The sequence below is a fragment of the Lepisma saccharinum genome, chromosome 17, assembly GCF_977018435.1.
Source record: "Lepisma saccharinum chromosome 17, izLepSacc3.1, whole genome shotgun sequence".
In the NCBI taxonomy this organism is placed as follows: Eukaryota; Metazoa; Arthropoda; class Insecta; order Zygentoma; family Lepismatidae; genus Lepisma; species Lepisma saccharinum.
Window position 1 is genome coordinate 30,932,752 of NC_139245.1, and position 288,358 is coordinate 31,221,109.

Sequence of the window (288,358 nt, forward strand, 5' to 3'; positions counted from 1 at the left end):
CACACAACATAAACATGACTAAATTTCGCCTCCAACTTTTAAAACTTTTTCTTGAACGAGATGTGTAAAAGTTAATAACAAGCTATAAGAACTATGCATTACAGTACAACAACAATAATAACAGTACTAATAATATTGGAACAAAACTGGTTTATTTTTGTTAGTTCATAAGTTATTTTATAATCGTAATGATAAGGATAATGATAATAATCATTATTGTTATTATTTATACTATTCAAGTTTTATCGATTTTTGTGGCGCGCTCATGCCTAATCATCAATCAATCTCATTATTGTGATAAGCCAAAACTCGCCGAAAAGCGACGTAAAATAAGAAATACCACCCATCTAGTTTTCTGTACTCTTGGTCAATTTATTTAGATGCTATGGTCTTCCACAAAAAAGCTCGTGTGATCGCAGCCTTATATTCCTGAAGTCTACGCTATGTAGTTTGCAATAGCGATAGGTTATGGTTTTGCGCCACGCCTTCATGAACTTTATTGTTCGGGAGACGCCAGCGAAAGAATGCACAGGAACAAAGAGCTCTTGAAGAAGCTAAGGAGTGGCCAATGAGGAAGCAGTGAATCATCCCAGGATTGTAATTACTAAACAACAGCTGACGTTTTCGTTCCCATCTTGATGGCACGTATTGCAAGTACGTGGGTGTTACCTCGACTTTTATTTACGACTTACAGTCTGCTTGCTTTCCCTCCTATCGCACTGTTAGCAAAGCGGCGTCTGCCTCTCCTCTCATTTCACGATAGCGACGTTGCCACGATTAGTAGCAGCGGTGAAACTTAGCATTGGCCGACTTTTTGGAGCAGAGCGCAACGGACGCGATGTTGTGCGAGGTTAGAAACGCTTCCAACCTCAGCAGTAAAACCGGACGGTTTTTTTTTCCAATGTTGCCATCCGAAACAAAAGCTTTGTTTGTTGAAGTTTGTTGCCAGTCCTCTTTATCATCAGATAGGCTGATCGGAATCGGACTCCATCTCTGTTTTATTGTATTGATGGGTACTAAACAGGGCGTATACATATAGCTATGTGCGTGTGACATTCGTTCAACATTCCTGCACCAACCTGCATGGGCATAGGCGATTTCTCACTCATTTATACAAGTCCTGTAATCGTTGCGATGAACCCAAGTTTTAACCAGTTTTAAGAACCGGAAAAAACCGTTAAATGTGATGTGGATGATCTTATTTCAATGACCACTTACATATACTACTAAACGAGCCATGCGTCTCCTTGGCATTCTGTATAGGTTCCCTGAAATCCAAAACCAATCAGCCATTAGCATATTTTTCAAATCCTTTATCTCTCCCATTCTTGAATACTGCTCTCCCATATTGACTATGGCTTCTAAAACTAATCTTTCCAGGCTTGATTCTGTCCTCAGCTTTTTCCTCGCCATTGCTCGCCATAGAATACCTTCTCTCAGACACCTCCATAAAATAGATATTATGTCTATTTTGAACATCCAGTCACCACATTCTCGCCACGAACTAGCAGACATGAAATTTTTGCATAAAATCATTAATGGCAAAATTAAAACCGAATTCCTCGTCAACCAATTTAATCTACGAGTACCCGCACGGCCAACCCGCAACTTAAAGCTCTTTCACATTCCCGCTACAAGGCTCTCTCTCCTACAGCGGTCTCTTTACTATAGGCTCCCCCACTTATATAATAACCTGCCTGTAAATGTTGATATTTTCTTGTCAGAACACAGTTGCCGACAATCACTAAGAATGTACATGTAACATTTTTTTGTCTGCCATCTTGTATTGTCTTGTTTTGTTGTTATTTTTTTTTTCTTGTTGCTGCAGTTTCAGTATAAAATGGTCTTTCAGTACCGTATCTGAAACTTTAATTAAATAAAAATATAAAATAAATAATACGTGAAAATTCTGAGGACCGCACAAAACGTCATATCTAGTACGGGCAAATTATTATAATTGTTGATCATCAATGGCAACGTTAATTAGTGAAAAAGACATTAAAAAGTGGTTCAAGAAAACCGACGCTGTCAGTTGTTGTGGATGCATTGCGGTATCTTACTATTCAAGGGTTTGCTTTCGAGATGATGATGAGTCTGAGGCAAGCCTTAACGGAGGAAATTTCTTGGAACTCTTGAAGTTAATTTCAAAATACGACGATATTATTCGGAAATGTATTCAACTTGGACCTTAAAATGCAAATTATACTCACAATTGGATTCAAAACAAATTAATCTGCGTAATGTTCACACTTATTCTCAGCAAAATAAGCTAGGAAGTGCAGACGAAAGTATTCGCATGAAAGAAGACATTGCGTGGAAGGAACGGGTGTAAGTTGTCCGATATTTATTTCGCGTGCAGGTAAAAAGAACGCTTTTTAGGATTCACCTCTCTACAATCATTTAATGCAGGTTTCAAAAAACTTCTTTCCCAAAAATCTATAGATGCCTGTGATTGTGTAACACAAACATGCGATGTTCTTGAATTTTGAGATAACTATACCCTTTGCAAATTTTTAATCCACTGATATAATGGCCTGAAAGCTGAAATGCAGATTTTGCCCAAAACTCTTCAGCGTTACGAAGATGAAACAAAAGTAGTACATTCAATGGTTTAATCCCAGAATCTTTTCGTGTTTGAAACTTTGAAAAGCCTTTTCCCTCGAAATACAACTTTATTCTGTAGATAAGCATTCTGTATTGATATTTGCGAAGAAGAAGAAAAAAAAATCATTTTTGGAACGCAGGATTAAACAAAGAAAGATGTGTAATAAGTTGACATCAGACGATGTGATTATTTCAACCCGCGTTTGCTTTTAAACTCTTAAAGACAACGTTACCCTGGTGATCTGCTCTTATACGTATGTTCACAACTCAAGTTTGTAACTTATCAATAACACAACATCTCACGCAACATGTGGTCACGCATGTGACCAGAACAGGAAAACGAGCTCAATGCTCTCGGCAAAAGAGATCGAGGGGGGGGGGGTGGGGAGTGTGTGCGATTGCGTAAAGTAGTGCTGTAGGCATGGAGGATGAATTGACACGTCCGACAATGATAGGAAGACCAGAAGAAAGCCTGGAAGGGTGAAGGGAAGGTAATCTTATGTAATCCCCAAACAAAGTGACATTATTAATAAAAGGCGATCGTTAATGTTACAAATATTACGAGTTGAATTGTTTGAATTTTTCTTTCAAGTTCACTTTATGGACAGATAGGCTAATTGGGACTAGTCATACAGTTCAAAGTATGATCCGAACCACTGTGTAATATGCCTTCACGGGACCCCTTGATTACAAGGCGATGCTCTCGCACTATTTGAAACTTGCATAGTTCATTTCAAATTATAATAATAATAATAATAATCCGTCGCGCAACAGCCCATGAAGGGCCTATAGGCGTACCTACCGACTGCCGGTCTCCCTCCCACGCTTTCCTTTCGTCACCTCTAAGCGTCATTTCAAATCAGAGAGAGAAAAAATAAGGAATTTATTTTTGTAGTCGATAACAAAACTACAATTCAGTTAATTACCATTCCAACAGAGTAAAAAATACATTAAATGGAACATTTGAACGTAAAATGCAAGAAACAGGCCAGAGTTTAATGTTTTCATATTCTACAACTTAATCAAATGTTTCCGCAATTTTTCGAAATTGCAAAACAGATATTTTTATTTTGAGGCTACTCAACGCAACGCATACATTTTGTAACAATAATGTTTTACTTCATTTTCAAAGATTCTCCTTGAACAAATATGAGTAACAGTTATTTAAAATAGAACAACTATGATATGCATTTCATAGAACCTCGAAATGGGGGAAACACGCCCCCAGTTAAGAAAATTATCATCACCCCCCCCCCCGATAAAAAAGTAAAGTGCTCCCCTGTGCTTTGCACCACGCCATGAAGGGTATGTGTGGAGCTAGGGTCCTACACTTCCTTGATCATCCACGACCGAAACTGGGGATGATGTGATCAGCACCACGCCCCTGGCCGCCTTTACCTCCCAGTTTCCTCAAGGGACCCACTTTATACGATGGTGGGTGGACGCCGGAGCCGCTTGAACAGATGGAAAAAAATCCTGGTTCTCCCCCGTCGGGGATCGAACCCGGGTGTCTTACATGGTAGTGAGACGCCATAAAGACTTAATTTTTTGATGAAGGAATACCTCTACGCGGCAGTACGATCCCCCTTTTTCTGTAATTTCTCTGTATTCGCATTGGGACAATCAAAAAAATCCATGTCCGAACATGGATTCGAACCAGGGACCCCTGGCATTGCAGTGCGCTGTGCTAACCACTCCGCCACGAAGTCAACAGACAACTGAGCTACCGTGGTTCGTTCAACACCCCCCCCTCCTGCTAGGACAAGTTGTAGAAGCATCCCCTACTTGCATCATTGTCTACATGTTCATCCACACAAGTATAAGCATCCATCATCAAACTCGACCAATCATCCCAAGCTAGAAATTTCCACTTCGGGAGCTGTTTCAAAAGAAAAACAGTCGAGTACAAGCCTCTCCTCAAGGATATAATAATATTTATTATTATTATTATTATTATTAATAATAACATTATGACAATAAAGTCCCGCATAGTGGCCGTGCGGTCTAAGATGCAAGCTTTGGTCTCCGGGTACAGGTCCGAATCTCGGGGAAGCGTAACAACTTTTTCTGAGATTTCGGCCTGTGTAAGGGACCGTTGGCCACCCGCCATCATGAGGAAATTAGGGAGCAACGAATGAGTGTAACCCAGTCAATAGAAAACCTTAAAACAACGACTGAGGGTTCGTCGTGCTGACTACACGTCACCCCGTAACTGGTTGGATGATGGCCGGCAGTCGGTACACATGCTGTTACGGCACGGGTTATTATTATTATTATTATGACCATAAAAATAATAGTCCACAGAGCCCATCTCCTATAAAAATTTCTGGTTCATGTTTTACTGCTACGATCCTTGTTATAATTCGGAGCGAAAAGTAGATGGATTCGATTTTCAATCAAGGACTATACACCTGTTAATCAAACATTCCAATGTCAACTCTCCATTCACTCTGGGACGAAAAACAATGGAATATGACCTTCCTCAAGATGTTTCTCTTTGTACTAAAAAAATTCAAGGACAAACACGTTCCGTTACATTCTGCTAGCGGCTGATGGAGCGAAGCTAAAGGAACAAGAGGCCACAAGATGCGAATCTGCGAAGAAGGTTTACCAACACTCCCGATTGGCCAGGAGTTTCCCGGAATAGCATACCTCCTCCCGATTCTTCGAAAGCCACTTAGGGAACTCCAAGATAATGAGCAATTTAATCTTTCACGATTTAAAATGATATTGAAAAATATGAAGTTACTTACAGAATTTCGGTTTTCGTGAAACTTTCTTATATTGAATTATTAATTGGGTTTAATTTACTTCCTTTTCTGTCACTTTTGGCTAATCGCGAAGATGAGGATGAGTGATGATATGACGAAATTGATGAAGGAACAATCACAAAGAACACCCACGCCCATGCAGGCCGGGATTAGAACACAGGGTCCCTTGCGCCGTAGCACAGTACTAACCATACTTTTACGAGAGGCGATCAGGTTGCTCCGACCCTAACATAGAAGGAATTACGTTATGATTGATTTTTTTAATTTGTCATTATTTAATGATCCTTTATATGCTTTCATTCTCAATTGCAAGTCTGAGTAATGTACAGTTTTCATTTTACAGGGGTTTAACTGATTCAAATTCAAATTCAAATTCAAAATTTTCTTTATTAAAGGGCGAGGTTCAGCTTGTGGCTGTTCTCCCACCTAACCCCGTTTGACATTTACCTAGTGTACATAAACAAAATCATAAAAAAGAGAAGAAAATACAATAAAAAATGGTTACAAGGAAAGAACAAAGATGAGATTTAAAAAAAAAAATCAAGACAACACGTAAAAAAGAAAGAGAGAAAAAAAACACATTCACGCACACACACACACACACATTAAAACACACATACTAAACATTTCTGAGCAGGACATTCACGCACGGATGTTGAGATTGATGTACATGATTATGGTAGTTTTGTGAGATACGATAGAACAACGCATACGTAAATATTACAATATAGTTGTAGATTTGTCAAGCATTGGATTGGATTGGCGAGGCTCGTATGTAATCTAAACTGTATTGTGTAGTGTTACTCGTGGGAGCTTGAACAGAGATATTGTTCATCTAACAGAAAATTCTTTAGGTTATTCTTAAATTTGTTAGGACTGGGGAGGGAGGTAATGGAGGGCGGAAGTTCATTCCATGTTTTTGCCGCTGAAAATGTAAAAGACGATTTGAAAATTTCCAGTGAGTGTTTGAAGAGTTCAAGTTTCGCTGTTCCTCTTGTTTTGTAGTTGTGTATTTCCCTTCTGGTTTTTAGTTTCTCGAATAAATTTTCGGGAATTTTTTTATGCAAAAGATTTTGTATAAAGCAACAGAAATGAAGTCTGCGACGTCTGTTCATGTTTAGCATTTTGTTCTCGTTCAGGGTTGGAAGAATATGATCGAATTTTTTAATGCTATATACGAAGCGTAAACACGAATTTTGAACTTTTTGAATTTTGACCTTATTTCGAACAGACAAGTTTGCACCGTATACTATATCACAGTAGTCTAGAAGAGGGAGAATCAGTGTTTGCACAAGTTTCATTTTAGTATTTGTATTTAAGTATTCATTAAATTTATAGAGGGATCTTAATGCTGCGTAGGCTTTCTTAGTTTGCTCTTGAACGTGAAGGTCCCAGTTCAAGTGTTCGTCTAACATAACTCCTAAATTCTTTATACTTTTTGAAGTTGTGTCAATGTGCCAGAATGGAGAAAACTGAGGTGAGAGCGGTGATCAAATCTTTTGTGAAGAAGAAGTGGACGGTATCCAAAATTCATGAGAACTTGGTGGATACACTAGGGGACACTTCTCCTTTATACAGTATGGTGAAGAGATGGTGTCGTGAGTTTAATTGTGGGAGAGAGTCGTGTGAGGATGAACATGCAGGTGGAGCACCAAAAACTGTCATGACGACCGAAAACATTAACAAAGTCCACGATATCGTGCTGAAGGATCGTCTAGTCACTATCCGTCATGTTGCCGAGATGTGTGGCCTGTCATATGGCACTGTGCAAAACGTAATTACCCAGGAATTGCAAATGAAAAAAAAATGCTGCAAGATGGGTCCCTCGAAACCTCACCCCAGATCAGAAGCGCACCCGAGTGCACATCGGTCAAGAACTTCTTGACAAGTCTCGTGCTGATATAGACGATTTCCTTGCCCGATTTGTAACTATCGATGAAGCATGGGAACATCACTTCGACCCAGGAACAAAATCAAAAATCATGGAGTGGAAACACCCACATTCTCCACCAACGAAGAAGTTCAAGATGCAAACGTCAGCCAAGATGGTGATGGCCTCAATTTTCTGGGACTGCAAGGGTGTCCTTCTTGTGGACTATCTGCAAAGAGGCCAAACCATCACTGGCACATACTACAGTGACCTAATCAAGAAATTACATGATTCCATCAAGAAAAAGAGGCGTGGGATGTTGACCCGTGGTGTGCTCCTTCACCAGGACAATGCACCTGTCCACACCTCACGCTATCGCAGATGCATCGTACGAATTCCTGCCCCACCCACCCTATTCCCCTGATTTGGCCTCCAGTGATTTCCATTTGTTCAAACATTTGAAGAATGACATTCGTGGGTAACAATTTTCTGATGATTCTGAGGTGATAAGGGCTGTGGACTCATGCTCGGAGGACCAGTCGGAAGATTTTTTTTTGCAAGGTATCCAGGAGTTGGAGCACCGATGGGAGAAGTGCATTAGAGTTGCAGGGGAGTATGTTAAAAAATAAAATAAAATTGAAACCCTATTGCCTCTCTTTCTATGTTAGGGTCAGAGCAACCTGATCACCCCTTATAATGTTATCTGGTTATCAAAATTTTGCGATCAAACAACTTAATTATGAAAATGTGATTATTTTACCTCTGACTTACAACTTAATTTCGCAAAATTTGTTGGATTTTCGAAGTTAGCGGGTTCGGGTTCCGGCCTGCTGTTCGTCACTTCATCAATTCATTTATAACAACTAATCCTCATCTTCACGATTAACCAAAAGTGGCAGAAATGCAACGTAAAATAGCAAAAATACAAATACGCAAAATTTGTTTCGTGTTCTCATGATGCTACAGAAGCTGGAGTAGCATTTATGTTATTTCACGTTATTAAAAAATGTGCCACTCTGAAAATAGTTGAAAGTTTAAGACCGTCATTTTCCTTGGCCATTATATTAATGCATAAATAGCCATTAGGCCTACAAGTTAAACTAATGATTTGGCTTTTAAAAACATACTATTGATACACAGAGTTGAAATCTATAATCATTAGCTTTATGCGTGCGATAAAATATTCAAATGTAAATAAAAAACGGTTGCGTCCCGTCCTTGTAGCTATATTTTAATACTAGACATCCTGCACTCTCCAAGTTTTCGTGTAGATTCATTCTAACACTGAAGATGATATTCCGAATTTGTGTCCCAGCCATGTTTTCTACCGCTTTCTTATGTACTTGTAACCAACCGTCTACCATTCCAACATTTCTAATATATTGTATTTTCTATTCGTGATTATATACGGGTTCAACGAGTCAACTGAAAATCGTCAAAAATATAATTCATTCCTTGATGTCTGTTTTGGTTCTATCGAATGTGACATAACTCTTGCAAAGAAGGATTAATACGGAAATAAATCACTTCCAGAAATTGAACTTCAGAATAGTACGAAATTTAGAACAAACCCCTCATCCTTTATATCCTTGAAGATAATACAAGCTTATTATTTCATTTATACCATCCTTTTATGTGAGTTACTATAAATAAGCCATGAATTGTTTATGAAGTCTTTTAAGTGTCAGTGTAGCTATTGCTCACTATTTATTTTCATTAGTCCAGAGGACCAGTGAAGTATAAGCATTTTCATTCTCTGTAAGAAATACACGATTCTGAAAATAATTTTTGATTCTATATTTAAAATGTATAGCTTTATGTCGTGTAAGGGGAGGCCTTTTGTGACAACACACAAAAGTCAATGTAGTACAAACCGGTCACACCGAACCCACAGCCAATCTTTTGAGGGCCTGTGTAATATCCATTTGTAAGCTAACTGTTCCTTTACAGCCTAGTTTTTAGTAGACCTATAGTATAGGTATGAACAGTGGCGGCGATTTGGAGGCCGAGGGGTGGCAGTTGCCTCCCCCCACTTTTCTCCCCGCACTCTGCTAAACCTTATCTAAAAAAAGAAATATACTGTTTTTGCCTCCCCCCCCCAGTTTTGGCACCTTGTCCCCCCGGTTTTGGAACCCAATCGCCGCCACTGGGTATGCAAATTTTAGTCCTCAAAAAAGGGTTAATTTGTGGGTTCATAAGAGGGTTTATTTATGACCTGTCCATGCATACAGTTATTGATAAGGAGTTTGTGTCCGTATATACAGACGGGAGCAAATAGTGATGAGTCACCTGGCATTTTAATTTCAATCATATTTCCTAGCTTTGCATGTCCAATGTTAGGAGAAATAGGCTACATAATCTAGAATTCTACTGCAGCATTTTTTTATTTAGTACTGACGTACATTTTGACAGCATTGAAATAATTGCGAACATACTGATATCTTAAAATATTTGTTTTAAAAACATGTGCAGTAGAATTCTAGAATTATGCTCAGGGAGGGTAATCGGGTCGAACGTAGGTCGCGCTCAGAATTTGTTAATTAAAAGAAGATCTCATTAAACAGAGGGTATCGGGGGGCAGTTGAAAAACAAGGTAGCTATGATCGTTTATTTCTATATTATAGTCGGTACCTTCATGACTGTATCCAACAACATGAAAGAGCCTCAAAGCCAAAATCAGGAACTGCCTCATAGCAGAAGCCATTGTAATGGTTTGGCAACGCTGCAAACATTAAAAGCAGACGCCATTCTTCACCAAGCTGTAAACTTTGGGGCAGGACCAGGTCGTTGGCACGAAAACCATAGGCTAAATCACGCTTCTCATACCACCACCACCACTCACCCCTGGGATCCTGCTCTCCCACCCTTTTCTCTATCGCCAGACAGATGGTCGAGCGATTTTGAGGAGGCGGAGCTTAGGGCCGTTCCTGGAATATTTTGTCTCAAGTCTTTCGGGGAGGTGAGGAGGGGTGTTTGTGATTTAGTGAGGTTGTTCTACGAGTTACGCCTTGTGTTCCATGCCACGAAGGGAATACTTTCTTATATTCAAAACAGCTATTGCAAACGTATTGTTAGAATAAGCAAAGTTTATTGTCTCCCCTTTACACTTTTATGACGATTCAGGCATGTGGCCCCTGAAAAACTACCAAATGTGTAGTGTTGCCCACGAGACGAGACTTTGGCCTGTCTCGTCTCGTGGAAATGCTGTGAAATGCTGTCTCGTCTCGAAAATATTCGTTTGTCTCGGGACACATGATCAATCTCGTCTCGTCTCGAATTTTTAAAAGCCTGTCCCGTCTCGTCCCGTGGGCAACACTACAAATGTGACTCCTGGCATTATTGATCAAAGAAGCCGGGAGACGTGAGAAAGTTATTGTTGAAAGGTCGGTCAGAAAGTAAATGTTAAAATGTTCCTGATTTGCAATGATTATTTATGCACAAATTTCTGGCCCAAAATTTCATAAAAATCCATTATTTATTATTATTATTATTTTAAGTCGCGTAGTATTTTTAAGTTATACAGTATAAAATCCTGGCATTTATCAAATCATTACCGTCTTTAGGCAATGAAAATGCAAAATAATGCTGAAGCAAAAGAACACAATATATTTCTTGAGGTTAAATTACATCTCAACATAGAGTTCTGCAATTGATGGTGTTAAAAAAAATAAAATAAATAATGTAACAAAATATACAACAATATACAATTTGTTCAATATCTTTAAGAACCCTTTGCATCCACTGAACGTTTTCAATGGCTATTTCATCGTCTAACTTTACACTAGTGGGTTCTTGAAATATTTCCAGGTGGGGGGAGTCAGTCAGTGATGTTTTTGTTAGGCCCCTAGGGCTATCAATCCCAAAACTGTACGAATTTAAGAACAAAATGACCAATATATAAACGCACCCCGTTCGTTATATACGGTTAATATATTTTTATTTTTAGATCCTTCAATTTTTTTAAAACACGTTTAACTAAAATGCAGCTCGCATTGAAAAGCACCCAACCTTCAAACTTATTTAAGAAATATGGAGATATTTTTCAAATTCTGCTCAGTTAATGAGAGATTTAATTTTTTTATAAATGGAGTGCAGAAAATAAAATAAACCCATCACATTTATTTTACAATTTCAAGGATTTTCGATCCTGAAAGAGGATAAGGTATAAAGTTCGAAAGAATGAAGATGGGCTAAAATGAACTAGAAATGATTACTTATAAAGGATTACTATATGGTGCTTTTTCCTAATAGCTATGTATAGTTCGAAATGCTAGCTAATAAAATTGACACATTTTCAGTTAAAAAATGGTGGTTTCTTAAAAATGCATTCTTTAGTACGAAATTCCTACGCATAATCAATAACACCACTACATAGGTGAATCAAAGAGGGATGTGTGCGGGCAGAAATTTTAATAAACAACAAAACGTTCGGGATACAAAATGTTCGCCATTTTCCTACAAAGTCGAGACATTTTCTGGACAAGAAATGCTGAAGATTTTCCAAAACTGAAAATGTCGAATTTTACACACCATTTCTCCCAGGTTGTTTTCGCAAGTTTGGAATGAAAACTACCCTTTCCAAGAAAGTTTCATCATAGTGCAGAAACATGAAAATTAAGCACTCGAAAATTTTCGGCCGTTTGGGATTCCGAAGATCGGGATCAGTACAGGACCCCTCCCCGCCCATCCACATAAACATTTCGGAATCCAGCAGATTTCAAGTTTCAAATAAACTTACTTCTCCGAGAATGTTTGGCCAATGTTTTCTAAACATATTCTCCGCTTTTTCTGTTTCTTCAACAGAAAGACGAATTTTCTTGTAGTGCAAATTAAGTGTTTCTGAAAATGTATAGAACATTTACAATTTCTTCCCCAAATTCTCTAAAAGAAACACGGAAAAAAGCTAAGCATTTGGATATTGAAGACCTTTTTTTTATTTTTATAGTGCAGTGAAGTGGCTATTGATGCTGCAGCATTAGGCCCATTCCTGAAATAGGCCCAGATGAAAAACGACGAGATTTTTCCGAGAGCTGAACAGTTTTATTTTGCTATATTAACCTGAAAATAAATCTTAGAATGAAATTTGGAGCCCCAATTTTGGACACCTAGACACAGCGTTACTTATTATACAGTTACTATTATTCTTTGCGCTGTGACGTAACTATAACGTCGTTGTGTTTATTGTTTACCGAAGATTTTAAGTTAATGCTATCAATTTTACGTTTTAAAGAGTGTACTTAGTAGCAGCATCAGGCCCAATTTCATCTTAATCCGGCGCGGCCCTAGTAAGCTCATAGAGGTTAATCATTACAGAGTTCTTGAAACGATGTGGACTGGAGCATGAATTATTCTCAACAACATATTGCGACGGTAATTTCGTGTTTTCAAAGATACATGTATATTCCTATGTAACGCACCAATATTTATTTTTTGCGATCATGTATATTTGGGGGCTGCAGCCCACCCAGGTTCTTGTCCCGAACCAAAATCTGAACCTAAAACGCAATTTTTTTTTATCAGAACTCCACCATTTACTTGACTCGTTCTTTCGAACAATGAAACCAAGCAGAAAAGGAAGTGGGCGATTTTTACGGCCTTACTGCTTCCTTTCTTCCTTCTTATCTACTTGTTTCATGGGCAAGTTGCATGTCTTTGTGACCTCAGCTTTCAGCGTTCAGGTAGAGGGTTGTGGTTAAAAAGGCGAGTATTCCAAACATTAAATGCGCTTCGTTTGTTATCCCCCTTGAACAACGAACTCCTGTCTCTTCTACTGATCCGTGATAATTTTAAGAACAGTACAGACACTGAAACCAACCTACAAATGCCATACACATCAGCTACGTATACAACATTTTCAAACCATAAGCTTTCTTAAATTTGTGACCTCCAATTCCTATGGCGCAGACGAGTTATGATCCTTTCTCTCTTGCCGCAACTGCAGTTAGTCGTACAATTTTATTATACGTTCAATCTCCTTGTATGATAATGCACATCATAAGATTTACTTGGAGCAATTTTACAATACCGGATAATTCCCCGATTTCGTTCATATTTCGCACTCAATAATTTAGGGCTCCTAATCAAATTTCGAAAATAAAAAGGGGGGTCCGTGATCTCAACCGACAATGCACGATTGCTCATTATTTACCTGTTTCCAATACTTAAAAAACGAAATATACATTCCTGATATTACTACGACCCCAAATTTTAACTATGTTTGCCTAACCTAACCTTACCGTGAATGGTTTGTGGGGCACCGTAAAAAAAATGTGACCGCCAAATATTAACTGCAGATTCGTGATTAGGAGCCCTAAATTGTTGAGTATGCGAAATATAAACTAAATCGGTGAATTGTAAAATCTTATACCGATTACTTCAAGTATAGATTTCAGCCATTTTTTCCTGACATTTGAACCTGGAGCGTAGTTCCTAATCATGTGCAGTACAGTCATTCCTTTATGTCAACAAGTTAGATTGCGTAGTTAATATATATAATTAGAGTACGGATTTTGCATATTTTATTCCGGTCCTCTAATTAATATGCAACCGGGTTCTAAAGTTGTTTCAGAGCATTCCGAACCGAAGTAGGGGGTTTTAAAGTGCATATTTAAGGTGTTCGTGCATATTTACTGCGTAAACGCATATTACGTGAAAAAATCATTAAATTGATAGTTTTTTTAATATATTTGTTTTCTTGGTTAATGTTTCGTCTGTGGAATGTGTCGGAGAGTAAAATTTTCAAGCACAGGTGTACGAAAACCTCTGTTTATGCGTTGCATGTGCAAAGCCAATTGGCTTTGTAAATGCACACTTTGCATCCCTCCCTTCGATTGTGACGCAACTGGAGACAGAATGAATGTCTTTGTGTTCTGCTCTCACCCTTTGGGAAAATGTCAAGAAAGAAATTGTATCCGTTCTAACATCAGTGGGGAGAATTATTGCAGAAAAGGCAGATAAAGTGACTTCCAAGAACCCAGGTTTCAATTTTTTGTGAAAAGTGAAAGCTGTGCTACAAGGTGAATCAACAGAACTATTACAAGATCTCACGCCAGAGAACATAGCTGCATTGAAATATTGTCCAGTGACAAGTTGTAGTGTGGAGCGCACTTTTTCTTCATACAAGGATATACTAACTGACAAACGGAAAAAAAATCACTCTAATCAATTTAGAGAGGTATGTTGTAGTGCACTGCAATGTAGATAAATTCAAAACTACTTAACGATTTTCGTTATATTGTGTTTAACAACTGGAAATAGTAAATTCAATTTAATGCAAGATTTTGTAACCTTACTTGACATGGAAGCTGTTGTTACTTCGTCTTTACCTTCAATGGTCACTATGTGTGTGTGTAATACTTTAAAAAATAAATGTATTTCGAGGATTTTTTTTTGTGCCTATATCTTCCTTTAGTGCATAATTTGCATATTTGAGTGCATAGATGCATGCATAGTTTCCAATTTTTTAGTGCATATTGACCCGCACTTTATAATAATACATACCTGTGACGTGATAACACTCCTATAACTTGATTCTCTGAATATGGACTGTCGTACTGTAATTTACACTAATCAATAACTTATCAATACATTTTATGAATCCTTTATCGAACTTTTCTGTAGTTTCCTATTCATCAGTATTTTCGCCTGATTTCACGTATTAAGGTTTAGTCACAGATTGCGGAAGTATGCTCATTGGTTGTCAGTACAATGTTACTCAGTGCCACTTACGTCATAATGTTTTTGACGGGAGTGCTGTAAGAAATAATTTGGTTCACCACCTATTTCTTAATATTTTTCTTTCTAGTTTTCGTACTTAGTGAATAGTGACTGACAGACCGTAAATTACACACAACGTCTGAAGAGGTTGCAATTTGGAAAATGCAACTTTTGTTTTTTGTCTGTTCCACTTTATATAGAAATCCGCTAGTGGCGCTAGTGTACTGAGCTATTCGTTGGTATGCAAAGATGTTTTCATTGCTGCGCCTGACACTTTTTTTCACATTAAAAAATGTAGTAGGTCTACAGTTGCAGATAAAAGAGTAAATCATATTTTGAACAGATGAGTCTTTTATAAAATTTTCACGGTTGGCTCTATAGTTATGCTATTGACGTGAATTGTAAATTTACGAGCAGACATATCAGAGGGGGTGGGGGGAAAGGGGTGGATGTCCGAAGGAAAAATTATAAATAACTTATTCTAGCGCCATTATAGCAAGTACGGATAGTGATATGAGTGAAATGTTTCCACGATGGTATTTATAGAGGGAATGAGGGGACAATTCCCGGGATTAGCACATTTTCAGGCCTTAGATACTCTAGACAAAATTACCTGTGAAGAAGTCACTGAACCTCCCCCTGAAAATTTTTCATAGAAAATAATTATACATGATCCACTCTTCATTTTGGATACACATATATAGTGGCGGCGATTACGGAGGGCGTGGGGGCACTTGCCCCCCACTTTTTGCCACTTTTGCCCCTGCATAATAATGGCCTCTTAATGCTAAGCCTTGTCTACCAAGAGAAAGCAAACTGTCTTTGTCCCCCAGTTTTGGCACATTTAACAGAGCTATTACTACATTTACAGTGGGATCCATGAGTATTACCATGCAAATTGTCCACCACCATGTTCATGCACTTTATTTGACCCAATAAGAGCTTCAAGAATTAAAAGAAAACTCAAAACAAGCTGTTGGCAACTTCTGCACCAGTGTACATCAAAATCCATCGCTTAAAAACACACAGGATCTAAGAGAAAAATTATTGAAAATAAGTCCTAGGCAATTTGTATGGTAATACTCATGGATCGCACTGTACTAAAGAGCAGCACTGATTTCTTGTATAACATACAAGTTTGGCTTTCTCTTTCATAAAATTACCTACTTTGATTTGAACCTGATAGCTGTCAACCACTCCCTCACCCTCAGCATCACTTTGGATCAGAACCCATGCAGTGCTGGAGGTGGAAAATATTAGCTGGGGGATGTTGGGTCGGTCCTTGAGGTTAGCTGGGGGATTCTCCTATGATTTAATGTGGTGGCAATGAGACAACCGGGGAGATACCATTCTCATTCATTTTGAGCACTGAACTCATGGTAAAATGTCTGTTTTCTTGACATTGGAAATAAAGAACATTCTTGAAACAACAGTCCTTTGCAGTTTGAGGGACAATTGCAAGTGTTTTTCTTTCCATGGTTAGCACTACTTTGATTTCAAGTAGCTCCAAATTGTCCTCACAATACTGCACCAAAATTTGAATATCCTACTAATGATCAATCAAGTGAACTTTCAGACCAAAGCGACAAGCAACATGTCACTTGGAAGGGAAACCTCAGTAATCAATGCATAACAAGTTGCACGTGTTACATAGAGCGAGAAGTTTTGTCAGTAGTGTGCATCTTGCCGTCTCAGTCTGTTGCTTGTGTGGTAAATGCTTACTTATAAGACTGAAGAGGTCTGTACCACTTCTCTCTTTGGTGTGAACCCCAGCTGTCAAGTGTTTGTTCAGTCTGAAATCTCCCTAATCATTTGACTTCACAGGAGACCCTGAAGATGATTCACATCCACTTCTTAACTCAGTAGTTATGAATGCACAAAGAGTAGTTAAGAACCCTATCATTTAAACATTTTCATCATTAAAATACCCAGGTTGATATTTAAGGAGTTGATGAGGTGGGAAACCATTTCAGTTGGAATGTGTATATGTCCTTTGGGCATATTATAGGCCTACATACTATCCATGTGCTTTACACAAGAAGTTAAGATACTAGAATCGCCCCTTCCTCCCACTGGAAATTTTCGAATACCATACCCGATACATAGTCCTCCTCCGTGGCCGTGCGGTCTAAGGTGCTGTTTTGCTTTGGGCACTGACTGCGGGACGGCATGAGTTTGAGTCCACTTGAGTTCAGTCTCTGGGTTTTCGGCCTGTATATAGGACCGGTGGCAACCCACCATCATGAGGAAATTGGGGAGCTATGAGTGAGTAGTGTAACCTGTCACAGATATATCATACAATGGCTGGGGGTTCGACGTGCTGACCCCAAGTAGCCCCATTATTGATTGAAGATGTCCACACCTCTAGGTAGGATCGTGGGATGGAGACTGGCAGTCGGGAGATAGGCCAAGGTCTTTCGATGGCTGTCCCACCATGGATTATGTTATACCAGATACATGAGAGGAATATCACCACAGAGTTCGAAGTCAAAATGAACATTTTCTTAACTGGATAACATGCGCATGTTCCCCCCACTTCAAGCACTGACTATTATTGAAAATAGAACAAGTTGAAAGGAACATATGAAATTGTACAGGCAAGAAAATTCAAATTCAAATTGTTGCACAAAATATTTGTTCATCGCATGTATGAAGATTATTATTTTACTGTAATGCACACAAATGTAACTACAAAGGTAACTTATCTGTGACTGCGTTACAAGTAACTCATTACTACCAAATACTATCATAAACCACAATTTTTAATTCGATGAAAATTTATGCTTACATGACAATCTTAACATACACCCCACAGAATTCTAGAGTTGTGCCATGTTTTCTTCAGGCATGGGACCCACCTTTCTTGCAATGATCCACTGTTGCCATGTTTGCCTACGAAGGAACCTGAAATCAAACAATTGATTAGGCCTACCGCTGCCCATGGGAGTTGCCAGAAATTTTCCTAGGTGGGTCGAATCGAAGATGTCAAGGACACCCCCTACCCTCAAAAATATTGTGATACAGACCAGTGGCATATGCAGAAATTTGTCAAGGAGGGGTTCATTTTTTAAAATTATTGCATTATCGGTATTTTGCAGCAAACGCAGTAGTATAAGAAGCTTCGAAACGTGTGAAAGTACAAATTATCAGAGTTTCAGTGTTTCAAATTATGAAAGTCTCGTACCAAATTCGATATCTCAAGACCATTTTTAAACAATGACGCAAAATGAGGTGAAATAAAGTGCTTAGTTTATAAATTGGAAAAAGTAGATGGAAATTTCCAGGGGGCTTGACCCCCCTGCTGATGCCCATGCCGCTGCCCGCTTGTTTGTGTAAAAAGCGGCCACCATCATATCCCTCCTCCCTCAAGAGGTCAGCAGGGAAACAGGATTTTGTCAACATAACTGTTCTGTGCTGTGAATGGGCACCAGTAGTTATCTTAACTAAGGTGTAATACTGCTACTGAAATTCTGAACCAGTCAATGGGCTTATATGGCAATCCATTTTCAATAATAGGCAAATAGGTAAGCCATTGTAGTGGTTCTTTTCTTTCCTAATTGTCGAGCAACAATGTGTTGAAACTGTTACCATGAAAACTTTCCTGCTTTTGCCTTTAATACACAGGTTTCCATAACTGTGCAAAATGCATGGAGGTTTTGCACACTTGCCACATTCTGAATAGAGGGAAAACGAAAGTACTTTGCACGTGCTTGTAACGTTCACGGTGCAAACTAGCATGAAGCCGGAAACACCTAAAGTGGACTCAGATCCACCTGTGATTTGCCGAACAGGCTGTGGTTTCTACGGAAGACGTGACATGGATGGATTGTGCTCAGTCTGTTACAAAGCAACTGTTAAAGCAGAGAGAGGAGACAAGACCAGAACTCAAAATGGCAGCAATCAAACAGAAACACCACCAGTTGAAAACAAAAAAGAAGAGCGAACTGCCGAAACATCTTCGCCTAACCTAGATCCGCCCACAGATACAGAAAATCACGACAGACCAGTACCTACATCCGAAGTCCTTAATGATGCAAAACCATCAACAGAAGGTGAGACATCGGAATCAGAGAAGACCGAGTCTGTTCCCGAGGAGAAGAAAAAGAGGAAAAGAAACTGTTGTGGTGTCTGCCAAAAAAACCTAGGTCTGACAGGCATTGAATGCCGTTGTGGAGGAATATACTGTGGGCTTCATCGGTACAGTGACACACATGAGTGCACTTTTGACTACAGAGCTATGGGAGCAGAAGAAATTCAGCGAAATAATCCTGCTGTCAAACCAAGTAAAATACGAAAGATCTGAAATTTTTCATAAACTATGTTGTGAAATTGTTTAGCAAGTTTTGAAATTTTAGGCAAACTGTATATTTTTAACAATTCAGTTATGTTGAAAGGAAATTCTAACTCTGCCACAAAATTTGATTAAAAGTAGTCTTCTCATATCAAGCACCAATAAATATATTTACCTTCCTTTTCTGCTTCAAAAGTGTGTATTAAATTTTAACTTAATTTGATTTCTTAAACCAGTTTCTTGGACAAGTTCCCAGCGAAGTAGCCAATTTTGTGTTATTGCAATAGAAGATAATATTACAGACTTGGACTGTTAGACAGGGTTAGATCTTAAATACCCTGTTCATGTTCATAGTTTAGGAAGAACATAATGCAAGTTACACCCTAGTTTTCCAGTAATTGCACTGGATATGCATAATTGAAATTATATCAGCACTTGTAATGGAAATATATTACTTTCATTGTGCTACAATGCTAAATTAAAAAGTGGCCAATTTATTCACCAGAAAAAACATTTTCGTACAACTCGGGAATGGTGGTGCTCCTTTTTTCAGAAACACTAACATTATGGTTGACAATGACATGAATATACACAACTGTGTGTGTTCGAATTGTAGCACATATGCATATGGTCTAGTTGAAATTTCTCATTGCACAATAAAGTAATACATTACTTGGTAATGTGGTCATTTTGCAATCAAAAGGTTCTGGGTTTGCTACGGTAACAGTAGTATAAGCCGGAGACACATTAAACTCCTTTGTTTTGAAATAAAAATCATTGCTACTTACCTCATATGCATAGCGGAAGATTTTTCAAGCTGGATATCACTTTTTTTTCCATGAAAAAAGCGTTATTTTTAACATTATAATCATTTATTGGTCGTTGCTAATTCGGCGAGCAAATTTTGACTCACGTTGTCTATCGTCAGCTGATGTGCAGTGTTTCAAAACTTATGAACCGATTAATGCCGCACAAACTATTCACAAAAGGTTTTTAAGCGAAAATTGAGGCTAGACTCTACTTTACGTCCTTATCTGCATGGTGATTGCTTCTTTGCGTTCGCGGCGCGCGATCGTGGTGCGGCACCTGGGATCTCTTCGGGTAAGTACCTTTTTCTTTTTACACTTTCTGTTCACGATAGCCCCACTATCCATTCACGGGGTCGAGGTATGCCTACGAGGTTAGGTCGGGCCTGTTAGGTTAGGTTCCATTAGCACTCATTTCACCCCTAAATATGTGCTTCATCATCTAAAAAATTCCTCAGTACGTTCAATTGCGCATATCCGGACAACATCGGTTTTTCTCGATTTACTCCTTCAGGAAATATTTGCTCGCTTTGGGATTTACGTTGTTGAATTCCTTATAAAATAAGCTTTCCAACGATATATGACACGTATTCCTTAGGAAAAGGACGTAAACTAGAGTCTTACCTTACATTGGAAAAAAAAAAAAACGCTCACACATCATCTTGTCAAACTTCCGCGTGGTTGCTACACTGTGAGGGGGTTACATAACCGAACGCACGGAACATTTGATTCACGTAGTCGACGGTAATGGCGGCATGAGCTATCGTACAACGGAGATGCATGATTGACGAAAAATACCTTATTTACAGGCAAAATACGTTGCACGATTCTAAAAAAACAATTTCCCCAGCTTCAGAAAGTCCTCAAGAACGCAATTCCGTAAGTACTTTCTCGTCTTTCCTCCTGTAAATTTTAAGAAATCCGTCTCCGGCTTATACTACTGTTACCGAAATTTCTTATTGCACAATAAAGTAATGCATTACTTGGTAATGTGGTTATTTTGCGATCAAAAGGTTCTGGGTTTGCTACCCCGTGGAGGCATAAGTGGTTCGGATCTCACTTTAAATTGCAAGTCCTTTGCCAATCAGCATACATGTGCATAAAAATGGAAGAAACTCAAAGTGCTGAACATATTATTTTCATAAAGTACCTACTTTCATTCAGTACCTTTCCCATTCATGTTCTGTTGAATTTTGGGGAGGACAATGATAATCACATTTTCAGAACACAGGCACGGTTGGCCCTATAGCACACAGGATCAGTGAACCTCCAGTAATATACGGCATTTACCTCGAGAATGGACAATAAACATGTCCTTACCATTTGACAATTTTTCGCTAAAATTTCTACACAAGTCATGTATTTGTGTCCGTAACACGGCAAATTATTTTGCTGAGAAAGAGAAACCGTGAGTCTGTCGCCCTCGTGCAGAGCCTCAGCTGAACCCCCACAGGAGAGCTCCTGCCATAGTGAAGGTTCGGGCAGCAGGCAGAAGCTCGGGGTAACTATATGGGCAAAATACATGGAAGAGGATTCTGAAGAACACTGATCTCCAACCAACGGTCATGCGCAGTGCGTGCTCTCTCAGAAGCCGGAGCAGAAGCCAGAAGGCACCATCCTCACTGCGAGTGAGACCCACCTGGTCCCTTCCAGTGTTGCCTTGTGAGGTTCAAGTTTGAAGCGCATTCGTTACATATTCAATCTTCTCTGTTGAATAATTTTTATGCCGAACTTCTTGGCATAAATGCAAAATTGTGGCAGAAAAAAATGAAAGCTGGAATTAGACACAATGCATTAAAATAAAAGAAATACATTACTAAAATAACTCGTGCATGCATTCAGACTTTTTCCTTAAAGATGGAAACACTTCGGATATGTGAAAGTAAAAGAATGGCACGATCTTAGACAAGAAAGGAAGTTGTGACAAACCCTGTCGTAAGTTTTCGAATTGCTTGGATTGTTGTTGCAAAGTATTGATGCTCCGAAGGATGGATTATGTTACGTCATTTGATGCAGTGTAGGTGTTGCTGTCTGCACAGGTAAGAAATGGCCGCTAAAATGCATACAATTAACGGAAACAAACTTTCTCGTATGTTGAAAGAAAATTAACCGAATTTCTAGGTTAACTGAATCGCTAAAAGAAACCCTTACTCGTGCACGAGGCAATTTATCGTATGGACAAGAGTGAGTCAGTGAAAAATATTTCCATTGAATTGAAGCTTTTTGTTTATGCCTACACTCTGACATACATATGTACTGTATATCAAAATACTGTATGTAATAAAATGTACGTACTGTATATAAAAAAACCCTTTATTCCAGTTTAACCGAATTTTCGTTCACCTGAAGCACCATTGGTCCCATCAAATTCGGTTAAACGGTACTGTAGTGTAATTTCATTTCAGTCTCAGTAATTTATGATAATTATTACAAAGGCGTTGCAGGGACTGAATGAGTGTTTTTTGAGAGAACAACACTATTACAGGGAAAAATTTGACCAGTCTGTCCCCCTGAAAAAAAAAAAATGATCTTGCTTCCCATCCCTGGACAAATCCTGGGGACGTCCATGATTTTCTATTAAAACCCGAAATTTCTTTCATAGAGGCACAATTTATTGTACTTAGTTTTAGCCCTAAATTTATTCGCAAACCTCTACTATGAAAAAACTACGTACCAATCTTTTAAGCCCCCTCCCAATTCCTTTGTTTTGAGAAGAAAGTCTATTTGTGGAAACTGAATGTGTGTCATATGACTTCGGTGAACAAGCCGCGCCTGGCAGAACATGAAACAAAAGGATGCAAATGTCTGGAAATTTTTCTATTGCAAGGTAAAAGAAATTTTTTATTTCTCACAAGAGAGTAATGCAGGATGGCCACAAGAAATACTGACAAAGAATACCTGAATAAATGTTGTTCATTAGTAATACCAATGTTATACAATAATAAAAAAGCTGAACAATAAAACAAACTGCCTGTAGAATAACATAACACAAGAAAACAAGTGAGATAAGATATATGAATTTCACAATTGTAAGATTCTTTCCACAAAATACAGGGTGTCCGAATTGAAATGCTCTAATTTCAAATACTTATATTAAACATAATATACAGGCAGAACAGTGTGGTAGGTGGTATATGGTAGCTTAGCTGTGGAAATTTTAAATAGGTAATAAATAGTAAGGATTCAATTATTTTGTATCGTTCCAGAGGGTGAAAAGTGAAAATGACAACCAATGCTGAAAAAGCGCAAACTGTGTGGTGGTACGCAGAATTGGGATCCATTATTGCAGTTCAACGACAGTTTCGTGCAGAGTATCACAGAGACCCTCCCGATGCCAAGAGAATCAAGGCTTGGAAAGCAGCATTTCTAGAGACAGGATCTGTTGCTAAGAGGCATGGTGCGTGGTCGATCACGAACATCCGAGGAAAAAGTTCAGCGCATTGTAGATGCATTTGCATGAAGTCCCCAGAAATCCATTCGTACGGCATCACGTGAGATTGCTCTCCCAAATTTTGTGTACGAACGGATTTCTTGCAATAATGGATCCCAATTCTGCATACCACCACATAGTTTGCACTCTTAAAGCATTGGTTGTCATTTTCACTTTCCACCTCCTGGAACGATACAAAATAAACGAATCCTAACTGTTGATTACCTATTTAAAATTTACACAGCTAAGCTACCATATACCACCTACCACAATGTTCTTGCCTGTAAATTATGTTTAATATAAGTATTTGAAATTAGGGCGTTTCAATTCGGACACCCGGTGTATTAGAAGCTGGCCTCCTTGACGGAGTGGTTAGCACAGTGTGCTACAATGCTAGTGGTGCTACTTCGAATCTTGGCCTGGCCATGGATGTTATGTTTGTGTCCCTTCATCAATGTCATCATATCATCACCCATCTTGTGATGAGGCAGAAATACGAAGTAAAATAAAACAAATCAATGATATGTTAGATCTCACATTGAGAACTTTAGACAATTTTTTAGTTTTCTTCTATTCAGAGTCCATACAAGGGAGAAAAAATGTACACAATATATAAAAATCTTCAAAAACTGTATTAGAAAAGAATATTTATTTACATAGCTACGATGACTACACCACTTACACTCTATGAATCACAAAGGAACTTCCTATTTAGTTAACCTCCTCAAAAGTGATTGTAGGTGCTTCGAAGGGGTGCACACTTTCATCATAAATGTCATCATCCAATGGATCCTTCATATCTTCAGGATAGAAGGTAGGAAAAAATGGAGGATTCTCAAATTTCCTGTTTTAAAAAATAAGGTGTCATTATTAGAAATGAAAAACATAAGAATATGAATGTTACTTAAAAAAATAAAAATAATAATAATAAAAAAAAAACCTGTGGCAAATATGAGCTTATTCAATATCATTGTCAATATTTGTAATCTCTTCTACTCATTGTATTGTCTTCTTTTCTGTCTGTCCAAAGTAAAAGTAGTACTTAAGTGCTGTGTCTCAGGAAATGCAAATCTAACAGCTTGTGCCATTACATTTATTACAAAAAAATTATTTATCTTAGGTCATAACAATATGTATTGGTTTAATCATCTGATGATGACTGCAAGTTACAGTTGCAATATTGTGTTAGAAGCAATGGTGATGCGAGTCAGAAATATTAATAAAACACAGTAAAATGTTCACATCTATATACACTGTATTGATTTTTGTTGTAATTGCATTATTGAAAAAAAGTGAAAATACAAAGGAATATGGTCTTTACTAATTGTGTATATACTAAATAATTTCACTTAATATGCACATTTTATTATTACTGGAAGTCTCAGAGTGAAAATACTAAATATTATTTAATTTTATAAGTTGAACTTCTCAATTGTAATGATATATATCTGGATTTCCAACTGTTCAGATAATTATGATCTAACAACTATAAAAAAATTCCAATACCTTATGCAAATTTGACCATTCCTACTTCCCACCTTTAACATCATGTTTGTTTTTTACATTCATGTTTATTTTGAAAGATAAGTTGAAATCCACACTGAAAGGTCACACTGGTTTCAGGTGATGGACTAGACTGAAGAAAATATGCCAAATTGCACGTGAAAAAAGGTTTTCTACATGACACGTAAAAAACGTATAAAACGTAAAGAACCAGAATCAAACATAAAAAAAATAAAGAAAACATGTTTTTTGCGATGGTTGTACAATTATGTATGGCAGTTGAAGTGGCCAAAAAAAAAGGCTTTAACCCATTACTGCCCACTGTCGACATTTGTCGACATAAAATTGAATAATTTAGTATAATTTTTTTTTCATGGGTTTTGTGATATTTGTTTACAACGATAACTTTCGTGGATGAGTTGGCAACTACTTCAGCGACTGCAGCAGAGTGACCTTCAGTTTCCCTCCACAGAGCTTGGGGAGTCATTGTTGTTCACACGTGTTTGCATCGTGCGCTATGGCTGCTAGCAATAGGTATGTTTTTTCGTATTATACTAAATCTTAATTAGGTTATTTTTATGTGTGCATAAATAGCACATGTTGGTTACATTTACGCTATGTTCACTTTCGTTGAATGGTTTTTATCATCTTCTACGTACGTCGTTATAATTTAGTGTCGACATTTGTCGACAGTGAGCACGGACGGGTCCACTGTTTTCATCACCGGCCCTGTTACGATATCAGTTGTATAATTTTTCCAGGTTGACTGTAGAGCAGATCGCTTGTATATTAGAAGAGACAGACGACCTCTTAGATGCAATTGTATACACCGAGCCTCCTGAGAATGTTCTTCTAAGCGATGGTGATAGTGATGAAGATGAACCCGTTGGAGATATGAACAAACTTTCTGGTAATCAACTTCGGACAGGTGCAGTGCTGGTTTGCTCCAAAATCACCGATAAGGGAATAGTGCATTTGAGACAGGGTGAACCAGATGATGATGCGTGCGATAATGTTGAAGCTGTTTCAGTGTCCGATGTGCCTCAGTTTGATTTTGGAAGTCCTCCGCAGAAGCGACCAAAATCTGAAGCGTCAACAAGCAAAGACCCCGGTAGTTGTGTTCAAATCGAGAGTAAACAAATCAAGACTGGAGTAAAAGTTATACCTTCACATCAGAGTATAAAGTCTCAAGTTCGTAAGTGGGAAAAGAGTGACATCGGAGACAAACCTTCGATCGAGTTCACACTTTCTTCAAAATGATTTCACACCGGTACAATTGTTCGAAATGTTTTTGGACGATGAAGTTATTGAATTTATAGTTCAATCCACAATTGAGTATGCTGTACAGAAGGGAAAACCTGCATTTACGTTGTGCAAGGATGAACTCAAACTTTTCTTTGCAATATTATTTCTTTCTGGATACAATGTAATGGCTAGAACCAGAATGTATTGGGAATTATCTGAAGATGTACATCACGCAGGTGTTTTGAAAGCAATGTCAAGGAATAGGTTTGAAGAAATACTGCGATACATACATTTTTGTGACAATTCAAAACTAGACGCTGTTGATCGTTTTGGGAAGATAAGGCCAGTTTGGTCTATGATAAATGAGCGTTGGCTTCAATTTTATCCAGGTGATACATATCTCTCAATTGACGAGTCAATGGTGCCATATTATGGGAGCCATGGCGCCAAACAGCACATCCACGGGAAACCCATTCGCTTTGGTTTCAAAGTATGGGCATTGTCGACGCGTCTTGGATATCTTATTCAAGGAGAGCCGTATCAAGGTGCTGCGACGGGAAATACAATACCAGAATTGGGAGTAGGTGGCTCCGTAGTCATGGATTTGATATCCGAACTTTCGTCTCGTTCACGGCTCTCTTTGTTTTTTGACAACTATTTTACTTCCATTCGTCTGCTGGAACATTTACAAGCAAACGGTCACGATGGAACTGGTACGGTTCGCCCAAATCGTGTAGAAAATGCTGCACTTCCGGATGTTAGTTCGTGCAGGAAACAAGAGCGGGGAAGTTACCATCAACTAACAGACAAAAGTACTGGCATTACTCTTGTACGCTACCATGATAACAACATCGTTACAGTAGCAACAACTGTCGCGGGTGTGTCATCTCTGGGACATGCAAGGCGATGGAGCAATGCGGACAAAAAATACATTTCAGTTCCTTAACCTTCGTGTGTTGCTCTATACAATACTTACATGGGTGGTGTTGACCGCATGGACCAAAACATTGCATGCTACAGGATTAGTATCGGGAACAAGAAGTGGTATTGGCCAATGATAAGTTATCTGCTTAACGTTTCCATGAACAACGCATGGCAACTTTACCGCCTGACTGCTAAAGGAAAAGAAGATGGGCTTGATCTGCTCTCATTTACGAGGTACGTAGTACGGAATTATATGCAGTCGTACGTGAAAAACCGTCCACTAGCAGGAAGGCCAAGCGTTAAAGTCTCATCCAGAGTATTGCCTGAAGTGCGATTTGATGGCACATCACATCATTTGGAAACTGTTTCCAAGCAAGTACGTTGTGGACATTGTGGAAAGGCTACAAGGAAGAAATGTAAGAAGTGCAATGCCGGATGCCATATACAGTGTTCAGAGGCATTACACACACAGAAATAGATCAGCAACACTTACACAAAGTCGCATTGTTTTCTATTTCCAAAATTTAATTATGTTTTTATTTAGTTAGATTCGAAAGTGGCAACTCAATTCAGAAATAATTGATAGAATTTTATTATGTACCGCTGCAAATGTAAAAATATGAATGAGCATTGTAATTTCTTGTAAATATGTTCATGTATCAATATAATCTGAATGTCAAACAATAAAAATATAAAATATGTGGAATTTCGTTGTAATAACTGCCCATATATTTAGTAAAATAATCATGTTTATTAAGGTTTTGTTATTCAGTATTGATGGTGCCATCCGTGCTCACTGTCGACATTTGTCGACATGCTAAAACTAAAAGACTATTGGTCGAAAAAAATAAAAATCATTATTTTGGCATTATTTTAGACAAACTACAAAAGGGTTTCAAAGGATACAAGAAATTTCGAAAAATAAATAATTTGGGCAGTAATGGGTTAAGAAACTTTTCTTCCAAATTTTTGTGCTCTATGTTGGAATTTTACAAACTGACATATTCACATTCACATCATAATTAGCCTATGCAAGTGTACAAAATGTTAAAAGGAATTTGAAGCTGTTACTAAAACTTTAAAATCCAATCAAAAAAAATTATCGTTAATTGTTGTTATAAATACAAGTACTAGTGCAAGTCTAGGTTTCTCAATTTTTAAAAAAAGAACAGTTTTATTTCTCTGTTAGTGACGGTGAGGCTGGAAGGAAAATAACGATTCTGTGCTGAAATACATAAGAAAATTAAAGTTTAAAATGTATTACAGTAGTTTTTATATTACTCTTTAAAACTCCAAGCCAAAAACTAAAGACAAAACATAGTTCATAATGACCATGGCAACAGGGCTTATAAGATATATAGATACAGGTCAGTCAGTATCCTGTGAAATTATCAGTGATAGGTCTAAATATTAAATAACATAAGAAATCAAGTTAAAGAGATTAAAAAATAACAATAAACATTCGAACAACGAGAAAGGTAATTAACAACAATAAGGGGAAAGGACATGTGAAGAGTAAATTACCTTGTCAAACCAGCACAGAACACATGCACCATCCGACAGTTCAAGGGTGTAGAAAAAGTCTAGAGGTTCATTATAGGAATACTGGAGATTAGTATGAAGAGAAAAGGCAGCATGCAATGTTAATCGGACATTATTGATTGTCTAGTGCTTTTAGCTATACAGTAAAACCTCGTTAATCCAGACTAGGAGGAGATAAGTTCAGCGGTTTAACAAAAGTCCGGATAAACTGAAATAACCTAAAAGAACAGTAGAAAGTCCATTAAAACTCCGTTTATAGCAACAAAACACGTTTATTGTGGTGTATTTAAAGGGCGTAGGCCTAAATACACTATACAGTACAGTAAAATGTAAAGCAATACAACAATGCAGTGCTTCTAGCCTCATTTAAAACCTTGCATTCTGATTTTTTTTTACCTTTTCCCTATCTGGATTAAGCGAAATCCGGCTTAACGAGGTTTTACTGTACTTATTCTAACACTGTTTCAAGAGGTCTGTTGTAGGTTCAATCACCAAATCAACACGAGCAAAAACAAATTTGTTCACCTGAAGAAAAGAGAATAGGTGCTCTCTCAAAATGTAGTATTAGAATAAGTATAGATAAAAGCACTAGACCCGGGATTCCCAACTTTACATTTGCGGCACCCTTGGGAATGAGATTATAAACTTCAGGCACCTTGTGTTAATTTTCTCTTTTTTAAAATTAATCTAAAACCTTTAGGTACCCGATCGTCTCGATTGAGATGCTCTTAGGTAAACCTCGGGTGCTCGATCGAGATGCTTTTTCAAGGTCGTAGTTTTTATATTATAACTTCGCTATTTTTGACTAGAATTCAGATTTCCTTTTTTCATATTGTTGTTAACACATGTATTTAACAGAAATGATTGTTGCACGTTTTTGTTTTTTTTCCCCATGAAACTGCCGGGAAAAAGGAGGACTTCTTTTTTGCGTCTTTTTTCAAGGGAAAAATTTTGCCGACAAAGGAAGGTAGGCAGGCCGGCTTTGTTGTTCTAAAGCAATGCGTTTCCCTCACCCCTGGAAACTGCATTCGAAGGAAGTTTGTTTATCGGTACCCGAGGTCAAAAGGAATATTTGCCGTCCTTTTTTTCAGTGGGGCGGGGGAAACCCCATTTTTTAAAAAAATACGATTTTTGGGGGATTCCCCCCTCCCCCTTCATATATATGCCAAATGACTTACTTGACTTAATTCCTTCCGTTCCTATTGGAACATAGGGCATCCACGAAGTGTCTCCATCTCATTCTGTTGCATGCGATCTTCTTCATTTCTTTCCAACTTTTCCCCTGTTGTTTTCCTTCTTCTTCAACAGTACGTCTCCATGAGCTTTTGGGTCTTCCCCTTTTTCTAGCACCTTGAGGGTTCCAGTAAAGTGCTTGCTTTTCAATTGTGTTGTCTGCTTTCCTTAGTGTGTGTCCTATCCAGTTCCATTTTCTTCTTTTAATTTGGTTTTTAATCTGGTCTTCTGATGCTCGTATCCAAAGTTCTTAATTTGTGATTACTTCTGGCCAATGTACATTTAATATTCTCCTGAGACATCTGTTAATGAAAACTTGTAATCTATTTGTGATTTCAGTCGTGACTTTCCAGGATTCTGCTCCATACAGCAATACTGATTTAACATTGCTTCTAAAAATCTTTAACTTTGTTTCTGTAGTTATAATCCTACTTTTCCATATTGGGTAGAGTTGTACAAATGCCCCATTTGCTTTCTTGATGCGTTGTTTTACATCATGTTCTGCTCCTCCATTTGTGCGCAACTACACTTCCTAAGTAGGTAAAATTGTCTACATCTTCTAATATTTCATTTTCTAATTGAATATAATCTTGAATTCTTGCATTTATTCGCATTGTTTTAGTCTTTGATTTATTTAATAATGTCAGTCCGAATTTTTTAGCTTCTACAACCAGATCTTCCAATTTAGTTTTTGCATCTCTATAAGATTCTGACAACACACACACATCATCGGCAAAATCTAAATCTTCTAATCTATCCATAAGGCCCCATTGCATTCCTCTTCTTTTTCCCTTTACGGTTTCCCTCATTACTGTATCTATTACGAGAAGAAAAATAAGAGGCGACAGAATACATCCCTGCCTCACTCCAGATTCTGTTTCAAAGGGTTCTGTAACATCTCCTTCATGAATAACTTGACTCTTGTATTGTCGATATGACTCCTGAATTATCCTTATTATCTTAAGTGGTATTCCAAACTTCTGTAATATTTGCCACATTTTTTCCCTTGTTATAGAATCAAAGGCTTTCTCAAAATCTACAAAGATGGTATACAATCTAGTATTACATTCTATGCATTGCTCAATGATAATCCTTAATGTACAGATTTGATCTGTGCAGGATCTACTAGAACGAAATCCTGCTTGCTCTCTCCTAATCTTGGCTTCTACTTTATCTTGAATGCGATTTAATATAACCCTAGTTAGTATTTTACTTTACTTTACCGATAAAAGCGTGATTCCTCTCCAGTTATTACAATTTGTCATATCGCCTTTTTTTGGAATTTTTATTATAAGACCCCTTTTCCAATCTTCTGGCATTTTCTCTTTTTCCCAAACTGACGCGAACACTTCATATAATATTTCTGCCATCAAGTTCACATTTACCTTCAAAATCTCTGGTGGAATTTGGTCTATTCCAGCTGCTTTCCCATTCTTTTGTTGCTTAAGTGCTAGTTTGATTTCCTGAATTGAAGGAGGAAGGTCTGAAATTCTCATCTCTGTACGCTCTTCATTTTCTTCAGTTTCTTCAGCCTCACTCTCTATTTCTCTCGTTCTGTCATTTTCGCTGATGTTCCTATTTAATACCTCTTCAAAGTGTTCTTTCCATCTCTTCATTTGTTCTTGTTTATCCATTAACAGCCTGCCATTCTTATCCTTGACTGGTATATTTTTCTTAAATTGTCGCTTTGATAGTAGGCGTGTTGTTTGATAAAGTTGTTTTAAATCACCCTTACTTGCTGCTTCCTCTGCTACTCTTGCTTGCTGTTCTATCCAATTGCGTTTATCATTTCGAGCACTCTTCTTCACTTTTCTATCAAGATCTTTATATTGTCTTTGTAGCGAACTCTTTTGGGTTCTTGTTTTTGCAGTGTTTAATTCTGCCTTCTTCATTTTTCTAGCTTTAATTTTATCCCATGTGTTCGTTGACATCCAGTCATTCTGATTACTTTCCCTATATCCTAAAATGTTTTCACTTATTTCTATCAAATTTGTCTTGGTCTTCTTCCACTTTCTCTCTATTGTATCCTCTTCTCTTTCTTCTATATCTTCATCTTGCTCCATTTGTAAACCTTCAAACCTGTTCCTAAGTTCCAATACAAATCTATTTCTTGTATCTTTATCATTTAACTTTTTCAAATCAAATTTCTTTCCCATTTTTGAAAACTTTTTACATGCTGCCATTATACGAAGTTTAAAGACTGCAATTACCAAGTGGTGATCACTACCAATATCGGCTCCTCTTTTATTTCTTACATCTAGAAGGGATCTTCTCCATTTACGGGTAATGCAAACATGGTCAATTTTGATTTTCTGTCACATGATCAGGTGATAATCATGTCACTTTATGGATATCTTAGTGGGGAAAAACAGTTCCACCTATGATCAGGTCATTTTCTGCACAAAGATCAACAAATAACTGGCCATTTTCATTCATTTCCCCCAGTCCATGTCTACCCATAATATGCTCTATTCCTTCATTATCTGATCCAATTTTTGCATTTATATCTCCCATCAAGATGCATATGTCTTTCTTATTATGTACTAGTACTTGGTGCAATTTTGAATAAAATTCCATTTTTTCTGTTATGTCTGAAACTTCTGTTGGGGCATAGCATTGTACTATTTTAGTTTAAGAGAGAGTGATAGACTTCAGCAAGCAGTAGCCCAAATGCAGGCCTACAGGTTGGACATATTGGGGATCAGTGAGACAAGATGGAAAGGATTTGGAGAGATGAGAACTAAAGATGGATTTACATTCCTATATTCAGGAAGAGAAGAGGAGGAACAACATCGGGATGGTGTAGGTATTCTCTTGAGTAAGATAGCAAAGAAAAGTTTATTGGAATGGAACCCTGTTTCTGAAAGAATTATAACTGCGAAGTTCAAAGCAAAGGTGAGAAACATTAAAATAGTACAATATGCCGAATGTTCATAAATTTTATATCTTCTGAATCTGTGATTCATTCCGCGTACAACGGTATATCATTCATCTCTCTAGGGGCAATTAGCCTCTGAGCTACAGTCATTCCAAGGTAACGCTGCATTTTGAGGCTTGAAACAGTGGCGTGTTGACCATTCCTTTTAGGGGTAGGTACAACTTGCGTTACATTGGTCATACGATAATAATGCAAATATTTTTGTGTTCCTTACATGTCAGTAATAATTTCCTTGTGCATGTTGACACTGTCATGTACTTTTTTCTTGGGGGGAGGGAGGGAAATCCCCATTTTTTCCAGAAATTTTGGAATTTTGGGGTTTTCCCCCTCCCCTGCCACATATACGCCAAATTTGCACAAATTTTATATAGTCTGAATCTCTGGTTCATTCCGCCTACAACGGTATACCATTCATCTCTCTAGGGCAATTAGCCTCTGAGCTACAGTCATTTTAAGGTAACACTGCATTTTGAAGCTTGAATCAGTGGCGTGCGGACCATTCGTTTTGGAGGTACAACTCGCGTTACATTGGTCATACGATAATAATGCAAATATTTTTGTGTTCCTTACATGCCAGCGATAATTACCATGTGCATGTCGACACTGTCATGTACTTTTTTGGGGGGAGGAGGGGAAATCCCCATTTTTCCCCGAAATTTTGGAATTTTGGGGGTTCTCCCCTCCCCCACCTGCCAATATACGCCGAATTTGCATAAATTTTATAGTCTGAATCTCCGGTTCATTCCACGTACAACGGTATATCATTCATCTCTCTAGGGCAATTAGCCTCCGATCTACACTCATTTAATTGAAACTCTGCATTTTGCTCAAAATCGGCTTGGGCAGCAAGGGGGTTACCTGTGAAAATGGCCTTGGGCTCCTAAAGGTTAATGGAAGTGGAATATATTATCATGAGAATTTAATTTAATTGTCAAATAAATACCTACTCCAGTACTAATGATATTCATTTATTGGAAGAAAATATAAGGAACAAAACCTATAATAAAACATGAGACTTGAGACTGATGCTTACAGAACAAATGTTTCATATCAGGAACTATGTAAGAGTAACTAATTTGTACTAAGGAATGAGTGCATCGATCAGTGTTACCATCTGTTGGACATGAGAGTAATTAATTCGATTTAATATATTTTGCCTATCACTAAAATATCTCATGGTACCCCAGTTGGGAATCACTGCACTAGACAATGGGTAATGTCCAATTAACATTGCACACTAATGTGGAACTACTGTCACTAACATTGAGAGAATTACAATGCTGAATAGATAGTAAATATTGCCAAAAAAATGTTATGTGAAAATTTAGATTTATTTATGGTTAGGCAATGTATAACTTTATGTTATATGGATGATCACAAGAAAAGGTTCTGCGTGGTCTTACCTTAATCATTTAAAACGAGTTTCATAAATAAATGTATTCAGAAAATAACAAGTTTGGAAAATAAAGATGTTTTAATGTAAAGCACATTGGTTCTTTTTTACCTTCACAGAAACAGGCCAGATTTTGACCACCTTGGGTGTGACAAATGATCTAGGCAAACTAAAAAAATTCTTCACAAAAACAAACCAAAGCCCCATGATGCATATTCACCTCTCCCATCCAACAACATTAAAAACAAAAAAAGCATCAACTCACCTCTGAGGAAGGAAGGTGTCATACACATAACAGAACTGATTTGTTGGTCCAGGAACTGCATGTCCTAGTACATACAGTACATTGTACTTGGTGTTTATTCTCATAATCTGCAAGTGAGAAAAACATTATACATGCTGCTGAATGCAGAGGCAGAATAATATATGTTTGCAATTAGATATAGCTCTGCTTTCTGATTTCATAACAATTATCAACAAGTCGCAGTCAATTAAAACATAATTGTAGTTAGAGTAGTTTCATGTCTTCAGTAAAGAACTGGTGTGCCAGTAGTTGAATTATAAATAGCTTTCCCAACCTTTGAAATTAAGTTTAATGCTGTAAAATCCTAGATGAATAAGAAAATAGGAATGATAGAGTAAAAACTTTCATTGGGTGGCTTTCTCCTCCCATCCAGAATTATAACACTGGTTATACATAAGATCGCCTTACTGAAAGAAACAATAATAATAATAATAAAAGGCCCATAAATGTCAGCAAGCAGCTGCAAGATATTGAATGACTGTACTCACTATATATGACACGATAAACAGGACATACTTTCTTCATAAGTGCGCAACATTCAAAAACTTGTCATTACATAAATGCAATGGACATGAAAAAATATATATCCTAGGAACTTTAGCCTGTATCTATTAAGACTTCTTTTGGAATATATTCCATTTTTTGAACACGCACCGTGATATTACAAAAACTGAGAAATTACATCTGTATAGAATTCTTTCTAGGGTGTTCAAATGATCCTTCATGTAGTTTACTTTCAATGATGTCTATTGGGGCTCTGTTGACAAGTTGAGTACATTTGAGGCCTGTAGCCAGCTCCCCCCCCCCCCCCGAAGCACTGTGTCAGCCCCCTTGACATTAGGTAAAACAAATTTGTATAAATTTGTTTGTAGTGATAAGTGAAAATGTAGTCAGCTTATATTATTTTGCTCACAACTTGAAGGATAAATTCACAGAACATGAACAGCATCTATTACATTCATTCATCTCGTTTATGATTTGATTTGCTTTATTTTACTTCGCTTTTTGTGCCACTTTTGGCTAATTTGCGAAGATGGGAATGAGGGATGATATGATGAAATTGTTGAATGAGGGATGATTTGATGAAATTGTTGAATGGACACTCAGAAACATCCATGCCCAGGCCACGATTCGAACCCAGGACCCCTAGCATTGTAGCATGATGTGCTAACCACTCCGCCACAGGGGCTGGCTCATCTCATTTATGAGTCGAAGTCTTAGTATTTAGAAGATTCTCTAGAGTTTAGAAAGTTCCTTCACAAGGGAGCTTCTTTATCTGTACTTTCGCTGCCCCTGTTGCCGCCTCCTGTTTAGACAGAAATCTGTGACTTTGACGTTATGATTCACATTCCTTCCACACCAGCGTCAGAATTCAATAGCTCTCAAGTTTTCGGAACAAAGGGAAGTTTCACTAAGTAATGAAGACCAGTTTTGGCATGTACTTACTTTGTTCTCAAGCTTTCACCACATCATGGGGCTTCCTCAGGAGACAGGACAAGTATATATTCCTTTTCCCGAATGTCTGGAGTAAGAGGAGAACACGGACGTGACCTGAGCGCATGTTGCGGGTGTGTGCCTCGTCCAATGAACGTGCAGGGGGGGAGGGGGTCATGTGGGAGGGGGCTACTCGAATGGCCATTCGCTGTCGAGTAGTTCTGTAAAACATGACTGCTCGCAAGCCTACTAGTCTGGCCCCGCCCACAAGCTTTCTCCTCTGCACGTTGCTACTCCAGACATTCCGGAAAAGGAATACAGTAGTAAAGATTTAGGACATGGGAAGGTAAGTTAAAGGTTAAATAGATAAAAAGACTATAAAAGGTAAAGTTGGAGCCAGCCAGAGTTGGAGTGGAAGGAGTGACAGGGCACTGCTTTGTCCTTTACCTTTTATCGTCTTCTTATCATTTTAACCTGTTTTAGTCTTTAACTTACTTTCCCATGTCCTAAATCTTTACTATACTTCCCCTATCTTCTGAGGAAGCCACATGATGTGGTGAAAACTTGAGAACAAAGTAAGTACATGCCAAAACTGGCCTTTATTACTTAGAGAAATGATGGCATGTGGTGAGGGAAGTTTCTTGCTTCGGCCAGCGGTAAATTTGTACAGTAGACACTATGATTGATTATTATCAGGGACGGCACTACGGGGGGTTATCTAGCAGAAATACTGCTGCCTTGAAATTAAGGGGTCCCAGGTTCGATCACCGGTGGAGGCACATATCATTAAGTGGCTCGGATTCCACTATAAGCTGTAGGTCTCGTCCCAATTAGCTTCTGTGTATATAATGGATCTTAATACAAATCCAATCAAGTAAATATTTTTGCATACGGTCCAAAAATCAGCACGGTTGGGCAAATTTCATTCTTCGCAGGCCTAGGCCTACATGCTAATCAATTATTATTTGTGATGTTAGAAAATAATTTCTGCAGTACCGTCAAAGTGGCCAAATTTGATTCCGTGCAGAAGAATCAATCTTTGAAGCACATCTTATAAAACTATTGATCCAATTCTGATCAATATTCAGAGCTGAAATAAAATTATAATCTTCAGCAGTCACTTCTCTAACCAAAATGCCCAGTGCAAGAGTTGCAACTACATATATTCATTGATTTTATGTCAATATATTTGTCTCGTACTGGAGGTGGATTTGTAATGAAAATATTTTTGTTCCTTGAGAGTGGCACGTCCTAAGTGGACGATATTTCTCACATCCCCCCAATTTTTAGCCCTAAGTTCTGGTTTCCAGTCATTGAACAAGAAAAGTAAGATATTTCATCATGGAAGAGAAAATGGTATCATTCAGTTTTTATTCAAGGGTGTTTTCACTTATTTGATGCCTACTTTATTAAGTAAGTGCCACTTTTCTGAAGCATGAAAAGCTACAATCTTTATACGCTCCCTACTGTTGTGATTTGGACAGTTTACAGTCACGGCACACTATGAGGCAGAATGGAAGTCAAAATAAAGACCTTCAGCAGCTGCTTGCAATGATTGAAACATTCAAAATTTCCTTTTACGAACTTTATAAGCTTTGTGTTATTGAAATGTTCATATCCCCATCAACGGTTGCTTGCGACAAACCTTCAAAATCTAATTGGTGACGAGAGGTTGAGTGCTGTGTCTGTTCTGTCCTTTGAAGAGCTTGCAAAATCTTTGGATTTAAAAAAGGTTGTGGCTGCTCATAAAAACAGATGTGTCTTACCGTAGTTTCTTGCTGTGACTCATGTTCTCATTTTAGCAACAAGTTAGTCACACTGTTTACATAGAAATAGTGTTACGTGTAGTATTTATATGAATATCCAGCGAGCTAATAATGTAATGAGAGTAGTTTTTATGGTGTATTTTGTACTCTTCACATGAACAGTAAGACTCTGATATTATTCCACTCAATAATGGCTTAGGAAAAGGAACAATATAATTATTGCATTTTATTTGACACAAAAGATTCGTGCCTAAAAGTACTTTTGTATATGATGGAACAAAATGCAACATCTCATTGAATTATCTTGAGTTCTGATTGTAAAATATGCAAGCGGTAAAATTATAGCCTAAAAGTATGAAGTAAGTACATTTTAGTCTGTATTAGTTAGCCCCCGAGAATTTGACTCCGAAATCTGTAGCCCACCCACTTATTTCACTGTGGATATTGTGCATTATTCTTGTAAGATATAAATATCAATCATCAAAAGAGATGATGTCACTAGCAGTCAATTAACACTTCAAGAGATGTTTTAGAAGATATAGAAAAACTAGTATTTGTATGATATTTCTAAATGTTATATTAACTTAATGACTCCCTCCCCCCTCCCCCCACACATAATTTACCTTCATTTAATACTATTTAACTTTTGAAAAATGGACTTGGTTTACAAAGCATTCCTGATAATCTGAGAGTCCCCCCATGGAGTTAAATTCTAGCTAGGTACATTGTCATGGCCATGAAGTTTCATTTTTTGTTGTTAAGAAATAAAATTATTTTCCAGCTTTGTCAAATATAAATTTTCTACAGGCCTAGTGTAAAAATTTCAAACACTTGCTAAAATGCTCTTGCCAATAGCAGCAAGATCCACAAGACAGGACAGACATGAACAGCACATCTTTTATTTTTATTTTGATAATTCTCCAACATCCAGAGTAGGTGGGGCAAAGGTTTCAATCCGGTGTGGCAAGCCTTTGGTTTCAATCACAGCTGGGTCTGATGAAACGTAATAACATTTGTACACATAATCCAAATCTTCAATACGTGAATATAACAAAAATAATATTAGGTGGTCCAAAATTTTTTGGACTCACTACCATCTGGTCAAAAAGTGATCTTGGGGCTAAATTATCCACAATTGCCCTCAAAGTATTCCCTTTCCACACATACAAAACAGTCCCAGCAATTCTGTCATTTTTAAAAAGCATCCTGGAAGTTAAGTTTTGTGAGGTGCCACATTCAGGATTAGATCGAAACGATGGCCTTTTAACATAATCTTCAGTTGTGGTAACAGAAAAAAGTCACAGAGGGTCAAGTTAAGCAAGAAGGGTGGGTGAGGGATGACAGTCATTATTATTAATATTGGTCACAAAGTACCTGGGGAAAAAGAAAGTGAGAGATGAAAAAGTCAGTTTTTTCATCACCAAAGTTTTGGTCAATGTCTTCACACAACCACCACAATATGGCACAGTAGTAGGCAGAATTGACTGTTTACCCTTCTGGGATGAATTCTTTGTGAACAATCCTTTTGATGCCACAGATGATCTCGAGTTTGCTCTTCACCTGTGTTGCTCTTACAGGTCTTGGTGAGTTTTGACTTTTCCGCTGGGAGGATTGTTGCTCAGGGTCGTAACCATAAACGAGGTCTCATCACCTTGGACAACAAGGTTGCATCATCAGAAGGAAACCTGACAAGTTTCTGCTTCTGATCAGCTGTAACAATCTTTGTAACTGACACAACGCATGCCCAATTGAGCAGTCAGAACCATTGGCCACTTGCCACCTCATCAGCACGGTGATGAATAGTTCAATGTAGATCCTCACAAATGAGCAGTTGAAATTTAGTAATACCAGGTGTGCCGGTTAATAATTCTTAATTGATCTGAAAGAAAACAAGTGGTATGTGCCATTGCTAGCTATACATTGTGTCCATCTGTCCGTCAAATTGTGGATGCCCTTCCAGAAAAATCGTTCACATTTTGAGGTGATCCAGTCAGCAAGCCATTGTTCGACATCTTCGTTTTGTTTGGTTTGAGTTGTTGTTTTAAGTCCACACTATGCACAGTAAGGCTAATCGGGACTGGACCTACAGTTTAAAGTGGGATCCGAACCACTTGTGCCTCCACCGGGTATCAAACCCGGGCCCCCTTGATTACAACCCATGGCTTTTTGCATTTTGGATTCTCGAAGTAGATCCATTTTTCGTCCCCGTCACTATCCGATGCAAGAAAGACTTTCTTTCATGCCGAGAAAGCAACACTTGCTTTCACCGTTTTTCGCTTTTCCATTTGTCTGTCGTTCAGATGATGTGGGACCAATTTTCCTGCCTTCTGGATCTTTCCCATGGCATGAAGACAATCAGATATGGTTTGGCGACCAACATTCTTTGCCAGTTGTTGTTGCGTTTGCGTATTGTCTTCGTCCAACAGTGCTTGCAATTCGGTGTCTTGGAATTTTTTCGGCTGGCCCGGCCAATCTTTGTCTTTCAAGTCGAAATCACCACTTTTGAATCGTCGAAACCAATGCACACATGTATCTTGCATTAGGACATTGTCACCGTACTTTTCCACAAGGATATGATGGCTTTCACTCGAGTTTTTCTTTTAATTGAACAAGAAAAGCAGGACGTGCCGCAAATGCTCCTTATTTGGTTTGAAGGTCAACATGTTTCGCACATAAACCCAATATCACGATCACTCGAACTCGGTTGCACATTCACGGCATTTTGTCAGGTACTGTCCTGGCAACACACTGACATAACAGTTGAGACTGTGCACGAACCCTTGCTTCCAGTGCCATCGAGCGATGAAATTAAGAATTATTAACCGGCACACCTGGTAATGTCAGGCGTTATGTAGCTGAGGGGCTTCCATGTGTGTTCATCCTTCTCAACGGGTGTCTGACCAGCCATAAACTGAGCAAGCCGTTCAAACATTTCTTGCTTTCTTACCAGAACACTTTCGTAATCATTGCCACTCTCTGTTGCACTTTTCCAGAGATTTCTCAGGCCCAAACATATACACAATGTAAACAGTCAGTACATTCACCTACCTGTGTGAAACTTTGTATATTGATTCCTAAGATGTGATAATGCTATCATCTACCATTGCATCATGCTACTACAATAGCCGTTCTGGGTGATAACTTTCAAATAAGCAAAAGGAAGTGCCCAAATCGTGTTTATGTGAGAGCATGGCACTCCAAATATGTATGACTAGGCCTAAGCTTAAATCTGACCATATTTACGACAGTCATGTATGCTTTGCTTGTTTGAATTGTTGTTATAATTTATTGAGTTGGTGTTTTAAGTCCACTTTATGCACAGTAAGGCTAATTAGGACTGGACTTACAGTTTAAAGTGGTATCTGAACCACTATGTGCCTCCACCGGGTATCAAACCTGGGACCCCTCAATTACAAGGTGACTGTGCTCCTGCTGCCCCATCGAGGACACAAAATTGTTGTTTTAAGTACATTTCATGAACAGATAGGCTAATCGTGACTGGAACTACAGTTTAAAGTGGGATCCGGACCACTGTGTAATTTGCCTCCACCTGGGATTACAAGGCGACGTTATCACTACATTATCGGGGAGGCCGACAGTCATGTATGTATTTCAAGTTGATAAAATTTAAATATAATCGTGAAAATATGAGCTTTCACTTCCTCATATACTTACCTTCAAACCTCGATGTGTTCTGAACCGACCTCCCATATCTCCTGGCAACTTTGTTCCAGGCCACACTCTGGCCTTTTCCCCTCCACCTCCGATATTCCCTGGCCTCCTGTGAGTCTTGGTAACACCATGAGAAGCTGGACCTCCTTTAAATCCCCACCTTTTAACCACACCCTGAAAACCATGGTAGATTCTGGAAGGAAATACGCACACAGAGACTTAATACCAATAAACTACATACAAAAGTGTGAATGCACATCATACTTACACATAAAAAATCATACACTACTCATGCTTCATTCCTTGCTGTTAACATGGTGCATTTTTTATTTTACCTTGAAGCTCAATCCTTATAGGAAATGCTTGTTAAATTATTTTCCCCCATACATACACACTGTAACTTCTGCATGTAGCGACTGTTTAAAAATACTGTGTGTGTGATACTATCAGCACATAATTAACAATATGCTAGCTGGTAATAGGTGATTCTGGTCAGACGACTTTTCAAGTGTTGTATATAGAATTTTATTTTACATAATCTTTAAAAACAGAGTATCAATAAGATTATTCTTTAAGGTAAATCCATAAATCCCTGAAAATTCAAATGGAAAGATTATAGAACTTGGAAGACCATTTACATGTTCATTGCTGTGTATTACAAGATTGTAGGGATGGGACCGATTAATCGGTACTCTATTGGTATCGGCTGATATAGGCATATCGGCAAAATTACCGATTATTTTACCTATCCGATATATCGATTATTATCTGATAATTTAGTGCAAAATTCTGCCATTTTGTTGTAATTTCTATGGATAATATCCATGCCCTACTTTCTAAAAAGTACAGTGCTGTGCAAATTAATGTGGACAAAGAGAGAAAAATCATTTTTTCACAGTTCTTTACTCCTTATTGGAGATGTACGTAACATACACTAGTATGAAATATGTCCTCCTTTGGCTACAATTAGCTGCTTGATGAAGTTTGGCATTGATTCAACCAAATTTGAACACACAACTTTGATATCACTGTCATGAAACCACACGTGAATCACATTGGTAATGACCATTTGTTTCGTTGAACAGTCCATTTTTGCAACACGTTTCTTCACAATACTCCATAAGATTTCAATGGGGTTAATATCTGGTGAATTCCCTGGCCAATCTAGAATCGTTCAATTGTTGTCAGAAGCAAATTTACGTACAGACGTTGATGTGTGGCAAGGAGCAAGGTCATGCTGGAAAATTTCTTGCCGTCGTTAGTAGGTTTTGACCGAGTGTGAGAATTCTGCACCTCAATATCTCAATGTATTTTGAGGAATTCATCATTCCATTCACTGGTACAAGGCCTCCAGGTCCACTGCAAGTAAAGAATCCACAAAACATTTGCTTGTGGGTGGGGTGTTTGACTGTCTGAATGCAATGTTCAGGTCGTAAAGATTCACCTGGACCTCGTCGCACAACAGAAGCTTTGTAGCCATGAACTTCAAAGTGAGACTCATCTGAGAATATTACCTTCCTCCAATCAGCTACTGTCTATTTCTGGTATTTCCTAGCCCATTTTGGGTGTTTTTTCTTAATTTTAGCGGTCAACAATTGCTTTTTAACCGGTTTCCTGGATTTTTTTCCAACTTCAAGCAAGCGACATCGAACAGTTGATGCATCAATACTGATCCCAGTAGAAAGCAAATCACGTTGCAGGTCCATATTTGTTTTGTATGGGTGAATTTTACTGTTTCTTAGCAGTAACGTGTCAGTTCTAGGTGTTATTTTAAGTTTTCCACCATACTTTCCTTTTCGTTTTGGAGAAAAACTACCAGTTGCCCTGTAGTTTCTAATAATTTTTGAGACCGCTGATTTCCCAGCACCAGCCACTTCAGCGATTTGTCGCACAGTCATGGATGTGTTCTCACTCAATGTAATAATTCTAGAACGTTTTCTGGGTGTTATACCCATACTGAAAACACGTAGGAACACGGAGCATAACAAATGCATGTTTACTACAGCCAAGCACTCACAGAAGTCTGTTGGTTAACAATTGGCATTGCAGCACAAAGACAGTAATGAAACAACAAAGATGCTTCAAACCTTGCAATTGTTGTAAACATTATCAAGTACGCATCAAAAAGTTAGCTGATACTACTAGTATAAGTGTATGTTACGTATTTATTCGATTATCTCACATAAAGAGTAAAAAAATGTAAAAAAATGATTTTTCTCTCTTTGTCCACATTAATTTGCACAGCACTGTAAATGACTAAATATGCAACTTCTTTTGCACTGCAGTCACCTTGAAACACACATTTCTTACAGAGGTTAGTGAACCTTTCAGGTTTTTCAAGGACCATTTCTAATTTTATATCGGATCGGTAGAATATCGGTTATCGGTAAATTTTATATCGGTACTTTATCGGTATCGGCCAAAATTTCATATCGGCCCATCCCTACAAGATTGTATAAAACAATAGAAATATATTATAATTCATGATAAATTCACAAACAGTAAATTGATAATTTTATAACAGAGAGGGCACAAACTTCTCATTAGCATCATCAGAGCCACTGGAGTTGAATACAAGTGTTTTTCTTCTGATATATTAATTTTTAATTTTAGTGCAAAAAATATTGCACTGCACAAATTCACAATAATTTTAACATAACAAGAGAAAAACTGAACTGAACTGTCTCAAAAATAAATTTAAAAGTTTTATAATAAAATTCTCCACACACCACATTAAATTAAAAATCTAAAGAATATGCATTTTTAATGATTAACAGGAAGAACACATTCTTCCTTTTATATTAAACCTTATTTCAGTCTGGATAAGTTACAAGATTCTTTCAACTGTCTCTTAGTTTTAGTCTTTAAACAAAATAATAGTGTTTATCAACATATCTAAATTCAAAACTGCCATTAGAATAGTTCTTAAAGTTATAATTGTAATGGATTGAATTGCTAAGGGATGTCTAGCAGACTGGACACTGTGCACACACTTTGGCACATGATGTGATTCAAATATCAAGCACTTTATACCCCACAACTTACTGTAGTGTTTTAAAATAATGCACCTCAACCAAGTGTTAAAGTTAGATTCTTTGTATTTTTTTCTTATTGTGCTTTGAGGAAGAAATAGTGATTACAAGAAACTAATGAGACACTCACAAAGGAGAATATCCATGTCAGGACTTCAACCCAGAACGTTTGGTTCTGAGATTGTGAATCAATCACTCAATGCATCCTGCCACTGAGCAACACTGGGTGTTTGGATGTCATGCCAGTGTTTTAATAACCGATACAAAGTTGCTGTCTGGCCTCATTTAAATTAATGGACATTAAACTGTGGAAAGAGAGATGAGGCCAAAGTGGCTGGTGGCTGTGTTGGTAGAGCACTGGTGTAGAACTGGGTTTGATGGTTGGTTAAGTTCCGTATCACATGTAGTCAATGGATTATCAAGGGACAACCATGAACTCCACAGAGGACCATGAAGGATTCAAGAAATGTTAGCAGTTTTTATACTTGTTCCAAACATTAAAAAAATAGCCTGAATAAACTGGTTTAAAAATTAAATATATTCAATGAATTTTGAGACAGAAATACAGCAACATTTTTTTAATATTTCTTATTAATATTATAAATTGTTTATAGTGCAAAAAAAAAATTAAAAAATAATTGCCAATAAGGCAAGTGCAGGTCATCTGTTTTGGGTGTGACCTTTGATGCAAATACAAAAAAGAGAAAAAACAAGCACAACAAATATAACAGACTTTTAGGTAAAATGCACTAATCACAACTCACTGTTCAGTATTATTATTATTACTTAAATTTTTAGTATTACAATACACTGTATTGGATATTGTAATAAAACACCCTTGATGAACAACTTTAAATCATTATTTGACACTAGAAATTCACATTCTGAGTTAAAGCCAGTGGAAAGTCTGCAATACCAATATATTTAGGAATAGGTCCTTTGTAAATGAAGGGTTAAAAACTGCTGGCATATTCTATTACACTTTGATTTCTTTTACTGTTTAGAGAACATGCAAAACTAATAAGAATATGACAAACAAAATTAAGGTAAGAATGAGTTAAACCTTGTGCTAACATGATTTATTTAAAATAATAAACGTATCATAATTCTTACTTTGTTCTTTGTTTTATTGGTTCCTGTACACATAATGTTCGTTCTTGCATAATATTACACCTGTTTCACACAGTCTTCAACAGGAGAGTAACAAGCATCAGTGTTAATGTAGCCATAGGTTAATTTTGATATTTCTTTGGTTTTCTTCCTTCTTTATTCCATGTCTTTTTTTCTTGTATTATAATATCTTGGTTGTAAGAAAGAATGGATAAGAAAAATATCAAAACTATCCTGTGAGCACCTTTTCACATGACCTAACAATTTAGCTACATCTAGTGAAAACTGAAACAGTTAAAATATTGTGAAAAAATTAGTCTTGTGCCAGAGAAAACAACGTAACAAACATTATGATACACTTATTACTTGAAATACATAAATAAGAAGTTAATTTGAGTCTTTGTTTTAAAATCCACTTTATGCACAGGGTAATCAGAACTCAACCTACAGTTCAAAGTGGGATCCGAATAACTGTGTGCTTCCACCAAGTATTGAACAAAGACCCCCTGGATTACAAGGTGATGACATTACCAACTAAAGAACAACCAACCTTCGTAACAGTGATATGCCCTTCCAGAAAAATATTAAAAGTATATAAAACCCATACTTATGCTGCCTTCACTTACGTTTTTGAACTTACATCTACAGCATCCCCTACACGGAAATGATTTGCATACAGTGGTGTTCCTGGCTGAATTTTGGCATCTGCTGTCACACGAAAACGGGTCAATAGCCTCTTAGGCATAAGCCCTGACTCCGTAAACAGACCACAATATTCCTTGGTGAACTGAGGAAAAATAAAAATAAACTTAACAATTACATGAATTAACTTACACATTACTGATTAAATTGAAAATTGTGGGTGTCGTATGCCGATTGAACTTGAACGCCAGACCTGGTTATTAAATGTTGTTTGTCATCAGTCTGTGTATTGTTCCTGTCATGTATGTCTAAAAAGTCATAGCCGTTCTCCGTGACGAGACTTCTTTCTATTATACCGATATGTAAGTTGTTGTACTTGTTCTATTACTGTGTTCCAGAATTATAGACTTTTGTTTGTGTTACAAATTCTGTCTTATTCTTAACTCCATTTCTTGGATAATCGAAGAACTGAAAGAACCCAAAACTCAACAATGGCGACGAGGATCTTGGAAACTTAATTTGATACTTACTTCTCGTAATTTTACATTTCTTGTGATTGTTCTTCAAGCTGTCTGTTGGAGGTAAGAATCTCTATACACAATGCAAAAGTTGTCACAATTTTCTGAATTCTGCAGGGAGCAGGAAAGTATTAAGCAATACTTCGATAGATTCGAGCATTTCTGCAAAGCTTCAGACATTTCCGATGATAAGGTTAAACATGTTCTATTAGCAGCAATAGGACACAGAACGTATGCTGATTTATACAATCTCATACAACCTAAATCAATATCAGAGCTCAGTCTTGCTCAAATTCAACAAACATTAATCAGCCATTATGAGCCCAAGAAGAATCTCGTACTTGAAAGGCATAAGTTTTTTCTTGTTAAACAGAAAGATAATCAAAGCATTCCTGATTTCATTGTGCAAATCAAAGAGCAAGCCTCAAAATGTGATTTTGGTGATCTCATTGATTCAATGTGTCGCGACGTATTTATTCTTGGTATGAGAAGTGTGCGCGTTAGAAATAGACTGTTATCAGATCCTGATTTGACCTTGAAAAAGGCAATAGATACGGCCATGTATCTCAACGAGCTAGAATTAAATGAGGGAATTGTTAACCAAAGTCACTCAAAGAATGCTGTGGAACATTCTGAAACTCCGACTGAATTCACTTAGCAAATCCAAAACAGGTACAAGGGCAATCTTCGAACGAACATCAGACAAAATAGAACTGATACAAGGAATATTGGTAACAAATCAAAGAATGATTCTGGTAAACCGTGTGATAATTGTTATTCTTTTCATCCTAACGGGAAATGCCCAGCTTTCGGGGCTACTTGCAGATATTGTAAAAAGAAAAATCATTTCTTAACAGCCTGCAAGAAGAGAGAATATAACAATTATAACAAAAACAAATTGGTTTCTAGCACAAATATTGTGCTTAAGCCTCGGCTGGATGTTTCTCTCAACAGCTGAAAACTGCTTCTCCTTCTATTGACAAAATCTTCTAACATATGCTTCCAATTTCGATGATACTCTGCAAGGCTTTTCTAGAAGGATACACGGAGGGATGTAATGATACAAAAATCAATTTGGGATTCTAGTTTAGCGTACAAAAAATTGGAAATTCAGCATTAATTGGATCTGAAACCAGCTTTAAATGGGGCGTTTGAAGAGTTTAAAACCATTTTAGCATTTAAGTTCAATATTGTGCATCTTAGTGTCGTGAATTTATATAGATAATTCTAAGCGTTTGCACAATATCTTCAACAGAAATTACATAATTTTATTAAAAAAAAGACAAGTATTTAGTTCCCACGCCTTCTGCAAGTTCGAGGATTTTCCGCTTATGTCACTGCTGTCGCTTCTGGGCAAGCAACCCTCTGAATGTGTATTCTCCCATCTGCGGCACCGGTCATGTGCCGCTCGGAGCGGAGGAGGGGGAGGGTTTCACACCGCAATTTGTAAACTTATCTTGCTTTGACATCTGGTTTATGTTTTGTCCGCGCAAAGACCTTGGAAACTCAGGGAAGTGCATTCATTCCTTCAGTGGGTGGCTACTTTCAAAATACAAGACAGACAGTCTTGGAAGTCGAGGAAGTGAATCGCCTTCACTTAGTTTACACAAATTACGTCGGTTCGTACAAGTCTGATCCGAAACAAGAAAGCCAGTTACTTCGTTGACTTACTCTGTGATTCTATCCGATTTTTTTTACATATCTAGGTTATATGCATCATTATGGGAATTGAAGAAAATGTAGGATGGAAGAGGGTGGTTCAGAGATTCCCATTTTCGCATTTTGACTTTTGTTTTTACCTAATACAATAATTATACTTATACTAAATCATTTGCGCCGCGCTGAGACCCAAGAACTGACATTTTAATTTATTGAGGCTCAAAATAAATAACAAAATAAACATTTAAATTAACGTTCATCATCATATTATTATTATTATAAAACGTAAAGCGCAAAATTTAATAGGACGACAATGCTCTGTGTGAGTTTGGTGTGGAGTAACAAAATTTTAATAAATTTATTTCCAAATCATGAATTTCATTTGAAATTAATTATCTCCCTGATCGCATAGTGGTAACGTTATCACCTTGTAATCAAGGGTTCCCGGGTTAGGGTCCCACTTTAAACTGTAGGTCCAATCCCAATTAGCCTATCTGTGCATAAAATAGGACTTAATACAAAAATTAATGTAAGATTATGTAAAAATTGACAATTTTGACTGACGTGTCGGCGTTAAATGAACCTAAAAATTAAATGACAAATTACACAAAAATAACAGAAAAATTACGAAGGGGAAAATTTATGTTACTGGTTGGAAGATGTAGAGGCTGGGGAAAATGAGACAGGAGACACTTACCTGGAATTCCCTTTAATTTGAACAGTGACTTGACATTGGTAACATTAACTAAGGAAGCATTCATTCATTAACTGACATTCGAGCCTATAGGACTTATGACATTACGGTGCATCACAGTCAGAAATCTGGAGAAATCTTAATATTTAGTTACAAGTGGGATCCAAACCACTCCTTCGGAAGAGACGTGTCTTCACCGGCTATTAAACCCGGGGCCCTCTGATTACAAGGTGTTACCTTTAAGCTACCTGGGAAGCCCTCCTTAGTAATGCATAATATTTGAATACAATTGAATTGTGTTCCTTTTCCAGCAGTTTAGCGAGTAAAATTTTAAAATTTCACTTACACTCGAAACTAGGGCGACTTTTTTTTCGCCTCATTTGAGCTGGAATGATACTTGGGAGAGTCTAGAACTTGTAATACAGAAAACTAACTTTTATTTATAACTCTTTTATCTCTGTGTGTGTAAAACCATAGTATCTTTTTCACGATTAGGTCTCTTCAGATATAGAGCTTCCTTCATTTCTTGCCCTTCTCTTTCTCTCTCCACTTGCTCGTTCTCTATTTCGCTTTCTACCTTTTGCTTCTGTTTCTCATTCTCTCATTCTATAGTTTTTTCTGTATGCCTATCTTTTTGTTTCTCTTCCTTCCTTTATCTCTTTGTCGTTCTGTACTGTTTCTTTTCTTTGTTCCTTTTCTCACTCCACCGTGAGAAATGTTTATCTTCATTTCTCTCAATCGACCCCTTCCTCTGTTATTATAGTCTGTTTTGGTTGGTTTTCCTCTTCCTTTTCCTCTCTTTTAGTCTGTTTTGCCTCTTTATTCCCACTGGAGGCACATGGCACAGTGGTTCGGATCCCACTTTAAACTGTAAGTCCACTCCCGATTAGCCTTTCTGTGCATAAAGTGGACTTAAAACCACAAATCAATCAATCAATCAATCTTTATTTTCACTTTCATTCTCTATCCTTTGGTTTTTAAGCATCACGCTCCAGCCTCCTTTAGCCTACCCCGCCCCTTGGGGTGTCGTCCTTCAATGGTACCTGTTTATTTGAGAATGGGTGAACCCCAGAGCCGCTTTATGAAGAGAGAAGGCCGCAAAAATCCGACCTCACAAAACACGCCCAGGAACCTAATCTTAGTTTCCAGCAGGCCAGTGAGACGCCCAGCCGACTTTACAAAGGGAAAACTTCCCTGTTATTGTCCTTCAATACTTCTTCTTCTTCTTCTTCTTCTTCTTTTTTTTTTTTTTTGGAAATCAACTTTAATCTCTATTTTTTCATTCCAAAATGAATAATTTCGGAGAATTAGAGATTATAAAATGGAGTTCACCTTGGCTTTTCTGTCACTTTTGAGCCGGGGACTATTTAGGGGAGGGAGATCCAGAGGGCATTGCCATACGCAGAGGGGGTGCTAAAGGAGCTACAGCCCCCCCGAAATTTTTAGAAAATAAAAAAATTCAAATGAAGGTAGTAATAAAGTCGAAAAAACTCAAAATGAACCCCAATAACCATTTTTGTGTTTGAATTACTTTTAAAACGAAGGATTAAAATGGTAATTTGAGCTCATACGAAATGAAAATAAAACACCAACACTGAAATGGATTTACGGCAATGTATTCTATGATTCAACCAAATATTTAATCTGCCTCTGTTCAGTAAAGGTTAGATTCATGACACGGAACCCGCATTCACATTCAATTGTAGATATTGGTACAATTTCAATTGAATTCATATAATCCTTGACCTTGAGTGAGGTGAAAATGTGTCTTGGCTGACATGATTCCATAAATAACACGTTCTTAATCGTCTAAATGCCATGTGTGTGTATTTAATAGGACCATATTCATATTCAATAAATATTCGATCCTTGATCTATTTGACATTCATTTCTCATTTCATTTTTTTGCGATATTAACTACACCTAAGCTAGATAAAGAATATGTGTTGTTATATCCCTGTACTTACACCGTCTTTTTGCCTATTCAAGTAATAATAATAATACATTATTAATTAATTTACATATTTAATTAATGTCATTAATCTAATGTGAATACTTTAATTTCATCATTTATATTATTATTATTTCTGAGACTTGGTTCGGACTCTCCCCCCCGAAATATATTTCTTGATACGTGCCTGCTTTTGACTAATCTTGATTGATTGATTGATTTGTTGTTTGAAGTCCACTTTATGCACAGGAAGTCTAATCGGGACTGGACCTACAGTTGAAAGTGGGATCCGAACCACTGTGCCATTTGCCTCCACCGGGTATCGGACAGACTAATCTTGAGTAATAAAGGTCCCGAGTTCGGCGGTTATGTAAAAAGTAAAAAAAGTGTTCCCCTGTGCTTAGCACCACGCCATGAAGGCGTATAGGGGGTGTGGGGGTAACGCCCCACACTTTCTTGATCCGGTCGTGAGTGGGGGTGATGTGATCAGCATCACGCCCCTGACCGCCTTTACCCCCCAGGGTTTCCCCCAGGTACCCATGTTATTCGACGCTGGGTGGGCGCCGGGGCCGCTTCCTACGTTAGAAAAGTTCCCGGATTTGAACCGGCCGGGGATCGAACCCGGGACCTTGTGCATGGTAGTCAGACGCGTTACCGACTGAGCCACCGCGTCGGCGGTTATGTACAGAATGGTATTTGAAAGTGAAGGGGAAGTGCTCCATCTGCTTGCTAATGTTTGGTTATTGTGGGGAGACTATATATGTACAATTTATAATATATCGATGCTTCAAGAGTAGTTGCCGGAAATTTTGCAAATACCTCACTCTTTACGTGCATCTATCAATATCTCCAACTATTAGAGCACAGCCAATTATGATTGTGAACTGATAGCAAAACGTTTGTTTGTTAAACTTGTTTTAAGACCAATTTATGCACAGAAAGGCAAATCGGGACTGGACGTATAGTTTAAAGTGGGATCCCATCCACTCAGTGGGGTAGCGCAGATCTTTGCCCCCCCCGCAAGTAAAATATTGATTGGCCCCCTTAGTGTCACAAAAAAAATATGACGCCAGAGTGGGACGGAGGTACAATAGTTAGATAGTTATCTGTTCTCCCCCCTTCGTTGTACAAGAAATCAACTTTTGCCTCAAATATTATGCCTTCCCATTTTTTTGTTATCGACTTATATCACTGTAGTACCTTCTTGAAACTAAATCAGGATGGTCTGAAGCTCTGAAAAATAACTGGAAGAAGAATCTGGAAATATTTTCTCTAATTCAACGCAGGGACACAGCCAGGAATCACTTTTGGAGGAGGGGGAAGCTTCCCGCTGCCATATATTTTGTTCCTGATGCTTTGTATTTTTGCTTGAAATATTTTTTTTTAATGAAGTTACATATATTACACAGATATTAAAAAATACTGTTTTGGTGGAATTATAAAAAGATAGTAAACACTCCTCTTTTGGACTTTGAGGTGGACGTGCCTTCAGCCCCTAAACCATCTCCTGGTTCCTCCAGGCCAAGATTCAACGTAAGAGTCGCTCATATTAGCCTTCTAATACTGAGTGAGTAATATACTCAAGCAACAAACTTATCCTTCAGTAAAGGGGGTTGAACCGGATATCTAGATTGTCGGTAGTAACCTATCACAAGGTAAATTTCAATCTGCTACGAAGAAATAACTGCAGACTCTAGTCTTGAGTGATAGATAATAAAGCTGCGAAGGAACTCTATTCACTGAAAATTTGTCACTCCATGAAATGCAGCTTGGAAGGACTGAAACCTCCCCCCCCCCCCAACAAAATAAAAGAAGGTTGCCACAGGTTAGTAGACCTCAACATCATTATTCATAATTTTAATGCTGCCATTCTTTTTTCGATAGACCAGTGATCATACTTTCTTAAATACTTTTTCATGAAACAAGAACCTTTTTATTAATAGATCATCAGTGCTCGAATTTTCCTTTTTTCTATCCCCAACGCGAACAAGGAAATTTGCAGCGAGGAATTTACCCTTCGAACACTGCAGATCAAAAAATCGTAACACGTTGGAAAAGAAGAACTAGTTCGACAGAAATGTCCACAAAATGCCAAATTGTAAGAAAAATGAACTTACAAAATTACACAAAATAATGGTCACATTTAACTCATACGTTGTATACCCTGCGTGGCAGAGGATGGGATAATGGTCTTTACAGCAAAGGGATAATTTACTATGGGTTTACTGAGGTTTTCGGTCCCTTTGAAGTAAAACGTAACAAGTGTAGACAATATGGAAAATTCATTTCAGCTCTTATTTCAATATGAAAAGAATTGGGACCCCCCTTGAAAATATTAGGTGGGAAGTTACATTTTAAATATCACGTGTAAAACTAAAAGGTTACGAATTAACAATTTTGATGTTTATTGTAAAATAAGGATAGACTGGTTGAGCAACTGAATATTTCTACTGGATTCATAACTGTAGACAATTGACACGCTACACTACGTTTACGACAAACTGCGTAGATACAAAGGAATGAGATGAGGGATATTTTCCTATCGATGGACATCTGCGAGCAAGTAAGTTAATTCTGCATTTCGGAGGGGGACCCATATGACAAGTTACTGGAGCCCCTCTGGCTGAGATAATACGTCACTGCTTGTTATCGCAGACGTCGTATATGATGTTACTGGGAACCAGATTTCTGTTTCGTAAATCGATTTTTTTATAAGCGACACTATATGTGGAATTTCTGCGATTATATAAAAAATTCAAGAACGCATTGTGGGGCTCCTACACCTCGCCCCCCCCCCCTCGCGTTGCGGGGATTGCGGGGGTGGCTGCTACGCCACTGGAGCCACTACGTCTCCACCGAGTATTGAATCCTGGGTCCCTTGATTACAAGGCGACGACGTCACCACTACGCCATCGGAGAGGCCCTGATAACACAAAGTGTGTAGCTTCTTGTACGAGAACAGTAACAACAGAATCCTGATTCCAAAGCTGAGAATTTATATTTTAGGTATTTTACTACATAATCTATGTTAGTTGGCCATTTTACTGTAACAAAAGGAATGTACCGACGGAAACAAGAAGAAACATGCAGCTTCACAGTGCATAGGCTGGTAATCTCAAAGGACGATGTGTAAGGTTTTTTTCAACTAAGGAAAGGAAAACAGTTATTCTTCAGGGTTTCGGCACATCTGTCAATGGCCAGTGGGAACGACCATTCATTCTCCCCCTCTCCCTGCCAGATCGTAAAAGCAGCGAGGTCGGGTTGCTGAAACTGGGTAACGATGGTAAGAATATGGGAAATTTGTGACTGGGAAAAAGAAGAATTTCTTGAAAGCGACGTCAGCGCCTCCCTCGTGTTCCCTTGATACTGTTGTTAAAACGGAACTAACGACACTCGCGAAATTTGGATTTCTTTCAACATCCAGCCGAGGCTTAACACACGTATCAATGAAAGATCTATCAATGTTCCAGCTAATTCAAAACCTATGATTGAACCTAACAATCACAGCAATTTCAAACATATAATCCGACAATCATCCATTGAATTTTCAGATTTTAATGTGCCGTGCATTTCCATAGATCACAAATTTGCAGATATTCAAGAAGAAAAATCTAAGAGCGAATTTGTTGATTACAGCGCCGCTAGTATCCAATGTAACGCTCAGTGTCCAGAAATTTTCACTACTTTCGTTACTAAAGAAAGTGAATCTGTTTGGCATACACATGGATCGTTGTTTATCGACTTACAAGTCAACAATTCTAAGATTCCATTCCTAGTGGATACAGGTTCTGTTTATACTTTAATTGACAGTAGACAATTTGAGTCTTCATTGCGAGGTTGCACTATACACAATTTTCCTATCATCTTGAAAGCAGCAAATGGTAATAATCTTGGTGTTTTAGGAAAAGTTAATGTTGAAGTTGTATTTCAAGGAATGAAACATAACTTAGATATGATTGTTGTAAAGACAAAATTGAATCGTTCGATTATGGGTTTATCTTGGATTGATATTTTCATGCCTGAATGGCGAAACATTTTTGTTTCACATGTTCCTCAGATGGTTGCAACTACTGTTGAATCATCAGCAATAAAAGAACTGGTTGCAAATCTAAAGAAAGATTTTCCTATACCTTTTGATGGTGACATGTCCAAGTCGATCAAGCGCTTCGAGATAGACTTGCCATTGAAAGACGATGCTACTCCAGTGTTCAAGAGATATTATGACGTCCTGTACTCGCTAAAGGAACCAGTCAAAGATGAATTACAGAAGTTGGTTAGTGACGGAGTCATTGAACCGATCAAATCATCATCCTGGGCTTCTCCTCTTGTTGTTGTTGTTCGTAAGAAAAATGGTGAATTAAGGCTATGTGTGTCCTACAAGAACACTGTAAATCCGCAACTTAGGAAGATGGGACATCCGTTACCTAAAATAGAGGACCTTTTCAACAAGATGGTTGGTTGCAGTTGGTTCGTTTCATTCGACCTTCGAAGGGCTTACCTTCAGTTACGCCTATCTGTTCAGGCTCAGAAGGTCCTTGTCTTCAACACGGAATTCGGGTTATTCGGACAGTTGAAGCTTCCCTTCTGAGTAAACTCTGCCAGTGCCATTTTGCAAGCCACGATGGAGCAGATATTGATGGGTGTAGACAAGGTTTCCATTTTCCAAGATGACATTTTAGTAGGAGGAGTTACTCTTGAGGAGTGCAATGATAAGGCACGAAAGGTGCTAAATCTTTTCTCCGATTATGGCGTCCGCATAAACGAACAAAAGTCTGTGTTCTTTGTGCAAAATGTGAAGTATCTGGGACATTCTCTTTCACAGGAGGGAATTCGTCCTCTGAAAGAAAACATTGATAAAATAATTCAGTGTAAGCCACCCACTAATGTCGGCGAATTGAATTCTCGGTATGGTCACATATTACGCTTCGTACCTGCCAAACCTAGCTGACTGTGTTGCCAATTTATATGATTTGTTGAAGAATGGGGTATGCTGGTCATGGACAGATGTTCATCAGAAGGAATTCCAGGAGGTCAAGGATCTGCTATCTAAGGACTTAGTACGCACAGTATATAATCCTGATAAAGACTTATACCTGATGTCGGATGCATCTCCTACCGCTACGGGAGCAGCCATAATGCACAAGATAAACGGAGTGCTAAAGCCTATCATGTGTATGGCCGGTACTTTATCCGCTGCGGAAAGGACTACACTCAATTGGAAAGGGAATCACTTGCATTAGTCTGTGGAGTCAAATACTTTCACAAGTATCTCATTGGACGACATTTTGTTGCGTTCACCGACTCAAAACCTTTATCTCACCTGCTGGATCCTAGAAGTAACCTGCCTGCTTTAGCCATCAGCAGAATCAACAGATGGAAGTTAGTATTGGAAGAATATGACTTCAGAACTGTTTACACGCCTCATGTTGAGTTGGCTGATGCACTGTCTAGAATTTGTGTTGCAGATGATCCAGTTCATGATTATTATGATGATTTCGCATGTCAGTTGACAGCTGAGCCGGTTGTCCTTAATCTTATTGAATCTTCGGTGTTGACGCGCATTTCGCTGGAATCACAACGTGATCCTGAACTTTCTAAAGTCTTCGAATATGTTCAAGGGAGATGGCCACAATTCATCGGGAGAACAAAAGGTCATCCTATCAGAAAAATATTCGACAGGCGATATGATGTCCACATACAGAAGGGATGTATTTTCGTGGGCGAAAGACTGGTCGTACCTGAATCTTGTATCCAAAGTGTCCTATCTCTGTTGCACAAATACCACCAGGGAACATGCAAAATGAAGGAAATAGCTCGTTCATCGTTCTTCTGGAACACGATGAACGAAGATATTGAGAGGGTTACATCTTTGTGTGACACATGTTTGCGATACAATAACAGGCCCAACGTACCAGGTACCGCGTTCGAAACGTGGCCTATTGCATCGCAGCCTTTTGAGCGTGTTCATCTTGATTTCTTCCATTTCTCAGACATGAATTTCCTGTTGCTGGTTGACGCTTATTCTCATTGGATATCTGTATGGAGAGTGAAGAATATGCAATTTGACACCATGATTGGTTATTTAGATGAATTTTCTTCATGCTTTGGATATCCGAAAACCTATGTTACAGACAATGGCCAACCATTTGCATCTTCAGAGTTCGACTCTTATTGCTCAAAGATGAATATCAAGCTTCTTCACTCAGCTCCGTACACTCCCCAATCAAATGGTCTAGCTGAAAGGAATGTTGGGGTGGTGAAGAACTTACTGGAAAAGAACTTTTCAAATCGTTCATGCATCACGTTGAGAGAGATGGACAAGTTCGTTCTTGAGCTTTTAGGCAGATTAAGGAATACTCCAGTCCACGGGTACAGTCCAGCAGAATGTTTGCTTAAGTTTCGGCCAAGAACAGACATTTCCACTTTTGACACGTCAAATAGTTCCAAGAATCAACCTATTAGTCCCGTTCTGTTTATGCCGGGGGAAAAGGTACTTTGTGGAACGTCACAAGAAAAAATTCAGCCATGGGTCCAAGTACAAAATCGGCGAAATTGTTAAATTGATAGGCCGGACGATGGCGAAGGTGATTGTAGATAATGACCTGATTGTTGTTCATCTCACGAAGATCAAGAGGTATCCCGACAAGGTTGGAGAAGACACCTCTGTCCGAAATCAAAGTCGATCGCGCGGAAACAACCCAGTGCTTGTTAGAGAGGAGGACTATCTCCAAGTACCTGCTACTGAAGATCTAGTGGAACATCCAAATGCGACCTGCAACAATCAACCGGTTAGGAGATCACAGAGACCAAGACGATCGCCTGACCACTATGGGCAAACTCCATGAAACGGGAGTCTTTTCAGCCGAAGGGGTAGAGAGTGTCGTATGCCGATTGAACTTGAACGCCAGACCTGGTTATTAAATGTTGTTTGTCATCAGTCTGTGTATTGTTCCTGTCATGTATGTCTAAAAAGTCATAGCCGTTCTCCGTGACGAGACTTCTTTCTATTATACCGATATGTAAGTTGTTGTACTTGTTCTATTACTGTGTTCCGGAATTATAGACTTTTGTTTGTGTTACAAATTCTGTCTTATTCTTAACTCCATTTCTTGGATAATCGAAGAACTGAAAGAACCCGAAACTCAACAGTGGGTGTGTCAGGACTTGTGTTATTTCTGTCACATTATACTGTACGTGGCCCAGCCCCTTACCATAATAAAATAAATATGTCTGAGGACTAAAATACAACCTGGGTTAAAAGCTGAGGCTGTAAAGGGGCACTCAGCACATATAAGGACAAAACACAGAACAACACAGGTTGTATAGGTATTGATTCACACTTAATTACCGTATTTACTCATGTACGCACTTTTTCCACAAATTTTTGCTCCCAAAAAATGTGGTGCGTATTATGCACGGAATAATTCAGACAGCCAATATGAAACTGTACAGGGTCATTCCATGATTTTAGGACACTTGCATTGATTTTTCATGTTTATGGAACCCTATCATGTTACATATCATTGTAAAGCTTAAATCCTGCAGTGTTTTAATATGGCAACAGTATTCCATTCAAGGTAACGACACTAATGTGAAATGCGGATGAAATAAGATCTTCACAAAATGAAGGAACGTTCTGAGTTCTATGGTGCTTTGGATGAAAGAAAACATAAGGAAAAAAAACAATAATTAAAATGTATCACTGGCCAAATAATAATAATATATATATGGAGTGTGTAAATTCCTTAATGGAAGAAATCTTGTGCTGCTAACTGCTAGTTTGAAGGTCCTGAATGTGCTTTGTATAAATGTTACATTAGTCATGAAAAAAGTATATATATATTTTGAGTTATTTTAGAAAAAATAAAGAAGGAATGAGCAAAACAATGTATAAATGTTTCAAGGCCATTTCACACGATTTTTCACTTTGTAATGTAATGCAGTGCAACTCTGGCGAAATTCGAGCATGCACCTTCCGTCACATGGGATGCATATCAGCAGAATTTGTTGGGCGAGAAATAATAGAAAATAACTTCCTGAGCACTGCAAATCCATAATGTAATTTTGATCTTGCTTTCTACTATTACAGAATAAATATGGTGGTTAAGGAGTGAAAGCCTTTGGGTTGCACAGTGTAGGGAGAGGGGCGAGGTGGCGTGGGTTGGAGTCTTATTGTTTAAAGTCCGCGCGTTCATTATATCCCCAGCGGTTAACAAAGGGAGCGGTACTCTTTGTTAAAAGAAACACCCAAGCTGGCGGTTTTCTTTTGAAGTACAAGCAACAAACTGGAGTAGGAAAGCGATGTTGCCAAATTGAAGAGAAAGAGGAAAAGCAGAAAGAAATTGTAAGGAAAAAGAAAAAGAAAGAGAAACAAAATTAAAGAATATGGGAAGAGAAAATAAATACAGATAAAGATTAAAAAGTAAGTGTTTAAGGGTATTATCGAAGTGGGGAGGGAGGGTGGGGGAAGAAATATCCAACTCTTACATATTAGGCCTTAATTGACACCGGGGTTCTGGAGGGATTCTGAATTAAACATGGGGGGGGGGGGAAGTATCCAACTCTAGGTCTTACATTATGGCTGGTATTTTAGTTAGAGGGGGATTGAACATTAAATTGAGGGGGTATCCAATTCTTGTGTATTACTATTGTCTTAGACTGTTGCGGAAATTCTGGTGTGGAGACTGAGAATTAATTTTTTTGGAGGAAGCAATGCTGTCTAAAACTAGCATGGAAATTTTGGTGTATTGTATTAAATTTAAAGGAGGAAATAGGAAGCTCTTGATAAAGTGTTAAATCTTAGACTGTCGAGAGATTTCTGTAGTGGAGAGAGTTCGAACATTAAATTTTGGAGACTGTATTTAGCGATATTGTATGTAGTACACGTTTTCTACCCCAAACGTGCCAAAAGAGAAGCTGGAAAAGACAAAATATCTCGGGATCTTAAGGAAGTATTGACACCCCATTAAATTAATATTCTTGAAAGCCTGCAAAGAAATGGGTGTAAACATTTTCTTGCTTGCTCTTGCATGCACTCGCAACCATGTGTTGCGAGAATGCATGTTTGGCGCTTTACTGAGGAGAATGTGAAGTTTCATACTATAGCTGCATTACAAGACACAAGCGATATTCTCGATATTCATTAATAACATCACTTCTTAAAATATAATGCTTAGTGTTGGTATACTGCTTAATGTAAAGCAGGTGCATCATTTGGGACAAAAATATATCGAATCCCTATTTCTAACTTGTCACAGGAAAATTTTAAATTTGCACTGAAGATAAAATCCAAGTAATTATTGCTATGGATTATGGTTTGTTACTAAAATAATTATATTTATCCGAGGAAAACGGGGGGTGAGGGTGAGTTCTTTGAAAGAGGAACCCTGTTATATTATCGCCCTGAGGTTAAGAATTTCTAGCTAGGGTTCTGTAATGTCTCGTGAAACAAATTGAATCTGCCATACGGCTGGAGCATATTATTTGGTTTGCCAAGGTTGAATTATTCTATCTTTATCTTAAGTTGTGTAACAATTTGTGTTAAATACTCAAATTTAGTTTTATAAACCCACTCAAAAATACTATTTATATGCATATATACATATTTTAATTTACTACATTTAACCTATCAATGTGCTAGCTTGAAGTTTTTTCGAAAATCGAACAATCAAAAAATATGGACAATGTAACATGCTATTTCATTCAAATAGACATCAACTATTACACATTCATCCAAACTATTTTCGGGGGTTTATGAACGATTTTAGGGGTGGTCTTGAGTGATGGGCACCCCTGTTTAGGGAATAAGGGCAGATCAAGTATAGTGTTCTGTAAAGCTAAGAAAAAGTTACTTTCGGTAGACACACTGTCGTAATTAAATACTTTGTGAGGATTACGATATGGTTTGAGGGCATGAATGATGTTTTTTTTGGGGGGGGGCAAATGATATAATCTGGGGGGACGCATGACATTATTTTTGGGGGGAATGCGCCATTGGCTTTGAGGAGGGTGGGCACCTCTGCTCTCCATGAAGGAAATAATATCCTGCAGTTTTGTCTTCATACTTAGGATTTTCACTAGCAGCCGTGAGTGATAACTTGCATTATGCAAAGTCTAAGGAAAAAACTAAAAGCACAACACTATAACAAAGCAACAAAACAGCACCATAACACGACACAACTAGTTAAAAAGAATCAACCCCGCACGTGGTTATGGAGCAAAAATAATGAGAGGCGATTTGCAACTACAAGAAATGTAAGTAAAGAAAATGTGGCAACAACGTCTGAGTCCACGCGCTTATCGGGAGCAGCTTGGCTATTGTTTGCTATTGTTGTCAGTGTTAAGTTTTATAAAAGGGTTGCCGATGGGGACATAATAAACGTGCGGACTTTACACAAGAGAATATTCTCCTCAGGTGACTCATTGAATATGTATGATGTTATTCACTCTTGGTCAGCATAGCAACAGCTTTACGACCTACAACTAAGGAAGGCATTTCTTGACACTGCACATTATATACAAGATATAATTTTTTGTAACTTTAACCCATCAAGAACCAGGGTGCGTATTATACATGCACGCGCACTATACACGCATAAATACGCTACCAGGTATGTGCCAAGTATCTAGCAATGCTCACCAGGAGATTGTTTGCTGATTGACCAGACTTATCATTTATTAACATGTTTATAAGTTTGAGTTTTTGTTTCCAGTCCACTTTATGCACAGAAAAGCTAATCAGGACTGGGCCTGCAGTTTAAAGTGGGATCTGAACCACTATGTGCCTCCACTGGGTATTGAACCTGGGACCCCTTGATTACAAGGCGACGACACTACCACTGTGCCATCAGGGAGGACACATATTAAGAGCTTCAGTGGCTTTTGCTGATAAACTAATGGTAACACATGTACATTTTTACACCAGTAATTTAATTAGAGCACAATTCATAGCAAGTTACTGTCAACAACAAATACTTTCTTCAACAATGGAAGTCCTAAATTGCTTCAAATATTTATTGAAAGTCCCTCATCAAGAATATTTTATTATAAATTAAATAAATTATGTTATTACACCAAACCATGTACCTGTGTTAAAACTGCAACAGGCAGGCAGTTGAATCACACAGTGATGCTATAGTCTCGTAATTCTTATTTGAGCAAGGTGAAGTGAGGAATGCTAGTTTAGTAAAGTTTATGTGACCATTAAGCAGTAATTACTTTGCACACCGAGTGCTTAGATACTTGACATGCTCTGGAGTTTGGAAGCTGATGACTTATAAAATCATTTAAGATATTATGTAAGTTTTGATTTTTCATCAATGAAAAGAAGTCACATACTTGTGGAAATATCGGAAGAATTCAACACAACTGGATAATTGGTGGTTTAAATTACTAACACTATGGAAAAAAACAGCAATTAAGTGAAATTGTAGTTCTTATTCACAGTTCCCTGCAACGTTACATCATTGATTTCCTGCTTTCTGTAACCTGATTGTGCTTGCTTGTTTGTAAAACATAAATCTTTATTAAAGAATTTTGTACAAATGTATGAAACGATGAGGAGCAAAACTAGAGGCGTAACCACAAATTTGTGTTTGGGGAGGGGCAAGTACCAGGATAAATATGCCAATAATAATGTTATTATTATTATTAGTGGTGGTGGTGATAGTATCAAAGACGTATTCATCCTTGTAAATCACGCAATAGGGGGTAGAAGCCAGTGCTAAAGCAGTTGTATTGGAACAAACGATTTGAATCATGTTTTCAACACATCCAGTTTCACATTAGCTGATAATGGAAAACAAGCACACAAATTGTATTTTTGATCGATTGATTTGCTTTATTTTACTTCGCTTTTTGTGCCACTTTTAGCTAATTTGCGAAGATGGGGATGAGTTATGATACAATGAAATTGATGAATGGACACTCACAAAGATCCATGCCCAGGCTGGGATTCGAACCTGGGATCCCTGGCCTCGTAGTATGTGAAAATTGTTCTATTAAATTGTAAATCTGATAGATAATGCATTCTGAATATAATTCTTCTTGTACATACGACATGTATAACTTCCATGTACAACATATATTTTACACACATGCAATATGGAGAGACGTAAGAAAATATATATGCAACATGCTAACACTAAACTGAACATATTCAAAGTTCCTTTTATAATTTCAACAATATATTACATTATCAATTCATCTGCTTCATGGTCACGTCGTTGCCTTGTAATCAAGGGGTCCCAGGTTCGATACCTGGTGGAGGCACATAGTGGTTCGGATCTCACTTTAAACTGTACGTCCAGTCCCGATTAGCCATACTGTGCATAAAGTGGACTTAAAACACCAAATCAATCAATTAATTATCTGCTTCATAACATACCAACAGCAGAAATGATATAAATTGTCTCTGAAATGTGCATGCTCCTTCTCCTCAAAAGAATTGTTTATGCATCTCAGACAAAACTGTTTAGCAGATGCAGTCTGAAGTACATAGTTGGTCTTACTTCTCTCTCTGGTAATTTACAATACATTACAAAAAAATGAGATTGCAAGCAAAGCGAGCAAGAATGTCCTTAGATCCATTTTTTTTCAAACTGAAAACAATATTGATTTAATAGGATGCAAATTATTTCACAGTATGCCACGGCCTTCTCTTTTACAATTCTGTTCATTTCGATCGTATGGCTCCCAGAGAACTCCCCCACTTCCTAGATATGGTTCTGAACTTAACAAGATAGGCAGGCGTTGCTAGCAAAGCGAGCAAGGAAATTTTACAAAATGTGTTTCTTTTTGTATAAAATTTGAAATTGGGGGAAGGTAGGGGGCAGTTGCAAGTGCCATTGGCCATCTGGAAGAAAAAAATGCAAGAAATGCGTAACAGAATAAATGAAGCAAACAATCAAAATAATTACAAATAGCACGGTGAAAGGTAAATTGGACCCTTCTGTAGAAAAACATGCCTCTGGTAGGGGAGGGAGGGTGTAGAGGTAGGAACATAGTAGAGATGGTGTGATCACTAACATGCCCTGGCTACTTTTGGAAGCAAATTGCATGCTGCTTATGGAATATAGGTCTGGTCCATCAGCAATTTACTGTTTGTTTGAATTTGTTTTTAAGTCCACTTTATGCACGAAAAGGCTAATCGGGACTGGACGTACAGTTTAAAGTGGGATCTGAACCACAGTGCAATGTGCCTCCACTGTGAGAACTTGATTATAAGGTGACGATGTTACCACTACACCTATGAGGGGGCCCCAGCAATTTACTGATATGCCATCAGTCAAAAATTACTATATACCAATAAATCAATTTCATCCATAGATAATAGCATTATTTATCATTAAAATACCAGAGAATGAACCACTGTTGAATTAACACATTTCCGGGTGAATCAACGCTATTGTTGGACCTAACTGAACTGTATTTTTTAAAAGTTACTTTTTCTTGTCATTGTAGGCAGTAACCTGAAAACTGTCCAGCAAAAAAACACACTCATTTACTATGAAAAAAAAGTAAAAATCAGGAACAAATAATAGATTATCCTGCAGAGATTTTACTACCTTCGTTCAGATGCACTTACCAACTGAGGATCAGCACTTTCAGCTCCAACCACAAGGCATCCCAAATTGGTTTTTCTTGGCTTCCTTCTGTTAGGGTGAATTCTGGGCTTATAGTCTTCTGGTGGTATGTACCTGATCACATGGTTGTCAACTACCTGAAAGAAAATAATGCAAAACGTTGACAAATTCACTTTCTTGTCAAATTGTGTGCATTCACATATAAACGCACCATAGCGATGCTTACGATACATACTATGGTTGAACACCAATATATTCTTGTACTTGTATAGGGCATAAGTAGGTGAGGAAAAGGAGGGAGAGTGTTATTTGTGAATATGTTTGGAAATAAATTCAGTCAGCAACAGCAATGCATTTCAGAAAAAAAAATTCTAATCAGCCTATATTCTTGAAGTTTTGGGCCAAAAAATAAAATACAGGTTAATTCTTCCAGAACTGGACGATGGGACAAACACATGTCCTCTGTCAACCTAAAACTTACATAAATTTCTCTGCAAATGAAAATTCAATATCTCTGTACATGCTTATCACACCAGTAAGTTTACTAATGGAGGAGAAAGTTTGACAGTGGCCTCAGTTCGCAGGTAGATGGGTGAAAAGGCCTTTGCAGTGGCTCAAAAAGTGACTGCACATGGACCCCAAAGACTTACTCTTCTTGAGGTATACAGGCACTAAGTCAAACTCGTAAATAATATGTAGATCAGCAATAGGTCTGTACTAAAATGCAGCAAACTTGTGCAACCCTACATACAGAATTCTAGTAGATAAGGAAAAAAAAACAAATTGAGGTTTTCATCTGACTCTTCCTCTATTAACCAGGGTTCGAAGTTGAAACAGCTTGTTTCTTTCCAAGTTATGCTCACCACTCTGTCAGGAATGATTTCAACTGCTGAACAATAACTGATTGATTTTTAAATTATGGGTACATCAGCACACAGGTTACTTTTGCCCCTCATACAATACGGGAATAAGCTCCTTAACACTTAGATGCAGAGGCTGATTTTCCAGGTATTTGCACAAACGCAGAACATGTTTTCAGCAGGAAATTTGAAACTTTGCATGCTTCTAAATGAAATTTTATATTTCCAGAACTAACAACATTAGAGGTACAATGATACCTCATTTCCATATACTTTTCTGATGAAAAAAATCTGTAATCAGTTAGAAGACAAAGGGAAAGTAACTATTTTTTTACACAAAATTTGAAATTCATCGGACCCCCACGCAGGCTACGCCAGGACGTGAATCTCCAAAAGGTTCCTGCATAATGCCTGTATGTTTGCCATTGTTGTGGAAAATATATACCAAAATTGAGAAAGAAGCGATGTTTTCAAAACCAATGGGAAAAAAAGAAGTTTTTCTGACATCCCCCAAACAGTAGCAATGAAATTAAACTTTACTAATTGGTAAAGAGCTCAAAACATGTATCTCTGATCATTATCCAAGTTACAGTATGTGTTAACAAAGCAACATACTATGAGAAAAAGCTGCTTGTGACACTGGTGTCACGGCCCATCCTTTAAGGGTTAACTAAAACAAAATTGAGCATAGGCCACTAAGAAGAAAACAAAAGATCTCTATTTATAACTTACTAACTACATTTTTAAAACTAATTCATTCATTCGCTCAGTACTTAACACGAACTAAAACTGTACTGTTTCCAAGGATAAAATCTTACCTATTAAAAGCAGAGGCTCTCAGCACACACATGGACAAACAAAGGACAGCACAACTCCACAGAGAATTATCCTGGTGGTGGATCAAGGCACACAAGGAGTTACTGGGGTGTACTACGGGGAAGTGAGGTTGACATTTTGATGCCTCACCAGAAGATTGACCTTTACACCCCCCACTGAGTAACATGTCTGCACTGGGAACTGAACCCAGGAGAGAATTGATAACCACTAAGCCCTTGTGTATCTACTTCACCTCCATCTTAAGATGGGGTGTAAGGTGTGCTCCTTTCACTTTATGCACCCAATAGTCAACCTCACTTCCACGTAGTACACCCTGGACTGCAGACTAACGAGGCTCTGGTGACTGGCTCCATGGCCAGTATAATTTTGTTTATGTTGTCCTGTGTTTTGTCCTTATTTGTGCTGAGTGCTCCCTTACAGCCTCAGCTTTTAACGAAAGTCAGGGGCTGGACCCCGTATAATGTGACGGGTGCAAAATAGCCTTAGTGCTGACGCACCCAAAATTTTAAAATCAAAATCAAAAATCCATCTTAAGATATCAGTGTGTGCAATGGAGAAGTCAAAGTGAGAAATTATTATGGACGAAGCAAAAACAAACACAAGCTTACTTGCAACAGTGTGGTCAAAACTCTCTTCCCATTTTTCAACCACAAGGGATAGACTCCGATTTTCCTGGCAATCACTCCTGTCCTTCGACTCTTGGTTTGCCATTCCCCTCGTGGCCAAGGTTCAATTTTTAATGGACTCTGTTGGTACGTGCTGACGCCTCCAATAATAGCAGGGGGTCCATATTTGTCATGAACTACTTCTTTTACAAATGATATATTACTGGCTGTCAACTCTTCATTGGGTAGCTGGAATAGAACAATATATATTACAAATGTTATTTGCTTGGACATAGTAAACATACTTTTGTATATAGGGCTCATCCGATACCAATGTATCATTTGAATTTTCTTCACCAATACCAAAGATTTAGTGGGGCTAGAGAGACCTAGAGAAAAACAACTCATTTTGTCAAGATTTGTCCTTTTCAAAAGTTTGTTCACCCTTCCTTGTAACAGGTTGGGGTCCTGCACAGGAAATCCATGTACATTTCCGAGAAATGATGCACCATCCTGGGAAGGAGATGAAGAGATCAAAGACAGGACGAAAGTGATGCACCCAAAAATGACATTGAAGGTATGCAACCACCTGGTGGTCAATACTATGTAGAAATAAAAGAAACCATTCATTGCCAAGCAAACTCGTGGGGTATGAATGTGGACATTTTCAAAACCAGCATTATCATCATGCTAGGCTCATTCCGGAGTTCTTGGAAAAGGGATGAATGTTGCTGTGGGAGGGAGGGTTGTGGATTTTCTTCTTGTGCTCTACCCTTCTGTGCGACTGCTGGACGATACTGACATCGCAGCGAGTTGTTTTTATTGCAAATGACAGAGAAAAATGGAGCGCCAAATGAGCATTAAATATATTTGTATATATCTAAGAGTCAATTCCCTCCCTCTCTCTCGGTTAATCAAAATCACAAGAACATTGTTTACATCAAATTGAGGATCATGAAATGAAGCAGACACACTCATAATATTCCATTGATTATTCGGTGTAACTGCAATACTTTAAAAGAGCTTGCAATGTTTCAAAAACTTGTTCTTTTCCATGCATCCTCTGGGTTGATTGATAAAATTAAATTTTTTGGGTGTGTTGGCACATCAGGATATTTTGCACCCTTCAGTGAATGCGGGGAAGATCCCCTTGTCTAAAACCCTTACCTCAAATTTAAAAAGATAAAAAAAGTGTACGAAGGCCTTCAAGAAAGGTTAAAAAATTCAGGTTGTAAATGGACCTGCATTAGACAAACACAACATATTAAAAAAGGTAAGGATAGTTTAAAAAATACCTCAGACACAGTGAAAGAGGCCTGCTCTTCTCAAAAATCTAAAAACGTTGGCTAAAACACTGACATCACCACCCAACATGGATGACAAGTCCTCTGGGGATATAAAGAAGTTCACATAAAATGTCACAAGATATTTTAAAGTGATGTCACTAGCCTTTGTTATTTTGAACTGGTATTATACAGGCATCGGTATCAGCTCAGCCCAATTTCTATACAATACGGATATATCAATAACAAATCTACTGATGAACAATCTACTGATAACAATCACCAATACTCCTAAGGATCAGATTTGAAATAAACACACGTTGATGATGAAGTCTTCATTTTCCTCCTTTGCATCTCTCATTTGGATGGTCAAACCATTTACTGAATTGGATCCTATTTATAAAAATATTGATTTGTTAACAAAAGCACAATAGTGCTACATATTTATGGTGAATAAAAGATAAAGATTTCGTTACAAAAACTGGACACATTTTAGAATCAAAAGCAGTATATGAAATGGCATTTCAGTGTATATGTATTACACAAAATAAACCTTTCTCTTCTCATACAACATTTATGAAGTTGTCGGAGTATTAACTTTATCCCAGTGTAAAGGAGTCCATAGTTGTTTCTAAAATATTTACAGCAGAATTAATCCATTTTACATGATTTGCATTACTCACAGGATAATTCATACTTCATGAAGTGTCACATCAGTAAATAAACTCTAAATTTTGTTTCAAAGTTTATTTCACATTTTGCAGTTCATTTTGTGACAAAACATGGTAGGAAAATGCACCTCATACTTTTCAAAAAACCATTAAAAACTGAAGTACGTAGAAATTTTCAGCGAAAAATGGCAGGCTCGAACAGGACTCGAACCTGGGTCTCTTGCATACTGTGCCATTGCTCTAACCACTGAGCTACCAAGCTGGCCTGGCCTCGCCTGATCTCTTGCTATCGCTGTTTTACCTGCGTGGAATCGTTTCTGCCAGTGCTACCACAACGGAATCCCTCGAAGTTTTCTGTGTTTCAAAGGCAACTGATCCCGTTGCGGTAGCACTGGCAAAGACGATTCCACGCAGGCAAAACAACGATAGCGAAAGATCAGGCGAGGCCAGGCCAGCTCGTTAGCTCAGTGGTTAGAGCAATGACATGGTATGCCAGAGACCTGGGTTCGAGTCCTGGTCGAGCCTGCCATTTTTCGCTGAAAATTTCTACGTACATCTCCTGTGTGTGCCTAATTTACAATGAAAAATGAACATTACACTGTGTTATTTCACATTTTGTATTTCTGTCAAAAACAAAATATTCATGCCTCTACTGAAAAGGCCTCGTTAGCTGACTGTGATACAAAAGTCACTTGACAAATGGTAAAAATAGCTGTATTTACAGGGCATCCCACAAAATGCCCTATTTTATCTCTACTTTGACTAGAATTAAACTTTGACCAGCATTCCTCTTATATCATGCGCACGCCACAAATCTACTGTGTCTTGAAATAATTGGCCGATTGTTCCATCATAATAATACACCTCAAAAACACCCATGCCCAGGCTGGGATTTGAACCTGTGACCCCTTGCATCCTTCCCATCTATACTGTCAAGCAACTATTACACAGATATGTATAATTACATTCAATAGGAAATAAACAAATTCAGGACCTCCCTGATGGCAAAGTGGTAACATCATCAACTTGTAATCAAGAGGTCCGGGTTTCGATACCTATGGAGGCACATAGTAGTTTGGATCCAACTTTAAGCTGTTCCATCCTGATCAGTCTACCTGTGCTTAAAGTGTATTTAAAACTCAAACTCAAATACACAAATTCACAGTACATCTCTCATTACCTTGAAAATTTCAGCACTATGTAGTCAACAGTTTGAATAAAACATACAGAAGTAGTCAATATGTCAACCTTTTTCCTGCTCTTTCGTTCAATTGTATTTCGTTTATATATTTTATTCTCCTTCTTTGTTGTACAGGGTGGCCCAAAAAAGGTAACCGAAATGTAGAACCGTTGTATTATGTGTTTGGTTACCTTTTTTGGCCACCCTGTATATTTCAAACATCCTTATTTATAAATAATTGGAAATTGAAATGTTGCAGACTTAATTTATTCCCTTGTTGATTATGTTAATAAGTAGGGAGTGGAAGTTGATGACCTAAAGAATATAGGTATATGACCTATAGAATGTCCTAAAAAATGGGAAAAAATGACGTAAAAAATGCAAAAATTACATTTGTTAGTTTCAGATTAAAAATTGAAATAAAAAGGAAATTAAAGAAAATGCAATCTTGCTTTAAAAAAAAGACACCAAATGATACCAGATGTACATTCAATTAAAATATGCAACAAGGATTTCCAATGGAAACAACCGAATAATGAATAATTTTAAAACAATTTAATGAAAAAGTCATACACACTGAATGAATTGGTGTAAAATGCATAAATTTCCCACATCTTTGCCTATTCATGTACTGTGGTGTGTTTTGTGGCACTGTAAAGAAAAATATATTATCAAGATACACATAAGATAATTTTTGTTTAGAAATTTAACAAATTGTATAAAAAAATAGGGAAAACAAAATCAGGCCACTCTGGCCAGGGTATTTCCAACCTCTCCTTATCTGATCTTAAATCTGAGTTTGCTCCAGACAGGCACCTGGTGGTTTCCCCCGACACAACAAAGACTTGTCACCAGTTCAGCATTTCTTTTGCTCGTAAATGGCAATCCTGCGAATATATATATATATATATAGGCCTATGTTCACCTTGGTGAAAGACTCAAGAATATTACCAAAATGAAAGAAGTGACAAAATATGACGAAACAATACACCAAATATTGCAAAAAATAACCTAAAACCTGAAAATTGGCAAAAAATGCACTTTAAAATTACCTTTTTTGGATTGTAGAGGAAGTGTAATATTGTGTACATTTAATGGGCATCAGGTCCAAGATGTCAGAAAAAAAAGATGACATTTCATCAACTTCCGCTCCATATTAATAAGACATGATGTGATAAATAATATTTTTACCCTAAAAATCATACTTACAGCTCGTTTCTTCTTAGCATGAAAGAATGGAACCCTAAGTTTCCTTCGATAGTTGATAGTGTGTCTTCTTATTTCACGTGCTTGTATCACATTGGCATAAAAACTATAAAAAAAGTGATTTTTTAGCAATAATGTACATCTTTATGAAATTGTTATCTAAGCTTCAGCATAAAAGAGACATTACAGCCATTCCAGTTGTCACGGACGTTACAGTTTTACTAGTTTAAAGCTCTTAACATTAAAATTAAATGTATTTTGTGAACTTTTTAAAACATGAAACACAGTAAATGGTGATGACCTCCCTACAAAAAAAACTATGTTGAGTAAAATGTATTACTATTCCGGAAACTGAAAAAAATGTTCAGTCACGGATGTCACAGAATTTGTGAACTCACATTACAGGCTGTGAACTAAAATTTAAAAATCCAGGTTACTGCCTGAGACAAAATTCATTTTATACTCATTGTGTTGATCTGCAAGCTTTACAGGTTCTAGTTCTCATCTATTAATTCACAAAAACGAAAAGGAATTGATTTTATAATTGCTTTATTCATGTCACGGATGTTACATGGAATTCATCACGGATGTTACATCTGACATAATATATGACAGACAGTTAAGATTTGTACTGTTCTGCCTTTCTTAAATTAATAAGATTGCATGGTATAATTAACACAATTATGCAGTGACACATAATTAAGTCTCTAATTAGAAATCAGAGCAAATAATTTTATTTATTGGAAGAAACCATGAATTGAAGAAAAGTCTTGCGTGGTCATTATCCAATTTGTAATTATTATAACACAAATAGGATTTAAAGATTTTCTTAAAAATAAAAATTTTACAAGCAGATTTTGCTTTTGAAATCATAGATAACTCTACTTCCATTTCCCGTTATAGTTGGATTAGATAGTATGCGGACCACCTGCTTAATGTTTATTTTTCATCCTCTTTATTAGGAACGAATAAATTGCCAGTTTTTCCATACTGCTTCAAGAAGATCACACGTAAATCACCACTGTTTCGCAAAACACTTGTCTGACACACTGCAACATAGTTATGGCTAACCTGAGTCTTTCCATGACCAGTGATGCAGACTTCAACGTATACTCAGGTACAATATTCACATTGAGTTCACATAGGTCTAATTCTTTGGTTTTCGAGTTATGTCCAAGTTCATTTATGTTGTTTTCAACAGATGCATCATCATCATCATCATCACAGTCATCAGAATATGATTCAGATCAATTTTCTTGATTTGATGTAATTCCTGGTGCCGTTCGCACGTACTCCCATCATTTGTTCAAAAATACTGAAGTTTCTTCTGTCTCTTGGTTACAAAAAGAACCTCAGTTGACTTACATTGAGCTTCAGTGACTTAGAAGAATTCTTCAGCATTTTGAACAGTACAAAGTAGTGATTTTACTGCTATTGAAGAATATGAGCCCAAAACTGAAGGGTTTGGAGGTGTATTGGTCTTCATCGCTTCTGCTTTTTTCCTCCTCCACTCCTGTACCCTCAATCTAGTCTTTTCTCTCCTCAAATTCAAAAGGTTTTTGTCTTTTGCACACTTTTCCTTTTCTTCTTGCCTTTTTAACCTATTTCTTTCTCTATCCTTTTCCAAATATGCAGCCCGTCTCTCTGGATTTTCAGATTTCATTTTGACTCTCATTTTTGCCATTCTAGGAGCAGACTTTGCAGGTGGCATTATCTGCAACAAGAGAAAACATAAACTTGGACCAAATTATAGGTTATTTTATGTTTCTGTTAGCTACTACTGATTTTAAGGACATTTCATTATAACATAAAAAATAAATTCTAGATGGAACGAAGAAAAATAATTTCATTTTACTCTATGACTTAATAAAATCAAGTTCTACACATCAGTAATATATTTTAAATCTCTCTGAATTATACCAGTAATAGGTTATGTAACATGGACTATAGTTCATAAAGTTAGACAACCCAAACCTAAAAGTATCAGTGGTGATAGAAATGTAACATCCGTGACTTGTAACATCCGTGACATCTATTTTATTCTTATTTAAACTCAGATAATATCTTTAAGATGGTAGGATACAAGTATTTTACTAGAATGTCAACATTATCTACTTTTGACAAAAACAAATTTAGTTCAATTCTGTATTTTTAAAAAGTATCTTCTTTTTGTCACGGATGTTACACCATGTACATCTAATTACTGTTTTACATTTAATTCATAAATTTACTCACCTTGGTCTCTGAAATTCAGTGTGTAGACTCTCAAAACATAAACTCAGCAGTAAACTTCCTGAGAATGGAGTTAACAGTTGAACTGCATGTCTATAAGGGAGCTGCCAACTTAGTGAATGCTACTGGCCATGTATTGCCAACTAAAAGCAGCTATTTCTTGTAACAATAAAACATATCAAATATATTATTTTTCAAAATATCTCAGCAGAATGCTTAAATGAGAAGTTTTATCTACTCATTGCATGCAAATAGAACATATTTTTGATTATAATTTTTTTTTGGTATAATTCCCTCTTTACCCGGAATGGCTGATTAATATTTTATAATATACCACCCATCATCAATTTTCACAACATTTCAGTAGTTTTTACTAGATGTCAGACTAACAAGAACATTTACAAAAATGATTGAAAGTATTTTGGTGTAGGTCAATGCCATTAAAATATATATTTTTTACATTTTCTTCAGGAGAATGTTACAGCTTTCATTGTAACTGAAATTTCAGAACTACAAACCAAGTGTTTTCAGACTTAAAAGTGTCCATGGAAAAGATAATATATATATACTTTGAGGTAATTAATGTCATTAAAATAAAAAAAAAAAAGGTAAAGTGCTCCCCTGTGCATAGCACCACGCCATGAAGGCGTATAGGGGGTGTGGGGGTAACGCCCCACACTTTCTTGATCCGGTCGTGAGTGGGGGTGATGTGATCAACATCACGCCCCTGACCGCCTTTACCCCCCAGGGTTTCCCACAGGTACCCATGTTATTCGACGCTGGGTGGGCGCCGGGGCCGCTTTCACCGTTAGAAAAGTTCCCGGATTTGAACTGGCCGGGGATCGAACCCGGGACCTTTAGCATGGTAGTCAGACGCGTTAAATTATTTTTTTCTCAGAAGTGTGCCATATAACTGCACCCAACAGCAATTGTTTAAGACAGTAGATCTGTCCCATGGCACATAATTTTTGTACTGTTCTGATGCTCCGTAAACATGCCCAAGTAAATATTAAACTTTACAATAGATTGTGGTTGTTATTATTGTGTAATTATAGTACTGTAAGAAGGTAAGCAGCTTCTGGTCAAGAAAAACCTTTAATAGGGGAGACATGCAAACATCTTTCAGGCTGTTCTTTCCAGCATTTCTGTAAAATAACGTACTCTCTCACCATCAGACCAGTATCCATACATAACCATAACCCTCCCTCACACCTCAGGCATGGTATTAAAGTTGTTTGAGAAGTGCCATTTATTTTGTTCTGAAACAAATTACTCTTGTTTCAGGATGGTTCCCAGGTGCAGGGAGAATGGGGAATCTGCTCTTTTCCCATCTTTCTGCACTGATCTGGGAGCACAGAATGGTGACACCTTGGCATTTTGGACCCAAAGTACCTATGTTTTCCATACTTCATGGCTGACAATATCTTACGTGTTACCCAACAGAAGAATATGATGCAAATTAGATATATTATGTATTGATTAGAATGGAAAAGAAGTGTGTTGAAAAGTCACCTTCTTTTGTAGTCACAGGGGCCAGAGGACACAGCAAAGTTTGACAGAAAAATCACATCTGATTGTGCATTCTACCAATAAAAAACATATGTTTTAAAATAAATATGACACTACATTGGTGCAAGAACCATGTGATAACCAACTCTCGAGACATAATGCTGAAAACAAAATAACATGTCAGCAGACAGTGTTACGAGTGGCATGATAGTGAAAAAAACTCAAAAAGAAAAAGTGACAGGAAATTACTATATCCTTGGTTCCAGGAATAGAATTATGTCACAATAAGGTGATATGAGTGATGCTGAAAGGTACGGAAAAGCATGGGCTCTAGCATGTCTGCAAGATGATGGATTTCACTTTGTTTTGGCGGAGTTCAATCCACCTATTCACGACATCTTGTGGGGTAATCTCACAATTGCCAATAACATTGTAAATTGTGATTTCTGATAGCAGACATTCTGAAACTTTCTGTACAGTACACTTTTTATCCAACGGGGTTGTAAAATTTAGATTTTTCTTGGTAATTTTCATGTTATTTCACCACTTGTTACCTAATTTTAACAGAAATCACTTTCAGGTTACAGATAATGAAAAATACAGGTAATTTTTAGAGGGAGGCTCAGAACCTGTCTGACATGCAATTTTGTAGGGGGGAAAAAATAGGTAACAGTTTGATACAGGCAAAACACATTTCACACGTCCATTTCATCATTTTTAACATTCTTACTTACCTATTATGCATTTCGAAACATTTTTTAAGGTGGGATTTTGCTTTTTTCAATGAAATAATTGTAATTTTCCACATTACGAGTATTTATTGTTCATTGCTTTTTCGCTTCTGTTACACACAATATGGCACGCAAATCTTGACTTGCGTTGTCTATCATCTGTGGGTATGCAGTGTTTCAAACCATCTTAACCGAAAAATTCCCACTTTCGTTTTACAGATTTTGTATTTTTTCTGGGTTCCAAAACCCCACGAACCATGCACTCATAGCACCACACACCATTTACGGATAGCACCATAAACCATTCATAAATAGCCCCACGAACCATTCACGGCAAGGTTAGGTTCTGTTAGGTTAGGCAAACAGTTAAAATTGTCATGTTCTGGGAAAACAATGGCATTGTTGGAAACACTCACCAGAAGTTACGTCATCGAACACACGGAACATTTGGTTCATGTAGTCGAAGGTAATAGAGGCAAGAGCTTTTGTGCATCGCAGACACATTAGCCTAATGTTGAAAAATACGTTTTACCCGCTGAAGAAATTGAGCAAGGGGAGAAAACATGGTAAATGTCTCGTATCGGACAAACTGATTTCTTCAAATTTACAGGAGAAATTACTTACCGAATGCAGTTTCTTTATACTTGGTGAAGTTCGGGGAAGTGTTTTCCCACATCGTTCATTGAATTTTGCCGGTAAATCATCTATTTTTCGATATAAATGTGTGACCAATGCATGAAAGCTCTTGCATCCATTTACTTCCAGGTGGATGTAGCCTGTGTGTGATGACGTAATCCTGGTCAGTGTTTCCAAACACATGTTTTTGTAACTGAAGGTACATTTCCGCCAATGGTTTGTGGGGCTATGTGTCAATGGCTCGTGGGGCTATGCGAGAATGGTGTGTAGAGTTACACATATTTTTTTTTCGAAACTTATTTTTAACTATTGTAACCTATACGTGACCCTACCTAACCTAACCTTACCGGAAATGGTTAGTGGGGTTATGCATCAAAGGTGTGTGGAGCTACGTAGGTATTTTTGGGTGCAGTGGGGTGGAAACACTGCATGCCGAGTACGGTAGTGAAAATGTGACCGCCATTTTGCGTGTTACCGAAGGCTAAAAGAAACGAAGAAAACTTACTCTATATGTCGCAAATAGAGCTTATTTCCGTGAAATAAGCGAAATGCCACCTTCAGCAATGTTTCTCAATGCAGAATATGTAAGTACGAATAGGTAAATGTCTGTTATATCAGACACACATTTCTAACACATATTTTCAGTTTCAAATGGTTCGTACTTACCAATTGTGTATTGCGGAACCTATTTCAAGGTGCCATTATGCTTTTTAAACGAAAATAACTACGATTTTTCACATTACGAGTAATTGGGCCTCCGCCATGGCGCAGTGGTAGCGTCATTGCCTTGTAATCAAGGGGTCCCGGGTTCGATACCCGGTGGAGGCACAAGTGGTTCGGATCCCACTTTAAACTGTAGGTCCAGTCCCGATTAGCCTTACTGTGCAAAAAGTGGACTTAAAACACCAACTCAAACCAAACATTACGAGTAATTCTTTTGGGTCCTTTCTTCCGTTGCGGAACATAGAATATTTCGCGCACAGCTGTGGATCATCACGCGTCGTGCTTGTGTTTTGTCGATTTGGAGTGGGCATGCAGTGTTGCAACCTTCTTAACTGAAAAATACCTACTTTCGTGTTCATTATGTCATCACAAACCATTGACGGATAGCTCCAAAAACCATTCCCGATAGCCCCAAAAACCATTCACGATAGCCACAAAAACCATTGACGGATAGCTCCAAAAACCATTCACGATAGCCCCAAAAACCATTCATGTTAGCCCCATGAACCATTTCCGGCAAGGTTAGGTTAGCATAGTTAAAAAAATAATAAAAAAAAATTCTGGTAAAAAAAGGCAACTTTGGAAACACTTCTTCCTCTCGCGGGACCACATGACTTTCGACACTCGTGCCATCTGCAGGTTCATAATGGAAACAACGGCATAATGTTGTCGCTTCACACAAAAGGCTACTTTATTACATCAAGAGTGCTTATTTTCCGTTGTGCAGCATTCCTTAGTGACAAAATACCTCCACGAAGTTTGATAGTAGTTTCTCCTGTAAATTTGAAGAAAAGTGTCTCCGATATAACAGACATTTACCGTACGAATATTCAAATTAAATGAACTAGCAAATTTCAGTCGTTTGTCCGATACGAGAAATTTACCGAAAGCTCTTCCACGACCTTTCAAAAGTCTACAGAAACTCAGTTCCGCAAGTACTTTCTCCTGTAAAATTGAAGAATTGTGTTTTGCCTATATCAAACTGTTACCCTTCAAATATATCAAATTTTGGGAATGAAAAAATTGTTCTGCAAAAATGCATTAACCAATGTTTTTCGTACATTTTTGCAAAATTTTGCACTAGGACCCCACGTCCCTCCAAGATTAACGCCACAAATGTCTCCTGCAGTCATATGTTGGGAAACTACATTGTAATACTGTTTTATTTCTAATGCTGAATTCAGGCGTATGAAATTCAGATCAATTTCTTTCCATGTGTTAATAATTAGAATGAGTATGTGTTCGTAATCACATTTTTTTTTATGTTCAATATAATTTGTTTACGATTACGAATGGCAGATGCATACAAGTAATGTAGGCAAGGGAATTTGGGTAAATTTCTCGTAAGGGACAAACGGATTTCATCAAATTTACAGGAAAAATTACTTACCGAATGCAGTTTCTTTGTACTTCTGGAAGTTCGGGGAAGTGTTTTCTCGCATCGTTCATTGAATTTTGACGGTAAATCATCTATTTTTCGATATAAATGTGTGACCGATGCACGGAAGTTCTTGCATCCATTTACTTCCAGGTGGATGTAGCCTGTGTGTGATGACGTAATCCTGGTCAGTGTTTCCAAACATGTGTTTTTGTAACTGAAGAAGATACGTTTCCACAAATGGTTTGTGGGGCTATGTGTCAATGGTTCGTGGGGCTATGCGTCAATGGTTCGTGGGGCTATGCGTCAATGGTTCGTGGGGCTATGCGAGAATGGTGTGTGGGGCTACGCATATTTTTTTCGAAACCAATTTTTAACTATTGTAACCTATAGTGACCCTACCTAACCTAACCTTACGGGAAATGGTTCGTGGGGCTATGTATGAATGGTTTGTGGGGCTATGCGTCAATGGTTTGTGGGCTACGTAGGTATTTTTGGGTGCAGTGGGGTGGAAACACTGCATGCTGAGTACGGTAGTGAAACTGTGATCGCCATTTTGCGTGTTACCGAAGGCAAAAAGAAACGAAGAAAACTTACTCAATATGTCGCAAATAGAGCTTATTTCCGTGAAATAAGCGAAATGCCACCTTCAGCAATGTTTCTCAATGCAGAATACGTAAGTACGAATATTCAAATGAAATAAACTAGCAAATTTCAGCTGTTTGTCCCATACGAGAAATTTACCGGGAATTTGAAATATATACACATATACTTTCATGGTGTACACTTGAGACACCGAACCTTCAGTTCCAAGCCACCAATGGAAAATAACAGACTCTCCGAACACAAATCATCATTCTTCGGTACAGAAACACATTAAGGACTCTATAATAACTGCAATACTATTTGTACCTCTCAAATATAAATTGTAAATTGTATTGTTTGAGATATTGTTTGTAGAGTTTGAGACTGATGTGAAACAAATCAGCATGGAGCCCGACTGCGCGAGCACAAGTTACTAAACATCCTTAATACGACAAATTATACCGGTGCCACATGTGGATACGCAATAATTACCTTTGATTTAAAAGTGCTGTTGGCTTGTCTGTACAACTAAACCTAAAAAGGGTAGACAAGCTAAACCTTAAATTCAACGCCATTAGCAGCCGCTAAATTTTCCCACAGACTACGTACTACAGACAATATTCTATGCACAGACTGTACACCGCAAGGTGCCACTACTCAACTGCCCCATACGTGATGCATGCATTTCCTGAAAAAGGATGGATATTGTAATAAAAGTAGAAAAAAACTGAAAACTATGTCCAAATATTATCATATTGTAAGTTTGTATACATAAAATAACAGCAATATCCGTGATTTCAGGTTTTGAAGACGCTGTGAGCGTAATAATACTTTTTGTGGAACAGGCATCGAGTTTTTTCACGGATAGATTGATAACACTGATCCTGCACTTGTGTTGTACGTAAGTAGACATATTTAATCATGATATATTTTGAAAATCAATGAACAATTTGATTTAGGGAAATGCAGCTGAGGCAGAGTGAGTAAATTTAATGGTTTGTTTTTCCTACATTTCTTTTCGATTTCAATAGAAGTGAATGTACCATATGCAAACTGTGCACGTTAGGTTATCGGTCTGTAGTGGTTGGTAGATGTAGAATTAACACTTTTGGTACATTACTTTTATGCATCTACCATTCATAATCGTAAACCAATTATATTGAACATAAAAAGAAATATGTGATCACAAACACATACTCATTCTAATTATTAACACATGGAAAGAATTAAATCTGAATTCCATACACGTGAATTCAGCATTAGAATTAAAACAGTATTACAATGTAGCTTCCCTATATATGACTGCAAGAGACAGTTGTGGCGCTGATCTCGGAGGGACTTGGGGTCCTAGTATATTATTTTGCAAAAATGTACAAAAAACATTGGTTAATGCATTTCTGCACAACAATTTTTTCATTCGCAAAATTTAATATATTTGAAGTAAAGGAAATTGATAGACAGTTTCCCATAACTAGCTATGCAGAAATGAATTTGCAAAATTTTCACATACACGGGGGATAAGCTATGTATATTAAAGTATTTCCTTAGTTTGTAGAGTATAATCCATAACTTATGGTATATTTAATCTAGATTGGTGTTTTCATTTCTAAAATTATACCTAGTCTTACCATACATACTGTCACAAACTTTTAAGTAATTTGACACAAAATGCTGAGAGATATTTTAATATCCTAATAACATTACTGAAATGGATGCATGAAAAATCAAAATCACAAATCATTATTCAAAATGGCCACCCTTAGCATGCACAAAGTCCTTAAGTCTTTGTGGCCACTCATCAATTGAATTACGCAACACATCAACTGGAAAATCAGCAACTTCCTTTACAAGAGACCGCTTTAAACTTTCAATATTGGGATGTCTCTTCTTGCAAGCCATCTCCTGAAGCTTGGACCACAATTTGTAGTCCAAAGTGTTTAGGTCCGGACTTGCAGAAGGCCAATCTGAAGTGGAAATGAAGTCTGGAACATTTGCCTCCAGCCACTGCTGTGTTGTTTGGGCCTTATGTGCTGGGGCTGAATTCTGCTGGAAGCTCCAGTCCTGCCCATGGAAGAGGGTGTTGTTGAGATTCTTGACTAGTCTCTCAAGCACTGTCTTCTGGTACACTTTGGCTGATGTTTTGACCCCTTTTTCACAGAAATGAAGCTCCATTGTGCCCTCATAGCTGACACCCCACCACACCATGACTGATGAAGGATGATGACCCCTTTGGACCCTTGGAGCCTTTTCACCAGCTTCTCTAGCAGATTTGGCATATGCCCTGTCATTTTGGGCATTGAAAGTCTCCTCAACACTGAAAATCTTTTCATGTGTGAAAAGGTTGTGATGATGCCCATTTGCCGTGTAACGCTGCAGTAAGTGCTTTGATTTTAGGAGCCTCTGGCGCTTCAATTCACTTGTCAGGTGTCCTTTGCATCGTTTGTAAGCATGGAGTCCCAGGTCACTGCTTAACGTGCGAGACATGGACATTTTTTATATGTTTGGCTCTCGAGCCATCACTGACTGCTTCCTTACCGGATTTCTGCGCACACGTGCCGCCACTGCTTTTACCAATTCTGGAGTCCATACTGTGCACGGTCTTCCTTGACTCAGGCGATCATTCACAGCCCCAGCCTCAATGAAGCGCAGGATTGTGCAGTAAACGAATCTTATTAATTTTCAGCTTCTGCAGAAGTTTGAAAATCTACCCTGGAGATTTGCCTACCTTATGCAGAGCTATAACAGCCACTTGATTCTCGTACATGTCCCATTCCATCTTGAACACTTCAAACACACAACTTTCCACTTCTGCAGCTCAACCAGCAATGACTCACGTTTCACATCACAGCTCCGGCATGTGTAAGCTTTTACGGTCGGAGGTACAGCCACCCTCAAAAGTTGTGACAGTATTTATGGTAAGACTAGGTACATATAGCTTTTCTGCCATTTATGGCTAATTCAGTGCTTAAGCCGAGAAAATGTGAAGGGATGGCATCCTCGAGAAAATTTGTGCAAAGCATCTGCCTGAGAAAGTATAATTTGTGGAACATCTCCCTCTGCTTCAGCATACTCAGACTAAACCATCTAATAGATTGATTGAAATATAAAATTCGGATGCAGGCTATTTGCATCTATCTCATTGTACGGATCCAAGCCCAATTCCACAACTAAAGTCATGTGTGACAGAACTAAAATCTATGCCTAGGTTAAAACATGAGGCTTTGAAAGGGGCACTAAGCACATTGAAGGATAACTCACAGCCCTATAGAGGATTATACTGTCTGTAGATCAGATACCAGAGCCTGCCTGGTCTGCAACATTGCAGGATAGAGTACCACCAGTGGTTACTTTATGATTGTAGTTACTGGGTGCAGTGTACTACGTGGGCATAAGCTTGACTTTTGGGTGCTTTATGCGAAGTCCTTATCTGTGAGGTGATTTTTTCAGTTAGAATCTTTTTGCAATATTCTTTGGAAAAGTGAACCAAAGATTTTCACGTGCAGGAAATTACATACAAGGAAAGCAAATGAACTCCGTATGAACCAAATGTGCCAATGACTTAGTACCAGTCTGTTGTAGGAAAAGCACATTTCACTCATCCATTTCGTCTTTTTTTACATTTGTACTTAACCTATTATGCATTGTGAAACATTATTTAAGGTGGGATTTTGCTTTTTTCATTGAAATAATTGTAATTTTTCACATGACTAGTATTTATTGTTTGTTGCTTTTTTGCTTCTGTTACACACAATGTAGCACGCAAATCTTGACTAGTGTTGTCTATCATCTGTGGGTATGCAGTGTTTCAAACCATCTTAACCGAAAAATTCCTACTTTTGTGTTACAGTTTTTTTTTTGGGTTCCAAAACCCCACGAACCATGCACTCATAGCACCACACACCATTTACGGATAGCACCACAAACCATTCATAAATAGCCCCACGAACCATTCATGGCAAGGTTAGGTTAGGTTCTGTTAGATTAGGCAAACATAGTTAAAATTGTCATGTTCTGGGAAAACAATGGCGTCGTTGGAAACACTGACCGGGGGTTACGTCATCGAAAGCACGAAACACATGGTTCACATAGTCGAAGGTAATGGAGGCAAGAGCTTTTGTGCATTGCAGAGACATTAATGTCGAAAAATACATGTTTTACCGGCCGAATAAATTGAACGAAGGGAGAAAACACTTCAATGACCTTTCAAAAGTCTACAGAAACTCAGTTCCGTAAGTACTTTCTCCTGTAAAATTGAAGAAATGTGTTTTCCCTATAACAGACTGTTACCCAGAAAGGTAGTAAATGAACTACATGAAATAGCTTACAGCACAGCTTATTGAAAAGTTATTTAAATTGTTGATCAACAGGTGTTTTACTTTGTTGTTTGGCATTCTGGGTCAGTCCCAATCCACCAAGCTAACCTCAGGCCCATCTGTTGATGGTGTAGTGATAATGCTGTCACCTTGCAATTCAGGGTTCATTTTGCACATTGCACAGTGATTCAGATCCCATATTTAACTGTAGGGCCAGCCTATCTGAGCATAGAGTGGGAATGTAATACAACTTACAGTATACTTGAAGTGGACACAAAATCTTATGTAGAGAGGTCAGTTGTGGTGAGGTGAAACATTAGCATGGTAGTTCAATGGTAGAGAATTTACACAGAGTGCCACAGACACAGCCCCGATCACATGGATGGATGGGCAAAGAGAATGAACAGTTCCATATCTCTCTCAAAATGTATGTCTATTTCTTTACAGCATTTCATTATGTGTGATGGGTATTTTATGCAGTGCGTTTTTCTGTCCCTTGGGCGCCTGACGGCAGCCGGCCAGATGACAACCTTCGGCATATTGCATGTGATATCTCCACTATGGAAACCGCTAGCTTCAAAATTACTTCAAGTTCTCAGAATTACAGTTACAATTACATTCAAAATGAGCATGTTAACTGTCACAAGGGATGTTGGAAATGTTGTCCTTGTGCATCCACACATTTTTGGCATGTTTTTAGGAAATTTCCTACACACAACAGTTCAGCTTCTGAAATTGCTTCAGTTTCTCTACTGATATTCTCCTTCAGTTCTTCTAATGGGTGGACGTTTGTTGCATAGACTTTATTTTTGAATTTCCCCCATAGTTAAACACTTTACTAACTCTAACCGATAAGCCAGGGTGACAAGAGTAATGGGACAAAAGAACACGGGAGTTTAGGGAACTGAGATGTTGCAGGTTCGAGTCTTGAAACAGGCACCAAACACTTATGTCCATGATTACCGTTAAATTTGGTGGGAAACTGGGAAATGGCACAACATGCGATCAAAATGTGAGTAAAACATTACAGAAATGCAAGATTGTTAAATAAAGTTAAATTTAAACAAGGCTGTAAATCCAAAACCTAAAAAGTACAATAATGGAACAAAAAGCTCCCATTTTTGGTGAAAAATGACAGATGAAGACACTTCTTGTGACCAAGATGAGATGAAAACATTGCAGAATATTAAGATTTTTAGAAAGAAAATTTAACTTGAAAAGGCTACATATCCTTTCTCAAAACGAGTTCAACAATGGATGAAAGGTCCCATTGTTGCTGGGAAAGGAGAGATAAAGTCACAAAGTGTGATCAAAATGTGATAAAAATATTGTAGGATAGAGGATAGTGAGTTTTTCAAAGAACATTAAATGTAGAAAAGGCTAGATATCCTTTTTCAAAACTATTTCAACAATGGAAGAAAGATCCCATTGTGCCCCGTAAAAAATGGAACCATGCTTTGTCAGAGAAGAATATTAAACGTGAATCAATTACCCCACCATTAACATTCCCCAAAATCCAGTTACAGAAATTTAACTGGCTCTCATTCTAAATTTGTTCACAAGGTTTCGCTCGGTATATCTGTGTGGAACAATCACACCTGGGAATTCTGTTGTAATTCCTCTGCGGACGTCCCTGCAAGAATTTGTAATGACATACGAATCGTACATACAAACTTTTTGTTGTAATGTGTACGTATGTGCCATTATTAAAACTATAGCAAAACACAATTAACTCTTAATGAACACTTTATAAAACAATAGAAAATCACAAGAACACTTAACCACTTTAAAAATATGACTGAACTGAATTCACAATATTACTTAAATCGAATGAGATTATGAAATTTACAAGTTATGCGCAAAGCCCTGTGTTTCAGTTGCCACTCTGGGCCACGGACTGTTAGGAAACTAAAGTGCCCTTTTAGCGTGTCTTGTTACCAAAGCTTCGCAAAATTTCCTAAAAAAACATGCCAAAAATGTGTGGATGTATGAGGACATTTCGAATATCCCTTGTGACAATTAACGTTCTTATTTTGATTGTAATTACAACTGTAATACTGAGAACTTGAAGTCATTTCAAAGCTAGCAGTTTTCATAGTGGAGATATCACATGCGATATGACTGAAGTTGTCGGCTGCCATCAGGCGCACAAGCAACAGAAAACCGCTCCCATAAAATACCCCTGGCCATAAATAAATAAGAGTAGCAACAACCTGTTTACACTCTATCTTCTCAGACTTTAGATATGAAAAATATAGATGGTATAGGATGCAGTGGCAGCCGGTGGCAAGTATGATGGGTAGTGCCAACGTGATCAAGAAATCGAAAAATCGCTCCCTCCTTGAAGGTTGCCCCACTGGCCAAAATGTTTATCCTCATTTGGTAACGTGGAAAACAGTGTGGGTTTAAGTAATAACACACTAATACGATTCATCTTCACTCACTAACCTATCTTTATACACTACAGGACACTTCACTAAAAACACAATTACAAGAGGAAGGGAAAACAAATCGGTAAATTTCTCGTATCGGACAAACAGCTGAAATTTCCTACTTCTTTTGATTTTAATATTCGTACTTACGTATTCTGCATTGACAAAAATTCCTGAAGGTGAGACTTCGCTAATTTCACCGAAAATAGCTATATTTGCGACATATCGAGTAAGTTTTCTTGGTTGCTTCTTCCCTTCCGTAACACGGGAAATGGCCATCACAGTTTCACCACCGTAGTCCATATGCAATGTTTCCACCCCACCACGCGTAGAAAGTGCAAGATAAGCGAAATCGGCACAATTGCTCATTATTTACCGGTGAGGAGGAATGTCGGAAATGTGTTCGGGAATGTAGTTTTGATCCATTTTAATGCGAATGCATGTGGTTTTCTACGAAAATCTATTTCCGACGAGCTATTGCTGCTGCTGCTATTTGCTTTCTGCACGAGAGCACAATACACGCTATTGCTGCTGCTAGAAGCCGATGTTGTACGAATGTCGGAAACGTGTTCGGGAATGATAAATTGAACGAAAGGAGTGCTAATGGAACCTAACCTAACAGGCCTAACCTAACCTAGTAGGCATACCTCGTCCCCGTGATGGTCCGTGGTGCTTTCGTGAATTTTTAGGCTAACGTCAATGGTTTTTGGATGCCCCACTGACCATCACAGGGACGAGGTATGCCTACTAGGTTAGGTTAGGCCTGTTAGGTTAGGTTCCATTAGCACTCCTTTCGTTCAATTTAGCATCCTGCACACGTCATTTTCAAAACGTTGATCACGTTCAACTGATCATAGGTATTTAAACGTGTGACCAGTTACATAAACGCATATTTGGAAACACTGGCCCAGATTACGTCATCACGCACAGGCTACATCCACCTGGAAGTAAATAGATGCAAGAGCTCTCGTGCAACGGTGACACATTTATATCGAAAAAAAGATGATTAACCAGCAAAATTCAATGAACGATGCGAGAAAACACTTCCCCGAACTTCCACAACTATAAAGAAACTGCATTCGGTAAGTAATTTCTCCTGTAAATTTGAAGAAATCCGTTTGTCCGATAGGAGAAATTTACCAACAAATCTTCTCACCTTCTCCTCCCCATGCACACATATTCCAACTGGATGTTGAAAATATTCTAGACATTTGATGTAAAAAGAAATTGTCGAAATGCCAAAGAAAACTCGCATCAACATAGGATTTTTTACTTTTATATTTTTAAAAAGTCTGGATGGCCCTCTAGGCGCATTTATCTATTATCAAAATGTTCATTTAAGTTTGGAAAAATACTAGGTTCGTTTCTCCAAAAGTTGGCAGAAAAGTAGATAGTACCTTTTTCAAGAATTACTTCCCCAATGGGTCTTACAATTCAGTCATATTTAGCAACTTATCTCTAAAGATGGCAACTGTGTCAACACTGCGAAAGTTCCCTCGCTGTGCCAAAGCGAAAATGGGCACAGGTGGTGTCTTATGGGCTAACCCCATTGGCTAACACCACCCCCTGCCACCTTCTTCCCGGCTCATGGTGGAAATGTTACTCGCTGAGACTTCTCACGTGTTTCAACTTGGTTAGGTCAGCTCTTGAGTGGCGTGGACCGCTGCCTCGCCGAGGGTACGAAACAGCTGGCGATGCAGTGAGGAGGTTGGGGCTGTTCATATCTAGTCTGTGGTTGGGGCGGTCGTCACGTCAGCTTGACCGATTGCAAGATTCGAATCTCCTTGTCTGTAAACTATCAATGTGTAAATTTAACAATACTTGGGCTATGTATGCATTTCTTCTGAGGGTAGTGCCATGGCACGGCGGCTCTCCCCCTTGAGCCGCCGCTGATAGGATGTAAGCAACCATCAATTGTCAACAGTTATAATTAGGGCTGAGTTAATACAGATGTATTGATATCAGGAAGTAGCCTATGTAGTAAAAAAAACTTAATTTTTAATAACATAACATTTAATTTAATAATCTGATATAATACTTGATTATACCAACTAGCTGCAGTGGTCTAGTCGGTAGGATGTCTGACTGCCATGCGGGAGTCCTGGGTTTGATTCCTGGGTGGGTGATCTAAGGTTAGAATTTTTCTGACCTTGCCCCCTTCATAAAGTGGCTCTGGGGCTCACTTGGCCTCAAATTAATAGGTATTTTGGGGGTAAAGGTGCTGCTGATCACATCATCTCCAAAATGACCGAGATCGAAGAATCACATCCTCCTGTATATGCCTTGTGGCATGGTGTGAAGTGCATGGAGAACTTTACTTTTGTATGTGGTATGATAAAAATATAGAAATCAAAAGTCTTATTATTCATAATTATATGTGAAATCAATTACACATAGTGCTAGCTATTCTTATTAGATATTTTTAACATCAACTATGGTGGCTTTCTCTCTTTATCATAAACACACACATCCAAAACAAACATTTCCATCCATTTTGTTCTTTCACATTGACCTCCAAATACAAATAGCGATCAACAGAGAAGTCTCGAAGGTAAGATGGCCCACCTGATGATGCCTTGTAATGAAAGGGTCCCAGGTTGGTTACCCAGTGGAGGCACATAGTGGTTCGGATTGCACTTTGAACTGTAGGTCCAGTCCAAATTAGCCTTCTATGTGTAAAAGTGGCTTGAAACTGAAATGAAACCAATCAAATCAAAGATAAGATGTTTGCAATTTATAAAAAATCAATGTATTGCCTACCATAAAATTTGATGGTAGAGTAATTTTTAATTTAAATGTTTCTAGATAACCTCTGCGGAAAGAAATTGGATAATGCATCAAAATCAAGAAAGTGAAGATGACTTCACGATTGGTAAGGAAAAATAAATCTTTATTTTGGACTTGTTTATATTGCTTATAATTATGAAAAACAGTGCAGTATTTGAATTACGTGTTTTTATTTTTTTTAAATTTTTGGTAATTTTACACTTTTTTTTCACCTCTTAAGGTTAATTATGCCAATAAGGATGAATGATAATTGGATACGAAATAGAGGAAGCTCAAACAATGAGATGTACATGCTTTGCGCAATTAATGTACTTTTAAATTAAGTTTTCAAAACTGATTTCATTCCATAAATGTTTTTATCTATGGTTATGACAATACAAGATTAAATTATATGTGATATTCTAATTTTGTTTTCATATTTTAAAGAATATAAATGGAAAATATACAATTTGGATAAAAAGTTAATATTTTTAGTTGTATTATTTGATTTGGGGGAGCGAATTGACAATATAGAGAAAGCCTCCAATTTTGTTAATTTCGGTATACTAACTAATTTTGGCCTCCTAATCACGAATCTGTTGTAAAAAAATGGGGGTCACATCTGGAAATTTGAAAAATAGGCTGATTTTTTTTTATATATATATATAGGTGTATATGCGTAGTTTTACGAACGAAAATGTAATCTCCTGTCATTGTTTCCAACCACGCCGTTGTTTTACAAGAAAATGATTTATGATGTTCAATAGTAGGAACCCTATTTTTTCGATGATTTAGGGGTGAAATGAGTGCTAATGGAATCTAACCTAACTTCGTGTGAATGGTTTGTGGGCTACCCATGAATGGTTTTTGGGGCTACCCGTGGATGGTTTTTGGGGCTAACGAACAATGTTTCATCAAAATGTACAATTTCCAGACGTGACCCCTGGTTTTTTACAACAGATTCGTGATTAGGAGGCCAAAATTAGTTAGTAAACCGAAAATTAACAAAATTATAGACTTTCTCTATATTGTCAATTCTTACCGATTTGAGTAAGAGTTAAAACGGGAACACTTTGAAAATACTAGTAAGTGAAATTTGATGATAAATAACTGTTGTTATGAATTTAGTACAGTATCTTTTCCAGTTCAAACCAAGGTGCCACGAACTCTTTCGCCATGTGTTAAGGATGTTGATGTTCATGTGTGTGGGAAGTGCAGAGCAGAATTTTCCAACATAGATTCTTTTGTGAAACACAAAAAAAACTCATGTGTTGTGCAAACTATGGTAGAATCAACTGACTTCGCAGAACCGATGGAAATTTCGCTTGAAAGAATTAAGGTGGAGAATGAAGATGAAAGGGTCAAGATGGAAAATGAAGATGAAGACGTACTTAGTGAATTTCTTTCTTGTTATATTGAGATGGTTTCTCCAGACAGCATAACAGAAAATGGTAAGTATATGCATAGTCTCAAAAGAGAATTATTGAAGATGAGCTGACATAATGTATTTTCCCTCTCTTTTTGTTGGTTAAATTAGGTTATTTTAAGTTGCATTTCTGCCACTTCTGATTAATCACGACGATGAGGATGAATGATGAAACTGATGAAGGGATACTCACAAAGAAAACCTACGCCCAACCAGGATGCTGTGCTAACCACTCTGCCACAAAGGTTTGTTTTCCCCTCCTTTGATGCACATATGCAGTACTTAATTAACATCAGTATACTTATATGAATGCATATTTCTATATAACCCCAATAGCAGATGTTAATTCAATGCTCTTCTTAACCCTGCGTTGGTTGTGCATGGTCTCTCGTTCCGGGTGTGGACTATAACATCGTTATTTATCAATGATTTGTTTCTAACCTTCCTCTTTTACCCCATGATTTTGTTTTCAGTGTTAGTAAGATATTCAAGCAGCTAGGAAGGGTTCGTTGAAGCCACTTGCTGTCTGAGTCCATACGCGGCTATAGGCGTACCTCGTTTTCACTGAAAATCAAATATGCCGTTCCATGCCCGATTAACGAAGAGTACCTTTTTTATAATTTTATAGAATTTTTATAGTTTTATAGAATCTCAATTGTTGAAAGAAAAGATCTAATCATAATAATTGAGGATTATGCATTTTAGACCATTCATTTGCCATATTTTAAAAGCCCGGTCTCTGAGACCGTGCACGATCGTCGACATAAGTTTTCTCGCACGACCCACGAAGGGTTAAAGATTTGCATAATCACTGATGTGTTACAAAATAACACTCAAAATAAGATTTCACAGACTTTCTTGTGCAGATAAGAATTTAATTGTGTAAAGTTTTGAATCTATTTAATTCCATACAGATGCTGAATTGCAGACCCCTTCCAGTGTTACCGAGGAACAACTAAGTTGTGCCTGCTGTTCATTTTCTACCGGAGACAGTGAAATCTTGTTTGAACATATGAAGATTCATGCAGATAAAATTCTATTTGAGTAAGTATTCTAGATTTGGATGATTTCTTTCATCAGTAATGTTTCTCATAAGTTGTTTGAAGATGAAGCTGTGTTCTCTACCTGGAATGTTTCGACCCCATCCGCAAGTGTCTTTAGCCACACTGGAGCCATGCTGAAGAAGACACTTGTGGATGACATCAGAACATTCCAGGTAAAGATGGAGTGAGTACAGTCACTGTGTGTACACCATCACTGATCAAAGTCATCATGACTGTGAAGAATGCTCTAGGGTACTTGTGATCAGTTTCTTCTGGTTTTGTGTAGGATATCTATTTGTCCAGCATAAAAAAATAATGTTTCAGGCTGTACTGCTGTTTTAATTGGAATTTTAGGACCAATTTGAGACTATGGCGTTGTTGTAATACTTTCAATCAAGAGTGTCTCGGGTTCAATCTCCAGTGGGCACAATTTACACAGTGGTTTGGATCCCACGGTAAACTGTTGATATGCACAAAGAGTCTCATCATACCACTATATATCTGCATTGGGTATCAAACAACCCAGGCCCCCTCAATTATAAAGCAATGTAACGACTGTGCCATTGCGGAGGCCTGGATCCCACTTTAAACTATAAGCCCAGTCCCAATTAGCCTATCTGACTATAAAGTGGACTTATTCTTAACTTGTAGCACTCATGTGTTTGGTGCAAAAAGTTCTGGTTCAATATTAATTTGAAACCACATTGTTTTGTTGAAGGATACTTAAAAAGAGATCTGGCATATTCCAGCCTACAAAGTCAAATAAGACTTGATTTTGTAACCTCGTGTTATAATGAAAAGCTACTTGGCAAAAATTGGCCATCAAGTGTATTATTATTATTAATTTGCAGAATGAGTTGTCAATTTCATTTTCTAACTTCTTTTCCTCAGGACATACTGTGAAGCCTGTGGGAAGAGATTCGTCTCTGAAGATGAACTTCAGACACATTCATGCATCGGTGAAGGAGAAAATCAACATTATTGTTGTCTATGTGATTTTATAGCTGAAGATAGTGATGCTTTAGCCGAGCATATGAAGAACCATGTGTATGACACAATATACGAGTATGTGATTTCATTTTCCAAATATATAATTGACTAAACTTGCATATTGCAAATTCTTAATCATATGTACATTCCTGTTCAGATAAAGTGTCACATACTTCAACTGTCCAGCTTTATAAAATGTATCACTTTTTGTGAACAGGAGTGTACCACATGACTTAAGGCTTTAGAATTGCTTTCCTTCAGACTTATTTCGTAGTAATATTTAGATTAAGACAAAATATATCAGTCTCGTCTGGTCACATATTTTGATTAAAGAGCGAGTACAAAATAGTTGCATTAAAGTGATAACAAATATCTGATCAGTAAATTCATAAATATATTGGCAGAAGAAAATTATCAAGAAGACTCAAAATGGAAATTTTCAGAATTATTGGTTCCTTAGAGAAGTATGCTTGCAAACAAATGCTTCGGGTTTTATTGATTGTAAGTTTGAAAATTTTACACTCAAGAATTCATTTAAAAAAATGTTATGTTTGAACACAGTACAATATATGTCATCATACTTTTTGTTTTTAGTGATCTGTTATTCCTATCCAGACATTACTACATTAATCATGCCAATTTCTTGTTTCAGGTGTGAAATTTGTTCATATGCTGCAAAGGATTCCATTGAATTGATACAACATTTGAGGATACATTCAGGTATCTTATATCCTATTCATGCATTTTTTGATAACTGCTTTTTTTGCTTCTATCATAATCAAGATATTGTGATAATAACATGCTAAGTTATAATGTGAACCATATGCTGTTGATTAGTTCATAATCAAAACAAAAACAAAAAGTTTTGCAATTGCTGTTTTCTGGTCAACAGTGTGTTTTAAGTCTATGCACAGTAAGGCTAATTGGGACTGGACCTACAGTTTAAATTGGGATCCGATCCACTATGGATTTTGTTTCGATCAAATTTTTACTCTGCTGTGTGTGGCAGACAGGTGTTATGGTGATGCGGTGGATATATTGTGTCAGCAGTTGTCAGTGTGCTGGTAGTTTGATGTGCAGAGTGTATTGAAATGGGTCATGAAATGTTATTGTTGGAAAACATTTGTTGAAAATATAGTGCCTTTCATGGCTGAGGTAACGTTTAGTGACTGGTAGTGTGCCGGGAAGTAAGAGTGCGTCTGCCGGCAAACTGTATGCAACATCTGCGTAACTGGAACCGTAAGCTATGTAATGAAATGAGCTTGTACAATTACTTTGGCAGTTACAATTAAAATGAGCATGTACCTTGTTACAAGAGGTGTTGGAAACGTTTTCCTGCTTCCACACATTTACTGCATTTTTTTAAGGAAATTTTCACTAACATGTATCAGTTTCTTTTCCGAAATTGCTTCAGTTTCTCTCCTGATATTTTATTTAAATTCTTCTGTCTGGCTTCAGCTCGGTAGCTTGCGATGGAGACACCATCAAAATGCCTGTTTCTTGTGCAAGGTGCTGTAGGGATTTTTTGAGGAGTATGTTCCAATCATGCTCCAACGTCGTCTAGTTTCTCCTCAGTCAGCTCACGCCATTTTACCCTTCACTTCTTATCAAGAAGAGACCCTGTTTCCCTAAATTTGTTCATGAGTATCCAAACCCTGTCTCTGTGTGTGGGAATTCTGCTGCAAATCACATTCTAACTTTCCTACAAAAATTCGTAATGATGCAAGAGTCGTACATAAAAATTTGTTGTTTTAAATTGTATGGATAGCGTGGCATTATTAGACTGCAGAAAAGAACCAGTAATGCGTAAACTAAAACAAAACAATCTAAAACACTTGTTAACACCTTAACACTTCACAAACATGTGCAAACTGGACACCAGCTATCTAGATACTGAAGCACTGACGGGTCCAGTGACAAGGGCTGGCGTGGGCTAGCCACTGCTCCACATCCCACAGCCACCTTGGCCGTGAAAGGCACTGTATTATGGGGGGGACAGGATTTTGAGTGTGGTGAGTTGCATACAAGTTGTTTACAAGCCTGTTGGAACAACTGTCACTTTTTTGATGATTAGAATGAATGATGATTAAATTAAATCATGAAGGGAACACCAGTTTACAGTCCAGGACTCATCTGATGGAGCGGCCCCTGTGGCGGGAGTGGTTAGCACACTGCTCTACGACACCAGGGGTCCTGGGTTCAAATCCTGGCCTGTCATCACTCATCCCCATCTTCACAAATTAGCCAAAAGTGGCACAAAAAGTGAAGTAAAATAAAGCAAATTAATCAATCATTAATGTAGACAAAGGGCCTCACAAATAGACACAGTTTTGGTAGTTACTGCTGCATTTTGACTATAAAATAGGTAGAAAAACCTTGCCATGAAGAAAATTAATGGACTATTTTTCTCTTTTAGACTTAAAAGAGAGCACAAAGTTGGAACATCGAAAATCTATAAAATGTAAAAGGATACGTGATGGTGAGTTTAACATGAACATTTTTACCTAATAAATATAATTACTGGATAAAGGTTTATGCATCTTGATCATAGATCTGATTTCTTTTATGTGGAGTTTTTATTTTGATTTTTTTCCACGAGAAAATACTAGGATAGGGAGCTAGCTAGCTGAAGAGGAATTCAGAGAAAGTCTCAAAATTTGTGCATCACATCACATTTCCGAGATATACAAGGTGTCCAAAAAGTCACCAAACTGAGGCTTTGAACATTATTAACTTTTGTACAAAAACGATGGAGACATGAACCTTGTATCAGTTATTAACTTTATCTATATGGATATTCTATAAGCATTAAAAACTAAAATAATTCTCTGCATGAACGTTCAGTATGGAATAAAAGCTTGCAAGACGAAAAAATATTGTATGAAGGAAAGAGAAACATGGATAACAGACAGTTATGGAGTCGCTTGCAATAATTTTTTATGTGTGGATTGTCTATCGGTATTTATGAAACTGATAAAAGAACGATACATTTTTATGCCGCGCAATTAAGACATATTAGCGGATGTGGGGGTAATTCTGTGCATTATAGACGAATTACGCTGCTAATCTGTTAATTATGCCATATTCATAAAAAATATATATTTTTTTAAATTACGAAGTGTACTGGCAACATTGGTCGTGCCAGAGTCCAGTACCAGGTGCACCGACATCGGGCGATGTTATTAAATTAATATCCAGATAAGATTTGAAATTTGTCGTGCAAGAAAGTAACTTACCTATCTTTTTCTATCTAACACTATATTTTATATTTGAGAGAACTTCCTGGCACTATATTTTATATTTGAGAGAACCTTCCTGGTCACGAGAAATGTTCAATTCCACTGTGGTGGATAGTGATTTAGGAATTGGGAATTTCTCGCTATGTGGTGCCGAAACCAACTTCGTTACATCGGTATACACACATGCTTTCATTCTTCAAGAAATAACTACGCATTATAGTGCGACAAAAATAACAATCTGTCACGTGGTCCCTTGGTTCAGGTCATGTCATAGATACATCAAAAGGCATTGAACCACTCTCTTAGCGTTACAGCACAACTATGACATGTACCATGTGAGGCCCATGGGCGGTCTTGATCTCCCAGAGACAACCAGAGTCGGAACAGTATCTTTACACAATCCACGATGTTTTTACATTGCAATTTTGGAGTTCATTAGTCAGAAATGTAACAGAATTTGTTAGGGTGATATGCACAGCTAAGGGGTTCTTTCAGTCGACATAGTTTATCACAGCACAAATCAAACGCCGTAAACTGCATGTTTATTTATTACGATATGTAATAATATCTTTTATTGTAGCAAACAGGGTTACAATAAACCTCACATACCAACACACGAGACACGACTGAAGATATACTTGATGATTTGGCACGCAAACAGTTTGCAGTGTTGCTAGAGTATAAGAAAAGTGGAATTCAGTGGTGCATACATTACCCATATTATACCAAATGACGTCATGCATATCTCGAAAATTGTACATGATGGAGAAATATGAGTGGCAAATCTGAAATCAGCATGCCGAAATTAGTTAAGAACACATATTCGCTAACAGGATACAAAATGGCAGTTCCCTAGTGGTAAAAGTATTCACCAGGAAAATTGTCTTTCATGTTCTGCCTTCTGACTGGTCGAATGAATTCAGTTCAATCATTTCCTCTTGATGGCAGCACTTGTAGTTTGCCTGCCATCTTACTGGTTGAATGTAAACTACTTATTTGTTCCACATTCTCATTCATTTGCAAGTGACATTAGCTAGCAACAAGTGTGCACGTGATATGGTCTTGTTCCCGGCCAGTGTGAGATTGGAAGTGGTCACGGATACTTTGTTTTACTGGAAGAACAAAATGCCTCTAAAATTAATTTTAGATGAAAGAGTGAAACCATTGAATGGTGAAGTCTAGAAATGTAGTACTCTGGAACTATATGCATGCCTGTATCATACTGCAAAATACTCACGAAAATTGCTGATTGAGAAGATTATTTTTTCATGTGTGTTAACAAATCAAACCACTAACTTACTATAACATTTGCATTTTTTCCATCATATGCTTTAAGACAAAATGTTAGGATGTAAGATCTGAATCCTCATTGTTGTGTGTATTGTATGTTGTAATATTTCCATGTGCATATATGGTTTGTGTTTTTTTTAATGCAAAATAGTAATTAATATTTCATGTCTATTCAACATATAAACACACTTTATTTTATTTATAGAACTTGCAAATTTAAGCCTTGTATTCACGATTAATGGCCTTGTACTCGAGACATTTAACTATGCCAACTATTTAACAAATCATCATACTGCATCCGTGTACCTAAATTTGTGTAAAGTAATCATATTTTTTTACATAATCATGAAATATACAGTGCTGGAATGAAACAACATGGAAAGGTTTCCAACATTTTACAACCTTGGCATTTGCATACCAGGGATTGAGTATGTTTTTACTCCCACGTTGTGCACAGAAGGGCTAATTGGGACTGGACCTACAATTTAAAGTGGAATTCAAACCACTATGTGCCTGCATCGTGTATCAAACCTGGGACTTCTTGATTGTATAGGCGATGACATTACCACTAACCAGGGATTGATGGTTGGTTTAGTGTTCTTATGTTTAGTGCTGCAGATCATGGTACAAGTACACTACCTTTATAAATAAAATCTTGTAAGAAATAATGCAAGTATGTATAGAGATGGAATTTAGGTAGCAAATGACTGTCATGGACATATTTTTAATGGAGGAGCAATTATGGAATATTTTTTTCATAATTTTTAAGGTAAGGACCTCTCCATCTGTGAAAAATGTGGAAAAGGATTTAAGAGACGTGACAAACTTCAATCCCACATGCGTATTCATACGGAATATAAACCACACAAATGTTCTTTCTGTCCGTATGCAGCTAGGGACCGAGGAAGCGTTCGTAAACATATGAGGATACACACAAATGAAAGACCTTACAAGTATGTATGTATTGTAGGACTAAAAAAAAATCTTATATTTTAATTCCTGATAATATCGTAAAATTTGTATTTCAATAATTTAGTCTCATTTTCGATTGTATCATTTTGCAGTACTAATGTATATACTTATATGTGTGTGTAATTTAATACTGCTTCTAAAATTTTGCATTATAAGAAAGAAGTCACACAAATAATTTTTTCCTCAAATTTTTTCACTAAAGAATTAAAAACAACTCAATTGATATATATTTTTTAACTTTCTGGTTCTATTTTAATCTTCTCTAGAAGACTCATTCGTATAAAGATAAAAAGCTTGAAAATGCATTTACAGAATCTGTTAACCAGAGCGCAGAGAATTGACAAAATGAATTGCAATAAGTCTAGCTCTGCAGCAGAGCTAAAATGGGATGGGATATTTATCAATATGCCATTGGTATCAGCCAATATGGGCATACCATTGTATCGGTAAAAGTCAGAGTTGTTAAAGGTCCAGGAATTTTAAATAAATTCAATTCCGGTCCAGGAGAGAAATGTAAGCAAGCGTAAATGGGTTCTGGATCTTAAAGAACCTTTTTATCTGTAAAGTATTTCTATTCGGTCCAGGAAAATTTTTTCTCGATCAATTTAAATACGGCCCAGGAACCTTTTTCCTGAATGAATTTAAATACGGTCCAGGAACCTTTTTTCAGGATCAATTTAAAATCTTTTTTCCCAACCTTTATTCCAGGATCAATTTAAATACCTATGGTCCAGGAACCTTTTTTCAGAATCAGTTTAAATAGGGTCCAAGTTTTGTATTGAAATGAAACAATACGCAACTTGGATCGAATACGAACCTGACGATAAACAATTATCGACTTGTGAGCATGAAAGATTAAACCAGGTGCTGGCTGTCTCAAGAATCTAAGATACAAGGTAGAAATGCAAACGCTGCAGTCACGTTGCCCCTCTCCATGTAGCCCCATTCTCTTGCACACGTTCCTGCACTTGGCGGTAGCTGCACTGCCTGTGATATCTGCTGGGAACACAGCAGCCTCAAGTTACCTCATCGACGGCTCCTATTGGCTGCGGTTCCTGGATCGGATGCCAGAGCAAGACGTGACGGGTTTGTTTGAACTCAATGTGATGCCACACTAATATAGTCCATTGCGTTATTTACAGTAACTCTTCTACAGGGGAGTTTTTGAACCTGGCCCACGAGAAAACAACAGCGTTTTGATTTATTCCCTGCGCTATGTTTTCTACAACCGCAGTGTGACATTCCAATGTAAAACATACCCTGTCCCAGCTAACTGTGGAGCAAGGCCGCACATAGCGTCAGAGAAGCGAGGGAAATCTAGTGGTGAGAGCGGAGCAGTACATGCTGCTCGATGGTTGGTAACTAGTTGCTTTCCTCCTTTCCACGCAATTGTCCCTCTCGTGGTGAAGCCGTCTCACGTTACTACTTGCGCAGAGACTTGAATTTGTTTGCCTGCTCCACAGTTAGCTGAGACAGGGTATACTCCTGGACATTTTAGAAGGCAACTGTGATCGGTCAATCCTGGTCCAGGAATTGTAAATAAATTCAACCATGGAGTGGGAGAGAAAAATCAGCAAACTTAAATGAGTTATAGACAGTGTAGAACCTTTTCATATGTAAAGCATTTCATTTCGGTCCAGGAACCTTTTTCCGGATCAATTTAAATACGATCCAGGAACCTTTTTTCCCCACATCAATTTAAATACGGTCCAGGAACCTTTTTTCCCACATCAATTTAAATACGGTCCAGGAACCTTTTTTCCCACATCAATTTAAATACGGTCCAGGAACCTTTTTCCCCACATCAATTTAAATACAGTCCAGGAACCTTTTGCCCCACATCAATTTAAATACGGTCCAGGAACCTTTTTCCCCACATCAATTAAAATACGGTCCAGGAACCTTTTTCCCCACATCAATTAAAATACGGTCCAGGAACCTTTTTCCCCACATCAATTTAAATACGGTCCAGGAACCTTTTTTCCCACATCAATTTAAATACGGTCCAGGAACCTTTTTCCCCCAAATCAATTTAAATACGGTCCAGGAACCTTTTTTCCCACATCAATTTAAATACGGTCCAGGAACCTTTTTTCCCACATCAATTTAAATACGGTCCAGGAACCTTTTTTCCCCACATCAATTCAAATATGGTCCAGGAACCTTTTTTCCCCAAATCAATTTAAATACGGTCCAGGAACCTTTTTCCCCACATCAATTTAAATACGGTCCAGGAACCTTTTTTCCCCAAATCAATTTAAATACGGTCCAGGAACCTTTTTCCCACATCAATTTAAATACGGTCCAGGAACCTTTTTCCCACATCAATTTAAATACGGTCCAGGAACCTTTTTCCCACATCAATTTAAATATGGTCCAGGAACCTTTTTTCAATGAAACAATACGCAACTTGGACCGAATTTAAATTGTGCAAGAAAAAAGGTTCCGGTCCTGCAGCGGAACCCAATAGAACCCATTGGAATTTATTGATTCCTGGACCTTTAACAACCCTGGTAAAAGTACTGACAATTTTACCAATGTGCAGCTTAGTATGCTTAGTGTAAAATTCTGCCATTTTGTTGTTATTTTTACAAATGTGTAGAGATTTAATATCCGTCCATCAGTTATCGTCTCTTAAAATGTTAAAGAGCAGTTATTTTATAATTTCAGATGTGAGATTTGCCCATATGCTGCAAGGGATGGATCTCAGCTTGTTGTACACATGAGAATACACACAGGTAAAAATTGTTTGATTGACTTTGTTACTGGAACATGTGACAAACTTTGTGTACGAATCAGTATTAACATGCATGGAGGAGATGCGGGTTGCGTGCCACTTGCGTACATTTCTCCAAACTTCTCATACAATATTTTCATGTATTTGTTGCTTTCTGCATGCTCTATGATGGGATAAAATGATTTCAAATTTGAGCCACAGTTCAGCTTCACTTGGGATGTTTTCGTCCTTCTTTTCCACTGTGCTAGATCTCCACCGAAGAGGAATGCAGGGATTCTCTGTTCATTTGCCTCTCGTCCATGCTTGAAGCCAACCCTCTTGTGGACTTATGTTGATTTTCCATGTTTTGCCTGTGTGTTGATGTAGGGCTGTGAATAACTGAAAAGGAACGAGGAGATTACATATTGTAATGTTAATTTTTGATAGCTGTGAGGGTACATTTCCTATTGTACAGGTGTACATTAATGAATATATGAAATTTAAGCATGTGTGATGTACACTACAACAATGAATCATACCTGAGATGTAAGAGTAACTCATCAAAGGTTTCCATAACATAATTGTTCATGGTCAGAATGTGGGAACCTTTTGTGACACTGCACACATCCAGCTGGTAGCCTATATCTTCCCACACTGAGGTTAGTACATGTAGTTTAATAGAGTCTAACACTGCAACAATCTTGCATCTAAATTCAGGCAGGTTGACAGGTAGTGGTGGCACATAGACATGATATTTTACACAACCCCACAAACAGAAATTACAGGGGGTGATGTCGGGACACCTTGGAGGCCACCAGAGAAGAGGCATGTCATCCTGACCATGACAAGCAATCCAGCGATGGGGGAAAATTCATTCAAATTCCCGCACATTGTTAAGAAAGTGATGGCGTTCACCGTCTTGTTTCCAAATGATGTTCTGTTGTTGGTGCTCCAGTTGAGGAAGAAGCCAATTCTGGAACATGTCTAGATATGCAATTCCTGTGACAGCTCTGATGCGTTCAACGTTCTCATCTGACACACGTGGTTATCCAGTGCTCTTTCCTTTACATAGGCACCCCATTGTCTGGAATTGTTATACCACCTACAAATGATGTTTGTCAAATAGGGCTTGTCATCCAAATCTTCGCCAATAGGTCCGTTGGACTGTAATCACTGAATTACACCTCGCAAATTCCAAGACACAAAAAGCCTTACTCTCGGGAGTTGCTGCCATATTTGCAACTGGTGCTGCCATGTGGCAGAGTTAGGAAACATATTTGGGAACATAGAATCAAATCTTCCACAGTTGCTCTTTCATCACATGTAGGTGACAACCAGCTGGGGTTAGTTACATAACCATACAAAACACTTAAAACTGATATTTATTTGTGTACACCCTGTATTTTGTCATGAAATTGTCTAAAATCATGTGCAAAATGCGAAACAAACTCATAAGCACGGGATTTAGAGTTTATTTTACATCAAAACATTTTCCATGGTTTAAATTATACTGCAAGTTATGAAACCTGGAACACTGATTAATTCTGCTGCAAAACTGGGATGGTAAAATGGACTTTGTACACAGTAATAACTTAATACCCCAATAATTGTACAGATTTTCTTTTAGAATGAACATTTTCATTTTGCAGTATTTGCTATAGATTTTACATCAAATTTGAGACTTTATTCGCAGTTTAAACAACAGAATACCATTTTACATGCAGCTTTTGCAAAATGTGATCAGTTTTACACTGAATATTAAAATTGTGTTCACCATATATGTGTCCAGGTGTATAACTATCAATATATTCGTTGCAGGTGATAATCCATTTCCTTGCATGTATGGTGGTTGCACCTCAGCATTCAAGACCAGTACAGACTTAAGAAGGCATTTACGGGTGCACACTGGGGAAAAACCATATGCTTGTGACATGTGTGACTACAAGTGTGCTATCAAAAGTAAGTAAAATGTTTAAGGTAACCTTGCATTACTTATTGCAGTATCAAGAAAATGTGAAAGTTGAACTGAATTAATTCTAAATTGTTTCATGTCACAGTTGTTAGTAATTGACATTTGATGTAGGAATCAATACATAGTTTGTTTCTTTGCGTTTTCATCTTAAGCATATTTACTTTGTTATTTTATGGTACATAAGAAACTATTTTTTAAAGAAATTTGATATTTCAGATTGCATGTCAGATTATAAACTTATTCGCTTTGGGACGGGCCTGAAAATATCGTGTTTTTCCCCAGATATATACTCTTTTTCTGTTTTGAAGAAAATCATATAAAATATGTTTGTAAGTTTGTTATTGTTTACTAAATCTTTCTGAAATATACAAAAGTTTTATTTCCATAGATATATAATATGTAATAATTTACATGCATATTTATGAATTTTTTGTAACAACTTTTTGAACGAAAAAATTACTACATTGTAACAAAAAGTTATTGAAAACATATACTGAATAGGTATTATAGAAACCTAAAAACTTCCTCTTCGAATCGAAATAAGTCACTAACTATGAAATCTGGAGTGGAATCTTCGTAAAGAATTTCCACAATTTTCATATAAATTGTTGAATGTTATTTCCAAGAGTATAAGCAAAAGTACAATGTAATTCGACACAAGTACAAGTAAAATTCAGCAATGAAGTGGTTAGAATTTGAAAGAAGTTGTTACAACACATGTGCAGAAAAGATGCAGTGCGATTATAGCCATAGTTAATTTACATTAGGAGTGCATAGCAAAGGGTGGGCTATGCCTGTTACACATCCGGAAAGGATTAACAAGGCAATAGTTCCAATAAACACCTCGTTTGGTTATTTAAGTTTGTGGGTTGACCTTGATGTGAAAATTCGGATAATCAAAAGTCCTACTTAATTTTATGAAATGGAATTTTTATCTATGAATAAAACAATAATATGCCCTAGATGTGTTTGTGTGTGTATATATATATACACCAGTGGCGAAGCTCCTATGAGGCTTTTGAGGCTTAGCCTACCCAAAAAAATGTTGAAATTAAAATGTTCTTATACCCTGTAACAATCAAAGTTAGTTAAAACGAATTAAACTATGTAATCCGAACGTTTGGTTCCGCCGATCCTTCCAGATATCTCGTCAGGCAGGCCAGAAAGAGAGAGCGCGTTCGGGCCGAACTCTGAGGCTTTTGACGAAAAGCCTCGCGTTTAAAAGGCAGCTACAGCGTGAGCTCTGTGTACTGGGAGGGGAGGCTAAGGGGAGGGGACCGCCGATTCGCTGGGTAAAAACGGCTAGCCTCAGGACCAAACCTGTTGTGCTTCTTCTCGTGCAAAGTGCGTCCGTCGTTCACGCGCTGCATTGTTGAATGTTAATTTACTTCAAGTGCATCCGCGCGTGTGTTTGTGTGTGTGTCACATAGTGTAGTTATGTTATAAAAATATAATACTGTGAAATTGTGTTGGAAACTCTAAGATGATTTGCAGTAAAATAAATGTAAGTGGACAAGACTTCGTGGCTCTCAGATCCTTAACCTACGAAATATTGGACACACTGACTGTGCAACTGGAAATACGTTTTGGAGATCTTGAAAAGATAAAATTTGTTGAATTGGTAGACCAAAATAGCTTTGGGGAATATAAACTACATTTTCCTGTGATGAAATTAATTAACATTCTGTCCACATATCCATTTTTCAACAAAGAACGATTAAAAAATGATTTAAAGAATATCTGTGCTGATGAAGAAAAGCATTTACCTCCTGCAGACCTTCTAAAATTCATAGTTAGCAATGATCTTCAAACAATCTACAAAGAAGTAACACAACTTATCAAGTTGGTCTTGACATTCCCAGCTTCCTCCGAAAGAAGTATGAGCACCCTCAAGAGAGTATAAAAAAAAATATCTCCGTAATTCAATGAAAAATGAAAGATAAAGTTCTCTCAGTCTCAGTACAATAGCCAATGAAAAAAAAAAAACTGGTTAAAGAACTTTATATTGATCAAGGCTTCAAGCAAAGAGGAATTCATACTTTTGCGACCAACAAGAATCGACGCATGAACCTGCTGTATAAAAAAAAGATAAGCAGATTTTTCAGCCTACCCAGTATTTACGCCTTAGCTTCGCCACTGATATACACAGTGCGGCAATTTGAAATCGAGTCTGATTTTTTCCTTGGTAGGTGGCACCACTATGCAAGTGTTCTGTGGTGCGAACAAGTGGGGGGTATCTCACGAACAATTGGTGCATAAGAAACTTTGAAACCTTCACATGTGGCATTGTTGAGTGTGGGCACATGTCGTGATTTCAACATGGAACAAGGAGCAAACATCATGTTTTGTGCATGCCTGGGTAAAGCTGCTATGGAAACATTTCACATGTTGCAGCCAAGTGTATGGGGACAATTGTACGCATGTATTTGAATGGCACAGGTGTTTCAGATGAAGGATGTGAGTCAATTGAAGATAACAAGTATCTGGATGCAGCAAGGACGGTGAGAACACCGGAATTGGTTGAGAAAATGAGGACAATCATTCCTAAAGACTGAAATTACAGACTGACTCTTACTGCTGTATTTTATCTTGGTTATGAAATATTTGATGCAAAGAATAACGCATGTGATTCCCGAATATCAGGATGATGGCAGCAGATGTCTGCTTCGTGACAATGCACCTAGTCACAAAGGCTGTGATTAAGAAGGACTTTTTGACTCAAAAGAGAATCCGTATATTGATGTATCCTGCCTATTCACCAGATCTGGCCCCATGTGATTATTTTCTATTTCCTAAACTAAAATCTGCCGTCAAAGGTTTGTACTTTGATGACGTACTGACCATCAAGAGGACTACGACAAGGATTTTAAACAGCATTACACAATACAAATTCCAGCAATCCTTCCATGCACTGGTAGGCAGGGTGCAATGATGTGTGGATGCAGGAGGGTCCTACTTTGAATGATCCCAGGTAAGTTACTTTCTATGAACACTTGTTTACTTTTTACAGCACCAGTCTCGATTTCAAATTGCCGCACTATGTATATATATATATATATATATATATATATATATATATAATGGATAAAAGCAAGGAGGGCCAAAAGGGCTAAGTAAAAATCAAATAAGGCAAAAGGAAACACTCACCGGACAGTAGGAAAATTCAAAATTTTCGCTAATTTATAGCATCATCAGTGTGAGAAGAAACAGAAGACGGAACCGGAAGTTGGGGTCCTGCAGAGTTGCCAGGTCCCCATTGAAGAAGAAGCGGTGCGTAGAACGAAAAAAACACTGTTTCGTCACCAGGCTCGTCGTAAACTGTGAGTGTGTAGGATGAGTTGGGAGGGAGGGCGGGAGGGTGGGTGAGGGTTGGGCATTACTGGGTGGCCTTGTTCAGGCCAGGTGGAGTGGTTGCACTCATGGCCGATATATAGGCCCTCTCCCATCTTTTGCGAACAGAGGTGTTGGCTGGTTGGGGTAGGAGGTGGATGATCGCTACCCGGAAGCAGTCGTTGAAACTGATGTTGTGGCAGCTGCCTCACATACCACTACCACCAAGAAACCTGCTGCCACCAACCCACCTGCACTCATCACCCAATATCATCCCCACCTCAACAAAATCAGGCACACACTGCACTCTCTTCTCCCAATCCTCCACAGTGATCCCGAAACCAAAAACATATTTCCCGACAAACCCAGGGTGGTTTTCAAACGCCCCCCTAACCTCCAAAACATCCTGGTCCACAACACTCCTTCACCACACATCCAACACCCCCCTGCCCATAAATGCAACCGACCCAGGTGCAAGACCTGTCCCATCCTCATCACTTCTCACACCCTCCAGGTGCACACGGCCACTGGCAAATTTACTCTCCATCCCAAAGGGACCTGCCATGCCTCAAACCTTATCTACATCCTCACCTGCAACATCTGTGGTGATTTTTACCTGGGGGAAACATCAACGGCCCTCAACCTCCGCATCAATAACCACCGCTCCTCCACCCACAACCTGGACTTCACTGTCGCCGTCCACACCAACCACCACAACATTAGTTTCAACGACTGCTTCCGGGTAGCGATCATCCACCTCCTACCCCAACCAGCCAGCACCTCTGTTCGCAAAAGATGGGAGAGGGCCTATATATCGGCCATGAGTGCAACCACTCCACCTGGCCTGAACAAGGCCACCCAGTAATGCCCAACCCTCACCCACCCTCCCGCCCTCCCTCCCAACTCATCCTACACACTCACAGTTTACGACGAGCCTGGTGACGAAACAGTGTTTTTTTCGTTCTACGCACCGCTTCTTCTTCAATGGGGACCTGGCAACTCTGCAGGACCCCAACTTCCGGTTCCGTCTTCTGTTTCTTCTCACACCGATGATGCTATAAATTAGCGAAAATTTTGAATTTTCCTACTGTCCGGTGAGTGTTTCCTTTTGCCTTATTTGATTTATATATATATATATATATACATAAATATAATATAGTTGATAATAACTACCCAAAATAGATAAATGACAGTAGTATTCAAGGCCAAGAGAACAACAGAAATGTCACTTTGTTCGACTATGTTGTTAACGTGTCCTAGAATGGGTTAATTTTTTTGTGTGAGCTTTCTTTCGTTTATTTCAATAATTTTTGGTCATAGTTCTTTACTGTACTGACTATATTTTTTCTTTTTTTGAGCAGTGTAATAAAATTGAGTTAATTTCTCTTAAAAGCCTTACAACATAAAGTTGAGTTTTCAATTTACATTATCATGTGAAATATGTTCTGCTCTTTCAGCAAACCTCAACATCCATGTGAAGTTAAACCATACAAACGTTAAACTTTTTTCCTGTAAACAGTGTGGATTTTCTGCAAGTTTAAGGAAAGTTAAGGAACATGAAAAGATTCATGCAGGTAAGCTTTCAGTTGTTAAATATGTAGTATTATAAACATATGGTACTAATCTTTATGGGAATACTTCATAATAAATGTCATAAATTATCATCCCAATTAATTCAGAATTAATAAAAGGGACAAACAGAAAATCGGTCTGAAGGTCAATCACTTGCTTTCCCTTTGGTGTGTAACTGTTAATTATTATGATGAAGAAACGAACTAATGCTGGTCTATGATTTGGTGGTATCCTGGACTTTGCTGCTTAGAGACTTAGAGGCAAAAGCAATCTATTCTGAGATTATAAGATTTTCTGAAAAAATTCCGTCTCTGTAACATTAGAAAATTTTTCTGCATTTTAAGTTTATTTTACGTGATCCCCTGAAATGTGTAAAATCAAGGTTCACTGTATTCAAATTCAATATTCTCTTATTACTTTGAGTTTGTTATTATTTTTTATGTTGAATAATTTTTATTATTTAATCTCTCGTGATCTAGAATCAATATTCATTATGTCAGGTTACCAAGATGACTGATTCTTTGCATAAAGACATTGCAATACATATTTCAAGTCGTCTACATAGAATTAACAAACATTAAGTTGATTATTTGTAGCATTTTAGTTAGCATGGTTAAGTTCTGAATGTCATAATGCTTTTGTTGATAGCATGGATGAAACCAAGATGGAAGCTCTAAATTGTAGTGTTTGATATTAGTCATTATCCCCGATTTTAGTTATTTTACATTTCTTTTCTGCTAATTGTGACAAATGGAATGGTGATACGATGAAGGGACAATCACAAACAAATATGGGTCACAGGTTTGAATCCCAGCCTGGGCATGGGTGTTTGTGAGTGTAATTTCATTGTATCATCACTCATCCTCATCTTTGCGATTAGCCAAAAGAGGCAGAAAAGTGAAGTAAAATAAACCAAATCAATCAATCAACAAAAAAAATGGCTGTGGATCTTAGGTGCCAGAGCCTCAGCCTGAAAAATTCAGCCCAGGGTGCATGTGGAAGGTTATATATTATTATATATTATGATGCTTCATGCTGCCCAGTGGCTCCGCCAAGTGGTAAATTTGTGCCATAGACAATCAACAATTGACCCACAAATGCACAAATGCAGTAGCATAGTCACTGGGTCTGTCAAGTTGCCAACATGATAAATGATAAATATAGCAACCCCAATAGAAACACAACTTCTATATTCACTGAACATTTGAAAAAGGTTGACAAGTCATTCAGTAGCACCATTTGTGGCCTTTTTGCTGTGCAGTCAAAGATTTTTTATGTACATACCTAACACACCTGTTGCCATTTCTCTCTCAGATATGATGACACATACACATTTGTTTCATCAATAAGTAGGAAGTAATTAACTAAAATATTTTTCATTACATTGATGTCAAATAATTGCTACCGGAATACTTCTACATGATGTTGATTTTGAAAAACATACTAATTATCACAGCAATACTTACTAAATTATTTCCTGAATTCCATGATACTAATTTGTAGAGCATAATTTTATTAGTAAGTTTAGTGACCAAACTATAATCTGTACCACTATAGAAGTCTTATATTACTTAATTACAATTACTTACTATCTTTTTCTTCTTTTTTCAGAAAAATTACATAAGTGCATGTTTTGTGGTTACACATGTGTTAATATAGGATCTTTGAAAAGCCATCTCAAAGTACACTCAAGTGAGAAACCGTATCAATGCCCAGAGTGTGCTTATGCCTGTAAACAACATGGTAAGTTTATTTTGTGCATGCACACATACAAGTTTGCACACAATAATAATTTATATTTTTTCAATCAGTGGAAACCTGTGTGTCCTCTCTGGACTCTTAACTCCACAATTTCAACCCCATGTATTCGGAGGATTAAGAGAATGAAAGATCTAGTTGTAGAGTTGCTCTTTGTAATCCATGTGATACAAACTGACAGTATTTGCTCGAAAGGTCAGGGATGACACAAAAGTGCCACGGAGAGAGGTTGATGTGACGTTTGGACTAGGCAACCCAGCTCGGTTGACATTGCCACAGTGTGTGGGAACCAACGACTTTTCCCATATGTGGCACCAGTGCAATTCTACCCAGCTGCCTATTTTCATGGCCATGCATTTAGTCATAGTTTTGGAAGAATTCATGATGGAAACATTAACAACTAAATGTAGAGAGGTCAACTTTTTAGCTAAATTGCTTGTGAGCTCTTTCGTTTCCTCCAAGATTGTAACGACCACCATGTTAAGCAGATTTCAGTTGTATATTGGCATTTATCTTATTCGTATACTTTCAAGTTAAGAACTTGGATTAAATTATTTATACTTAATTGTTTTTATAATTCATGTATATATTTACGTTTTATCTTATGTTATAATATTATTCACGTATTTTTGCAACATTTATTCAGAATTTATAGGCTAATAATTATCCCAAATAATATATGCAACGTTTTCATTGTTTTTCAAGCACAAGTTAAATACCACTCTTCTTAATATCGATTTTTGTTCAACAATGTACAAGATTGAAGTAATTTATCTTCGTTATAAACTAAATCTTTATTTAATCATTTTTATGTACAAGGGCAAATATGATTTATTTGATAAAATCAGTTTAGTTATTTCTATATAGTTTAACATTGTAATATTATAGCAAAGTATTTCTCCCTCGTTTTCAATAAAATATCGTATTCCTATTGGCTGTTTATGTTAGGAGTGGGGGAACCACGCTTCGTGTTCTTGGCGATGTAAAAACTTCCACGTTGGCATTTTTAATTGTTGCCAACCTGAACTTTAGCTTACTATCGCTAATTAACATTGATGTGTTGTATAAATTATCAGTTTTTCTTGTGTTATTTTATGTTATGAGTTTGTATTGTAAGTTAGAACAATCTGTTATGCTGCGCCTCACGCTTGAGGTAGCAGTTGAGGTCTTGCTATTAACTGTGAAGGCGATGCGCAGACTCTCGTGTTAAATAAATTGCTTATCACTGCCTGCGAGCGTGCATGACCCAACAAATTATAACTTTTAACATGTGCGAATCAGTATGTACGTGCACGATTCGTGATTAAAGATTTTGGACATTTTAATTATAAAGTATTTGGAATTTTATTTACTGTCATGTGTCGCAATTCTGTGGTTTCCTTCCTGGAGGAAGGGTGGATCGTCTTAATCCCGATCCCTGGGTGAGAACTGGTGCTCCCAACTGACCAGCCGGAGCAAGGAGCGGTGTGTTGCCAATTCGGATCTCCATACCCTGGAGTTACGAGTGGTGGCACGTTGCATTGCAAGATACTCCGGCTTATGGCATACCTAACCAAGTATATTGGATGAAATAGCTTCAGTGATGCATTCTTCAGGAGCTCCATATTTCTGACCTTTACAGATTACATTTGTTGCTTCATATAGCCCCACAGATAAAAATAAAGGGAGCCAAGATCTGGTGAACATTTCCTCTAGCCTCCACACAGGCATCTTGAGCTGGGAAGACAAACTTGTGCTCGCAGCTCCAAAGGTATATTATGCATAGCAGTTCTTTGTTAAACACACAATAGTTTTCATGCACAACAACTTCTCTCCTGAGATTTCGGCCAGTATATGGGACAGGTGGTCACCCACAATCGTGATGAAATTGGGGAGCTACGAATCAGTAGCTTTAACCTGGTCATGGAAACCTATGACGATGACTGGGGGTTCGTTGTGCTGACCACACAACACCCTTAACTGGTTGGATTATCACCAGCTATGCTGAGGCATGTGGAAGTGACGCCAGCAGTCAGTAGGTAGACCTTGGTCCTCAAAGGCTGTTGCATCATGGGTTATGTTGTTTTCCTGTAATCTCCTCACTAAACTACACCTGGGGGTAATGACAGGATCACAAGTAAATATGATGGATATATAGATTCAATTCTATGAGAAATGAGAAAAATTCTCTCATTGGTATAAATATGTATCAGACCTGCAATGATATAAATGTTGATACTTGTGCAATATCATTATTACAAGAGAAATATTTATTACTATTATATACTATTATTACTCTACTATTACTATTAAATACTAAATTACATAAATACTACTTATTTATTACTATACTATTAAATTTATTAGTATCTACTAATATTGTTTTCAATGTCTTCCTTATGATTGGGTATATCAGTCATGTGCAAAAGAATTAATTTGTTACAACTATTACACTATTTAGATAAAGCTACAAAATGTTTTTCTTCTGCTATTTTCAGTTATATTGTAGTGTCAGTTTTGTTGTATTGATATGTTAAATGATAACTTAAAACGATTTGACGTAAACTAATTTGTATTGTCCTCCTCCTTTTTCTTCTAGCTAACTTAAAAACACACTTCAGAAAGAAGCATCAAGATAAGTGTTGGACTGAAGCCAAATACAAAATGAAGGCCCTCAAATTAAACTTAAAAGAAAATTCACCAATCGTAACTAAGAGACACAAGTGTTCAGTTTGTGAAGCTGAATTTGTCAGAGAGGATTCGTTGAGAAGTCACAAGAGGAGACATAAAGATAAAGAAGTGACAACAAACAATCCCCCTTTCAGTTCATTGCTAGCACAGTGTGTTGTAGTGAGTGAATCACAAAGCAGCACTCAGGACTGCATTTCATCCGGTAACAGTGACTTTTCTAGTTATTTCGAAAAATCCAATGTTGATGAAAATGATCCACTTAAGTCTGAAATGGAGGCTTTGGAAAGAACAATAATAAGTGTAAGTGAGAATTCGGTTCATTTTGAGAACAGGGATGATACACCAAAGGCAAATCCTGAACAGAATCAGAAACCAGTAGTTGTGTATTTGGAAGGGACAGTTACCAGTGCAAGTGATGGGGTTGATGACAATTTACGAAGTGCAGAAATATTGGCTTCTTTAAATGAAGTGACAACTTCTGGCATTCCTACAACTCATCTTGAGGTTGGCCAAACTCTTCTTGTTACACGGCCAGAAAATTTGGCATCTCACTTTAGATAGCATTAATTAATTTGCAAATTCTTATGTACATAGAACAGAGAAAATGTATTCTTTATTGTTATTTACTCATGTATTTTTTTTTATAAATAAGTAGGAAAACAAAATGTGTCATCTAATAAAAAAAAAGTATATTTCTTGAGAGTGAGTGAGTGAGAGAGAGAGTGTGTGTATATAGTTTGTACTTCTCCAATTTGAGCTGAGCTTCCTCCCCACAAAAAACTTGTTCTTCAAAAATATTATCTTTATTGCACTTACAACTATTTTGGTAGCACCAGTAACATCTAATTAGGTAAAAGTAAAAAGTCAAGTGCTCCCCTGTGCTATGCACCATGCTATGAAAGTGTATAGGAGGTGTGGGGTTAGGGCCCCACACATTCTTGATCACGGCCGAAGGTGGGGGTGATGTGATCAGCACCACGCCCCTGGCTGCCTTTACCCCACGGAGTTTCCTCCAGGTACTCACTTTATACGATGCTGGGTGGGCACCGTAGCTGCTTGAACAGGTGGAAAAATTTCCGGTTCTCCCCCGCCAAATCAAACCCGGGTCTCTCGCATGGTAGTCAGATGCTCTAATGTCTGTGCTACAGTGGCTACTATCTACTTAGGTAGGGCAATTGTAGTTCTATTAATTTCGGTGGCCACTGCCACCATCCTCGTTGGAACTTGTTGCACTGTTGTCATCTGCCTGCCTGCATCAGTTTTGTCTGCTTTTGCACTCAACCACATCGAAAATGGCTTTCAAATCTGACTTTGCTCGAGTTCTCGAACAGATGTAGCCGGCTTTGACTGGAGTTTATGAACATGTGTTATGCATGTGCATGATTCACTGTTCTCTTCAAAAATTTTCATGCAGAGTTTGTTATGGAGAGGCAAATTAATAAGTAGGTTGCATGCTCCAAGCCTACCCTCCCAGTCATTCCCCTGGCTTGGTGATGAAGTATGGTAAGTGGTCAAGGTTTAATCTTGCCACCAGAGATTCTATGTTCAAGTCCTGGGCTGGTCAGGAATGTTTTTTTCTTAAGTGTACCTTCATCAATTTCATCTCCATTCCTATGATAAGCCAAAAGTGGCAGAAATGGAACATAAAATGATTTCCCTTGTGGACTTGGTGCTTTCTGGATGAGGGAGAAAATCAAATCCCACATATGAATTGTATGCACTTGTTTTTGTGAGGGTGAATGGTATCATATTCAAGGTGGGGAATATACAAAATACAGTTTGTACCTAAATTAATTGATAATGGTACATGAATTAATATCATTTACACACACTGAATCATGTTTGTTACTTGGAAGTTCAACGAAAATTTTAAACAATCAAAGTTTAATCCTGTATGTTTGTCACAGAAGAGGTGATTCAATTTGGTAATGGTGCATATGTTAATGTATATAGTTTTTCCCCCGGCCAGAACTAGTTGCATTTGATTAGGGTTTTGAGGATCCTCATGACAATGACTAAATTGAATTTGCACATTAAAAATGAAAATAATTGAGATGCATGCTGAAATGTTTGTGGTATATTAAAATTGGTTTTTATGAAGGGGGGCATGTTTATATTGGAGAAAGATAATATACATAATTAAAACATGGCAATATTATTGGCACTTACAAAGCAGCTTTTTAGTTTTCGCTACATGTGTAGACTCAACTTATTGAATTTGTTGCGTGTACATGAAATGGTAATTTGTGAATGTGCATACCAGTGGTATTTCTATATTGTGATTTTGATAAATCATAGAATGTTGAATTATCTACAGGCCACAAAAGAGACCCAATAATATCGCTCACGGCACAATTGCCAACTCTACAAATCTTCATTCTCTTGGCATTTATTTCACTTCCACCTGAATCATGAATGACTCTCATTATAAAAAAAAATTGCCAACTGTGCATGTCACATTTTCTATAGAATTCTTAGCAGTATTATGTGTGTGTTTTAAGTGGTCATGTTTTGTAGTTTTAAACATGAAAAAAATCTAAACAAATAGGGCAGTCATTATAAGATGTAATGGTGATAAGTTGATAACTTCGTAGTTTTTATGGTTACATGCAGAGGCATCGCCTGAAGGGGGTTCACAGAGCACACGAACCCCCAACCAAAAATGGAAAATTTTCAATGTTTTCTTTTCTGCACAATAAAACACCACATTTCAATATACTTATTTTACAAAGCAACTTTTTCGTTCATAAAGTCTTCACAATGCTTCAAATTTCTCCATTTTCCCCGACTGTTGACCAGAAAAGCTCACCAGGTTAGGCAGCAAGGGCACTGGTACATCTGGTGCTATGAACTACTCCTGCTGTATTTTCCATGTTGTTGTAGTTCTCCAGGAGCAGAGAGAAACCAATGGGGAAGACTGGAAATAGGAGCATGTGCGCCTTCCGAAAGAACACTGTCAACAGATGGCAGCAACTGTTCGGAGAATGCCGATAGCAGCGGAGGGACGAGGTATTTTATTTTTCGTTTATCTTCTGTATTGGAGATATAATGCAAGCACTGTTTGCATTGTTATAGTAATTCCTAAGATCTTCGATGTTTCCAGATCTTTCTTTTCCAATACATTTCACCAAAAATTAAGGCTGCAAACCTCCTCAACAACTCCATTGAAAATAGTTGTCGCACACCCAAAATTTTGCATGCCGAAAGTTTTAAGTTCTAAAACACTATATCACCAAAATGAGCAGATTTACACTTACATCAATAGTTCAAATGTGTAGCTTAAACCTTTAGATAATGTAGATGAGTCAAAAGGAAAGAAGAATAAGAGACTGTTAGCAGAAAATAATATTTATCTTGGTACACATGTAAAACTAGTATGGGTAATTATCAGTTACATATTTTGGAAAATAAATTATAATTGTTATAAACTCCTACAGATAAGCTTTAAAACAATATTTTTAAGTATGACGAGCTGCAATTCTCAACATGAAATTTGAGCATTGCCAGAGAAATATAGGGAAGCTGTGAAATTAGAAATAGCTATTAAAAAAAAAATCACATATTTGACGGTATCATGATAACTAAAATAAAGAGAAAAGTAATTGTTTATTGGTTTGGTTTATTTTATTTCGCTTTTCTACCACTTTTTGCTAATCGCCAAGATGGGGATGAGTGATGACATGATGAAGGGACATTGACAAAGAACATCCATGCCCTGGCCGGGATTTGAACCCTGGACCCCTAGAGTTGTAGGATGCTGTGATAATCACTCTGCCATGGAGTTTGGCGAGGAGAAAAGTAAGGAATTTCAGTAATTCAAACTTGCAAAATAATTTTTGCATTGTTTAAGGTAGTCTTCACGGGCGACCGGGGTGGGGGGTGTGTTAAGCAGATATGATAATTTGCAATAAATTAAAATAGGCCTGTATTTTGTAAATGTATGTTCGCTAAGCACTCTGGCAGTGTGTCTACACAATGCGCTACAAATACAAGCTTCCAGGTTCATATCCTCGATTAAACACGTGCTGTTATATTTATATTTTTATGTTGCTTTCCTTTGACATTTGGCAAAGGCACTAGAAGAAAAATAGGAATCTTAGCTTCGATTCTTGGCTAAAATTTCGCCTTTAGTATCTCAATTAATCAATGTCACTTAGGTTCACTGTTCTTTTCTCTGCGATGGTTATCAATAATTGATTTGGTAACAGTTTCATACATCGGAGACACATTTCTTCAATTTTACAGAAGAAACTACTTATGGAAATGAGTTTCTCTAAGGTTTCCAACATTAGTCGAGGTATTTTCTTTCATTGTGGTATTTATTTGACTGGGAAATCATGTCAGTGTTTCCAATACCTTTTTTTTTTAACTATGCTTGCCTAACCTAACCTTATCGGAAATTGTTCGTGGGGCTATCCGTCAGCTACACGTGCATAATATACAATTTGCACATGTGACGAACACGATAGTAGGTATTTTTCGGTGAAGAAGGTTGGAAACAATGATATTTGAAAACAAAAGAAGTGATATCATTCGCAAAGTAAGCGATATCGCACCGTTACGTGTGTTCGGTAGCACTTAGAAAAATGTGTTATTTTAGTAGAAAAAGTGTTTGTTTTCGCATAAAAATCATAATGGCATCTTGAACTATGTTCCGCAATACACAATTGGTAAGTACGAACCATGTGATACACAAAATATCCGATTTTAATGTGTCTCTGATCTATGAAACTGTTACCATTGATTTCTCTGAGTTTGTAGCCCCCTCGGTCTGGGGGTGTCCAACGATTTACTCCACGCGACGCCACTGGTTACATGCATTGTGCATGTAGAGCAGTATCATGACGACAGCAGTTAATAACTTGCTATTCCTCTTTCACCTGCCTGCCTCACCACACAAGTCACAGTATATCTCTGGAGGTCACTGTTCTGACTAGTTATTTTTGCAAATTCTATAGGATAAGGAATGTTTATAATAGGCCTGCTGACAAAGACTTTGGAGCAAGTGTGAAGTTCAGATAAAGTAATTTGCAAAGTAATATTGTGCAAATTAATGCTGTGTGAAGCATTCTTTTGAACGGAAAATGTATATTATTGCAGGAGATGAAAGAAAGTACTGACTTTCCAAGAAAATCAAATGTATGAATTTACAATATCGGAAGTATCTCCAATTGCTTTCAAATTCACCATACTCACTAATTTTGGCATCATAATCACGAATCTGCAGTTAAAAATTGGCGGTCACATCTAGAAATTGCAAAATAACCTTGTCAATTACTGCTATGATTCTCCATACACTAACATGGAAACGATATGAAGATTTCTTCCTTTCTGCACAACAGTCTTGCTTCCAACGTTGCTCAAGTGTTGTGCAATAAGTGAGAGCACGTTGATTTGCATATGAGAAAATGGCATCTTGCGTAAAGGTAGGAAACATGTTTGCCCCACGAACCATTCACGGCAAGGTTATGTTAGGCAAGCATAGTTAAAATTAAGGGTCATCATAAACATAGTTTTGAAACTCTAATCATTGCAATAAATAGTTGTTTTCTTCATAAATCAAGGGTGTTTACTCCGTTCACGGACCCACTTTTTTCGACTTATTTTGCAATTTCTAGATGTGACTGCCAAATTTTAACAGCAGATTCGTGATTACGAGCAAAATTAGCGAGTATGCCGAATTCGAAAGCAATTGAAGATACTTCTGGTTTTGTAAATTCACTCCAAATCAAATCAAACATTCCTAACCTACTCAAAAGATGTAAACTTGCATGCATGTAGGAGTGTAATAATGATGCTAAGATTAGAAAACATGTTCACTATATGCTTATGGAAATTACAGAAAACGCATGTGTATTATGATGATAGATATCGGAACTAGATAACGATTAGATAAGCCAGAAACACATTTCTTGAAATTTACAGGAGAAAAGACGAGAATTGAGTTCTTGTGGACTTTCTGAAGCCGGGGAAATTGTTTTTTCAACCGGGGAAATTGTTTTTTCAAATCGTGCAACTTATTTGGCCTGTAAGTAAGGTATTTTTCGCCATTCATGCATCTCCGTTGCACGATAGCTCGTGCCACCATTACCGTCGACTACGTGAATCAAATGTTCCGTGCGTTCGGTTATGTAACCCCCTGTCAGTGTAGCAACCACGCGGTAGTTTGACAGGATGACGTGTCAAGGTTGCGTTGTGAAAATGTTCCCGGATATTGAAGACCCACGAGATTTTTTAATTGAACATGGAATCGTGAAGGAAGAAATGGAATGTCCTAAATGTTCTAGTATATGTAAGCTACACATTGCACAGGATGGGAAGTGGCTCTATATGTGTACGAAAGTTAATTTTTTTTTGTTTAAATTTATTTTTATAAATTTTCCTAACCTAACCTTCCGTGAATGGTTTGTGGAACAATTTTCGATTAAAAACGTTTTGTGAATTGCTTGTGCGGCATTTATAGGTTCATAGCATGCAATACATTTAAGTGTAGTGAGAGTTAATGTTTATTTTTTTTTGTTTAAATTTATTTTTCTAAAATTTCCTAACCTAACCTTCCGTGAATTGTTTGTGGAACAATTTTCGATTCAAAACGTTTTGTGAATAGCTTGTGCGGCATTTATAGGTTCATAGGTTTGGAAACACTGCACATTAGCTGACGACAGACAACGTGAGTCAAGATTTGCCCGCCGAATTAGCAACGACAAATAACTAATTATAATGTTAAAAATAATGTTTTTTTCATGGGAAAAAAAGTGATCCCAACTTGAAAAATGTTCCGCTATGCATATGAGGTAAGTAGAAATGAATTTTATTTGAAAATAAACGAGTTAAATGTTTCTCCGGAATATCTAACTGGTACCCAGAACTACATAACCTGCTCCAACAATTTCTGCATGTCACACCACCTCCAAAGTGTGTTTCATGCATTAATTTTGTGGAGAGTTGTGGTTGCTTACATCTAACGAGTTAATTTCTTCAAGTCTGAAAAATATGGAGAAAACGTCGATACAACGCTCAAAATACAGGAAACTTGAATAGATGCGCGATGAACGTCCCTACTTAGAGGTACTTTACGAATTAGCAAAGGTCTCTCTGAAATTCCTTTTTGAACAGTGTGGGAGATTTGATTCGGATCTCGCTGCTCAAATGTTACTGCACAGATTTCATGTTGAAGTAGTTAATAATAAAATATCCGTGTTAATTTGTAGTGTTTTCTTGTGTAGTATATATTCATAATTGAAACAACTTTATTCAATCCTTATTCAATAAATTACATACCCTTTCCCGTTGATCTAAAAACAAGATTTCGTACTTCTGTATTCAGACAGGAGCCATGTTTAATCTTGATCACCTAGCGCCATCTGGCAAACTAAGCCTCGTAATAAGCGTATGAAAGTTATTTGCATTGTATTTTGATAGTGTAGTCTAAGAAATTATGCAATGAGTATTCCAATAACTTCAGTTGGATCACAGGCTTATTGTAAGTATTTTATAATATTTGTCTTTGTTAGTAGTTTTACGTAAGAACAATTACTCGTTACGAAGCCTGTGTGTGCTTGTTTGAGGGCCCATCGCTGGTCCCATTATCATATGTTAGACGTCGGCGTCAAATCCGAATATTGTTATTGTTGTATTGGTGAGTAACGAACGTAACGTGCTTTGAAAACGTCAGTTGAACGTACAACGAGATTATAAGTTATGTGGCAAGTCTGAGAAAAAGCATGAATTTAATAACGTACGCTGTTGCCATACACAGGCCTAATTAAGTTCTTACAACAATTGACAGTTAAAATTTCACATGAACTTGAGCCAGATTAATAGTGTGTTCTACCAAGGAAACTCTGTAAACAGTCGAACATTAATATAGAAGGAAACTGTGTAAGTCACTCGACTTCTCAAAACGATGTTAAAAAACAAAAGTATGACAGCAAACAAAGCTATGGAATCTGATGCGCCCCAATTGTCCAAGTCTACTTCTAAACGAATTTTGTTTCAAACTCGCAGAACTCCAAATAGAACACCACATCGTAGATATGCACACAACGCATCAAAAACTCCATCATCTGTTGAACGTTGTGTACAAACGACACCAGGAGCCGATCGTTTTATGCCATCTCGTATTACAAGTAATTTTGAGTTAGCTCACCATAAACTACAATCTGAGGAAACTGTAATCAAAGAGAAGGAACGGATCTTATCAAAAAAATTGTTTGGCGACGATATAGAAACAATGAGGATCTTTGGATACAAGGATAGAAGTGATACACATTCAGAAACTCGTAAAGTGATTTACACACAAGAGAAAAATAGTTTTCGACACATCCCACAAGTTCCAGAAAAAATTTTAGATGCTCCTGGATTGGTGAACGATTTTTATTTGAACCTTGTTGATTGGAGTTCAACAAACATGATAGCAGTGGCCTTGGGAGACAGTGTGTATTTGTGGAATGCTAATAGTGGAGACACTACTCAGTTAATGCAATTGCAAGGTGAATTGGTAACATCTGTTTCTTGGACAACATGTGGAACAAGTATTGCTGTTGGTACCAACTCTGGAACAATCCAGCTTTGGGACCTAGAGAGAAGAAAGTGTTTGCGTGTATTGCATGAGCACCCTTCACGTGTAGGATGTTTATCATGGAATTCATATATCCTTAGCAGTGGATCTCATTGTGGTGAAATCCGCCATAGTGATGTTAGGATTGCAAACCATTACTTATGTTCTTCATTAGGCCATGAGCAGGAAGTGTGTGGTTTAAAGTGGACAGTCAGTGGTAATTACTTGGCTAGTGGAGGGAATGACAACATAATCAATATTTGGTCACTTGCTACATCTGGAAGGACTCTACATTCAAGTACTACTCCAGTGTATACATTCTCCGAGCATAAGTCTGCAGTCAAGGCACTAGCTTGGTGCCCCTGGAAGACAAATATTTTGGCTAGTGGTGGTGGTTTGAGAGACAAGGCAATTCGATTTTGGGATATTAATGTTGGGACGTGTATGAAAACAATTGATGCAAAGTCTGAGGTGTCGGACATATTGTGGTTACCAGCATACCAGGAATTGATTTCAGCACATGGTCTTCCTGATAATCAACTTATAGTTTGGAAATATTCAACCATGACTAAGGTTGCAGATCTAATGGGCCATAGCAACAGAGTTCTATGTTTGAGTAAATCTCCAGATGCCAATGTTATATTATCGTTAGGAGCAGATGAAGCAATTCGTTTGTGGAAGTTTTGCTTGCCAGAAAAATATGAAAAGAACAATGAGAGTAGCAATTTATCAGGAGTCTCGAGACTTTTTGATCAAACTATTCGATAATTTATTTATATTTGTACTTGCAGAACATTTTTACATGTTACAAAAATAGAAAAGTAAAGTATTTTAATGCATACAAAATAATGTAAATTATATAATAAATTATTTTACATGAACATGTATGTATTTTTACATATTTATATTTAAAAGGCACGAAGAAGCAAGATAAACTAAGTGTTCATATTTCATCAACAAAGCAAAATAATCTCAAGGTTTATAAACTTTCTAACCACCTTGCTGGTTAGCTGTGAAACAGTCATGTGAAAACTTCATTTAATAACAGTTCCAAATGGTTAATGATTTTTGGAAGTTTCAAGAGTATTAGGACGTACTTTAGAATATTGGAAACAATTATGAATACATTTGAAGCTTGGAGAATCTAATTAGTACAGTTAAAAGCTTCACTTTTATATAGTTCATTAACTACATTGCAATGGTGAAAAAGATTTTGCCGACAAAAATTGCACCTAAATAAATAGCAGAAAGCCCTTAGATCTGTGTGAAAATACCAAAATTCTCGATATTTTCGTTGTAAAAATGTTATCCGGAATTTTCCATTTTTCAAACCCCCACAACTAAACTGGGAAAAATAAGAAATTTTGTCAAAAAAAGTTTAAAATCATGAGTTATCGAGAATTTTTGTATTTTCACACCCATAGTTAATTCTTCTAGCATTCTAACCACCACCAAAATTGATTTGGCAAGGTGATTTGACTTCGAGTGATCCCAAATTCAGTTTTTAAGTTCAAAAAGATGCTTTTACTTTTTCTTGGTTTATTCATGTCCTGGCATGTGTCATCATACTATTTTAATTGTAAGTGAAATAATTTATTTTCGATTTCATACAACCATAGGCAAATATGTAAAATTTGTTAATGTTCAAAATTCCCATCCTTTTTGCTCTCTCTCGTTCTGTGGTTTTTCTTATCAGGAAATTACAACTGCATTTGGCAGACTAGTGGAATAAATATCTCTCTCGGTTTTCAACAATTGAAAAAGGAGTGTCAATGGCAAAATCCAAATTATATTTAGAAAAAAGTTAAGCAAAATTGGGGATAAAGTATGTGTTACTGCTGTATGCCAGAGAAATTATGATTTGAAGAGTAGTTTATGCAAGCATGTGCACTTCACAGTGAGCTGCTACTGCTCTTAGTTTATATTTGTATCAGACACACAATACCAGTGAAATTTCATGTGAGGCTCGAATAAGCTTTCTTGCCTTAACTCTTAAAGGACGGGCCGTGACACAGGTGTCACAGCAGGTACTTCTCTTAAGGAGGACTTGTGACACCGGTGTCACAAGCAGCTTTTTCTCGTAGTAATGTTATTTTTTTAACATACTGTAACTTGGATAATGATCGGAGATACATGTTTTGAGTTCTGCATGAGTCTAGATGAGGTATCATTTGTATCTCTAATTTCCCGCTGAAAACATGCTCGGCGTTAGTGGATTGAAAAAAAAATCTCCAAAAGAATTAGCAAATAGTGCGTAAATTTTTCCACATCATTCACTTCCTGGCGTAGCCTGCGTTTGATGAATTTCAAATTTGTGTAAAAAAAATAGTTACTTGCCCTTTTTTTCCTTCTAACTGATTACGGAAAATTTATTATTTCCCATCAGGATTATAGTTCAAAGTATACTGAACAAAATGAGGTATCATTTGTACCTCTAACGTTCTTAATACCGGAAATATAAAATTTCATTTAGAAGCATGCAGAATTTCAAATTTCCTATGACAAATATGCACATGATAGTATATAGTAGGGAAAAAATTATTATCTAGCATAAAAAGTATGTAATCACTAAGCCTCTGAAGTATGTGTAACCGGACATAAATGGGAAATTGAACCATTTAAAATTAGTTCAAAGTTAAACAATTGGAACTTGGGCCCATCTTTTAACTGTTCTGAAATACTGATGTCACTATCATATGCATCGTATGTTCTTGATTACTTAAACTATCTAATTGTACAATGTGGAAACATAAAGGTAAAACATTTGAAATATCTGTGGCATGATTAGTTGGTTAAAATTCATGGTTGGTGAATGGTGATGCATCATTACTGATATGTAAGATAATTTCTAAATAAGCAACAATTGCATGGATGTATGACGAAATGTAAAGGATAAAATATTCACTAATGGTTAAGACTTGAAAGTGCTCATAAGAAAACAAATATTTTTTCTGCTGCTTTTTTCCAGCCTGACCCAAGTATTTCAAATCAATGAGAGTATATTAGTTAGTAGCATCATTTTTCTTATTCCACAGTTTTCTTTTATATCTCTAGTGTAAAAGATGCTCATTTCTAAATATAACATGCAACTCGCAACATGGAATTCATAGCTAGGCATAAGCAGTAGTTGCAAGAAAGCTGGCTTTTGTTTAATAGACAATTTTTCCAAGTGCTATCTTCAAGTTTCAGTAGACTTTTTAAATATATCTATATAGTATATACATATTCACTTAGCTAGAGTAGTTTTGTATATTTGTTTAATAGTGTGCTATAATTTTCAACATTTGAATTTGACATATGAACTGTTTAATTTGATATTATGCAAATTGTGTTGGTAAACAGAAAGTAAAAAAGAAAGACATGATAAGTTGGGATGAGGATGAGATCCGAACCAATGGGTGCGACATGCACATCATCATATATATATATTGTAGCGTGACGTCGGGTAAGGTACAGGATCGAGTCACGCCGGGACGTAGCTCAGATAAATATGATAGGTTTTGTTTGACTTAGCTAACCACCTCTACCCTTAAGGGAGCTGATGAAGGATTGTTGGGAGCCTGTGGTGTTGAACGCTACTCACCCCTTGCTGTAGGTTTGGCCCTCGACTTCTGACGTCGGCGATGGTTGCACGGTGACAGGTGCCCGCTGGAGAGATCGAAGGTGGCGATAAGAGACGGCAGGCAATTCGGCGACTTGATTGTAAATGGACTACAGATTTTTCGGCTGGTTTAATCCGGACTGCTTATGGACTTCTCGCTTGTTGCCGCCTCTTAACGTCGTTATCTCTCAGCAGGCCGTCGTCGTCTTCTCGTCGATCAGTTTAGTGGTGTTATTGGAGCGAAGTGAGAGATCGATTTACCGTCTCCAGGGGTTTTGGATTTGAGTCATGATTTGGTGGACTTTACACCTCCAACTGTGCACCTGTGGATGCAGATGGAAATTTACAGTGGAGGTGCACTCACCGCTGGCGAGGGCAGTTGCCTTGCTGACTGTGCAGAGCCAAGTGGAAATTCTTGTTGCTCGGCTCTGAATCTGGTGGAATGTGGGGTGAATGAGCGTTCAACTTGCGAGCTTCAGAGCGATGTTTGAGGCAAATTAATGTTTCTACCTTTATGCTCCCAATTTCTTCATCAATATATATATATAATAAAAAAAATCATCATCTTTAACACACCTAATCAAATGCACCTTAAATGATACTATTTTTTCTCAAACTATGTCTAAAATTGAACATCCTCTGTCAAACCTCTTTGCATTTTTCAGTAAAACATGTTTGTATTGTGAGTTTCAAAGAGTATCAGGTACACTATGTAGCCATGCGTCACCGGACACCCCTCAAAAAGTGCTTGGGATCGTCTGTACACATCATATAACCTATAAAAGGCATTGCTGGTTGAGAATACACTCACACCAGGTACACAGTCAATATGGACAGACGGTGTGAACTGAGTGAGGTGGAAAGAGGGATGTTCATTGGAGCCCACAGGTTTGGGCATTTGACCCGTGAGATTTCCAACAAATTTCAGATACCCCAGTCGACAGTGAGTGATGTTATCGTGAAGTGGAAGCAAGAGGGGGTCATGACATGCCGACCCAGACCCAGTAAACCGAAGATATTAACAGATCGTGACCGTTGATGCTTGAAACGTGTGGTGAAGTCAAACCGGAGGGCGTCATTATAGATGGTGGCACAGAAGTTTTGGTAGGCTTCCAGTAGTGTTGCAAGATCGTACTGTCTGCCAGGAGATCATCGCACTTGGTTTTCATGGTCGCGCAGCAGTTCACAAGCTGCATATCACAGCCCGCAATGTGACCCGTTGGTTACAGTGGTGTAAGGAACGCCACCATTGGACTCTCGAACAATGGAAATTCGTCGTATGGAGTGATGAATCGCTCTACCAGATGTGGCAGTCCGATGGACGTGTGTGGGTGTGGCGTATGCCTGGTGAACGCTGTTTACAGGACTGTATCGTACCCACAGTGAAATTTGACGGAGGTGGCATCATGGTGTGGTCCTTCTTTTCGTGGTATGGTCTTGGTCCTCTTGTTTTAGTTCAGAAAAACATGAATGCCGATGCGTACCAAAAAGTTCTGGACAATTCTGCGCTACCGACATTGTGGGAAAAATTCCGTATTGGCCCATACCTGTTTCAGCACGACAATGCTCCATGTCATACGGCAGGCATTATCAACACGTGGTTCGAGGACATGGATGTGCAAAAACTTGATTGGCCAGCCCAAAGTTCAGATATCAACCCCATTGGACACCTTTGGGACGAGTTGGAGTGTCGCTTGAGAACCAGGCCATGCTGCCCAAAAGACACCACTGAGCTGTTTGCCGCTTTACAGGAAGAATGGGGTAAGATTCCCGTCGACACGTATCGCAAATTGGTGGAAAGTCTTCCTCGAAGGGTTGCGGACATCATTGCGGTGAAAGGTGGCCCTACACGATACTGATGTGGTGCTGCGACCGGATTAATGTACTGGTATGGGGTGTCTGGTGACGAATGGCAACATAGTGTATAATTCCACTAAACCGGATCATGGAGCAACTCGTGAGCAACCTGGTAAGCTCTTCTTTTGAAAGCTAGTCCCCCAATCCCAACAAGTTTACTCGTAAATAACATTTTAAACTTTATATATTAACATGCACCCTTGGCATTAAATACACTGGGCAACAGTGAAATTGCAGCACAGTGTTTGAGAGCTAATTTAGGGCGATTTCATGCTGCTGAAGAATGATATAATAATACATTTCCTGAATTGGCTCTAATTTATGAAATAAATGCAACTAAACCAAAATGGCGGAAACATAAGACATACATATAAATGAACTTCCAACAAAAATTTGATATTTCTTTTTGTGATTACAATCATTATTATAAAAATAAATTTATATAGGCCTATGATCATAATAATTAAGAAAATATGTACACAATGAAGTAACAAACTATATGTGAAATGTTTTCTATATGATTTCCTGCTGTATTGCTTTTTAGGACAATCCCTCTGTAAGCTCCAACAGTAGTCGGCCATCATGTGGCGATCCCACCATCTCTGTATATCCTGATGGAACCTTTCTCCCTGTTCTTCACTAAGATCACCAAGGTTCTCAGGGAATCTGTCAGTGTGGCTATGTAGAAAATGTATCTTCACACTCATATTAGCTCCCAATTTCTCAAAATTTTTCAACATATTTCCAACTATATCGTGGTAGTTTTCTGCTCTGTGATTCAACATTAAGAGATATATTGCCTAGCAATACTTCATAAGTTGCCTAGCAACAATATACAAATAAATAAATAAATTTCTTAATGGGAAGTTCAGCCCATTATCAAATTTTGATATTACCGAGAAAAGCGTGGAGTAATTTTACCTCCTACATTTTCCATGGTGTATTTATTTTGATAACTGGAGTCAATTCAACTGAACCAATCATACAATTGGAAATCACAGCTGTTTTGTGTGCTGAAACTGTTATTAAACTTTATGCCACAAAATAAAATCTTTTTTTTGTTCCCCAGTGATATTAATGAATAAATTTTAGCATAATCATAAAGAGTAATAGCTTGATTATGTCTAGACTTGTTGGCAAATATAAAATTAGGTTTATATCAGATGGGAACCACTGTACGTAATGAACCTCTAGTGTGGTATAAATGGTACCAGGGTCTTGTAGTTGAAGAACAGACCCTAAGACTTGGGCAGAAACTGAAATGACAAAAAAGACCATTTTGAGAAAAACCTTTTTTTTTCCAGTAAAATTTTGTTTCAGTCGTCTTTATGCTCAGATAGGGTAATTGGAACGGGACCTACAATTTATAATGGCATCTGAACCAGGGTTAGCCTGGGTGGGCCCAGCCCAGTTTTCCCCATGCAGGGTTTTTCAGAAAAAGCCATCTCAAAAACCCACCAATTCAGAAAATGTTGTAAATTATTCTTTAAATAATTGAGAGGTTTGGGAAAACTTCTAAAATAAAGGCTTAGCCAAGCTTATAATACTCAAAATAATTAATGTGATACCAGTCACAGTGAATATTGAACGAACAAAGCTTATAATTTTCAAATGTGGTAGCACTTTATATATCAGTCACTTCCGTATGTGGGCAAGGCACATAGTTTCACCTGTGATGATCAACTTTTACAATAAATTTTTCCATGTATTAAACATTACAAAGGAGAATTGAGTATATTTTATTGAAATGTGGGTAACAGTTCGTTATATCCGAGACACATTTCTTCATTTTTACAGAAGAAACTACTTACGGAAATGAGTTTCTGTAAGGTTTCCAACATTCTTCGAAATATTTTCTTTCATCGTGGAATCTATTTGACAGGGAAATCATGTATTTTTCAAGAGAAATATCTCACTGATGCACAAGTGCCATTGCTTTCGTTACGTGGACCTGATGCTGCATACGTTTGATGATGTAACCCCCTGTCAGTGTTTCCAACCCCCTTTTTTATTTTTAACTATGCTTGCCTAACCTAACTTTATCGGGAATGGTTCGTGGGGCTATCCATCAGCTACCCGTGCATAATGTACAATTTGCACACGTGACAAACATGATAGTAAGTATTTTTCGGTGAAAAAGGTTGGAAACACTGCATACCTACCATGCTAGTCAACCTCTGCCTCCCATATTGTGTGTTACGGAAGCGAGAAAAGGAATAACAAAAACTACTCTCTATGTGAAAAATTGTGTTTGTTTTCGTGTAAAAAGCATAATCGCACCTTGAACTATGTTCCACAATACACAATTGGTAAGTACGAACCATGCAAAACACAAAATATCCGATTTTAATGTGTCTCCGATATAACGAACTGTTACCGAAATGTGAAAGTAGAATAAAGTTAACTGTGCTATAATTAAACCAAACACTTTTCAAATGATTAATTTCATTTCTCAAAATTTAATATGAGTGCAAATGTTCTGTTTTCTTTCCAATGCCTTGCACTGAGACAGTGCCCCCTCCCTCTCGTCAGTTCAGTGCATTGATTGAACGCAATGGGTTATTTGCCCATGTAGGATAAATGTTATTTGTGGTTAGGAACTCTATACACAAGAAGTCGAGCACTCTCATAATCGACCACAATTTCTTTTTTCCTTAAAAATAGGGGGTTTGGGGTACTCAAGTAAATACAATGCATATGTATATTTTCATATTTTGACCATTTTTGACATTTTCAAACCATTTTAGAGACTACAATTCTGAGCTTTGTGCATAAAACTTTCAGGAGCATTGTGACATCACTTGCACTGTAAATTCACAATAAAATTATCGAAACATAATGCACGATTTAGGAGGAGCATGGGTGGGGTGGATGGGCAAAGATATACAAGTCATCTATTTAGTGACCATGATAACATGTTTCTGCAAGTAGAAAACTCGCTCTATAGCATGCTCTCTTTTTCCCCAAAACTGTCTACAATGCATTTTCGGAGTATAAGGAACTAAACTCAGTAATTGTAGATAATTCGTCAGTCCGCAATTTTGCAATAAAACTTTTAAAATTATATTTCATAGTTTAGAAGGACTAAAATAAACTGTGTGACTCGGCTGTTAGCATATGCAGATGATGTAGACTTACTGGGGGATGATGTAAATACAATTAAGAATAATGCTAAAATATTTTTCAAAGCAGCTAAAGAGATAGGTTTGGAAGTTAGCAAAGAGAAAACTAAATATATGCTTACAGGCCGAAACCAAGTTTTAGATAATAATCAAAATCTAATTATTGATAACAACTCGTTCGAACCAAATTGTATACTTAGGAGTAATACTAAGAAATGAAAATGATATATTCACAACATGTAAAAAGAATGTGTTCACGTGCAGCACCTAGAATCAAGCAGTTTCAATTTGTCTGCAAATATGTACACCTTGCCCACAAATTAGCGTTCTACAAAGCATTTATTAGGCCGTTACTTGAATACTGTTCCTCTGTACTTTATGGGATTAATAGAAATAACACCACGAAACTAGAGAAAATGCAAATTTGGGCTATTCGTAGCATAAGAAATACAGCGCACACGTCCTCACGTGCAAGCAGAGAAGAACTCCAATTACCCACGCTGGAATCCAGACGAAAATATGCATTTCTTATAAAAATTCACCAGGCAATTAACAAGCACCACCACTTATTAAAGGACAAAGTAATGATATCTAGTAATAGAAATTATCCCAATCTGCGATCCAACAACACCAACAGTATCCGAGTACCAAAATGTAACAAGGCAAGATACGGATCAAAATCCCTGTCATCACTGGCAAGTAAAGCGTGGAATCAACTGCCTGTAAATTGCAGAAAGGAGAGAAATTTGGCCACATTTAAACAACAGATTAGGACATTAATTTATGAATACTGACACTGTGCCTATTCTACCTCATTTCTTCCTTCATAAAACGTAGCTGCAAAAAATGTTTATTTTAGTCTATTTCTTATATTTTTCAATTATATAAATTTATAATATTCCATTGTATGTATACTTATAAACAAATAGCATAACTGTATATTAATTCATGTAGGGCAAAAAGCTGTTTTTGTTGTTCGGAATCAATGTAAAAAAAATGTAAGCTTAATTGTAACCCTACTTTAATAATAATAAATAATAATAATAATAATAGAGGAAGTAAATAGCAGGCTTAATTCAGGAAATGCATGTTACTTTTATCTTCATAAACTTTTGTCTTCTCATTTAATATCTAAGAAACTAGAAGTTAAAATATACAAAACAGTAATTTTGCCTGTAGTATTATATGAATGCGAAACTTAGTCCCTTACATTGAAAGAGGAACATAAATTGAGAGTATTTGAAAATAAGATCCTTAGGACAATATTTGGGCCTAAAAGGGATGAGGAGACAGGTGAGTGGAGAAGGTTACATAATTTAGAAGTACATAATTTGTATTCATGTCCAGATATTATTAGAATGATTAAATCAAGAAGACTTAGGTGGCAGGCCATGTGGCACAAATGGGAGAGGAAAGAGGAGTTTACAGGATTCTTGTTGGGAAACCTGATGGTAAGAGACCAGTAGGAAGACCAAGACGTAGATGGAGGGATAATGTTGAGATGGAACTAAAGGAAATTTGTAGGGATGGAAAAGAGTATATAGATCTTGCTCAGGATAGGGTCAGATGGAAAGCCTGTGTTGCTGCAGTCATGAACCTAAGAGGGCTAGAAAAAAATTGTCACTATGTTTAAAGATGGTAGACGACAGACTGATTTAACATGCCTTGCGAGAGCTGTAAGTTATGTAAATATTTGAGGTTTGATTTTCGTAGATTAAGAACATTACTTGAGCATTACTCTGTAATATAGTGTGTGGTTTAGGAAGGGTGGGAGAAAGTCTCTATTCTTGAGACCATGATATCTGTAGCAAATTTAGAGTTTTTAAGCTGAAATTCATGTCGCAATCAGGGAATGATTTTATTTTGCATTTGTTGAAAGCATTTTAAGATAGTGGATAAAAAAAAAATTGATTGTTCATATTCTCAGGTAGCTCCAAATTCTGATGCCACTTTCAAATATCTGCCTAAGCTACATTTTTGGACATAAAGAATGGAGACTTAAATATTTTAGGGCTTGACAAATAATTTTTTTTAACAATATAGTGCATATGTACAGTATGTAACATTGTTATTGGTACACATAGAATTTCCGAGGAAAAAATGTTATTCTACTAGTAAATATAATCATTTTCATATGTACCTGGAATTTAATGTTAATGAAGGTTTCACCAACAAATGTCAATAAAAATGTATGTTCAAAGTGTATAAACAGAGCATATAATTTGTGTGAAAAGAGAAAAACACGCTGTTTCATGCAACATCGTTATTCATACAGCCAATAGTTTCAATCTTCCTTGCATACAGCGCCACCGCTATTCGGGCGATTTCGTGCAGTTTGCAACTTCGTAACAAGTTTGAACATGCAGGCACGCTCCATGTCAAGCGGAATGCTGGCATAGGTATTGTTGTAGGCCTATCGTCTATCTATCAGCGTGTTCGAAATGGGCAAGGTGAAGGAAATTAGTTCCGATCTGAAGGATGTTATTATAAATTTGACCCTTAGAGGTTATTCGTTAAGAAAAATTGGACAAACAGTCAATAAATCACACTCTACAGTTCAATACATAGTAAACAAATTTAGAGAGGAAGGTTCAACACAGAATGTGCCGAGAAAACCAAAAGAGAGACGGTTGAATAAACATGAACGCTTTATTTTAAAGAGAGTCCGAGAAAAGCCCCGACTAAGTGTTCCTCAGTTACGACCGTTAGTAGAAAATGTTGCTGGCAAGATGATGTCCGATCAAACTGTCCGACGTGCCTTGTGGAAACATGGATATTATGGCAGAATACCACGGAAGAGGCCGTATGTAAATAAGGTGAATCGCAGGAATAGACTTTCATTTGTGAAAGAGCACATCCATAAGGACCAGGAATTTTGGGATAGTCTCATATGGTCAGATGAGTCCAAGATTAATTTATACGGGTCAGATGGGATAAATAGGGTCTGGAGAAAATGAAATAAAGACAATGATCACATTAACACAGTTCCAACAGTTAAACACGGTGGTGGGTCATTAATGATTTACGGCTGTATGTCGTCCAAAGGTGTTGGTACCATCCAGTTTATTGATGGTATCATGGATGCATATGTCTATTTGGACATATTGAAGAACAATGTAAAGCAGAGTGCCCAAAAATGGACATGCCGTCTGTCTACAGATTTCAACAAGACAATGACAGGCTCCAAGTAAATTGTCGTGTATTCTGTACACAGCTCTAAATTGTAACAGTGTTGAAGCATGGGTATCGGTTGAGGAAGAATTTTTACAAATTTTCATATGAGCTCTTTTATGCCGATATTCACAGGTTACTAATCAGTAGAGCCACATGTTTATGCTGAATATAATATTTCGGTACAAAAAATAGGCACATTTCAGTATCAAAGCAGTAGAAAAATACTAGTATTTTGGTGTTAAAATATTGAATAAGTTCACATTTGATTTTAAATCTAGTCTTTAATAACAAACATTTCCTTTCCAATGGCACAATTTATGTAATTATCAGAGTATTACATTTATTCCTGTGTAAAAGAGTCCATATTTGCTTCTCAAATATTTACAGTAGAATTAATCAATTTTCCATTATTTGCATAACTCTCAGGATAATTTAGACTTCAGAAAGTGTCATGTCAGTAATTAAACTCTAATTTCATGCTTAAGAGTTTATTTCGCATTATGCAGTGCATTTCACATCATTTCATGACAAAACATGGTAGAAAAATGCACATCACACCTTTAAAAAACATTACATTACAGTGTGTTATTTCACATTTCGTGTTTCCATCAAAAATGAGACACGCGTGCCTCTACTAATCAGATTTGTCACATCCCAAGTTCCATTTATGGTATAATAAATCATTTTCTCTCTCAGTTTCAGTGCAAATTGCAACAGCTGCGACTCAATACCCGTCACCACCAAAAGGTGTTGAAGATGTTCATATATGCGGGGCATGTCGATTACAATTTTCCGACATAGAGTTGTTTATGAACCACAAACGAGGGTCTTGCCCTGGGTCAAAATGTGTAACGACTTCATCTGTACAAGGGTCATCTGTCCAACCTGGTTTGGTTACCTCAGGTGGCGTCACCTTTGGCCAACCGTTTTTTCTTGTGACGGATGGACAAAACCAACATCAAGGTTCCTTGCAGGCCATGCAGGAAGACAACGGGAATCCAGAAACCCAGATTCTTCGATCTCGTCTTCTTGGCTTAAACCAACAGCATGAGAATTTGACTACTTCGCAAGTTCTGTTGGCCCCACAACAGCAGCAGCAACAGCAAGCTTTTGTGACAAATCACAATCAGCATGTGCAGTCTGTTATGATGCAGAAGCGAGAGTTTGAAAATGATGAAGAAGATGTGGCAACACTTCTTGCAAATCAGCTGGCTAGCGAAGTTGTCAACAGTGCTGCTATTTCAAGGACAGGTAATGTTGCATGCTGATTTTTATGCATGTTTCATTCATATTTTATTTTAAATTCTAACAAAAATTGTTGCTGACCATGAGGAATGGTTAGGCCATCATTATACTTAAGTTGAAAGTTAATATAATTATGCCTTCTGCACATGCTAATGCTGATTATTTATGATGTTTCAAATCCATTGCTGATAAAGAAACTGATACATTTGTCAACAATGAATCAAAATTGGAAAGCACTTAAGTAAAAAAAAAAAAAAACATTTTACAGCAGCCATTTATTGTGTTTATTCTTTTATACCAAACATTATAGACATGATAAATATGTTGGATAATCACTGTTTAGAATTTTTACACATGCCAAGTGTAAAATTATACATACAATATTCTCTTTTACTGGTTTAGTGTGACTTAAATGAAAGCTACATAATATACAGTTTCTGTCTTATGTTCCATTCCCCACACACCATAGAAATAGTAGCAATACCAGATCACTCAAAGTGAAAAGTAAGAAACAATGTCCTAAAATGTAGAACTTTTAAGACCAAATGGAGTACACAATCTCATACAATAAATAGCATACTTCATTTGTCAGAAGAGGTCCAGTCACAGCCGTGCCACCTGGTGATTGTTACATGGAACCACTTCCAAGGACATGTGTGTATGTACAACACATATTAGGCGACTAAATAACACCCAATTTGCATGTTTCAATAGCACAGTTTGAGAATTAAAAAGTCAATCCTGAAACTTTTCTGACAAAGGTTATATATTGCCAGAAAATGTTAGCAAATTATGTGAAATTGCTTCATTTACTGTTCAGAAATAATTAATTTTTAATTAAATCTTCAGAACAAAATTCCCAAACTTAAGCCCAAGTCCCAATGAGCTACATCTCTTACTATACCACCTCACAGGATGCTACTGAGCTATTATTTTTTGTGTTTTAACTTGCTAGGAATCTAGGTTTTGCAACTAGAACATGTTCTATTTTGCCACCATCCTGACTTGATACTGGGAGCAGCCAGTCAAAATCCACATCGATCACACTGTAATCTCTGCATGTTCCAAAGTACAGTGCAATTGGAGACTGCATAATATTATTATTTTCTGCAGATCAAAGAGTTCCTGTGATGTCTACAACAACAGACCCAGTTCCCCAGTCTTTAATAAGCGTTGTTAATTTTGCAAGTGAGGTACGAACGTCGGAAGCTGACGGAACCTTGGAACTTGGATCTGCCATGGGAGGTGCAGACATCATGGGTGCCCCTGAACACTCTCTCCTCACAGTGGAGGAAGATGTGGGAGGGGGAGAGAGGGACAGTGGGGGAGGAACTAAGTATCGAAAGAGCAAATCACGGCCCTACGTCCGCTTGTCTAATGCAGAGATAAAGCCTGAAGTGAAGCCCGACATTGACAAGCAACCTCGGCCAAGAAAAAAACACAACTGCTCCATCCCGGACTGCACATTTTCGACGTATTATGCCAAGGATCTTGTCAGACATATGAGAAAGCATACAGGTAATAAGAAGCATGAATATGTTTTAATACTCAAGTATTTAGAGCATGCACTTCATTTGATGTTAATATGGATTGTGGACCTTCATCGTAGAGTGGTCAGCAAAAGCACTACAAAGCCAAAGGTCCCAGGTTCGAACCGTGGTTAACCCTTTCCAGACAGAACTGAAAATAGTTTTATTTGCTGGTTTTTAAAAAAATCATATAAAATATGTTGTTCAGTGTGTTATTATTTGACTTTTTTTTTTCTAAAATCTACACCACTTTATCTTTAAACAGATGTGTTACATTTATGATATTTTTCTGCAACAATTTTTTGAAAGTAAAAAAATATACAACATTGCTTAAAAGTTGCTGAAAACATATTGTGAATAGCTAATATAAAATTAATTCATGAAAATAATGTACGAACTTTCTATTAGGATCGAAATCATCACTAAGTGTGAAATCTGAAGTGGAACCATCCTAAGAAATTTCCACAATGTGGGTATAAATTATGAAATGCTATTTTGAAGAGCATGAACCAACATGCAACATAATTTGACACAAGTGCAAGTAAAATTCGGCAATGAAGAAAACGTGACATATACCAGTTGAAAGAGAAGGTTACAACCCTTGTGTGCAAGAGACAGGTTGTGATTATAGCCTGCCTTGTTCATCCTGTCACCCATCTAGCCCATTGCTCATCCGGAAAGGGTTAAGGCATGGTTTGTCCTATCACCCATTTCATGAATTCATCATCACAATTTACCCAAGAGATAGAAAAGTGAGATAGAATTACCATAAGTAAAAGGATAGGAATCCCTACTTATTCTGTGAGAGTATTTTTGCATTTTCCTATAATTTTTGAAAAAGGGTGTTCTCTGTGAATTTGTTACACATTTTATAAAGTGGTTTCATCTTTGAATTTAAAAATATTCTTAATACAGAAAAGCTGTAGAAAGTTTTAGAAGAAAATACTACATGCCTTCTTGAAAGCTACTCAAAATATAATGAGAAAAGGCCAAGGGTAAAATTCTAGACAAGTTCACTTCAGACATCTGCTTGAGTATGTTCTGCTATCATATTTTATATGCTCCTGGGCATATGTTGAAGTACCACACCAAATCTCATATGTCCTGAACCCTTATTTTATATAGGGGGAAAAAGATTTTCTTTGATGTGATTGTTCTAGTACCAGTGTAACGCAGCATTATTACACATAGAAAAAAAAGACAAAAAGTATTTAAAACATTGAAAATGATTCTTAAGAAGTTCTTCAAATGTCAAGAATGAAGAGTAGATAAATTGTACATATTTCTTACGTTGTAGAATTATTCCTCGTGTAGTTTATGGTCATTACAACCATTTAAGGAAGTGTTTAAATGCTTAAACTGTGAGAGGAAGAATTATTAGTAATAATAATAGCTCCAATTATAATAGCTGGAATTTTATATGTTCTCACACTTATACTATTGAAAAATATAATATACCAGTGTAAATGTAAATTATACATTATTATTTCATAATATATCTTTACCTACCTGGAAAGTCTGTAAATATATGTTTAAAGAATTGATGAGATGTTATGTTAACTTATGTTCTGCTAGGGTAATTAGAAGAAAAATAACACCTAATTAAATTAATATGTACTTAATTAAATATCTTAGTATGATTTCAATTATACTTCTGTACCAGTCTTCAGATTGTTAAATTGTTAACTTCTTCTTTTTAGGTGAACGACCATTTCACTGTGAAACATGTAACAGGTGGTTCAGCAGAGGAGACAAACTACAAACACACATGCGGATCCATCTAGGAGAAAAACGTCACCGCTGTAATCTATGTGAATATGCTGCTGTGGATAGTGGAAGTTTACGAAAACATATGAGAATTCATACCAACGAAAGACCTTACAAGTAAGAATTCTGTAAATTTCTGATATTATATAGAGTATTGGTTCCTCAAGTATTCATAATTAATTAAATCAGAATCTCACGTGTGCTGCTACCTCCGTTTGGTGCAAGGTACATAAATCTTAATTTTAAACCTCCCGCTAGTATCTACAGGGTAGGGTTCTTTGTAGACAACGAAACCAGACAGGATGCCTTCCAATGGAGACTTTTAAACGCATATATTATATAAACAAGGATACATGGAAATAGAATATTTACATGATGAGTTACTTTTCTCTATAATTCTCATCTACAGCCAAGTTTTTTAAAAAAATAAAAATGTTAAAAAACTTACGTGAGTGAGTATAAAAGTTTTGCAGACGACGTTTCACGAAGCTATGCTTTGCTTCCTCAGGTCACTTATCAGTATTTAAAATACTTCGTCAAGAACATAAGACGACGGTAACCTGAACGAAGCCTGGATTCACATGTTTAAGCGATGGGAAAATAATAGGAGTGAATCTGTTAAATTCCATGTCACGCCGGAAGTGACCCGCGCTGCTTCTGAGTCTGTGGATTTTTCATTGGAAGGAATGTAGCATTTGTATGCTACTACAGCCACTCCTTCAATATGGTAGTACGGGCACTAAACTTTTAGATTTATTTCTTAGCCTACATGGCATTTTTAACTTCAGGTATTTTTAATTCCATATCCTATCACCCCCTTTTAACCTAATCCTGGATTTCTTATGTTCTTGACGAAGTATTTTAAATACTGATAAGTGACCTGAGGAAGCGAAGCGTAGCTTTGTGAAACGTCGTCTGCAAAACTTTTATACTCACTCACGTAAGTTTTTTAACATTTTTATTTTTTATATATTTAGTGAGTAAACGCACAGTTTTCCATAATAGCCAAGTTTTATCTCAAAATGTTTTTTATTATTTCTTTTCTTCAATTTGTATATTCTTCTATCTTGACTTCCATCTTAATGGACAGTCTGGATCTGGACTTCCTTCTTAATGGATGGTCTGGATCTGGACCTCCTTCTGGATTTCCTTCTATTTCAGCTTTTTGACAATTTATGAATTCATATATCCTTTTTCCAGCTTTTTCCCTTAAGCTTTGGGAAATATACTAATCTCCTCCCTTGCGGCTGTGATTGAAACGCGCCAACACTAAATATTTGCAACAATGTGTATACTTGGTGCCAAATGATTGACACGCACATCCAAGTAGGTGCTATGGCTGAAACGTCCAACCAAAAGTGCTGTGGGGCGTCGACTGGAGCGTGCCGCCACTGGGGTAAACAAAATTTCCACTATGGGAATGGTAAATCAATCAGACAGATGCAAGATCTGTTCAAAGACACAAACTTGTATCAGTGCTTTGACTTCTTTAATTTTCGTATTAACTTACATACTTTCTGTCAAATTCAATAGATGGCCATCCAAATTGTTCGTTGGTATTGTGAAATGTTGCAATAATTTACCTCAGTGAGTTCTGTGCATCAATACACACGATTTGCAATTTTTTTTCCACCTTTGGCAACACTTTGCTTATTTGTTATTAAAACATGCATGTTCTTACATGTTTGTCTCTCTAAATTTTCCCAATATACAGGCCATTCTCTTGGCAGAAAGCATTTCTTCTCATTCCGTTTCGCTTACGGTCGTAAACACCGTGTTGTGTGACTTTTCGGACACTCGTTATTTTGGAAACTCAGTTTGTATTAATCCTGAAAGGAAACAACTTGATTATGATCTATTTACTAAAGTACTTGTAAATTCTGCTTGAATGTAAAAATATTTACCTCGTGAAGAAAGTACTGCAATGAACACTTTTTTTGTTTTCAGGTGCCAAATTTGCCCATATCGTGCAAGAGATTCATCTCAACTTGTGGTGCATTTGAGAACGCATACAGGTAGTTTAACTTATAAATTTGCTGTCATTGCTAATGAATGAAATGTTGTACTTGACACTGATGGTATCATGGAAATGTCATTACCTTGTAATCAGAGGGACCTGGATTTGATACCTTGTGGTGGCACATAGTGGTTTGTATCCATCTATAAAACTGTAGTTCAGTCTCAATTACTGAGAGGGAGAGGGGTTTAGACCTCTGTTTTCGTTTTAGACATGTTCCTTCCAGTTAGATAAACCCAGAGATTCATGTCTTACGTTACTATAATCCTCTTTATATTGAATTGGACTTTAAACCACTAATGGAGTGTGTGTGTTATGAGGCATTCAGTAATCTGTATAATACACAGATATAGGGTTTGCATGAGAAGATTGCCTTGGAAGATTACCGTATTTACGCGTGTATAATGCACACCCTGGTTTTTGATGGGGAGAAGAAACAAACACTTATGTCTCGAATATAATGAGCAGTACAATTCAGGTTCAAGAAATGACTTTCGTAGTTGTAGGTTGTAAAACTATTGCTATGCCGATCAAGAGTGAATTACATCATACTTATTCAAAACCTGTTGCTATGCGGACCAAGAGGAGAATATTGTCTTGTGTATACAATGAGTCATCAATCCATGCAAACTCCTAAAGCTTTCACTTGTGCAATCAAGTTTATTCTTTAGTAGAAGAATATTATGGATTTACAGTGCCCAGGAAGTTATTTGCTATTATTTCTTGCCTGATAAATACCGCTGATTCACATTCTGTGTGACATTAAGTGCACGATAGAATTATGCCAGAATGGCACAGTGCTGCTTTTTTTCTTGGTGTTGCATAACATGCCGATGCAAAGTGAAAAAGCATGTGGAGTGGCATTTCACTTTTATAGTGTATTTTTGAAAATTATTATTACTAAAGGAATCCAACTTGGTAATTTGTATTTGCGCCTGTTGATATATATTTGTTATACGCAGTGGTATAGTGAAAACATGTGTGATTTAATTGTTGGCTGTCCGAATTATTCCATGCATAATATGCACCACAGTTTTTGGAGGCAAACATTTTGGAAAAAAGTGAGCATTATACATGAGTAATGACATGTTGAGTGGGAGAACCTGTACAATGACCTCCAATCAAGTGTTGATATGTTTTCCTCAAAGTATTACTTTTGGTCTTCCACAGAAAAAATGCTGCTAAATAGTATCATATCATCCCATCTTTAACTTATTTTTGTGTTATCGTTTGTGTCTTGTGGTTATTCTGTTCATTGTTGACAATATCAGCATAATATGGCCATTTATGCTGAAATTTTCTCAAATAAATGAGTATATGGTGTTGAAGTAATTTATTATTTTAAGAATGAAACTGTTATTCATTAAAATTTTGTATTAAATTCTCGCCATTTTTATGAAAGAAGTACACGATCAATTATCAGTATTTGTAGTTTTTCAAATTTCATATTGGTTCATCACCCTTGTGTACACGTTACAAATGTAAAATTGTACTTTACAGGTGACAATCCTTTCCTTTGTTCATATGCTTCTTGCTCTGCTGCTTTCAAGACAAGCTCGGATTTGAAAAGACATACTCGGATGCATACAGGGGAAAAACCATATTCATGCAGTATGTGTGATTACAAGTGTGCCATCAAGTGTAAGTATAATTGAGATTGTCCTTATATTTTGGGTCTTTGTTATCTTTGTTAATGGCAGATAGAAGTAATCGTGTTTGACAAATTTAGAATGTGGAATGGATTTTTGAATGGTTCCTTTTTCCATGTTGCTCTCTTCTTGAAAACTTAATAATTTTAGAGGTTCAGCATTTCCATTGTCTATAGGTTGCTTGATAGCTCTTGAAGGCAGGCGATATCATGTCATATTTAGAGGTGAAATTCAATTACATGTAGAAGAAAAATGAGCTAATATTGGTGTTCATAATATAGTGTACTTTTCCCCAATATAGTGTACTTTTGTCTTCTCGTTTAATATCTAAGAAACTAAAAGTTAAAATATACAGGACAGAAATTTTTCCTGTAGTATTATATGGGTGTGAAACTTGGTCCCTTACATAGAAAGAGGAACATAAATTGAGAGTATTTGAAAATAAGATCCTTAGGAAAATATTTGGACCTAAAAGGGATGAGGAGACAGGTTACATAATTTAGAACTACATCATTTGTAACAAACTGATAATGTGCAGATTGCTCACAATTAAATACCAACTCAAGGTTAAAAGATTAAAAATCTTACGTGTGTGAGCATGAGATTTTTCGAACTACGTTTCGAAGGTTATACTACCGCCTTCTTCAGGTTGAAACGATGTTTTCAGACACCTGACATGGTGCCTCATCGAGAAAGTGATGGTTGAGGATTTAGGTTAAAATGGTATAGGAAAGACACTTTCTAAAAAAGAAATACGTGTTCAGACAATCCTGTCTTGGGTATACCCTCCTTTACATCTTTATCGTGCTCGCCCACCTAATTTGCATACTCCTCCCGGTCTGTCCCACGTATTCCTTTCCGCATTCACATACTATCCTCTACACTCCCTTTTGCTCTTCAGGGTTATCGCACCTATCTCCCCTCCCTTTCTTATAAGACGTGAAGTGTTTTTCAATGCTCCGAGGTGCTCTCACACCACATTTTATCCCGTATCCCCTTACGGATTTTTCAATTTTCTCAGAAACACCCTTAAAATATGGAATCCCGACAAAATACATGTTCTTTTCACCGTTTCCTACCTCCGTTTTATCTTCATCTTCATCTTTATCCTTTTGTGATAGTTCTTGTCTAACAATCTTTTTTGCTTCCCTAGCTACTTTTTCCATGTCGCGGATGGTATATCCATTCTTTATACCCACCTTCTTTATCCATTCTTCTTCTTTTTCTTTCTCTTTTTCGTCATTGCACAGCCTTTCGGCATGAATGAAAAAGTTAAGAAAAACATTTAACTTAGTTCTATTGGAATGTTGGGATCTCTTATGGAGGTACAGCTCGCCAGCCAACGGTTTATGAAAGACCCTGGTTACAATCCGTTGTCCGGTTTTAGTAACGCATAAGTCTAGAAAGTGGATCTTTCCGTTTTCTAGATCTTCTCTGGTAAAACCAATTCTGGGATCTTGCTTGCCCAATTGGTTGAAAATGCTATCAAGTTTGGTTTCCTTCCCTATGATGAGGATGTCATCTATGTATCTCCCATAGTATTTTACCCCTCCCCCCCACATGCTCCATGGTGGCTTTTTCTACATAGTGCATGAAGATGTTGGCCACGAGGCCGGAAATGGGGTTACCCATGGCCAACTCTTCATTTTGTCGGAAAATTTTATCGTTAACGTAGAAGTAATTGTACCCTGTAATGAGAAAGAACCACCTGACATATTCCCAGGAGAGATCCCAACATTCCAATAGAACTAAGTTAAATGTTTTTCTTAACTTTTTCATTCGTGCCGAAAGGCTGTTCAATGATGAAAAAGAGAAAGAAAAAGAAGAAGAGTGGATAAAGAAGGTGGGTATAAAGAATGGATATACTATCCGCGACATGGAAAAAGTAGCTAGGAAAGCAAAAAAGATTGTTGTATAAAGAATGGATATACCATCCGCCACATGAAAAAAGTAGCTAGGAAAGTAAAGAAGATTGTTGTATAGAGAATGGATATACCATCCGCGACATGGAAAAAGTAGCTAGGAAAGCAAAAAAGATTGTTAGACAAGAACTATCACAAAAAGATGAAGATGAAGATAAAATGGAGGTAGGAAATGGTGAAAAGAACACGTATTTTGTCGGGATTCCATATTTTAAGGGTGTTTCTGAGAAAATTGAAAAATCCGTAAGGGGATACGGGATAAAATGTGGTGTGAGAACACCTCGGAGCATTGAAAAACACTTCACGTCTTATAAGAAAGGGAGGGGAGATAGGCGCGATAACCCTGAAGAGCAAAAGGGAGTGTACAGGATAGTATGTGAATGCGGAAAGGAATACGTGGGACAGACCGGGAGGAGTATGCAAATTAGGTGGGGCGAGCTCGATAAAGATGTAAAGGAGGGTATACCCAAGACAGGATTGTCTGAACACGTATTAGTTAACCGGCATAAGATCACCAAAAGAGAAGTCATTAGGAAGATTAGCAATAAACTGGACAGGAATGTGTATGAGGCAGCCTATATATGCGCGGATAATAGGAATAAACTCAATATGGATGATGGGAACTTGGAAGACTGCTGGATAAACTTTTTTAAAAAATGGGATAAAGCCGCAGGGAGTAGAGACGAGATGGGCTTCCATTTTACCCCTGAGGTTAGGAAAGCACCGAGGTGGAATTTGAATTCACCTTGGATTGATGACTCACGAGCCCCAGTTGAGGAAAGACCGGGTGGAGGAGTTTTCCTTCTCCAGGTATGAGCTGACACCGTGCATTTGCCTACCCCGAGCACCGATCGGCAGTTTGCCTTCATCAGCTTTGGACATTCTTTTGTTTTTATAGAGTATTGCACGGTTTTAGTATATGTATTTTACATTTCTTTCTTAGAAAGTGTCTTTCCTATACCATTTTAACCTAAATCCTCAACCATCACTTTCTCGACGAGGCACCATATCAGGTGTCTGAAAGCATCGTTTCAACCTGAAGAAGGAGTTTCGAAACGTAGTTCGAAAAATCCCATGCTCACACACGTAAGTTACTGATTTTTAATCTTTTAACCTTTAGTTGGTTACATAATTTGTATTCATATCCAGATATTATTAGAATAATTAAATCAAGAAGACTTAGGTGGCCAGGCCATGTGGAACGAATGGGAGAGAAAAGAGGAGTTTACAGGATTCTTGTTGGGAAACCTAATGGTAAGAGACCTGTAGGAAGGCCAAGACGAAGATGGAGGGACAACGTTGAGATAGACCTAAAGGAAATCGGTAGGGATGGAAAAGAGTATATAGATCTTGCTCAAGATAGGGAAAGATGGAAGGCCTGTGTTGCTGCAGCCATGAACCTTCAGGTTTAAGAAGGCTAGAGAGTTAGTTACTTTTCCCCAAGTTGTTTTCTTCTTAAAACACCTGTAAACTGCATTTCTGCAGGCCAATGAGGTTCAATCATCTGAACCTACAGCTAGTATAATCCTCTGTAGCAGTGTGTTTCATTCTTATATGTGCTGAGTGCTCCTTTACAACTTCAGCTTTTAACCTGGATAAGGAGATATTAGTCCTCGGACACCTGCTGATTGTAGTTATTGTAAAAGGATGTTCCGTATATATGCCAAGTGTAAACAGCATACATAAGTGCTGATGCAACCACAATTTTCACTTAATTTATTAATTCTTAAAGACCGCAGATTTGGTCATCTCTGTAATACACAGAGAAGACTGTTAGGAGGATTATTTTACAGTAGCTAAGCTACTTTACTGTTGGCACCAAGTTCTCAAAATTCCCAATGGACTTTTTCTGAAACTCAGACATGCTAGCCATTTTCTAATGTGTTGCAAAGATGTCTGCAATGCAGGCCCGTAGCTAGAATTGGTCTCCAGGGAGGGCTTTGAAAACCAAGTCCATTTTTCAAAAGTTTTTCAGTATTAAATGAAGGTAAATTATGTGTGTGTGTGTTGGCGTATATGAGAAATTTCATTCAAATACTACATTTTTCTATCTTTTAAAACATCACTTGAAATGTTTGACTGCTACTGAAATCATCCCTTATACACTCCATACTACTTTTGATGATACAGATATTTATATCACACAAGAAAAATGCACAATGTTCAGTCATAGTGCCTACAGTACATTCCACCCCCCAGTGGAAGCAAGGAAACTCTCCCTCATTCCAAAAACTTGGGGAGTTCTTGACCTTTGATGCAGATGTGGAGGCAATTTGCAAGATAACGTCCAAGTCACAGATATCTGTCTAACCGGAAGGCTGCAACAGGGCAGCAAAGGTGCAGATAAAGAAACTTCCATATGAAGGAACTTTCTAAATTCTGGAGAAGAGAATCTTCGAAATACTTTCCACTATTTAGACTTCCGGTCATAAACAAGATGAATGAATGTAATAGTTGCTGCACATGTTCTGTGAATTTATCCTTCACCAAAGTTGTGAGCAAAATAATAATATATGCTGTCTACATTTTCACTCTTCACTGCAAACAAATTATGGAAAATATTTTTATCTAATGTGAATGGGGCTGATGACAGTTCCACTGGGGTTGTCTAAGCTCCCCTTGGCCCCTGCCTGGCTACGGGCCTGCTACAATCGTCAGAGTTGCATGAATATTTTCTGCTCCTTATGTATGATTTCAGCTAAGCTTGTACCCTTTCAGCATGCAGGTTATACAAATATTTAAAGACTTTGGGGATTAGTAGTATTTATGAATTAGAACCATAAATAACATAATATGTGGTGATCAGTAGACCTCTGATATTTAGATTCTAAAACGTGTTCTTTTTGGTTCTTAAAATAGGCTATAAAAATCCTAAAATAGGTTCTAAAAATCTTAAATTAGGCTCGAAAAATCCTGAAGTAGGTTCCAAAAAACTTAAAAGTGGTTCAAAATTCTTGAATATTACTGATTAGGTGCAATCATTAAAAACAAAATTTCCAAAGAACCGAAGAAATTTTAATAGGTGTATGTAACATCTATAACAACCAAATATTAATTCTCCAACCAAATTTTCATTTGGACACATCATTTTCAAAATTATCCATAAATTATTGGAGTACTATACTTGTGCTAGTAGCAAAAGACACTTCTTGATGTGAAGAATGATTTACACTCACTGGGAATTGAATTCTGGGAATTGTGCGTAAATTATTGGCTCCACTGCATGAATTTTTCTCCGTAGACGTGATAAATTGCAACTTTTATTAATCCAAGTCCCATTGAATTTAAACATATTTATAAATGCGCTGAGGCAAATTTTTCACACTTTAGTATATTTGTGCATGTATGGGCGGTAAGAGGCGGTAATACATAAGTTTGAAACAGAGAAAAAAATCTGCTTCTACCCTTGAATTTTTGGAAATTTCACCTTGAAAACCGGACATTATAGTTGAATTTTATTGTGGTCCTAGAGTGGCCACCCTCAATCCATAACAATCTTTTTCATGTTATCCATAGTCAAACTCTACCTCTTGTCTTTGACGATCATCTTACATGCTGAAAATTGTTTTTTCAACAAAAAACATAACCAGTGGTGCAAATCTGAATGCTCAATCTGAACGCAAGGTGTGAATTACACAAAGCACCGAACTGACACGAAAGTGAGCAGAGGTTTGCACTTTGAACCATGCAGATAACACTGGTGCCAGTTTAGAGCCTTCAAAAAAAACATCATGGATTTCAAGGGAAATTGACAGGAACTATGTTTCAAACATGTTTGTCATTGAATTTTTTCGGTACCAAACCGAGCAAATAACTCCGATATAAAAATCCTGAAAAAAGGTTTGATTTAGACACATGAACATAAAATAGGTTCTAACGCAATAATATGTTATTTTAGGCACTATAAAACTTCATCAGTTGTTGTGTTTTTTAATGAAACACTGACATAACTTGCTATTTTTTTATTTACCTGCAAAGGAAAAAAAAGGTTAAAAACATAAAATCCTAGGTCTAGTGATTAGGCACATATCTAGAAATATATTTGTGTGTGTGTGTGTGTGCGGGGGGAGGGGAAGGGGGTTGCCTCAAAAATAATAACAACAACAACATTAATAATCATGTTATATGTTAATATAATTTATAGGTGTATTCATAATAATATGTAGATTAATGAATATTGTATTGTTATTATTACATGATTAGGTCAAAAGATGGTTTAAGAACAGAGATATAACAACTCATATTCATTATCTAGCTTACGTGTAGATAAGATTATTAAAATTTGTATAAAAGCAACCATCCTGGCAAGGAAATTTTTCGTTAAAAAGATGAAGAATTGAATATTTATTGGATAATAAGAAGGTTGATGACAGGTAGTTCCTAATTAATATTTTATGCATATATTTACAATTAGTAGTTTGCATTCAAAGCCGTATATTCCAATCTAACCCTTGTCTTCCAGTAAGTTCAGCGGAAATGAATAACCATTGATTATACAACAAGTGCTAAACAAGTATATTTTCATTCTTTAATTTTATTACTTGATAATTCTTCAGAGGGAGAATCCATACCCCATGGAACCTGTCCCTGCCCAGGTTGACTTATGAAATCAGTGTATTTATAGTTTTGATTTCCTCTTGTGCTTAAATTTCATGAATCTCTTAGCTGATTATAAATTTTCATTTCAGCAAACCTAAAGGTTCATATGAAACTGAATCACACAGATGCTAAAACGTTCTCATGTTTACATTGTAAATTTTCTGCAAGCTCAAGAAGAGTTCTAAAGGATCACCAGAAAACACATGCAGGTAGGTTTTACATAGTAGAGTCTGATAAATTGGAATGTATGTGTGTTTCAATATCCTTTTTACTTGCATTTAGTGAAATAAAAACAAGTAAGGGTTATATTTAAAGGAAATAGGAAGTATTTTGAAGTAAATTGACAAAAGAAGATTAATTTTCAATATATTGTCCTGCTTCTGTTTCTTCAGTCAGTGAATCTTTGTAAGTGAATGTTTCCTTTCATGACTGACATTTTCTAGCACTGCCTTTACTTCTTAGATATATGTATTTAAACATAGAAAGCAACATAAGTCCATGGGAGGTGGGTGCAAGCATAGACACAGGAGAAATTAGATAGAATCACTCCTTTCTTCAGCAGAGTGACAGTACATTCAAAAAGTAAGCATGAAATATTCTAGTACATTCAAAAAGTAAGCATGAAATATTCTAAGTGAAGTGGAACCGTCACTTCAGGTATTCAGGACACTTTATCCTTGAATAGAGCATTCTGTGAGAACTGGAATGTGTGAAATTTTAAATAGCATGAAACATGCCTTTCTGTTCATATTTGCATGTATTAAGGGGATATGAGCATAATATTTCCTTTCAGTGTAAGGAAGTTTCAGTTTTATATGCTGAGAAATGTTGGCTTTTCTTCTCGTTTTGTAGTTATATTCCATGGTAACTTTCTTTAATTATCACATTCATAAATTACTATCTTTTTAACTGTTATTCAAGCTTTTCAATTCAAAATCTTAATGCCGGAAACTGCCTTAATTGTAATGTTGGAAAACTTCTAGGTTTGCTCATTTTTAATCTACATTAAGTAGATTCAAGGGTAAAAGGAAAAAAATTATAGATAAATGTTTGCATACTGATGAACGTATGACTTCTTTTATAATATTTTGCATATGCTAAACACAATTAACACTTTTTTCCTGGATATTTCAGAGGACTTGCTAAAGTGTAACATATGTGACTACACATGTGTTTATCGTACAGCTTTAAGAAGTCACCTAAAAGTTCATTCAGACGAAAAACCATTTTCATGTAAGGAATGTTCTTATTCGTGTAAACAGCTTGGTAAGTATGTAGATATAGTGTTTCATAAGTTTATGTAAATCAAATCAATCATCCAGAAAAATCTGTCGGTCAATAATTTGTTGAAATTGGCCATTTCTTGAAGCATTGGTTGGCAACACTAACAAAGAACACACATTTTTTTTTTATTTATAAGAAATACATATGGGACAGATTAATGGGTACTCTATTGGTATAAGCTGTTATAAGTATATTGGTGCATTGGTTTATCAGCAAAATTAACAACAATTTTACTGATCTGATATACTAGGGACGTTCAATATATAAGTTTCCCTGTGCTCTAAAATATTGTATAAAGCAATGCCATTAAAAAGAAGCACATGGTTGACAAGCGCCATCCTTCGTCTACAAGGAACAACAATTGATTCATTATCAGACGTGAAGGCGCATGCGCTGAAGGGCGAAAAGTAAATGCTTGTTCAGAAAATGCGGGCTCGCGTCATAAGGAGTTCAGAAGCATGGATGCTAAGGCCGTTCTGCTTATGAACTTTTTGGAACGAGGAAGAACAATTCATGCTGACCGTTATTGTCAAACATTGGATAAACTGAAAAATGCAATTCGACATAAGCGACCAGGTCTCCTGTCAGCTGGTGTCATTCTTCTTGACGATAACACTCGCCCCCACTCAGCAGTGCAAACACAACACAAAATTGAAGAATTGGGGTGGGAACGGCTGCCCCACCCTCCATACAGACCCGATTTAGTGCCGAGTGATTTCCATCTTTTTCCGGTGTTAAGGTCTGAATTGCAAGGTTACCATTTCGAAACAGATGAAGAAGTGAAGCGTAAAGTGCTCAATAGCCAGAGCCCTGATTTTCTTGCAAAGGGTATGTACAAATTGGTGCAACGGTGGGACAAATGCGTGAATCTCTATGGGGATTATGTGGAGAAGTGAGGAAGGATCCTCGTACACATGTATGTATAGTTTTCTAATGTATCTTAAAACTTATCTTCGGAAACTTATATATTGTACAACCCACGTATTTATAAATAATTTACAATTTAGTGCGATATTTTTGTTATGATTTTTAGGATATAAACATATAATATAAATTCTGTACTTTTTTTTTAAAGTAAATGTCAAAATATGCACCTTCTTTTGCATTACAAAAGCTTGGTTTATCTGGTAACACATTTAATAAGGAGGTCAATGAAACCATTTGAAATTTTATATTGGATCGGTAGAATATTGGTTATCGGTATTGGTAAATTTTATATTTGTACTTTATCGGTCAAAATTTCACATTGGCCTATCTCTAATAAGACATATAAAAATAATATTTAAAGAACTGGAGAAGTAAAGTTACTGTAAGAAGGCAAGTAGCTTCTGATCAGCTATTCAGTGTTAGAAGTTTTTCTTTTCCGATCTTTCATGTGTAATGTTATTGGTTCCTTTTAGGTATATGGTCCTTATGTAATTAACTTTCCAGGTGCAATATGTAACATCCTGTAATTTTTTTTTACATTTTTAATTCAGTTGTATATACAGGGTGTTTCTGTGACTATGTTACAGACTTTCAGGGATGATGGAGATTGACCCAAGTAGCAATATGAGATAAGGAACCCATGTCGGAAAATGCACCATTTAAAAGTTATAAGTAGGAAGACAAATTTATGGTAAATAAAAACTGAGGAGAATGGTAAATAAAATGTTAGATCAGCAGTATATACCAGCGGTGTAAAAAAAAAAATTGGCACACACTTTTTCATTATGAAAGGAAACAACATACAAAAGAGCTATAAATTGATAAACTACTTCATTTTTATACACTGTGCACAAGTACTTAGCTGTCCAACCAAAAAGAAAACAACACAAAATTACTTCATTTCTAAATTGCATATCTCAAGTGATTTATTCATTGTATGTATTTAAAGGATATCCTTGCTGTCCAATAATCACTACTGCACATACACAAACACATGTTGAAAATCACATGATGAAACAAAATTCATTCATGACTGAACACAAATGACACCATTGTGTGCCTTGATGTGCGGGAACCGACTAATCTTATCGCTGCTACAGCTAGCAAGTTCAATGAAACTGGAAGTTGAGTAGACATTCGGGGGAAGAAAGGAATGCAGCTTGACAGGAAGCGAAGTTTTCGAACTGAGATTATGTGCATGGGAAATCCCAATTTGCAGCGTCTTCCTGATGTGATTGAAGATAAAACATTCTTCAGCTGCAAGTGGTAGGAAACTTTAGGCAAACATTTCGTTACAAATCGACAGTTTGCACGCACAACCTCGATTGCCTGTTTTTGCGTGTTTTCTACTAATTTGATGATATTTCACGGTTATTTCGCGAAAAATCGTTCATTTCGTGGAAAAGCACACATTTCGCATTACTTCGCGAATAAAACTCATCCATATTTCATCATTGGGGGTGTAGTTACGTGCAGAATGTTCCAAATTGCATCTTTTTTCCACATTTCGCGCATCGCGAAAATTCAATGTCCCTAGTTATAAGCCAAAGCTATTTGGGGTTTCCTATGACAGTGGAATAAGATAACTTAAAGATGTGGCTTGTAGATTTAATACGGACGTTACTACAGTGTATCGTAACACTACAACGAAATCGTTACAGTAATGGTTCATAATGGCAGCCCCAGCGTTGCAAGAAGCTCCATCGTATCCGGTCTGGGGTCATACTGACGATATGGCAAGGATTCTTGCCAACAGGTCCACCTCACTCAAATGGTTGTCGATTGTGTGCTGAGTGGAGGGACATCCCTTGCACCCCCTCCTGACAAGAACCCTGGCTGTCTCTGACATCGTTCAAATGGCTCTGGAAATGTTAGAGCAGATGCATCTTGCGACGCTGTTGTGCCTGCATCGCTGCTGGGGGCTGCCATTTTGTAAAAATACTGTAAGGTTTTGGATGTAGAGTGCTACGATACACTGTAGTAACGTCCGTTTTAAATCTACAAGCTGCATCTTTCAGTTGTCTTAATCCACTATCATAGGAAGATCCAAATAGTTTTGGCTCATAACTTTTTAATGGTGCATTTCCGGACATGGGTTCCTTATCTCAAATTGTTACTTGGGCCAATCTCCATCATCCCTTCAAGTCTGTAACACGGTCACGGAAACACCCTGTATAGTGGGCTCTTTTTAATTTGAACTTGAATAATTAAAATTATTCAGTAATTCAAACAGAAGTTTATTCCCCTTGAAATTTATATTGAAACTAATGTTAAAAATGCATATGTAATTCGAATTTTTGAACCTTTTGTTTGGATAATTCTAAGCCAGCTATTCAGAGACAGCCATAGGGAAGAGAAAGTTTGTTTGCTGGTATGCAGCCTCCATGCTCTCCTCAATAACATGTAATTGGCCACTCCTTTTGTGTACATGTATTTGTTCTTGAATCCCCTTCCCCACTGTGAAAGTTTTCTTATCTGCCCTCAGTTGTCAGTTGTGATTAGTCATTTGCAATGTTAAAGTGTGGAAAAAAGTTCTAATAGAAATGGAAAGAGATGTGAGGATGAAAAGTGTCATTGTTAGAGGGTATGGGATTCTGCCCGAACATATGTTTTCCATAAGATATGGCAATTTCTATGGTAAGGGCCTCTGCATGTTTATTATTTTTGTTTATACTGTAGTATAGTAATTTTGTCTTATTGATTTTCTTTAATAATGTTTATTGTTAATTCGAATTTTGGATAATTCAATTTTTTTTCATGTCCCCTTTGAGTTCGAATTAAAGAGAGTCCACTGTATATATTGAAGATGTAACTAAGACATCTACAAAATGTTGGAAGCATTTTTAAGGTTTTAGTGCTGCTTAAGAAGAAAATGTAAACAATAGTCACCGTTAGTTTTTTGTTGTTTTTTTCTCAAAGGAAAATGTAAACAGTAGTCACCGTTGGTTTTTTTTTTCTCAAAGTGTGAAGGATGTGTTTTGTACAGATTTTATTATGTATAAAAAATTGAAGCTTAAGTGAGCTAAAAAAAAAGAGCTTAAGATTAAGTGCTTCTCATGCGCTAAAATATGGCAACTTACTCCTATATCACTCTTATAAATTTGTTTTGTTAATCTTTAACCTTGCCTTGCAGGCAACCTGAAGAACCATTTCAAAAAGAAACATCCAGAGAAATCTCTGAAGAAGTCCAAGGGCAAGGATGGTTCTTTGCTGAAACAGAATTCCCGCAACTTGAAAGGACCATCTAAGCCATTCTGCGTAAAGTCACACAAGTGCACATTTTGTGATGCTGCGTTTGTTCGTGAAGATTCGTGGCGATCCCACATGAGGCAACACCAAAATCAAGAAGCTGCATCGAATAATTCACCATCGATGTTTGTCATGGCCGATATGCCATGCGAAAATAACTCTGAACAGACGGGTAGAGCTGAAGGTGTTCTGCCTGGCGATAATCAGGAATGTACTGCGGCAAGCGACAATATCCTACCTAATTCATTTGTTATAACGATAGATGGCGTTAGAGCAAATGAGATGAGCAATGAGACTATACGGGATCCAGATAAGCCAAAAGATGGCTTCGAGGACGAGGCAATGGTTATAAATGCTTCGGAAAATTCATACTTGGTTCCTCAAAAAATCAAGAAGGATGGCATGCAGGGTGAGAACATGCAGACAAACTCGCAGCAGCAACCTGTGATTCTCTATGTGCAAAGTGCAATTTCTAGTGACAGTGCTGATGATAACTTACGTAATGCAGAAATATTGGCATCTCTAAATCAAGCGACCTCCGGCATATCGACTGCAGGTCAACTTGAAGTTGGCCAGACACTGTTGGTTACGAGGCCTGGAGGTCAAAGCTCATTGATGACCTTTCCTACGGAACAGGGTACAATCGTAGAACACTTGGCAGCCACTTTACAACCAGGCCTGCAATATGTTCTTTCTGGTCCTGTAGAGGGCATGATCACAACCATTCCTGCCCCAGTTTCAGAGAATAGTGCAATTTCCCCAGTGACAAGTAGTGTTCAAACAATATCCGGTTCGACATCTATCGAGCATCTTGACTGCACGTTACCAATGCAGACTTCTTTGATATCTGTTCAAATGCCAAATGCCAACAATGTCAAGTCAGATGCTTGCTGACATAGCTAATCATGTTCCTTGTTAAGTGTTCATTTTTTCATAATTTTATTGAGAGTAGAAGACTTTTCCAAAAGGTGCCCAAGGATAGGTAGTATAATAAAAGCATATCTAGTAAATTAATAATGGTGAGATGGTAAAATTCTTAACATTAATTCATACGATAGTCGCACCACTTTTTTTTTTGTTGTCATCAAATTTTCAGATTGACCTCAGTCCTTCTTCAGGACTGGAAAACTAATTAAGTAGACATGGTAAAAGGTCAAGGCATGAATAAAATTAGTTTAAATGTTTGAAAAATTCCTAGAACAGGAAATCACTGGATGAGATTTTGGCTCTACAGTCCTTAACTGTCTGTTAACTAAGGTTGAGCTACATGCCAAAGTATCAGCAGTATAGGTATTGGTTTGACTATATTCACCATGGGTATTTTGCAGTTCCATAAAATGCAATGCGACACTTTTGCAGAGTATAATTATAAGGAAATTATGCAAAAATTAGGTGTGACTTTGCAGTCATCCAAAAGTCTCCACATAATACATCCCTGTAACTGCAATGCTGCAAGCTGACGAGGCTCCGACACCTGAACCCATAGCTAGTATAACCTCGTGTAGGGCTTGTGTTGTGTGCTGTCCATATGTGTTTGTGATTTGTCCTTTCATCTTCTTCGTCTTATCACCGTTCATCCTCAAAAGTAGTCAAAGGCGTCAGAAAAGCGAAGTTAAATTCATGAATTCTATCAATCAAAATTCAATTATGAAGAAAATGCATGATTTTGATTATTTGAAAATGTGTTTTGTCATTAATTTATTTCCCAGTGTATTCCTTTGAATATTGTGAAGTAAAACCCTAGTTAATCAATATTCGAAATAACCTTCAATTGGTTCCAACGCTCAAGCATCAATATCGGTATCGGTGGGAATTTGTAAGTGTCGACCATACTTTCAGGCACGTAGCCAGGAGAGGCAGGGGCTGAACCCTCAACCCCCCCCATCCTACAAACATTTTGTTGGCTTATAAACCTGCTGCTTTTTATAATTGTTACATAGCTACAGTGTGGCTGCTGATAACGGATGAAGCCCCTCGAAATAAAATTCTGACTACTGGCCTGCATACTTTTAACCAATTTGACCATGTCTTGCCATTTAAAATTTTATTCCTGAAGATGGATCAAGGTTGACCTGAATGTTTAGATAACAAACCTGAAGAAGGATCAAGGTTGAACTGAATGTTTAGATAAACCTGAAGAAGGATCAAGGTTGACCTGAATGTTTTGATAACAAAAAGGAAGATGTGACTATTTGTGGATTAATATTACAATGTTGACATGTAGTGCAATTTATATGAACTTTTTATCGCATTCGTTTATTTTTATTGTATTGTTTTATACAGAAATGATTCCAAATTTTAATGACGAATACAATTAACTTCTGATTTGCTCATTACACTTTTAAATGTTGACTCGCATTATGAGAACAATTTGGTAGATACATTAAAGAAGAGTATCATACCTCTAGCTAGAAAGCTAGATGAAAGTGACATCAGTAATTGACATTTTTAGAGTGGCTAATACAGACACGAAAAATGCAAATTATCTCAGGACAGTTTTTAATTAAATTAAATTCAAATCAGTTTAAATTTTTTGTGCTGTAAACTACTGGTTCCAATTTCTTGGTCCACTTAGATTGAATTGCTAGCATGCAAGAGGGGAAGGGGTACATCTCTTATGTACATTATATCATGTTTTCTAGATGTGGACTTTATTTTTTAAATACCATTCCTTTGAGTTACGTGTATTTTATATTTGTTGGTATTATTACTACATTTAGCTATGTAGATGTTTTACCTACTACCTAGGTTTTTATGATTCAAAGCAGTTAATTAGATGTTATATTTAGTTGCATGTAACAATATTAATGTTGCTCTTTCTTTCAGTGAACAGACAATTTGTACACAATCACTACAGTTTGTTGGCCAAAAATAGTAGCAATATCACACCAATTAATAAGCCCTGTCCCTGTTGAAAAGCAAAAATAGGGATATTGAAGGAACATGAATAATTTGAAACAAAGTATTATCTGAAGGAAATCAAATTTGGTACCTACAAGAGTCGTTCAAGGTTGACCGGGACTTTTATTTCTGCAGAGGAAATAGGTAGCAGAAGAAACACCAAACTATGTCAGTTTTTCAAAGTATTCTCCGTGCGCGCCGAGGCACCGTTGCCATCGTTCTGTCAGCTCCCGAATTCCTTTGGCGTAGAAAGAACTTGGTTGTTGTCGTAGCCACTGGAGGACATCGCTCCGCAGTGCTTCGTCTGTCGTGAATTTCTTCCCTCCCAGATGGTCTTTAAGGGGTGCAAACAAATGATAATCACTGGGGGCTAAATCCGGACTGTAGGGGGGATGGGGCAGAACTTCCCAGCGCATGTCAGCCAGAGTTGTTGTTGTCACATTGGCCGTGTGAGGGCGGGCATTGTCATGGAGAAGAATGACATTTCCAGACAACATCCCAGGTCTTTTCTTGAGAATGGACTTTCGTACAGCACCACTCAACAATGTGGAGTAATACTGGGCATTAATCGTGCTCCCTTTGTCCAGAAAATTCACATGGATAACGCCCTTCATGTCCCAGAAGACACTTGCCATGATCTTTTCAGCGGACGGCTGCATTTTGCTTTTCTTGGGGGGTGGGGAACCTTTATGCCGCCACTCCATGCTGAGTCTTTTGGTCTCTGGGGTTGAATTGTGCAACCATGTCTCATCACACGTGATGATGGATTGCAAAAATTCATCACCTTCTGCTCAAAACCGATTCAGAAGCTGTTCACAGACAGTCCTGCGTGTCCACTTCTGATCGAATGTCAGCTGGCGGGGAACCCTACTTGCACAGATTTTGCGGAAGCGTAAGTGGTCGTGAATGATTGTCTCAACGCTCCCGACACTGATATTCACCTCGGCAGCAATATCCCGCACTGTTACTCGCCGGTTCTCAAGAATCATTTGCTCAACACGTGTGATATTCACTGGTGTGACTGCAGTCGGGCGAATGGGTCCATGCGCTTCATTTGTCACCAGCTCCCGTCCTTCGCGAAACTGCTCACACCATTCGTACACTCTTGTCCGCGACATCGTTTGTTCACCATACTGTGCTTGCAATCGTTTGAAAATCTCAGCTGGTTTCACTTTCTCCTTCACGAGAAATTTGATTACACACCGCTGCTCCACAGCCACAGACACACTGCTTGCCGCCATGTTCGCTGCAACTGCTGCGCATGCGCGAAATACGTCATGCTGGGTGCTAGTTACTCGCGAAGGAATACATTACGTCACCCGCACGTTTCATCATGATCCGGCTATTCATCGATTTTTTACGTACGAAAATCCCGGTCAACCTTGAACGACCCTTGTATTTAATCTTCTCAAGGAAGGGTTTGCAGCACTGTCAGCCCTTTTGTGATGTTCTTAAATGTATGAAAATTTAATCCCAATTTGCTAAATTTGTTTGTGGGATGTATTGGTACTACTAAGTAACGTTTGCACCCTATTGGATTTTGAAGAGAAAAACATATTTGGAGGTGGGGACCGTTTCAGTACACCCTAAAAGATATCTCATGTCCCAGCTGTGACTTTAACTTGAACCTTTTGGAGATGAAATTATGTTGATTAGACTGAGGATTTATATGCAAATACAAGTTTTCGTACGACTTCAACAAAAATGTAGGTAAATGAAACCATATTGAAGCAAGCCTTTTACTTGAACTTCAACAAAACATCCTATTATTTCACTTTACAATTTTGATAACTTCAATGAAACTTGGATGTCATTATTTAAAATTTCCATATATTTTATCATTTATTGATCTACTGTCTTTTGTTTTTTTATACTATGGTCAAAATGTATATAGAAGTTTATACATCATATTTTTACATTATCAATAATGTGATCATCATGTTTTGCGAACATAACAAAATAGAAATTGATAACAACACAAATATATCGTGTCTTAAACACACAAATTAAACAATAAATAATAAATTAAATAAATGAACATCTTTGGGTCTGTCACAATATTTATGTTGCATATTTTGTGTAAGATGCATAGTTTTGAACATTTGTCAGAATTGTTTCTTCTTTTAAGTAAATGTGTAAACGTTTTTGCTAGTGCCACATTCTGAGTCCAAGATTCTGACTGTCTTGCAATATTCTAGTGTTCAGATTGGACAAAAAATGTGCTTGTTCGTGTTTTTGGATTTTAGGAGTGAAGTGGCATTCTGTAAAACTATTTCCTTCATTTTAAAAATTGATATCAGCAAACACAAAATAAAAACAGAATTAATATTATTTGTGCCGACTCATGTTCGTAGAGATGGAAAGTCAATCAAACACAGTAATAAAGAATAAATGCGATGAGAAGTAGTTTTTTTACGATACTCCACGGCACTTTCATCATTGCTTAGCATCACATGAACTGATGTGGAAACACTGATGCATCCGCCTTATTTTCCAGACATTGCCTCATCCGATTACAAATTGTATTCACTGGACAACCATCTTAGATCTAGACCTAGACAAAGTGCAAACTGCACGTGATGACTTCTTTGGCTCACATTTTGCAGAGTTCTGCCACAGTGTGATCTGTGGTGTTCCACACCATTGGAGAAATCATTGATACAGATGGACACTGTGTTTGATTGAATTAGGTTATTTTTACATCTCTTTTCTGCCACTTTTGGCTAATCACAATGATGATGATGAGTGATATGATGGCAAAGAGACCCATGCACAGAGTGGGATTGGAACCTGGGACCCCTGGCATCATAGCAGAAGCCTGTAGTAAAAACCACTCCATCATGAGGTTGGTATGGAACTATATTTGAAGTTTTCAGGTGAAAATCTGACCGAAATTTCTAGGTTATCTTTATAATTTATACATATAATATATAAATACACAGGAATAGGGTTAGAAATGGTGCCAGAAGGGCGGATAAATACAAATAATGAAGGAGACAGTAAACACTTACCACACGAATAGAAATAATTCAATATTTCGCGATCTGAGTCGCATTTTCAAGAAGGTAGATAAAAGATCGACGACACTTTGAGTAGAGGCACAGAATACTGACCGTAGCGTCTCTACGGTCAGTGTTGCCAGAAACAGTTGAAAGGAAACACGAAATACTTTAGCCAGTGTTTACTGTCAGGTGGGTGGGTAGTTTCGGGGAGGAGAGGAAAGAGTTACTGGTTGGCTAGGTTGAGACCGGGGGGTATAGTGGCGTGCATGCCTGCTATATAGGCCCTTTCCCATCGCCTGCGGAAAGATGTGTCAGAGCGGGGGGGTAAAAGGTGGATGATGGCAACACGGAAGCAGTTATTGAAGTATGGATGTATGTGTGTGGGTGTGTATGTTTGTTCTGGCATAACTCTCTAACGCCTGGAGCAATTTCAACCAAACCTAGTACACATATCACTTGCAATCTGGAAATAATATTTTGGGGGTAAGACACCCCTGGCACCCCTAGGGGTGGGGTGGGAAGAGGTGGCATGTAAAAATAATCCAAAATGACCGATATTAAATTCTGCACAGACAGACATCCGTGACTATGCAATCCCGCACAATGATAGTGTTTCTCAGGTTGTCTAACATTCAGGTAGAGTTGCGAAAATGACCGATATTAGTGTGAATCCATAGTTTTTGTGACTCTCCCAATGTGGTTCAACTTCAAGTTCATCACCTATCGGCATGGGGAGTGAGAGGGGGTGAAAAATAAAATGCCACAAATGGCCTGGATTAGTGTCGAATCCATAGTTTTCGGAGTCTCGAAGCTAATTGGTGACATTCATGATGAAATAAAATTAGTTACATTTTACACTATAATAGAGTTCATTATTTTTCTGGCTAATAGAAGATTGGGATAAATAATCAGCTAGTAATTTGTATAATTATTAAAAGATGGGTTTCCTCAGTTAACCCGAATATATGATTGATTCATGTTGAATTGTTGGAAGTCACTTTAAAGAGACCTCTCCAACCCTACTTTGGCCAGTCAGCATACAATTGCAGAGCAATGTAGCACACAGACTAGGATAACCCCCCCCCCCCCCTGCCGGGGATCAAACCAGTGGTGTAACAGCCCATGAGGGCCATGCACACCTACAGACTTTCGGCCTCTCTGCCACCAGATGGGATATCATCCCTTCAGTAAAGGGTGATGTGTGGTCAGAATGACGAAACCCCAGTCATTGTAGATTTTCTATGACCGGGTTACGCTACTTATTCATAGCTCTCCAATTTCCTCACGATGCTGTGTGGCTCCTAGTCCCATACACAGGTCAAAACCTCAGGAGAAAAGTTGTTACGTTTCCCCCAGGAGACTCAAACCTACACACGTCACATAGCCAGAGCCCTAAGCCTGACACCTTAGACTGCAGACATTTGCTTCTGTCTACATTGCATATACAGACTACAGACTAGTGTGCACAGGTATATGTAGGAGACTGATTGTTGGGAATGTGAGAAAAAATTGCGTAAATTTGTACGTATTTTTGATATAAAGTTTTCCGTTAAAATGGATAACTTCACATATTGTCTCTTGTTTGTGTGGCAGTAGAATTATTTTCATAATTACTGTTCATTTTTATTTTGCACTTTTTTAGGTCTTCATGGCAATTTTACTATTTTTTACTGCATATGAATCCTCACTCTAGTCACAATTGACTGTAGTCAGTCACATAAACAAGAATTTGGTATTGATACTACAAGAACAGGCTTAAATAACTTTGTGACAACTTCCCAGAAATCATATGTTGCCTTGCAGCTACCTAAGTATTTGTTCCAACTTTATAATTATTTTTTATTACATATATCCTGAAGTAATCGATCATCTCTCTCTTTTTACATGTTTTTAAGTATACATCTTGGCCAAGAAAACATCCATGATATAAATTACAATTTTTATAAAAATATGAATTGTAGCTTTCCTGGCGACGTGATTTGAACAGACGTTCTCGGGTTACCAGCCAGGTTAAATCGGCGTTAGCTTCCAATGTTTCGAGCGCATATATTGCTCTCATCTTCAGGGAATGATTCAAATGATCTTTCATTCCCTGAAGATGAGAGCAATATATGTGCTCGAAACATTGGAAACTAACGCCGATTTACAATTTTTATGTGTATCAATTTCTAATATATACAACTGTTATATGTTTTTCATATGTCTTTGTACCTTGATATTGTATATTTTATTATTTTTACAACTGTTATGACTAAATTAATTCAATTTTTTTTGCCCAGTAGTCCATGTTGCTAATATTTATTTATTTAATGTAATCATGTAAAATACATGCATATATGTGGTATATGTACATGACTTTGCAACACATTATTTAATTTGATTTCCAAATGTGTGTAGATAAATACAGTATTATTTATTACAAATATATATAGATAGTATTGAGGTAATTGGATTTTTACAATCATATTTTTATTACTGAAAACTGTATTGTATAAAGTTGTACATGTGTGAAAAATCTTATTTATGAGATTAAGCAAATTAATTCTTTTTGAATAAAATATTAATGAATTAACTAACTCCTGCCAGTCATTATTGTTCAGTTCAATACCATGATTCTGCATATTTAATTTTTCTTAGAACTGATTTTGTCATACATTTATTTCATTGGTTCATCCCTTTTCATGCACCCTTACGCTAACAACGACCCCATCTAGTTTGCAACACTTTTTGCACCAGGTGCACCAGTGATTGTGCTGCAGTCAGGCTGGTGCAAGCCAATTGCATTCAACCAAGTATATGCTGCACTCAAGAATAGCATTGCAGACAGACAAGGTGTAGATTCAACAAATGCTTGTCTGCTGCTTTAAATGTACATTTAATTGGTTAGTGTGCACTAGAACATAGTGCAAATGGTACAGGCACAAAATGCACTACGTGACACCAAATCGACAAAGTAGATGGCTTGGTGTTGCACTTTGTAACCAACCACACACAAGAGTTCAGACAGAGTCAAACAGTGCAACGAACTAGACTGGGCTAACGAGACATTCCTCAGTGGTGAATTGGCTTGAATCCACCATCATTTGCAACACACAAAACAATGGTCACCTCAGAAACACTTGAGTAATACAAACCCCCACAATGTGCCTTTTAGCATTCAGCAGACAATCAGAAAACCTGAATGGCAGACCTCTGTCAGTCAACCTACGACAACTTCTCTCATCAATTTCACTTGGATTGGATTGATTTGTTGTTTTAAGTCCACTTTATGCACAGTAAGGCTAATCGGGACTGGACCTACAGCTTAAAGTGGGATCCGAGCCACTATGTGCCTCCACCGGGAATCGAACCCGGGACCCCTTGCTTACAAGGCGACGACGCTACCACTGCGCCATCGGGGAGGCCGCAATTTCACTTGCGAATAATACATTCTTGTACTCTAAATAGTATCCAATTGTGCCACCTTGTAATCAAGGGGTCCCGGGTTCGATACCCGGTGGAGGCACAAGTGGTTCGGATCCCACTTTAAACTGTAGGTCCAGTCCCGATTAGCCTTACTGTGCATGAAGTGGACTTAAAACAACAAATCAATCAATCAACCAATTGTGACTTTCAGCCCACAGTGTATAATGCAGGAAAATGGAACATTCGGAAACATAGAATTGGAGTTCCAGTGTATTATGTATTAAACTTTCAAAAATGATTAAAAAAAATGTTCAAATAGACAAAATTTGCTGGCGATCTTTATTATACAGAAGGTCGATCCACGTATATGTGCCCGATTTTGAACAGTCACCCCTGTGCACAGAATCGACCGATCCAAGCGGTTAAAAGCGTGGGAGGACGGTTAGAGCCTGTAGTATCGTGGCACTATCACGAGTGTGTGTTGTGTGCATCATGGCTCCTAAGGTGAACCATTTTTGGGAGGGCCACGTAGTTGCACTTTTCCACATCAAATATTCGGTGTCAAAAATTCAGAAACAGTGCAAAGCACATGGATGTGCCTTGGGTTCGACAACCATCAAGAACATAATCAAGCAGCATAAAAACCACGAGGTTCCAGCTATTCAGTCGCCCACCAGGGGGACGAGGAAGTGAGCGTGCACTGCAGTGATGCCACTCATGTTGCGGAAGTTGCATCGAATGGCACTACAGGCCCCCCCCCCCCCCCCCCCGATGCAACGTGTGATGGCCACAAGACTCCCATGTGGCCCAGTCAACTGTGAACCAACCACCCTGTGAGAGAAATTAAACCTGCGGAAGGTTTTTGAAAGCCGTGAATATTACCTCAGTGAGGCCTATCGGTGTAAGGTCTCATCACATACATCTCATTCTACCCAGAACTTTCTGCAACAGATGGCGACAGACACCGGCATTCGGGCTATTCCATTTCATGATATACCGGTGAAGTTACCAGATGCGAGTCCCATGGATTTCTGTGGGTTTGGTCTACTGAAACGGGCACTTTCCTCTCATCGTGTCACAACTCTCCGGGGCCTGTGGAAAGCCTGTCAGGAGGACTGGCAGAAGATTCCACTTCCTGTACTTCATCATAGCCTCCTACAATGGAAGTTACGGTGCAGGGCTATTGCCAAGTCACATTGAGGCCAACCAATGGTGGTCCCGTGGATTTTCATAAGGTAAGTGCTAGTCCAAAATCGGAATCATATACGCGGATCGACCTTCTGTATATTTTTTTAAATTTTATTTTGAAGTGATGAGCATTATTATTATTATGGTGTAGGGTCCAAAACACTGAATGTACCTGCTGTGAGTTTCAGAACACAACTTTTATTAACATAATGGATAATGGTATGACAAATATTGTGTATCATGCCATCTATTTTTACATTGACCTTGTCTATTTACCAGTTAAATTGTGGTTAGTTTTGAGATGCTACATACAATTTCAGGTTCATTTTTTTGTACAGGCCATTTTATTTCAATTGCCACTTCAGAGAATGCTACAATAAACATCACAACCTGCAACATCGATCTAACTTGAAAGTTATGAAACAAATCATTTCAATTGATTTTTTATTACAAATTGGGAACATGAATTCAAGAACATTTTATGGAAACTATCATAATAATAAGCTACCCTACAATTACAGCTTCAAAGCTTGATCTCGTACACATTTGTTATTAATGCATAATGCATTTACTCAATACACATCATCTTCCCTAGCAAAGTTTGGTCTACACATGAAAAACAAAATACACTTCTATATACCAAACAGAAATTTCATTTTCAAACATATGAATTGTATATAAACACTTATTCCTATGATTATGTTCACTACATACCTCTAAATGGCACTCAGTTTCTCCACTGAACATATTAAGGTACATCTACTGATGAAAATATATGACTTCCATGTAAGGTTTTAATATATACATATTAATAAAAAGGGGTCAAGATAATAAGTAAATCAAAATACATCAATTATACATTTAGATTCTATGAATTATAATAATGGTCCTTTTCACTTCTGCTTAACAAACAATCCAAGAGTCTAGTCACCACTGGCTTGATAAATATGCTGTTAACTTTCTGTACCCTGTCTTGTAATCCGAAGAGTTTGGCCCACTTCAAGACGACATGGGGTAGGGCAAGCAGGTGGCGTGGCTCGATTTAAGGAAGCTAAAATCTCTGCAGCTACGTTGCCCTCATTAGAATTTCCATCCTGCACGTACAGAATCACAGGCTGTTCTCCAGACTCTTCCTGAACTTGCGCAAGCCACGAAGGAACATCATCTTTTGCCTGGGGAACTGCTTCAGAATTTTCAGTGACGCTGTCGCACACTACCTCCTCTTGAACGCACTCCAAATTTGATTTTGGTTCATCTTCAATTTTTACTTCAGTTGTTTGGATGCCGTCAATTGTTATAATAAATGAGTTTGGTAGTGTCTCACCGCCAGTGGCCTCCGGCACAACATATTCGGCTGCGGTACCGTTCTCTTCGTTGGTTTCGCAAGGCACTTCCGTAACGACAAGCATCGACGGTTCGTTGCTAACAGTTACATCTTCTCCCTGATGTTTTTGCAGGTGATTCTGAAATGAAGCCTCATTTGGAAATGTTGTAGCACAAATTGCACACACATACGTATGAGACTCCAGTTGTATTGCAGGTTCTTCCTTGTTATTTTTCAAAAATATACTTGTACCAGAGTCTTTATTTTGGTGCTTACGCAGATGATTTCTCAGAAAACCCTCGTGAGCAAATTTAAGGTCACAGTAAGGGCACTGAAACTTTTGAGAAACTACTGAATCGTCCTTCTTTCTTCTTTTCTTTAGTGGCTTTTCTACATCCAAAGCAGCAGCTTTGTCACGGTGTCTCTGAACATGTCTTTTGCAAGTGCCTTCACGAATAAATTCATTACCGCAAAATGAACATTTAAATTTGTAAGGATGCTGCTTCCTTGGACGACCATCTACCCCTTCATTCTTCTGTGGGTTCTCATCTGAAGGAAGAAAAACAGTATTTGTTATTATCTGTTAATGATGAATATATGTTATAAATATTATGTAAAAGTCTCCAGTATTATATATTATATAAAAACAATAAAAAGTCTTTGATTAGACACATTATCACCTCTGCATTTTGCAACATTCATTTTGCACGCTCAGGAAGAAAACTGGTGTACCTGGATGCAGGTTGCAACTTCATTCATTCATGAGGGTGGTCGTGTGTTGTGGATGATTTTACCATTTTGGACCACACTTATGTAAACTCTGTCCCAGAAGTCTGTGCAAAAAGTTAAAAAAAAAATGTAAAGTGCTCCCCTGTGCTTTGCACCATGCCATGAAGGTGTACAGGGGGTGTGGGGTTAGGGCCCCACACTTTCTATCTCGGCTGGGCTGCCTTTCCTCCCCGGAGTTTCCTCCAGGTACCCACTTTATACGATGCTGGGTGCTGGAGCCGCTTGAACAGGTTGAAAAAGTCCTGGTTCTCCCCTGCCAGGGATCGAACCCGGGTCTCTCACATTGTAGTCAGATACTCTAATGACTGAGTTACCGTGGCTGTGGCACAATGGATGTTTATTGTATGGTCAGTGTATCATGTATCATTGCTAGTGTTCGACTGCAAAAATTTCTCACCAGACAAAGAGAAAAATTGATATGTCATTGCCTGGCAGTCAAAGGAGACAGCAGTGTAGGAGTTGAGATAAATGCAGAATGAGATTATTGAATAGAAATGTCGAGTTCCCAGTTGTTTGCTTGCATTAGTAATATTAAGTTCTCTCTCAGTACTTCTGTAGCTGTCAGTGGTTGGTTGTAGTCAATGGATAACCATTAGCTTCAAACAGTCATTGAATATAGTGCCGTGGCTGTGGGTAATTATGGAGAATATCTCAGATGATGACTGAAGATGCAGCCATGCTGTAAATATCTATTTTGTCTTATACGAGTCTGCTATTTCCTTCCAATTTGTTCTAAATTTCCAACAGTTTCCTGTTTACCACAGACTTTCAACTTCATTATCAAGATAGAGATGGCATTTCGTCATTAGTGATCAATAAATGTTTTCAGTCCATGAATGGAGAGAAAATGCTCCCACCTACCCAAGTCAGGTGCAACAGAGTTTAGATACTTTTGTAGTGGAATATTAGTCCACAAGCCCTCATTCCAGAATGGTGATGAAAGTGACAATAATATAATTCACGAGGAAATAAATGATAAGAAATTTAATTTTCCTGTAATATGGTTTCCAATAAACATGCTTTTCACTTTTAATAAATTTGGATACCGTTCTACACCTCCCTGATGGCGTAGTGGTAATGACATTGACTTGTAATCAAGAGGGCCCTTCTTCGATTCTCGGTGAAGGCACATAGTGGTTCAGATCCCACTTTAAACTGTAGGTCCAGTTCCGATTAGCTTATCTATGCATAAAGTAGACTTAAAACAAACTGTATATAAAGAAAAATTGAATGAACTGTATTTAGAAATATGAGTATATACATGCATAAACAACACATACACGCAAAGTGAAGGAAATAGGAGCCACTATCAGGTTAAATTAACAACTTGGTTTACTTTCTTCACTTTTTTTTAAATCTGACTATATTATCATGTTAAAACACCATGAAATATTAAAGTTTTATTTTGCCTCAAGAGTCTCTTTTATTTCCTACCATTTTTATATTATCTGCCATTCAACCTCTTCCCTTCCTTTATACACCTCTGTGTCAGGGCCAGCGCTAGTCATTTTGCCACCCTGGGCGGTGGCGGCATATTCTGCTCTCTTTCGACCCCCCCCCCCCCTTCCCGTCATTATTCAGCAACGGGAAATGGAAAATCAATATATTCCTAAATAAAACATCAAACTATAAAATAAATAATGAGACTTGTTACAATATCTCAATACTATTAAGCGCAAAAGGATATCTCGCTCGACCTGTTAAACTTTAAAAAATTCGACACTAATTTTATATTATTATTATATTTTATGAAAACTCTCTCGCTCTCTTAAGCGTATCTCAAATGTAACAAGTATTAGGAAAGAAATGAAGGTTCGACTTCATATGTTTACCATTGTAGGTCTGTGATATATGATTGGATTTTTAAAAGAATTTCATGTAATATTCCCAGATCTCCACATGGGTGATCTGAGGTCTGAATTCTTTCCTGCGTTGTCCCCACATAAAGCGGCTCTGGGGTTCAACCAGCCTCAAAAGAATGGGTACCTGGGAGACAAAGGTGGCTGGAAAGTGGTGCTGATCACATCACCTCCAAACTGGCCGAGATCAAGAATGTGTGTGACCCTACTCCCACATCCTCTAAATGTGCCTTGATGACATGGTGCTATATGCACAGGGAACTTTACCTTTGCATGTAATATTATTTTTCGTATAATGATTCACTATGATGTTTAAGCTGCTCAAATCTTTCTCTTAGAGCTAAAATAATCATCAAACTTTGTACCATTTTTGTGGATCTTCAACAGTTTCATCATACTGAAACTGCTTCTTCTTTCGATTTCGGCCCTGTACAGTGTTGCCTATCTTTGGATCATCTACATATATCTAAATTCGACGCCAATTCTTTCTCATGAACCGGGACTCGCAGGTTGCCGCCCTACGCCTCCACAAGTGGAGGTAGGGAGGCTCTGCCAGGCTGCCAAGTGGCGTCTAAGAAACTTTCAAATATTTCATCACTCCTGCTTTTTTCAAAGCACTGATATGTTTGCAAGAAATCATCTAACAGCATCTAACACATCATAGATTAATGTTTTGAAGACATTTGCTCATTACATTACATGGAGTTAAAAGTCATACCAGATAACTAGTGAGCAAAGAAATGTCAAGCCACACAACTGGTTTGCAATGCACTGAGCCTCATGTGCGATCATTTGGACATTTTTATTGTCGCCAATTATTTGAAGGAGCGAATCATAGACCTCTCCCACTTGATATCTGAACGGAGTTAAGGCATCGAATCTGCTTTCCCACCTTGTGGCACTCAGTGGTTTTAAAGTGAGCCTACTGATATGTTCTGTCAAAACAGTGGGTTGTCATATATTAACTTCCAAGTTATATGATATAATATTATAACTTTCAAGTTTTCAATAGGCTTATTTTTTTCTTCTCTTCAAATTTGCTATTGTGGGCAGTGGCACGGTTCGAGCCCCCCTTCCGCCAGCCCTGCTCTGGGTGTATGTAAACATATATGAATGATGCTATGGAAGATAATATAGAAGTTGGAACCAACTAAAAATGCTCACTAGACATTATCATTGGACATTGGAAGATGGTGTTAGATGACTTGCTCATCTGGCTATACTGCACAATCTGGCCTATCTTGAATGATGATGATGCCAGACTACAATGCCATTCACTTTTTTGTTTTGGTGAGTCATTCCTGTTTCTTCATGTCAGATACAGAGCAGTGATAACTGTTATCTTCAGCCAATATAGTACCAAATTAACAGTACATTTTTAAACCTAGAGATGTAGAAAGGCGACTTAAAATAGTTAAAATGCAAATACTTGAATGCATGTGCCTCAGAAATATTTAACAAATATACATATGGTATATTCTAAGCTTTGCCAAAAGTCTGCGAGATTACAAGCACATTTGAATTTTGTCCTGAAGAATAATTGCATTTTTCAACATTTATACATTTACCAAACTGAATGTGATTTCTACTTACCAGTGGGTTGTTCAGCAGAAGCACATCGGGTGAAATCGAAAGTCTTCTCGTCCCAATGTTCTTTTAGATGGTTCCTCAAAGCAGAATGAGTGGAACATGTATATTCACACATGCCACAAACTATAACATAGTCTGAAATTTTAAAGAATGGGAACAATTAATTAAAAACTATGCACGATTTCATCATTTCTGGTGGTTGAAATTAATTTTAAAAAATTCTGATGGTGTAGTTCATATAGATGAGAGACTAGATATGTTTGTGAGGCATCGTGTTCAAGAAAAAGTAGGAAATGCTTTTGTGCCTTGGAGATTCCTATTAGTCATACAATTAAACTTGCAAGGAAACTGAAGCATGGAAGTCAAGGAGTTGAGATTACATACAGAAGAGGATAGAAAGTTGCTGTATATCCAAAAAAACAACAAAAAAAAACAAAAAACAACAATACTAACGTTTATGGTCTAAGGATACCATCTCATGGTGGTTCCCTGGAGACACAAATGGGGGCATTCACCTTGGCCATACAGGATTTTGCCCTTTTTCCTGGAGGGTAGATCCCGTTGACCAACACGTAGCAAGACAGAGGTTGAGCAAAATTACGTTACACAATTTCCAATTGAATCAGTATGAGGTTATCAATAAAAAGAGTTCCCTAATAACATTTCAATTTAGAGGAGAGGTGAGTAGGGGCAAAAAGATGATCACCCTGACGGAAACAGATAGGTTCAAGCCTCAGTTCTGAATCAAGTGGGTGGGTGCTGGTTCCACTGGCTGGTCTGAGATGTTGACAGTCCCAGCTTGGACCCCACTGGTTCTGGCAGCCCTGTAGTGGAATCGTTCCTCTCTGTGACCAGCAGCAGTTGCAGTCGGGCAAACTCGACATGGACTTCGTGACCTACTTTTCGACTTATGGCTGTCTCCTGTGTTCTGTTCCTGAGGCAGGTTGTTTACCCCTTTTATAGTGCTCGAGAGTTGGGCAATATGAAGGATAGATTGTGAGTATGGCCAGTAAAGGTGAAGCTTATTACTTATTTTGTTTTTACATGTAAATACGAAGCATGTCAGGAAACAAAATATACAACAAAAATACATCTTAGGAAAACATGTAGGACAAAAGTTGACAACACTGACAGTAACCTTGATCCTTACTCTTTCCAGCAGCATTCATTCGCAGTTCTCCACTGTGTCTTGTGAGAGTCACATGTGCTTAAAATGGCTGCGGCGATAAAGAATCCCACCACATGAAAATTGCAGGCTGCCATACAGTTTCTCCACGAAAAGGCAAATGACCAGTGGACATTCATCATCAATTGCAGCAGTTTATGGGAACATTATGAACTGCCAAAATGTGATGAAGTGGTGTCATGCCTTTGCTGACGCCTCGTATATTTTTACTTGACACAAACACAAACAAAAACAAAAATTACATAAACTTACCCACAAGTGCAGTTTCCGCTGGTGCCTTTCGCAAAATTTCAACTTTCGGTTTCATTGAAACTTCTGGGGCTACACCTGTCACCATTGATGTGGAGGGAGCACTGCTAGAGGGATGAGATTTCTCATGCCTACTCTGCTTCGTGTGTTCTGGTTGCACTTCCTCAGAAATAAGCACAGCATCACCAACAGCATGCTTCACAGACTTTCCTTTCTTGGTCCTCTTGTTTGTATATTCATCAAAATATCCATAGCTTTCTGGAGGTGCTGGCAGAAAAAAGAAATTGGTTAATAATTGTAAAATATATATTTATTTCAAGCAATAACTTCAATAGTCTTACGTATATTTCGAATCTCATACTATGAAAGTAAGCTTTTCAATTACTTGAAACTGGTGCAAATAGTTATTGAAACTAACATATACAGGGTGATAAACTCTGGACACATTCAAATACCAGGTGGTGCTGAAATCTGGTGCACAGTGAACATCCTGGGAAATGCTTTGTGCACCCATTGATCACACTGTCTTACGCTTTGAAAGGGTCATTCACATTGATGGCATGCATATTGAACACTGCTGTACTGATATAAAACCAATGCATGTCCAACTTCTGGTTGTTGTTACTTCAGTGCCACATTTCCACCTGGAGGTGGACATTTGAACTATTTTTTTCATCAGCATTCACTTCTCCATGATCTCCATAGCATCTGTACCAAGTTCCACTGCTATCCGATGCTTCGGACTGGCTCCAGAGGAATCTGAGAACTTTCTTTGCTTTCAATGATTTGTAAAAATGAGTTGAAGAACACTATTGACTTTCAACATGGTTACGTCCATTAGCAATGTGCATTTTGATGCAAAACTGGCATGAATAAATTAAAGTAATGCAGCATGCAATGGTGTGCCCAAGAGGGGCATGCAACTGCCATTATCATCATCAATCCTAGCACATTCATTTGTAACATGCTGCTTTATATCATTAATTTTCACTGAAGAAACATTATGCTTTATGATATCCCAAGAAGAAAAATACGGGAATTAAAATCCGGAGTGCAAGGTATCCATTGCACACAGTCACATCTTTCAATAAAGTTCAGGAAGTTGTCGTCTAGCCAATTTCTAATTGCATATATACATTGCCTTTGTGCTCACCCAGTAAATACTGAAACAATGTCACTAGCATAATTTTCTTACAATAAATACATTTTTTTGGAGACATAGTTTCTAAAGGCATGCTGAAAAATTGGTATTGATTGACTAGTTTAAGGCAAAGGGTATGGGACACACTTGCGGTGCAGATGGAAGTAAATTTGTGGAAGGAGAATCTGATAGAATTTACGAGAGCTGGAAAGTGCTTTCCACCTGAAAGTCAGTGCTTGTGGTACACACTCATTACATTAATCAAGATGATAAAGGATTCCCATATATTTGATATTTCATTCCCATTTTCTAGCATAATTTATAACCATATCCTTCATTTTTTTTATCACTGCAGCTATGAAAAGCAAATACTTGAAAACTTTGAAGAGTCAAGGCTTACATGCATAAAAGGATTCCAATGGTGAAAGGTTAAAAAGAATTAATTTTAAGAATTAAAGAGTTATGCACTCAAATTACCTGCATGAATTTGGACATGAATTTCCGTAGTAGAAGTATCTCCAATATTATAGTCTTCATCTTCAGTCCTGAAATGGAAAGTTTAAGGTTGACTCCACACACGGAAAACAATTACTGGTTACTGAGAGAAAATATAATATACTACTACTTCATTAAATATAATGTGTTAATATCACTAAGGTACATTGGACACATATCTACATTTGAGCTTCTATAATTATGTACTTCTGCAATGTGAGTGATGAATTCTTGTAACATCAGAATATTAAGAATACAAATTCTTTGCAAGTACCTTTGAGAGGACACCATGCTTGTCTGAAGTAGATTCACAATTGGTTAATATTTAATAATATTAAACTCTTGATTACATTTAAAAAGTTTTACAAATTGTTTAAAAGGCAACAAGAAAAAAACAAACAAACTGATACACTACTTTGTTCCTACCTTTTCACCTTTCATTGTTAATCCCTGCTTTACGTTGATGATGCATAAATGTCGTGTGAAATGTCGTTTCAGTGTGTGATGTGTTTGTGTGTTGTTCGTTTTAATATTGTTGACTTTAGACAATTTGTAAGGTAAGAAATGTGTTTGCTGCATGACAATCTTCTTACATCAATTCAAAAAGGTCTCAGCATTTTTAACAAAGATCATCATGATTACAACATTAAAAAAAATTCAATATATAGTTGAAAATTAAACTTCAAAATATATTTTCCAGAATGAACTACCTTTCTGGTGCATACAAGATTACAAAATTGTTGCGCTGGACATATTTGTCTCACCTTGTTTTATGCAAATCCCACGTTACTTACTTGATTAACATTTCACTTTCATGAAAAGTGATATGTTCTTCCAGTTTATCATTATCCACAGTAGCGAATGAGCAGTAAGAACACAGGAATTTCTTCTCTCCTTCATGGATACGCATGTGAACCTGTAGGCTAGAGCTACTCCTTAAACATCTGCCACACAGCTCGCACAGAACAGGAGATGCATCTACGAAGACATAAGGTAACATTTAAAAAAACAGACTTATGTTGTGCCTGGTTCAATAAATATTTCAACCAATCATTAATATTCCATAACCATGAAATCAGGCCTCTCCGATAACACCCTAGGGAGCCAAACAGGAGGGAGATCTATGAACTCTTGAATCTAGAATTGTACCAAGGCTTATGGGAATATTACTTTTTTATATATACTCTAGGAACATGTTACTCAATTAATTAACTGCACAAAGCATAATAAAAAGGAGAGGCTGAAGAAATGGTTGTTATGAAAATTGCCAACACATTCCTATGATTAGCTTAATAATTTCCATGTAATTGGCAGTAATGACTATACAGTGAAACCCCGATTTTATATTTTCCCACTTTATACATCCAATCTTGATTGGATACAGTAAAATGTTATAAAATTTTCCTTGATTTTACATTCTCTCATATTTTAAGTTTTTTCAACTTTGTCCGAAAAAATGTAAAATAGAGATTCCACTGTAACTACTTTCATATTTGACCAACAGTAACTGAAATTAATTATAAACCCTTCTAAAACATTTGAGATATTACTTGAAATTTTTCATGCGAATTGTTTTTGTTATGATAAAACAATTCTTTTTTACCAAAATATGAAATAAAAATAATCTTACAATAAATATTAATTATGTACCTGCAATTTTTCTAATATATTTGCTGCGCTTCTTGGAGTATGATGTTGAAAATGTATTCGCTAAGGCAGCATGCAGCTTTCCTTTCTGCTTGAGATCATCCAGTGTTTTCCTTTTTTCAATCATACCATTTGTTTTTCTTGTTGCTTTCTGCTTTCCTTTTCTTTTATTTCCTTTTGTGGATTTGCCCAGACGTATGTACCATTTATTTTTTGTCCACTTTCTTCCTCTTCTACTGACTCTCCTCTCTGTTCTGACAGAAGGATATGATGGATCACTGGTCAGAGTTATGACATTCATTTCTTCCTCGGCTCCGTCTAAATCAACAATGCAGTCAGGTTCCGAGAATGACTGTAGATGCCGAGATTGAGATTCTTGCCTCGCTGTATGGCATGAAAAAAAAAGAGTTATTAATGTGCATAGTAATACCTTATTTACGCGTGTATAATGCGGATCCTGGTTTTTGATTAGAAAAAGTGGCAAACAATGATATCTAGTATATAATGCACAGTACAATCCAGGTTCAAGAATTGGCTTTCTTGGTTGTAGGTCTAAAAGCTGCTGCTATGCCGATCAAGAGGCCAGCAAATGTGTCTAAGATAACAATGTTGTAGAGCCTATATGTTGATGTGGTTACACCAGTCACAGCTTTTATTGGTGCTTTGGAGCGATATTTCCAAATATAGTTTGAGGTCATTTATTGGTTATATTTAGGCTGTAACTGTGTAAGACTCTTGTTCATTCCTTCTTTACTTTTTCTAATAAAAACTTGAAAATATGCTTTTTCTGTGACTAACGTAGCAACTATACAAGGCACATTCAGGCTCCTCAAACTAACAATTAGCATTCATAATTTATGATGTGTGCGACTTACTCACTTTTATATAGATTAATTCGCATTTTTAATAAATTAATCAAAAATACAAACTTATGTGTAGCGAGTATCTATTATTTCAAATACAGAGAGGAATAAACCAACAGTCAGCACGGGAAAGTGAACAAGCGCGAGTCTTTTTAACGTTTTAATTGTATATAGGTTTTTAGATCGAGAATTTCTTACAGCTATGGTTTTAAACAATTGAGGGAACATGGGGGTAGTAAAAGTTTTAGAGAAATTTTCCAAATTCTGCCTTCACCTAAACTGTACCGTTTCCTTTTTTCCTGATGTTTGAGATTATTTGACGTGGATATGACATATTTCTGGTAGCCGAGAAAAATAACCTGAAGAAAGGAGCAGTTGTTCCCAGAACGTCGTTTGAAATAATAGATACTTGCTACACAAAAGTTTTGTATTTTTGATTAATTTATTGAAAATACGAATAGATTGATTTGGTGTTTTAAGTCCACTTTATGCACAGTAAGGCTAATCAGGACTGGACTTACAGTTTAAAGTGGGATCCGAACCACTTGTGCCTCCACCGGGTGAAAATACGAATTAATCTAACAGTTAGCAGCACACAATTTCTTCCATTAAGGCATTTACACACTCCATACATGTCATATTGTTTGGCCAGTAATACACTTTAATTATTATTTTATTTTTCCTAATTTTTTCTTTCATCCAAAGTACAATAAAATCAGAATGTTCCTTCACTTTGTGATGATTTCAACAGGATTGCACTTTAGCGTCGCCATCTTGAATGGAATACTGTTGACATATTCACAAACTGCAGAATTTAAGCTTTACAACAATATATTACATGATAGGGTTCCGTAAACATGAAAATCAATGCAAGTGTCACACAATCATGGAATGACCCTGTACGGTTTCATGTTGACTGTCTTAATTATTCCGCGCATAGAACGCACCACAGTTTTTGAGGGCAAAAATTTTGGAAAAAAGTTCACATTATACATGAGTAAATATGGTATATTTGTACTGAATATTTAAGGTCACTTTTCTAGCTCAGTAGGCAATCACTAGGGCTCAGAAATTGCTACCTTTAGACCTTTAGAATTACCTAAAAATTAATAAAAAATTACCTAAAAATTATTTTCGCTCTTGAAATGAAAGTTTGATTTTTTCACAAATTCACAAGAATAGCTGAATAATTTGGTACAAGCTGCTGCTTGGTAGTTTCAACTGCCAAACGAAAGGGAAAGAAAGGAATTAATGTAGTTTTCTCTATTTTTACTTCAAGGTTTTTCTGTATAAGTCATTCACCTCCTTTCAGAGTGTTTTTTGCACGATACAGTAGTCAGTGAACATATGAAAATACAGTTGTCTTTCACCTGCATCAGATTTTATATACAATACAGGGTGTCTCAAAAGTAATAGCGCAAACTGACACAGTTGAAAGTACCCAATAATAAAAGCAAAAAAGTCTCAGTAAACATGGGTCCGCAAACGAGCCATTTTCGAGATAATTGCGAATGCATGTTTACAAGCCGCCACTGACTTCAGTGTTTGAAAACGTAGTTCTAGTTTGTAAAATTTACTCTTCGTTGCTATAAGGTTCCATTTTCACTATGCAGTACAGCACAACTGACGTGATTCCCACAGTACAATTAGACTGTGTACTGATTGTATCCATCCTGTTTGATTACAACATCACCTCTCGGAAATGTCCTATTTTGTAAACAAAGAGCAATCCTTGAAACGCGCAAGAAGTAAAGCACTCTGTGTTTATAAAATAAAATCAGTGACGGCTTCTATCCACACATTCGCACACATTATTAGCTTGTAGCTTGAGTTGGTGTTTTAAGTCCACTTTATGCACAGTAAGGCTAATCGGGACTGGACCTACAGTTTAAAGTGGAATCCGAACCACTTGTGCCTCCACCGGGTATCGAACCCGGGACCCCTTGATTACAAGGCAATACACATTATTAGCATTTTACCAACTGGGACGACGTTTACAAACAATGAGATCAGTGGCGGCTTGAAACCAAACATTCGAAATTATCTCGAAAATGGCTCGTTTGCGGACCCATGTTTACTGAGACTTTTTTGCATCTATTATCGTGTACTTTCACATGTATCAGTTTACACTATTACTTATGAGACACCCTGTATATATGTATTGTACATTTTATTTTATGTTGTAACTAATGTTACTTTAAATCCACAGATTATAGCGATAATAGTAGCCAACAAGGGAACTTCAGAGTAGACTTCATCCAAAGCATTTTAAGTTTGCTGGAGGAAAAATAAATTTACCACAGTCAAAGATTCCAGTTGAAAATAATACTGGTTTGCTCTGACCATATTTCTTATTAATGGCGTACTTGTTAGGAAATTTAAATATGTAATTTACGCTTGCAAGTGCATTTAAAATTTATGAAACAACAGGGAAGAGGCAAAAAGTAACATAAAAAATGAAGTTAAAAAGGAACAAAAATGACAAAAAAATATTGAAAAATGACCTAAAAGCCGAAAAAGCCCAGAAAAATAAAAAAAATAGTTTCTGGTTCTAACTGAATGGAAGTTGACTACTATTAGAATTATCTCTCTTGTAGTCTACAGTTATTACAAGCATAAAAACACAGTTTTTCATTGTGACGTTTCAGGAGAACACACGCTTCCTTCATCAGACATTTATTTTTAGTTTTATTAAAGATACAGTTATAACAATGGTTCCATGTTATACAATGAAAAACTGTGTTTTTATGCTTATAATAATTGTAGACTACGACAGAAATAATTCTATAATGCAGCAATGCATATATACAAGAAAAAGACTACTATTAGGTTTGGTATTATCTTCAAAGCCCAGAAAAAAATATAATTTTTCATCAATTTCCAAGCCCTAGTAATAATAATACTCCATAGCACTTACTGAGTATGCATGATAAAATAGAAACGTTACAAAACCTGATTTTTCACCACATTATACATTTGAAATTATGATGAGTTACATAGAGCAGCCACAGGCTGAACTTCGCCCGTGACTAAAGAATTTCTAATGATAATTCCATACATGAATTAAACAATAATGGAGCTTTCAGACTAAAGCGACACATGTTGCTTGGAAGCAAACCTTCAGTTACCAATAGCTTGATCTCTTGCTCAAGCATGCACCGTAAATGCTTGCTGATAGACTGAAAGGGCCTGTGTTCTTTGTCACTTCAGGCTGTCTTGGGGGAGGGAGTGGACTAGGCTTCAATCTAATTTTTGGAATTGTTTCCGAACCACCATTGAAGCTCTCTCTCTATCTTCCCCTCTCTTCTCTGGACACGTTGAAAAGTGAAGATGAACGCAGGAGGGGGGTGCTTTTGTGTGCTAAAGGTTGGGAAACATTGAGATGATGTGAACCCCCATTGTTGGTTGTCGCTTGGTCTGAAATCTTCCTAAGAGTTAAATTCTAATAGGCTAGTGTTAATAAGACTGCAGTAAAGTTCACAGCACTATGAAATGTTCTGGTCTGTTATTAAATAATAAAAACACAAGTTTTCTTACATGTGGTTACAAGGTTCCTCTCTGAAACCGATGTTACGAATACCTTGCTGGGTTCTTATTCAGGGTTGCTCAATAAGATCACATTAAAAAGATGGAAACCCAGGTAACTGTTAAAAAGGACGAAAGTAAAAAAGTTAAAATACTGCCTCGTGGGCATCCATCATAGTGAGTAGTGCCAGCGTAGAGGCATGTATATTTTGTTTTGATGAAAACGCGAAATGTGAAACAACCCATTCTAATCTAAATTTTTAAACTTTCTGAAAGGTGTGACGTGCATTTTCCTACCCTATTTTGTCACGAAATGATGTGAAATTAACTGCAAAATGCAAAATAGACTCTTAAACATGAAATTCAGAGTTTATTTACCAACGCGACACTTTCTGAAATTCGAATTATCCTGTGAGTTATGCAATTCATGGAAAATTGATTAATTCTGCTGTAAATATTTGAGAAGCAAAAATGTGCTGCCTTTATACATGAATAAATTTAATACTCTCGTAACTACGTAAATGTGTAATTAGAAGGGATCTGTTTATTTTGTGTAATTAGTGCAGTTTTCAAATCAAATTTAGGATTATATTTAGAATTTTAAAACTAAAATGTCATTTTATACGAGGGACGTACCGAAAGTAATACAAAAGGGGTCATAATCTCTTTATTAACTGATGTAGATTATTCAAATTGCACGTGTAGTTGGAGTGACTCTTCCTCTATACAGGTGTTTCAGAATCTTTGTCTTCCTTACAGGTGAATAATGGATTCCAAGCAGAAGCAACGTGCAGTCATCGAGTTCTTGACGAACGAGGGGTGCAGGCTGTCCGACATCCACAGAAGGCTAGAGAATGTGTACAGAGATGACACCATTGACAAGAGCAATGTGCACAGGTGGATGAAGAAACTTACAGAAGGTAAAGTAGCATTGAAGACAAACCGTGCAGTGGGAGACCATCAACTGCGACCACTGACACAAATCACCAGCGAGTGCATGAGTTGATTCGCATGGACAGACGTGTCAAAATCCGTGAGCTTGCTGAACAACTGAACTGTGGTCATAATGCCATACAGAAGATGGTGGAAAGCTTGGGGTATCGGAGAGAGTGTGTGAAGTGGGTACCTCGGAAGTTGACACCCGAGTTGAATTAGAGAACACTGGAAGTCTGCTCTGATCTGCTTGAAGCGTTCAAAGCCAATGAAGACACTTTTTCCCTGATATGGTGACAGGGGATGAAACGTAGGTGTATCTTTATGATCCAGAAACAAAGAATCAGTCCAAGGAATGGCAGCACACCTCTTCTCCAAGGCCTAAGAGTTCAAGAGCCAGCAATCAGAAAATAAAGTGATGGTGACTGTTTTTTGGGATGACAAGGCTGTCATTCTCCTTGATTTCCTGGAATGCAGCCATACCATCAACAGCGAGCGGTACATTGAGACACTCCATAAGCTTAGAGAAGCCATTAGGAGGAAGAGACTGCACAAGAATCTGAAAGCAAGCCACATTCGCCACGACAATGCACGACCACACACGTCTTAGGCAACAAATCAGGTGATCAGCAAATTAGGCCCATCCACTGTACAGGCCAGATCTGGCACCCTCAGACTTCTACTGGTTTGGTCCAATGAAGGACTTTGGGGACAATGATTTGATGACACAGACGAGGTGAAAGTGGCTGTGAAGAAAAATGCACACTGGAGACTATGTTGAGTAGCTGGTGTGTATAGAGGAAAAGTCACTCCAAGTACATGTGCAATTTGAACGATCTACATCAGTTAATAAAGAGGTTATGACCGTTTTTGCATTACTTTCGGTATGACCCTCGTCTACCACTTTTGATACGATTTTTCACCGCTATAACACTGAAATTTTATTTTATTTACCGCTTTTGAACCCGAAATTGACTCTGCTTCTGTACCGAAATTTTGCTTTTTTATTTACGAAAAATATGTGCCTCTACGTCAGCGGAACTTCAACCACGTCCCTTTCATCGTTTCTTGACCAGCCCTGATGATGATTCTGAGATGGGATCCAAAGCTTTGAAGAACTCTTTTAAGTGTTTTTTATCATACTGTTTGTGTGTTCTTTATTGTTTTTAACAAAAATGTTGCCGGCACATGATGTAAGAAGTTTTTTACTGTCAAATCTTTTATTTCTTACCTGAGTTCTGCATACTTGCATTTCCTTGCCTTCTTTTTGTTGGTGAAGAGACAGACTTTTTACCTACACATCTGCGTTTATGCTTAACAAACAAGTCTGCATCGAACAACACTGATTGGCATATGCCACATACATGAATATCATCATCGCCAGATGAGGTCCCTGGAACTCTGGATGCAACTGAGCGGACCTGAAGTGAAACTAAATACAAATGCAAGTTGTTATTGTTCATTGATATCAAAACATATTTCTACAATTTCAAGCTAGCTTCGTTCTAGCAAAGCATATAGAGTAATGCTGAATGAATTTACCTTAAAAAATTAGGGGCCAAAGCATTAAAATCTAATTGTATATGTTTGATTAATGAAATGATGAAGGGCACACATTAACATCCACTCTTTGGAATTAGAATTTCAGCTATGGCATGAATATTTGTGGATGTCCCTTCATCGTTAGATGCCAGCCTATTTTCCATGAAATTAACTTAAAGCTGTTTCAGCATGGAATTTGAAATGTCCTACTACTCTAAATAACTGTATCATTTTGTTTAGTACTGATATGCTAATTAAAGACACATGTGTTAGTAATTAGATTAAGATTATTTTTAGAAAATACATACAAATAAAGTTTTAACTTTATATATCAGCTGGTCACACTTGCAAAGTTTAGATTCCAGCCACAGTAATAAACACAGGAAGTATGAAGCTAAAATCCATTGAAAGAACGGTGCATTTTAAAGTTCAGAGCTCCACCTATCACATCATATGGCTATGCCAGAGATACAATTAGTCATGATACACTTAAAGCTCTTGAATAAATAAAAAAATTGACTGAAACTTTTGCCCCTTAAGTGGGTTCGACTGATATATCAGTTCTTGACATTCTCTGGCAGATATCTAATGTGCATGACAAGCTATGGACCTGCTTATTTCACTATTGAGTTAGTTCACATTTCCACCATGAGATTCCACTCTTCAAAACCTCCAGAGCATTTAACTTGCCAAAATCATGAGATGGAGGAACTGATTCGAAGTTGGCACACTGTTTATCTTACACTTGTATCAGGCATGTATTTAGAAATTTATTGGGGGGGGGGTCCAAACCAAGTGTCTCAGAAATAACAATAACAATAAATAATATAAACGTTTAAATTAAACTAATTATATTATAATTCTATTAAATTTAAATAATAATAATCAATAAATATTAAATTAATATTGTATTGCTATTATTACATTAATAAGCAAAAAACGGTGTAAGAATAGATATAAAAGCATATTCATTATCTAAAATTTCATTATCGCTAAAATTTGTTTGAAAGCAACTGCGTGACAAGGAAATCAGTGCCAAATGGATAAAGAATTGAATATTTATTAAATAACAAGAAATAATATTAGATCCAGTTGATGAAAATTAAGTTTCAGATTAATATCTTTGATACTGTCATTCAAAGTTCGGTGGAAATAAATACCCCTCGATTATACAGCAAATGCTAAAGAATTAAATTTTCATTGTTTTATGTTAGTACTGGTAAGTCTTTCTGGGGAGGAGGAGTCCAGAACTTTGGGCTTCGCCCTTTGACAGTACGGTAGGATAATTTTAGTGTCAAGCGTCTCCCAGTGGCGATTCCTCCATGTAGGAAGTGAGGAACTTCCTACAGTTTCATTTATACTTATTTCCAGTTTTCTACTTTTTAATAGTTTAATGAGCATTATAAAATTTTGAGCGCAATCAAGGTTCACTACTCGACTGTCAAGAGTCAGTGTGCTATCACCCGCTCGTTCCAGATATGTTGCACAACAATGCCGCTGAGGAACCTTTCTCGTCTTCCTACAGGCAGATGAGTGAGGGCTGGGGTACGCGGGGGGGTTGCCCAGTTATACGGGCCGCGAGGAAGGTCCCATGGGTTCCTTAACGGTGATGACAACTCTAGCATAATGGTTCTAAACCTAGCAAAATTTGAACTTCGTTGGCACCTAGCACTCTGTGCTTGGCATAATGGTAAAATCCAGCATCATCTCAAAAACAGGCATCCCTGGGAAACAGAGAAATTGAATTCTAATGAAGATATTTTGAGGAAATATTTATTTTTTAAAAAATCTCCAGATCTTGTTTGTACTTCTCTAGCGGACTTGTTTCAAACAAACAGAAGTATGCCAACCAAGGGACAGGCTTTTACAGGCCCTGATCCATCCTCGTTTTCATCTTTTCTTTATCCTCACCGATTTAACAAGGGAGGAACATTTCATAAAAGGAAATCGGTAGAAAGAGTTGGAGGTCACAAATAAAACAAACGGACACTGTTACCAGTCATGGAATTTTCTTCAACTTTTTTCAAACACTATGCTAAACCCATTTTATTTTTTGAATTTATAAAATTATAATAACTACTGCTGTAAATGATAAGATTGATCCTAATCTTGAGACAATATTTCATATTGTATATGCATCTGGATAATCTGAGTATCATCGTGGTATCCCTCTTAGTCCTAGAAAATTGTGGAAAGAATGTAAAGTTGACTCCAATAAATATGGAAATAAATTGAATTTTTAATCAATCTGGATTTATTATTACTCCTGTGAAAAGTGGAAATCAATGTACTAGCCCTGCTATAATAGCAAATACTGCCCCTATAGATAATACATAATGAAAATGTGCTACAACATAATATGTATCATGTAATACAATGTCTAATGATGAATTATTTTTATTAATTTATTCCTAATGTTGCTTAACTACAATAAATAATCAATAACGCAGTTCACAACTCCAAAATAGCAAAATAAAATTGAACTTAAAACTACTACAGTCATCAGAAAATGATAATAATAAATTAATAAAAATTGTATAATAATAATAAACCCTAGCATAATTTTATTACATATAGCATAATTTATGAGTTGAAACGAACCTTTTCTTATCAGGACAGGCAGGGAGGGCCTGCAGCTAACATTACAAATCCAATGGCTAATCCAAGGTACAGGCGATACAAATCACTGTGTAATTGTACGCATTTTAAAAAAAAAATCCTCGGTCTGTTACCATAACTTCCTACACCCCAAAAATTCCCCGAGTCGCCACTGGCGTCTCCCAATAAAATAATTATGTTGTTGTTATGCAACAAAAGATTAATTGTACATGTGTCCCTCCCCCCAAAAAATCATTCGCACCCTCAAAACATATCGTAATCCCCACAAAGTATTTAATTACGACAGTGTGTCTACCGAAAGTAACTTTTTTCCTTAGCTTTACTGAACACTATACTTGATCTGTCCTTATTCCCTAAACAGGGATGCCCATCACTCAAGACCACCCCTAAAATCGTTCATCATAATCCCAACGAAAATAGTTTGGATGAATGTGTAATAGTTGATGCCTATTTGAATGAAATACCATGTTACATTGTCCATATTTTTTGATTGTTCGATTTTCGAAAAAACTTAAAGCTAGCACATTGATTGGTTAAATGTAGTAAATTAAAATATGTAAATATGCATATAAATAGTATTTTTGAGTGGGTTTATAAAACTCAATTTCAGTATTAATTGTTACACAACTTAAGATAAAGATAGAATAATTCAACCTTGGCAAACCAAATAATATGCTCCAGCCGTATGGCAGATTCAATTTATTTCATGAGACATTAAAGAACCCTAGCTAGAAATTCTTAACCTCAGGGCGATAATATAACAGGGTTCCTCTTTCAAAGAACCCCCCCGTTTTCCTGGGGTAAATATAATTATTTTAGTAACAAACCATAATCCATAACAATAATTACTTGGATTTTATCTTCAGTGCAAATTTAAAATTTTCCTGTGACAAGTTAGAAATGCGGATTCGATATATTTTTGTCCCAAATGATGCACCTGCTTTACATTAAGCAGTATACCAACACTAAGCATTATATTTTAAGAAGTGATGTTATTAATGAATATCGCTTATGTCTTGTAATACAGCTATAGTATAAAACTTCACATTCACCTCAGTAAAGTGCCAAACACGCATTCTCGCAACACATGATTGCGAGTGAAGCGAGCAAGAAAATGTTTACACCCATTTCTTTGCAGGCTTTCAAGAATATTCATTTAATGGGGTGTCAATACTTCCTTAAGATCCCGAGATATTTTGTCTTTTCCACCTTCTCTTTTGGCACATTTGTACTACATACAATATCGCTAAATACAGTCTCCAAAATTTAATGTTCGAACTCTCTCTCCACTACAGAAATCTCTCGACAGTCTAAAATCTAACACTTTATCAAGAGCTTCCTATTTCCTCCTTTAAATTGAATACAATACACCAAATTTTCCATGCTAGTTTTAGACAGCATTGCTTCCTCCAAAAAAATTAATTCTCAGTCTCCACACCAGAATTTCCCCAACAGTCTAAGATAATAGTAATACACAGGAATTGGATACCCCCTCAATTTAATGTTCAATCCCCCTCTAACTAAAATACCAGCCATAATGTAAGACCTAGAGTTGGATACTGCCCCCCCCCCCACACGTTCAATTCAGAATCCCCCCCCAGAACCCCGGTGTCAATTAAGGCCTAATATGTAAGAGTTGGATATTTCTCTCCCCCCCCCCCCTTTCGATAATACCCTTAAACACTTCCTTTTTAATCTTTATCTGTATTTATTTTCTCTTTCCATATTCTTTAATTTTGTTTCTCTTTCTTTTTTCCTTACCATTTCCTTCTGCTTTTCCTCTTTATCTCTTCAATTTGGCAACATTGCTTTCCTACTCCAGTTTGTTGCTTCTACTTCAAAAGAAAACTGCAAGCTTGGGTGTTTCTTTTAACAAAGTGTACCGCTCCCTTTGTTAACCGTTGGGGATATAATGAACGCGCGGACTTTATATGAGTACAGAAGATGTTTGGCATTTCCAAATTACCCACCTAAGGAGTTAACTGACCCACAGCATGGTCCCCAAATAACAAATACATAATTGTATTGGCATAAATACCACTGTTCAGTGTTTGAGGGTTAATCATCAAGTCATCCCCTTCGTCATGACTAACCCACAGATATGATTGATTTAATTAAATATCTTTGGGTGCTCAGCACTTTAGGTCATCTTGCACCCTTCAATATATATGGGGAAATATCCCCTTATCAAAAATTCTTACTTAAAAATTTAAAAGAAGGGGTGTAAAAAGCCCCTTAGGAAAAATTAAAAGTGAAAGGTTGTAAAGACAAACACAACACATTAAAAAGTAAGAATCAACTAAAAGCTTTCTCACAGACAGTGGAAGAGTCAGTCTCTTCTCAAAAAGCTAAAATCATTTTGATATAATTCAGTCGTCATCTCCCAACAGGGATGACAAACAGTTCAGAAGATTAAAAGTCTGCGAAATACTTAAAATGACGTTACAAACATGATACATGTGAGGATTTAGCCTTTGCAGCAAGTGACCATGCATTAGACGGCTGTGTTCAATGTGCAGTCGAGTGAGAAAAACCTCTTCTCGACGAGGGGGCACGATAAGGAACCCCATGCACCAATGGTGGGCTTAATAGCGTGAAGTTTGTTCCCCGTTACCGCATCCCACTCATCCTGGCAAGTGTCAAGAAGGCAACAACGAAAAACATTCTGCAAGTCCCTAGCTGGATGAGAATGTCGCCATCTGCATCATCAGACTTGGCAGCAGCATTGGCTGCTTCGTTCCCCTGTATGCACATGTGACTAGGGACCCAGCAGAAGTGGACATTAGAGATTAGGACTCAAGCTGGCAAAGGATGCGCTGCACTACAGGATCTCTCGAAGTCGGTGATTCCAGACTCTGAAGCACACTGATGGAACTTGTGCATAGGACTCGTTGAAAAGTGTGAACGTCGGCAAAGTTCAGGACTTTCAGGACTGCATAAATATCCACTGTGTATATTGAACACACAGGATGCAAAGCGTATCTGTAACTTTCAGAGTCCACAACAAAGGCGCATCCGAGATTCGGACCCTTCCGTATAAAACACTTTAAAATTGGGGTACCATGATCGAAGTTCTAAAAAGGGCAGCTAACCCACAGATATGAAATAAACATTGTGAAATAACCAAAAATCAATAAATTCCCCCCATATTTGTGTCAAGATTAATAAAATTGGTAGATAAATCGTAACGATAAATAAATTGAACCACTATCAAGGTTCAATTTCCCCACCTCCCAAAAATTACTATGGAAAATGCATGCTACCCGTGATAAGTATACATTCTCACTCGCATTATCTTTAGAAAACGGTATTAAACATACCACTCCCACCCCCATTTTCTTCAGCTTTTACTGGCAAGCAATGACCAACATATAAGTAGTGTTGCACCCAAATACAGTGACAAGGTTCTAGTTGTCCTGGATGTTCCTATGCGAGTGCTCCTGTGAAATAAAGTCCAGGAGAGATGGGAGGGTTTGACTGTATTGGACTTGAGAAAGTTGGATTTTGTTACCTTAATATTTCTGCAACTGTAACTTCTTTCCCTTACATACATACACACTTCTATATATGAGGTTTGTTCAAAAAGTATCTGACCTTAATTTATTTGGCGTAAACAAATGTTGTTACGGAGGCATGATTTGATGCACGTATGTAGGTAATCCTACTGGGCATTTTTTTTTTTTTCCCAGGCTGCAGAAGCAGTCAGTCGCCGGCAGCCCGCCGATGGGTGAGGAGGTGTAAGTGAGCGGCACTGGAATTTTTGACAAAATGACTGAAAAGCTTGGACAACACTACTACATTAAATTTTGTGTCGAGCTTGGAGAATCCCAAGTGGAAATGGTCAGCAATATTCAATAGGCCTTCGGGGACGAAGCAATGGGCACCATACAGATAAAGGAGTGGTACAACCACTTCAAATATGGCAGCACGTCAGTGGAGAGTGAAGAACGTTCTGGTAGGCCCTCAACATACAGAAACGAGATCGTCATTGACCAAGTAAGGGCCCTAGTGATGCAAGATCGTCGAATTACAATCAGAGAACTTTCAGACGAGGTGGGCATCAGCATTGAATCCATTCATTCTGTTTTGACTAATGACTGTGGGCAACGGACAATTGGCAACTCCATCACAATTGATACAGACTTTCCTGGCCAAACACAGCACACCTGCACTTCGTCAGGCTCCCTACTCTCCCGACATGGCTCCATAGGATTTCTGGCTTTTCCCCAAGCTGAAAATGCCCTGGAAAGGAACCAGATTTCAGTCCAGAGAAGACATCATGCAAAATGTGATGGACCAGCTGCTCGCAATCCCAACAGAGGTGTTCCAGCACTTCTTCCAACAGTGGGAGAAGTGTGTGGCAGCCCAATGGGACTACTTTGAAGGAGATTAATGTAAGATTGTGGTATCTGATTACACCATTTTTTTATTAATAAAAGTCGGATACGTTTTGAACAAACCTCATATAACGGTTCTGATTGTTTGATGATTTTTTCAAATTCTCCTAGCAAAAAAACTAATTCACTGGTGTACAAAAAAAGTTTTTTTTTAATCACCAGAAATAAAACCATCATTTTCTAGATCAGTTTTTAATACTGATCATGAATTTACATCTAGATTTGGGCTGGCACCAACCCTCTATATTACAATGAAAACTGTCCTTAGTCCACAGACAGGGTTTCCATAAATGCGCCATCTTTTAGAATGTCTCGAATTTGAGGTCCCACGAAGATCCCTTCTTTCAATTTACCAGTGCTTATGTTTGGAAATTTAGCAGTAAAGTATTGGAATGCTTTAGAGTTCACTTATGCCAGTGCCTTCTCCAAGCAGTTTACTAACACATGTTTTATGTACAGAGGATGTTTGTTTTGTATATTTTTTTTCTGTTTATTGCAGAGCAAATGGGAAGTTCAAGCGCCGAATTGAGCTGTTTGATCAGATAGCTGCACTGTAGCGATTGCAGCTGCTAAATCAGCTGATTGGTGCATCTCTAGATGTTACACTCTGGGAATTTTATAACCCCGTCTCATCTCAATAACTATACATGCTGGGGGAAAACTAAGCATAGCTTTGGAAATTGTACATTTAGATGAAATATTGTTCATTAGCCTCGAAAACCATCCACAGGTAACCCCACAAACCATTGACGTTAGCCCAAAAACCATCCACGGGTAGCCCACAACCCATTGATGTTAGCCCCAAAAACCATCCACGGGTAGCCACACGAACCATTCACACGAGGTTAGGTTAGGCCTGTTAGGTTAGGTTCCATTAGCACTCATTTCACCCCTAAATTCATCGAAAAAATAGGGTTCGTACTAAAATTGATCATAAATCATTTACTTGTAAAACAAAGGCTTGGTTGAAAACAATGACAGGAGATTACATTTTCGTTCATAAAACTACACATATACACCTATATAAAAAAAAATCAATCGGCTTCTTTTCAAATTTCCAGATGTGACCCCCGGTTTTTTACACCAGATTCGTGATTAGCATGCCAAAATTAGTTAGTATACCGAAAATTAACAAAATTACAGACTTCTTCTACCTGTATATTGTCAATTCGCTCCCAAATACATTCAGATTTAATAGTTCCCACATCTTAAATACGACAGAATTATCGTTCCAAGGCACTTGTGAAAAAGATTACCAATTCCTTTTAAATCTTATCAATGCATACACATAGAGAAAGTCAGACTAATATATTAACAGAACTGAAATAAAAGCTTAAACACAAGATGTACCACGTAAAGTAAAACAACAATAATTCTTACCTGTTCTAGAGTATGATCCATTGTCAACTGAAACTAGTTCACTCCTTAATTCAGTATCACACTCAGCATGACCGATATCCTTTTTATGTGACACCTGATTTATTGATTGTTTCTGACCAATAGATCCTTTTGAGCTGACTAATCCTAAAGAGTCTAGAATCGATGTTTTTTCTGTTTCTGAAACTTGACATGGTAGACTTCTCTGATACTGCTCACAAGGTTGATTACTTTTCTTTACTTTTATATTGTGATGCACAAATGAATCCACATGAGAAAAGTGCTCTCTACACCTTCCACAAACGTGTATATCTTCATCATCTTCTGACTGAAGTGGGAATTGTGTTTCCACTGATTGGACTTGTACTTCTGAAAGCAAATGATTCAAATAATATTACAGAATAAAGAAAAATATGGGGTCATGAATGAGCTGTAACATTTGTCAACTGCAAAAACATGGATTGATTTGGACTCCTATTTCTGAGTTTGCACATAGGCTTTGAATTCAGATTTATTGTTTTACTCCCATTACTTTGTCTGGTCTCATTGGCCTTGCACTTCTATTTCATGAACATGTTAAAACTCAGTTCAAAAATATATGTTCCAGTAACCCTAAGGAATAAAGATTTGCTCAATAGTGTAATTGTAATAATGCTCCTTTTTCATCTAGTAATAAAGCTAACTTTTTCATCTATCTTCGTACAACGTTATGCATACGTGTACACGTTGTGTAATAAAATCAAAATTAATAATCATTGTAAGAATACAAAAAACAATTAATGTTTTTTTATAATAACAAGTATTCAAATTGCCCACATGTCAACTACATTCAAAAAGATGCCTTGAACTGCATTAGTTTGATCATCCACATTGATGATACATTAAAGGCTTACGGGACAAATACACAGTTATGTTGAGTGAAAACGCTGAGGCAAATTGTGCAGTACTTACCGTACACATCAAAATCAATTGGCGATGGAGGATCACTCATTGCATTCTCTATTAAGTCAACTTCAAATAACGCATATTATACCAACACTCTTCAAACTTCTCTCACATATGCATGTAAATTATGAGGTAAATCATGGAGGCGGTCAGGGACACTTTTGTAGTCATTGACTACGCACATCGCCTGCGTTTGAGCCGCGGTTCAATTTTTTTCTTCCCTCGAACATCCGAATATTATGCATTCATATATATTTTTTTTATTTCATGAGACAAATACTATAAAGTGAAAAATTATCTTGAATCTGTAACTGGATTTACTCTTCTCTTTGGTGTTTTCGATTTGTTCAAAAAGTACACTACAACTAGTCCCCTTTGCTGGAAATGGGACCGACTTCATTATTACGCCAAGGTTGCCAACCATAGCATCAAAGGACCAAAACAAGAATATTAATTGTCTTCATTTCCAGTAGCAAGCAGAAGGGGTTTTTGAGGTATACAAAATTTTCACGAATTTCGTAAAGAAACAGATTACTGAAAGCACAGGTTGTTTCTAACCAAGCTCATGGAATTTCTGGGATGCCATCTGAATGGGGGATGCTACTGGTTCCCTGTGCTGGTGGAGTGGGCCATGTTCTGATCACTCAGTTGGTATAGTAATCTGTGTGACCATTTCAGCTCCTATGGTCAAGGTCCTATGGTAATCTGTGCGCCTACCTATCTCTCTTTGTACAGCGTATTTGTATAAAATTTGAAATTTCTTAAAGATATTTTGTTTCCGTGTTAAAGACATTCAAAATGAATATTGAAGATGACGAGGATGATTTGTTATTTTGCGGTAAGATGTGCTCTATGAATATTATTTTGTCATTTCTTAGAGCTAAAAAAACCCTTCATTTGTGTTGCATCTCTGTGTTAGAGTTCAATAGTTAATTTATATTGAATAAACTTTATGATAGGAGAACATCAGATCTTGCTGCTTTTGCAACTCCCGAAAACAGTATGCATTGAAACGAAACAAGTAGGTTACATCTTTACTAGCATCCTTTAATTTTCACAAAATGAATCCATGAGGATTGGACTAATATGCTTCAGTCTTGAGGATTTTACATTTCTTCAGTAATAATGTTTATTGTGTGTAGAATCCATTACTACTTAATGCCTCTATACCGTACCTTTGAAAACTTAACCAGTCTATGAACGTCTGCTGGTTGGATTTTGGTTCGGTTGTACAACATTTAATTTAGTTTTGGTGGTAAGAGTCCAGTATCTTTTTCATAAGGAATACGTGTCATATATTGTTGGATAGGTTATTGTATAAGGAATTCAACAAACTAAATCCCAAGGCGAGGAAAAATTTCCTGGAGGAGAAAATCTAGAAAAACTGATGTTGTCCGGATATGCGTGATTGAACGTACCGAGGTAATTTTTCGATGATGAAGCACATATTTAGGGGTGAAATGAGTGCTAATGGAACCTAACCTAACAGGCCTAACCTAACCTCATAGGCATACCTCGTTCCCGTGAATGGTTAGTGACAGAAAGTGTAAAAAGAAAAACTTACTTACCCTACGGATGCCGGAGCGCCGGCTGTCTGCTAGCACGGTTTTGTAAACGGGCAAGAAGGACGTAACCTAGACTCTAGCTGTTGAATATTATTTGCACATAATGAGTGGGTTAGGCATGTCAGGTTTGGAGCTCTTAGCATTATAATTATGCCCTCACTGTGTTACTAGTTATACATTTCGGTATAAATTGAGAATACCGGAAGTATCTTCAATTGCTTTCAAATTCGGCATACTCACTAATTTTGGTCTCGTAATCACGAATTTGCAGTTACAATTTGGGGGTCACGTATAGAAATTGCAAAATTAGCTTCTCAATTACCGCTATGATTCTCCATATACTAACATGGAAATTATATGAAGACGTCTTCCTTTCCGCACAACGGCCTTGCTACAAATGTTGCTCAAGTATTGTGCAATAAGTGAGAAATGATTTGCATGTGAGAAAACGGCATCTTCCGTAAAAGTTGAAAACATGTTTGCCCCACGAACCATTCATGGTAAGGTTAGGTTAGGCAAGCATAGTTAAAATTAAGAGTGATCATAAACATAGTTTTGAAATGCTAATCATTGCAAAAAATTGTTGTTTTCTTCATAAATCAAGGGTGTTTTTCTCCGTTCATGGACCCACTTTTTTCAACTTATTTTGCAATTTCTAGATGTGACCACCAAATTTTAACTGCAGATTCATGATTACGAGGCCAAAATTAGTGAGTATGCCAAATTTGAAAGCAATTGAAGATACTTCCAGTATTCTCAATTTGCTCCTACATTTCAAGAAGTTTGGGATTATTAGGTTTGCTTGGCTTAGTATTTTTGGTAAATTTCTCGTATGGGACAAACAGCTGAAATTTGCTAGTTTATTTAATTTGAAAATTCGTACTTACGTATTCTGCATTGAGAAACATTGCTGAAGGTGGCATTTCGCTTATTTCATGGAAATAAGCTCTATTTGCGACATATTGAGTAAGTTTTCTTCGTTTCTTTTTGCCTTCGGTAACACGCAAAATGGCGATCACAGTTTCACTACCGTACTCAGCATGCAGTGTTTCCACCCCACTGCACCCAAAAATACCTATGTAGCCCACAAACCATTCATACATAGACCCACGAACCATTTTCGGTAAGGTTAGGTTAGGTAGGGTCACTATAGGTTACAATAGCTAAAAATTGGTTTCGAAAAAAGTATGCGTAGCCCCACACACCATTCTCGCATAGCCCCATGAACCATTGACGCATAGCCCCACGAACCATTGACACATAGTCCCACAAACCATTTGTGGAAACGTATCTTCTTCAGTTACAAAAACACGTGTTTAGAAACACTGACCAGGATTACGTCATCACACACAGGCTACATCCACCTGGAAGTAAATGGATGCAAGAACTTCCGTGCATCGGTCACACATTTATATCGAAAAATAGATGATTTACCGTCAAAATTCAATGAACGATGCGAGAAAACACTTCCCCGAACTTCCAGAAGTATAAAGAAACTGCATTCGGTAAGTAATTTCTCCTGTAAATTTGATGAAATCCGTTTGTCCCTTACGAGAAATTTACCGTATTTTTGCATTTTCGTTCATCTCTTACATGCATACAACATTTTCTGTCTGAAAAATAATCCTCAGAACATGATTGCACAATCTACTTTTCATGAGATGATTGCTCGCAGATTAATACTTTCTGCATCTCCAAAAACACACACATTAATTTCTCTGAACTTCAAACTTACTTCCACAATCATTACATAATTGGAACCGTACCTGATTATTAGTCTGGTTTATGTAAAATTATTGAAAATCAGTTTATTTTAAGTAATGCTGGCACCCATGTATCAGTGGTCACTGTAATGCACTATGAAACCAGAGGTCACAGGTGCAAACCCTGGTTAAGACATGGATATATCACCGCGTTTGTTCCATTATCCAGTTCATCATCATCATAATGATTAGTTCAAGAGGTAGAAAAGTGACTTGAAATAACCAAATTTTTTTAAAAAAATGAGGTTTAGGTCAGTATTAGTAGGAATTAATGTAGAAGTAAATTAGAAACTTAATAGAATGCATTTAGGGACTTTATTTGAATGCTAAGTGAACCAAACCTGGCCTGCCTAACCTAACTACGAAAGCATATATTGAACAAAATCTTAAGTAATCACTAAAACTCCACAGTATGTGTTAACAGAAATAAATCCAAATTGAAATATGTTAAAATTTTATTCGTAGCATGATGAGATCGCAATAAAGCAAAAGGAACTTGGGCCCTAGAAGAAGGTGGAATCGTGAGCACTGCACAACAGCCCTGTCTAGTTCACTTTACTTTTTGGCTCTCTTTGCACTCTCGCATCTAGTTGGTTACAAAGTGCAACACTGAACCGTCTAAGCCCCGCGACAGGTTAAGTTTGCAGCAGGTTTTATGTATTAATACACCGAAAACAGCGCTCAGCATATCCCATGCCAGTCTTGCCTCAACCGCCGAGCTAATCACATCACAGACAGTGAGAAAATTGGCAGCATTGCAGCGGAACTATATTCTGCTCGTACGTTTGGGTCTATATATGTGAAAAGTTGCTGCAAAGTTAACCTGTCGCGGGGCTTACTTCGTCGATTTGATGTTACATAGTGTTTTTGGCATCTTCACTATTTGCACTTCATTCTGTATTGGTGTACGGTGAGGTGTGAAGTCACATGGTGCATGCTAACCATTGAAATGCACATTTAAAGCAACAGACAGTCATTCATTGAATCTACGCTATTATTTGTGCCAAGATGAATTTATTGATTCTTGCATGCAGCGTCTACTTGGTTTAATGCACTTTCCTTGCACCTGCGCTACACCTGGTGTCAAAGAGTGTAGCAAACTAGACAGGGCTACTGTGTCTTCACTAGGGATGAAAGTTAGGGCCCTTTGATTATGAGTAGACCTCAGATATTAGTTTTTTAACCTATTTTTTCCTTTACAGGTATGTAAGAAATAATAAGTTATATCAAATGTTTCGTTAAAAAACACAATAACTGATGAAGTTTTATGGTGCCTAAAGAACCCTATTTTGCTTGTTAGAACCTATTTTAGGTTTGCGCATCTAAATCCAGCCATTTTCTTAGGTTTTTACATGTTTTTAAAGATTTCACAAAATTTTTATGTCACACAGAGGCATTTGCTTTGTTTGGTCACGAAAAAATTCAATGAGGAACGTGTTTGAAACGTACTCTCTGTCGATTTCCCTTCCTCCAAGTCCATGGTGATTTTTTTAGAGCTCTAAACAAAGCAAAATGTCTGGTGCAACTGTTACCTGTACAATCTAAAGTGGTCTGATCTGTGTGGTCTTGCTCACTTTCGCGTCACTTCGGTACTTTGTGGCATTCACGCCTTGCAAACTAACATTTAAGCATTGAAGTTTGCACCACTGACTATGTTTTTATTGAAATATTATTTTCATTATATAAGATGATACTCGCAGACAAAATTGCGGAGTTTGACTGTGGATAACACGAAAAAATATTGTTGCCTAACTATATGGCGAAGAGTGGATTTTAATTGCAATTTCCAAAGGTCAAGTTCTACCATTGCCATAGGGTTAGGCCACACACATAACGTTATGCTTGATAGTGCGTATTTCAGGATATAGGTGTCCCATTTTTATTGCCAGAAACTATACCTAATCAGCATTTTTCAGGAATTTTGAACTATTTTAATTTTTTTTAACCTACTTCAGGATATTTCGAACCTAACTTAAGATTTTTAAGACCTATTTTAGGGTTTTTCGAACCTATTTTAGGATTTTTAGAGCCTATTTTAGGAGCCTAAAAGCACACTTTTTAGAAACTAAAAATCCGAGGTCTAATTATGAGGTGACATTGTTATCACCATACAATCAGAGTCCCTAGAATGCATCTTGAGGGAAGCTAACTTTGAATTTTTATCCATGGTATTTAATGCTTATCACCGAAGCTTGCCTGATGCACATTTTTTTTTATGAAATCGTTGGCCCTTTTAGATGATGGAATATATCTTTAAATGTAACTAAACAACAAGTACTTTTCAGTCAGCACTTTAGTTGATTTGGCATTTGGCAACACTTATTGGTTGAACAGAAAGATGTTAGCCTTTCACACACTCTTTTTTGTGAAATTCTTTGAATTACACATGGTATGGTGCCTCAGGTTCTGTTAAGGTTTGTTTCAAGTCATTTTATGTGCAGGTAGCTAATCGGGACTGGAAGTACAGTTTAAAGTGGGATAGGAACCACTGTGCCCCAACCGGGGATCATAACAGGATTCCTAGATTACAATCAGGTTCTTTCATTGTACTGATTTGTGTCAGAACTAACCACACGGCTGACATCAATACATTTTTCTAAAGTAAGAATATGAAAGCACCAGAGTAATTTGTATGTGGAAAAGTTTAGGAAAAGTAACACCTAGGTAATATTTTTGTAAGTATGAAAGAATTATTTCTTGCCACGATGTTTTGCATCATGTAGACTGTAAGAGATAAAATATTTGAGCGAAATAGGTTTTTTTAGTAACGTAATATTTGCATTGAGTTTTATTAAATTAGTAAGTTTATGAATATTACTTTATTAATATATCCCTTCTTTTTATTCAATTAGTTTCTGTGCAGGATGTTGAATCAATTGGAACCCAGACAACACCATACTATGAAGATTTTCATCCATGCACAAGGTGTAACCAGTACTTTTATGAGCCTGACATCTTTGCAATACACAAGTGTCAACTTTCAGAAGTCACGTGTTCTCCAAATAGTGTAATTTCTTCTGACGGAGATGATTACAGCACAAGAACAGGTAAGCAGGTATATTGTAAATATTTGTTTGGAAATTATAAATTTTTGATTGATTTATAGTTCATTTCTAATCACAAACTTATAGTACAGGTTATTACTGGAACTGGAACATGTATCCATTAGTCTTGTTAAAACAGCAGTAATGCACATATTGCATATTCATATCTATATTGAAAATTCATATAAAACTGAAAACATCATGGTATGAGATGATTGTGTTATTCTTGGGAAGTACCAAAAATATTAAGGATAGACCAGTATGAATATTTCAGTGATAAAGTCTTTATGGGGTATTAAAGTGTTAATGTGTGTGACATTCGCATGTAAAATATAAGATTCTTGACATAGTCATATTCAGTAATATTCATAATGAACTAATTTCTTTAAAAGTAAAAAATACTTTGTGTTGTCTGCTAAAAATTTTCCATAACTTGAATATAACTTGTTTAGTTTTAAGACCACTTTATGCGCAGATAAGTTAATTTGGACTGGTCCTACAGTTTAGAGCAGTGATTCCCAACCAGGGTGCTGCGAGAACGGTCTAGGGGTGCCTAACCTACTGAAGAAAACAATGGACGTAATTTTGCCCTTTCCAACTTCATATTTGTGCGACTAAGCCTTCTCTGCTATGGCGATAATAAAACCCAAAGAAAGAAATTGATTGCATAACCTCGAGAATGATATGCGTGTTCCATTGTCAACTGTAAGGCCTGGTATCAAACATTTGTGCTATAAGCATCAAAAACAAAACTCTTTTGAATGATTTCCATTGTAAAGTGTATTATATTCTGATGTTTGTTCCTTGGAGTAACATTAGTACTGGAGTAGGTGTTTGTTTGACAATTAATTTAACTTGCTAGTGATAACATATTCAACTTCGATATAGGATTAAAAATCTTTAAAACTATCTTAACAAGTGTGCCCCAAGTTTTTAATCTCATTCCCATGGGTGCTGTGAACATAAAACGATTGGGAATCCCTGGTTTAGAGTGAAATCTGGGTATCGGGCAGGGGATATCGTGACTTTACCACTGTACCATCAGGGAGGCCCTTTGAATATTACAATATAGCCTGACAGCATGAAAAGCTGTAATGAAATTGAGTATTTTTTAATTTTTTTTTTTTAAATGTTGATTTCTGCAATAGAAAAGTTCAAGGTAGTTCAAGAAAAATGCTTCTATTCTAGTAAATTGCTTTTATTCAGAAACATGTAAGGACACTGGACAAAAAATTAGACCTTGAATGGAAATCGTACCTAATAGTTGATTGGCTCTCCCTTGGAGCAAATGGCAACAGCAATTCAGCATGGGATGGACTCGACAAGTATATGGATGTGGACACTCAGTCATCAACTGGTCACGACATTCAGCAAGGTTTCATGGATGTCTATTTCTCATCTTGACCCATTGTTCCAAGTGGCTCCACAGATTCTAAATAGGATTGAGATCTATGAACTTTGCTGGCCAGGGAAGATGGGAGAGCTTCTCCGCATGCTCGTCGTACCATGCAGTGACAGTTTTGGCTCTATTCACGTGACAGTTTTCTTCCTGATAAAATTTGTGTGTCCACAGTTGGATTATCGGTGAGATGTTGGACAAACTGCAACACCTGTTCGTCCAGAAGTTGAAATAGCCATGCTGGTTTAAGTGAATAGTAATTTCAACCAAAGGCCCTTATTCTTTGTATGTGAAGCACCCCCAGAACATCACTGACCCACCACCTGCTTGTACCACACCTTGTACACAGTCCTCATGGAAGGCTTCATGTGGTTGGCTGTGCACTCTACATTACACATCATTACTGTAGAGGCAGAAACTGGACTCATCAGATCAGATGACACATTTCCAGTCATCTACTGTCCAGGATTTGTGATGTTTAGCCCATGAAGGCATGCTTTTTTTGTGTGCCATTCTGAGCAGTGGTTTCTAAAACATTAAAATGCTGACCAAGATAAACTTTTATAGTAAAAAATAATATACATAAAAACATAATGTTTGCACCCTCTAACAGGGTCTTCTTCAGACGAAACCTCACAATAAATTGATGAATGTTACAAAACATAATCTTATATATACATTCCCAGACAGGGTCCATACACAAAACAACACGAAGTCACTAGTCCTTATCTTAGAACATTTATTTCATTTCAGGAATTCCTGAGTGTGAAATCTCCTGACAGGTAATTGGCACTACCTGACAGGTGACAGGTGACCTGACAGGTGACAGGTGACCTGACAGTGGTTTCTCCTCCCTCCATGGCACGGAGTTCCCTTTACAGTGTACATTCTAAAATTGAGGCATGTGCCCCCTCATTCACAAGTTGCAGCAATTGTTGCCTCGTTGCAAAACAGTTGGTTGACACAAGACGTGACACTCGTCTGCGGTCTCTGTGAGCACTTTGTTTCTACCACTGTTCGCACGTGGGTTTCCTGTGGACTGCGTTTGCTTCCACTGCCTATAAATATGTTTCACTGTACTGTGCGACACACCAGTGAATTTCGCCACTTCCTGTGCAATGTGTCCTTTTGAATGCCGAAATGCAATGATCCCTTTTGCAACTCATTAACGGCTTTCTTCCGACCCATTCTGCACACGGGAAACACATGCCTGTTGTGGATCACAATTCACTTATCAGCTGCACCAAGTGCCACACATAGTGGATGCTGGCGGTGGAAACATATCCTTTCCCTATTCGGGGTCCCAGGTTCGATACCCAATGGAGGTGCATAGTGGTTCGGATTCCACTTTAAAACTGTAGGTCCAGTCTCAATTAGCCTTACTGTGCATAAAGTGGACTTAAAACTCTAAATCAATCAACCAACCAACCAACCATTCCCTGTTCACTTGGAGGGCTCTTAATGTATTTGAAAATATTAATAGTATTAATATGTAATAATAATACTTGCAAAGAAGATGCCACCGTGCCAGATGTAGCCAGATGATGGGAACAGATAGCAACAGGTATTGAGCACGAAAAGCACCTACAGGTAGTGTTTGTTGCGGGATGGTGGGCGGGTGGGATGTAAAACGTGTGGTTTTGAAATAAAAGTGGTTTGTATAAGTAAGGATAGGTTAGTGAGTGGCTAGTGTGAGTCTGGGGGTTGTGGTAGTGTACAGTCTTAGAAAAAAATACCTGGGCCACGGGACGTAGAATTTCGTAATGTCTTAAAGCCTGTTGTTTATGCAACCCAAATAACAAAATATTCGCTTAAGTTTGCCTGGTGATTCTGAGTTCTCGGGAAGGATTGAGCTTTGATAGCATGAGTCACATGACTCGTGCCCCAGCCACAACAAACAGCTGGGTGCTACGATGCCTCCAGAAGAAAATTTCAGGAACTGGTTTCTTGACAAGACCTACTCGTAAAGAAATACTATTCTTTCAAGTGATATTAGAGTCATTGTCAAGAGGTTCGCTGAAATGATGGTTCTCATCACAGACCACATGCCACACGTTAATTGTTTAAGTCCAGTTCATGCACTGGACCTACAGATTAAAATGGGATCCGAACCAAATGCCTCTCTATTTGGTATTGAATTCGGAAGCCTTTCATTACATGGCGAAGACGTTACCACTACGACATCAGAGAGGCAATGGAACCCCTTGAGAAAGAGATAAGTGAAAATTGCTACGTGACAAACCATATTTGCCCGTAAATTTTAAAAATAAGACAATATTTTGTACTGACAGTTTCGAACCGTGGGAGAGGCATATATTTTTTTGTACCATCGTCCATTTCACGAGTTTATAATTCTTCCTCACCGACACGAGTAACGCGAGTGGTAGAAGAAAAGCGAAGTAAAATAACTGAAACAGAAATAAAAGGAAAAAGCGAAATAAATTTTATTCATAATATTCTGCAGTCACTTGAGTTGTATTCATGGGATGCTATCTTTAAAGAAAGCCGTGGTCTCTTCCTTGTCTTTTTTGCTTTCTTTGTGCTCTTGCTTCCCCCGTCACGATTGGTCTAAAACTAATTAATGCGACGTTAATTAAACAATCCAAACAACGAAACAATGCACAATCAACTGCACAAAACAACATTCCAAATGTTTTCGAATCGGAAAACAATTGAGATGCTGTAAAATGACTTAAGATGCAGTAATAAAGTGGGAATTCGGTACCGTATAGAATTAAATCGGTAGAGATGTTCGATTTGATTGGATGTTTGTTATTTAGATTTGCTATTCTTTCACTTTTGGCAAATAGCGACGATGAAGATGAGTGATGCTATGATGAAATTGATGAAGGGACACTTACCAAGGACACCCACGCCCAAGTCGAGATTCTAACCAGGGACCCATGGCATCGTAGCGTGCTGTGCTAACCACTCCTCCATGGAGTGGACATTATAGCATATTTTGTGTGCTCAATTGGGATCAATCAATGGAATGAATAGGCATATTATATGATTAATAAATTCATATCATAATACCACGTCATATTATTCGGCACGAAGTAACATCAGAGACATTCAATCTTGCATTTTTGCCTTTCAACTAATTCTTTGAATTCAGGTTAATCACAACAATAAGATAAATTATGAAGCAAATGATAGTGAATGTGGGATATTATTACGAATTACCTGACAGAAACAACATTAAGCAGGCTCGGTGGTCAAGCTCATTAAGTGATTGACATTCGATATCGTCGCCAAAGTTCCCGGGTTTGAGTACCGTCCTTGTGGGGGGTGTTTGACTATTTCGTCATCAATTTCATGTAATGGTCACTCGTCCTTATCGTCGCGATCATCGAACAGGGAATAAAAATTATAAAAATAAATACGATGGAAGAGTACTTTTTTCATCTCTCACGAAATCTCCTACAAAACCGGAATATATAAAATACATGTATATTCATTCACATACATTTTCGATTTCTATATTTAACTAATCGAGACCGAGAACGGGAGAGCAATTTTCAATTCGACAAACCGAGAGACGGAGAAACTGTCAAGTCTCGTTTCTTCTTGGCACCTCCGTAATCGAGTTGTTCTGTTTGTCATTGGCTTTGTATTGGCAATTATTGCCAGTATTCTTCCCCTGCAGGTAAACCATAACGATGAATTATGATGAAATGAAGCAGATAAAAGGGCAAGAACAAGAAAGTCATGCCTGTTCGGGACTCCAACGCAGAACCATATGTAACGAGATTTGAAATTCTGGAGAAGGCGTCCGTGTTTCGCTTGGTTTTCTCTTTCCTCTACTTCTCTTATATTATCATACATGTATAATAAAAATGGATCTGATACGATATGTTGCGATTCATAATTGTGCTGGTTAGATGCTACAGATGTGAACTCCAACCTGCAATATAGTATTATTCCCTTTTGTTTCGTATCTGGTTGAACATGAAATTTTCTTACACTGTGACAATTTCTTTCTTAGTTTTGGTTTGGTGCACAGATATGCTAATCTGGACTCGACCTTCAGTTTAAAGTGGGATACTAACTACTATGTGCATCCACCGTGTATCAAACCCGGGATCCACTGATTACAAGGCGACGACGTTATCACTACGCCATCGAGGAGGCCCCATGACAAAATGTTATTCACTCGATCTCTACCATAATTTATTTCAGCATTTACATTTTCGATTTATTCTTCTTTTTTCCTTTTGTTAACTACTCTTATACAACTCTTTTTGCGTCTTCGAATTTCTTCTTGTTTCAGGAAAAAATAATACATGCAGGCTGTATAAAAATCCCCCGTTCAAATAGATAAAACGTTCACTCTCGAGAACTAATTTACATGTTTATCACTAAAGTAACCATTAGGAAGGAAACTATTGAAATGGTAACTGATATAACTGCAGATGAAACAATACTTACAGCCACTAACGAAATATCTATTCTTGTGTAGCCTCACAGACAAGTATATGGTGAGTCATTCACTCTTGCTGACTACGGGCGAAGGTCACTGAACTAAAGGGTGGTGGCAAGCAAGCAGGCTTCTGCTCTACCAAAGACGAGGTCACGTGTTCCAGTTATCAATGGCGTACGAAATAAGGAGGAACAGCTATCTGATGTATGTTTTGGTCCCGTCATTGCACGGAGAATACTTTATCGTCGTGGCCTTGAAGTTCCCTCAGGGCACTCCTACGTAAAGGCTTCTCAGCTAGAAGGATATCTTCCCCATTGAGTGGAGGAAAAGTGGGTGCGTATAGAGGTCCTTCAACTTTCGTATTCTTTTTCATTTCAGAACCCATGCTGTATCGTCGACTTAATCCAATCTATCCAATGTAGGTTTTAGGTTCTGTTTCTGTTCGGTTATTTCACGTTGTCTTCCTGCTTATGTTATTCGCGACGAAGGTTCTGGATTCGATAATCTGGACAATAACGGGATTGTGTTAGTTGCTTGATTTGGTGTCTTAAGTCCTGTTAGGCTAATCGTGAATGGACCTATAATTTAAAGGGGGATCCGAAACACTATGTTCCTCCACCGAGTATCGAACCCGGGATCCCTTAATTACAAGGCGCCCACGATCCCACTGCGCCATCGGGGATTGTGTTCGAAACGAATGAATCAAATTTGAGTGATATGATATGCAACCATTGGAAGACTATTGAAAGAAAAGCTATGGGAACCTGCCAGTTTTTCTACTGCAGACAGGAAACCATAAACATGGAAGAGAAGCTTATATTCTATGAAACCTGACGCTATGTGCTCGAATACTGGCTAAATATAATCCATAGAGGCATAGCAACGTTAAACAACCTCTTATATGATACATATAGGTTTAAAAAGGTCAAAATACAAAGATTGTGTGCGCCTCACTGATGGGGTAGTGGTAAGGCCTTGTAATCAAGGGGTCTGGGGTACGATACCAGGTGATCGCACATAGTGGTTCGGATCCCACTTTAAACTGTATGCACTTCAGATTAGTCTATCTGTGCCGGTGACTCAGTCGGTGTTGACCTCCGTGGCGAAGTGGTTAGCAGAGTGCGCTACAACGCCAGGGGTTCCGGGTTCGAGTCTCGGGTAAGGCATGGGTATTTGTGATTGTCTGTCCTGAAAAAGTCCTGAAATAGAAATGTGAATGAAATGATATGAGTGAATGTGATGGGGAAAGCTTCCGCTTAGGTGGCTTTCCTTTAAAAAAAAACAAAAAAAAACAGTCTGCCTGCAGCTCGTGCAGGTATCAGTTCATACCGAGCTCCGCTCTTCGCGTGAGAAGGCTTAGTGATCGAACTGTCCGAGTTAGCTAGGGCCGTATACGGTTTGCTAGTGTTGTGTTAGTTCTTTTTTCCTTTGGAGTGCAAGCGAGGTTTTGACTACAATTACCGTGAGCCAGTGAAGATACGATGAAATAGTTCATGATGAATACACAAAGAGAAAACACCTTGAAATTTGTTTTCCGTGAGGTCAAAACGCGACCTACGTCATTGGATTTTCATCGATGGTTTCATGATGTCTACCAAGTGCCTACGAACCAAGTGCTCAGTTTTGAAATAGATTACTTTCGTAAGTGTTTGTACGTGAAATTTGCGACAAAAGTGGTAGGAGAAAGGTTACTAAATGATTTTGGTGCTGAGGTAATCTACAGTGACGTAGATGGTGATCATAAAGTTGAAGTAGAATGGGCCCACCAGAGGCATGTAATCGTCAGAATCCATGTAGTCCCAATTGAATTAAGTGCAGAAGTGATAAGTCGTGTCATGAGGTCTTATGGGGAAGTGTTAAAAATTGAAGACGAGACATACTCTGCAGATCACATTTACCCTACTCGAACTGGACGTGTCTTGATTAAAATGATACTACGTAAACCCATACCCTCATATGTAACAATGAATGGAGACTCTTATTGGGTAACATACCCTGGGCAGGTGCGTACGTGCCTCGCGTGTTTGGGGGAGGATCATGTAGTTGCTCAGTGCCCTAAGCGTCGATCCTCAGGGAACCAGCCCCGCAGGGGTCCGGTTAATATACCCGCTGACAATGTACCGATGGTATATGAACCAACTGTGCTACCCGTACGGACTAAACCAAGAGATTCAGCTCCGTTAGTTGCAGAAGTCCCAGCGTCAGGAGATAGCAATGGAGGGAACACGGATAGCCCCAGAATCACCGACGAGGAGACAGGTACCAGACAGGAAGTTAGTGAGAAGAATGCACCAACAGGAAGGGAAGAGATGGAGCAGCCAACATTGACCACTTCAGAGAAGATGCATCACATACCCCCGCCCCCACCCCCAAGTGCTTTGTTCGCGGAGGCAGAATTCCCCGTAGTTACCTCTCCTAGGAAATCACGGTCAAGATCTGTATCAAGGTTACGGTCAGTGGCGGAAGAGTCCATGGTGCTACGTAGAAAGAAGAAGAAAAATAATGAATGCGTAAGTTCCACAATAGTTCATAACGAATTTAGAGTAGAACCTGGTACCCCAAAACAAGATGTTTCAAAGAGTAGTTTAACAAGTCATTCAGGAAATGTAATTAAAGAGAAACCTTCGACGAGTAACAAACTTACCCCAGATTTATTTAGTGGAAAGCATAGTTAATGCATTCTAGGCAGAAATTAGAGTTTAGTAATGTTGAAGAATGTAAGTAAGTTTAGTTTTCTTTTGTGGACAGTTCTAATCATGCAAACATTTACCTTGGCATCTATAAATTTGAATCAAATGCAAAGTAAGACCAAAATAATTGCTCTCAATGACTTTCTCATTAAATCGTCTATTGATGTGGCCCTCTTACAAGAGGTAGCCATAGACGATTTTTCTGTACTGAACATGTTTAAAGTTTACAACAATTTTACTCCCTTTGCACAAGGGAGTGCCATAGCATGTAGGCGACACTTGGATTTACGTAATGTAGTGCCCCATCCCACGGGCAGACAAATAAGTGCCAAATTAGGCTCAGTGTTTCTCTGTAATGTGTATGCTCCGTCAGGAAGCCAAAACAGACGGGAAAGAGAAGATTTTTTTTCAACAGTTGTAGGGCCCGAGTTGACATCCCACACACTAGACACTATACTAGCGGGAGATTTTAACTGCGTAATTCGTTCACAAGATCAAAATCCAGGATACAACTTCTCACGTGCGCTCTATGAATTAACGCAGGGGTTACAACTGCGTGACGCTTGGATACACACCAATGGCGAAAGTCAAGGTTACACACATATCACCTCCAATAGTGCGTCAAGGATCGATAGGTTTTATGTCGCACCAAGATTTCAGGAATATATCATTAGTGTTCAAAATTTTCCAGTATGCTTTAGTGATCATAGTGTCCCAATTCTCAAAATAAATTTAGATTTGATCAAACCCCGACAAGGTAGCGGATACTGGCTTTTAAATAGCACATTATTACGCAATGGTAGTTATGTCCAGCTAATCAGGGAAACGTGGAACGAGCTCAAGGCCTCTCGGCCAGTGCACAAGACCCTAATCGAGTGGTGGGAAACTCGAGTTAAGCCTAAATTTCGTCAGGTCAGTAAATTCTTCAGTGCAGAGGTTAGTCGAGATCAAAGAAACAAATATAATTTTTTGTATGCAGTCTTGAATGATCTCCATCGTTTAGCATTGCAAGGTAATTTCGATCGTCCTTATGCAAATGAAATAAAAGCGCAATTACTTGCTATACATAGGAAACGAAAATCTGCAGCAATAATAAAGAGCAAGATTCTTCCTATAGACCCAGACGTGCAAGCCACACTAAGTCACATTCTTCAAGAACATAAACACGCCAGGAGTCACGTTATTCATAAATTAACTTTAGATTCCGGTGAAGTTGTCACCAGCCCTCATAGTATACACGACAGGTTTTTGCAATACTATAAAAATCTTCTTGGTCAAGCCTTTAATCCAACAGAAACGCAATGCAATTTTTTGAACTACCTCCCTGCGTCACTGACAGAAAATGAAAGAACTGAGCTCACACAACCGTTTAGTAAAAAGGAGGTTCATGATGCAGTATTCAAAGCTCCGAGGAATAAAACTACAGCCGAAGATGGATTACCATCAGAATTCTATCAATGTTTCTGGGATCTAATAGGAGACGAATTAACGGAATGGGTCAACGAAGTGTTGACAACGGGGACCATAGGGAAGACCAGTAGCACGGGAGTTATAGTGTTAGTTCCCAAAAAGGCAAATCCAAAGTTCGTCACAGATTTTAGGCCAATTTCCATATTGAGCAGTGACATCAAACTTATAAGTAGGTGCATAAATCAGCGTTTAAAAAAATATATGGTTAAACTTATTGGCAATTTACAGTTCGCTTGTAATACGTCCCAAAGTATACATCACTTGCTACAAACGATAAGAGACGTAATTATTACCAAACAAAATAAGAATGCATCAGAGGCAATTCTATCTTTAGATTTTTCTCAAGCATATGACAGTGTGAGCCACGAATATCTGTACAAAGTCTTAGAAGCATATGGCTTCGGAGACACTTTTCTTAATTGGATAAAAACATTATATAATCATATGCTGCTAAAACTCAAAATAAATGGTTTCTTGACAACAAGTTTTACAATGCGACGAGGTGTACTACAAGGTAGTCCCTTGAGTAGCACATTGTACGTCCTCACAATAGCCCCCTTTTTGTTTAGTATCCAGCATCATTTACAGGGCATTTCTATGGCTTCCACCACAATACAAGTTGGCAGTTTCATGGACGACGTCACGATTTTTCTCAAGGATGAAAGAGATCTGTACAGTGTTAAAAGCCAAATACATACTTTTGAGCTCACATCAGGAGCAAAACTAAACAATCGAAAGTCATTCCTAATGCCCCTTGGCAAGGAGAATCCTTTCACAAACAATACGGAGATCCCTGTAGACAAGAAAATAAAAGTTTTAGGTATAAACTTCTATGCAAATATCGATGAAACGATCGAAGCCAATAGTAATCTCACGTGCGAGAGGGCAATCTACGTCCTCAGAGTGAACAAGAGTTCGCTCTCTGAGTTTAAAAACACGAGTAAGATTTATCAACGTTTTTGCTCTCTCTAAACTTTGGTATGTAGCAAAAATCCTGCCCTTCAAAACACAGCACTTAGCCAAGGTCAACAAAGCTGTTGGCGGCTTTTTGTGGCACGATACAATTTTCCGGGTGGCAATGAATGAGGTCACGTTAACAGAGAAGACAGGTGGTTTGGCACTAATACACGTGAACACACAGGCAAGAGCATTGTTTGTACAGACTGGCCTTAAAACAGCTTTCTCACTGCACGAGTCAACGACCCAAGCATGTATACAGACGATAATACAGGACATTCCATTAGAAGCTCCCATCGATATCCAAAGTATCCCCAAAAGATTTTTGTTTTATAAGGACATCGCTTTACAGGTATGCTACCAGTTATTACGACATGAGACAATTACACCATCTGTTAAAAAGTGATATAGTGAAATCAATAGTTTCAAGCACACAGTACCACGAATAGTCAGGGATTTCAATACACATAATTGGCCACAAATATGGGAAAATGTCTCCGCCAAACACCTTTCAAAAGCTGCCCAATCAATATGGTACAAAGTGGTTCATCGTGTTATAGTGACAAGAGATAGGACATACCAATATGGAATCAGTGACTCTCCTAACTGTATATCATGCAACGTGCCTGACTCTTTAGCCCACAGGATAACCAAGTGTCGCAACTCCTCCACGGCGTGGAACAAATTGCGAACAATGCTCAGTCGTATATGCCGCACCTCATTAACAAAGTTTACGGATACAGATATAGTTTTTCCTGCTTTCAATTTTTATCCACCAACAAAACAACGAGCAGTACAATGGTTGATAACAGAATACTTATTATATATATTTCACAATGACGAGAGCAGTTTTAAGAAACAATTCAGTATCTTCTTGCAAGAACAATATGAAAAAATTCCTCTCCAAGCAAGGAAGAAATGGTATGCAAAATTCTTATTAGTGCTTTATACTTAATTTAGGTCAAACAAAAATGTAAAGGTTAACCAGATAGAAATACGAATTGTAATAGCAGTACTACACTTATGTCAAAAACAATGTAATTCCATAACTTGTATATCAGAATGAGACAATAAAAAAAAAAAAAGTGGTTGGCAGAGCGCGCTACAACGCCAGGGGTTCCGGGTTCGAGTCCCGGGTAAGGCATGGGTATTTGTGATTGTCTGTCCTGAAAAAGTCCTGAAATAGAAATGTGAATGAAATGATATGAGTGAATGTGATGGGGGAAGCTTCCGCTTAGGGGGCTTTCCTTTAAAAAAATAAATAAAAAAAAAAAAGTCTGTAACGCGTCTGACTACCATGCTATAGGTCCCGGGTTCGATTCCCGGCCGGTTCAAGCCCGGGAACTTTTCTAACGTTGGAAGCGGCCCCAGCGGCCACCCAGCGTCGAATGACATGGGTACCTGGGGGAAACCCTGGTGGTAAAGGCGGTCAGGGGCGTGATGCTGATCACATCACTCCCACTCACGAACGAATCAAGAAAGTGTGGGGCGGCGTGATGCTGATCACATCACCCCCACTCACGAACGAATCAAGAAAGTGTGGGGCGGCGTGATGCTGATCACATCACCCCCACTCACGAACGAATCAAGAAAGTGTGGGGCATTACCCCCACACCCCCTATACGCCTTCATGGCATAGCGCCAAGCACAGGTGAGAACTTTACCTTTTTTTTTTTTGCATACAGTGGACTTACAACAAAATTTCAACTTGCGATAAAGATTATGATAAGGTATTAAAGAATTGGGTCTAACACATTTTTTTATTGTTTACCAATGACATTATTAACTAATATTCTTAATTTCAGTTTCAAGATGAAATCGGCTACGAAATAAAAGGAGTGGGTTCATATTTCTGTTACGAAATTCCACTTTTGTAGTACACCTGTGCCACACTAAGTTGTGACAATAAACAAATCTGAGACACTTTCAAAGTATTAAATTTCTATCTACGTATTTGGGAAAAATCTTTCAATATAATACTTTTTTTGGACGCGTCAAATCATAGTATTTAATTCCTGTTTTAGCAGCTTTAAGAAACCTGATTTTTTTGGGGGGTTACAAATGCCCTTTCTGCTCCCGTCAAGTTACGCCTATGACAAACAGGAATTCAAAGTAAAAGACTGTCCCGACTAAATCGGGAGACACGTCTGATAGATTTACAATTGGGAAAATCATAATTACGCGTGTAGTTGAAAACAACCTATTTTCATATATTGCATGCAGCTCTACTTTTTCTGCAATGTGGATCAAGAACTGGGGACGTGGACAAGCACAACACTCCACGTAACCAATAGTCACGTGACCCTCTTTGCTTTCCTGTCATGTTGACCTTCGCGTGGAACACATTTCTCGGTGTTAAGACAGGCAAAATCACCCGATCATCGAAGGGTGCAATATGTGTTGCCTACCCTCCTGCATTACTTGCTCATATTAAAGCCTTATGGGGAAGAACTTTTTTTCCATGACTGTACATAAGTGATATGTACGAGGGGAGAGTGAAAGATTTTAAGCCTCACAGGAAAGGGGTGTTTGAGCTACAGTTTCTCATTATGATTTCTCTACATAATCACATAATCTCTATATTCACCCCCCCCCACCCCCCGATCAATGCACTTATGCATTCTGTTTACAGATCTGGTAAAATGATTTGTCCTGAGTCGCAGACCACTGAATGACCACCTTTGTCCCTGTGGAAGTAACGTTCTCGAAGTGAATTCTTTATAGCAGGGAAAAGATGAAAATCTCACTGGGGTAATAAGGTGGATGGGGAAGTGCAGTGAAGCCACACTCGACCAAAGCAGCCTGTGCAGTGAGGCCTTTCCGACAGAGGTACCGAATTACGGCCCTGCCGGACATTCTCTTCTCTGGCCATTCATTTTCAACCTGACAAAAAAATAGAAGAAAACATGTGAATTTCATAAAAGTTCGCACAGAGTGTCCTAAAACTCAAACCTTACATCCTCCAAAATTTTAACTACCTAGCATTCCTTCCATGTAAGGGCTCAAAAATTTTCACTCTCCACTCAAATGATCTTTTCCAGCATTTTTGAAAGCATGTCTTGGTTTAGAAGTGTAATTGGTACCTGCAAATAGTTTTTCATTTCTCCATTCTTGTGAATTCATTAAATGTTGCACCTCTTAGATTTTTTAAATCCCATGTTGTGTTTCTAAAATGCATTCTTTTATCTCAAGGTTGGGCACATACATTTTTTAAACTTTTGTTTTCACTGTATGTGTTATTGTGAATCTCAGGATTGTCTTTTTCATTTTTAATGTGGCAATTTTTACATAGAATTTATGGATGTAAAAGTATTTTTGAAATACAAATCTTGCTCTACTAAGTGACTTTTTGAATTGTTTCTTATCATTATTATTATTATTTAGTTGCAGTACAGGTTGGATTAGTGACAGAACTGGCTAATGATTCACATACATGTGGGTCCTGCAACATGCACTTCTCTGACATCACTCTGTTTTCAAACCATGGATGCGGTCTACCTGATTCATCGCCCGTTCCAAGTTTTGTTGCAGAAGAATCAACAGATGGTGAAAATACACAATCTGTGAGGATTGAACACCAAGAAACAAGTGAGGATAAGTTGCTCAATAGTCAAGAGGCTGGAGCAGATACAGGTAAAATTCATGCAATTCATCAGTTTTATTTTTAAGCTTACAACAACTTAATATCATTGAAATCTTGAAAGAGCAGCAAGGATACCTTCATAAACATTATTTTGTATATACAGTGTGGTATTTCCAGCAAGGGGAAATTCCAATTTCAGAAATTGAAGCATTGAAATATGTTCCCCAAGAGTCAAAAAATGAGCAACCATAAGAAGGAATTTCCCATTATCCTTCCTTCAAATACCACCGGGGTGTATATACTTTGTTTGTTGTTGTTCAGTATCGCTTTTCTGACATGATGATGATGAGTGATGATATGAAGGGACACTCGCAAAGAATACCCATGCCCAGACTGGGATTCGAACCCAGGACCCCTGGCATTGTAGTGCACTGTACTAACTGCTCCACCATGTAGGTCCCTGTCAGACACGTATCTAGAAATATATTTGGCAGGGGGTGGGGGTCTGTACCAAATGTCTCATAATAATAATGTTTAACCTTTGCTCCTCCGATGATATCATATGGTATCATCAGAGTAAGGTCATACTGGCCCGATGATACCATATGGTATCATGGTGCTGATTACGAAATGAATGTGCTTTTTGGACCTTCATACTGTTATGTTTGGGTGAAAACTCTGACACAGGTCTGGAGCAAGCATGGGAAATTCACACTCCCCCTGCTTCCGCAACATATCCATGCCACATTTCCGAACAGAGTTTCACATTTGGGCTCATTATTCAACTTGTATGGCACCCAGGGACATGAAACATGTTTCATTCTCTTTGGAAATGTCCATTCTTTGAAAAGAATACTAAGGTTTGCACCTTCTCCCCAAAATAGCTGGAAAAGAGGGGGCAAACTCCAGATTTTTATGTTGTTTTTTTTCCATTGAAATTCGAGGTTCGCGCCCCCCCAAACCCTCCTTCCTCGGTTTGGCATTCTGAATTGTACACTATTGCATGCTCTGATGTTTTAGCTGCAAAACAAAACTTATCCCAAGTAGATTGCTCCCATAGTGCCCAAGTTATAACAATTTACCTCCAAGGAGAGTTCGAATTTAAAATTCACGCCAAGAAGCCCAGGTACTTTCGTAAACCTGCTCGGAAGTCTAAAGGTTAAATTGAAATAATTATATTTAATAATGTTAATTATATTGAAATTAATTAATATATTTTATTACATGAATAGGTAAAAATATTGTATAAGGATAGTGATATATTCATTATGTAGCTTCATTTGTAAGAAAATCAACTACTGGGCCAGGAAATTAATGTCAAATAGATAAAAATTGAATATTTATTGAATATCAAAAAAGGTTGTTAGTTCCAATTGACAAAAAGTAAAGTTTCTGGTAATATGTTTTGCATGCTATTTCAAGTAGTAATAAATCTTATTTTACACTGTCATTCAAAGTCTTATGATCCCAATATAATCCTTGCCTTCCAATAAGTTTGGCAAAAATAAATAACCGTCGATTAAACAACAAGTATATTTTCATTATTTAATTCTTGTACTTTGTAAGTCTTTCGGCAGGGGCTGGTCTGGACCCCCTAAATACATTTTTGGTGCCTGTGTATATAGCACCATAATAATAATAGTAAAAATTGGATTCAGAACCATATGTGAAAAGCACAAAAGAAAAAATAAAGTATGATGAAATGGGTATATGTATTTGGCCAGCAAAAAGCAAAACAGTGATGTTACAGCTAATTTTAAAAAAAATGTTACTGAGATCCCTAATTATGTGCTGGCAGGTACAAAAGGGACAGCGAGAAACCATTGTTGTTGAAACTCAGTAACAGGTAGTTTCAAAATATGCCTATTCACTTCCTTAAAAACACACATAAACGTCTTTGCTCAATTACTTCCCCTTTTCAGCTTTCACATACAATTCGAAATTTCCAAAGGTCCTCAAATAAGCAACTTGCACAACAGAAAGAATTTTGATGTTTTTCTAAGGTTGTATAGTTTGCTGGATGGTGCATATGGTGTTGAAGTCTTGCAAGCTATTATGTCTACAACTCTGCAATTTTGTAACTAAATGCAGTCTTTTAATTCTCAAATTAAAGTTTGTCCAATCCTTTAACAAAAGTTACCGAACACATTTTCTGATTGCACAGAGCATTTGAGTGCACACAATTTATAGTTTTAATATCATACTTTCAATTTGATTTGGTTTTTATTATTTAGCATCACTTTTATGACAATTTTGGATAATTGCGACAATGAGGATAAATGATGGACGAGAGGATGAATTTGATGAAGGGACACTCGCAAAGAACACCCATGAATTTCAATCCGGGAGCTCTGGTGTCATAGCATGTTGCGTTAACCACTCTGCCACGGAAGTCGATGCTTTCAATTTGAATAAAAACAGGAATGAACATATGTACCTGAATCTGTCACTGCGCTATCACAACAGCTCCTGTCCTGTCCACTCTGCTAGTCACCTTTTACTTAAGAAATTTTACTTGCTTTTGACCAGATATATTGTTATTGTTAGTGACATTTATGGTTCAGAAATTTAATGTAATTTTCTAGACCAAAACTTGTATAATTTGCAATTAATTTTACAATTTGAAATTTTTTTTTTAGGTATTGCAATTCATAACCTTGATATTGAGCATTCAGTTGAGTCCACAAATGAAGATAATGAAGCTGAAAATTCTACAGTGAGAAAACTTCCTTCTGTTTTTGAATGTGATGTTTGCAATTCTACATTTGTCGGGGAGGGTTCATGGAGAAAGCATAAGCTGAAGCACGAGGGAAAACTAGAAAGTTTGAGTTCAAACAGTCCTTTATTAAAAAGTGAAGACATTTCTGCACCTAGGCAAGATTCTAAAAGCTTCAAATGCCACGTTTGCAGTTCTGAATTCAGCCACATGGCACTTTGGAGAAATCACATGCGGAAACATAGCAATGAAGTATCTTATATTACTCCAGACATTCCTCGGAAAAGAAGGAAAGAAAATGAAGATTCACCCTTGAGCAATTCTGCAAGTTTCAAATGCTCCTTTTGCGAAGCTGTGTTCGTTCTGGAGGGTGCTTGGAAAGCTCACATGCATCAGTGCCATGGCAGCGATGTCGGTGCGAGCGAACCTCTGTTGCTCGTTACGACTGAAATGCCGAACGATAATGTACCTGAATCTACGCAATCTACCGGTGATCAATTTGCTACATCTAATTCATTCATTGTAACGTTCGATGATATCCAAACAGCGGAAGTGAAGATAGAAGATTCGTCAGCTAACAAACCGGAGAATTTTGAGCAAACTGAAGTTGAAACTAACTCTTTGTTAGTTATGGAAGAGAATAAGGATACCATCAACTGGACTCAAGAACTTCAGTTAGGAGGTGATGACCAGCAGCCTATTATATTGTACGTAGAAGAAGGGACTGGTGAAGCCGTCAATGCAGTGGGTGAAGAGCTACAGAGTGCTGAAATTTTGGCATCTCTGAACCAACCAATAGTGAATCAGTCAATAGTTACTAGCTTCCCCACCCCTTGTCACTTGGCAGTGGGTGAAACCCTGCTAATCAGGCGAGCAGACAATTGGAGCTAGTTAAATATTCCTATGCAAAAATTCAAGAATTTGAGGAACACATTTCTCCATTTATATCATTGAAGTGAAGTGGTTTAGCAATATTTTCAACAATAGCATCACACTGTGGACTGAGTGCGTGACTGTGAATGTGTATGAAGTTGTGAAGTTTTCTAACAGGCTACTATGAACAAGAACGACAAAGTCTGCCACTTGTTTTGGTGACTTTATTATGAATACAACAGTTTTCAAAAAGCACAAAATAAGTTTGATAAATATGTATTACTACCTTCAAGGTAACTCTTAGTTACTCTGTTCAATGTTCAAGATCTTATGTAATTGACTATGTTTTGAAAAAAAGAAACTATTGGTAATGGTTTTTGTTCCAAAATAGTAGTACCATATACAGAGTGAGTGATATCGATGTGCTACTGTTATTTAAGTCAATTTTCATGAAGATTGTTCTGACTGCGATTGTGTGTTCCTTTCATTCTTAATATATTTGACCATGTTCTGCCAAGCATAAAACACTTTCTTATAACAACCAGGATAGATTGTATGTGAGAAATTGCATAAATCAGTAATTATTTTGATCATGTTCTTGCCTTGATTTGTGGTTATGTATATAATGCTGCTGCACCTTTTAAAAATATGTCAAAGGAGAAAGGATAGATATATATTTGATGCAACTATCTTTTTTGTAATACCAGAATCTATATTCGCTAGAAGCAACAACCAAATGTGTATACCTGTTTATGTTATGGCTGTACACAGTGCATTAAATGAGAGAGACAACAGGGAAGAATAAAACAATTGTATGTAATCAAAAGAAGAAAATGTTTTTATTATATTTATTTTCATGAAAATATCCTATAAGAATAAATAAATAATAATAATTGTAATATTGATATAATGATATAATGTAAATGGGAAATAATTTATGCTCTTAAGAATTGGCAAATACGCATGGTAAGTGTATAACACATGCATAGAATTAATAAAATCATAAGTCCTTTCTGCAAGAAAAGTGGTTACCAAATACTAAGTTCCAACCAGGATGGTGACAGTGGCCACTGAAATTAATAGAACAAAGAAGAAAAAAACAGTTTTGCGGATAAAGTGAGTACTATTATTGTCCTGTAGTTTACGGTTATTACAAGCATAAGAAAACAGTTTTTCTTGGTGATGTTTCAGGAGAACACACGCTCCTTTCATCAGACATTTTTTTTTTTACAGTGAGTACTAGTTTCTCCATATTTATTTAATAATTTACTAATAAGCAGTTATGTACTAACAGAAAAGCTAAACTTGATATTTTTATTAATTACATAACTATTACATACAGTTACATGTATGTAATTAAGTAATTACATACAGTTATATGTATGTAATTAATAAAAGCTATTTCATACTAAAAAGTAAAGTGCTCCCCTGTGGTTTACACCATGCCATGAAGGCGTATAGGGGGTGTGGGGTTAGGGCCCCACATTTTCCTGATCTCGGCCGAGCTGGGGCTGATGTGATCAGCACCATGCCCCTGGCTGCCTTTACCCCCCAGAGTTCCCTCCAGGTACCCATTTTATTCAACGCTGCGTGGGTGCTGGAGCTGCTTGAACAGGTTGAAAAAGTCCTGGTTGTCCTCCGCCGGGAGAACTATTTACTATTTCATAGTACATAAATATTATTATTATTAGAAAGGTAGCCTAAAACTACAACTTGGATATTACTGATAAACTTTGATTCAACGTGGCTTGTAATTGACAGCAAGTGCTGAATGTGACCTCCATTCTGTTTTACACACATTTCGGTACACCTCACCATATTTCTGGTAACATTTTGAAGCATATCACATCTTATGTCTGGATTACGTGTTTAGGGGCAACTCTGTGGGAAGAATTCTCGACTTGTTAAGTCTGGAGGTATCGCAGGTCACAATTATTATTCTTGTTAAAAACAATAAAAACACCCACAAACAGCACGAAAAAAACACTCACAAAAAGTGAAAGAAAAGGAAAGAAACCAGAAGCAACCAATCCACAAATGGAGAGTGCGACTCACGATTGAGTTGGTGATTGATTGATTTGGTGTTTTTTAAGTCCACTTTATGCACAGTAAGGCTAATTGGGACTGGACCTACAGTTTAAAGTGGGATCCGAACCACTATGTGCCTCCACCGGGAATCGAACCTGGGACCCCTTGAATACAAGGCAACGGCGCTACCACTGCATCATAGGGGAGGCCCTAGAGGACTCCCGGCTATGGCTAGGCATCCCATTTGTACCAGGTCTATCCACCAAACTCCGATGCATCCTAGAAAAGCGGAATTACAAAATAGCATACAAACCTGGTAAATCCATAGCTCGAAGCTTAGAAGGCTTCAAAACTTACAACAAAGATCCGTTAACGAATTCTGGCATCTACAGTATCAAATGAGAATGCAACAGAAAATATATGGCCCAATGCAAAGGACCCATCAAAGACCGATTTGCAGACCACATAAGATACGTATGCAGGAAAGAAAGTTCTTCTGGTTTGGCCAAATACATCATAGAAACCAACCACCAATTACCGCAGGATTGTCTTTCCTTCCTGGCACAAGCAAAAGGAAAAATAGAATGGGATATTAAGGAAGGTGTACACATGATCAAAAACACAAATTATCATAATGCCAATTTATGTGGCAATCTTTATTTATCATGGTACAGCACAGTAAAACTTAAAAATCCATCTTCCCCAGCCAACAATCACAACATAAAAGAACTTACCAACATTGCAAGACCGCAACGACATCTTCCGGCAGACACAGCGAGTAGCACCAGCAGAACTTCAACCTCGTCCCTTTTGTCGTCTCTCGACCAGCCCTGATGATGATTCGGAGATTGAATCGAAAACTTGGAAGAACTCTAAAGTGTTTTTTATCGTGCTATTTGTGTGTTTTTATTGTTTTTAACAAATATGTTGTCGTCACTTAACGTAAGAAGTTTTTTACTGTCAAATTATAATTCTCTACCGAAAACTCTCTCTCAAAGCATGACATAGTGCATGATGTCTACTGACTGGAAATTTCCATGTGAATTCTGCATGAATTGTCTTCACAGATGTGAAAAATGTTCATACTTAAATGAAAATTTACTCTTACGTGATCAGAAGTATCCGGACACCCACCTGAAAATGAAGTTCAAGTGTGAGCCACCCTCCATCGGGAACACTGGCAGTCAATACGATGTTGGCCCACCCTTAGCCTTGATGACAGCCTTCACTCTCGCAGGTATACTTTCAATCATGTGGCGAAAGGTTTCCTGAGAAATGGCAGCCCAGATGTTGTTCACTAGGCATTCGCCACATTGTGTATCGTGATTCATCACTCCACACATTGGTTTTCCACTGTTGTATGGTCCAGTTTCGATGCTCCTTTCACCACGTGAGGTGGTGTTTGGCATTTGCCTGTGTAATGTTTGGCTTATGGGCAGCTGCTCGGCCATGGAAACCAAGTTGCTGCACCTCACGCTGATAATGGAGGAGGTTGTTCTTTTCACTCTTCCCTTAACCCCTTAAGTGTGTAATTTTTAAATGCCAAATCTCTTCCATAGCGGGTAATTTAAAAAATTACAATTGCTAGTTTGGGATTGTAGTCAGAGTGAGGCAGGTATTATTAATCATCCTAAAGAAAGTTCTTATTCAATTTATTCATAAATATTTCATGTTTTGGTAGTATCTATATTTTGTAATGTAGATGGAATTAATAATGGGTGTATAAATATATGTACTGACAGTAATATTATTGGAATTACATTTATTATTAATATTTTTATTCTTAATTTAAATATTTCATTTTGTTGTGAGGCTTGTATCTTCTATACTCAAACAAGGCAGAAGACTCATTTTACTGCTTTGAGCAATCGTAAAATGTAAGACTTCAAATTGCAGGAAGTCAAGGGTCTCGGATTTGAATGGGGGCCTGGGCATGGGTGTTCTTTATGAGTGTCCCTTCATCAATTTCATCATATCATCACTCATCCTTGTTTTCACGATTGGGCAAAGTGACAGAAAAGTGACATAACCTAATGTAATCACAATCAAGAAAAAATGCTCATGCAGCTCCTGAATTGGCACACACCTCGGCTCCAAGCACAGATTATATACTATATTATATACAAGTGAAAGATATACACAATTAGCAGAGTGCCAACTTGGAAGCGCTGTCTGCATCTCGATGTGCGTATGGCAAGTTAAATACTCTGTAGTTTCTGAAGAGTAATGTCTTATTGCGGAAATGTTAACTTTTCTGGTCTACTTATGATGAGCTACGGACCTGCTTCTTTTTACATTGAGTTAGTTAAGGGGAGGAGATACAGTTACACACCAATTGTGCATTTATTCCAATATCGCCCGAATGGGCACTGCTACTAAAACAAAACCTGGGTGTATCCAAGAGTATGAATTTCTCTCCATGTTGCAAGTGGAAGCATTTTTTTATGTTAAGTTTGAAGCTGGGCACGATGTTTGAAAAATATGATGAATAAGAATTTTTTTAATCCCATGTATTCCTTATGGGGAATCAACTTCAACATCAACTTACTTCTAATCAAATGAAAGTTTCGACTTTTCCGCTGGTGAAATACATCTTCAAACTGCCCTCTTCCCGTTGACATCTTTTTCTGTTCCATCGGAAGTTTTATATTCCTAAGAGAACGAATCAAATCATACTCCCATATGATCAATGCTTTTCTCCTTCCCTCTTGGCAATGTTGTCAAACCTGATGTGCATAAAATAACTAAATTTCACCTTAAATGGACTTAAAACTTCCTTTCATGGAGCTAGATTTACGAAGGCTGGATAAAGTATCTTCTAGGGTAATGTTAGTTGTCAAAGGGGTGGGGACACTGCTATTATCGTTAACTCTAAATTGATGACAAATTATTCTTAGTTTTCAACATCTATATCCGACGGCATCGCCCATCTCAATAATCCACCGATGGTCGTATGAAATCGAAAATAAAGAATTCCCTGATAACAATATTATGCCAATTTCACGTCAAACACGGCGCTATAAAGAAGTAGCTTAGGAGATAAAAAGGAGTGGGGCGATGCAGCCAAAAATTCGGAAAATATTCACTTGAATCATGTTCCCTCCCCTCACACACAAAAGCTCTAATTTGAAACTCATAATCAATGTTGTTATTTGCATGCTATCATGACAACATAGGGTTTCGAAGTCAGTTCTGCCTCGGACATTTTATAGGCACCACAGACCTTGATTTCTCTTAGCACCTGAAAATGTTGGGGGGCGAGTGCCAACTTTACCCTACATGCTTCTAACTCAACCATTTTCTCTACACGATAAGACAATTTGACTCTCATAATTTGAATGTATGTGTGTGTGTGTGTGCAGTGTGTCCCATAATTTTCCAGAGTATAGGACGACAAAACTGAAACCGCACATGCAATGTTGCTCTTTGGTGTATATTATTCAAAATACATTACTTGTGCTTCAGTGCAACGCTCATACAGCTTGTCAAAATGCTTCTGGAAGTCTTTGACGGGAATGCTGTTGAGGTACTCGGTCAATGCTCTTTGAGTGTCTGCAACAGCATCAAACTGGGTCGCTTTCAGCCACAATTTCAGTTTCGGGGAAAAGAAGTAGTCAGGAGGAGACAGATCAGGAAAATAGGGGAGATATGATCAGGCAGAACAATCCCCTTGGAGGCCAAAAACTGATGGACAGCCACAGAACTGTGACTTGGCATTGTCAATCAAAAGTGACCATGTGTCCTGTTGTCGGTATTGTGGGTGTAACCGTTGAATTCGTGCCCACAGACGCTTCAAAACCTCAAGGTAGAACTCCCCTGTAACCGTCTGTCCTTTTGGAACAAATTCTGTGTGAATTATACCCATGGAATCGAAGAAAGTGAAGAACATCGTCTTGATACCTATGAGAGCAAACTTTCTTGGGTTTTGGGGACCCTTGGTTCTTCCACACCGAACTCTGGAGCTTTGTTAACAGCTCATATTGGAAACACCACGTTTTGTCACCGGTCATGATAGTTTTCAGGAAATTTGAATCTCTGTCCGCAACTCTAATCAGGTCTCGGCAATGTTGAACCCTTTGATTTTTCTGGTCATTTCCGACTTTGTGACCTAGGGTGCTGTCGCTTGTGTTACTGTAACTTTTAAGAGGACCCTTCCCCAATGTTAAAATTTACTAGCAAGGGAAAACATCAGGATAATTGGAGAAAGGGTGTTTTGCCAAATTATGCAATATGTAAATGCACTACGGCATCAGTCCGGAAAATTATGTGACTCGCCGTGTTAAAGGTGTACTAATTATCTAGTTAAATGCTAGAATACAGATTAAGTCTATGTGTTGCAAATTTCAGAAGTTATTTTCTTTACTACGTTGAAACCAAAATATGAGAATATTTTGAGAGTCATTTCTTTATTTTTTGTGTCGTGTGTGCATGTGAGCAGTGCAGATATTTTGTCGCGCCTTTTCAATTTACTAGTATGCCAAAAAATAAATTTTTAACTGTGTTTTTTGGTTGACATAGTCATGAAAAAACAAATGGATAAAGATGGCCAGTTAAGAATTTTAACTTACTCTGATTAATGTTGATACATTTGATATTTAAAAAGCTTCAAAACTCTACATTTATGGTAGTGTTTATAACAGATCTGCTATAGTTTCTGCAGAGGGATCTTCCATCGAATTTGGCTTCACCTGGTGATCTGTCCGATACATCAAATTATCCACAGCAGGTGTAGGAACATCTGGTCGGTGAGCTTTTTCTTGAATTTTGCCTGTACTATTATTTTAGGCCAGAAATAATACACTGATGGCGCCAGAAAAAAAAATGGATCTGGAGAAACATTTTGCAGGGAGTTAAGGCAAACACGTTCAATATACGTATCACTAAATACAATACAAAAATGTAAATTTGGACTAAACATTTATCTACTATGTTTTTCTTGTTTGCTACTATAAGTAGCTCAGTGGCTCCACCTTACATGGCCTGTGAGTCTTGAGTGTACTTTATAATTTTCATGGTATTAAAATTATAATACAAGGTAACCAAAAAAATTAATGCAGTTTTTGACGTCCCTTTAATCATGCGATCACAGAGAGGAAACGAAATAACGCACGTGCCTGCCAAGCGATCGGGAGTTAGTCTGACCATCGACTGTCAGTAATACAGGCACGTTGTGCACATACAGCAGTCATAGCTCGTCCAGTGTCGAAGAGAAATGGAGGTATCGAAGCAGCTTGTTCGCGTATGTTTGTTGTATGACTTTAAAGTGGGCCTGTCAGCTGCCGCATCAAGTCCCCGCATTTTCCAGGCATTTGGGGAGAATGCCGTGAACGAACGCACTGCCAGGCATTGGTTCCAGAAATTCCGTTCGGAAGATGTGAGCCTTTCGGATGAACCTCCCAGTGGACGACCACATATGTTGGATGGCGAGGCCCTGAAAGCAGCCATCGAGGAGACAGTGGTCTAACGCAGCGGCGTATACTCTGGGTCACCTAGGTAATCGGAGATGACCCGACTATAATTTTTAAAAAAAGTTGTTTTTTATTTCTTCGCAATATTCTTCCGAACCAATCTTTGATTCGCATATTTCTTTACTTCCAGCGCGCGAATGTTTTTCAAACGTTTGCCGCTGAATGTCCGAGAGGCTTTCAGCCACTTTCTCCAGCTGGTGGAATCTGGTGACGTCAGGGTGAGATTCCACCGGCTCCGTTTAAATCCCTTGACGGGAGGGCAAGGAAACACTGCTTCTCAGGCGCGGTTATTCCGTGGCAAGGGTAAGCTGCTTCTGGAGAGAGTCCATCGGTCGCACTCTCCACCCCAGAGCTTTTGCCGTTCCCTCGGCTGGCACCCTCTTCTGCCATTCTTCCCCGGTGGCCTTTGTATCGTAGGAGCTGTGTTGTTTACGACAGGGAAATTTTTCAGGAAACAGAATTCTGGGTTCGCAAATTACGTACTGAAAAGGAAAGTAGAGAAAATACATCTGAAAGTGCGCGAGAAACAGGGAAATGTGAACAACATTTGCGAACCAATTCTATGTTAATTCTCATTTTACATTTGCTTCTGTCTTCCTGATATCTGCTATTTCAACAGATATTGTCATAGGAAAAAAAAAGCTTTAATATTGAAGATGACGGTAATTAAATAAATTAAAATTTTAACTAGAAATTCAAGAAATTACACCGACCTCTGTGGCGGAGTGGTTGCCACAGCTCCCTACGACGTCAGAGCTCCAGGGTTCGAATACCGGGCTGGGCATGGGTGCTCTTTGTAAATGTCCCTTCATCAATTTCATATCATCACTCGTAGTGATTAGCCAAAAGTGGCAGAAAAGCGACGTCAAATAACAATTTAATAAATCGATTAATGAAGTAATCAAACTATTTATATGCTTACTTTTATTCATTTTTGTATTTTAAAATGCGTGATTACTTTCTTTGTAGCCTTCAAAACCAGTGAGAGTATTTCTTTCACAGAAATGAATAATTTTTAAAAGGGAAACCTATCAGAAATAAATTATATATATACGTACACATATATTAGGTAATTTAAGTTGCTTCTCCCCCTCTAAATTAATAATGATCATAATGATAAAAGATGTTTGAATGTAAAATATATAAACAAAAAACGCAATGATTCCAACTTATAGAACCTCGCGCATCGCAGGGAATATGAAGTCTGTGTCAAGCAGTAAGGAACCACAATAGAAGATTGGCGCAGGGAATTGAATGCGTGTTGTAGCGATTCGAGAATTTAATATTTGTTTAGCTGTTAGTGGTTTAGTATTCGTGCTAGTGCTGTGTTTAAAGTTAAAGGCAATGGATATAATATAATATTTTCGTGTGAAAATATTTGGAACGGGATCTTTTCCGGAGAAATTGCAAATAGTTAATGTAGGTAGGCCAGTAGAATCTCTTGTACCACATGTCTTGAACTCAAACTTCCGTGTATAAAAACAAAAATCAGGAATGCAGGAGTAACTATTTTACACTTCAATTAATATTGAGGGTTTTTATTTCAGTACCGAATTCCTTTCATATTCTTTGTTACAGGTTTTTTCTTATAGATTTATTATATTATCTTGTTTTATTGTTTGAAATTCTAAACGTAGATTAACTGCAAGTGCAATCACAACAATTATTCGACAGTGGTCGCAACAATAAGGTAACATCTTTCACACATACATTCGTAAATCCTGTATGAATGTTGAGGTAAATTTGCAGGGAGACTTCAGGAGTGGGTGGATAAATCAAGTGTCTGAGATTACCCACTAGTTAAAACCAGCATACGCCACTGGTCTAACGTGTGATGGACTTGCAGAAAGGTTCCATGTTTCCGCTGAAACAGTCAGACTGCACCTTTATGGGATAGGGAAGTCATACAAATTAAGCAAGTGGGTACCCCACACATTGTCGGCAGCCAACAAGGAACAACGAGTGACAGCCTGTTTGTCCTTGCTCACTCGGCACCTGAACACACCCATATGTGATCACTTGCTCACTGGTGACGAAAAGTGGTCGTCGCCACATGACCCTGTTCCTCACACCTCAAGACCACCTCTGCACCTACGAAAGGTTATGCTTTCTGTATGGTGGAATTGTCGGCAAGTGGTGCATTACGAGCTCCTTCCACCTAGTCAGACCGTCACTGCTGACCTCTACTCTCAGCAGTTGCAAAGGGTGCACCATGCATTGCGGCAGAAGGAGCCGGCATTGGTGAATCGCAAGGGTGTGCTGTTCCTGCACGAGAATGCCAAGCCACATGTGGCAAAGAGGACCCGCGAGACCTTTCAGCAACTTGGCTGGGAGACACTGTGCCATCCACCACCTTGCACCAACAGATTACCACCTGTTTCATTCCCTCGACAACCACCTCCGTGGGAGATCCTTCGCAAAAGAGGGAGACCTGCGGAACGCACTCACGAACTTCTTTGCATCCAAGCCTGCCGAGTTTTATCACCAGGGTATTGTGCAGCTGCAGGAACGTTGGCAAAAGGTGTTGGATGCTGATGGAGATTACTTCGAAACCTAAAGGTACGTACCGTCCACTGTATTGCTCTTTGTTTATCACTGCTCTAGAACGGCAAGAACTTTTTTGGTTACCTTGTATTATTTACCACAGAGGACTGTTTATTGAAACCACTGATTCACATGCTTCCTGTCTATTGGCATCCATAGGTGATCAGCGCAAACCCTCCCTCCCCCCGACATCAATTTCTAGCTCAGCCCTTGGACATGCTTGAGGCACTCTTTCTTTCCCTTATACCACTTCCTTTTCGATTTTTCCACCGTTCTTCGTATCGTGAATTAACTGCCCCTTACATTATTGGATGCCTGGGGTTTATCGAGAATTTTCCACCTGGTGTCCTGGGGAATGGGTGCAAGTATACATTTAGAGCCAAAATGGCCATAGTTTGGGGCGCTGTGAAAAATGTTGGTGAAGTGTTAGGGGTGTGTGTGGATAAAACACTTGTAGATGCGTTCCTCGCTACGTTTTACAAAACGCATAATGTGGTTGGTAGTTCGTCATTTCTCGGATAATATGTGTTCCTTGCAACACTTGCACACGGCGTTTCACGACAGTAAAAACGTCCACAAATGCGTTGGGTTGCAAGCTTACTGGCGCAAAAACGTTCGTAGCACCGAAACGTCGCACTTAACGACAAAAATGGTACTGATACAAATTGTTTGTTGTCCTCTATGCGTTTGTGCAGTCTCTGGCACCATTTTAGTTGCACCCTGTATTGCTGCGTTTTTGAGGGAAGGGGAAAATAATGAAATAAGTTAAATAGAAGGGCAATTTGTTCAACTATTACTCCGTAAACTTTGTTCTTTCAAATTTTAAAAAAACGCAAATTCCAAAAAGAGAAGAAAGGAAGACAGAAAACGAAGAAAGGACAAAAATCCTCAAGAGGCTGCTTATTTTGGGAACAAGCCCAGCACTTAAACGAGATTTAAAACACCAATTTCTGTCCAAGAGACATCTTCCTATTTTTTACCCCTCCCCTTCCCCAAGCAATTTTTTTTCGCCCTTGCATTTACAGGCAACAACTTATTTTAGAGCAGGTATTCCTCTGACTTCCCAATGCGTGGCAAGTGGACCCCACTGCGATTCGCGCACCCTCTGCCGTCTCATTCCATAATTATGGAGCAATCAGTGTCCTATAAAGGAGTATTAATGGCCATACTAAAGCGTCCTTCTCGTCTCGTTTTTTCCAGTCCTTCCTCCTAGGAGGGCTTTGCCAACAGCAATTAAAGTTTCAAAAGGGATAATTGCATTCGACTGGAGAACAACATAGCCTGGTGTGAATCAATACGACGGTCGACCCCGTCGAGAATGACCAGTAGGTAGCACAAATGTCTTTTGCTCCCTCCAATACAACGATGGCGTATAAAGAAGAAGTCGAACAGTATTAGGAAAAGAGGGTAGGTAATTCATGGGAGGGAGTGATATCATAAATGTAAACTATTATTTTTTTTAAGTTAATGAAGTGAGAACTTTGTTCAGTTTTCTTAAATCGAAGAACTGAGCACTATCTTCAGAAAATGTGCATGTCCGTTTCTTCTTGTCTTGTTCCAAGTATAGGTAGCTGATTTGTTCTTATAAAATGCCCCTCTGTTGCAACGACGCCCACAGAATTTTTTTCTCAGAGGGCAGAGTCACAGAAACTTATTCTTGTTATTATTATTAATAATATTTATTATAATTATTAATATTATTGCTATTATTATTGTTTTATTTTTGTTGCTATTATGATGATTATTATTTTTTATTATTATTTACTATTACTACTACTTCTGTTTTTTAAAATTACATACATTGATAATTTCCATATTTTGTATATCTAGCTATATAAAATTTGCATAACTGTGTACTTAACAATTCATGTAGGACAAAATGCTGCTTTTATAGTTAGAAAAGTAACAGTTACAGTTACTCATTTCAAAAAGTAACTCAGTTACAGTTACATGTACTTCAAAAGTAACTGTAAATTACTTTTACAGTTACTTTCTGCTGAAAGTTTTCTTGCAACCAAATTACACAAATCGATCATTAATTGTAATAAAATATTTTGTGAAGACTAACATGTATTTTACTTGTTTTACTGGTACATAATATAAGGCTTCGTATATTTATATTATTACAAAATAAAGTGCTCTCCTGCGCTTTGCGCCACGCCATGAAGGCTTATGGGAAATCCACCCCTTTTCCGAGGTGTGTATATCACTTTGGAATTCAGGTCTACAAAACGAAAGAAAGATGAAACATAGGATAAACCTTGAAATTCCTGGCACCTGGCTGGAGCCTACCAACTCCCCACCGACAGGAGACAAATTTAGTACAACAACTTTCTCTTTTCCTCTTCATATATTGTTTGCAAGAATTAATACATCAAAGGATGGGCTTGTATATCGCAGCAGAAACTGAATTCCGGTCACTTTAAGTCCTAAATCGCCAATAATTTACGATGCTTACATAGCAATTTTAAGTGTCGCAAAGTAACTGTAGAAGTAACTGTTAAAACGTTACTTCTATCGTAAAAAGTAACTCTGTTACAGTTACTCACTTTTAAAAGTAAGTAGTTACAGTTACATTTTTACAAAAAAGTAACTGTTACTTGTAACTGAGTTACTTGTAACTAGTTACTTCCAAACACTGAAATATCTCTACGATTTCACCATTCGAATTTCATGAACTCTTTCCAGAAATCTCAGGGGGGCAAGTGCTCCCCCTCCCCTTGGGGCGCCCATGCTCTGTTGTGAATCTGCGCTACACGATTGCATACATAGAGGCGTACATAATAGAGAATGAAGATTTTTCTAGGGTATTCTCTCAGTGTCAGTAGTGAACAAAGGACTCTTGAGAATGTAAGTAAGAAGACTTCAGGACGGGAAGTCACATTTAATATGCCCTAAATATTCAGCTCGAGTCCTGGTTGGACTTGCATTTCTCGCTAAAATTTATAAATTAATTTTCTAGTTTAACTTGTTTGCTGAGAGCATCCGCCCCTCCTCCCTCTCTGACGTCACTGTCAGTATGATAAAACGAAGAAATAAAATAGTAGTAATATGTAGTTTTTATCTATGAGCTGTGATAGGGCGTTAGACTGCCATGTGGAAGGTGGACGATCTGAGGGGGAAAATTTCCCCCACACAGTCTGCATATTTATTTATTATTTAATTATTCGTTTGCTTCCTACAGAGAGAATCTCCAATTACAGGAAAGCTTACATAATAGAGTTAGATTACATATAAACACACACACACAAACGCATTTATACACACAAGATAATAAGTAAAGTACTACAGGAAGGAAGCATATATACATCCAACCATATACATAAATATTCATTGTTCAGAACATAGCCTTTACATAGTATTGAACGAAAAAAATAATAAAAATAGCATAGAAGGTAAAATAATTTCAGAAGAATGGAAAAATGCACAGTAGAATGGATTCACATATGTACGTATATCTAGTCTTTTTCAAAAATTGGGTTTAGTGTTTTTAGATACAAGGAAAGTGGCAGACTAAGATCCAGATTTTCATGCTTTGTAGAAATATTATTATATGCAGAACAAAGTCTGAATAAAGGTGATGATTTGTATTTTTCTGTTCTCGAGATATAGCGGTTCTGGAACTCACACAACCTGGGACAACCTTGGAGACTAAAAGGAGCCGTAGCGTGGTGCTGATCACACCATCACCAGTATGGTCAAGATCGAGAATGTGTGGGGTTGTGACTTACTCCCCCCTTCATGGCACGGTGCAATGCAAAGGAGCTAGCTTTGTAGTGGTTTTGGTTTGCAGTACTGTATCACACAATATTAATGCTTTTGTTTGTACAGCAGTTGATCCACAGAATAGTGCAACATGGGAGAGATAAGTTGGATCTATTCAACGCCGGATACCGCTATATAAAATACACTTTTTTGGCTTCAACTGCAAGAGATTAATTTTTCCTGCACATCGAATTGTGATTGAGAAGGATAAGGTGGTAAAATAAATTATGTATCTGTGAAGTGTCTTTCCAAATTTATCCAGTTCAAAACTTAAAGAGCGGAGGAATTCTTGTAGGTCCCAGAATGAGGACATATACGAAACACAATGGTACAATGGTGTATGTATGTGTGTGTTTGTATGGACTTCTGTTGGGTTTCCAGCGAGGCTTCATGCCTAAAGGGGAGGGGGGATATGATTGAGAAGTAGTAGTTTGATTACTTAAGCCCCTATCACACGGAACTGGATTTCTAGTTAGTTGGCGATGAACTAACTTTCTGGGTAGTAATCATGGCCGCCTGGCTGACCGCTTGACTGGTTTTGAGGAATAGGACATGTTCTAATTGCTACTAACTTCTTCGACTAGATTCTGTGGAACAGCCAATCAGAGCAAAGTTTGGCCATGTGAAGATATTCTGTGAGTTTGTAAAGTAGCCTTTTTTTGTCTGTGGCTTCCGAGTGCATACAACACGAAAGGCAAGTTTACAATTGAAAAAGCTAAAATATTCTTCCATACGTGTATAGTAAACGTTGTAAAGTACGTATTTTATCAGCGCCGTTCTTCTCTACCTAAAACCATTTAATGCGATGAGATATTCCTCTCGTTTGGATAGTTATCGTATTTTAAAAGTGTGAAGTGATACGTTGTTTACATCTCGCGCGGCCGCCATTATGGAAACGAAAGACTATCGACAAGTACGGTATAACAAGTACCGTGTGAGGCGAAAACTAGCAAATGGGTAGTCAGTCCAGCATCAACTAGAGCATTCCTACTAGAAATCTAGTTCCGTGTGATAGGGGCTTTATTTTATTCTACAGTCAGTACTACAGTCAGCGTTATTTTTATTATTTTTTTCGAAAGGTGAGCGAAAGACGAGGCTGTAATCAGGCACGTATTTAGAAATTTATTGCGGGGGGGGGGGGACCAAGTGTGTCAGAAATAATAATAGTAATAGTTATAGTAGTAGTAGTATTGACGTTTAAATTACAATAATTGCTCCTATAATTACATTCATTTAAAATAATATTAATTAATATTATAAATTCATATTGTATTGCTATTATTATATGAATAGGTAAAAATAAGGTATAAGAATAGAGATATAAAAACATGTATTCATTATCTACCGTACAGTGGGATCCAAGAGTATTACCGTGCAAATTGTCCATCACCATGTTCATGCACTCTATTTGACCCAATAAGAGCTTCAAGAATTAAAAGAAAACTCAAAATAAGCTGTTGACAACTTCTGCACCAGCATACATAAAAATCCATCGCTTCAAAACACACAGGATACAAGAGAAAAATTAATGAAAATTGTCATGGACAATTTGCACGGTAATACTAATGGATCCCACTGTACTTGTAGTTAAGATCGCTAAAATTTTGCATGAAAGCAACTGTCCTGACAAGCAAATAAGTGCCAAATAGATTTAAAAAAATAATAATATTTATTAAATAACCAAAACGAATGTTAGATCCAGTTGACGAAAATTAAAGTTTCAGATTCATATCTTTGGTACTGTCATTGAAAATTCGGTGGAAATAAATAACGTCAATTATACACCAAATGCTAAACAAGTATATTTTCATTAGGAGGGGTGGGTCCGTTTGTTTAGACAGACACACATCAAATTAATGTTAAATAAAGCAATTACAAAAACTAAATATTCACTGCCTTCAAATAAGTTCGGTGGAAATAAATATCACTCGATTGTACAGAAAATGTTAACGTATATTTTCAACATTTAATTTTTGTACGTGGTAAGTCTTTCGGGGGTGTCCGGACCCCCCACTAAATCATAGGCGTAGCTACGGGGTGTGCCGGGTGTGCCTAGGTAGCTGCTTTATCAAAGAGAATTAAAGACAGATACTTCAATAAGAGAGAAAATAAGCGACAGTTTGTAAGAAGTTGAAAATGTCATTACTTGGTACAAATGTGTGCATTATCGCTGATGAAACAAGTGTCTATAGATTTTCGATTTTTTGATGTCATTGGAGAAAGAAGATATATACTGCATGCTACTCTGTACTGCAGCGCCTTTGTTCTATACCTGTCACAAGCTGCACGTGTGAGAGAGCTTTCTCCAAGCTTACCGAAGTTAAAACTAAATTGAGAGCAACTCAGAAGCAGGATAGATTGGAAGCCCTGCTCTTGCTATTTGTGGAACAAGAAAAAGCTTAGTCTATTGAAAATGAAGTTATTGATGAGTTTAAGAACATTGTACCTTTTGACAGACGTCTCTTGTTATAGGTGACGTGTTTATGTATTTGTTTGTAACATTTCTGAACATTTTTTTTGTGTGTAATTTCTATGGAATTGGATTTTTTCTACTACATATATTCAGAAATTTTCAACACTGTCATTTACTGAATTTATATTCCTTTACAAACATCAGTGCAGTTAAAGAGTCAAGTGATTGTGTTGCAAAATATGCTATTAAAAAGGCACAAGACCTCATTTTTTTTCTTTGTGCACACGCCTATGCACTAAATACGTCCTTGACAGTAATCCCCACAGTCACTCTGGACAATCTACTACTAATAAGTACGAAAAGGTTAAAGTTCATGTTATCTGCTAGAGCCACATACAATGTGCGAAACAGTCAACAACAGAACTTGATTGGTGCTGCCATCTGGAGGCTTCCGATTGTACTACGTGCAAGTAAACTCGCCGGGTGAAATAAATATTTTTCTCTTTCCGTCGCCTGTCTTCCTTTATTCTTCAAGCGTTAAGAATTTCTAGTATTCCTTCCATTGCTTGTCTTTGTTGTTTGCCAAGTACGTCCTGTCCGGGGACAAGTGTCACATTGTAACGACAGCCATAAAAATAGACTCACGGCTAGGAATACCAGAGTAAAACACTTTTGTTAAGACTTAAAATCCTGGCAACAAGCAGAGAAAATTCCAGTAGCAGTGGAATGATCAGAGTTTTTTTCATCATTCTTCGCTGAAATAAGGTAACGCACTTAGAAATATACTAACTCTTTTGACCGTAGTGAATCAGGAAGAGTTGGGATTTTTGAACATATTTTCTTGTTTTCGTTTTTATTTGCAACTACTGGTGCACTTCCTGGTCGACAGCTCGAGAGAATCTTTATATCATTCGTCACCAGGAGAGCTTCAAGTCTTATTACTAGGCCTCGGAAATTGCGGAAATATCCTTTTCTTCCTAGTGTCCGAAGACGAGGCCCAACATAATATATGCTCATTTTAGGTCATTGTAGGCCAGAAAAAGGTGGGGTTTATTTGTCCTTTTTTCAGTGGCGTCGCGTACGGTTCGCATACGAGTGTTCACAATAATGTTTTTGTACTGAATGCAGATTTACTCCTCTCCCTTGTAACTTCATATTCAATTGAGAAAGTGAGAATAACAGTTCAATTTATTTTCAACAATTTCCCCCCAAAATCACGCTATATTTGAAGTAATGCAAGAAGGACCTAGGGGAAATTGTCCCTCCCCCCCCTTGAAATCCGCCAGGTTTAGCGAATTATCGCTAAAGTTTGCAACTATGTAGCACAGACCTTTTCGAGTCCCCCTAGACATGCCTTGTATATGCTGCGCTTTGGCGCCGAATGTAAGAAGTTTGTCGCTTGCATCAGTGTTCGCACAGCGAAGTGAACATCTTCGGGGTATAGTAGCCAACAGCCCCTTAGCTGTCAGCTCTATGCAACACGCACAGCAATTGTGTTCAACGCCCTCCGTGGAACACTGTAGGAGTCAGTCTAAAAAAAGTTATCAGACGTGAAATAAGTCGTGTCAGAGTAAATTTTGTGTATACTCGTACATCATAGTATTTTTTCGAATAAAAATATATGTGTGTGTGTGTGCATTTAATATGTACGTAATTTAAGATACATGCGTGTTCACGTGCTCATGCGAACATTATAAGGCGACGCGCCTGCCTTTTTTTTTGCATTTTTCGGCGTTTTTTGACTTATTGGTCCTTTTTCAGCCTTTTTTAAAGTCTTTTTGCTTCTTTCGACTACGTTTTTACTGCCTATTCTCAATTCGAATCATCATCAGATCATCACCTCTTAAACATCCTTTCTGTAGTAAAGAAATAAAATAAATAAATAAATAAATATATTTAAACCATTCCTGAGACGAGAGAAAAACATTTTTGGACGACTGAAGCAGGTACGGTACAAGGTCCTTTAACCGTAACTTGTCTGGAAGGTCGCTCTGTAAGTGGCAACTTTCTCTTGTTTTGAAGCTTTCAGCACGGTGTATACGACCATATACATTAAATATGTAATTAAAACTGAAGTTATTAATTAATTTGGATCACATTTATACGTCCTTTTTTCAGTTTTTAGGTCCTTTTTTTGATATTTATAGGTATTTTTATGTATTTTTTGGCAATTTATAGGTCTTCAACTTACGAGCCCTATTGTTGAACAGTTTTGCAATTTTGATAAGACCAGTGGCGACGCATAAAAATATGATAGGAGAGGCAAAGGGTTAGTCATATTTAATATACTATACATACCACACAAAAATGCAAATTTAGGCAAAATAGAATTTTCTTATCAGCTGGAAGTCGGTTAGGGGCGGACTGCTCAAACGGAAGAGCCCTCCCCCCCGTTCCCCCATTGGCACAGTCACTGTTTTTTTTAAAAAGTTATCAAACTTTTCTTACCGTCTAATCGCGTATTGAACATTATTTTGCCATAATATCCATGCAAAGAGGAACCGCCGAGCCCCCCGCCAGCCTCTTGAGTGACGTCACCGGTTACAACAATGAAATATGTTGCAAGTACAAAGAAGGCCCTCCCTAACACACTTAAACATTAAACTTAGTTATAAATTTAGCTCAGCCGTTGTAACTGAAACACCAGCCATTCCTCATGCTTTTATATTTGATTTGTCATAACTGAGTTCTATTTTTATATTTTTCTTATTTGCGTAGCTTTTCTTCCACTTACAGTTAATCACAGTGATGGAGATGAAATGGTGATTAGCCATATGAAATTGAGGAGGGACCAATCACAAAGGAACACTTGGACCAAGGCCAGGAGTTGAACCCGGGAATCTTCATTAGCTAAATCGTAGGTGGGTAATAGCAAGGAGGGTTTAAATTTAAACGTACTTATTTCTTTATTTATTGAGATAATTCCAGATACAGCACAAATGGCCATTTTACGCTGAAATTACCAACAATGAAAAAAATAAAAAAATATAATAACAATAATAAGTCAAGATGGCATCATATTATTTACTTTCTATTATTACTGGCATAATGTGCAACCATTTCCAGCCGATTTCATATTTCTTGGTAATTTTTATCTAATCAGCTAATCGCAAATTGTTCACCTCACATCTGGCAAGCGTACAATCGGGGGATGGAGTGACAGCTCTCTCTACATATCAATTCGTCTTCGGAAAGTTATTTTTAAAAAGTAGCTCGGTTACAGTTACTCATTTTGAAAAATTACTCCGTTACAGTTACCGTTATTATAAAATATAACTGAAAATTACATTTACAAATACCTGATTCTAGTAAGACAATATATAAAAATTTTAGAACATGATCTGCAATTGGGTTTTACTTTTTGTACTGATATGACCACATGAAATTAACATTTTCATTAAATTATAATAAGCCTCATGTTTAAATTTGAAGTATGGAGATAAGGGAATTCAAAATAAACCCTTGTACTTGAAAAAGTTATGCCACGCCAAATATTTGTTCGTAACACACACATAATATTAACATTTTATTTCTATTTTTTTAGCAAGTCACAATTTTGCTCACTACTGTTGAAACGCCCAAAAAAGTAAGTATAACTGTAAATTTCGTTACTTGTTACCTGGACAAAGTAACCGAGTTGCAGTTATTCATTTCAAAAAAGTAACATATCAGTTACCCTTACTCGAAAAGCAGTAACAGCAATTTATGCAAAATTTTCCATCTGGGGGTGGGGGAAGGGTAAATTGAGAGACAAAATGGCCATAAATCGGGCCTTTGTGAAAAGGTGTTGATGAATGTTTTTGGGGGAGGGGGAGTTGGAAGATGTCGGGGGTGTGTGGATAAATTACTGACTCTCACGGCTGTAAATATTACTGAGTTTACAGGATATTATCGTGGTCTACAAAGCAACCAATTTCTAGTGTGTAGTGTTTTAACAAATGTTTTTAGCATTTGGAGAAGAGAGGGTCTCTTACACTGCCTGTGAGGAAATTCTTATATTAGTATTGCCTGTCTTGTGCAGATCCATTTACAATCGTGCACTTTTAACATTTCCCAAGGGGCTATTTACACCTCTTTTTCAAACTTTAAAGTAAGAGTTTTAGATAAGAGGGGTTTTGCCCGTATATTTTGAAGGATTAAAAATGGCCATACACACCGACGCACTCCAAAATTTTAATTAATTTATTCGTTCATTCTTTAAGAACTAAGGTCCAAAAGAGGGGATCCTGACCCCCAAAACCCCTTCAGTGAGCTTATACACTGCATTATAAAATCCTCTGAATATAGAGTAAAAGGAAATCACTCTCATGGGAGTAAAATTGTTCTGTTCTGGATATTGTCGTGGTATACAAGGTAATAAATTTCCAAGGTGTAAACACATTCAAAATTGCATGTTCCTTACAAACGTGGAGCACGTGGAAAACGTAAAACCCCAGAATGAAATCGTAAATATGCCCCTGATTTGTGACATCTGAATATGAGCTGGTTAACTTTCAATAACATCATTCTTTACCGGTAAAGAAAGGTACCTTAAAATGTTTACCAGATTAGTAGTATTACCAAAGATAGGCTAAGGATAGGAAGTTGACGTCGAGTTCAAATCACTTCACTTAACCACCGGAGGCAAGTACAGAATCTCTATTATGCTCGACATCCTTCAAAGTTGACATTAGGAAATGAAGCACGATTTGACGTCGGCAAGCGGAGATCGGATTCATTTCGTCTCAGCTGATACAGAACGCTGTCCTTTGGCAAAGGAATATCTTGCTCTAAGCGTACCAGATTCGTACGAGAGATAAAAACGGATTGGGAACCAAGGACAAAAACGACCGAGTCCATATCAAAGATTCAAATGTTTGGTGGCACCGATTGACTCCCGACTCTATTCATTTCGAACCCATTTTCTCAGAATTTCCATCATTCCCCAAAGAGGCTATACCTCTGAGGAGTCCATCCTCCATGCACGTGTATCCCGATTCAGTCTTTCTGGAGAGCGTATCTGCGGATTTCGAGAACAAGCGAGAAGAGAGGGAGAAAGGGCTTTTGGGTCCAATCCCGTTATGGTGGAGAAAGAAACTGACGTGCTAGCCGTCAGGAGCATAGGAAGATGGGAATCCCGATCCCTAGGGAACCCACCACTTCGGGAATCCGTTCCCTGTATCCTGGATGACCATAGGGACTTGGCGGAGGAATGGTATTAATAAAAATCCCTGGCCGACGGGGCAGCTCTAGGGATTTGCGCCTCTTCCTATCGTGATGCAATATTCTCTGCTGATTTCCCCCCCTTCTCCTCCCCGCGCTGTCCAAAAGGCAGTGTCCAGTCTTGCACTCTGCTCCATCCCCTCTCCACCGTCGTTACTTCCCTCTCAATGACTTCTCTTTTCCTGGTTCTTCAATTCTCTTACCCTCCAGGAGCCAGCCAGTGCCGTCAAATGAGAAAATACTTATCGATGTAGCCGCTTCTTGCCCCCTCCGCCACCATAGCCTTTAGATACGGTCATTTTACCGACAGAGGTCAAATGGTGGAGATGGGGTTTGAAGGTGGAAGGGGGGGTCAAAAGGTGTCTTCGGAAAAAAAAGCCAAGGTCCATCGTATTTGATGACCTGTAGGGTCTCTTTAGCTGATTGAAATCGGCCGAAGTCCAAGAGGACGAAGAGGAGAGAGGGAGGGGGGCGCGAAAGATAGAGAGAAAGAGAGACAAATATACAGATCCTTTCCGACATTTCCTTTCTTCTCGGCGGCCATTTTTCGACGTCCGATTTACCGCGCTATAAACGACCTCGCTATTAGGTCTTCGCCAGCTTTTCCCATTATCATCCTCGTCTGCGAACTTCTGCGAAAGGTGGGGAGAATGAGTGGGAAAAAGGATGGTTGGAAAAGAAGGACTGGCGGAATGGCTATAGGCTACCCGTCTGGTCTTGCCAGATATACTGTTGAAATTCAGACTCGGGGTACTGATAGGTCTTGTTTGACTTTTGCTCGCCTTGTTTTCGACAGTACCACAATGTTTAATTCAGTAAACGATTCTGTGGAACCACAATCAATCATGAATTGTTATTGGTCAAACTGTATGACTATAGCGTTACCGGAAACGCGTTAAATTGGCTTCGTCCATATTTAAGCAACATATAACAACGTGTGAAATATCGGGAACCGGAAGTTACGTACGTATGGTTAGCTGTCCAACAAGGCGTCCCTGAAGGAAGTATATTACCTAGGTCCACTACTACATATGATTTACGTAGCTGATTTGACCGTACTGTTCAAAATTGCCACTACCATCAGTATGCTGACGATTCTGAAATCTATATTCAGTGCAATACAGAAAACTACAATAATGCGATGACCAAACTCCAATTCGACCTTGATGCTATAACAAATTGGTCACGGAGGAACTCCCTTCAATTAAATCCAACAAAATCTTGCTTCATGATCATAGGAACTCATGGTACACTTAAAAAACTTCACAAAAATGCACCTTCTTCTCCAACTCTCGGCAGTATACCGCTAAGCGAAGTGTGATACATGCGAAAACTTGGGGATTGTGTTCGATTAAATTGAGAGACACAAGTAGAATGTATTGTGAAAAGCTGTATGGGGAAACTTAAATCTTTGTATCATTTAAAACATACTCTGGACGCTAATGTTAAAGATCGCCTTATGCAAGCACTCGTTCTATCCACACTAGACTATTGCGCTCCAGTGTACAGTGATATCTCCCAGGGCCTAAACTATAAACTTCAAAAAATTCAGAACTGTTGTATACGTTTCATATTTAACCTAAAAAGAAAAGAACATGTATCCCCTACTTAAAGAAACTTTCTTGGCTAAACATTAACAATAGAAGAAAATACTTAACACTCACCTTGATGCACAAAATACTTAAGAGTGGCCCCCCAAAATACTTATTCGATAAGATCTGCTCTCGTAGAACTTCGGTCGAACATAATATCCGCAAGAAACACAATCTAAAAATCCCCAAACATAAAACCGACACCTATAACAAGTCCTTCATTGTTACAGGGATAAGGGAATGGAACAAACTGCCTGCACCATTGTCTAACATTATTTGCCATCAAAGTTTTAAGAAACAACTAAAGAACTTACTATTGTCCCAACAACTACATTAACCTTTTGTATCTTGTTACATTTGTACTTGATACAGAGTCTGAAGAAGACCTTGCTAGAAGGTTGAAACGTTACGTTTAGTTTATGTATGTTTTTAATAAAATAAATTACTGCCTTGGTCAGCATATTTAGTTTTTCATTAACCTTCATATGTAAACAATTGCACCTGCACTTACACATCACACAATGCATACCTAACCCCCTCCCCCCCCCCCGCGCACGCACACAATGGACTACTGAAGACTTATTACTTATCTTTTATACTTATCAATTCAATGTATCATTTTATTATTGTATAATCTTTATATTATCTTCATTGTATTATCATGATCAATGTTTTTTTTCTATGTTTTTATTCATTTATTGTATCTTTGACAAGGGTTGGTTGTAAGAACGGCCCACGAGGCCGAAACACGCCTGCTTAAATAAAGACCATTCTATTCTATTCCATTCTACTTGAAAACGAATTGAATCATAATTCTTGTGTAGCAAACAATGTACTCAGCCTCTCTTTCTTCTCTTCTCTTCTTTTTCTTCTCACTCCTCCACTCTTCTGTTCCTTCCTCACTTCCCTTTCTCCCTTCCCTCCCATCTTCTTTCCTCAGGCACGCATCTAGAAATATGTCCCCCCTTCCTTCCGGGGTTGAACCAAGTGTCTCAGAAATAATAATAATAATAATTATATGGGTCTTTTCATAATATATTAATTAATTAATATTGTATTGTTATTATTATATGAATAGGTAACAATACGATATAAGAATAGAGACATAACAGAACGCGTGTGTAGTTAACTGTCCTGGGAAGGAAATTAATATCAAAAAGGTAAAGAATTAACTATTTATTGAATAGCAACAAATGACGTTATAACGAGTTGACGAAAAGTAAAGTTCCTGATTGATGTTATATGCACATTAATATAAGTAGAGATATGCATAAATCTTGTCCACGGGGAGGGTGATAGGGGCGACTGCCCCTCCCAACTGCCATGGTTTGGATATTATCATGCCTAATAATATTAAAGACTAATTAGTTCTGTTATTTTATCACCACGTTTAACAGGCTCGAGAAATCCACTGTATGCTCATGATAGGCTAATCGGAACTGGACCTACAGTTTAAATTTGGATCAGAACGAGTCTACAAGGTGCCTTAGAAGGGAATCGGACGTGAGACCACTGCAGAGAATGCGTTTTTATTTCTTTGCTTATTCTTTTTACTCCTCATATCTGACAGTTTAGCGTGACAATGGTAACAACAGAGGTAGCAATGGGTGGGCGAAATGGTCGAGCGTCCCATGGTCTCATTATTATTTTTTTTAAATGTAATGAATAGAACTGAAAAAGGTAGATGGAAAGAGCTAATTTTTGTGGCCGATAAAACTACATTTTAACCGGTTATAAATTCTAGTGAAACATTACACTTTGATTGAATAGGTCAACTATTTAGTATTTTAAATAACCCGGGTGGTAGCCGTCTGATTTTAGAATATCCAGGAAGCCAAACAACAACAATGACAAGTTCTCTTATAAAGGTTGATAAGCATAAACACAATTCTTGACTTCTCATAACTTAGCGGTTCGAAAACATCGAGAAACATTATACACAGCAGAAACAACAGAGAATTAAGGAAACTTCACGTATTTGGTGAAATTTCTTTCGAAATATGACCAATTACCACAATAACATTTCAGACGTATACAATAAAATGAGATTCACAATAATTATGCACGTTCTGAAATTCAAAATGAACTGATATGCAAGTAAAGAGCAACGATGTCAAAATGGCTATATTAAAATAAAGTAAAATTAGCTAAGTCCAGAGATTTACTAACTTCACGTTCAGTTACAATATTTACTTTCTTTGAGTTCGAAACTTCTTCTTTTACATTCTAGATTATTTTGTAAGTGAACGTGACCTAACACAAAACAGCACAACAATGTTTAACATGCAACAGTTATTGTTCATTGTTGAAGCTCGACAGTAGCTATGAAACTACATCGAAAAACTGACGACAGACACGCATAAGAATTACATTGTAATTTTACTTACGGATTTCCATTCAAAGTGGAGAGATGCTGACATCTGCAGGATAGTACGTAAGTTTTTGAATTTTATTATTTTTCAGTCGCTTTTCTGTAATTTCTGGCTAATAGCGACGATGCGGATGAGTGATGATTTGATTGAATTAAAGAAAGGGCACTTCAAGGACACCCATGCCCAGATCGAGATTAGAACACGGGAACTCCTGTGGCAAGATCGAAGGTCGGCCACTTAACACACTCGGCCACCGAACCAGCGTGTTTATGTTATCAATTCTACATTGATTTGACTTATTTTTCCTCAGTTGTCTGTCACTTTTGGCTACTCTCGAAGATGATAATGATGGGACAGTCACAGAGAATAACCATTCCCAGGCCATCGTTTGAACCGGGAGCCTTATTAATGCTATATATGTTCAAAGGCGTTTGTCTGTAAAATAGATAAACCCTGAGGCCAACAGGTCTTAAGGTGTCAAAGCCTGCCAACCAGATTTCAGCTAGATGGCGCCTAGTAAAGTCATAGAGCCCCATCACCGCTGCTGTATGCAGCTTGATAGATTAGATTGCAGAATGAATGCTAGTTATTCTCTTTATCTGCTATTTTATCTACTAGTAATATCCCGTGTGTTATATTTTGTGCTAACAAAATACAACATACAGGATTTTCCTGAAGTAACTTGGATTCTTGCTATAACACGATTATGCCTTGTTTCCATATTAAACACACTTTGTTAACGAAGGCAGTTTTTTAAAAATTAAAAGTACTATTCACGTTAAGTTTCCACCCTATATCTCATGGATTCCTGTTATTTGGATGGCAAGTAAAACTGTAGGACCTCTCCTGATAAGGTTTTTCCCTACCGTTTGGTAGGAGACGTCGTGGAAGTTCCACCTAGGACAATGGGCCCTCTGCGTTGGTGGCCCTATACTATGGTGTGATAGTACATGACGTTTTCCGAGCTGTACGAGTTCGTCAGCTCTGGAATATTGCTGGGTCGGGAAGATCCTACTGTGGCTCAGCATCCACTGTTGTTATGCTGGGGTGAACTTGGCCAGCTTACCACGGTGCAATTACAGTAATAGCAGTAATCCCTGAGATCTTCCATGTTACTTCAGGAAAATGTAGCTATGTAATGAAGTAAGTCTTGATAGCCAGTGTGTGTGTAGGTATGCAAGTAGTAGGTATGTAATGTAAGACCACTAACGGTTTTTCCTTTCGGGTCTGCGAAGTAATTCCTTAAGCTTGTAGGTTAGGTTGAGTGATAGGTATTTGAAGTGCTTTGTGTAATTTTTATTACCTTAGATTTAACCATGTCAGTATTGCAGACTCAAATGGAAGAATGGTGTATTATAAGAGATCGTTGTGGACATGTAAGCGAGATCTTGTCATACACAGATGCAATCGACATTTATATCGAGTGTATTTGCATGCGAGATATCAAGTCGATTGCAGTTGGTTCTCCGGCGCAAGGCTGTAAGGTACAAATAGCCTTGCGTCCCTCTTCCAACTGAAAATAAGAGGCCCTCGCAGATGGTAGAGACGTTGACGGCGTTGTGAGGCTTTGAACTGACATCTACCTGTACCAACCAAGCCGCATCTTTTCAGGATCTTAAGAGACATATAGGTATTGCCCAGGAACACCTCGGCAGAATAATAGAAGCTATTGCACCGACAGGAAAGCATATCAGATGTCCGAACTTCACGGCCTCAAAATCAACAACACAAGGATGTTCACAGAGACGAATTCTAGGTCCAGACTTGTGGAATCTAAACCTGAAACCATCTCTAGAAAAATTAGGAAATATTTCGGATCAAAAGCACAAATAGACTATGCAGACGACGTAATAATTATAATATAAGATAATTCAAGAACAGAGTTGGAAAGGAAGTCCAGCATTGCGATAAATTCTTTCGAAGACTTGGTTGATATAATACGGCGAAATTGATGTTTGCCACCCAGGAGACCCACTTTATAATCCTCCGGGGTAAGCTGAACGCTAATAAACACTCACAGATGAAACTCAGAGAAAATTTTTAGAAGAGTAAAGGAAGTAAATATCTAGGTGTGAAATTACGAGCAATGCAACGATGACAATGGATTACGTAACTTCAAAAGCTGAGTCTGTAATAAATAAATTGGTAGCAATAGGTTCAAATACATTCAAACTCCTTATGTCGCTTATAAACCCATAGATTTTCATAATCTACAACGCGACTGTTTCTCTCGACGGACCAATCTGAGTTGACTACCTAAAATATACTAAAATAACCATGTATTTCACTCTGGACCCCTTAAAAAAGCTAATCCGTAGAGCATAGCTGTCTCCTGCTAAAAGAAACATATACTGTTAATATAAAACAGTGCAATTATAGGTTCGGTTCTGTACCCGACTCTGAAATTCGCCCCTCCCAACAGTAATTTCTGGATCCGCCACTGGTATGATCACAATATAATCCTTGCCTTCCACTAAGTTCGGCGAAAATAAATAACCTTCTATTACACAACAAATGCTATTACACGTATTTTTGTACTTGGTAAATCTTTGGGGGTTGGAGGTCCGGACCCACTCGCACGTCCTTCCCTTTCCCATTCTCTCCTCTCTTGTCCCGTCGTCCCTATCATCTTCTGCCCTCTCCTTTCCTGTTTTTACCCTCTTCTCTCCGCTCCTTCCCTGTCGTCTACTCTAATTTCGTGATTTCTCCTCTCCCTCCTCTCCTCTCACGTCCTTGCCTCTCTCCCTTGTATGGTGGGATCTATTAGTATTACTTGGCAAATTGTCCATGACTAGTTTCATTAATTTTTCTCTTACATCCTATGTGATTTTAGGCGATGGATTTTATGTATGCTGGTGCAGAAGTTGTCAACAGCTTGTTTTGGGTCAAATAAAGTGCACAAACATGGCGATGGACAATTTGCACATTAATACTCATGGATCCCACTGTACTCTCCTTTCATCTAAAGAAACTAACTAAAATAAACTGACATATCAATGCCCCGGCGCCCACCCAGCGTCGAATAACATGGGTACCTGGGGGAAACCCTGGGGGGTAAAGGCGGTCAGGGGCGTGATGCTGATCACATCACCCCCACTCACGACCGGATCAAGAAACTGTAGGGCGTTACCCTCACACCCCCTATACGCCTTCATGGCGTGGTGCTATGCACAGGGGAACACTTTACTTTTTTTTTTACCATATCAATGCCAATACATATTCATATGTACACCCAACGGCAAAAAAAACAATAGGCGAATTGTCCATCACCATTTTCATTCGGTCTGTATTGCACAATATGATGATAATGAATTGAAATAAAGACGTCAACAAGCAGAGGGCAATGTCTGTTTCGAACCAACATAATTTCATTCCTTAAAACATCACAGGTTGTAGAATAAAAAGTAATGAAAATAACGATGGTCAATTTGCCTACCATTATCTTTGCCGTTGACTGTAGATCAACCATCTTTAAATGTCGCACGTTCAACTGATTGAAAAACATTCTTATTGCATTGAAAATAGGAAAATGAAGTGAATTCATGACATTGCCTTATTTTAGAAGAAAGAAAAGTCCAACGGTGGTTGTTCTTCCCTCCATAACCCCCTCATCGGCCGTACCACTGTCCTGCTTAAAACGTTGCCACAGTTCTTGCAATAAATTGTTCAAAATGACCTACTGCTTTCCATGGCTCCGTGGTGGCTCTTCATGTCATTACTATTTCAAAATTTTAATGTTAAACAATCAGTACTTCAGCAGCCATAATGAGTTTTCATGTTCTTTCCATGTACTTCTTGATTAAAGCAATTAATAAGCTTTAAAAATGATATATAACACGCAATACAATCAATGAGATGTATTAGAAGAACTATTTGCAAAAATAAAAGCCAAACAATTCGGTCATTATTTTTGCATCAACCTGATATAGTAGCCTATAGTTCGCACAGGGCATCGCGTTTGCTAACGGCGGCCCTGAATGATGTTTCCCCAACCCCATACGCTTGTATAGAAGGACGATGATAACAAACAAAAGAACTTGCGGCCAAAAGCCTTCGCGCATCTGTTCAATTCGGGTAATAAGGATGCCTGCTCTACTCTACCACTCCCCTCTACTCGCGAGTAAGATTCACAGGACAAGCGGCTCACAGACTCAAGCCACTTACAAACCACCTGGTTGCGGGAGAGACGACTTACTGCACAAGTGAGAAACGACGTTTGTCCTTTTTGTTTAAATTATTCTACACAGCAGCTTGTAAAAGAAAACCAAATGTACATAATTATTGGCAAATTTTACACAAAATGTAATCCTCAATATTGTATTACGATTTTTCAGCACATTCATATTTGCGTTTGAACACATTCTACACGTGCTAATTCCCTTGCAATCATCATTCCTTGAAGTTGCCAACGTGACGTCAGTAGCTGATCGCTCGTCTTTTGTCTGAAGTGCATCACAATTCGACCTGGCAACACTACGATATTTTGCATATTCTCGAGTCGCCTTCGATTGTATGAAATTCAAGCTGGGACATGTTTTAGACATTATTTAGCGCAGTTTTTGTCAAAATTTTGTACGGATAAATTGTTTAATACACAAATTAAATCACGAAATAGTGATAAACATAACAATATAAGCCAGTGAAGAGATCGTGCGTTTTATGATGTGATATTCCTTGTCGGAACTGGTAAGTATTGCAACGAATTCTTAACTTTTTATTTTCATATTGTCGGTCTGACACCAAATGAGTTCTTTATTGCGTATAATGATTTGGGGGGGGGGATCTTAGCAAACTTGAGTATAGGAATTAAAGGAAAATTGAGTAAATAGAATGACATACAATAACATGATTATTATTATCGCAACTATTTAACGTTATCGGTTGCATGTAGGCATCTATTGGTACATTAAAGTTCAAATGAAAGACTTATAGGGACACTCGAGCGTTTCGTGTGTGACATTCACATGTAAAGTGTAAGGTTCTAAACATTAGATTATATTAAAATATTCATACTGAACTGATTTCATAGAATAATGAATTACTTTATGGTGTTTGCTAACAAACGAGAGAAACGTTGAGAATGATAACATAGCCTGAATGCATGAAGAGCATTAACGAAAATGTGTTCCGTGTGTGATGCTTTAAAAATGTAGCAAAGTGTTACTTCATTTGTCTGTGAAGCATAGTCTATAGGCTACAGATGCTAATGACTTTTGTTGGTTAAATATCCAAATTATATGCATTCACAAACATTTAAACCTTCATGCAATTAAAAACACTAATAATTTCCAGTGTATTGCACCAACAGCTACAATTGTCCCCACCTACCCCCATACAAGGCAGTTAACAGAGGTGTACTTTTGTTGGTTTACGACTCTGAGGGCTTAAGTTACTATGTTCACCTAAAGCTGTACATATTTAAAAAAGAAATGACCTGAGCAATAAAATATAACAATACCGATTCTGGCTTTTTGTCGGATGACGTAGTGGTAACGTTGTTGCAATCACACTTCTGATGGTGTATAAACTTAAATGTTTTGCATAACATGAAATACTGTTAATGGAAATGTGTTGTTTCTAATATTCTACATAGAAAGCAGATAACAAGAAAAAGAAGAAAATAAATGTTGCAGATAGATACGAAGCTTCAACCCAAACACATATATGATCAGACAGGATGTCAACGATGCGTTTATAACTAACATGTGATTATTCAAAATTCAAATAGCGCAGTGGGAAACAACTAACTAACTAACCACAGATTGAACTAACTCTCTAGACTTCTTAAAATACAAGCACAAGTGTAAATAATTAAATAAGTTACAAGGGAGATGTATTTAGCCGACACTCGTTTCTGTAAGGGTCTCGATAAGGACATGCTTCTGACCCAGTGCTCCAAGTGAGTGAGGGATTTTTGCATTGAACCAGTTGTCTCATTGTCATCATGTTAAACCATATCATATTCCCAGCTAACCCCAACGCTCGACCGAACATCCCTCCAGCTAACACTTTCTACTTCAATCACTTTTCTGATCCTGATATTTGAAGTGTTGTTCTCATTAATTAAGATTAATAATTAACCAGTAGGCCTATATAAAAACGGGTTACATCAAAATTAAGCTTATTCAATTCTTCGTTAATCTGCACACACCGATGTCCGTTGAACCGTGGAAACTGTCACTACGAGTCAGTACATCCGGTGTTGCCACGTTTCACGTACATTTTTATTCTGTCGAATAAAAATAACATTGCTTTCGCAATGTGAATTGACAATGATACTGGATTTTAAACAGATGCGAAGAGCTACAGAACTTGACCTGAATGACATTGGTTTTCATCATTTTCAAACTTTAATTGTGAAAGGTTCAGCGACTTGAGTGAGCGTGGGGGTGGGATGGGTCCACTTCGAGAATGGCTATATGTTCCTTGGAATAGCGGGGTTGTGCTGAATATGACTGAAAATCTATCAAATTTTGTGGTGTTTTACCTACAGGTGCGCATTACGATAGTGACAATCTGATTTAGTTTGTGAACAGAACAAATAAATTTCAGCTCGTTATGAATTATAGTTCCTTTATTTCATAAAAACTTTCATTGTCCGCCATTTTCAATATAGCGGCCTTAGCATACGGTTGATCGCTGAGGACTTTTGGTGTGTTGTTATTAATGTTACTAAGATGTTATATACTTCAGTGGTTCTGTGGTTACAAAATAAGCGTGAATTTTTTGTCTGTTTTTCTGGGATATTTTTTACGCACATGTAATTTCCAGAAATCCGTGATTCATCGCTTGACGTAACGATGGAGCCACAGGTACATTGTATTGTCATTATTCCACATGTGCGTTGGATTGTCACACAGTCCTATAAATGGCAGGCGATGATCTCATAAAAAAAAAGCCAACGAGAATTGGACTGCTTCTATCCATGGGACATGTACTGATGAAATATTTGTTAGTAGGATTATTCGTTGCTTTAATAACGGTGCATGTTTTATTTCCGCCATGTTTTTACTTACGTGAACCATACTTTGGAATCAAATATCTCGATTAATCTGTTTTCCGTGTGATAGAACCAATTTTGGTGTGTAGTACTTGTGCTGTCTAGTGTGGTTGGAATTGTCTTGTGTAGTAGTTGTGCTGTCTAGTGTGTTTGTGTTTATCTTGTGTAGTAGTTATGCTGTCTAATGTGTTTCTGTTTGTCCTGTATAGTAGTAGTTGTGGTGTGTAGTTTGTTTGTGTTTATATTGTGTAGTAGTTGTGGTGTGTTTGTGTTTATATTGTGTTGTGGTTGTGATGTGTTTGTGTGTGTGTCTTGTGTAGTAGTTGTGCTGTCTAATGTGTCTGTGTTTGTCTTGTGTAGTAGTTCATAGTAGTTCCTCCATTCATATTGGGGGTTAGGCGTAGAGCTGACAACTCTGCACTGTAAAAAGACATGTCAAGAAACAGCAATATAAGGTCATGGATGTTCCCAAGGTAAAATATTCCGGAGGTAAAATAGTCCCCCGTTCGGATCTCCGGGTGGGGACTACTTTGGGAGGTCCCTGGACTAAGGATAAGATCTACATTAGGAATAAGGATATTAAATTAGGCACCTGGAATGTTCTGAGCCTTTACCGGCTTGGGGCATTTCAGTATACAGTTAATGAGATAATTAACTTAATTAAGTATAAATTAGATGTAGTAGCTGTCCAGGAAGTTAGGTGGCCAGGAGAAGGGAATTGTAAAACTAAAAATTATACTTTTTTCTATGGTGGTACTGAAAATCATAATTTTGGAACAGGCTTTTTCATAAATAATAGAATTATCTCGGCTCTTAAAACAGTAGAATTTATTAATGATAGGATATCATATGCAGTTTTACAGGGTACGTGGTGTAAAATTATTTTAATAAACATACATGCACCAACGGAAGATAAAGATGATAATACTAAAGATGATTTTTATACAGAGTTAGAACAGGTCTTTGATAAATTTTCTCAGTATGATATGAAAATTCTGTTAGGTGACTGTAATGCACAGATTGGCAAAGAAGAGACATTTAAACCCACGATTGGTAAAGAAAGTCTTCATGAATTAAGTATTGATAATGGTATAAGATTGATTACTTTTGCAACCTCAAAGAATTTAATTGTGAAAAGTACCACTTTTAAACATAAAGATATCCATAAATATACCTGGTCTTCTCCAGATGGTAAAACTCATAATCAGATAGATCATATTCTCATTGATAAGAGAAGGCATACTAGTATAATTGACGTTCGTACACATAGAGGTGCTGACTGTGCCAGTTACCATTATTTAGTAATTGCTAAATTAAGAGAAAGACTCTCAGTGATAAATCATAAGCAACAAAATCTAAAAGTTCTAAAATTTGATACAGGAAAGTTTACTGATGAAAGAATTAAGAAAGATTACCAAATTAAACTGTCAAATAGATTTGATGTTTTGCAGGATTTAAATGATGATGAAAATATAAATGAAACAGACGTAAATAAGAATTGGGAGCACATACGTAATGCAATAAAATCAGCAGCTAAAGAAAGTATAGGATACCATAAACCGAGAAAAAGTAAGCCATGGTTTGATAAGGAATGTCATAATCTAATAGAAATAAGAAATCAGGCTAGACTTAGGTGGTTAAATAATTCTGATGATACAAATCTAAACAATTATAATAGAATAAAGCGAGAAGTTAACCGCACGTTTAGAAGTAAAAAAAGAGATTACTTGAAAAGCAAAATTAACGAAATTGAAACAAACATCAAAAATAAAAATATCAGAGATTTATATAATGGTGTAAATGAGTTTAGAAAGGGGTGGCAACCTAAAGTGAATTTGATAAAAGATAAAGACGGTGATTTTCTAGCTGACCCAAGCGATATTCTAAATAGATGGAAGAACTACTTTAATGACCTTTTAGTTCCAGAACCTAACTTGATTGAAGTTAAAGATGCTATTAAAAGGCTAAAGAATAACAAAGCACCTGGCATTGATTTAATACCAGCTGAGTTAATTAAATATGGTGGAAATTCATTAATATGTCAAATTCATAAATTAATTTGTTTAATATGGAATAAAGAAGAAATCCCTCAACAGTGGAAAGAATCCATAATTGTTCCTGTGTTTAGAAAAGGTGATAAAATGAACTGCAATAATTACCGTTGGATTTCTCTAATCTGAACAACATACAAAATATTGTCTAACATTCTTTTAACAAGACTAACACCATATGCTAATGAAATTATAGGTGATTATCAATGTGGATTTAAACGTAACAGATCAACTACAGATCAAATTTTTCACATCAGACAGACACTTTAAAAAAGTGGGAATATAATCAAAATGTCCATCAGCTGTTCATTGATTTCAAAAAAGCATATGATTCGGTCAAAAGAGATAAATTATATAATACATTAGTAGAGTTTGGAATACCTAAGAAGCTTGTTAGTATGATAAAAATATGCACCAGTGAAACAGAAAGTAAAATTCGTGTGGGTATTAATGTGTCTGACAAATTTACAATTCATGATGGGTTAAAACAAGGAGATGCATTATCTCCATTGCTCTTTAATTTTGCCTTAGAATATGCTGTTAGGAAGGTAAAAGAAACTAAAGAAGGACTAAAATTAAATGGTGTAACTCAGTTGTTAGCATATGCAGATGATGTAGACTTACTGGGGGATGATGTGAATACAATTAAGAATAATGCTAAAATATTTTTCAAAACTGCTAAAGAGATAGGTTTGGAAGTTAACAAAGAGAAAACTAAATATATGCTTACAGGCCGAAACCAAGTGTTAGGTAATAATCAAAATCTAATTATTGATAACAACTGGTTTGAACCAGTTTCAAAATTCAAATACTTAGGAGTAATATTAACAAATGAGAATTATATTAAAGAGGAAATAAAAAGTAGGCTTAATTCAGGAAATGCATGTTACTTCTCTCTTCATAAACTTTTGTCTTCTCGTTTAATATCCAAGAAACTAAAAGTTAAAATATACAAAACATTAATTTTGCCTGTAGTATTATATGGATGTGACACTTGGTCCCTTACATTGAAAGAGGAACATAAATTGAGAGTATTTGAAAATAAGATCCTTAGGAAAATCTTTGGACCTAAAAGGGATGAGGAGACAGGTGAGTGGAGAAGGTTACATAATTTGTATTCATGTCCAGATATTATTAGAATAATTAAATCAAGAAGACTTAGGTGGGCAGGCCATGTGGCACGAATGGGAGAGGAAAGAGGAGTTTACAGGATTCTTGTTGGGAAACCTGATGGTAAGAGACCTATAGGAAGGCCAAGACAAAGATGGAGGGACAACGTTGAGATGGACCTAAAGGAAATCGGTAGGGATGGAAAAGAGTATATTGATCTTGCTCAAGATAGGGAAAGATGGAAGGCCTGTGTTGCTGTAGCCATGAACCTTCGGGTTTAAGAAGGCTTGAGAGTTAGTTAGTTAGTTAATAATTTCCAGATTACTTCATTTTGTTTTACATGGAGTAGGACCACTTTTCGTCGAGTATTCCAAGTTGTCCAGTCGATAGAATGTCTGATCAAGATTCGATACCCAGGATGAGTGATATCAGGGGGATTTTTCTAGTAATATCCCTGCGGATAGTGGCTCTGGGGTTCACACATCATCTAATAAATGGGTACCTGGGGGCAGGGGCGCCGACTTGTCAAAAATATTGGGGGTGGGGGAGGACTGTGATCACTGAAATAAATTAATAAATGACTCACTCTCTCCCTTTTTTAAGTTTTGGCCTCAGTGTTCGGAATCTGATAAAAGCCCAGGAATTCCTCAAAAATATCAAAATTTTTATTCACAGTTCGAATGCAGAATATTAATTGTCCACTGATGGATATGTCACAAGTTTCGTCAACCATAATAGCAAAATATTCCAGACTTTAATATCTGCTACCACGGAGCGCAAAACGGATCTCCCTAATATATCAATGATCTCTTTCTGAATGTCATGTGAGAGCTATTTGTAGCCCGAACGTCCCATCCACTACCCTAGTTCATGCACATCGTCTTTTGAAACTCTTTTTAGTAAAAATTTTAACGATACTACATAATTACATACTTAGTATATAGTAATAAGTCATGTGTTTTGCTGTCTTTGGTCATAGTCCCCCAAACTTGATGGTATAGAACATTTCAAATATGTATTTAAAGTTAAGTTCATTTGGCACAATTCAGAGTAAACTTTACAAGAGAAGCAAAATAATACATTAGATCTTCTTAAGAAAAAATATTTGGGAGGCTCTGCCCCCACATCGTTAACTTTTGGGGGGGGGCTCGAGCTCCCCCCCCATGCCCCATGGAGCCGGCGCCTATGCCTGGGGGTAAAGGCAACTAGAGCGTGATGCTCATCACATCAATTGCACAAAGGGTCAAGATTGTGAATGCGTTGGACGATAACCTTCAATTGAAAAGGCATCAACATAAGCAGTGAACATGAACATGCTATGAAGGGTGCGCGTGTTCTCACGAAACGTCACATAAAGAATTGTGTTTGTATGCTTGTAACAATCTTGAACTAAAAGAGAATTAGCCCAAAATCACATGTAATGTATTCCAGGTCCGGTTAGATACTAGATTAGAATTGGACACTGCATCTATTGATACAGAAAGACTGTCACGAAAAACAATGCAAATAAGCAAAATAATAACAAAGTTTTTTTTAAGGCAATATTATGACACGAACCCTCAAAATGGACATTTATAGGCACTCTAAATTACCTTACCAGGCTCCAAACAACATGAAACGATTTTAAAACAGGAACTCTATAGTTCCCATAACAAAGCAAGAAAAAAGACAGGCTATAGACAAAGAAAAATCCACCTCCCAGTGATTATTTTTTTTCCTGTCTGTCACTTACTATGTTCTTTAAAATTTATTATTAGAAGTTTTATGGCCCGGGCGAAGGCCATTAGCACAATTTTAGACCTCAAGGATGTCGGGGGGATATACCGGGTGTCCATAAAATCCCTTTACAACTTCAAAAATTCACTACAAATGCAAATGATGAGATATTTGAGTGATTTTTTTTTATTGTACTCGTTTACTATTAAATTTTGTACTAATAGTCAATTTGTGTATTTCCGGTAACATTGTGAAGAAAGAGAGGTCCTCGAAAGAAAAATGGCTACTCCGCAAGAAAAGGCACAATGTGTGGCGTGGTTCATTGAAACAAAATCTGACACTCAGAATCAGCGAAACTTCAGGACTAGGTATGGGAAACAACCACCAGCATGTCCATCAATTCGTGAATGGCACAGAAAATTCATGGAGACCGGTACGATTTTGGATAAAGCAAGAAGTGGAAGAAAACGAGTATCAGAGGAAGACATCGAACGTGTAAGACAAGCCTTTGTTAATTCTTCAAAGAAATCCATTCGCACTGCTGCCAGACAGTTACAGCTACCACGATCAACAGTGCACAAGGTCCTACACCACAACCTGCGATTGATTACGTAAAGTGCAACTGTTGCATGCCATCGAGCCCAATGATAAACCGAAACGCAAACCATTTGCAGTGGACATGCTTGATTGAATATCGGAGAATGCAATGTTCCTTGACCGAGTGTGTTTTACTGGTGAGGCCACATTTCATGTTTCCGGTAAACTGAACAAGTACAATGCGAGAATCTGGGACTCAGAAAACCCCCATGCGACAATGGACCTGAAATGAGACAATCCAAAGGTGACTGTGTGGTGTGGACTGATGTTCAATCGAATCATTGGTCCATTTTTCTTTGCGGAGCAAACAATTACTGCAAATGTTTACCTTGACCTTTTGACACCACAACTTTCTGACCTTCAACCAACCGTCCTTTACCAACAGGATGGTGCACCACCACATTGGGGATTAAATGTTCGTGACTTCTGGACCAAACATTTCCCGGTAGGTGGATTGGACGGGATGGCCCTATTCCCTGGCCACCTCGTTCATCAGACATACCGCCCCTATATTTCTTTCTATGGGGCTACGTTAAAGACACTGTGTATCGAACAAATGTACGGAACATTACTGACCTCAAACAAAGGATCACTGATGCCATTGCCATCATTGATGAGGCTATGCTAGAGAGGACATGGCGCGAAATCGATTTTAACCTTGACGTCCTTCGTGCAAGCAATGGTGCCCATATTGAGGTTTATTAAGTTATGAAAAAAAACTTCAATATATACTGCTTCTATGTGACAAATTTCATTTAATTATCTCTTCATATGTCTTTGGAATAAAAGCTTGAACTTGTAAAGAGACTTTGTCACGGTATCTAGTGACATGTGAAACGCAGTTCGATATAAATTATTTTTGTTTATTGATTCATTTTATGCACAAACATGAAAGTGTGAGGTTTGATTTATTTTGTGAATAAACTTGTATTCGAGCCAGACGTCGGGAGTGGGGGACGAGTTTTTCTTGAGTGACAGCGGAACTGTCTTTTTCGGCTTAGAACATGACATATTTGCACCAACGCGGAGATAAGGAAAGATTATTTTCGCCGCTACCGGGCTTGAGTCGCAGCAGGCGTTCGAACCCACGTTCACGGATGACCAGGAAAACCAGCTGGAGCTCAAGCCTGCAAGGATCCAGGACGCGTCGCTGACCGCGTTTCAAGACAATGGAGAGAGGTCATTTCCATCCCTCTGAAACAAAAGCCAAGCCACTAGAGCGTCCTTTTCAACGGAAGAATTCGAATCTCTTATATATAGGCAGTACTATGATTCCAGACACAGTTTTCACCCGGATTTCATAGAGAGAGCAGCTCCGCGCTACACTCTCGCGTGATTATTGTTTTGTGTCCGTGGACTTTGTTTCCTTACGTACCGCGAGCGAGTTGCAGATAGAGAGTTACCAGTGTGCGCCTTATTTTGGTGAAGATTACGCGGTGATTTGTTTTTTGCCAAGCGTTAACTACCTAATCATGGGCGGCTAAAGGAGATTGAGAAGGGAGTCTATCGACTTCCCTGACCCCGCAACGATGCATCGCCATCTTCCGATGAAGCCAGTCAGCCAACGCCAAAGACGACATCAAAGCCAAACACTGCCCAAAGCCCGAAGGACGTCTTCAGAACGACGCCGATCGAAGCCCGTCACCAGAGAGAGAGATTGAAGGACGACTCCAGAACGACGCCGATCGAAGCCAGAGGGAGAGATTGAAGGACGCTTCCAGAACGACGCCGAATCGAAGCCCGTCACCAGAGAGATTCCGAACCGACGCGTGACCACGTACACCCGATGCTAGTGACAAGAGGAACGCCCGAAGTACTGAGGAGGTGCAAGTACACCATGTCGTCGCAATTATTCCTCGTCGCGATCGACCTCGGAGGACAATTTCGCCACAAAGGAACCGTGTGCAAGTCCCGCGTCCAGGAGAGATGAATGACCACGCCATGTAGCAGAGTCTGGTACAGTATACTTCAGAGGGTCTCATGTCCATGTAAACGTGCGTCGTTAGTATCAACACCGTACAGTTAACGCCGAAGTCTCACTTATTCGCAAAGTTACTCAGGAAACCCCGAACCTAACTTCCGTCTCTGACAATTTTTGGTATGGTAGTAAAAAAGGGTTATTTCATGTTCAGATGTTCTAATTTAATTGTCTGCATTCAGGGCTAGAAGCTCCATTTCATTTCTTTAATATTTAGTATAAATTGTCAAAGTGTGCTCCATTTTTGTGTAACCGACCGCCCCGTCGCGCCATTTGATTTGTCAATACTTGACTGATGAGTCCTTTTTAATTGCGGAAAGCGTAGTTTTTTTTATTGCAAGGTCGTGCGCATGAAGTAGTATTATTTGTTGCATAGTGGGTTTTTAAGGTAATTTTTGCTCGCGCCGACGATTGATTAATGTATTCCGGCAGCTGGAGCCAATTAAGTTTTTGCATCACTATGTAATTGAGTAGTTGTTCTCATTGGACGAGAGAGGCTTGTGTGTAATACCCCCGTCCGAGAAACTTGTATAATGTCGTGCTTACGACTCGATGCACACGTTCATTCGAACGAAAGATTTAACCACGCCGACCCATTGTCTTAGTTAACCGCTTTCCGAGGGCTGGCACTTAAGTTAATTTAAAAGAGCACAGGAGCTGGCAGACAAATGCCCTAAATTCACATAAAGGTTTAGAAATTAAAAGGAATGATATGTTAATGAGATCCATGACTTGTATCCATACTTCACATGTAAAAATACCTCATGTGTGTGAAAGAGAGATAGCGTGAATGTTGTGAGAGTGAGGAGGCTTTGTAAACAGTTGTTGATTGCAATATTTTTTTTGGTTTTTACAATATATATTCACTTTTTTACCGTTCGTCAGTGTTGTTATTTGACGTTTTTCAGGTACCAGATATTATGCTATTAGTGTTTTATGATTGTTCGAATCTACATATCAAAGGTAAACAAAACAGTGTAACTTTTCAAGGTATTAATCTCCGCCTCGCAATAGTATGACAATAAACGACCGTCTCAGTACCGAACTTGATAACTGGACCGTGAGCCACGACCGGTTTCCCGTACACATAACGACGTTTGACCCCGTGCCGGGGTATGATTGACACGTCATTTCGGGGACCGTGAGTGCACTCGTTACAACTTTATGGACACCCTGTATATTCTTATATCAGTTGACATCTTATTAATCTTATTATTATTTTAGGATGTTTCAAGGCCTCCCTGATGACGTAGTGGTAACGTCGTCGTCTTGTAAGCAAGGGATCTCGGGTTCGATACCTGGTGGAGACACATTACACAGTGGTTCGGATCCCACTTCAAACTGTAGATCCAGTCACGATTAGCCTTTCTGTGCGTAAAGTGAACTTAAAAGAAAAAATGGAATTTCGGATGTCTCATAAGATGGGAGAAATATGTTGACGCTTTCTTAATCCGCACCTAACATAAATCTAAGAATTTCTTAACAACCTTTCTTGGAAATGGCAAAAACTGACAAAAATATTGTTTCAGTAATTTGATTTATTGTTATTGTGTGGTATGTGGTATCTAACATAACAAGCTGCTAACTTAACAGCTCTTTTGAAGTAAAATAAAATATTTTGTGTTAATGTAAAAACCATATAGTTATACGAGACTGACTGATGTCGACAAAGATGGAGACTCTCTTACTCACGCACACGAATCACGCACTCAGAGGCGAGGAAGCCAATTTGGAAGTACAGAGTTAGCCATTCCGGCCATCTTTTGGGTCGAAACCTGAATATCGGATTTGGAAGACCAGTCCAGCGCCGTTCGAGATGGTCTCCCGCAACTGCCTCGGAAGATTCGACCAGCAGTTCGCAAAACGCAATCTGAATTTTGATCCCCTGATTTCCACCAAGTTGGCTTCACGTGCTTTGAGGGCGGGGATTGGACTGAAATTCCTTTATTGAGCCAACGAGGAAGATGGGGGAAGACGGCGGTAGTTGGTCAAATGGTACGCAATTGCCCGTAAATTCGTGTCTTGCTGACCAATCACCATTTTGCTTTATCTTAGGGAAATGCTTGCGGAAACGAAATGTCACCCTGCATGAACCTAAAACGTTCTATGACGAAGAACATGCTGAATGAATACCGAAAATGTTTCACTTGTGAACAAAATGTTAATTTTTTTTGTGGAGGATTATGATCTGGTAAATAACACAAGATGCATTAACGCTATAGGCCTATAACATGTATCGCTTTAAACTAAATGATACCAACCAGCACTGACATGGTAAATACGTCTGGTAATGTAAAACAATTTTCGTAAACGATCAGCCAGCCATTCAGGACATTATCATCACGTCACACTGAAAAATATAAACAATTAGAGCGGCGTCAACATTTTCAGTTAGACGTTAGAGTTTCTGCCAATAAGTGAGTATCCCATTAAGTTTCGATACTCAAATTCTACATCGTCACATCTCTTTGCACATCGCATGCCTTCATGTTCTGGTGTTCGGAATCACCAAAGGCTCGTTCCTATGGAAATTAGGCAACCATAAGAATCAAAGTACATAACCTTTCCACAATCATGAAACATTGATAAACTCGGCGGCAATGGAACAAGACCTTCTCATCCCCACACCCTTAAAAAAAATCTGATTTGCCGCTTGTTGAACTTCATAATTAAACACTTTTTTTTAAAGCCCTTCATACCATGACGTGCACTTGAAGATTCGCCCTCGGCCTAGGGCAAACAGGTCCCCTAATATCACGGGACCAAAAACCCATTTGCCATAAGCACACACGCAGCAGACTTCGAAGTCACCGACTATGCTTTCAGCTTAGTAGATGAACAAACAGAAACGCCCTCTGGTCAAGCCTGTTTCCGACTCGGTCACGTGACATGTTCCTCTCCAGGTCTTCCCGCAATTCCTCCTCCTCCTCTTTCATTTCTAATTCCCAATCATGTCCACCTTCTTGTCTTTCCCAATTTCCAACATCCCTGGAGTTTACATTCTCCTCCCTCCTCGTCTACCCCCTCTTTTTTTTCTGCGGAAGACGAGAGAAGGGTGAGTGCTTCAGTTCTAATGGGCGTGGTATGAGAAATTAATAATTCAGTAATTACTTTGACCTCCGACCGAAATAGGACGAAGATTGAGAAGCGGCATCAGAGAAGTGACTGACTAGAAGAGACGTGTGCTGGTGCTGGGGCAACATGGGGAGGGAGAGGGGGAGGCATTTTGCCGCAGAGATGGAGGGAAAATGAAGCTTCTGACCCTTGTGAGAGCTTGTCCATGTTACCAACAGATGTCAGGTGTGGCGGGCACTGCTTGTTATACCGACAAATATAGTTGGACACAGATATGAATTAATCGGATGGACGTAGGATATGATTTTGGGGAATATTCATAAATATTCCCGATGGAAAAGTTCGGTAATATTTGTTTAACGAAGAGAACTTGGAATACATGCAATACGTTGCATGCATATTCAATTGAAATAATTACAATTGTGGATAATGAATAGAGCTCGGTTGTATGTATGTATTCATGATGGTCATGTTCATCCATTAGCAAAAATAATCACAATGGTGAAATACTTTTGGAAACAGTTAAATTGTTCGAATTTTTGAAACTTTGAATTTAAAATAATACAAAATGACTCCACATTTCCATTCAAAACATACTGTACAAATGTACATTGCTACGTCTCAATTATTTATGAGGGTAAATGGAGATATGGTGATAGAGAGAGTAGTCATGCTTGTTGCAGTAGTTATTATTATAATTCCCCGAGCTGCCAAATCAGCGTTATAGGTTTTTGGTAATTTCAGTTTAAATACTGCATAGGAGAAGGTACTCGTCAAATTGAATTTGTTTCCTCTGTTGTTTCTAATTCGGCTATTTTAAGTCGCTGTCCTACATCTTGGGTTAATCGCGACGTTGAGGATGACTGATGAAATGATTAGGAGACACGATGATCAAAGCATGCACCCAAACAGTGCTGCACCTTCAAAAATACTGATATAATTTGAGGTTATCATGTTCCTGAGACGCAAAGTATTGTGCATAAAATTGCACTAGATGTGAATACATAATTTCAGGTTGACATTCATTCTTCAGACGGGGCTGTGACTCCCTTGCGCCCTTCCGAACACCAGACAGATGCTGGCTGAGTAACAAATCTTGAATGTGCGTCAGTAAATTTCCCAAATCATGTTTTAGTGCGAGAGCTGGAATAAGGGATGCCATTCCAAAGATACTTCCTGTAATGGAAAATGACATTTGGCCATCAACCGACCCCCTCCCTCCAGAAAACCTTAAACAAGACCTGTGTGCTCATTGGGGGGTGAGGGGGTGATTAAGCACTTGTCTCCCCTTCCCACTTTATCTAGTCTGATCAGAGGGCAAAGTACTTACTGAATTATTAATCTCACATAGCTCGTGCTGTGATTTGGACACCCCTGAATGGAAGTATAGCAGCTGCTGTAATTTTATTTAGACAGTTTGTTTCGTGGTCAACTAGTGGACAAATTTTTGGAGACAGGGATAAATCTGGAAGGGATGAGAAGGAACCTGGCAAAAACCTAACAACTTTGGTCCCTTCAGTAGACATCGGCTGTGATACACGGGAGGTAAGGACGTATTTAGGGGGGTCCAGGAGGTCTGGACCCCCATCGAAAGACTTATCAAGTACTAAAATTAAATAATGTAAATATACTCGTTTAGCACTTGTATAATTTCCTCTGAACTTATTGGAAGACGAGGATTATATTGGGATCATAGGCTTTGAAGGACAGAAAGACGTATTTATGGGAGGGTTTGGTTTGATTTGGTTTGAGTTGCTGTTTTAAGTCCACTTTATGCACAGTAAGGCTAATCGGGACTGGACCTACAGTTTAAAGTGGAATCCGAACCACTTGTGCCTCCACCGGGTATCGAACCCGGGACCCCTTGATTACAAGGCAATGACGCTACCACTGCGCCATGGGGGAGGCCCTATTTATGGGAGGGGTCCAGGGGTCTGAACCCCCCGAAAGACTTACCAAATATTAAAATTATGTAATGAATCATTTGTTGCATAATCGATGTTTATTAATTTTTTCTGAACTTTTTAGAAGGCAAGGATTATATTGGGATCATACAGTTTTGAATCACATTACAAAGAAGATTTATGTAGCATACACTACTACTCAAAATAATATGCATAAAATTTTAATCAGAAACTTATTTTTCTCCAACTACATGTAACATCATTTTTGTTATTCGATAAATATTCAATTATTCATCTATTCGACATTAATTTCATTGCCAGGGCACTTGTTTTTATGTAAATTATTCCGATCTTAACTACAGGTAAGCTACGTAATGAATATGCGCTGTTTTATCTCTATTCTTATACAGTCTTTTTACCTATTCGTGGAATAATGTAATATTAATTTATGTATTGTAAATAGTATTAATTTGATTTAATATAATTATTTTAATTTAAACATTATTATTATTATTCCTGAGACACTTGGTTCGGATCTCCTCCCCGAGACATATTTCTAGATACGTGCCTAATGGAAGGCCACCTCTCCTTTAGGGAAATTTCATACTGAAATGACAGCAAAAGGATGTAAGCGACACGCAACAGACGTCAAGCGACACGTGCAGCTTGTCGCCGGCCCCCGTGGCGGAGTGGTTAACACAGTGAATTCCGTCCTAGGCATGGGTGTTGTTTGTGAGCGTTCCTTCATCAATTTCAGTTTATCATCACTCATCCTCATCTTCGCGATTGACCTGGGGTGACGGACATGTGAAGTAAAATGGGTCAAATCAATCAATCAACGTGCCTGTTATGTCACTCGGACTGGCCAGTTTTCTAAATCGTGTCGCCTCAGTCTGTTGTTCGCGCATGCGCGGTGAATGCTTGCTTATGAACTGAAGATGCCTGTGTTGCTTGTCGCATGTCCCTTCGGTGTGAACCCTCGCTGTCGCGTGTCGCTTCGGTGTGAAATCTTCCCTAGAGACTAGGGAGAGTTTAAATGCTATTGTATTTTGGTTATTAACTTCTGAAAATTACAAGGCCTTCCTGATCGTGTAGTGGTAACGTCGTCGCCTTGCAATCAAGGAGTCTCGGGTTCGATACCCGGTGGAGGCACATGGTGGTTTGGATCCCACTTTATCCTGTGTGTCCAGTCCCAATTAGCTATCTGTACATAAAAGTGGACACAAAAAATCTCAAACAACTGAAGATTATAGCTACTTTATTGGAAGAATAATCAGTAGTGCTGTGATTTTTATTACCTTAAAGTCACCAAAATACACAAAAAATCTAACTAACTAACTCTCTAGCCTTCTTAAACCCGAAGGTTTATGGCTGCAGCAACACAGGTCTTCCATCTGTCCCTATCCCACTCTTTTCCATCCCCTACCGAATTCCTTTAGGTCCATCTCAACGTTATCTCTCCATCTTCGTCTTCCAACTGGTCTCTTACCATCAGGTTTCCCAACAAGAATCCTGTAAACTCTTCTTTCCTCTCCCATTCGTCCCACATGGCCTGTAAGTCTTATTGGTTTAATCATTCTAATAATATCTGGAGATGAATATAAATTATGTAGTTCTAAATTATGTAACCTTCTCCACTCACCTGTCGCCTCATCCCTTTTAGGTCCAAATATTTTTCTAAGGATTTTATTTTCAAACACTCTTAATTTATGTTCCTCTTTCAATGTAAGAGGCCAGATTTAAACATACTCCTAGGAATGTTGATCCAATAGTAACATGTAGTCCGGCAAGGAATGTGTAATATATAAAGAGTGGTTCTTTAGTTCACTCTATATAATGCATATAATACGAGCAAAATTACTGTTTTGTTATTTTAATTTTTAGTTTCTTAGATATTATTCGAGAAGATAAAAGTTTATGAAGAGAAAAGTAGCACACATCTCCTGAATTAAGCCTGATTTTTATTTCCTCTTTAATATAATTTTAATTAAAAAAATCACAGTCTAGAATTTTCAAAATATGCCCTAATAACCATACATTTCTTTCTCTTCGGCCTTCTCTGATGGCGTAGTGGTAACGTCGTGTGCCTATCTGTGTCAGAGGACTGATACCGAGTAGTAAGAAATTGAAAATATTCTAAGGAAAATACTATCACTCGGAGTGTACGTATTATTATAACGCGAATGCTGACATAAAGCAGATATGAATGTTCATTTTTGAGACAAATTGTTTTCTGTAAGATGAACTGAAAAGAAGAGAGGGATCGTAAAGTGTAATCATCGGCAGTGAACAGAAAAGTTAATGACGTGTGACGCAAGATGTGAATACTGGCAGATGCACACCAAAGAATACGGTGGGTTCGGGACACTTCCACGGAGTGACACTTGCACGAATCCTGCCCCAGAGCAATCAACCTTGGCTGAATCACTATTTGGGTTGTGCCACTTGCACGGAAAGTAAGAGACGGCGCTGAAAGGGGTGGGGGGGATTTCTGGGATTTTCTGGTTCCAGTGGAAACCATCGTCTTTCTTTTTCAGTTCATTTTTGTTCAAATAGAAACAGTTCATTTGTATGTACATTATTTACGAATTTACATTTTCCAGGCGATTACTCCAATTTCTGAATATAAGCAATTGCTTTGAGAAATTTTTCCGTTCTCTTCAAGTTTCCTCAAGGCGTCACTTATAATCTTATTAGTCATAATTGCAGATTTGTTTCTTCTTTTGCCGTCCTGATTGAGAGTTATCATATCGTAAGTGTGACCATGGTATTCAGCGTCTTCTCGGATCAGCATGGATGCAGAAGAGTTGTCCGAACTCCGAACTGCTTACTGAAACTTTTGAATGTTCCACCAACAAAAAAAGACGACGTTAAGGCTTCCCTTCTTTTGGCGCTGGCAAACACAAGTACTCTGTCCTCAGGTCCACGTTGGTCATCGTGAAGAAGAAAATTTAGTGTTGGGCAGGTTCTAACATGCCTTTCAAGGGACTCTATAGAAAAAGGCGGGGCCGCGGTAGCAGTAGGGGGCGGTAGGACAATTAACCCAGGGGAGGAGACCGGAATCGGGGGCAATTTTAGTGATTTTTTTTAGCCCTGAAAAAGCGACTGTTATATATCCATCGGTATCTGTGCGGGTGGCTGCTACGAAACTGACATGGCCGCAATAGACTTCCACCTCGCACTTTAAACGGCTGTATCTCCACTTTAAACGGCTGTACACTCGTAAATATTTGTTTCCCCCTCCAGAATGTTGTTTTAACTGTCATGGACATTGACCTCTCAGTCACTAAATTCTCCTCCGTGCAAATGTAACTACGGGCAAGTGTTACAAACTCGAATAGGGTACATACAGATTGCCCAAAAAGTCACGTAACCTAGACATTGAATGTATGTAACTTTTGTATAAAAAGCGAGGACATGAATCTTACCCTGGGTATTAACTTTGCCTGGGTAGATATTTTTTAAACATTAAACAAGAAAATCATGTCTACATGAACGTTCATTATGCGGAAAAAAGTTACTAAGATGTAGAAATAAAATCTACAAAGTTAAAACAAATAAATATGGATAAAAGACAGCTGTAGAGTGGCTTGCAAAAATTTTCAATGTGTAGCGATGGTGTCTGTGGATATTTATCGAATTGATAGAAGAACGATAAATGTGTAGGTATTTTATGCATTACAGACGATTTATGGGGTTAATTATGACATATTAAAAAAAATATGTTTTATAAAAAAACATTACAAGGTGTACTGGTAACATTGGTCTTGTCAGAGTGCAGTATCAGGCGTGCCTGAAATCTTGGTATGTTATTCAATCAAGGCCCAGATGATATAAAAATAGTTGAAATTTATCGTACTAAAAACAAACCTACCTATCTTATTGTACGATAACTTTCAATTATTTTCTTTCATCTGGGCATTGATTGAATTGATCTATCGGAAGTGAACAGAAAAGTTAATGACGTGTGACGAAAGACGTGGATACCCGCAGATGCACTGCCAACATGGAAGATTGGGACGCATAGGACTAGCAAGCATGTTTTTTTTTCAACAATGCCAGAACAAAAAATTACAATGATTACTTGTTTGGATTAAATTATGTACCCATGTCAGAGCACATAGAACGAAATTCTCGACATGGCGCAATGAGATCGCATTCCTTTCAAACTGGCAGAAAATTAACCATTTACGTTGAATTTGAAGAAACCGAAATACTATACAGATACTGACGAGAAGCGATCGTATTTTGTTACGTCGCGTCAGTGAAAAACGTGTCTTTGAAATTCTTAGATAACACTACTCCGAATGGGAGAAATAAAGTTTGTAATCTTGTTTTGAACTCTTTCATAGCTCTTGTAAATGCCTTAACTGACCATGTTTATTACTAATATTATGCGATGATAAAAATAAACCAAATAATGTAATCTCAATATAATACCTTGAGTTTCGTTTGAATCAGAAACATGTGTAGCTACGGCACCATCTAACGTTGGTCGTTAGACTTTTTGTGACTAGATTGTTAAATGATTCATGGATTATTATTTTTATTATGTTAAAATGAAACCTTCATATTAACATTTTTTTTATTCTTTAGATTACACAAACATACTCAGTTTAGTAAAGTTACAACATTACTTTCTTGTAATTACTTGCTGACACGTAAGCACACACACTATTCCAATTGTGAAAAACAACTACAGTAATTTAAAAATAAAGACCCTTTTTCTGTCTAATGATAAGAGGGGTTCGTTTACACCTCTCCTGTGCATATTTATATTTTGAGCAACACTGATACAACCAGTGTGCGAATTCAATCCTTGCTTTGCTTTTGCCGTCCCACGGGGCGGAGTGGTTAGCACATCGCGCCACGACGTCAGAGTCCCGGGTTCGAATCCCGGCCTGGGCATGGATGTTTATGAGTGTCCATTCTTCAATTTCACCATATCATCACTCATCTCCATCTTCGCAAATTAGCCTAAAGTGGCACAAAAAGCAAATCAATCAATCAATCAATCCTTGGTTTGGCGAGGTTGCTAGGAATGTCATCCATAGCTGGATTTAGGTGCAGGAATTTTTATTATAATCAGCGTTAACTAGAATATAACTTTAAAATATTAGAAAAACTACATGTTCGTTTTCTCGCACACATACCGGTATACTTTAACGAGTTTCACCGTTTAGTTGCTTGCTTGCTTGAATTTTCATTGTCCGTGAATTAATATCCCATTTTACAGCACACGTTAGTCATTCTTTTCTTGTACAGAAAACAATAAAATATAGAAAGTCCGCGAATTATTATCTTATTTTGAAACACGTATATTAGCCATTTTCTTATTGTACAGAAAATGTTCACTATTTTTGTGTAAAACAGAGCGTGAATTAAATTAGCATTTATATGATCTATATACAGGGTGTCAGAGAAGTCCCCATACACCCAGGTTTGAGTATCACAGAGAACAATGTCAGTGTAATTTTAGTTGTGGTATTGATAACACTGCTTTCATGGTCACAGACATGAGCCGGGATGACATCACGATACTTGTTCGGACCATATTGTTTTGACGACTATGTGAATGGACATTCTTATTTACACATGTTGCAAACGTGGTTATTACCTCAGCTGCAAGAGAAGGGAATCATGGATCGTGTGTGGGTACAGCAGGACGGGGCTCCAGCCCATTTTGCTCTTCAGGTGCGTGATTTCCTTAATGAACAATTTCCAGGCTGTTGGATTGGGCGTGGTTCTCCAATATCTCCATCCCCATTGAAATGGACCCCACTAAGCCCGTACCTTACAACACCAGACAACTCACTGTGGGGAATAATCAGGAGAGATGAAGAATTGCACGGAAGTGTGGAGGAAGCCTTTCGAAAGATAACTCCTCAGATGCTCCGCAACATGTCAAAGAGGACATGCAGACGCATACATCTGCGTGTACAGCACGATGGAGCACATACAGATCCACTGGATACATAGTTCGTATATGTAAGTACTGAACTATAGTATGCACTAAATAAATAAACTAAGGGGTACGGGGACTTCTCGGACACCCTGTACAATGTATGTACTGAAAGTAATGAGTCAAGTGATACTACTCAAAGTCAGAAACCACTATTTTTATTTATGGTAATACATAATTTGGACCTTGTTGTTACTTTTCCACGCAACATCTAGATTGGTCAACACATTTGCGTCACCGTAATGGCAGCTGGGAAATGCCACTCTTGTAGAAGTCCGTTTCGGCACAACGTAACCACAGGCGAACCTCATCCTTCACCTCGTTATCGTTGTCAAACTTGGTACCCCGAATGCCATTCTTCAACGGAGCAAACAAGTGAAAGTCGGACGGGGCTAGGCCTGGGGTGTAGGGAGGCTAGTGCATTAGCTCCCAGCCCATGTTTTCAATTTCCTGTATATGCGCCCAGCCGTATGGGGACGGGCGTTGTCATGTTGCAAAATGACATTGTGCTTGTGATAACCAAGAGTCTTTATGATGTCCTGTATAGCACTGTATCCAATGTTCAGATAATGTGCAATTTTTCGTATAGTTAACCTTCTATCACTTTGGATAAGCTCGTCAATCCGGTCCGTGTTGTTGCGCGTGGAAGCTGTTTCCGGTCTGTCACTTCGAGACTTATCAACAATGTCTGTGTTCCCATCTGCAAAATGTTTCACTCACCTTTTCACTGTGCTGTAAGCCATGCAGGCATCTCCATAGAAGGTCTGCAAACGGTGATGACTTTCTGCAGCTCCAACATTTTCACTAACAAGAAAATCAACGACATCAACTTGACGGAACGAACTGTCTGTGGACCCCATTTTCCTCCTACCGACAGCACTGACAGCGAAAGTGCGCATGCGCTTTGGTACAGCATGTAGTGGGCAACAGATGGCTGTTCCTGCCATACATGTGGTTTCAACTGAGAGTAATCGAACAAGGCTCACAACTTTCAGTACGTGCCTTGTACATGCACTTGTATAAATATTTCATCACAAGAAACCTTGTAATTGTTCAAAATTACACGTTCTATAAATTATTTCCATTAAATTTATTATGTAGGCCTATTGTATAGTCCAGGACAAAGTTGAATCTTATCGTCCATGTCAAGATTGTGAAGGAGATAAGGTCCAATTTCCTTTAAGATTAGGCCCAAGTATACCAGGTCACCCCCTCCACTAGTTAATTCCGCGCCCTGGTACAGCGTTCACCAAAAGTTTCAGGACAACATCATTTTATACTTGGCAACCCAATTTACACAAGGCATTCATGGATTGCCTGTAGAGCTAGATGTAATTTCAGGGTTGCCAGGTGCACAACGAATATGTGTGGTTACCAGATGCACAATGGATATGTGTGAAATGAAATAGAATCATAGGAAGACAGTGTACGTTTAAAATACAACCAAATTTTCTGAAACTACGTCTATATCTATATGCAACCCACCAACGACTTGTGTAAGTTGGGTTGCCTAGTATAAAATGTCGTTTTCCTGAAACTTTTGGTGAACGTTGTACAACCCTCTCTGAAGTCTTTCTGCACGGGACATAAAAGAAACACATTTTTCTCAATCACAAACACGTAACTGCTTAGTCATTATCAGTGTGTGAAACTTAACCATGAGGCTAAGGCTGTACGCAACTACAAGGAGCTTTGCCCAGGAAAACTTTTGGTCTGTTTCGGAATTGAATCTGGCACCGCAGACTCCCTCCCCCCACCTACACAGCGGCTCTTTCCAAGTATTTTCCCTCCTTGACCACAGAGGTCATCGCGGAGTGACGCAAAAGCCATTTCCTGCTTCATTTTTTATCACTCTTTCTCTTCCTCCCTATTCTTTAGCCCTTTCTCTTTGGTTTCTTTCTTTTTTTTCGGAGTAGTTTTCTTGGTATGTGCTGAGACTGGCTACTGAACCATCCCAAACTGCCAAGATCGCGAATCCTCTTCCACCCCCATCCCTCCCTCCCTCTGCCACCCCGTTCTTTCCGGCGTTCTTCCTTCACTCTTGTTATCTAATTGGAAGCGGGCAGGAAATTGAGAAAGAGACGTAATTTTATCGAGAGGATGCCCAAACAGTGTTTCCAACTTAATCTCGAAAAGAAACTCCTGGTTTAATGAGCGAGAAAATTATCCACATTTTGTGGATATCTCCAACTTCAGATTTCCAGGCTCGAAAGTTGAAGTTTGCGCATGCGCACTAGCGATGCGAGATTAGCTGCTGGCGAGTAAGGGTACAGAAAGTCTTGCGTGATTCCATCTTAATGTAAACGGCTGCACGTGGCACATCAAAGAACAATGCGAGGGAAAGCGTCGATGAGTTTTCTCCAGTTCATGTCATCCATCCAATTTATATAACATTGATAATAAGTACTGTACGGGACTTGTAGTGTGACGAAATGAATGATAATGGATTAGACCCGGTAAGGAATTACCGTTGAAAATTACGAACGAAAATCGCAGGGTGTGTGTGGTGGTGGTAGTGGAGTGGGTGCATAACTGCATAATTGAAACAGATTGAAACAACAGTGAGAAATTGTGGATGCTAAATCATAACCACGGAACAGTAGAGATGCTAGTGTTAAGTGTTGAGGAAGAAGCGAATGAAATAAACAATAAGTGTTTGGTTTTGTTTCCAAACATGTTTTCATACATGCTCGATTAGATATTGGTTAAATCAATGAGCTGCGAATTGAATATTGGTTTCAAAAATCAGGCAAGGTTTTGGATCTCAGAATTGTTTTTTCGATTTACCAATAAAGCAGTTCAGGTGAAAACATAAATCAGAAAGTGTCAAAAAAATTTCGACAGCACTACTTTGATGGACGGTTCAGTTCGTTAGCCTGTTTAGGTCTAGCCGTTTAGAATGTTTCAAAGAAGCTTACCTTTTGAAAGTAAGTGTTCGCGAATGCTCCATACAAGGACTAGAACGCTGGGAATTGTTTCATTTTCTTCTCCAATGTTTTACTTATTTCTTGTATGTTATAACACCATTAAGCCTTGTTTCCATGATATGAAGAACTCGATATGCTGACCCAGGCAGAAATTTATTTTATTATAAAACATAAACTAAACGTAACGTTTCAACCTTCTAGCAAGGTCTTCTTCAGACTCTGCACCAAGTACAAATGTAACAAGGTACAAAACAAGGATGATATATATATATACACACACAAACATTACTCCCCTCCAGACTATTAGAAAGTTGTTCTGGAACATTCTAGCAGGCATTATTCTTCCTTCTTCTCTCCTCTTTCTCTTTTGTCATTTCCACTCTTTCTAACACCTTCTTCCATTCTTTGTTTATATTCAGTCCCCCATTCCAGTCATTGTGTCTTCTTCACATTTCCTCTATTTCCTTGGTCTTCTTCCATTTTCTCACTAGTATTCTCTTCTCCCTTCCTATCTGCTTAGCCTCATCCCACTCTTGTCATGTCCTGTTTCTCTCGTGTGTTTAAATATCGCATTTCTCTCTCTCTTAACGTTACGTTTAGTTTATGTTTTATAGTAAAATAAATTTCTGCCTTGGTCAGCATATTGAGTTTTTCTTGTATGTATTCTTACGATGAATCATAGGTATCACTAATCCCATGTGTAAACAGGCGAGATATAATTGAATGGTTTCCGATTCGATATTCGGTGGGACTACATTTCAGCCCTTCAGATCTACTTGAAACTGCAGATTCAGTCTCGATAAGCCTATCTCGGTGTCAAGCGGACACGTATATTTTTTTAATACACAAGGGTGTACATATATATTCAGAGTTGGCAACGCTGAGACCAGACCAGGCTTCTACAGACGTGCAAGCCAAGTAGTCTTCGGCCATCCAACACCGGAAAAGAAAGAAAAAGAAAGAAACTCGGAAATGACATGGAGAGAGAGATAGAGGGGGGGGGGAAAGGGAGGATCGTGTTAATTCAACCTCCCCTTCCCAGCATTGACCACAGACCTAACTGATGAGTTAGATAACGAGTACCTGAAGGCTCCCGCCTCTCTTTAGACATGTACCCGTCTCCTTCTAAAACCAGAAAACCACTTCACTCCTTCATTCAAGAGCGATGTGTGCTTGCTCTGGGCGTCGGGTTAAAGAGGCATTGCAATAAAATAGCTGTTGGCACTTCCCCTTGGAGCAATTTCTCCTTCCATCAGGCCAGAGGAGGGAGGAGGGGGGGGGTTGGACCTTGTTTGTGGATTCGTTTCGGTGTCAACTCGGTGTCCACTGTTCCTTCTCCTCAGGTGACCATGGTTTAATTTGAGTAAGGCAAGCCGACCTCCATTGCGGAGTGGTTAGCACACGCCAGGGATCTCTGGTTCGGATTCCGGCATGGGCATTCTTTGTGAATGTCACATTATCAATTTCGTTATATCATCACTCATACCCGTCGTCGCGATTAACCAAAAATGGCAGAAAAGCGACGCCAAATAACAAAAGTCAAATCAATTTCAGTATGACATCTGCAGTGAAACTAAAAAAAAGATAAACTCAACAGGCCTCGAAGGGTCAGGGCCTGCCAGAGCTGCTTTTCATTGGTGACACGTGGTCAACGCATCGAATCCCATCGCCACTGTTTTCTGGCTTTCGTGACCGGAGTCCGCTACTTCTCCTTTTCAAGTAGCTTCCCAATTGTCCTCGCGACGGAGGGTCAACGCCGAAACTTTTGGGACACCCACCGGGAATCGAACCCGGGACCGCTCGCACCAAAGGCGAAAGCTCTAACCACTTCTTTTCTTAAGGAATACCCCTATGCCAGTGGTTCCCAAAGTGTGCGCCGCGAAATGTTCGACTATTTTCACTGAAATGACACTTACTTGTTAGTATACACATGGTTTTATTACATTTCACACCTAATATGTTTCTGAATTTGAAATATGTGTTTATTTTTTAACTTAAGACAAGCAACCCAACCACTGACCGTTGCAAGTGTTAGATAGACCTACGTTCTGACTTGGACACCGCGGAAAAATCTTGAAACACTAAGGGTGCCGCGAAACGAAGAAGTTTGAGAACCCCTGCACTAAACGGTAGTATCTTCCGTCATTCACACATTTTCTCAAGTTTCACTTATATCAGTTTTACTATATTATCGGTTTTTCTCATTACGTACAAACACAAACATCCATGTCCTAGCCGGGATTCGAACCCGGGACCCGTGGCTTTGTAGCGCGATGCGCTGACCACTCTTTTTTTTTCTAACCAACTACTCTTTTTTTATTATTGTCTCATTCTGATATACAAGTTATGGAATTACATTGTTTTTGACATAAGTGTATTATTGCTATTACAATTTGTATTTCTATCTGGTTAACCTTTACATTTTTGTTTGACCTAAATTAAGTATAAAGCACTAATAAGAAATTTGCATACCATTTCTTCCTTGCTTGGAGAGGAATTTTTTCATATTGTTCTTGCAAGAAGATACTGAATTGTTTCTGAAAACTGCTCTCGTCATTGTGAAATATATATAATAAGTATTCTGTTATCAACCATTGTACTGCTCGTTGTTTTGTTGGTGGAAAAACATTGAAGTCAGGAAAAACTATATCTGTATCCTTAAACTTTGTTACTTAGGTGCATCATATACGACTGAGCATTGTTCGCAATTTGTTCCACGCCGTGGAGGAGTTGCGACACTTTGTTATCCTGTGGGCTAAAGAGTCAGGCACGTTGCATGATATACAGTTAGGAGAGTCACTGATTCCATATTGGTATGTCCTATCTCTTGTCACTATAACACGATGAACCACTTTGTACCATATTGATTGGGCAGCTTTTGAAAGGTGTTTGGCGGAGACATTTTCCCATATCTGTGGCCAATTATGTGTATTGAAATCCTTGACTATTCGTGGTACTGTGTGCTTGAAACTATTGATTTCACTATCTAACTTTTTAACAGATGGTGTAATTATCTCATGTCGTAATAACTGGTAGCATACCTGTAAAGCGATGTCCTTATAAAACAAAAACCTTTTGGGGATACTTTGGATATCGATGGGAGCTTCTAATGGAATGTTTTGTATTATCGTCTGTATACATGCTTGGGTCGTTGACTCATGCAGTTAGAACGCTGTTTGAAGGTCAGTCTGTGCAAACAATGCTCTTGCCTGTGTGTTCACGTGTATTAGTGCCAACCCACCTGTCTTCTCTGATAACGTGACCTCATTTATTGCCACCCGGAAAATTCTATCGTGCCACAAAAAGCAGCCAACAGCTTTGTTGACCTTGGCTGAGTGCTGTGTTTTAAAGGGCAGGATTTTTGCTACATACCAAAGTTTAGAGAGAGCAAAAACGTTGATAAATCTTACTCGTGCTTTTAAACTCAGAGAGCGCATCTTGTTCACTCTGAGGACGTAGATTGCCCTCTCGCACGTGAGATTACTATTGGCTTCGATCGTTTCATCGATATTTGCATAGAAGTTTATACCTAAAACTTTTATTTTCTTGTCTACAGGGATCTCCGTATTGTTTGTGAAAGGATTCTCCTTGCCAAGGGGCATCAGGAATGACTTTCGATTGTTTAGTTTTGCTCCTGATGTGAGCTCAAAAGTATGTATTTGGCTTTTAACACTGTACAGATCTCTTTCATCCTTGAGAAAAATCGTGACGTCGTCCATGAAACTGCCAACTTGTATTGTGGTGGAAGCCATATTAATGCCCTGTAAATGATGCTGGATACTAAACAAAAAGGGGGCTATTGTGAGGACGTACAATGTGCTACTCAAGGGACTACCTTGTAGTACACCCCGTCGCATTTTAAAACTTGTTGTCAAGAAACCATTTATTTTGAGTTTTAGCAGCATATGATTATATAATGTTTTTATCCAATTCATAAAAGTGTCTCCGAAGCCATATGCTTCTAAGACATTGTACAGATATTCGTGGCTCACTCTGTCATATGCTTGTGAAAAGTCTAAAGATAGAATTGCCTCTGATGCATTCTTATTTTGTTTGGTAATAATTACGTCTCTTATCGTTTGTAGCAAGTGATGTATACTTTGGGACGTATTACAAGCGAACTGTAAATTGCCAATAAGTTTAACCATATATTTTTTTAAACGCTGATTTATACACCTAATTATAAGTTTGATGTCACTGCTCAATATGGAAATTGGCCTAAAATCTGTGACGAAATTTGGATTTGACTTTTTGGGAACTAACACTATAACTCCCGTGCTACTGGTCTTCCCTATTGTCCCCGTTGTCAACACTTCGTTGACCCATTCCGTTAATTCGTCTCCTATTAGATCCCAGAATCATTGATAGAATTCTGATGGTAATCCATCTTCGGCTGTAGTTTTATTCCTCGGAGCTTTGAATACTGCATCATGAACCTCCTTTTTACTAAACGGTTGTGTGAGCTCAGTTCTTTCACTTTCTGTCAGTGGCGCAGGGAGGTAGTTCAAAAAATTTCATTGCGTTTCTGTTGGATGAAAGGCTTGACCAAGAAGATTTTTATAGTATTGCAAAAACCTGTCGTGTATACTATGAGGGCTGGTGACAACTTCACCGGAATCTAAAGTGAATTTATGAATAACGTGACTCCTGGCGTGTTTATGTTCTTGAAGAATGTGACTTAGTGTGGCTTGCTCGTCTGGGTCTATAGGAAGAATCTTGCTCTTTATTATTGCTGCAGATTTTCGTTTCCTATGTATAGCAAGTAATTGCGCTTTTATTTCATTTGCATAGGGACGATCGAAATTACCTTGCAGTGCTAAACGATGGAGATCATTCAAGACTGCATACAAAAAATTATATTTGTTTATTTGGTCTCTACTAACCTCTGCACTGAAGAATTTACTGACCTGACGAAATTTAGGCTTAACTCGAGTTTCCCACCACTCGATTAGGGTCTTTTGCACTGGCCGAGAGTCCTTGAGTTCGTTCCACGTTTCCCTGATTAGCTGGACGTAACTACCATTGTGTAATAATGTGCTATTTAAAAGCCAGTATCCGCTACCTTGTCGGGGTTTGATCAAATCTAAATTTATTTTGAGAATTGGAACACTATGGTCACTAAAGCATACTGGAAAATTTTGAACACTAATTATATATTATTGAAATCTTGGTGCGACATAAAACCTATCGATCCTTGACGCACTATTGGAGGTGATATGTGTGTAACCTTGACTTTCGCCATTGGTGTGTATCCAAGCGTCACGCGAGTTGTAACCCCTGCGTTAATTCATAGAGCGCACGTGAGAAGTTGTATCCTGGATTTTGATCTTGTGAACGAATTACGCAGTTAAAATCTCCCACTAGTATAGTGTCTAGTGTGTGGGATGTCAACTCGGGCCCTACAACTGTTGAAAAAAAATCTTCTCTCTCCCGTCTGTTTTGGCTTCCTGACGGAGCATACACATTACAGAGAAACACTGAGCCTAATTTGGCACTTATTTGTCTGCCCGTGGGATGGGGCACTACATTACGTAAATCCAAGTGTCGCCTACATGCTATGGCAGTCCCTTGTGCAAAAGGAGTAAAATTGTTGTATACTTTAAACATGCTCAGTACAGAAAAATCGTCTATGGCTACCTCTTGTAAGAGGGCCACATCAATAGACGATTTAATGAGAAAGTCATTGAGAGCAATTAGTTTGGTCTTACTTCGCATTTGATTCAAATTTATAGATGCCAAGGTAAATGTTTGCATGATTATAACTGTCCACAAAAGAAAACTAAACTTACTTACTTTCTTCAACATTACTAAACTCTAATTTCTGCCTAGAATGCATTAACTATGCTTTCCACTAAATAAATCTGGGGTAAGTTTGTTACTCGTCGAAGGTTTCTCTTTAGTTACATTTGCTGAATTGCTTGTTAAACTAACCTTTGAAACATCTTGTTTTGGGGTACCAGGTTCTACTCTAAATTCGTTATGAACTATTGTGGAACTTACGCATTCATTATTTTTCTTCTTTTTTCTACGTAGCACCATGGACTCTTCCGCCACTGACCGTAACCTTGATACAGATCTTGACCGTGATTTCCTAGGAGAGGTAACTACGGGGAATTCTGCCTCCGCGAACAAAGCACTTGGGGGTGGGGGCGGGGGTATGTGATGCATCTCCTCCGAAGTGGTCAATGTCAGCTGCTCCATCTCTTCCCTTCCTGTTGGTGCATTCTTCACACTAACTTCCTGTCTGGTACCTGTCTCCTCGTCGGTGATTCTGGGGCTATCCGTGTTCCCTCCATTGTTATCTCCTGACGCAGAGACGTGTGCAACTGGTGGAGCTGAATCTCTTGGTTTAGTCCGTACGGGTAGCACAGTTGGTTCATATACCATCGGTACATTGTCAGCGGGTATATTAACCGGCCCACGGCGGGGCTGGTTTCCAGAGGATCGACGCTTAGGACACTGTGCGACTACGTGGCCCTCTTCGGAGCACGCTATGCAGGTACGAACCTGCCCAGGGTATGTTACCCAATAGGAGTCTCCATTCATGTTTACATATGAGGGTATGGGTTTACGTAGTACCATTTTGATCAAGACACGTCCAGTTCGAGTGGGGTAAAAGTGATCTGCAGAGTATGTCTCGTCTTCGATTTTCAACACTTCCCCATAAGACCTCATGACACGACTTATCACTTCTGCACTTAATTCAGTTGGGACTACATGGATTCTAACAATTACATGTCGCTGGTGGGCCCATTCTACTTCAACCTTATGGTCACCATCTACGTCACTATAAATTACCTCAGCACCAAAATCATTTAGTAACCGTTCTCCTACCACTTTTGACGCAAATTTCACGTACAAACACTTACGAAAGTAATCTATTTCAAAACTGAGCACTTGGTTCGTAGGCACTTGGTAGACATCATGAAACCATCGATGAAAATCCAATGACGTAGGTCGCGTTTTGACATCAATGAAAACAAATTTCTAGGTGTTTTCTCTTTGTGTATTCATCGTGAACTATTTCATCGTATCTTCACTGGCTCACGGTAATTGTAGCCAAAACCTCGCTTGCACTCCAAGGGAAAAAAAACAAAAACAAACACAACACTAGCAAACCGTTTACGGCCCTAGCTAACTCGGACAGTTCGATCACTAAGCCTTCTCACGCGAAGAGCGGAGCTCGCTACGAACTGCTTCCTGCACGATTTGCAGGCAGACTGAGCTCTAACCACTTCTTTTCTTAAGGAATACCCCTATGCCAGTGGTTCCCAAAGTGTGCGCCGCGAAATGTTCGACTATTTTCACTGAAATGACACTTACTTGTTAGTATACACATGGTTTTATTACATTTCACACCTAATATGTTTCTGAATTTGAAATATGTGTTTATTTTTTAACTTAAGACAAGCAACCCAACCACTGACCGTTGCAAGTGTTAGATAGACCTACGTTCTGACTTGGACACCGCGGAAAAATCTTGAAACACTAAGGGTGCCGCGAAACGAAGAAGTTTGAGAACCCCTGCACTAAACGGTAGTATCTTCCGTCATTCACACATTTTCTCAAGTTTCACTTATATCAGTTTTACTATATTATCGGTTTTTCTCATTACGTACAAACACAAACATCCATGTCCTAGCCGGGATTCGAACCCGGGACCCGTGGCTTTGTAGCGCGATGCGCTGACCACTCCGCCACGGAGGCCGACAACATTTTGCTGCGCATGAGCCCCATCTACACTGAGCTCATCCCATATTTCCTCGTGCCGGATTTAAATTTTGTTCAACCATTTGCACAAAATTACACGTAAAAATCTATCTTATGCAGAAATCTTACCTCCCAAAGCATTTTAACAAATAAGAGCAATGTGCAGCTGTAAAGTTATCAGTTTTCAGTATAGTGTATAAAAATATCTTACTGAGTTGCCACCATCAGTTACGGCAACTCAGAAGCCACCACAATTGGTGGAACGCAACATTTAAGCGGTCCTGGGTTCGAATGCTGGCTTGGGCGTTATTTGTGAGTATCCCTTCATCAATTTCATAATATCATCACTCATCCTCAATGTCGCGATTAGCAAAAAGTGTCAGAAAAGCGACGGTAAATAGCAAGGATCAAAATCAACAAGACTGAGTCTATTGATTGATTTGCTTTATTTTACTTCGCTTTTTGTGCCACTTTTAGTTAATTTGGGAAGATGGGGAAGAGTGATGACATTCGAACCCGGGACCCATGAAGACTCGATAGAGTGTTAGTGTGTGGTGCAATCAAGGGGTCCCGGCTTCGATACCCAGTGGAGACAGCTAGTGGTTCGGATCGCACTTTAAACTGTAAGAAGCCTCCCTGATGACGCAGTGGTAGCGTCGTCGCCTTGTAATCAAGGGGTCGACGGTTCGATACCCGGTGGGGGTACATAGTGGTTCGGACCCCACTTTAAACTGTAGGTCCAGTCCCAATTAGCATTTCTGTGCATAAAGTGGACTTAAAACACCAAATCAATCAATCAATCAATTTACACTGTAAGACATGTCCCGATTAGCCTTCATCTACATAAAATTCTTAGCGCTAAAGACACTCACGTTATAATGTAAAAATTCTGCATTTCGTTTAAATATAACTATGTTTGCTTCAAGTGGCTCACTTTGCTCCAATCCACCATTGTCCACAGCTCACCTTCCTGCTGTTTTTTGGCTGATATCGAGGCTGTTTTCAAACCTGGGGAAATTAACTACTTCGATTATGATTGACGTCATATATGTCCTAAACGGCTATTTAGGAGTAACAAATTGAACCTTGTTCACTGATCGCAAGTGTCTCTTTTCACAGACACATACCAAATTAGTGTTCCAAAATTTTCAGCCAATGATATGAAGCTCCGATAGAACTTAAACAGGGAATAATTTGTGGTATAACTAATGGATTTGCTCGCGATAGAAGACATAAAGGAACAACCTAACTTTGAAATAGAATTCACACATAAAAATAAATGAAATGTTAAGAAAGGAGTAACAGGCCAAGGTGCTGAGTATACATCAACAACAATTAAGAAATATCAATACACTTGGGGAATTCAGTGAACGAAAGCTATTTTCAGTTACACTGAAATCTGTAAAACATAGAAATAGCAGCGGGCAAATAGAGGTAGCGTGAGCGATGCAATCAGCTGCTTGCATTGTTCCCGTGTTCCTGCGTTGACATATTGCGCAGCACTGTCAAAATGCACAAAAGGAGGTGAAACGAAAGAAAGCAAATGACTGCACATTTTAGTTCGTGAGTTTGCCGAGAGCATTCTTATTTTTGTTAAGCTGTACAATTATTTCGAATCCTGCTATTTATTTTTTTACGTAATAGAAAGCAGCTCTACATTTTTGTATTTGTTAAAATTTTGGATAATAATGTGTCATTCGAGTTTGGGAATTCAAGTGTTTCATTCAGTCAAATTCTATCCCGAATTATTTTCCGGGAAATGCCCATGATTTAGGGGAATCTTATTTTAATCAAATATTTAAAAAAAAAAGAATTCAACGCGAATGCTTTTGTCGCTCCCTAATTTGGTGGGATGCAAATAAAAAAGAAGAGTGGAAAGACAAGAGAAGATCTACCAGGGACAGACCAATTGAATTAGTGCAAAATATCTCGCTTCAAATTAAGCCTCGCGGAAAGAGGCGTTTGGACGAGGCAAGCCTGCAGCTAAACGATTTATGCACCGGATGCGCAATGATGCAAATTAGCACAATTAAATTTTGCGCGAACGGAACGGAATATAGAAGTTGCAATCGGCTAGGAAGCACAGGACAAAAAAAGGACATAATTGAGATCAAAAATGGTAGCCGAAAAGTCTATTGGACTTTTTTTTTTTTTGTATTTGCGGGTTGCAGAACAGCAGACGTCCAGTTTAGTTTTTTTAATGCTTTTTCTGCCTTTCTCTCTCTCCATACCACTTTTTTTAGGGGGTTGGTGGAGGGTGAAGTGGGTAGAAGGTGGAGGAGGGGGACAGTCAGTTCGAATTCAAGCCGCGACTCAGCGTGTCGGTTCGTTAACTTGGACAGGAAACATTACGTAACTCGGAGTTCATGCCGAATTGCATGCTGGGTGTACAGGATTGGCCCACAGGAGAGAGAGAGAGAGAGAGAGAGAGACTGAAAAAGAGAGAGAGATGGAGAGAAGAGACTGGCAGAAGAAACAGGCACCGCATCCTAATAAACCCCAGGACCCAAAGTTTCAACGCAGCATTCTGTACATATTGCCACTGGAGAACCACTAATCTGCCACCCAGCGTATCGGTCCTTCATTGGTAACTACGTTCGCAAACATCAGACAATCGTAGATTTACAGTTGCATTTCTTCTCCCTCTCTTTCCCCCTCTTCCTGCGAATGCGAAACTAATCTGTGGCCAAGGCAACGAAGCAGACTGGATTTTTCAAGGCATGGAGAAAGAAAAGAGAAACCAAATATCTTTGGTTTGCTCCTTACGACCAGAAAGTCTGATTGCAACCAGTACTTGGACTTGGCAACATTCTAACGTGATCAATTTATAAAGATTAATGGCGCTTTCAGACCGACGTGACATCGGCACCTGTCTCTTGGAAACCAATCTTCCGAAATAAATACAACCTTTCGAACCGAAGCGACACGACAAGCACATGTCGCATACGTCTCATTCGGACTAGACCGAATGAACGGTGAATGCACGGTGAATACTTTCTTATAAACTGAAGCTTAGGTCCGAAAGCTTCTTTGGGCACTTAAGTATGCTCTAACACTTACATTGGGACTATTAATAGGTTACCATGGACCTTCCTCGGTAGTGTTATTGTATGGAAACACTCAAAACTGCTCGTTTACAACCAGTGACGTGTGTCTACGCGTACATAGTCTACATTCTACACGTAGACAATTTTATACACGTAGATGACGTAATCTATGTAAACAACATGGCGAAAGGTGATAACTTATCAAAGGGCGCCGTGGAAGTAAAAGAAACGTATCTACTGCGTATCAGTTGCTGATGTGTGAGGAGAACTTTTCGTACTCGTTCTTTTAAATTCGAACAATTTCTCACCTAGGAAGAAACCTAACAAAGGAAATATTCTAGTGTTTTATGGGGAAAAGACTAATGTTGTCTCATGACTGCCATCTGTTATTTTTTTGCATACTATTTATCTTCTTCCATAGTTCATAATAGAAGAGAAGAGAAATTGTGTTGTAAATAGAATTCTTTTCAGTTCATTAGGAACCAATATAGTTGAAAATGTCACTTTCCTTTCATGAAACCCTTGAAAATTAATTTTAATGCACTTTAGATTGTCTACGCAGTCTATGTAAACTACAACCCAATGTAATCTACGCGTAGATTACGTGTAGACAACGCATGTAGACGCAAACTTATAGTCTACGGCACATCACTGTTTACAATACACTATTATAATCACGTGTTTCTTTTCTTTCTTTTCCTTTTCAATTGTCGTTATGGAATGACTCCTGGTCCGGTTTTATCCACTATTTATAACTCTCGGTTGCTATGATCCTGTTAACTCGTCATGGTGAAGCAATTTTCTTTATTGCTCTCTATATCATTGCCAGGCGGATGCATCAAAGAGGGTTAGAGATGTTTCCGAATGTCATCTCGCTATAACTATTGCGTCATACCGCATTATGAACCGTGTTTACAGGACATGAAAAATAATATACAATACAGTTGTATTTTTCTGAATCTGTCTGTGACCATTGATTGATTTGGTTATTTTACTTCGCTTTTCTGCCACTTATGGATAATCGCGAAGATGAGGATGAGTGATGATATGATGAAATTGATGAAGGGACACTCACAAAGATCACACATGCCCAGGCCGGGCATGTTTGTATTTGAAATCTTAAATATATGATCAACTAAACAATATGCCGTTTTCAACTTCTTTAAACACTTTAACGGGGTGGAATACGAAATTCCTTGCTAATTATTGTGCATTATATAACAAAACAGATCATTCTAACTCGTTTTCAATAATCTAAACGGTGATACACAACTTGAGTATCAATAAAGATAATTGAAAAGTCTTTCTTTCGTGGATTTACAGACTTCACCCGGCCGTTCTAGGACACGTTTCGTCTCTGCACAGATAACCTTTCGTCCGCTTTGAGAAAAACATAATCTATTATTCCACTTCCTTGCTTCCTTCCATATGCATAAGCTTTCAACTATATCGGTTACTTGTATTACGTGGATCAAGATTTTCATCCCAAAAGAAACTCAGCATATGCAAAGTTTTCTATCTGGAATATTCCAATTCCTCCTCTTTTTTGCACCCTTCTAATTTTTCTTCCTTTCCATTTAACAGCTTCGATTTCGAGCCGTAGAAGAAGAGAGAAAAATATCATACATCATTCGAGCCAGGCGTCTGGAAGGGGGGCGGGAGGGGCGGATGCTATACACACCACCAACCTTCAACTATACCCTTCAGTAAATTTCTCTCTTTTTCTTCTTCTTTCTCTTCCCATCCCTTCCACTTCCTCGAAACTCTGTTCGCCAGCGCCCCCTGGTCGTCATTCTTCACAGTTCGAAGACAGCTATTGGTATGCATTCCGCGTCAGATACTAAATTTTACTGGTTCAATTCTTTCGCAATATCACTCTGGTCGCGTCGCTGCAAGAGTTCTGGATGGAGGAGGGGAGGGGAAAAAATAAGAAAATGGAAGCGGAGAGGGGGTGGAAGGGAGCGAGAGGGGGGAGAAGTGTAACTGTATGGTGCTGTCTAAGAACGCGACATGTTACAAGATATCCCCCTTTTCCACCACTACCACCAGCCGGTTTCTCCATCTCTGGGAACCGGCCGTCACATGGTAAAAATTAATCTCATCAGACCATTCTTTCTTTATGTAGCTTTCCATCACCCTGAAGACGAGACGGGTTGCCTTTCAAGAGAACGAAAAAAAAACGAGGCCTTGGCTGGATCCGAATTGAATTTCATATGTGCGCAGCGAAAAGATCATTTATTTTCCGCGGGATTTTCCCGCGTTTTCTTTCCTTCTTCTTTCGAGATGGAAAACGGAGAACTCCCCCATCTCTCTCTTTCTTTCTATCTCGCTTCATCCTTCTTTCCGTGTGTATTTCAAGAATCATTGGAGAGATGTAGGCTTACTCGCCTGTCAGTCAAGAAGTGAAAGCTATCAGTACAAACAGAAAGAGATGAAGACATGCCTTATGGGAGTTTTTTTCCCCCTCCTACCTCTTCGTTCCCCTCAATGTCTCTTCAAAGGTTGCATCTTCTGAATTTTCTTATAGGCGAACCAGGTCCCCAGAGGGGAGTTACCAGCTACCAATATTATCCTCCCCCCTCTCTCATCTTGGTGGATACTTTCTTGGGGTTGTCATCCAAAGAGCGAGTTTTTAATGTGAGTGCTCACCTGCTCTAGGAAATAAATGTGGCACAGCTGCGATGGTATTTTGTTCACGCTAAAATTGCTGATGCGTTTTGAAGTTTTGTATTGGCGAAAAAGGGGAGCAAATTTGCTGGATGACGAATATGGCCACGGATGTTATCCAGACGAGACGAGATTTGTTAGTGCCTTGGTTCTCGGATCTCATCTTGAGATCCATCATCTATCGCGTTCTTGCCTCAGTCTGGTCTCGTGTTGCGAAATATATGGCATAAGCAACATACTACAGCGTGTAACCGCAAAACTTCCACGGCGTATTCAGACCATTAAAGCAAACAGCAATCTCTTACTAAAGTTTTTCTGATTGACGCCTCGTTTCGACGTTACGAACGCTCTGAAAATCTATGTAACGAACCTGAGAGTTTAAGATTTTATATTTGTAAGAAGTTTTAAAATGTTTGTTACTTCAAATAATGTGCAAGCTGTCACAGACAACTATAGTTAGATTGATACAGTTCTGGTTGGAACTTGTATATATGTTTATAAATACGTCATAATCTGTTCGTGTTGACGTCACTTTCTCCTCTCAGCAGAGGAAGTAAACCCACCTGAATGTTTCTCACCTGGCGACAGACTGAGTTTGGAAAACAGATGAAGGTGAAGAATAAATAAGGACTTGGAAACGGAGAGAATTCAATTGTAGATTTTCGGTTTTCGAGTTTTTTTTCTTGCCGATATGTTGCAAGTAAGTACTTAATTATGTAATTTGACTTTCGCTATATGTGAGTGAATTGCCCAACATTAGTATTGACTGTTCTAGTGTTTTATTGATACGTGATTATCAAATGTAAGCGATTATAAAACTGCGTTTAACTTTGAAACAATGTTGTGTTTCTTTTCTACCCAGCAAGCCCTGATGATTTGCAAAGATTCTCATGTTCACGACTAAAAGAGTAGCGGACTAACTTTCTGACGGCTGGTGTACAACCGGGGAACGTTGCATCTATTTTATCCTGAATACACACGCAATCACGTAGTACAGGCTCGTAATTGTCAATAATTTAATCCATTTCGATTACTATAGTTAAAAATATATGCGTCTTTCAGGTACAGTGTGTCCGAGAAGACCACATACCCCTACTTACATGTATCCTGTTGCTACCGTGTTGGAAATTGGCTTGGAAATGATCTTGTTTTCGTGGTTGGCATTCCTACTTTGCAGGCCACATGGGACGCTCGCTCGAATTCGTATGTTGCTGTTGCGCCATGGCTGATGTGAGAGGACATGGTTGCAGTGCTCAGGAACGGTTAGTGATGTGTGTGAGTGCACGCACGGACCAATCGATGTACTGTAACGTAATGTATAGTCCTCAAGAATGTTATAATGTAAATAAATAGATACAAATGTTATAATAAATAAATATGTCTTATGTATTTAGGGGTAATATAATCTAGGGGTAAGGAGACTTCCCGCACACTCTGTAGATTTCCCTTTGATATTTATGAATAAGTTATACAATAAAGTGAATTTCTATTGGGTACGTAATATTTTTTAATGTACCAAATTCTCGGACACTAAGTCTTGCTCTCGTCTCGATTTTACAGAGGCTTATATTGTGTCGGTAAGATCCCTAAATGTGATAGATTGTCGACATCAAAAGGTGATGTCGAAGGATTTTTCGCATTTACTCTTTGATTCATGGAAAAGAAAGAGGCAAAGGTGTGGAGGCATGTATGTGCCATTCTGTTGAAAGTTCCATGATCTCAGGAGTGAGCGAGCAAGATCAGTGAAATTTATATGCTTATTAAATTAGATACAGAATACAATGGAATCACCTATTTTCTACTTTTTTCTCCCTCAAAAGAGCAGCCGTTAACACTACAGTTCATATATATGAACAGTTCCAGAAAAAAAATCCATGGGAAGAGAGGTCAAAATTAAAAAGCCAGGTACTTGGGTTGGATATAATGATGTCATGTTTTCGTGTCATTATAAGAAAGAAACGTTTTAGAAGAGAGCGAGAGAGGAAGGAAAGATAAGATAAACATAGTAGAGAAAGACACAAACACACACATAAGAGAAAGAGACAGAGAGAGGGGAAAAAGAGGAAGGAAAAATAAATAACCATAGAAGAGGAAGACACACACACTCGCAAATAATAACAATAAGAGAGAGAGAGAGAGAGGGAGAGACGAACTAATAGAAGATGAACAGAGAAGGGGGAAGAGAGAATAAAAAAGAAACGAGACAGAAAACGACAATGAAAACAGAAGAAAAATGATCAGAAAGTGAGGAAGTTAGCATGAATAAATGTATATTGAAACCGATGAAAGAAGAGAGAAAGCTAGGAAATAGATATGAGAAAAGAAAAATCGAAAGGAATGAACAGAAAAATTTAGAATAAGTAAGTATTTTTTCTTATTCAGTGTGGGGGAGCTAAGAAACTCCATTTATTCGCCCCGTGGATATTGGAACGTGCTGCCGATCATATTACTACCGGTATATCCAATACTGAGAACGTGTGGAGCCAATTCCTGTTGGAATTAATTGCCAAGTGTTCCTCAACATTTGACTTCGAAATTTGTAGCAAACTTCCTTAAATCATTTCATTATTAGGGTTCATAGTTTCCTGAAATTTGGACATGGACAGTCATGCACCACTGCCTCTGTGTTATACAGCATCTCTCTATCGGAAAAGGAATTGTTAGAAAATAGACGGAGTTTGCAGAGAGGGAGAGAACTGCGTGGGTCAACAGAAGGAACGAAGTGCACATTGAGAGAAAACTCAGGCGAACTGAATTTCGAAGCATCCCTTCTTGTCGGCCATCTCAATACATGACAAATCGAATCTAGAAAATGAAAACTTGGAGCATGTCCATTGTGAGCCAGGAAGGAAGGGGGAGCGAAGAAGGGACGGAGAATAGAGAGAGAGAGAGAGAGAGAGAGAGAGAGAGAGAGAGAGAGAGAGAGAGGAGAGGAAGATGTTGTCCATGTTTCTCCCAGAAGCTGTCCAGAGTTTTCTTGGGTGGGTCATCGGGAGAAGAATTGTTCCTCCAGTTTCTGACAGTCTAGCAGAGATGCTGTAATTGATTCTTTTGTGTCCAACGCGAAGGATGTCGGGAAGAGAGTCCCCCTGAGGGATAAGGAGAGGTGGAGGGGCGTTGTGGGAGGTGCTTTCTCGGACACTGGATCAATGATGCGCTCCAAAAGTCCAGTGTGTCCTCTCAGCGTTGACCAATAACAAGCGAAGTCTCTGATGGACTTCAGAACAAAAAAGGAAGAGGAAAAAAGTATCCTTTTCTTCTTTTTTTGTACCTTCTTTTGCTTTCTGTTCCCATCTTCCCTGGTTTACTATTTTTTCTCCCCTGTTCTGTCCTTTTTCCTTCTTGGAGGGACTTTCAGACGAAGCCTCTTGCGCTTTGGGAAATAATATGTGTCCATCGTTCGACAGTGTAAACATTTACGGAATAAAACATTTTAAAAATGTATCTTGTGATAATCGTAGTACAAAGGAAAATAGCAAGTTGATATTTCGTATCTGACATGTACAGGGGACTTAGGTTCTAATCTCGAATGAGAATTCATGATTCCTTACTCGATATCCGAACACAGAAGTCATTAACCGAACTCCGAATTCACGAATGGTTGCTCGAATCCCGGTATCCGAATCCATAATTCATTATCCCAATTCCAAATCCAGGAATCATTACTCAAATCGCGAATTCAACATTTATTTCCTGATTTACGAATCCAAGATTCGCTACCATAATCCCGAATCCATTATTGCCTACCGATTTCCGAATCAATGATTCGTTACCCGAATTCTGAATAAGTGATTAGTTACCCTAATCCAATCGTTACCCGAATCCATATTTCAAGCTTAATAATAATATACCAATTCCGAATCGAAGATTCGTTACGCGATTTCTGAAGCAATGATTCGTTACCCGAAACCTGAAACAAAGATTTGTTACCGGATTTCAGAATCAATGATTTGCTATCAGAAACCTGAATCTAAGATTCGAATACATGACTCGGTACCCAAATCCTGAATCAATGATTCGTTGCCCAAATTCCGAATCAACGATTCGTTATCCGAAACCTAACTCTAAGATTCGTTACCCAAATCCTGAATAAATGATTCCTTTCCTGAATTACAAATACAAGATTCGTTACCTGAATTCCGAATCAATGATTTGTTACCCAAATTCCGAGTCAATGATACTGTAAAAACTCAATATGCTGACAAGGCAGAATTTAAAAAAAAATTAAAACATAAACTAATCGTTTGTATTTGGTACAGAGTCTGAAGAAGACCTTGCTAGAAGGTTGAAACATAACGTTGGTTAGCATATTGAGTTCTTGGTTATCATGGAAACAAGGCTTAATGGTGTTAGTAATGATACTCTGTCCGATTTCATTAACCGAATGAAAGATTCGTTACCCGAACTCAGAATCCACGACTCGACACTCGCTTCCTCGAAATCTCTAAACCACGATTCACTACTGAATCCCGAATCCAAGATTAGTTAGCAGAGTTTCGAACTTATCCATCGTTATCCCTAATCCAGAATTGAGAATTGGCAACCAGATTTCCGAATCTACAATTTGTCATTAGGATTCTGTATCCGCATATATTTGCTACCAAAACCTTAAAACATTCTGATCCGACCATCCCTGCTTCGTACTACTTGATCCACTCACTCCCTGACCAACGAGAAACAATGCCATCTCAATCATACGAGGCAGACACAAAAGCAGACCAGCTCCCCAGCACTAGAAATAACATAACTGGAGGGCAGCACCGCTGTGTGAGAAGAGCAGCTGGACCTCGCACATCGCCCCCCCAGACGCAGAGAATCTTCGCCACTTTTCCACCCCTCACGTTCTCCCCGTGCATATTAGGTGGACCGTATGGGTGATGCTGAGGGATTTCGCCCCCTCGCAAATACATCCCATGTGACAATTTTCACAGGACGGCTGTTTCCAATAGAACCGGAACATGGCCTGCAGCCACTCCCTTTAGCGCTTATGGAGTAAATATTGAAGCAGGGCGGAAAGTGATACAGGAAAACGAGGAACGGCCAAAAGTGAACAACTGTCTTCTTTCTCTTCCCATTTCTCCCCCTTCCTTCTTCTTAGTGCACTCTTCTTTCATGCTTTCTTCCGGTTTTCCAACTAAAGTCTGCAGAATTTATTTTTCCCACTTTTATGATTCTTGCATTTTGAAGGGCTTGATAATATGGTACCCTGGAATTTCGTAATCACCCTGTTGCCTTTCATGATATCATTAAGGAAAACGTTCAATTGGTGTCGCACTAAAATGATTAGAATTATTATTAGCATTCACTATTGGTGAACGTTATTACCTTTGACGCGATCGTGGGGACATCTGGGGAGTTACTTGAAAAAGGATAAGGCTTCGATGTCGACTATGATTGATTTATTTGGTGTATTTTATTTCGCTTTTCTGCCACGTTGGGCTAATCGCGAAGATGAGGATGAGTGATGATATAAAATTGATGAACGCACACTCACAAAGATCACCAAGGTCGGGATTCTAACCCGGAGCCCTTGCCGACATAGCGCGTTGTGCTAACCACTCTGCAACGGATGTCAACGATATCAGCGATGAAAACAATATCTTATAATGTAAATTTTAAACAGCATAAGAGGGAGGGTGGCTATTGTTTATCTACTTTATATAAGTTTTACATTATAGATTATACAGTATAACCTCGAGTTTACGTTTTTTAGGTGACCAAGGTAAAAACTTACCACGCAGGGTGCTCCATTGGAACTGCGAAATGTGAATGTAAAATGCAGTAATTTAATATCCTTTAACGTAAAATCGGGGTGTAAGGGGTGACCTTCCACTTAGTACACCCAAATGTCAACCTCACTTCCACGTTAGTACACCCTGGACTGAAGACTAACGAGGCTCTGGCGACTGGCCCCATGGCCAGTATAATTTTGTTTGTATTGTCCTGTTCTTTTGTCCTTATGTGTGCTGAGTGCCCTTTTATAGCCTCAGCTTTTAACGAAAGTCAGAACATTTTAATATTTTATGATTTTAGTTCTGCAACGTTAGAGTTGTGCTTTGTAATGATAAGGGCTGGACCCCGTATAATGTGACGGGTGCAAAATAGCCTTAGTGCTGACGCACCCAAAATTTTAACTTCAAATTCAAATTCAAACTTTAACGTAAAATCGGGGTTCCACTGTTTGTACACACACACACACACCCACACACACACAAGCAAACAAACAAAATAAATTATGAGGATTTATTAACGCAGCGCGCTACAGGACGCCAGTGATCCGGGGTTCGAATCCCGGTCTGGGCTTGAGTGTTTGTGAGTGTTCATTCATCAATATCATCATATAATCACTCATTCCCATCTTCGCAAATTAGCCAAAAGTTGCACAAAAGCGAAGTAAAATAAATGAAATCAATAAATCAATCAAAAGAAGTGACGATGGAAACATAAAAGCCTTACTCACAATCATACAGACCTTCCCGATGGCGCAGTGGTAGCGTCGTCGCCTTGTAATCAAGGTGTCCTGGGTTCGATACCCGGTGGAGGCACATAGTGGTTCGTATCCCACTTTAAACTGTAGGTCCAGTCCCAATTATCCTTACTGTGCATAAAGTGGACTTAAAACATCAACTCAAACAAAAAATCAACGCACAATTATACACTCTACTACTTTTGAATTATAGGCTGAGGGACATAATGTATAATATAAATATCATAAACATGGGATGGAAATTTCCTGCCTGAGATATGAATTAGTCTCCTACCCGAACTGAACCCATGTCGAACCTAATACCTTTCCACTTTTCCTCATCCAGGGATGAGCCCAATTCCAGAACCCGCAACGATAATTTATAGCGCCTCCAAATGAGAACGATCCAGAACCAGACCATTGCGTCTATATACCCGTGCCTGACGATGTTTGTTGGGCGTACATCTTGGCTGTATGGTATTTTAGCCCAGATGCGCAGAATGCCTCCCGATGCTTCACGATGCGACAGGTGGCAGCAGGAGACAATGGCTCAAGACAAAAACATTGTTGAAATAACAAACATTCAGATTAATGGGACAAGACCATTTAAAGCCGGTCGAATTGGTGAATTAAAGGATGCCAACGCGCCTCGCACTCACGCATGCATGACAGCGTATATTTTTGTTGAGCGAATACGCTTTCGGTCCCTGGAAAAGGAACGGGATTTTTAAGCAGTCAGACTTGAAGGTGAGTACACCTTTCTCTCCTCAGGGTTGCCAGAAGCAGAAACAATATTTGTGACTGGAAATTCGAAGTTTAATTGTCATTTAGAAAGATAGCCCTTGAGGTAGCTATCAGTCTGAAGTTCTTGGAAATGTTGTCCAAAAATTACAGAGGCCTTCACCCTCAACCTCTGGAAGACGTGTGAGGATGAGGTCTCGAAATTTGGGTGAGAAGTCGATACTTGAGGGTGAGGGAAATAGACGAGAGGGTGTCAAGGCAAGGGAAAAGGTCCAGTCGTAGGGATGAGGACAATAGACGTCATCTTTAATGATTTTGAATGTTTGATAATTAGCGTCTCCGAGGCGGAGTGGTTAGCACAGCGTGCTACGACGTCAGTCGTCTCCGGTTCGAATCCTGGTCGGGGCATGGGTGTTCCTTGCGAGTGTTCCTTAATCAATTTCATCATATCATCACCCATCCAAGCCTTCCCGATGGCGTAGTGGTAACGTCGTCGCCTTGTAAT

At 38.0% G+C, this 288,358-nt stretch overlaps 6 protein-coding genes and 1 pseudogene across 15 annotated transcripts; 5 read left to right on the plus strand and 2 right to left on the minus strand.

Moving 5' to 3' along the window:
* The first annotated feature begins 18,578 nt into the window (after positions 1–18,578).
* On the plus strand, positions 18,579–19,432 carry LOC146001255 (uncharacterized). Its single transcript, XM_083138559.1, has one exon. The coding sequence runs from the start codon at positions 18,698–18,700 to the stop codon at positions 19,262–19,264; it is 567 nt and encodes a 188-aa protein (XP_082994685.1). The 5' UTR covers positions 18,579–18,697; the 3' UTR covers positions 19,265–19,432.
* A 4,685-nt stretch (positions 19,433–24,117) lies between these two features.
* mRpL3 (mitochondrial ribosomal protein L3) lies at positions 24,118–79,693 on the minus strand. 2 transcript variants are annotated; one of them, XM_083139271.1, is made up of 8 exons: positions 79,560–79,692; positions 71,277–71,379; positions 66,937–67,182; positions 64,634–64,768; positions 46,211–46,371; positions 41,446–41,635; positions 34,532–34,638; positions 24,118–24,332 (listed from the first exon to the last, which is right to left on the minus strand). In XM_083139271.1, exons 1-8 carry the CDS (start codon positions 79,640–79,642, stop codon positions 24,200–24,202), a joined length of 1,158 nt encoding a protein of 385 aa, XP_082995397.1. In that variant the 5' UTR covers positions 79,643–79,692; the 3' UTR covers positions 24,118–24,199. The 2 variants fall into 2 exon arrangements, with proteins under 2 accessions (XP_082995397.1, XP_082995398.1); XM_083139272.1 differs by lacking the exon at positions 24,118–24,332 and adding an exon at positions 28,776–28,920 and having other exon boundaries at positions 79,560–79,693.
* Positions 79,694–79,788: 95 nt separating this feature from the next.
* On the plus strand, positions 79,789–112,221 carry LOC146001657 (uncharacterized). Of its 8 annotated transcripts, none has more exons than XM_083139262.1 (13): positions 79,789–79,824; positions 88,618–88,684; positions 89,712–90,029; positions 90,919–91,048; positions 91,939–92,112; positions 92,690–92,757; positions 94,454–94,516; positions 97,336–97,519; positions 100,209–100,276; positions 102,073–102,213; positions 107,014–107,130; positions 108,740–108,871; positions 111,465–112,221. In XM_083139262.1, exons 1-13 carry the CDS (start codon positions 79,804–79,806, stop codon positions 112,115–112,117), a joined length of 2,136 nt encoding a protein of 711 aa, XP_082995388.1. In that variant the 5' UTR covers positions 79,789–79,803; the 3' UTR covers positions 112,118–112,221. The 8 variants fall into 8 exon arrangements, with proteins under 8 accessions (XP_082995388.1, XP_082995389.1, XP_082995393.1 ...); XM_083139263.1 differs by having other exon boundaries at positions 89,724–90,029; XM_083139267.1 differs by lacking the exon at positions 79,789–79,824 and adding an exon at positions 79,828–79,968.
* A 6,700-nt stretch (positions 112,222–118,921) lies between these two features.
* On the plus strand, positions 118,922–153,931 carry LOC146001659 (uncharacterized). Of its 2 annotated transcripts, XM_083139273.1 has the most exons (9): positions 118,922–119,039; positions 132,567–133,121; positions 134,229–134,633; positions 136,345–136,528; positions 138,359–138,426; positions 139,929–140,069; positions 146,688–146,807; positions 147,733–147,864; positions 151,943–153,931. In XM_083139273.1, exons 1-9 carry the CDS (start codon positions 119,000–119,002, stop codon positions 152,950–152,952), a joined length of 2,655 nt encoding a protein of 884 aa, XP_082995399.1. In that variant the 5' UTR covers positions 118,922–118,999; the 3' UTR covers positions 152,953–153,931. The 2 variants fall into 2 exon arrangements, with proteins under 2 accessions (XP_082995399.1, XP_082995400.1); XM_083139274.1 differs by lacking the exon at positions 134,229–134,633.
* LOC146001661 (cell division cycle protein 20 homolog pseudogene) lies at positions 119,081–120,997 on the plus strand (annotated as a pseudogene).
* An 8,815-nt stretch (positions 153,932–162,746) lies between the features above and the next one.
* Positions 162,747–189,405, minus strand: LOC146001662 (uncharacterized). The gene is made up of 9 exons (XM_083139275.1): positions 189,042–189,405; positions 188,094–188,459; positions 179,387–179,587; positions 172,838–173,218; positions 171,982–172,165; positions 171,170–171,237; positions 169,555–169,818; positions 168,120–168,251; positions 162,747–164,427 (listed from the first exon to the last, which is right to left on the minus strand). The coding sequence occupies exons 1-9, from the start codon at positions 189,079–189,081 to the stop codon at positions 163,508–163,510; spliced, it is 2,556 nt and encodes an 851-aa protein (XP_082995401.1). The 5' UTR covers positions 189,082–189,405; the 3' UTR covers positions 162,747–163,507.
* Positions 189,406–189,696: 291 nt separating this feature from the next.
* LOC146001257 (uncharacterized) lies at positions 189,697–213,761 on the plus strand. Its single transcript, XM_083138560.1, has 4 exons — positions 189,697–189,873; positions 195,216–195,410; positions 209,731–209,979; positions 212,569–213,761. The coding sequence occupies exons 1-4, from the start codon at positions 189,834–189,836 to the stop codon at positions 213,534–213,536; spliced, it is 1,452 nt and encodes a 483-aa protein (XP_082994686.1). The 5' UTR covers positions 189,697–189,833; the 3' UTR covers positions 213,537–213,761.
* Positions 213,762–288,358: the final 74,597 nt, after the last annotated feature.

What these genes read in the sequence shown, in the direction of transcription:
- LOC146001659 (XM_083139273.1), top strand. Translation starts at nt 119,000, where the DNA reads ATGAGTATTCCAATAACTTCAGTTGGATCACAGGCTTATT. An exon ending in AGTTGGATCACAGGCTTATT is followed by an intron (nt 119,040 to 132,566) that starts GTAAGTATTTTA and finishes TTTCTCTCTCAG; the next exon opens with TTTCAGTGCAAATTGCAACA. An exon ending in ACCAACGAAAGACCTTACAA is followed by an intron (nt 136,529 to 138,358) that starts GTAAGAATTCTG and finishes TTTTGTTTTCAG; the next exon opens with GTGCCAAATTTGCCCATATC.
- mRpL3 (XM_083139271.1), bottom strand. Translation starts at nt 79,642, where the DNA reads ATGGCGTTGAATTTAAGGTTTAGCTTGTCTACCCTTTTTAGGTTTAGT. An exon ending in TTTTGACCACACTGTTGCAA is followed by an intron (nt 64,769 to 66,936) that starts GTAAGCTTGTGT and finishes ATTTTCTTTCAG; the next exon opens with GTAGTTGACAACCATGTGAT. An exon ending in GTAGATGTAAGTTCAAAAAC is followed by an intron (nt 41,636 to 46,210) that starts GTAAGTGAAGGC and finishes ATTTCCTTCCAG; the next exon opens with AATCTACCATGGTTTTCAGG.
- LOC146001255 (XM_083138559.1), top strand. Translation starts at nt 18,698, where the DNA reads ATGAAGCCGGAAACACCTAAAGTGGACTCAGATCCACCTGTGATTTGC.
- LOC146001257 (XM_083138560.1), top strand. Translation starts at nt 189,834, where the DNA reads ATGAATATTGAAGATGACGAGGATGATTTGTTATTTTGCG. An exon ending in GGATGATTTGTTATTTTGCG is followed by an intron (nt 189,874 to 195,215) that starts GTAAGATGTGCT and finishes TTATTCAATTAG; the next exon opens with TTTCTGTGCAGGATGTTGAA. An exon ending in AGAGGCTGGAGCAGATACAG is followed by an intron (nt 209,980 to 212,568) that starts GTAAAATTCATG and finishes TTTTTTTTTTAG; the next exon opens with GTATTGCAATTCATAACCTT.
- LOC146001662 (XM_083139275.1), bottom strand. Translation starts at nt 189,081, where the DNA reads ATGAGTGATCCTCCATCGCCAATTGATTTTGATGTGTACG. An exon ending in TGCAAGTATGCAGAACTCAG is followed by an intron (nt 173,219 to 179,386) that starts GTAAGAAATAAA and finishes CATGCCATACAG; the next exon opens with CGAGGCAAGAATCTCAATCT. An exon ending in ATATATTAGAAAAATTGCAG is followed by an intron (nt 172,166 to 172,837) that starts GTACATAATTAA and finishes ATGTCTTCGTAG; the next exon opens with ATGCATCTCCTGTTCTGTGC.
- LOC146001657 (XM_083139262.1), top strand. Translation starts at nt 79,804, where the DNA reads ATGTCCAAATATTATCATATT. An exon ending in ATGTAAAAGGATACGTGATG is followed by an intron (nt 94,517 to 97,335) that starts GTGAGTTTAACA and finishes ATAATTTTTAAG; the next exon opens with GTAAGGACCTCTCCATCTGT. An exon ending in CTACAAGTGTGCTATCAAAA is followed by an intron (nt 102,214 to 107,013) that starts GTAAGTAAAATG and finishes CTGCTCTTTCAG; the next exon opens with CAAACCTCAACATCCATGTG.